The 288,358-nt window shown below is 40.6% G+C and overlaps 1 protein-coding gene across 8 annotated transcripts; it reads left to right on the top strand.

Annotated features, from left to right (window-relative positions):
- The first annotated feature begins 181,205 nt into the window (after nt 1–181,205).
- Atp11b (ATPase phospholipid transporting 11B (putative)) lies at nt 181,206–285,727 on the top strand. Of its 8 annotated transcripts, none has more exons than XM_063224367.1 (31): nt 181,206–181,481; nt 201,763–201,879; nt 207,801–207,890; nt 209,702–209,782; nt 215,917–216,024; nt 216,295–216,423; nt 217,418–217,521; nt 221,711–221,758; nt 223,818–223,882; nt 228,295–228,376; nt 233,141–233,291; nt 234,348–234,545; nt 237,465–237,707; nt 238,495–238,670; nt 238,875–238,943; nt 240,062–240,135; nt 240,209–240,312; nt 241,951–242,132; nt 244,062–244,265; nt 247,740–247,893; nt 249,070–249,172; nt 253,339–253,484; nt 254,698–254,757; nt 256,521–256,648; nt 258,624–258,762; nt 263,686–263,751; nt 264,182–264,285; nt 266,781–266,946; nt 270,288–270,373; nt 277,602–277,732; nt 281,807–285,727. In XM_063224367.1, the coding sequence occupies exons 1-30, from the start codon at nt 181,455–181,457 to the stop codon at nt 277,702–277,704; spliced, it is 3,507 nt and encodes a 1,168-aa protein (XP_063080437.1). In that variant the 5' UTR covers nt 181,206–181,454; the 3' UTR covers nt 277,705–277,732; nt 281,807–285,727. The 8 variants fall into 8 exon arrangements, with proteins under 8 accessions (XP_063080437.1, XP_063080438.1, XP_063080436.1 ...); XM_063224368.1 differs by lacking the exon at nt 281,807–285,727 and adding an exon at nt 273,203–273,328; XM_063224366.1 differs by lacking the exon at nt 270,288–270,373.
- The last annotated feature ends 2,631 nt before the right edge of the window (nt 285,728–288,358 follow it).

Genomic DNA, 288,358 nt, shown 5'->3' with positions numbered 1-288,358 from the left:
CATATATCGGACACAATAGCCACTGAAATTGACAAGCAACTCCAGGAAGCTTTAAAGAAATTCAAACTCGAAATAATCTCCCAGATAAAAGAAGAAATGATAAAAGAAATGAAAGAGATTCTAAATATATCTAAAGAAAACACAGATAAAACATTGGAGGAACTAAACAAAAAGATAGAATCCCTAGACGAGCAATATAAGAAACAAACAGAATACATAATGCAGATGCACAGAGATATACAGGAAATAAAAAACTCCACTGAAAGTTGTAAAAACCGCCTTAATGAAAGTGAAGATAGAATTTCAGACCTTGAAGACAGGATTTCAGCTAGTGAACAGGAAAGGAAAGATCTTTTGAAAATAACAAGGAACCAGGAAACAACAATTCAGCAACTGCAAGACGATGCAAAGAAGAATAACATAAGAATGATAGGGATTAATGAAAGAGAGGGAGACAACATGAAGGATGTCAGGAGGATATTTAGAGAAGTAATAGCTGAAAATTTCCCAAGCATGAGATCAGAAACTGACATCAGGATCAGTGAAGCATATAGAACTCCAAACAGTCATAACCAAAATAAAACTACACCCAGACATATAATAGTCACCATCCCAGAAATCCAACACAAGAATAGATTATTAAAAGCTGTCAGAGAGAAAAGACAAATCACTTATAAAGGAAAACCTATCAGAATCACAGCAGACTTCTCAGCACAAACGATAAAGTCAAGAAGAGCATGGAGTGAAGTATTCCAGATCCTAAAGCAAAATGATTTCCAACCAAGACTGATATATCCTGCAAAACTATCATTCAAAATAGATGGTGCAATACGATACTTCCATGACAAAGAACAGCTGAAGAACTTCATGAACACCAAACCAACCCTGCAAAAAATATTGAAAGACAGTTTAGATACACAAAGGAAAAAACCACTAAGCAAAGCAAATAATTAAACAGAACCGAAAGATAAAGATGCAACAGCAGAGAGATAACATTCCTACAATTAACCAGCATTTAACAGTAATAACCATTAATGTAAATGGTCTCAATGCACCAATCAAAAGAAACAGACTAGCAGAATGGATCAAGAAACAAAATCCAACCATATGCTGTTTACAGGAAACCCATCTAACCCAGAAAGATACTCACAGACTGAAAGTCAAAGGATGGAAAACAATTCTTCATGCAGCAGGAATCCAAAAAAAGGCAGGAGTAGCCATTCTGCTTGCAGACAACGTGAACTTTAAACCAACAATGACCATAAAGGACAAAGAAGGTCACTACATACTCGTAAGGGGAAAACTCCAAGAGGAAGAGATAACTATCTTAAATATATACGCACCAAACTCCAGAGCACCCAGTTATATAAAACAATTATTAACAGAAATGAAAACTCAAATTATCAGTAACACAATTGTAACAGGAGACCTTAATACACCACTGACACCAAGGGACAGATCAACCAGACAGAAAATGAGCAAAGAAATAACAGAACTGAATCACACCTGTGAACAAATGGGTTTGATAGACATATACAGAATGTTCCACCCAACAACATCAGAGTACACATTCTTCTCAGCAGTACATGGATCATTTTCTAAAATAGACCATATATTAGCTCACAGAACATATTTAAGCAAATGCAAAAGAGTTGAAATCATCCCTTGCATATTATCGGATCATAGTGCTCTGAAATTAGAAATTAATGACAAAGGATACTGCAAAAATTCCGCAAACACATGGAAACTAAATAACACACTCTTGAGTAATCAGTGGGTCACAGAAGAAATTAAAGAAGAAATTAAACAATACCTAAAAGAAAATGAAAATGCAGATACAACTTACCGGAATCTGTGGGACGCAATGAAAGCCGTTCTGAGAGGAAAATTTATTGCACTGAGTTCCCACATCAGGAAAACAGAACAAATACAAGTAAATAACTTGATGCTACACCTCAAACAGCTAGAAAAAGAAGAGCAAGTCAAGCCCAAAGCCAAAAGAAGAGAGGAAATTATAAGAATCAGAGCAGAAATCAATGCAATAGAGACTAAGAAAACAATCCAAAGAATCAACGAATCAAAGAGTTGGTTCTTTGAAAGAATAAATAAAATCGATAAGCCCCTAGCCAACCTTATTAAAAAAGGAAAGAAAAAGCTCAAATTCATGCAATAAGAAATGAAAAAGGAGAAATCACTACAGACCCAATAGAAATACAGAGGATCATCAACACCTATTTCGAAAACCTCTACTCTCAAAAGTTTGATAACACAGAAGAAATAGACGTATTCTTAGAAGCATATGAAGTACCAAAGCTAGATCAAGAGGATATAAAACTGTTGAATAACCCAATCTCTGCTAATGAAATTGAGAATGTAATTGGGTCCTTGCCCACCAAGAAGAGCCCAGGCCCAGATGGATTCACTGCAGAATTCTACAAGAAATATAAAGAAGACCTAATGCCGACACTCCTCAAACTATTCAATGAAATTGAAAGGGAAGCAATCCTTCCTAAGTCATTCCTGGAAGCAAATATTACTCTAGTACCAAAACCTGAGAAAGACCCAACTATAAAAGAGAACTATAGACCGATCTCCCTAATGAACACAGATGCAAAAATCCTCAATAAAATATTGGCAAATAGGATCCAGCAAATCATCAAGAAGATTATACACCATGACCAGGTGGGATTCATCCCAGGAATGCAAGGATGGTTCAACATACGCAAATCAATAAATGTAATCCACCATATCAATAAAGCCAAAAATAAGAATCACATGATCATCTCTATAGATGCAGAAAAAGCCTTCGATAAGGTCCAACACTTATTCATGATAAGAACTTTACAGAAAATTGGAATAAATGGTCTTTACCTCAATATAATAAAGGCCATTTATGACAAACCAACAGCCAGCATCATACTAAATGGCCAAAAATTGAAAGCCTTTACTTTAAAATCGGGTACAAGACAAGGATGTCCTTTATCACCACTCCTATTTAATATAGTACTGGAAGTACTAGCCAGAGCAATTAGGCAAGAAAGAGAAATAAAAGGGGTAAAGATAGGAAAAGAAGAGGTTAAATTATCATTGTTTGCAGATGACATGATACTCTACATAGAAGACCCCCTAAACTCCATTGAAATACTCTTAGATACAATAAATAAATTCAGTAATGTGGCTGGATACAAAATCAATACTCAGAAATCAATAGCATTCCTATACACGAACAACAAAATTACAGAGAGGGAAATAAGAGAAACTGGACTATTCACATTAGCAAGCAAAAAAATGAAATATTTAGGAATTACTCTTACGAAAGAAGTGAAAGACTTATACAGTGAAAATTATAATACACTGAAAAAGGAAATTGAAGATGATCTCAGAAAATGGAAAGACATCCCTTGCTCATGGATAGGAAGAACAAACATTGTGAAAATGGCCATTCTCCCAAAACTGTTATACAGATTCAATGCAATCCCAATAGAAATACCATCAACATACCTTATAGATCTAGAGAAATCACTCCTAAATTTCATCTGGAACCAGAAGAGACCTAGAATCGCAAAGGCAATTCTAAGCAGCAAAGACAAAGCAGGAGGCATCACAATCCCTGACTTGAAGTTATACTACAAAGCAACAGTAGTAAAATCAACATGGTATTGGAATCAAAACAGAGCTGAAGATCAGTGGAATAGATTAGAAGATACAACCACAACTACGAACACACTCAACCACCTTATTTTTGATAAAGGAGCCAAGCAGGTTCACTGGAAGAACGACAGTCTCTTTAATAAATGGTGCTGGAAAAACTGGCTCTCCATTTGCCGAAAACTAAAGCTAGACCCATGTCTATCACCATGTACTAAATTAAAATCTAAATGGGTCAAAGATCTGAATATTAAAACAGAAACACTAAATCTATTGGAAGACAAAATAGGTAGAAACCTTGGAGACATAGGAGTAGGTAAAGAATTCATGAACAGGACTCAAACTGCACGGGAAATACTTCCCAGAATCAATAACTGGGACCACTTCTTATTAAAAAGTTTCTGCATGTCAAAAGAAATCTCCAGCATAGTGAAAAGAAAACCCACAAACTGGGAAAAGATTTTAGTGAACTCTCTCTCAGACAAGGGCCTCTTGTCTAAAACATATAAAGAATTAAAGAAACTCAGACCTCCGAAATTCAAAGATCCAATCCAAAAATGGGCATCTGAGATGAATATGCAATTCTCAGATGAAGAAATGCAAATGGCAAATAAATACATGAAAAAATGATCATCATCATTGGTCGTTAGAGAAATGCAAATTAAAACCACACTGAGATACCATCTCACTCCTGAAAGAATGGCCAGGATCAAGAAAACCGACAACAAATGCTGGAGAGGCTGTGGGGAAAATGGAACTCTCCTGCACTGCTGGTGGGAGTGTAGACTGGTACAGCCTTTGTGGAGATCTGTCTGGAGATTTCTCAAAAAGTTGGGACTGGAAATCCCATTTATTCCAGCTATTCCACTTCTAGGCATATTCCCAGAAGAACTGAAAGCATCATACCACAGTGATATATGTGCACCTATGTTTATAGCAGCACAATTTGTAATCGCCAGATCTTGGAAACAACCCAAGTGCCCATCAACTGAGGAATGGATAAAAAAGTTGTGGTATTTCTATACAATGGAGTATTACTCAGCTATAAAGAAGGATCACATTGAGATATTTATCAATAAATGGGCGCAGCTTGAGACCATACTCATTAGTGAAATAAATCAATCTCGCATGTGTGAATACCGAATAGTTTCCCTAATGTAAATAATGATTCAAATATATAAAAATATGTGGTAATCATGATTCCCCATTAGGTGGCCTTGAAGCCTTATAAAGTTTTCACTCATTAATTAGAAAGGCTTTATTCTGGGCTTCTTGATATGAAAATATTTGAAGCTAGAGTATATGAAGTTTTATCCAAATATTTCAAGGAAAAAGACACTATGGTAACTACTAAGTCAGGTTATAAGGTGGTGAAGTACTAGGTTGTTGAAACAGTCATGCTGTGACCTCTATTGTTATATTGTTATGTCCTGTTTTATCTCAATCTCCCCCTTATTGTTTCAAAAAAAAATTATTTAGTCATTTCTTATGTTTGTCTTAATTAAAGAAAAAATTCAAAAAAATTAGGATATATAAATAGTAACTCTTTTCGATTTCCTATTAACTTGTTTTGAAGTCCTGTAGTACTCCCACGATCTTGTTTTGACTGATTAGACTCTGTTCCATTCTATATGATAGTATCAAGTTTGAAGACATAGGCAACTACTTTGAAGACAATAAGATTCACTAAGATACCCATTCTGGTTTGACTATTGTCTTCTTTGGAAGTCCTGTAATGTTTACAATGCCTAAGTTTTATTGGTCTTGTTCTCTACTGTTTTGTCCAACTTTATAATATCTAACAAGATAGACAATTCTTTTTAAGGAAACAAGGGACAACGTTGATAACCATTGTTGATAAACTTGTACTCTGTTCTACACCATGTGCTATGTCTATCCTTGGTATTGACTGACAGCTTTGTTTTGCCATATTTGACTGTATTCTTCCCCCCCCCCAAAGAAAGTAATAAGCACTAAGGAGTAATAAAATCCAAGATGTGTAAATTTTGTTGTAAAAAAGAGAGGGAAAAAAAAAGAAAAAGAGCTCTAACGGATATAACAGCAAGTGTGTTTGGGGGTGTTAAATAGCTGACTTTATCAATGTTTTTGGAACATTGAACACAGCTGTTTGCAGTCTCCCTGTTTGAATGTCCACCTTGTGTTCTTTGATACTGTGATTTGAGGAACTATTTTCAAGAAGATAGTGTGTAATCTACTAGCAGGTGATTTCTTACTGTTATGTTTTTTTGTTCTGTTTTGTTTTGTTTTGTTTTGTTTTGTTTTGTTTTGTTTTGTTTTGTAGTTCTGTATTGCATGTACCCTTATGCCGCTTTGGTTTGTTTTGTGTTTTTCTCTTTTTCCTCTTAAATAAATAAAAAAAAAAAAACACTGACCTAACCATAACCCTAACCGTAAATCTAACATGATCACTAAACCTAACCTTAACTTCTAACCATAACCCTAACCATATCCCTAACACTAACCCTAACCCTAAACTCTAACACTAACATAACCCTAAACTTTAACTCTAACCCCTAACCCTAATCCTAACCCTAACCCAAACTCGAAACCTAACCCTAAGCTAACCCTAACGCTAAACCAAACGCTAACCCTAACACTAACACTAACCCTAACCCTAAACCAAATCCTAAACCTAACCCTAAGCCTAACCCTAACCCTAACACTAACCTTAAGCCTAACCCTAAACCTATCACTAAATGTAAATCTAAGCCTAACCCTAACTCTAACCTTAACCCTACAAGGAACACTAACCCTAACACTAATCCCTAACCCTAACCCTGACCCTAACACTAACACTAACACTAACACTAACACTAACACTAACACTAAACCTAATCCCTAACCCTAAGAATAAGCCTAACCTTAACACTAACCCTAACCCCTAATCCGAGCCCCCACCCTAAACCTAAACCTAAACCTAAACTTAACCCAAACCCTCACACTCACACTAACCCTAACCGTAACTTTAACGATAGCCCTAACCCTACCCATAACCCTAACCCCAACCCTAACCCTAAATGGAATGCTAAAACTTAATCCCTAACCTAACCCTAACTCTAACCCTAACTCTACCCTCTACCACTAAACCTAACCCTAACACTAATCCTAATCCTAACCTGAACCCTAACCCTCTAAAACTAACTCTAAACCTAACCCTAAAACTAAGCCTAACCCTAATCCTAACCCTAACCATAACTCAAACACTAACTGTAACCCTAACCGTAGCCTTAACCGTAACCCTAACTATAAGCGTAACCCTAACCCTAACGCTAAACCAACCCCTAACACTTAACCCCTAACCCTAACCCTAATGCTAACCCTAACCCTAACCCTTTAAACCTAATCTATACCATAACACTAAACCTAAAACTAACCCTAAACCTAACCGTAACCCTAACCCTAACTCTAACTCTAACCCTTACCCTAACCCTAACCCTAAACTCTAATCCCTAACCCTAACCCAAACCCTAAATATAAACCAAACCCTAACACTAATACTAACGCTAAACCTAAACCTAATCCTAACCCTAACCCTAAACCCAGCCCTAACACTTACCCATCCCTAACCCTGATATTAAGCCTAAAACTAACCCTATCCCTAACCCTAAAACTAAGCCCAAACCTAAACATAACGCTAATCCTAACCAAAACCCTAAGCTCTAGCCAAAACCCTAACCCTAACCTTAACCCTAACACTAACCTAAACCTAATCCTAGACCTAACCCTAAACCATAACTCTACCCTAATCCTAACACTAAAACTAACCCTATACCTAACACCTAACCCCTAACCCAAGCCCTAAAACTAAAAGGAACACTAACACTAAACCTGAACCTAACCCTAACTCTGACCCTAACCCTAACCCTAAACCTACACTGACCCTAACCCTAACCCTAACCCTAACCCTAATCCTAACCACTAAACCTATCCCTAACACTAAGCCTAATCCTAATCCGAACCCTAACCCTCTAAAACTAACCCATACCCTAACACTGAGCCTAACCGTAACCCTAACCCTAACAATAACAATAACACAAAAGCAAACCTCTAACCGTAACCCTAACACTAACCCGAACCCTAAGCCTAAACCTAAACCTAACCTAACCCTAACCCATACCCTAAACCTAACCCTAAACCTAAACCTAACCCTAAACCTAAGAGTAACCCTAACCCTACCAGTAATCCGAAGACTAGCCCAGACACTATCCCTAACACCTAAACCTGACCCTAACCTACCCCTAACCCTTACCTAACCCTAAGGCTAACCCTAACACTAACGCTAACCCTAAGCCTAAACTGAACCCTAACCCTAAACCTAAACCTAACCCTAACACTAACCCTAACCCTAACCTTCTAACCCTAACCCTAACCCGAACCCGAACACTAACCCTAACATTAGCCCTAAACCCTAATCCTAAACATAACTCTAACCCTAACCCTAACCCTAATCTTAACCTTAACCATAACCCTAACTATAACCATACCCCTAACCCTAACCATAATCCTAACCCTAACTCTTAACCCCTAACACTAACCCTAATGCTAACCCTAACAGTAACCTGTAACACTAACCCTATCCCTAACCCTAACCCTAATCCCAACCCTAACCCTAACCCTCTAAAACTAACCCATACCCTAACCCTAAACCTAACCCTAATCCGAACCCTAACCCTAACCCTAACCCTAACCCAGCCCTAACCCTAACATTAAGACTAACTCTAACCCTATCACTAACCCTGTAACTAAGCCTAACTCTAAAATTACCCTAACACTAACCCTAACCCTAACCCTAACGCTAAAACTAACCCTAACCCTAACCCTAACCCTCTATTCCTAACCTAACCGTAACCCTAAACCTAAACCTAATCCGAACCCTATCCCTAACCCTAAACTCTAACCCTAACCCTAAAACTAACCCTAACCCTAACACCTAACCCCTAACCGTAAACCTGAAACTAACACAAACTCTAACCCCAAACCTGAACCTAATGCTAACCATAACACTAACGCTACCCCTAAACCTAATCATAACTATAACCCTAACCATAACCTGAAGCCTAAACTTAACCCTATCCCTAACACCTAACCCATAACCATAACCCTACCCTGAATATAACCCAAAGCCTAACGCTAACCCTAACCTTAAACCTAACCCTAACCCTAACCAAAACTCTAACCCCGAAACCCTAACCCTAGATCTAACCCAAAACCTAATGCTAACCATAACCATAACCATAACCCTAACATCTAGCCCTAATCCTAACCCTAACCATAAACCTAAACCTAACCTTAACCCTAGCCCTAAACTTAACCGCTAACCATAACCTATCCCTAACCTTAACACTAACCCTAACACTAACTTCTAACCCTAACACTAACCCTAACCCTAAACTCTAACCCTAACACTTACCCTAACCCTAACACTAAACTCTAATCCCTATCCCTAACCCAAACCCTAACCCTAAAGGGAACCCTAACCCTACACCTAACACTAACCCTAACCCTAACACTAACACTAAAACCAACCCTAAAACTAAGCCTAACCCTAATCCTAAACCAAACCTTAACCCTAACCCAGCACTAACCCTAACATTAAGCCTAACACTAACCCTATCTCTACCCTAAAACTAAGCCTAGCACTAAACCTAACCCTAACCCTAATCAAAACCCTAACCTCTAGCCTAACCCTAACCGTAACTCTAATCCTAACTCTAAACTCTAAACTTAACCCTAACCCTAACCCTAAACTCTAACTCTAGACCCTAACCCTAATAGGAACCCTAACCCTAAACCTAAAACTAACCCTAAACCTAACGCTAACCCTAACCCTAACAATAACCCTAACCCTAATGCAAATTCTAAACCTAACCCTAAACATAACCCTAGCCCTTACCCTAGCCCTAACTTTAAGCCTAACCCTAAACCTATCTCTAAACCTAAAACTAAGCCTAACCCTGACAATAACCCTAACCCTAAAACTAACAGTAAACCTAACAGTAATCCCTAAACCTAACACTAACCATAACACTAACACTAACCCTAATCCCTAACCCTAATGATAAGCCTAACCTTATCACTAACCCTAACCCCTAACCCTAACCCTCACCCTAAACCTAAGCCTAAACTTAACCCTAACCCTAATGCTGACCCCTAACCCTAACCCTCAACCTAATCCTCACCCTAAAGCTGAACCTAACCCTAGCCAAACCCTAATGCTAACCCTAACCGTAACCTTAACCATAACCCTAACCCTAACCATAACCCTAACCCCAACCCTAACCCTGACCCTAACACTAAAACTTAACCCCTGGCCCTAACCCTAATGCTAACCCTAATCCTCACCTCTAACACTAAACTTATCCCTAAGCCGAAGCCTAAGCCTAAGCCTAACCCTAACCCTCTAAAACTAAGCCATAACGTAACACTAACCCTAAAACTAACCTTAACCCTAACAATAACACTAACCCTAAAGCTAACCTCTAACCCTAACACTGACGCTAACCAAACATTAACCCATACCCTAAGCCTAAACCTAACCCTAAACCTAATAGTAACCCTAACCCTGTCAGTGATCTGAAGCCTAACCCTGACCCTATCCCTAACACCTAACCCCTGAACCTAACTCTAACCTACCCCTAACCGTAACCTAACCCTAATCCTAAACCTAACCCTAACCCGAACTCTAACCCTAATCCTACAACTAAGCCTAACCCTAATCCTAAATCTAACCCTAACCCTAACCCAGCCCTAATCCAAACATTAAGCCTAACCCTAACACTATGGCTAACCCCAAAACTAAGCCTAACCCTAAACCTAACCCTAACCATAACCATAGCCCTAACCTCTAGTCCTAACACTAACCCTAACCCTAAACCTAAAACTAACGCTAACAATAGCCATAACAATTAACCCTAACACTAAAATTATACCTAACAACTAACCTCTACCCCTAACCCTAAACGTAACACAAAGCTAACCCTAAACCTGAACCTAATGCTAACCCTAACCATAACCCTAAATCTAACCATAACCATAACCCTAACAGTAACTGGAAGCCTAAGCTTAACCCTATCCCTAACACAAAGCCAATAACAATAACCCAAACCCTGACACTAACCCTAAGCCTAAGCCTAACCGTAACCCTAACCCTAACCCAAATCCTAAACCGGAAACACTAACCCTAAATCTAACCCAAACCCTAACCCTAACCATAACCATAACCCTAACCTCCTAACACTAAACCAAACCCTAAACCTAACCCGAACCCAAACCCTAACCCGAACATTGACTGTAATCCCTAACCATAACCCTAACCCTAAACCTAACCATGACCCAAACACTAACCGTAACCCTAACCGTAACCTTAACCATAACCCTAACTTTAAGCGGAACCCTAAACCTACCCCTAACACGTAACCCCTAACCCTAACCCTAATCCTAACCCTAACCCTAACCCTTTAAAACTAATCCATGCCGTAACACTAAACCTAAACCTAACACTAAACCTAACCCTAACTCTAACTCTAACCCTTACCCTAACCCTAACCCTAAACTCTAATCCCTAACCCTAACCCAAACCCAAAACGTAAACTGAACCCTAAACCTAAAGCTAACGCTAAACCTAACCCTAACCCTAACCTTAAGCCTAAACCTAGCCCTAACACTTACCCAGGCCTAACCCTAACATTAAGTCTAACACTAACCCTAAAACTAAGCCTAAACCTAAACATAACCTTAACCCTAACCCTAACCAAAACCCGAAGCTCTAGCCCAAACCCTAAGCCTAACCCTAACCCTAACCCTAACCCAACCCTAACACTCGACCTAACCCTAAACCCTAACCATAACCCTAACACTAAAACTAACCTTAAAACTAACCCTATCCCTAACACCTAACCCCCAACCCAAGCCCTAAAACTAACACAAACCCTAACAATAAAACTGAACCTAATGCTAACCCTAATCCTAACCCTAAACCTAATGATAACCAATACCATAACCATAACCCGAAGCCTAACCTATCCCTAAAACCTAACCAATAACCATAACGCTAACCCTGACTCTAACCCTAACCCTAACCGTAACCCTAACCCTAAACCTAAACCTAACCCTAAACCTAACCCTAACCCTAATGCAAACCCTAACCCCAAAACACTAACCCTAAATCTAACCCAAACCCTAACCCCAACCCTAACCCAAACTGTAACCCTAAGCTTCTAACCCTAAACCTAACCCTAACCCGAACCCGAACCCTAAACATAACATTAACCCTAATCCCTAACCCTAATGCTAACCCTAACCCTAACCCTAACCCAGCCATAACCCTAACATTAAGCCTAACCCTAACCTTAAAACTAAGGCTAATCCTAAACCTAACCTTAATGCTAACACTAACACTCACCAGAGCCCTAACCTCTAGCCCTAACTCTAACCATAGCCCTAAAACTAAACCTAACCCTAACCGTAGCACTAACCCTAAACACTAACCCTAGTCCTAACACTAACCCTATCCCTAACACCTAACCCATAATCCTAACCCTAAACCTAACACAAACCCTAACACTAAACCTGAACCTAACGCTAACCCTAACCCTAACCCTTAACCTCATCATAGCCATAACGCTAACCGTAACCCAAAGCCTAACCTTAACCCTATCCCTTGCACCTAACCCATAACCATAACACTAACCCTGAATCTAACCCTAAGCCTAAACCTAACCCTAACACTAATACTGACCCTAACCCTAATCCTAAAACAAAGTCTAAACCTAATCCTAAACCTAACCCTAACCCTAAACCTAAACGTAACATTAAGCCTAAACCTAACCCTACAACTAAACCCAACCCTAACCCTAACCATAACCATAACGCTTATCTCTAGCCATAACCCTAACACGAACCCTAAACCTAAACCTAACACAGACCCTAACCCTAACTCTAAACCTAAAACGAACCCTAACACTAACCCTATCCCAAAGAACTAACCACTAACCCTAACACTAAACCTAACACTAACCCTAACAGTAAACCTGAACCTAACGCTCACCCTAACCCTAACCCTAAACCTAATGATAACCATAACCCAAACCATAATCCAAAGCCTAAACTTAACCCTATCCCTAACACCTAACCCATAACCATAACTCTAAACCTGACTCTAACCCTAAGCCTAAACATAAGCCTAACCCTAAGCCTAACCATAACCCTAACCCTAACCCAAACCCTAACCCCAAAACCCTAACCCTAAATCTAACCCAAACCATAACCATAACCATAAACCTAACACTAATCCTAACCCTAACCTTCTAACACTAAGCCTAAACCTAATCCTAACCCAAGACCTAACCCATAACCCTAACCCTAGCACTAACCCTAACCCTAACACTAAAATCTAACCATACCCCTAACACTAACCATAACCCTAAAATTAACCATTAACCTAACATTAAACATGACCGTAACACTATCCGTAACACCTAGGACCTAAACCTAACCCTAAACCTAAACTTAATCTAACCCTAATCCTAACACTAACCCTACACCTAACTTCTAACCCTAACACTAACAGGAACACTAATTCGAACCCAAATCCTAACCCTAAACATAACCCTAACCCTAACCATAGCACTAACCCTAACCATAAACCTAGCCCTAACCCTAACCCGAACACTAACACTAATCCATAATTGTAACCTTAACCCTTACCATAACCCTAACACTAACAGTAAAACTAGCCCCTAACTCTAACCCTAATCCTACCCCTAAACTTATCCCTAATCCCTAACCCTAACCCTAACTCTAACACTAACAATAACTGTAACGCTAAAAGTAACCCTAACCCTAACTTTAACTCTAACACTAACCATAGCACTAACCCTTAAACCTAACCCTAACCCTCACTCTAACCATATCCCTAATAACTAACCCTAACCCTAACCCTAACACTAACCCTAACCGTGACCCTAAACCTAACACTAACCCTAACCGTAAATCTAACCATAACCCTAACCATATCCTTGACACCTAACACCTAACCCTAACCCAAACACTAACACTAACCCTAAACCTAACCCTAACCCTAAACCTCATAGTAACACTAACCCTAAAATTAATCCGAAGCCTAACACTGGCCCTACCACTAACACCTAACCCCTAAACCTCACCCTATCCTAGCCTTAACCCTAACCATAGCCTTAACACTAACACTAACCCTAACACTTACTTCTAACCATAACCCTACCCCTAAACATAACCCTAAAACTAACCCTAAACCTAAACTCTAAACCTAACACTTACCCTAATGGTAACCCTAAACTCTAACTCTAACCCCTAACCCTAACCCTAACTCTAAACCTAAATCTAACCCTAACCCTAACCATAACCTTAAACTTAACACTAAACCTAACCCTAACACAAATCCTAAACCTAAACTTAACCTAACCCTAAACCAAACCCTAACCCTAACCCCAACCCAAACCCTAACCCTAACCTATTCATAACACTAACCCTAACCACAACACTAACCCTAACCCTTACCCAACACCTAACCCTAACCCCAATGCTGATCCTAAACCGAACGCTAACCCTTACCCTAATCCTAACCCTAACCCCGAAATCTAACCCTAATCCTAACCCTAACGCTAACCCTAACCCTAACCCTAAACTAACACATAACCTAACACTAAACCTAACCCTAACCCTAACCCTAACCTCTAACCCTAATTCTAACCCTTACCCTCTCCCTAACCCTAACCCTAACACTAAGACTAACCATAACCCTAAGCCTAACCCGAACCCTAAAGCTAACCTCTAACACTAAACCTAACCCTAACCCTAAACCTACCCTAACTCTAACCCTAACCCTAACCCTAACCTCTAACTCCGAACCCTAACTCTATCACTAACCCTAATCCTAACTTTATCCCTAACACCTAACCCCTAAGCTCTAACACTAACCCAAACCATAACACTAACCCCAACCCTAACCTTTTATAACCCTAAACCTAACCCTATCTGGAACTGAAATCCTAACCCAAATCCATAAACCTAACGCTAACACTAAACCTATCCCTAATCCAATGCGTAAACTTAAATGTAACCCTAACCATAACCATAACCATAACCCTAACACTAACCCTAACACTAACCCCAACCCTAACCTTGTATAACCCTAACCCTAACCCATTCCCAAACTCAAACCTAACCCTAACCCTAACCCTAATCCATAACCCTAACGCTAACACTAAACCTAGCCCTAACCCCATGCATAAACCAAAAGGTAATCCTAACCATAACCGTAACCCTAACCCTAACCCTAACCCCAAACAACTAACACCTAACCCTTAACCCTAACCCTAACCCTAAACCTACCCTAACCCTAACACTAACACTAACCTCTAACTCCTAACCCTAACACTTACCCTAACTCTAACCTTATCCCTACACCTAACCCCTAGCCTCTAACACTAACCCTAACCGTAACACTAACCATAACACTAACCCCAACACTAACACTAACCTCTAACTCCTAACCCTAACACTTACCCTAACTCTAACCTTATCCCTACACCTAACCCCTAGCCTCTAACACTAACCCTAACCGTAACACTAACCCTAACACTAACCCCAACCCTAACATTTTATAACCCTAACCCTAACCCTATCCGGAACTCAAACCCTAACCCTAACCCTAACTCAAATGCATAAGCCTAACACTAACACTAAACCTAACCCTAACCCTATGCGTAAACCTAAATGTAACCCTAACCATAACCATAACCCTAACCCTAACACTAACCCTAACAATAACCAAAACCCTAAACTTGTATAATCCTAACCCTAACCCTATCCCGAATTCAAACCTTAACCCTAATCCTAACCCTAATCCATAATCCTAACGCTAACACTAAACCTAACCCTAACCCTATGCGTAAACCTAAACGTAACCCTAACCATAACCGTAACCCTAACCCTAACCTTAACCCAAACACTTAACCCCTAACCTTAACCCTAAACATAACCCTAACCATAACCTTAACCCTAATCCCCAACCCTAACCCTAACCCACACCACAACACTGTCCCGAACCCTATAGCTAGACCTAGCCCTAACCCTAACCCTAACCCTATCCCTAACCCTAACCCTAACCCTAACAATAACCCTAACCGTAACACTAAACCTAACACTAACCCCAACCGTAACATTTTATAACCCTAACCCTAACCCTATCCAGAACTCAAACCCTAACCATAACCCAAACTCAAATGCATAAGCCTAACGCTAACACTAAACCTAACCCTAACCCTATGCATAAACCTAAACGTAACCCTAACCATAACCATAACCCTAACACTAACACTAACCCTAACAATAACCAAAACCCTAAACTTGTATAATCCTAACCCTAACCCTATCCCGAATTCAAACCCTAACCCTAATCCTAACCCTAATCCATAACCCTAATGCTAACACTAAACCTAACCCTAACCCTATGCGTAAACCTAAATGTAACCATAACCATAACCGTAACCCTAACCCTAACCTTAACCCAAACACTTAACCCCTAACCTTAACCCTAAACATAACCCTAACCATAACCTTAACCCTAATACCCAACCCTAACCCTAACCCACACCATAACACTATCCCAAACCCTATAGCTAGACCTAGCCCTAAACCTAACCCTAACCCTAACCCTAACCCTAACCCTAACAATAACCCTAACCCTAACCCTAACAATAACCCTAACCCGAACCCTAACTCTAACCATAACCCTAAACCCTAACCCTAACCCTAACCCTTAACCCTAAACATAACCCTAACAGTATCCATAACACCTAGCCCCTAAACCTAACCTTAAAGCTAACACCAAGCCAAGCCTAAGCCTAAACCTAACGCTAACACTAACCCTAACCCTAAACTTATAGATAACCCTAACCCTAACCCGAAGCCTAACTCCAAACTTATCCTAAAAACCTAACCACTAACCCTGACCCGAACCCTAACCCTAACCCTAAGCTTATCCTAAATCAAACGCTAAGCCTAAACCTAATACTAACACTAACCATAACCCTAACCCTAAACCTAAACCTAATCACAACGCTAACCCTAACCATAACTCTATCCCAAACCCTATACCTAGCCCTAAACCTAAACCTAACCCTAAACATAATCCCTAATCTTAACCCTAACCAAAATGCTAAACACTAACCCCTAACCCTAACCATAATTCTAACCAAAAACCTAAACCCAAAACTAACATGAACCCTTACTCTAACCCTAACTTTCTAAACCTCAAGCAAACCCTAACCCTAAACCTAACCATAACCCAAACCCAGACCCTAACCCTAAACCTAACACTAATCCAAACCCTAACACCAAAACCCAAACCCTAAACCTAAACCCAACCCTAACCCTAACACTAACCCTAAGCCTAACTCTAACCCTAACCTTCTAAACCTAACCCTAACGCTAACACTAACCCTAACCCGATCCTAAACATAAACCTAACCCTAATCCTAACACTAACACTAAAGCTAATCCCTAACCCTAACACTAAATCTAACCCTAACCCTACCCATAACCCTAACCCTAACCCTAATCATAAACATAACCCTAACCCAAATCCTAAACCTAAACTTAACCTAACCCTAAACCAAACCCTAACCCTAACCCTAACCCTAACCCATACATAACACTAACTATAACCGTAACCTGAAGCCTAACACGAACCCTATCACTAACACCTAAACACTAACACTGACACTAAAACTAACACTAACCCTAACCCTAGGGCAAAACCTAACCCTAACGCTGATCCTAAACCTAACGCTAACCCTAACCCTAAACCTAACCCTAGACCTAACACCTAAATCTAACCCTAACCCTAACCCTAATATCTAACCATAAACATAACGTTAAACCTAACCCTAACCCTAACCATTTTCCTAACCATAACCCTAACTCTAACAATAACCCACACCCTGAAAACGAAACCCTAACCTTAAAGCTAATGCAAACCCTAACCCTAACCCTAAACCTAACCCTAAATCTAACCCTAACCTTCTAACCCTAACCCTAACCCTAACGCTAACCCTAAACCTAAGCCTAACCCATAACCCTAACCCTAATAGTAACTGTAAACCTATCCCTAACCCTAACACTAACCCCAGCCCTAACCCTAACCCAAATCCTAAACCTAACCCTAACCCTAATCATAAACCTAAACCTAAACCTAACTCAAAACCTAACCATAACCCTTACCCGTAATCCTAACCCTAACCGTAACCCTGCCTCTAACCCTAACCCTAATTCGTAACCCTAAACCTAACCCTAACACTAACCCTAATTCCTAACCCTAACGATAAGCCTAACCCTAACACTAACCTTAACCCCTACCTCTAACCCTCACCCTAACCCTAACCCTAACCCTAACCCTAATCCGTACACTAACCTAAACCAAACCCTAATCCTTACCTGAACCCTAACCATAACCTTAATCGTAACCCTAACTGTAACCGTAATTCTAACCCTAATCCTAATCCTAAAACTCACCCTAACATTCATTCTAAACCTAACCCTAATTTTAACCCTAACCCTAACCCTAAACCTGACACTAACCCTAACCCAAACACTAACCTAACCCTTACACGAACACTAACCGTAACACTAACCGGAACCTTAACCGTAACCCTAACCATAACCATAATTCTAACCCTAATCCGAACCCTAAAACTAACCCTAAACCTAACCCTCACCCTAAACTTAACCGTAACTCTAAACCTAACCCTAAGCCTAAACCTGACACTAACCCTAACACTAACACTAACCTAACACTAACCCAAATCCTAAACCTAACCCTAACCCTACAACTAACCCTAACCCTAACCCTAACACTAACACTAATACCTAAACCTAACCCTAACCATAACACTAAATGTACCCCTAACACTAACCCATAACCCAAACCCTAACCGTAACCCTAACCCTAACAATAACACTAATCATAACCCTAACCCTAACCCAAATCCAAAACCTAATCCTAACCCGAAACCTATCTCTAACCCTACAACTAACCATAACACTAACCCTAGCCCTAACCCAAATCCTAATTCTAACTCTAACCCTAACCTTAACCCTAACCCTAATCCCTAACCCTAACACTAACTCTAACCCTAACACTAACACTAACATTAAGCATAATCCCTAAGCCTAACGATAAGCCTAACCCTAAGCCTAAACCTAACCCCTATCCTTAACCCTCACGCTAAGCCTAACCCTAAACCAAACCCTAATCCCTACCCAAACCCTAACCCTAACCCTAAAGTGATCACTAACCATAACCCTAACCAAAACTTAACTGTAAACCTAACCCTAGGCCTAAACCTAACCCTAACCCATACCTATAAGCCAAACCCTAACCCTAACCCTAAACCTATGCCTAACCCTAAGCTTAATCCTAACCCTAACCTTATCCCTAACATCTAACCCCTAACCTCTAACACTAACACTAACCCTAACACTAACCCTAAACCTAACCCTGACCCTAAGCCTAACCCTAACCCCTAAAACCTAAAACTAACCCTATCACTAACACTAAACCTAACCCTAACCCTAACCTTATCACTGACAACTAACCCCTAACACTAACCCTAATGCTAACCCTCACCCTAACACTAACCCTAACCCTAACCCTAACACTAACCGCTAACACTCACCCTAACCCTAACCCAAAAACTATCCCTAACCCTGACTCAAACCCTAACCCAAAACCTAACTCCGAAACCCTAACCCTAAATCTAACCCAAACAATAACCCTATTCCTAACACAAATCCTAACTCTAACACTAACCTTTTAACACTAATCCTAACGCTAATCCTAACCCTAACCCTAACGCGAAACCTAACCCTAACCATAAGCCCTAACCTTCACCCTAACACTAACCCTTAACACTAACCCTAACCCTAAACCATAACCCTAACCCTACCCCTAAAACTAATCGTAACCCTAAACTTAACACTAAACATAACCCTAACCCTATCCATAACCCCTAGCCACTAACCCTAACCCTAAACCTAACACTAACCCAAACCCTAATCCTAAAACTAACACTAACCATAAACCTAACTCTAAACCTATTCATAACCCTAACCCTAAACGTAAACTGAAGCATAACCCTAACCATATCCCTAACACCTAACCACTAACGCTGACCCTAAACCTAACACTAACCCTAACCCTAAAACAAAGCCTAACCCTAACCCTAAAGCTGATCTTAAACCTAACGCTAAGCCTAAACCTAATTCTAACACTAACAATAACCCTAACCCTAACCCGAAAACTAATCACAACCCTAACCCTAACCTTAACCCTAACCCTAAACATAACACTATCCCGAACCCTATACCTAGCCCTAAACCTAACCCTAACCCTAACCATAATCCCTAACCCTAAGCCTAACCCTAACCCAAACCCTAACCCCTAACCCCTAACCCTAATCATAAATGTAACACAAACCCTAACCCTAACACTAACCCTAACACTAACTCTAACCCTAACTTTCTAAACCTCAACCTAACCCTAACCCTAAACCTAACCCTAACCCTAACACTAACACTACCCAAAACCCTAAACTGAAACCCTAACACTAAAACTAAACCAAACCCTAAACCTAACCCTAACCCTAAGCTTAAGCCTAACTCTGACCCTAACCTTCTAACCCTAACACTAACACTAACACTAACCCTAACCCTAATGCAAATCCTAAACTTAAACCTAACCCTAAACCTAACCCTTGCACAAACACTAACACTAACCCTAATCCCTAACCCTAACACTAAACGTAGCCATAAACCTTAACCCTAACCCTAACCCTTACCATAACCCTAACCCTAACCCTAACCCTAACCCTAACCCTAACCTTCTAAACCTAACCCTAACGCTAACACTAACCCTAACCCGATCCTAAACATAAACCTAACCCTAATCCTAACACTAACACTAAAGCTAATCCCTAACCCTAACACTAAATCTAACCCTAACCCTACCCATAACCCTAACCCTAACCCTTACCATAAGGTTAACCCTAAACCTAACCCTAACGCTAACCCTAACCCTAATCATAAACATAACCCTAACCCAAATCCTAAACCTAAACTTAACCTAACCCTAAACCAAACCCTAACCCTAACCCTAACCCTAACCCATACATAACACTAACTATAACCGTAACCTGAAGCCTAACACGAACCCTATCACTAACACCTAAACACTAACACTGACACTAAAACTAACACTAACCCTAACCCTAGGGCAAAACCTAACCCTAACGCTGATCCTAAACCTAACGCTAACCCTAACCCTAAACCTAACCCTAGACCTAACACCTAAATCTAACCCTAACCCTAACCCTAATATCTAACCATAAACATAACGCTAAACCTAACCCTAACCCTAACCATTTTCCTAACCATAACCCTAACTCTAACAATAACCCACACCCTGAAAACGAAACCCTAACCTTAAAGCTAATGCAAACCCTAACCCTAACCCTAAACCTAACCCTAAATCTAACCCTAACCTTCTAACCCTAACCCTAACCCTAACGCTAACCCTAAACCTAAGCCTAACCCATAACCCTAACCCTAATAGTAACTGTAAACCTATCCCTAACCCTAACACTAACCCCAGCCCTAACCCTAACCCAAATCCTAAACCTAACCCTAACCCTAATCATAAACCTAAACCTAAACCTAACTCAAAACCTAACCATAACCCTTACCCGTAATCCTAACCCTAACCGTAACCCTACCTCTAACCCTAACCCTAATTCGTAACCCTAAACCTAACCCTAACACTAACCCTAATTCCTAACCCTAACGATAAGCCTAACCCTAACACTAACCTTAACCCCTACCTCTAACCCTCACCCTAACCCTAACCCTAACCCTAACCCTAATCCGTACACTAACCTAAACCAAACCCTAATCCTTACCTGAACCCTAACCATAACCTTAATCGTAACCCTAACTGTAACCGTAATTCTAACCCTAATCCTAATCCTAAAACTCACCCTAACATTCATTCTAAACCTAACCCTAATTTTAACCCTAACCCTAACCCTAAACCTGACACTAACCCTAACCCAAACACTAACCTAACCCTTACACGAACACTAACCGTAACACTAACCGGAACCTTAACCGTAACCCTAACCATAACCATAATTCTAACCCTAATCCGAACCCTAAAACTAACCCTAAACCTAACCCTCACCCTAAACTTAACCGTAACTCTAAACCTAACCCTAAGCCTAAACCTGACACTAACCCTAACACTAACACTAACCTAACACTAACCCAAATCCTAAACCTAACCCTAACCCTACAACTAACCCTAACCCTAACCCTAACACTAACACTAATACCTAAACCTAACCCTAACCATAACACTAAATGTACCCCTAACACTAACCCATAACCCAAACCCTAACCGTAACCCTAACCCTAACAATAACACTAATCATAACCCTAACCCTAACCCAAATCCAAAACCTAATCCTAACCCGAAACCTATCTCTAACCCTACAACTAACCATAACACTAACCCTAGCCCTAACCCAAATCCTAATTCTAACTCTAACCCTAACCTTAACCCTAACCCTAATCCCTAACCCTAACACTAACTCTAACCCTAACACTAACACTAACATTAAGCATAATCCCTAAGCCTAACGATAAGCCTAACCCTAAGCCTAAACCTAACCCCTATCCTTAACCCTCACGCTAAGCCTAACCCTAAACCAAACCCTAATCCCTACCCAAACCCTAACCCTAACCCTAAAGTGATCACTAACCATAACCCTAACCAAAACTTAACTGTAAACCTAACCCTAGGCCTAAACCTAACCCTAACCCATACCTATAAGCCAAACCCTAACCCTAACCCTAAACCTATGCCTAACCCTAAGCTTAATCCTAACCCTAACCTTATCCCTAACATCTAACCCCTAACCTCTAACACTAACACTAACCCTAACACTAACCCTAAACCTAACCCTGACCCTAAGCCTAACCCTAACCCCTAAAACCTAAAACTAACCCTATCACTAACACTAAACCTAACCCTAACCCTAACCTTATCACTGACAACTAACCCCTAACACTAACCCTAATGCTAACCCTCACCCTAACACTAACCCTAACCCTAACCCTAACACTAACCGCTAACACTCACCCTAACCCTAACCCAAAAACTATCCCTAACCCTGACTCAAACCCTAACCCAAAACCTAACTCCGAAACCCTAACCCTAAATCTAACCCAAACAATAACCCTATTCCTAACACAAATCCTAACTCTAACACTAACCTTTTAACACTAATCCTAACGCTAATCCTAACCCTAACCCTAACGCGAAACCTAACCCTAACCATAAGCCCTAACCTTCACCCTAACACTAACCCTTAACACTAACCCTAACCCTAAACCGTAACCCTAACCCTACCCCTAAAACTAATCGTAACCCTAAACTTAACACTAAACATAACCCTAACCCTATCCATAACCCCTAGCCACTAACCCTAACCCTAAACCTAACACTAACCCAAACCCTAATCCTAAAACTAACACTAACCATAAACCTAACTCTAAACCTATTCATAACCCTAACCCTAAACGTAAACTGAAGCATAACCCTAACCATATCCCTAACACCTAACCACTAACGCTGACCCTAAACCTAACACTAACCCTAACCCTAAAACAAAGCCTAACCCTAACCCTAAAGCTGATCTTAAACCTAACGCTAAGCCTAAACCTAATTCTAACACTAACAATAACCCTAACCCTAACCCGAAAACTAATCACAACCCTAACCCTAACCTTAACCCTAACCCTAAACATAACACTATCCCGAACCCTATACCTAGCCCTAAACCTAACCCTAACCCTAACCATAATCCCTAACCCTAAGCCTAACCCTAACCCAAACCCTAACCCCTAACCCCTAACCCTAATCATAAATGTAACACAAACCCTAACCCTAACACTAACCCTAACACTAACTCTAACCCTAACTTTCTAAACCTCAACCTAACCCTAACCCTAAACCTAACCCTAACCCTAACACTAACACTACCCAAAACCCTAAACCGAAACCCTAACACTAAAACTAAAACAAACCCTAAACCTAACCCTAACCCTAAGCTTAAGCCTAACTCTGACCCTAACCTTCTAACCCTAACACTAACACTAACACTAACCCTAACCCTAATGCAAATCCTAAACTTAAACCTAACCCTAAACCTAACCCTTGCACAAACACTAACACTAACCCTAATCCCTAACCCTAACACTAAACGTAGCCATAAACCTTAACCCTAACCCTAACCCTTACCATAACCCTAACCCTAACCCTAACCCTAACCCTAACCCTAACCTTCTAAACCTAACCCTAACGCTAACACTAACCCTAACCCGATCCTAAACATAAACCTAACCCTAATCCTAACACTAACACTAAAGCTAATCCCTAACCCTAACACTAAATCTAACCCTAACCCTACCCATAACCCTAACCCTAACCCTTACCATAAGGTTAACCCTAAACCTAACCCTAACGCTAACCCTAACCCTAATCATAAACATAACCCTAACCCAAATCCTAAACCTAAACTTAACCTAACCCTAAACCAAACCCTAACCCTAACCCTAACCCTAACCCATACATAACACTAACTATAACCGTAACCTGAAGCCTAACACGAACCCTATCACTAACACCTAAACACTAACACTGACACTAAAACTAACACTAACCCTAACCCTAGGGCAAAACCTAACCCTAACGCTGATCCTAAACCTAACGCTAACCCTAACCCTAAACCTAACCCTAGACCTAACACCTAAATCTAACCCTAACCCTAACCCTAATATCTAACCATAAACATAACGCTAAACCTAACCCTAACCCTAACCATTTTCCTAACCATAACCCTAACTCTAACAATAACCCACACCCTGAAAACGAAACCCTAACCTTAAAGCTAATGCAAACCCTAACCCTAACCCTAAACCTAACCCTAAATCTAACCCTAACCTTCTAACCCTAACCCTAACCCTAACGCTAACCCTAAACCTAAGCCTAACCCATAACCCTAACCCTAATAGTAACTGTAAACCTATCCCTAACCCTAACACTAACCCCAGCCCTAACCCTAACCCAAATCCTAAACCTAACCCTAACCCTAATCATAAACCTAAACCTAAACCTAACTCAAAACCTAACCATAACCCTTACCCGTAATCCTAACCCTAACCGTAACCCTACCTCTAACCCTAACCCTAATTCGTAACCCTAAACCTAACCCTAACACTAACCCTAATTCCTAACCCTAACGATAAGCCTAACCCTAACACTAACCTTAACCCCTACCTCTAACCCTCACCCTAACCCTAACCCTAACCCTAACCCTAATCCGTACACTAACCTAAACCAAACCCTAATCCTTACCTGAACCCTAACCATAACCTTAATCGTAACCCTAACTGTAACCGTAATTCTAACCCTAATCCTAATCCTAAAACTCACCCTAACATTCATTCTAAACCTAACCCTAATTTTAACCCTAACCCTAACCCTAAACCTGACACTAACCCTAACCCAAACACTAACCTAACCCTTACACGAACACTAACCGTAACACTAACCGGAACCTTAACCGTAACCCTAACCATAACCATAATTCTAACCCTAATCCGAACCCTAAAACTAACCCTAAACCTAACCCTCACCCTAAACTTAACCGTAACTCTAAACCTAACCCTAAGCCTAAACCTGACACTAACCCTAACACTAACACTAACCTAACACTAACCCAAATCCTAAACCTAACCCTAACCCTACAACTAACCCTAACCCTAACCCTAACACTAACACTAATACCTAAACCTAACCCTAACCATAACACTAAATGTACCCCTAACACTAACCCATAACCCAAACCCTAACCGTAACCCTAACCCTAACAATAACACTAATCATAACCCTAACCCTAACCCAAATCCAAAACCTAATCCTAACCCGAAACCTATCTCTAACCCTACAACTAACCATAACACTAACCCTAGCCCTAACCCAAATCCTAATTCTAACTCTAACCCTAACCTTAACCCTAACCCTAATCCCTAACCCTAACACTAACTCTAACCCTAACACTAACACTAACATTAAGCATAATCCCTAAGCCTAACGATAAGCCTAACCCTAAGCCTAAACCTAACCCCTATCCTTAACCCTCACGCTAAGCCTAACCCTAAACCAAACCCTAATCCCTACCCAAACCCTAACCCTAACCCTAAAGTGATCACTAACCATAACCCTAACCAAAACTTAACTGTAAACCTAACCCTAGGCCTAAACCTAACCCTAACCCATACCTATAAGCCAAACCCTAACCCTAACCCTAAACCTATGCCTAACCCTAAGCTTAATCCTAACCCTAACCTTATCCCTAACATCTAACCCCTAACCTCTAACACTAACACTAACCCTAACACTAACCCTAAACCTAACCCTGACCCTAAGCCTAACCCTAACCCCTAAAACCTAAAACTAACCCTATCACTAACACTAAACCTAACCCTAACCCTAACCTTATCACTGACAACTAACCCCTAACACTAACCCTAATGCTAACCCTCACCCTAACACTAACCCTAACCCTAACCCTAACACTAACCGCTAACACTCACCCTAACCCTAACCCAAAAACTATCCCTAACCCTGACTCAAACCCTAACCCAAAACCTAACTCCGAAACCCTAACCCTAAATCTAACCCAAACAATAACCCTATTCCTAACACAAATCCTAACTCTAACACTAACCTTTTAACACTAATCCTAACGCTAATCCTAACCCTAACCCTAACGCGAAACCTAACCCTAACCATAAGCCCTAACCTTCACCCTAACACTAACCCTTAACACTAACCCTAACCCTAAACCGTAACCCTAACCCTACCCCTAAAACTAATCGTAACCCTAAACTTAACACTAAACATAACCCTAACCCTATCCATAACCCCTAGCCACTAACCCTAACCCTAAACCTAACACTAACCCAAACCCTAATCCTAAAACTAACACTAACCATAAACCTAACTCTAAACCTATTCATAACCCTAACCCTAAACGTAAACTGAAGCATAACCCTAACCATATCCCTAACACCTAACCACTAACGCTGACCCTAAACCTAACACTAACCCTAACCCTAAAACAAAGCCTAACCCTAACCCTAAAGCTGATCTTAAACCTAACGCTAAGCCTAAACCTAATTCTAACACTAACAATAACCCTAACCCTAACCCGAAAACTAATCACAACCCTAACCCTAACCTTAACCCTAACCCTAAACATAACACTATCCCGAACCCTATACCTAGCCCTAAACCTAACCCTAACCCTAACCATAATCCCTAACCCTAAGCCTAACCCTAACCCAAACCCTAACCCCTAACCCCTAACCCTAATCATAAATGTAACACAAACCCTAACCCTAACACTAACCCTAACACTAACTCTAACCCTAACTTTCTAAACCTCAACCTAACCCTAACCCTAAACCTAACCCTAACCCTAACACTAACACTACCCAAAACCCTAAACCGAAACCCTAACACTAAAACTAAACCAAACCCTAAACCTAACCCTAACCCTAAGCTTAAGCCTAACTCTGACCCTAACCTTCTAACCCTAACACTAACACTAACACTAACCCTAACCCTAATGCAAATCCTAAACTTAAACCTAACCCTAAACCTAACCCTTGCACAAACACTAACACTAACCCTAATCCCTAACCCTAACACTAAACGTAGCCATAAACCTTAACCCTAACCCTAACCCTTACCATAACCCTAACCCTAACCCTAACCCTAACCCTAACCCTAACCTTCTAAACCTAACCCTAACGCTAACACTAACCCTAACCCGATCCTAAACATAAACCTAACCCTAATCCTAACACTAACACTAAAGCTAATCCCTAACCCTAACACTAAATCTAACCCTAACCCTACCCATAACCCTAACCCTAACCCTTACCATAAGGTTAACCCTAAACCTAACCCTAACGCTAACCCTAACCCTAATCATAAACATAACCCTAACCCAAATCCTAAACCTAAACTTAACCTAACCCTAAACCAAACCCTAACCCTAACCCTAACCCTAACCCATACATAACACTAACTATAACCGTAACCTGAAGCCTAACACGAACCCTATCACTAACACCTAAACACTAACACTGACACTAAAACTAACACTAACCCTAACCCTAGGGCAAAACCTAACCCTAACGCTGATCCTAAACCTAACGCTAACCCTAACCCTAAACCTAACCCTAGACCTAACACCTAAATCTAACCCTAACCCTAACCCTAATATCTAACCATAAACATAACGCTAAACCTAACCCTAACCCTAACCATTTTCCTAACCATAACCCTAACTCTAACAATAACCCACACCCTGAAAACGAAACCCTAACCTTAAAGCTAATGCAAACCCTAACCCTAACCCTAAACCTAACCCTAAATCTAACCCTAACCTTCTAACCCTAACCCTAACCCTAACGCTAACCCTAAACCTAAGCCTAACCCATAACCCTAACCCTAATAGTAACTGTAAACCTATCCCTAACCCTAACACTAACCCCAGCCCTAACCCTAACCCAAATCCTAAACCTAACCCTAACCCTAATCATAAACCTAAACCTAAACCTAACTCAAAACCTAACCATAACCCTTACCCGTAATCCTAACCCTAACCGTAACCCTACCTCTAACCCTAACCCTAATTCGTAACCCTAAACCTAACCCTAACACTAACCCTAATTCCTAACCCTAACGATAAGCCTAACCCTAACACTAACCTTAACCCCTACCTCTAACCCTCACCCTAACCCTAACCCTAACCCTAACCCTAATCCGTACACTAACCTAAACCAAACCCTAATCCTTACCTGAACCCTAACCATAACCTTAATCGTAACCCTAACTGTAACCGTAATTCTAACCCTAATCCTAATCCTAAAACTCACCCTAACATTCATTCTAAACCTAACCCTAATTTTAACCCTAACCCTAACCCTAAACCTGACACTAACCCTAACCCAAACACTAACCTAACCCTTACACGAACACTAACCGTAACACTAACCGGAACCTTAACCGTAACCCTAACCATAACCATAATTCTAACCCTAATCCGAACCCTAAAACTAACCCTAAACCTAACCCTCACCCTAAACTTAACCGTAACTCTAAACCTAACCCTAAGCCTAAACCTGACACTAACCCTAACACTAACACTAACCTAACACTAACCCAAATCCTAAACCTAACCCTAACCCTACAACTAACCCTAACCCTAACCCTAACACTAACACTAATACCTAAACCTAACCCTAACCATAACACTAAATGTACCCCTAACACTAACCCATAACCCAAACCCTAACCGTAACCCTAACCCTAACAATAACACTAATCATAACCCTAACCCTAACCCAAATCCAAAACCTAATCCTAACCCGAAACCTATCTCTAACCCTACAACTAACCATAACACTAACCCTAGCCCTAACCCAAATCCTAATTCTAACTCTAACCCTAACCTTAACCCTAACCCTAATCCCTAACCCTAACACTAACTCTAACCCTAACACTAACACTAACATTAAGCATAATCCCTAAGCCTAACGATAAGCCTAACCCTAAGCCTAAACCTAACCCCTATCCTTAACCCTCACGCTAAGCCTAACCCTAAACCAAACCCTAATCCCTACCCAAACCCTAACCCTAACCCTAAAGTGATCACTAACCATAACCCTAACCAAAACTTAACTGTAAACCTAACCCTAGGCCTAAACCTAACCCTAACCCATACCTATAAGCCAAACCCTAACCCTAACCCTAAACCTATGCCTAACCCTAAGCTTAATCCTAACCCTAACCTTATCCCTAACATCTAACCCCTAACCTCTAACACTAACACTAACCCTAACACTAACCCTAAACCTAACCCTGACCCTAAGCCTAACCCTAACCCCTAAAACCTAAAACTAACCCTATCACTAACACTAAACCTAACCCTAACCCTAACCTTATCACTGACAACTAACCCCTAACACTAACCCTAATGCTAACCCTCACCCTAACACTAACCCTAACCCTAACCCTAACACTAACCGCTAACACTCACCCTAACCCTAACCCAAAAACTATCCCTAACCCTGACTCAAACCCTAACCCAAAACCTAACTCCGAAACCCTAACCCTAAATCTAACCCAAACAATAACCCTATTCCTAACACAAATCCTAACTCTAACACTAACCTTTTAACACTAATCCTAACGCTAATCCTAACCCTAACCCTAACGCGAAACCTAACCCTAACCATAAGCCCTAACCTTCACCCTAACACTAACCCTTAACACTAACCCTAACCCTAAACCGTAACCCTAACCCTACCCCTAAAACTAATCGTAACCCTAAACTTAACACTAAACATAACCCTAACCCTATCCATAACCCCTAGCCACTAACCCTAACCCTAAACCTAACACTAACCCAAACCCTAATCCTAAAACTAACACTAACCATAAACCTAACTCTAAACCTATTCATAACCCTAACCCTAAACGTAAACTGAAGCATAACCCTAACCATATCCCTAACACCTAACCACTAACGCTGACCCTAAACCTAACACTAACCCTAACCCTAAAACAAAGCCTAACCCTAACCCTAAAGCTGATCTTAAACCTAACGCTAAGCCTAAACCTAATTCTAACACTAACAATAACCCTAACCCTAACCCGAAAACTAATCACAACCCTAACCCTAACCTTAACCCTAACCCTAAACATAACACTATCCCGAACCCTATACCTAGCCCTAAACCTAACCCTAACCCTAACCATAATCCCTAACCCTAAGCCTAACCCTAACCCAAACCCTAACCCCTAACCCCTAACCCTAATCATAAATGTAACACAAACCCTAACCCTAACACTAACCCTAACACTAACTCTAACCCTAACTTTCTAAACCTCAACCTAACCCTAACCCTAAACCTAACCCTAACCCTAACACTAACACTACCCAAAACCCTAAACCGAAACCCTAACACTAAAACTAAACCAAACCCTAAACCTAACCCTAACCCTAAGCTTAAGCCTAACTCTGACCCTAACCTTCTAACCCTAACACTAACACTAACACTAACCCTAACCCTAATGCAAATCCTAAACTTAAACCTAACCCTAAACCTAACCCTTGCACAAACACTAACACTAACCCTAATCCCTAACCCTAACACTAAACGTAGCCATAAACCTTAACCCTAACCCTAACCCTTACCATAACCCTAACCCTAACCCTAACCCTAACCCTAACCCTAACCTTCTAAACCTAACCCTAACGCTAACACTAACCCTAACCCGATCCTAAACATAAACCTAACCCTAATCCTAACACTAACACTAAAGCTAATCCCTAACCCTAACACTAAATCTAACCCTAACCCTACCCATAACCCTAACCCTAACCCTTACCATAAGGTTAACCCTAAACCTAACCCTAACGCTAACCCTAACCCTAATCATAAACATAACCCTAACCCAAATCCTAAACCTAAACTTAACCTAACCCTAAACCAAACCCTAACCCTAACCCTAACCCTAACCCATACATAACACTAACTATAACCGTAACCTGAAGCCTAACACGAACCCTATCACTAACACCTAAACACTAACACTGACACTAAAACTAACACTAACCCTAACCCTAGGGCAAAACCTAACCCTAACGCTGATCCTAAACCTAACGCTAACCCTAACCCTAAACCTAACCCTAGACCTAACACCTAAATCTAACCCTAACCCTAACCCTAATATCTAACCATAAACATAACGCTAAACCTAACCCTAACCCTAACCATTTTCCTAACCATAACCCTAACTCTAACAATAACCCACACCCTGAAAACGAAACCCTAACCTTAAAGCTAATGCAAACCCTAACCCTAACCCTAAACCTAACCCTAAATCTAACCCTAACCTTCTAACCCTAACCCTAACCCTAACGCTAACCCTAAACCTAAGCCTAACCCATAACCCTAACCCTAATAGTAACTGTAAACCTATCCCTAACCCTAACACTAACCCCAGCCCTAACCCTAACCCAAATCCTAAACCTAACCCTAACCCTAATCATAAACCTAAACCTAAACCTAACTCAAAACCTAACCATAACCCTTACCCGTAATCCTAACCCTAACCGTAACCCTACCTCTAACCCTAACCCTAATTCGTAACCCTAAACCTAACCCTAACACTAACCCTAATTCCTAACCCTAACGATAAGCCTAACCCTAACACTAACCTTAACCCCTACCTCTAACCCTCACCCTAACCCTAACCCTAACCCTAACCCTAATCCGTACACTAACCTAAACCAAACCCTAATCCTTACCTGAACCCTAACCATAACCTTAATCGTAACCCTAACTGTAACCGTAATTCTAACCCTAATCCTAATCCTAAAACTCACCCTAACATTCATTCTAAACCTAACCCTAATTTTAACCCTAACCCTAACCCTAAACCTGACACTAACCCTAACCCAAACACTAACCTAACCCTTACACGAACACTAACCGTAACACTAACCGGAACCTTAACCGTAACCCTAACCATAACCATAATTCTAACCCTAATCCGAACCCTAAAACTAACCCTAAACCTAACCCTCACCCTAAACTTAACCGTAACTCTAAACCTAACCCTAAGCCTAAACCTGACACTAACCCTAACACTAACACTAACCTAACACTAACCCAAATCCTAAACCTAACCCTAACCCTACAACTAACCCTAACCCTAACCCTAACACTAACACTAATACCTAAACCTAACCCTAACCATAACACTAAATGTACCCCTAACACTAACCCATAACCCAAACCCTAACCGTAACCCTAACCCTAACAATAACACTAATCATAACCCTAACCCTAACCCAAATCCAAAACCTAATCCTAACCCGAAACCTATCTCTAACCCTACAACTAACCATAACACTAACCCTAGCCCTAACCCAAATCCTAATTCTAACTCTAACCCTAACCTTAACCCTAACCCTAATCCCTAACCCTAACACTAACTCTAACCCTAACACTAACACTAACATTAAGCATAATCCCTAAGCCTAACGATAAGCCTAACCCTAAGCCTAAACCTAACCCCTATCCTTAACCCTCACGCTAAGCCTAACCCTAAACCAAACCCTAATCCCTACCCAAACCCTAACCCTAACCCTAAAGTGATCACTAACCATAACCCTAACCAAAACTTAACTGTAAACCTAACCCTAGGCCTAAACCTAACCCTAACCCATACCTATAAGCCAAACCCTAACCCTAACCCTAAACCTATGCCTAACCCTAAGCTTAATCCTAACCCTAACCTTATCCCTAACATCTAACCCCTAACCTCTAACACTAACACTAACCCTAACACTAACCCTAAACCTAACCCTGACCCTAAGCCTAACCCTAACCCCTAAAACCTAAAACTAACCCTATCACTAACACTAAACCTAACCCTAACCCTAACCTTATCACTGACAACTAACCCCTAACACTAACCCTAATGCTAACCCTCACCCTAACACTAACCCTAACCCTAACCCTAACACTAACCGCTAACACTCACCCTAACCCTAACCCAAAAACTATCCCTAACCCTGACTCAAACCCTAACCCAAAACCTAACTCCGAAACCCTAACCCTAAATCTAACCCAAACAATAACCCTATTCCTAACACAAATCCTAACTCTAACACTAACCTTTTAACACTAATCCTAACGCTAATCCTAACCCTAACCCTAACGCGAAACCTAACCCTAACCATAAGCCCTAACCTTCACCCTAACACTAACCCTTAACACTAACCCTAACCCTAAACCGTAACCCTAACCCTACCCCTAAAACTAATCGTAACCCTAAACTTAACACTAAACATAACCCTAACCCTATCCATAACCCCTAGCCACTAACCCTAACCCTAAACCTAACACTAACCCAAACCCTAATCCTAAAACTAACACTAACCATAAACCTAACTCTAAACCTATTCATAACCCTAACCCTAAACGTAAACTGAAGCATAACCCTAACCATATCCCTAACACCTAACCACTAACGCTGACCCTAAACCTAACACTAACCCTAACCCTAAAACAAAGCCTAACCCTAACCCTAAAGCTGATCTTAAACCTAACGCTAAGCCTAAACCTAATTCTAACACTAACAATAACCCTAACCCTAACCCGAAAACTAATCACAACCCTAACCCTAACCTTAACCCTAACCCTAAACATAACACTATCCCGAACCCTATACCTAGCCCTAAACCTAACCCTAACCCTAACCATAATCCCTAACCCTAAGCCTAACCCTAACCCAAACCCTAACCCCTAACCCCTAACCCTAATCATAAATGTAACACAAACCCTAACCCTAACACTAACCCTAACACTAACTCTAACCCTAACTTTCTAAACCTCAACCTAACCCTAACCCTAAACCTAACCCTAACCCTAACACTAACACTACCCAAAACCCTAAACCGAAACCCTAACACTAAAACTAAACCAAACCCTAAACCTAACCCTAACCCTAAGCTTAAGCCTAACTCTGACCCTAACCTTCTAACCCTAACACTAACACTAACACTAACCCTAACCCTAATGCAAATCCTAAACTTAAACCTAACCCTAAACCTAACCCTTGCACAAACACTAACACTAACCCTAATCCCTAACCCTAACACTAAACGTAGCCATAAACCTTAACCCTAACCCTAACCCTTACCATAACCCTAACCCTAACCCTAACCCTAACCCTAACCCTAACCTTCTAAACCTAACCCTAACGCTAACACTAACCCTAACCCGATCCTAAACATAAACCTAACCCTAATCCTAACACTAACACTAAAGCTAATCCCTAACCCTAACACTAAATCTAACCCTAACCCTACCCATAACCCTAACCCTAACCCTTACCATAAGGTTAACCCTAAACCTAACCCTAACGCTAACCCTAACCCTAATCATAAACATAACCCTAACCCAAATCCTAAACCTAAACTTAACCTAACCCTAAACCAAACCCTAACCCTAACCCTAACCCTAACCCATACATAACACTAACTATAACCGTAACCTGAAGCCTAACACGAACCCTATCACTAACACCTAAACACTAACACTGACACTAAAACTAACACTAACCCTAACCCTAGGGCAAAACCTAACCCTAACGCTGATCCTAAACCTAACGCTAACCCTAACCCTAAACCTAACCCTAGACCTAACACCTAAATCTAACCCTAACCCTAACCCTAATATCTAACCATAAACATAACGCTAAACCTAACCCTAACCCTAACCATTTTCCTAACCATAACCCTAACTCTAACAATAACCCACACCCTGAAAACGAAACCCTAACCTTAAAGCTAATGCAAACCCTAACCCTAACCCTAAACCTAACCCTAAATCTAACCCTAACCTTCTAACCCTAACCCTAACCCTAACGCTAACCCTAAACCTAAGCCTAACCCATAACCCTAACCCTAATAGTAACTGTAAACCTATCCCTAACCCTAACACTAACCCCAGCCCTAACCCTAACCCAAATCCTAAACCTAACCCTAACCCTAATCATAAACCTAAACCTAAACCTAACTCAAAACCTAACCATAACCCTTACCCGTAATCCTAACCCTAACCGTAACCCTACCTCTAACCCTAACCCTAATTCGTAACCCTAAACCTAACCCTAACACTAACCCTAATTCCTAACCCTAACGATAAGCCTAACCCTAACACTAACCTTAACCCCTACCTCTAACCCTCACCCTAACCCTAACCCTAACCCTAACCCTAATCCGTACACTAACCTAAACCAAACCCTAATCCTTACCTGAACCCTAACCATAACCTTAATCGTAACCCTAACTGTAACCGTAATTCTAACCCTAATCCTAATCCTAAAACTCACCCTAACATTCATTCTAAACCTAACCCTAATTTTAACCCTAACCCTAACCCTAAACCTGACACTAACCCTAACCCAAACACTAACCTAACCCTTACACGAACACTAACCGTAACACTAACCGGAACCTTAACCGTAACCCTAACCATAACCATAATTCTAACCCTAATCCGAACCCTAAAACTAACCCTAAACCTAACCCTCACCCTAAACTTAACCGTAACTCTAAACCTAACCCTAAGCCTAAACCTGACACTAACCCTAACACTAACACTAACCTAACACTAACCCAAATCCTAAACCTAACCCTAACCCTACAACTAACCCTAACCCTAACCCTAACACTAACACTAATACCTAAACCTAACCCTAACCATAACACTAAATGTACCCCTAACACTAACCCATAACCCAAACCCTAACCGTAACCCTAACCCTAACAATAACACTAATCATAACCCTAACCCTAACCCAAATCCAAAACCTAATCCTAACCCGAAACCTATCTCTAACCCTACAACTAACCATAACACTAACCCTAGCCCTAACCCAAATCCTAATTCTAACTCTAACCCTAACCTTAACCCTAACCCTAATCCCTAACCCTAACACTAACTCTAACCCTAACACTAACACTAACATTAAGCATAATCCCTAAGCCTAACGATAAGCCTAACCCTAAGCCTAAACCTAACCCCTATCCTTAACCCTCACGCTAAGCCTAACCCTAAACCAAACCCTAATCCCTACCCAAACCCTAACCCTAACCCTAAAGTGATCACTAACCATAACCCTAACCAAAACTTAACTGTAAACCTAACCCTAGGCCTAAACCTAACCCTAACCCATACCTATAAGCCAAACCCTAACCCTAACCCTAAACCTATGCCTAACCCTAAGCTTAATCCTAACCCTAACCTTATCCCTAACATCTAACCCCTAACCTCTAACACTAACACTAACCCTAACACTAACCCTAAACCTAACCCTGACCCTAAGCCTAACCCTAACCCCTAAAACCTAAAACTAACCCTATCACTAACACTAAACCTAACCCTAACCCTAACCTTATCACTGACAACTAACCCCTAACACTAACCCTAATGCTAACCCTCACCCTAACACTAACCCTAACCCTAACCCTAACACTAACCGCTAACACTCACCCTAACCCTAACCCAAAAACTATCCCTAACCCTGACTCAAACCCTAACCCAAAACCTAACTCCGAAACCCTAACCCTAAATCTAACCCAAACAATAACCCTATTCCTAACACAAATCCTAACTCTAACACTAACCTTTTAACACTAATCCTAACGCTAATCCTAACCCTAACCCTAACGCGAAACCTAACCCTAACCATAAGCCCTAACCTTCACCCTAACACTAACCCTTAACACTAACCCTAACCCTAAACCGTAACCCTAACCCTACCCCTAAAACTAATCGTAACCCTAAACTTAACACTAAACATAACCCTAACCCTATCCATAACCCCTAGCCACTAACCCTAACCCTAAACCTAACACTAACCCAAACCCTAATCCTAAAACTAACACTAACCATAAACCTAACTCTAAACCTATTCATAACCCTAACCCTAAACGTAAACTGAAGCATAACCCTAACCATATCCCTAACACCTAACCACTAACGCTGACCCTAAACCTAACACTAACCCTAACCCTAAAACAAAGCCTAACCCTAACCCTAAAGCTGATCTTAAACCTAACGCTAAGCCTAAACCTAATTCTAACACTAACAATAACCCTAACCCTAACCCGAAAACTAATCACAACCCTAACCCTAACCTTAACCCTAACCCTAAACATAACACTATCCCGAACCCTATACCTAGCCCTAAACCTAACCCTAACCCTAACCATAATCCCTAACCCTAAGCCTAACCCTAACCCAAACCCTAACCCCTAACCCCTAACCCTAATCATAAATGTAACACAAACCCTAACCCTAACACTAACCCTAACACTAACTCTAACCCTAACTTTCTAAACCTCAACCTAACCCTAACCCTAAACCTAACCCTAACCCTAACACTAACACTACCCAAAACCCTAAACCGAAACCCTAACACTAAAACTAAACCAAACCCTAAACCTAACCCTAACCCTAAGCTTAAGCCTAACTCTGACCCTAACCTTCTAACCCTAACACTAACACTAACACTAACCCTAACCCTAATGCAAATCCTAAACTTAAACCTAACCCTAAACCTAACCCTTGCACAAACACTAACACTAACCCTAATCCCTAACCCTAACACTAAACGTAGCCATAAACCTTAACCCTAACCCTAACCCTTACCATAACCCTAACCCTAACCCTAACCCTAACCCTAACCCTAACCTTCTAAACCTAACCCTAACGCTAACACTAACCCTAACCCGATCCTAAACATAAACCTAACCCTAATCCTAACACTAACACTAAAGCTAATCCCTAACCCTAACACTAAATCTAACCCTAACCCTACCCATAACCCTAACCCTAACCCTTACCATAAGGTTAACCCTAAACCTAACCCTAACGCTAACCCTAACCCTAATCATAAACATAACCCTAACCCAAATCCTAAACCTAAACTTAACCTAACCCTAAACCAAACCCTAACCCTAACCCTAACCCTAACCCATACATAACACTAACTATAACCGTAACCTGAAGCCTAACACGAACCCTATCACTAACACCTAAACACTAACACTGACACTAAAACTAACACTAACCCTAACCCTAGGGCAAAACCTAACCCTAACGCTGATCCTAAACCTAACGCTAACCCTAACCCTAAACCTAACCCTAGACCTAACACCTAAATCTAACCCTAACCCTAACCCTAATATCTAACCATAAACATAACGCTAAACCTAACCCTAACCCTAACCATTTTCCTAACCATAACCCTAACTCTAACAATAACCCACACCCTGAAAACGAAACCCTAACCTTAAAGCTAATGCAAACCCTAACCCTAACCCTAAACCTAACCCTAAATCTAACCCTAACCTTCTAACCCTAACCCTAACCCTAACGCTAACCCTAAACCTAAGCCTAACCCATAACCCTAACCCTAATAGTAACTGTAAACCTATCCCTAACCCTAACACTAACCCCAGCCCTAACCCTAACCCAAATCCTAAACCTAACCCTAACCCTAATCATAAACCTAAACCTAAACCTAACTCAAAACCTAACCATAACCCTTACCCGTAATCCTAACCCTAACCGTAACCCTACCTCTAACCCTAACCCTAATTCATAACCCTAAACCTAACCCTAACACTAACCCTAATTCCTAACCCTAACGATAAGCCTAACCCTAACACTAACCTTAACCCCTACCTCTAACCCTCACCCTAACCCTAACCCTAACCCTAACCCTAATCCGTACACTAACCTAAACCAAACCCTAATCCTTACCTGAACCCTAACCATAACCTTAATCGTAACCCTAACTGTAACCGTAATTCTAACCTTAATCCTAATCCTAAAACTCACCCTAACATTCATTCTAAACCTAACCCTAATTTTAACCCTAACCCTAACCCTAAACCTGACACTAACCCTAACCCAAACACTAACCTAACCCTTACACGAACACTAACCGTAACACTAACCGGAACCTTAACCGTAACCCTAACCATAACCATAATTCTAACCCTAATCCGAACCCTAAAACTAACCCTAAACCTAACCCTCACCCTAAACTTAACCGTAACTCTAAACCTAACCCTAAGCCTAAACCTGACACTAACCCTAACACTAACACTAACCTAACACTAACCCAAATCCTAAACCTAACCCTAACCCTACAACTAACCCTAACCCTAACCCTAACACTAACACTAATACCTAAACCTAACCCTAACCATAACACTAAATGTACCCCTAACACTAACCCATAACCCAAACCCTAACCGTAACCCTAACCCTAACAATAACACTAATCATAACCCTAACCCTAACCCAAATCCAAAACCTAATCCTAACCCGAAACCTATCTCTAACCCTACAACTAACCATAACACTAACCCTAGCCCTAACCCAAATCCTAATTCTAACTCTAACCCTAACCTTAACCCTAACCCTAATCCCTAACCCTAACACTAACTCTAACCCTAACACTAACACTAACATTAAGCATAATCCCTAAGCCTAACGATAAGCCTAACCCTAAGCCTAAACCTAACCCCTATCCTTAACCCTCACGCTAAGCCTAACCCTAAACCAAACCCTAATCCCTACCCAAACCCTAACCCTAACCCTAAAGTGATCACTAACCATAACCCTAACCAAAACTTAACTGTAAACCTAACCCTAGGCCTAAACCTAACCCTAACCCATACCTATAAGCCAAACCCTAACCCTAACCCTAAACCTATGCCTAACCCTAAGCTTAATCCTAACCCTAACCTTATCCCTAACATCTAACCCCTAACCTCTAACACTAACACTAACCCTAACACTAACCCTAAACCTAACCCTGACCCTAAGCCTAACCCTAACCCCTAAAACCTAAAACTAACCCTATCACTAACACTAAACCTAACCCTAACCCTAACCTTATCACTGACAACTAACCCCTAACACTAACCCTAATGCTAACCCTCACCCTAACACTAACCCTAACCCTAACCCTAACACTAACCGCTAACACTCACCCTAACCCTAACCCAAAAACTATCCCTAACCCTGACTCAAACCCTAACCCAAAACCTAACTCCGAAACCCTAACCCTAAATCTAACCCAAACAATAACCCTATTCCTAACACAAATCCTAACTCTAACACTAACCTTTTAACACTAATCCTAACGCTAATCCTAACCCTAACCCTAACGCGAAACCTAACCCTAACCATAAGCCCTAACCTTCACCCTAACACTAACCCTTAACACTAACCCTAACCCTAAACCGTAACCCTAACCCTACCCCTAAAACTAATCGTAACCCTAAACTTAACACTAAACATAACCCTAACCCTATCCATAACCCCTAGCCACTAACCCTAACCCTAAACCTAACACTAACCCAAACCCTAATCCTAAAACTAACACTAACCATAAACCTAACTCTAAACCTATTCATAACCCTAACCCTAAACGTAAACTGAAGCATAACCCTAACCATATCCCTAACACCTAACCACTAACGCTGACCCTAAACCTAACACTAACCCTAACCCTAAAACAAAGCCTAACCCTAACCCTAAAGCTGATCTTAAACCTAACGCTAAGCCTAAACCTAATTCTAACACTAACAATAACCCTAACCCTAACCCGAAAACTAATCACAACCCTAACCCTAACCTTAACCCTAACCCTAAACATAACACTATCCCGAACCCTATACCTAGCCCTAAACCTAACCCTAACCCTAACCATAATCCCTAACCCTAAGCCTAACCCTAACCCAAACCCTAACCCCTAACCCCTAACCCTAATCATAAATGTAACACAAACCCTAACCCTAACACTAACCCTAACACTAACTCTAACCCTAACTTTCTAAACCTCAACCTAACCCTAACCCTAAACCTAACCCTAACCCTAACACTAACACTAACCAAAACCCTAAACCGAAACCCTAACACTAAACCTAAACCAAACCCTAAACCTAACCCTAACCCTAAGCCTAAGCCTAACTCTGACCCTAACCTTCTAACCCTAACACTAACACTAACACTAACCCTAACCCTAATGCAAATCCTAAACTTAAACCTAACCCTAAACCTAACCCTTGCACAAACACTAACACTAACCCTAATCCCTAACCCTAACACTAAACGTAGCCATAAACCTTAACCCTAACCCTAACCCTTACCATAACCCTAACCCTAAAGCTAACCCTAACGCTAACCCTAACCCTAACCCTAACACTAACACTAACACTAACCCTAACCCAAATCCTAAACCTAAACTTAACCTAACCCTAAACCAAAACCTAACCCTAACCCTAACCCTAACCTATTCATAAGACTTACCCTAACCATAACCTGAAGCCTAACCCTAACCCTATACCTAACACCTAAACACTAACCCTGAGGCTAAACCTAACAATAACACTAAACCTAACCAAACCCTAATCCTAACCATAACTCTGATCCTAAACCTAACGCTAACCGAAACCCTAATGCTAACCCTAATCCTAACCCTCTAAATCTAACCCTAAACCTAACCCGAACCCTAGGCCTAACCGTAAACCTAACTCTAACCCTAACCATAACCCTAAGCTTAAATTTAACCATAACCCTAACACTAACCCTAACCCTGACTAACCCTAATCCCTAACCCTAACTATAACCCTAACCCTAACCCTAAACCTAACCCTACCAATAACCCACACTCTAACAACGAAACCCTAACCCTGAACCTAAACCAAACCCTAACCTTAACCCTAGCCATAAGCCTAACTCTAACCCTATCCTTGTAACCCTAACCCTAACACTAACCCTAATCTTAACCCAAATCCTTAACCTAAATCTAACTCTAACCCTAACCCTAACCCTAACCCTAACCCTAATCCCTAACCCTAACACTAAACCTAACCCTAACCCTAACCCTAACCCTAACCCTAACCCTTACCATAACCTTAACCCTAACCCTAATCCTAACCCTAAACCTAACCCAAATCCTAAAACTAAACGTGATCTAACCCTAAAACAAACCCTCACCCTAAACCTAACCCTATTCTATTGATAACAGTAACCCTAACCATAACCTGAAGCCTAACACTAACCCTATCGCTAACACCTAAACACTAACACTGACCTTAAAACTAACACTAACCCTAACCCTAAGCCAAATCCTAACCCTAACCCTAAAGCTGATTTTAAACCTAACGCTAACCCTAACCCTAACCCTAACCCTAACCTAACCCTAACACGAACCCTAACCATAACCCTAACCCTAACCCTAACCAAAATCCTAAACCTAAACTTAACCTAATCCTAAACCAAACCCAAAACCTAACCCTAAACCGAACCCTAACATTTACCTATTGATAAAACTAACCCTAACCACAACCTGAGGCCTAACACTAACCCTATTGATAACACCTAAAAAATAACCCTGACCCAAAACCTAGCCCTAACCCTAACGCTGATCCTAAACCTAACACTAACCTCAACCCTAATTCTAACCCTAGCCCTAAACCCTAAATCTAACTCTAACCCTAACCCTAACCCTAATTCCTAACCCTAACCATAACGTTAAACATAACCGAACTCTAACCCTATTCCTAACCCTAACCCTAACCCTAACAATAACCGACACCCTAAAACAGAAACCCTAACACTAAAGCTAACCAAAACCCTAACCCTAACCCTAAAACTAACCCTAAATCTAACCCTAAACTTCTAACCCTAACCCTAACGCTAAACTAAACCCTAACCATAACGCTTACCCGTAAGCCTAACCCGAACCATAACCCTAACCCTAACTCTTGCCCTAATTCGTAACCCTAACCCTAATTCTAACACTAACCCTAACCTTAATCACTAACCCTAATGATAAGCCTAACCCTAATGCTAACCCTAACCACTACCTCTAACCCTCAACCTAAACCTTACCCTAAACCTAACCCTAATCCCTACCCTAACCCTAACCCTAACCCGAAACCTGACCCTTACCCGAACACTAACCATAACCCTCACTATAACCTTAACCGTAACCCTAACCGTAACCATAATCCTAAACCTAATCCTAACCCTAACACTAACCCTAACCCTAAGGCTCATTCTAAACCTAACCCTAACTCTAACCCTAACCCTAACCCTAAACCTGACACTAACCCTAACCCTAACACTAACCTAACCCTAACCCAAATCCTAAACCTAATCCTAACCCTAATGCTAAAACTAACTCTAACCCTAAATCAAATCCTAAACTTAACCCTAACACTAACCCTAACACTAATATCTAAACCTAACCCTAACCCTAACACTAAACATACCCCAACCCTAAGGCGTAACCCTAACCCTAACGATAACCGTAACAATAACCCAAATCCTAAACCTAACCCTAACCCTAACACTAACCCTAGCCCTAACCCTAATCCCTAACCCTAACACTAACCCTAACCCTAACATTAACACTAACATTAAGCCTAATCCCTAAGCCTAATGATAAGCCTAACCCTAACCCTAAACCTAAACCCTATCCCTAACCCTCAACCTAAGCCTAACACTAAACCAAAACCTAATCCCTACCCTAACCCTAACCCTAATCCTAACGCTAAACCGATCACTAACCGTAACCCTAACCGAAAACTTAACCATAAACCTAACCCTAACCATAACCCTAACCCATACCTATAACCCAACCCTAACACTAACCCTAAACCTATGCCTAACCCTAATCCTAATCCTAACCCTAACCCTAACCCTCTAAAACTAACACATACCCTAAAACCAAACCTAAACCTAACATTAAACGTAACAATAACCCTAACCCTAACCCTAACCTCTAACCATAATCCTAACACTTAACCTCTCCCTAACCCTAACACTAACCATAACCCTAAGCCTAACCTGAACCCTAAAGCTAACCTCTAACACTAACCCTAACCCTAACCCTAAACCTACCCTAACCGTAACCCTAACCCTAACCTCTAACTCCTAACCCTAACCCTATCACTAACCCTAACACTAACCATAACCCTAACCTTATTGCTAACACCTAACCCCTAACCTCTAACACAAACCCTAACCCTAACACTAACCCTAAACATAACCCTAATCCTAAGCCTAACCCTAACCCCTAAACCCTAACCCTAACCCTATCACTAACCCTAACCCTAACACTAACACTAACACTAACCACTAACACTCACCCTAAACCTAACCCTAACCCTAAACCTATCCCTAACCCTGACTCTAACCCTAACCCAAACCCTAACCCAGAAACCCTAACCCTAAATCTAACTCAAACCCTAACCCTAACCCTAATTGTGACTCTAACCCTAACCTTCTAACACTAACCCTAACGCTAATCCTAACCCTAACGCTAACTCTAAACCAAACCCTAACCATAAGCCCTAACCCTAATCCTAACCCTAACCCCTAACACTTATCCTAAACCTAAACCGAAACCCTAAGCCTAACACTAACCCAAACCCTAAAACTGATCGTAACCCTAAACATAACCCTAACCCTATCCATAACACCTAGTCACTAACCCTAACCCTAAACCTGACACTAACACAAAACCTAATACTAAACCTAATGCTAACCCTAAACCTAAACCTAAACCTATTCATAACCCTAACCATAACCATAACCTGAAGCCTAATCCTAACACTAGCCCTAACACCTAAAAACTAACCCTGACCCTAAACCTAACACTAACCCTAACCCTAAACAAAACCCTAACCCTAACACTAAAGCTGATCTTAAACCTAACACTAAGCCTAAACCTAATCCTAACCCTAACCCTAACCTTAACCTCTAACTCCTAACCCTAACCCTATCACTATCCCTAACACTAACCCTAACCCTAACCTTATAACTAACACCTAACCCCTAATCTCTAACCCTAAGCGTAACATTAACCCTAACCCTAAACCTAACCATTACCCTAAACAGAACCGAATCCTAACCCTAACATTAACCCTAATCCCTAACCCTAACATTAACACTAAGCCTAACCCTAACACAAACACTAACCCTAACCCTAACTGTAACCTTAACCATGACCATAGCTATAACCGTGACCCTTACTCTAACCGTAACTCTAACCCTAACCCTAAGCCTAACCCTAACACATAATACCTACCCATAAACCAAACTCTAACCCTAACTCTAACCACTAACACTAACCCTGAGCCTAAACCTAAGCCTAATCCTAACCCTAAACCTAACCCTCTAAAACTAACACATTTCCTAACACTAAACGTAAACTTAACCCTAACACTAACCCTAAGCCTAACTTTAGTCTAACACTAACCCTATCCCTAAACCTGACACTAAGCCTAACCCTAACTCTAACCCTAAACCTAAAACTAACACTAACCCTAAAACTAATCCGTAAATCTAACCTTAACCCTAACCCTAACCGAACTGTAACTCTAAGCCTAATCCTAACCATAACTCTAAACTCTAACCCTAAACCTTACCATAAAACCCTATACCCCAAACCAAAACCTAGCCCTAAACCTAACCCTAACCCTAACACTAACCCTAAACCTAACTTCTAACCCTAACCCTAACCAGAAAGCTAACCCGAACCCAAATCCTAACCCTAAATATAACCCTAACCATAACCATAACGCTAACCCTAACCATAAACCTAGTATTAACCCTAACCCGAACACTAACACTAATCCATAACTGTAACCTTAACCCTTACCATAACCATAACACTAACAATAAAACTAGCCCCTAACTCTAACCCTAATCCTAACCCTAACCATATCCCTAATCCCTAACCCCAACCCTAACCCTAACACTAACACTAACCATAGCCCTAAACGTAACCCTAACCCAAACCATAACTCTAAACATAACCCTAACCATATCCTTAACACCTAACCCCTAACCATAACCCCTAACAGTAACCCCAAACCTAACACTAACCCTAACCCTAAACCTGAACCTAACAATAATCCTAACCCTAAACCTAAACCTAATCATAACCATAACCCTAACTGTAACCCGAATCCTAAGATTAACCCTATTCCTAACACCTAACCCATAACCATAACCCTAAACCTGACTCTAACCATAAGCCTAACCCTAACTCTAACCCTAACCCAAGCCCTAACCCCAAAACCCTAATCTTAATATAACCCAAACCCTAATCATTACCCTAAACTTCTAACCCTAACCCTAACCCGAACCTGAACCCTAACACTAACACTAACCCTAATCCCTAACCCAAACCCGACCCTTAACCCTAACACTAACCCTAACCCTAAACCTAAACCTAAATCTAAATCTGACCCTAACCCTAACCCTAATCCTAACCCTAAACCTAAACCTAACCATTGCCCTAACCCGAACACTAACCCTAACCCTAACCCTAACCCTAAACCTAAACCTAACCTTAACCCTAACCCTGACCCTAACACTAACCCTAAACCTAAAACCTAACCCTAACCCTAACATTAACCCTAACCTAACATTAACCATAACCCTAACCCTATCCCTAACACCTAGCACCTAAACCTAACCCTAAACCTAACCATAATCTAACCCTAACCATAATCGTAACCCTAACCCTAACCCTAACCCTAACCGTAAACTCTAAGCCTAAACCTAACACCAAACCTAAACCTAACCTAACCTCAAACTCTAACGCCTAAACCTAAACCTAACCCTAACAATAACCCTAACCAGAACCCTAATGCTAAACATAACCCTAAAATTAACCATAAGGCTAACTCTAACCATAAACCTAACCCTAACTTTAACACGAATATTAACACTAATCCATAACCATAACATTAACCCTTATCCTAACCCTAACACTAACAGTAAAACTACCCCCTAACCATAAACCCTAACCCTAACCCTAAACCTAACCTGAACCCAAACACTAACCCTAACCCTAACACTAACCCTAACACTAACCCTAAACGTAACCCTAACCCTAACCGTAACCCTACACATAACCCTAACCATATGTTAACAAATAAACCCTAACTCTAACTGAAACCCTACCATAACCCTAAACATAACATTAACCGTAACACTAACACTAACCCTAACCCTAAACCTAAACCTAATTGTAACCCGAACCCTAACCGTGATCCAAAGCCTAACCCTGTCCCTATCCCTAGAACCTAACCCCTAAATCCAACCCTAACCTAACCCTAACCCAAACCGTAATCCTAACCCTAACACTAAACCTAACCCTACTTCTAACCCTAACCCTAACCATAACCCTAACACTAACCCTAATCCTAAACACTAACACTAACACTAACACTAACCCTAAAATCTGACTCTAACCCCTAATCCTAACCTGAATCTGAACCCGAACCCTAACCCTAAACCTAACCCTAACCCTAACCCTAACCATAACCCTAACACTAACACTAACCCTAGCACTAACCCTATCCCTAACACAAATCCTAAAAATAACCCTAAACCTAAAGGTAACCCTAACCCTAAACCTAACCCTAACCATAAGCCTAATACTAATCCTATTCCTAAACCTAAAATTAAGCCTAACCCAAACCCGAAAACTAACACTAACACTAACACTAACACTAATACCTAAACATAACCCTAACCCTAAACCTAATTGTAACACTAAAACTAAACCTAATCCCAAACACTAATGATAAGCCTAACCCTAACACTAACCCTACCACTTAAACCTAACGCTAAACCCTAAGCCTAATCCTAACCCTCACCCTAACCCTACCCCTAACCCTAAACCTATCCCTAACACTAACCCTAACCATAACCTTAACCGTAACCCTAACCCTAACCATAACCCTAACCCCAACCCTAACCATAACCATAACCCTAACACTTAACCCCTAACCCTAACCCTAAAGCTAATGCTAACCCTAAGCTCTAACACTAAACCTATCCCTAACCCTAAGCCTAATCCTAACCCTAACCCTAGCTCTATAAAACTAACCCATACCCTAACACTAACCCTAACCCTAACCCTAATCCTAACAATAAACCTAAGCCTACCCCTAACCTCTAAACCTATTCTTAACCCTTACCCTATCGCTAAACCTAACCCTAACCCTAACTCTAACCCTAAGCCTAAACCTAACCCTAAACCTATCAGGAAAACGAAGCCTAATCCTGACCCTATGCCTAACAACTAACCCCTAAAACTAACCCTGACCTACCCTAACGCTAACCTAGCCCTAACCCTAACACTAACCCAAACACTAAATTCTAAACCTAACCCTAACCATAACCATAACCATAATCCTAACACTAACCATAACCCTAAACTCTAACACTAACCCTTACCCTAAACCTAACTCTAAATTCTTATCCCTAACCCTAACCCAAACCCTAACCCTAAATCGAAACCTAACCCTAACGATAACCCTAACCCTAAACCTAACCCTAACGATAACCCTAACCCTAACCCTAACCCTAACTCTAACCTTAAAACTGGGCCTAACCCTAATCCTAAACCTAACCCTAATCGAACCCAGCCCTAAACCTCACATTAAGCCCAACCCTAACCTTATTCCTAACACTAAAACTAAGCCTAACCCTAAACCTAACCCTAACCCTAACCATAACACTAAACTCTAGCCCTAACCCTAACGCTAACCCTAAACCTAAACCTAACCCTAACCATAGCCCTAACCCTAACCCCTAACCCTAACCCTAAACCTAACCCTAAAACTAACCCTAACACTACCCCTATCGTAATTAGTAACCCCTAACACTAACCCTAAACCTAACACAAACCCTAACACTAAAACTGAACCTAACACTAACCCTAACCCTAAACCTAAACCTAATAATAACCATATCCCTAACCATAAAACAAAGCCTAACCTTAACCCTTTCACTAACACCTAACTCATAACCATAACCCTAAACCTGACTTAGCCTTAAGCCAAAACCTTACCCTAACACTAACACTAACCTTAACCCGATCTTTAACTCCAATCCTAACACTAACCCTATCCCTAAACCTAACCCTAACCCTAACCCTAAACCTAACCCTAAGCCTAAAAATAACCCTAACGCTAACCCTAACACTAACCCTAACCGTACCCTAACCCTAACGCTAACCCTAAAACTGAACCTAATGCTAACCCTAACCCTAAACCTAAAGCTAATAATAACCATAACCATAACCATAACCCAAAGCCTAACCTTAACCCTATCCCTAACATCTAACACATAACCATAACCCTAACACTGACTCTAACCCTAAGCCTAATGCTAACCCTAACCCTAACCCTACCCCAAATCCTAACCCCGAAACCTAACCGTAAATCTAACCAAAACCCTAACCCAAACCCTTACCATAACTCTTACTCTGACCCTAACCTTCTAACCCTAACCATAACCCGAACCTGAACCCAAACCCTAACATTAACCCTAATCCCTAACAATAACACTAACCCTAAACCTAACCCAAACACTAAACGTAACCCTTACCGTAACCTTAACTGTAACCCTAAATATAACCGAACAATAAGGCTAACCCTAACCCTAACCCTAACCCAAACCCTAACCCCGAAACGCTAATCCTAAATATAACCCAAACCCTAACCATAACCCTAACCATAACCCTAAACTTCTAACCCTAACCCTAACCCGAACCTGTACACTAACACTAACACTAGCCCTAATCCCTAACCCGAAACCTAACCCGAAACCTACCCTTAACCCTAAAACTAACCCTAAACGGAAACCTAACCCTAAATCTAAATCTAATCCTAACCCTAACCCCTAACACGAACCCTAACCCTAACCCGAACCCTAAACCTAAACCTAACCATTACCCGAATGCAAACACTAACCCTAACCCTAAACTTAAACCTAAACCTAACCTTAACCCAAACACTAAATCCAAACCTAAAACCTAACCCTAACCCTAAGCTTATCCCTAAAATTAACCATAAACCTAATATTAACAATAACCCTAACCCTAACACTTAGCACCTAATCCTAACCCTAAACCTAACCCTAATCTAACCCTAACCATAACTGTAACCCTAACCCTAACCCTAACCCTAGGTTCAAACCCTAGCCCTAACGCTAACCATAACCCTAACACTAACACTAACCCTAAAATCTAAACCTAACCCTAACACTAAAACTAACCCTAACCCTAAACCTAAAACTAACCATTGCCCTAAACCGAACACTAACCCTAACCCTAAACCTAAACCTAAACCTAACTTTAACCCTAACACTAACCCTAAACCTAATAAATAATCCTAACACTAACACTAACACTAACCCTAAAACTAACCATAAACCTAACATTAACCATAACCCTAACACCTAGCACCTAAACCTAACCCTAAACCTAACCCTAATCTAACCTTAACCCTAACCATAACACTAACACTAACACTAACCCTAAACACTAACTCTAACCCTAACACTAACCCTAAACCTACCCTAACCTCAAACTCTAACCCCGAAGCCTAAACCTAACCCTAACCCTAACCAGAACCAGAACCCTAACCATAATGCTAACCCTAACCATAAACCTAACCCTAACTCTAACACAAATACTAACACTAATACATACCCGTAACCTTAACCCTTATCATAACCCTAACACTAACAGTAAAACTACCCCCTAACCCTAACCCTAAACCTAACCATAACGCTAACCCGAACACTAACCCTAACCCTAACCGTAACCCTAAACATAACCCTAACCATATCTTAACACCTAACCCCTAACCCTAACCAAAACCCTAACATAACCCTAAACATAATGCTAACCATAACACTAACCCTAAACCTAACCCTAAACCTAAACTTAATTGTAACCCAAACTCTAATCGTGATCTGAAGCCTAAACCTGTCCCTATCCCTAGCACCTAACCCCTAAATCTAACCCTGACCTAACCCTAACCCAAACCGTAACCCTAACCCTAACACTAAACCTAACCCTACTTCTAACCCTAACTATAACCATAAACCTAACACTAACCCGAACCCTAAACACTAACACTAACACTAAACCTAACCCAAAAATCTGACTCTAACCCCTAATCCTAACCCTAACCCAAACCTGAACCCTAACCCTAAACCAACCCTAACCATAGCCCTAACGCTAACACTAACCCTAGCATTAACCCTAACCTTAACCCAAATCGAAAACCTAACCCTAACCCTAAACTTAAGGCAAATGCTAACCCTATCCCTAAACCTAAAACTAAGCCTAACCCTAACCCTAAAACTAACACTAACCCTAACACTAATACCTAAACCTAACCCTAACCCTAAACAGAACCCTAACACTAAAACTAACCCTAATCCCAAACACTAACGATAAGCCTAACCCTAACCCTAACCCTAACACCTAACCCTAACCCTCACGCTAACCCTGAACCTAACCTTAACCCTAAAACCTAAGCCTAACCCTAACCCTCACCCTAACCCAACCGCTAACCCTAAACCTAACTCTAACCCTAACCTTAACCGTAACCTTAACCGTAACCATAACCCTAACCCTAACCATAACACAAACCCCAACCCTAACCCTAACCCTAACCCTAACACTTAACCCCTAAACCTAACCCTAACGCTAAAGCTAAACCTAAGCTCTAACTCTAAACCTATCCCTAACCCTAAGCCTAATCATAACCCTAAACGTAACTCTATAAAACTAACCCATACCCTAACACTAACCCAAACCTAACCCTAATACTAACAATAACTCTAACCCTAACCCTAACCCTAACCTAAAGCCTAACCCTAACCCTAAGCCTAACCCTAACCCTAAAACTAACCTGAAACCTAATAGTAAGCCTAAACCTATCAGTAACCCAAAGCCTAACCCTGACACTATGCCTAACACCAAACCCCTAAACTTAACCCTAACCTAACCTAACCATAACCATAACCATAACCCTAACACTAACCATAACCCTAAACTCTAGCACTTACCCTTACCCTAACCCTAACCCTAAATTCTTATCCCTAACCCTAACCCAAACCCTAACCCTAAACCGAACACTAACCCTAACCCTAACCTAACCCTAACGCTAACCCTAACCCTAAACCTAACTCTAACCCGAAAACTAAGCCTAACCCTAATCCTAAACCTAACCCTAACCTACCCCAGCCCTAACCCTCACATTAAGCCTAACCCTAACCCTATTCCTAAACCTAAAACTAAGCCTAACCCTAAACCTAACCCTAACCATAACCATAACACTAAACTCTAACCCTAACCCTAACGCTAACCCTAAACCTAAACCTAACCCTAACCTATCACTAACCCTAACGCTAAACCTAAACCTAACCCTAAAACTAACCCTAACACTACACCTATCGTAACAAGTAACCCCTAACACTAACCCTAAACCTAACACAAACACTAACCCTAAACCTGAACCTAACGCTAACCCTAAACCTAACCCTAAACCTAATCATAACCGCATCCCTAACCGTAAAACAAAGCCTAACCTTCACCCTTTCCCTAACACCTAACTCATAAACATAACCCTAACCCTGACTCTAGCCTTAAGCCAAAACCTAACCCTAACCCTAACACTAAACCTAACCCTATCCCTATCCCTATCCCTAACCCTAACCCTAACCCTAACCCTACCCTAACCCTAACACTAACCCTAAACCTAAACCTAACGCTAACCCTAACCCTAAACCTAAACCTAATCATAACCATAACCCTAACCATCACCCGAAGCCTAACCTTAACCCTATCCCTAACACTTAACACATAACCATAACCCTAACCCTGACTCTAACCCTAAGCCTAATGCTAACCCTAACACAACTCTTCCCCAAATCCTAAACCCGAAACCCTAACACTAAATCTAACCAAAACTCTAACCCAAACCCTTACCATAAGCCTTACTCTGACCCTAACTTTGTAATCCTAACCATAACCCAAACCTGCACCCAAACACTAACATTAACCCTAAGCCCTAACAATAACACTAACCCTAAACCTAACCCAAAGGGGCTGGGGATTTAGCTCAGCGGCATAAGCGCCTGCCTTGCAAGCAGGCAGTCGTGAGTTCGATCCCTGGTACCAATGAAAACGGAAACGAAAAAGACAAAAAAAAAAAAAAAAAACCTAACCCAAACACTAAACATAACCCTTACCGTAACCTTAACCATAACCCTAAATATAACCGTAACCCTAACCCTAACCATAAGCCTAACCTTAAAACTTAACCCCTAACCCTAACCCTAAGACTAACCCTAACCCTAACCTCTAACACTAACCCTGTCCCTAACCCTAGCCTAATCCTAACCCTAACCCTAACCATCTAAAACTAACCCATACCCTAACATTAAACCTAACCCTAACCATAAACCGAACAATAAGGCCAACCCTAACCCTAACACTAACCCTAAACCTCACCCTAAACCTAACCGTAAACTCTAACTCTAACCGCTAACCCTAACCCTAACCATAACCATAACCCGAACTCTAACCCAAAACATAACCCTAAACATAACCCTAACCCTAACACTAACACCTAACGCTAACAGTAATCATAAACCATAAACCTAAAACTAACCCTAACCATAACCATAACCCCTAAACACTAAACCTAACCCGAACCTTAACCCTAACCCTAAACTAATCCTAATGCTCATCCTTTCCCTAGCCCTATCTCTAACAATCTAAACCTTACACTAACCCTAAAACGAACCCTAACGCTAACTCTAACACAAACCATAATGCTAACTCTAACCCTAACTCTAACCCTAATGCTAACCCAACCCTAACCCTAACCCTAACCCTAATCCTATCCCTACCCGAAACCTAAGCCTAACCCTAACCATAACCCTAACCCTAGTCCTAACCCTCTAACCTTCTAACCCTAACGCTAACCCTAACCCTAAACCTAACCCTAATTGAAAAACTTACCGTGACCCTAAACCTAACCCTAACATTAACACGAACTCTAACACTAAACCTAAGGCTAAACCTAACCCTAAATCTAACCCTAACCCTAACACTAAACCTAATCCTAACCCTAAACCTAACCCTAAGCCTAACCCTAACCCTAACCCTAATCCTAACCCTCATGCTTTCCCTAACCCTAACCCTAACACTCTAACCTTTACCCTAACCCTAAACCTAGCCCTAATGCTAACTCTAAACCAAACCCTAAGGCTAACCCTAAAGTTAACCTTAACCCTAAACCTAACCCTAACACTAACCCTAGCCCTACCCTAAACCTAAGACTAACCCTAAACCTAAATCTAACCCTCATCTTAACCCTCTTACCTTCTAATGCTAACCCTAACCATAACGCTAAACATTTAAGCCTAACCCTAACTGTAACCCTAACACTAACCCTAATCCTAACCATAATCGTAACCCTAACCCTAACCCAAATCCTAACCCTAACACTAACCCTAACACTCTAACCCTAATGATCACACTAACCCTAGTGCTAACCCTAACCCAAACCCTAACCCTAAACCTAACCCCAATGCTAACTCTAACACGAACCCTAGTGCTATCCCTAACCCTAAATCTAACCCTAACCCTAAACCTAAACCTAATTCTAACCATAAACCTAACCCTAACCGTAACCCTAATCATAAACCTTGCCCTAACCCTAACCCTAATGCTAACCCAAACACTAAACGTAGCAATAAACCCTAAACCTAAACCCTAACCCTAAACTTAAACCGAATCGAACCTCAACCCTAACCCTAATATTAAAACTAATCCTAACCCTAATCCTTACCCTTACTCTAAACCTAATCCTAACACTAACCCTAACCCTAACACTAAAACTAATCCTGAAAACTAACCCTAAGCCTGACTCTAAACCTAACCCTTACCCTAAACCTTAACACTAACCCTAACCCTAAGCACTAAACCCGAACACTAATCCTAACACTAAAACCTAACCCTAACACTAACACTAACCCTAACCCAAAGCCTAACCCTACACGTAACCCTACCCCTAAATATAACCCTAACCCTAAACCTAACCCTAACCCTATCCATAAACCTAATCTTAACCCTAATCCTAACGCTAACCCTAAACCTAACCATAACCATAAGCCTCTAACCCTAACCCTAACACTAACCATAAGAATAACCCTAACCCTAAACCAAAATCTAACACTCTAACCCTAACCCTAAAACTAACACAAACCTAACTCTAACACTCTAAGCCTAACCTTCACCCTAAATCTAACCCTAAAATCCTAACACGAACCCGAACCCTAACCCTAAACACTAACCCTAATCCTACCACTAAACCCTTACCCTAAACCTAAGCCTAACCTTAACTGTAACCCTCCCATAACCCAGACCTTAACCTCACCCTAACCCTAACGCAAACCCTAAATCTTAAGCCTAACCCTAACCATAACCATAACCCTCTAATCTTCTAACCCTAACCATAACCATAACCCTAACCCTAACCTTAAAAATAACTTCTAAACCTAAACCTAAGGGTAAACGTAACCTTAAACCTAAAACTAACCGTAACCCTAACCCTAACCCTAACCCTAACACTTACCCTAAACCTAACCCAATACCTAACCTTAAACCTAACCCTAACCCTAACCCTAACACTAAACCTAAACATTACCCAACCCTAACTTTAACCCTCTAACCCTAACCATAACTCTAACCCTTGAACCGTAACCCTAACCCTAACGCTAACCTTCTAACCTTCTAACCCTAACCCTAATTCTAACACTGACCCTAACCCTCTAAGCCTTACCTTTACTCTAACCCTAAACCTAATCCTAAAAACACTAACCCTAACCCTCTAAACCAACCCATACACTAACCCTAAACCTAACCCTAACACTAACCCTAAGCCAAACCCTAACACTAACACAAACTAACCCTAACACTATCCCTAACCCTCTACGCCTAACCATAAACCTAACCCTAACCCTAAACCTTACCCTAAAAGTAACCATAAATCTAAACCTTACACTAACTCTAACACTAACCCTAATGCTAATCCTAACCCTAACCATAACCTAATCTCTAAACCTATCCCTAAGCCTAACCTTAACCTTAACCCTAAAACTCACCCAAAACCTAACCCTAACCCTAACACTTACACTAAACCTAACCCTATAACTTACCCTAAGACGAACCCTAAACCTAACACTAACACCAAACCTAAACATAACTCAACCCTAACTCTAACACTCTAAACCTAACCCTAACCCTAAAGCTAACAGTAACCGTAACCTATAAGCCAGACCCTAACACTAAACCTAAACCTAAGTCTAACTCTAATCCTAACACTAACCCTAAACCTAACCCTAACACTAATAATAACGCTATCCCTAACCCTCTACGCCTAACCATGAACCTCACGATAACCCTAACGCTAAGCCTAAAACTTACCTAACTCTAACCCTAACACTAACCATAACCCTAAACCTAACCCTAACACTAACCCTAACCCTAACCATAAACCTAACCATAAACCTAATGCTAACCCTAAACCTAACCCTAACACTAACCCTAACCCTAACCATAAACCTAACCCTAAACCTAACCCTAACCCTAACCCTAACGCTAACCCTAACCCTAACTCTAAGCCTCTAACCCTAACCCTAACCCAAACCTAACCCTAACCGTGACTGTAACCATAAACCTCTAAGCTTAACACTAACGCTAACACTAACCATACCCCTAACTCTAATCCTAATACTAACCTACACCAAACCCTAACCCTAACACTAACCCTAACGCTAATGCTAACCCAACCCTAACCCTAAAGCTAACAGTAACCGTAACCTATAAGCCAGACCCTAACACTAAACCTAAACCTAAGTCTAACTCTAATCCTAACACTAACCCTAAACCTAACCCTAACACTAATAATAACGCTATCCCTAACCCTCTACGCCTAACCATGAACCTCACGATAACCCTAACGCTAAGCCTAAAACTTACCTAACTCTAACCCTAACACTAACCATACCCCTAACTCTAATCCTAATACTAACCTACACCAAACCCTAACCCTAACACTAACCCTAACGCTAATGCTAACCCAACCCTAACCCTAAAGCTAACCCTAACCCTAATCCTAACCCTAACCCAAATCCTAAACATAACGCTAACCCTAACCCCTAACCCTCACCCTCACCTTAACGCTAATCCCTAACCCTAAACCTAACCCTATCCCTAATCCTAAACCTAATGCTAACCCTGTCTTCAACCCTAACCCTAACAATAAACCTAACCCTAACACTAAAACTATCCCTAACCCTAACTGGATTACTGACCCTAACACGAACCCTAACCCTAAACCTAACCCTAATCCCGAACTCTAACCCTAACCCTAACACGAACATGAACACTAACCCTAATCCATAACACTAACCTTACCCCTAACCCTAATCGTAACACTAAACCCTAACCCTTACACTAACACTAACAAAAACCCTATCGCTTATCCCTAACCGTAACCCTAACCCTAACACTAACCCTAACCGTAACCCTAAACATAACCCTAACCCTAACCATATCCTTAACAGGTAACGCTTAACCCTAATCCAAACCCTAACCCTAACCCTAAACCTAATCCTAAACCTAATAGTGACCCTAACCCTATCAGTAAACCGAAGCCTAACCCTGACCCTATCCCTAACACCTAATCCCCAAACTTATCCCTAACCTACACCTAACCCTAAACGTAACCCTAACCCTAAACTTAATGCTAACCCTAACCCTAACCCTAAAAATTACCCTAACACTAACGCTAATCCTAATCACTAACCCTAACCGAACCCTAACTCTAAACTCTAATCCCTAACCCTAACCCAAACCCTAAACCTAACCCTAACCCTAATCTTAACCCTATCCTAAACCTAAGCCTAACCCTAACCCTAAACCTAACACTAACGCTATCACTAACACTCTATGCCTAACCATAAACCTATACCTAACCCTAAACCTAACGCTAAATCTAACCCCAACCCTAAACCTTGCCCTAACACTTACCCTTACCCTAAAACTAATCCTAACCCTAAACCTAAACCTACCCCTAACGCTAGCTCTAACACTCACCATAATGCTAAACTTAACCCTAAATCTAAACATAACCCTAAGCCTAAATCTAATTCTAACCTTAACCTAACCCTAACTCTAACCCTAACCTTTACCCTAACCATAACCCTAACCCTAACAGGCTAACACCTAATGCTAACCCTAATCATAAACCATAAACCTAACACTAACCCGAACCCTAACGGTAACCACTAAACCCTAAACCTAACCTAATTCTAACCTTCATCCTTTCACTAGCCCTATCTGTAACAGTCTAACCCTTACACTAACCCAAAAACTAACCCTAACGCTAACTCTAACACTAACCCTAATGCTAAATCTAACCCTAACCCTAACGCTAACTCTAACACTAACCCTAATGCTAACTCTAACCCTAACCCTAACCCTAATGCTAATCCAACCCTAACTGTAACCCTAACACTAAACCTAACCCTAACCCTAATCCTAACCCTACCCTAAACCTAAGCCTAACCCTAACCATAACCCTAACACTAACACTAATCCTAACCCTCTAACCTTTTAACTCTAACCCTAAACCTAACCCTAATCATACTTCTAAACATCTAAGCCTCACCCTAACCCTAACGCTAACCCTAACCCTAACCTAACTATAAACCAAAACCTAACCCTAACCCAAAACTTAACCGTAACACTACCCTAACTCTAACTCTAATGCTAACTCTAAATCTAACACTAAACCTAATGCTAAACCTAACCTTAAATCTAACCCTAACCCTAAAACTAAACCTAATCCTAACCCTAAACCTAACCTTAACTCTAACCCTAACCCTAAACCTAACCCTAACTCTAAGCCTAAACCTACCCTAACCCTAAGCCTAACCCTAACCCTAAACCTAACCCTAACCCTATCACTAACCCTCTATGCCTAACCATAAACCTATCCCTAACCCCAAACCTTATGCTAAATCTAACACTAACCCTAAACCTTGCCCTAACCCTTACCCTTACACTAACACTAACCCTAACCATAAACCTACCCAAAATGCTAACTCTAACACTCACCCCAATGCTAAACTTAACATTAAATCTAAACCTAACCCCAAGCCTAAACCTAATCCCAACCTTAACCTAACCCTAACCCTAAGCCTAACCTTTACCCTAAACATAACGCTAACCCTAACACTAACACTAACACCTAACGCTAACCCTAACCATAAACCATAAACTTAACACTAACCCTAGCACTAATCGTAACCCCTAAACCCTAAACCTAACTCGATCCCTAACCCTAACCTTAAACTAATCCTAAAGCTCATCCATTCCCTAGCCCTATCTCTAACCATCTAACCCTTATACTAACCCTAATGCTAACTCTAACACTAACCCTAATGCTAACTCTAGCCCTAACCCTAACCCTAACACTAACCCAACCCTAACCCTAACCCTAACCCTAATCCTAACCCTAACCCTAATCCTAACCCTACCCGAAACCTAACCCTAACCCTAACCCTAACCCTAACCCTAACCCTAAACCTAAACCTAACTCAAAAACTTACCATGACCTTAAACCTAACCCTAACCCTAACGCTAACTCTAACACTAAACCTAAGGCTAAACCTAACCCTAAATCTAACCCTAACCCTAACACTAAACCTAACGCTAAGCCTAACCCTAACCCAAATCCTAATACTAAACCTCATGCTTTCCCTAACCCTATCCCTAACACTCTAACCTTTACCCTAACCCTAAACCTAACCCTAATGCTAACTCTAACCCTAAACCTAAGGCTAAACCTAATACTAACCTTAACCATAAACCTAACCCTAACACTAACCCTACCCTACCCTAACCCTAAGACTAACCTAAATATAACCTAAACCTAAATATAACCCTCATACTAACCCTCTTACCTTCTAACCCTAACCCTAACCGTAACCCTAAACATCTAAGCCTAACCCTAACCCTAAAACTAACCCTAATCCTAATCCTAACCATACTCGTAACCCTAACCCTAACCCTAACCCAAATCCTAACCCTCACCCTAACCCTAACCATCTAACCCTAACCATCACACTAACCCTAATGCTAACCCTAACCTAACCCTAACCCTAACCCTAACCCCAATGTAACTCTAACACTAACCCTAGTGCTATCCCAAACCCTAACCCTAAACCTAAACCTAATTCTAACCATAAACCTAACCCTAACCATAACCCTAAGCCTAAACTTTGGCCTAACCCTAACCCTAATGCTAAACCAAACGCTAAACATAGCCCTAAACCCTAAACCTAAACCCTAACACCTAAACCTAACCCTAAACTTACACCAAATCCTAACCCCAACCCTAAACCTAACGTTAAAACTAATCCTAACCCTAACCCTAACCCTTACTCTAAACCTAATCCTAACACTAACCCTAACCCTAACACTAACCCTAACCCAAAGCATAACCCTAAACATAACCCTACCCCTAAATATAACCCTAACCCTAAACCTAACCCTAACCGTAAGCCTCTAACCCTAACCCTAACACTAACCATAAGAATAATCCTAACCCTAAACCAAAATCTAACCCTCCAACCCTAACCCTAAAACTAAAACAACCCTAACTCTAACAGTCTAAGCCTAAACTTCACCCTAAATCTAACCCTACCACCCTAACACGAATCCTAACCCTAATCCTAACACTAAACCCTTACCCTAACCCTAAGACTAACCCTAACCATAACCATACCCATAACCCAGCCCTTAACCTCACCCTAACCCTAACCCAAAACCTAAACCTAATTCTAACACTAAGCCTAACCCTAACCCTAACCTTAACCCTCTAATTCTCTAACCCTAACCCTAACCCTAACTCTAACCCTAACCCTAAACCTAACCTTAAAAATAACTTCTAAACCTAACCCTAAGGCTAAACGTAACCTTAAACCTAAAACTAACCGTAAACCTAACACTAACCCTAACCCTAACCCTAACCCTAACACTTACCCTAACCCTAACCCAATACCTAACCCTAAACCTAACTCTAAACCTAACCCTAACAATAAACCTAAACATTTTCCAACCCTAACTCTAACCCTCGAACCGTAACCCTAACCCTAACCCTAACCCTAACCCTAAACTTCTAACCCTAACCCTAACACTAACACTAACCCTAACCCTCTAAGCCTAACCTTTACTCTAACCCTAAATCTAAACCTAACACTAACCCTAACCCTTCTAAACCAACCCTTACCCTAACCCTAAACCTAACCCTAACACTAACCCTAAACCAAACCCTAACACTAACACCAACTAACCCTAACATTATATATAACCCTCTACGCCTAACCGTAAATCTAACCCTAACTCTAAACCTTACCCTAAAAGTAACCATAAATCTAAACCTTACACTAACTCTAACACTAACCCTAATGCTAACCCTACCCTAACCATAACCTAATCTTTAAACCTAACCCTAAGCCTAACCTTAACCTTAAACCTAAAACTCACCCGAAACATAACCCTAACCCTAACACTTACCCTAAACCTAACCCTATACCTTACCCTAAGCCTAACCCTAAACCTAACACTAACACCAACCCTAAATATAACCCAACCCTAACTCTAATACTCTAAACCAAACCCTAACCCTAAACCTAACAGTAACTGTAACCTGTAAGCTGGAACTTAATACTAAACCTAAACCTAAATCTAACTCTAATCCTAACACTAACCCTAAAACTAACCCTAACCCTAACACTAACGCCATCCCTAACCCTCTACGCCTAACTATAAACCTCACGATAACCCTAACCCTAAGCCTAAAACTTACCTAACTCTAACCCTAACCCTAACCATAACCCTAAACCTAACCCCAACACTAACCCTAAACCTAACCATAAACCTAACCCTAAACCTAACCCTAACCCTAATGCTAACCATAACCCTAACTCTAAGCCTCTAACCCTAACCCTAACCCTATGCTAACGCTAACTGTAACCATAACCATAACCCTCTAAGCCTAACACTAACACTAACACTAACCCTACCCCTAAATCTAATCCTAACACTAACCTAAACCTAACCCTAAACCTAACCCTAACCCTAGCCCTACCCCTAAACATTAGACCTATTCCAAACACTAACCCTAAAACTAACCCTCACACTAACCCTATCCCTAACACCTAAGCCCTAACCCTAAACCTAAACCTAAAACAAACCCTAACCCTAAACCTGAAACTAACGCTAACCCTAACCGTAACCCTAACCCTAATCATAACCATAACCCTAACGGTAACTCAAGCCTAACCTTAACCCTATCCCTAACAGCTAACCCTTAACCATAACCCTAACACTGACACTAAACATAAGCCTAACCCTAACTCTAACCCTAACCCCTAAACCTAAACCCTAACACCTAACCCTAACCCTAAACTTACTCTGAATCCTAACCATAACCCTAAACCTAACATTAAAACTAATCCTAACCCTAACCCTAACCATTACTCTAAACCTAATCCTAACACTAACCCTAACCCTAACACTAACCCTAACCCAAAGCATAACCCTAAACGTAACCCTACCCCTAAATATAACCCTAACCCTAAACCTAACCCTACCATAACCATAAACCTAATCCTAACCGTAATCCTAACGCTAACCCTAAACCTAACCCTAACCGTAAGCCTCTAACCCTAACCCTAACACTAACCATAAGAATAACCCTAACCCTAAACCAAAATCTAACCCTCCAACCCTAAACCTAAAACTAACACAACCCTAACTCTAACAATCTAAGCCTAAACTTCACCCAAAATCTAACCCTACCACCCTAACACGAACCCTAACCCTAATCCTAACACTAAACCCTTACCCTAACCCTAAGACTAACCCTAACCGTAACCATACCCATAACCCAGCCCTTAACCTCACCCTAACCCTAATCCAAAACCTAAACCTATTTCTAACACTAAGCCTAACCCTAACCCTAACCTTAACCCTCTAACCCTCTAACCCTAACCCTAACCCTAACTCTAACCCTAACCCTAAACCTAACCTTAAAAATAACTTCTAAACCTAACCCTAAGGCTAAACGTAACCTTAAACCTAAAACTAACCGTAAACCTAACCCTAACCCTAACACTAACACTTACCCTAACCCTAACCCAATACCTAACCCTAACAATAAACCTAAACATTATCCAACCCTAACTCTAACCCTCTAACCCTAATCATAACTCTAACCCTCGAACCGTAACCCTAACCCTAACCCTAACCTTCTAACCTTCTAACCCTAACCCTAACACTAACACTAACCCTAACCCTCTAAGCCTAACCTTTACTCTAACCCTAAACCTAAACCTAACACTAACCCTAACCTTCTAAACCAACCCTTACCCTAACCCTAAACCTAACCCTAACACTAACCCTAAACCAAACCCTAACACTAACACCAACTAACCCTAACATTATATCTAACCCTCTACACCTAACCGTAAATCTAACCCTAACTCTAAACCTTATCCTAAAAGTAACCATAAATCTAAACCTTACACTAACTCTAACACTAACCCTAATGCTAACCCTACCCTAACCATAACCTAATCTTTAGACCTAACCCTAAGCCTAACCTTAACCTTAAACCTAAAACTCACCCGAAACATAACCCTAACCCTAACACTTACCCTAAACCTAACCCTATACCTTACCCTAAGCCTAACCCTAAACCTAACACTAACACCAACCCTAAATATAACCCAACCCTAACTCTAATACTCTAAACCAAACCCTAACCCTAAACCTAACAGTAACTGTAACCTGTAAGCTGGAACCTAATACTAAACCTAAACCTAAATCTAACTTTAATCCTAACACTAACCCTAAAACTAACCCTAACCCTAACACTAACGCCATCCCTAACCCTCTACGCCTAACTATAAACCTCACAATAACCCTAACCCTAAGCCTAAAGCTTACCTAACTCTAACCCTAAACCTAACCATAATCCTAAACCTAACCCTAACCCTAACCATAAACCTAACCCTAACCCTAACCCTAACCCTAACCCTAATGCTAACCCTAACCCTAACTCTAAGCCTCTAACCCTAACCCTAACCCTAACCTAACGCTAAGTGTAACCATAACCATAACCCTCTAAGCCTAACACTAACACTAACACTAACCCTACCCCTAAATCTAATCCTAACACTAACCTAAAACTAACCCTAACCCTAACCCTAACCCTAGCCCTAACCCTAAACATTAGACCTATCCCAAACGCTAACCCTAAAACTAACGCTCACACTAAACCTATCCCTAACACCTAACCCCTAAACCTAAACCTAAACCTAAAACAAACCCTAACCCTAAACCTGAACCTAACGCTAACCCTAACCGTAACCCTAATCCTAATCATAACCATAACCCTAACGGTAACTCAAGCCTAACCTTAACCCTATCCCTAACAGCTAACCCTTAAACATAACCCTAACACTGACACTAAACATAAGCCTAACCCTAACCCTAACCCTAACCCAAATCCTAAGCTCGAAAACCTAACCCTAAATCTAAGCCCAACCCTAACCCTAACCTTAACGATAACCCTAACTCTAAACCTACCCTTCTAACCCTAACCCTAACCCCAACCAGAACTGGAACCCTAAACCTAACATTAACCCTAATCCCTAACCCTAACCCTAACCCTAACCCAGTCCTAACCCTCACAATAAGCCTAAACCTAACCCTATTCCTAAACCTAAAAATAAGCCTAACCCTAAACCTAACTCTAATCCTAACCATAACCCTAACTTCTAACCCTTACCCTAATGCTAACCCTAAACCTAAACCTAACCCTAGTCCTAACCCTAAATCCTTCCCCTAACCCAAAACCTAACCCTAAAAGTAAACCTAACATTATCCCTATCATAACAAGTAACCCCTAACACTAACCCTAAACCAAACAGAAACCCTAACCCTAAAACTGAACCTAACGCTAACCCTAACCCTAAACCTAAACCTAATCATAACCATAACCCTAACCCTAACACTAACCCTAACCCGATCCCTAACCCTAACCCTAAACCTAACCCTAACCCTAACCCTATCCCTAAACCTAACCCTAACCCTAACCCTATCCCTAAACCTAACCCTAACCCTAACCCTAATGCTAACCCTAACCCTAAACCTAACCCTAACACTAACACTAACCATAACACTAACCCTAACCCTGAACCTAATGCTAACCCTAAACCTAAACCTAAACCTAATCATAACCATAACCCTAACCATAACCCGAAGCCTAACCTTAACCCTATCCCTAACACCTAACCCATAACCATAACACTAACCCTGACTCTAACCCTAAGCCTAATGCTAACCTTAACCCTACCCCAAATCCTAACCCTGAAACCCTAAACCTAAATCTAACCAAAACCCTAACCCAAAACCTAACCATAACGTTACTCTGACCCTAACCTCCTAACCCTAACTGAACCTGAACCCAAACACTAACCCTATCATTAACCCTAATCTCTAACAATAACACTAACCCTAAACCTAACCCAAACACTAAACGTAACCATTACGGTAACATTAACTGTAACCCTAAACATATCCGTAACCTTAACCCTAACCGTAAGACTAACCCTAAAACTTAACCCCTAACCCTAACCCTAAGGCTAACCCTAACCCTAACTTCTAACACTAACCCTATCCCGAACCCTAAGCCTAATCATAACCCTAACCCTAACCATCTAAAACTAACCCATACCCTAACATTAAAACTAACCCTAACCATAAACCGAACAACAAGGCTAACCCTAACCCTAACCCTAACCCTCATCCTAAACCTAACCCTAAACTCTAAATCTAACTCTTAACCCTAATCCTAACCCTAACCCTAATCTGAACACTAACCCCAAACCTAAGCCTAAACATAACCCTAACCCTAATCATAACCATAACCATAACCTTTAGCTCTAATCCTAACCCTATCCCTAAACCTAAATGTAAACCTAACCCTAACCCTAGCCCTAACCCTAAACACTAGACCTATCCCAAACACTAACGCTAAAACTAACCCTAACACTAACACTATCCCTAACACCTAACCCCTAACCCTAAACCTAAACCTAACACAAACCCTAACCCTAAACCTGAACCTAACGCTAACCCTAACCGTAACCCTAAACCTAATCATAACCATAACTCTAATGGTAACTCGAGCCTAACCTTAACCCTATCCCTAACAGCTAACCCTTAAACATAACCCTAACACTGACACTAAACCTAAGCCTAACCCTAACCCAAATCCTAACCTCAAAAACCTAACCCTAAATCTAAGCCCAACCCTAACCCTAACCATAACCATAACCCTAACTCTAAACCTAACCTTCTAACCCTAACCCTAACCCCAACCAGAACCGGAACCCTAACCCTAACATTAACCCTAATCCCTAAACCTAATCCTAACACTAATCCTAACCCTAACCCAAACACTAACCGTAACCGTAACCTTAACCATAACCCTAACTATAAGCGTAACCCTAACCCTAACCCTAAGCCTATCCCTAACACTTAATACCTAACCCTAACCCTAACGCTAATCCTAACCATAACCTCTAACACTAACCCTGTGCCTAACCCTAAGCCTAATCCTAACCCAAACCCTAACCCTCTAAAACTAACACATACCCTAACACTAAACCTAAATCTAACCCTAAAACTAACAATAACACTAACCCTAACCCTAACCCTAACCCTTACCTCTAACCCTAATCCTAACACTTACTCTATCCCTAACCCTAACCCTAACCACTAACGCCTAACCCTAACCCTAACCCTAACACTAACCCTAAACCTAACCCTAACCCTAACCTTATCCTTAACAACTATCCCCTAAACCTAACCCTAAATCTAACCCTAACCCAAATCATAATCTATAACCCTAACACTAACCCTAACCCTAAAACTAAACCTAACTCTATCCCTAATCCCTAAACCTAATCCCTAAACCTAACCCTAACCAAACCCTAATGCTGAAACCCTAACCCTAAACCTAACCCAAAAGCTAACCATAACCCTAACCCTAACCCTAAATCTAACCCTGAGCTTCTAACGCTAATCCTAACCCTAATCCTAACCCTAACCCAAACCCTAAACATAACGCTAACCCTAACACCTAACCCTAACCCTCACCCTAACGCTAACCTCTAACCCTAAACCTAACCATATCCCTATTGCTAAACCTAATGCTAACCCTGTCTCTAATCCTAACACTAACAATAAACCTAACCCTAACCCTAAAACTATCCCTAACCCTAATCGTAATACTGACCCTAACACTAACCCTAACCCTAAACCTAACCTTAATCCCGAACTCTAACCCTAACCCTTACATGAACACTAACCCTAATCTGTAATGCTAACCTTAACCCTAAACATAACCCTAACCCTAATCGTAACACTAACCCCTAACCCTTACCCTACCACTAACCCAAATCTTATGCCTTATCCCTAACCCTAACCCTAACACTAACCCTAACCGTAACCCTAACCCTAACCCTAACCCTAACCCTAACCCTAACCCTAACACTAACCCTAACAATATCCTTAACACGTAACCCTTAACCCTAATACAAACCCTAACCCTAAACCTAAACCTAACCCTGAACCTAATAGTAAACCTAACCCTATCAGTAATCCGAAGCCTAACCCTGACCCTATCCCTAACACCTAAACCCTAAACCTAACCCTAACCTACACCTAAACCTAACCGTAACCCTAACCCTAACACTAACGCTAACCCTAACCCTAACCTTCACATTTAACCTAACACTAACCCTAACCCTAATCACTAACCCTAACCCAACCCTAACCCTGACCCTAAACTCTAACCACTAACCCTAACCCAAACCCTAAACGTAACCCTAACCCTAATCCTAACCCTACCCTAAACATAAGCCTAACCTTAACCGTAACCCTATCCCTAATCCTAACCCTCTAACCTTCTAAACCTAACCCTAACCCTAACCCTAATCATAACCCTAAACATCTAAGCCTCAACCTAATCCTAATCCTAAACCTAAGCCTAACCCAAAACCTAACCGTAACGCTAAACCTTACCCTAACCCTAACGCTAATGCTAACACTAAACCTAATGCTAAACCAAACCCTAAATCTAACCCTAACCCTAACACTAAACCTAATCCTAACCCTAAACCTAACCCTAACCATCACCCTAACCCTAAACCTAACCCTAACCCTAAGCCTAAATCTACCCTAACCCTAAGCCTAAACCTAACACTAATGCTATCACTAACACTCTATGCATAACCATAAAGCTATCGCTAACCCTAAACCTTATGCTAAATCTAACCCTAACCCTAAACCTTGCCCTAAACCTTACCCATACCCTAACGCTAACCCTAAACCTAAACCTAAACCTACCCCTAACGCTAACTCTAACACTAACAATAATGCTAACATTAAACCTAAATCTAAACCTAACCCTAAGCCTAAAACGAATCCTAACCTTAACCTAACCCTAACCCTAACCCTAACCCTAACCTTTACCCTAAACCTAACACTAACAATAAGACCTAACGCTAACCCTAACCATAAACCATAAACCTAACACTAACCCTAACACTAACCATAACTCCTAAAGCCTAAACCTAACCCTAACCCTAACCCTAACCCAATTGTAACCATCATCCTTCCATAGTCCTATCCCTAAACGTCTAACCATTACACAACCCTAAACCTAACCCTAACACTAACTCTAACTCTAACACTAATGCTAACTCTAACCCTAACCCTAAACCTAATGCAAACCGAACACTAACCCGAACCTTAACCTAACCCTAAACCTAACCCTAACCCTAAACCTAACCCTACCCTAAATCTAAGCCTAACCCTAACCGTAACCCTAACCCTAACAATAACCCTCTAACATTCTAACCCTAACCCTAACCCTAATCATAACGCTAAACATCTAAGCCTGACTCTAAACCTAACGCTAACCCTAACCCTAAACCTAACGATAACCCAAAACCTAACCGTAACCCTAAACCTTACAATAACCCTAACGCTAACTCTAACAATAAACCTAATGCTAAACCTAAACCTAAACCTAACCCTAACCCTAAAATTAAACCTAATCCTAACCCTAAACCTAACCCTAACCCTAACCCTAATCCTAACCCTCATGCTTTCCCTAAACCTATCCCTAACCCTCTAACCTTTACACTAACCCTGAGCCTAACCCTAACGCTAACTCTAACCCTAACCCTAAGGCTACCCTAACGCTAACCCTAACCCTAAACCTAACCCTAACACTGACCCTAGCCCTACCCTAACACTAAGACTAACCCTAAACTTAAATCTAACCCTCATCCTAACCCTCTTACCTTCTAAACCTAACCCTAACCCTAACCCTAACCGTAACCCTAAACATCTAAGCCTAACCCTAACCCTAATCTTAACTATAACCGTAACTCTAACCCTAACCCTAACCCAAATCCTAACCCTAACATTAACCCTAAAACTAACCCTCTAACCCTAACGATCACACTAACCCTAAAGCTAACCCTAAACCTAACACTAACCCTGACCCTAACCCTAAACCTAACCTTAATGCTAACTCTAACATTAACCCTGATGCTATCCCTAACCCTAAATCTAACCCTAACCCTAAACCTAATTCTAAACCTAAACCTAACCCTAACTGTAACCCTAATCCTAAACCTTGCCCGAACCCTAACCCTAATGCTAACCCAAATGCAAACCTTTACCCTAAACCCTAACCCTAACCCTGAACTTAAACCTAATGCTAAGCCTAACCCTAACCCAAATATTAAAACTAATCCTAACCCAAACCCTAAACCTTACTCGAAACCTAATCCTAACACTAACCCTAACCCTAACACTAACCCTAATCCTAACACTAAAACCTAACTCTAACCCTAACCCTACCCCAAAGCCTAACCCTAAACATAACCCTACCCCTAAATATAACCCTAACCCTTATCCTAACCCTAACCCTAACCTTAAACCTAATCCTAACCCTAAACCTAACATTAACCCTAAACCTAACCAAACTGTAAGCCTCTAACCCTAACCCTAACACTAACTATAAACATAAACCTAACCCTAAACCAATATCTAACCCTCTAATGCTAACCCTAAATTTAACACAACACTAACTCTAACACTCTAAGCCTAACCTTAACCCTAAATCTAAACCTCTAACCCTAACACGAACCCTAACCCTAACCCTAAACACTAACTTTAATCCAAAGACTAAACCCTTACCCTAACCCTAACCCTAACCTTAAGCCTAACCCTAACCGTAACCCTGCCACTAACCATAACCCTAATCCTAACCCAGCCCTTAACCTAACCCTAACCCAAACCCTAAAACTAACCGTAACACTAAACCTTACGCTATCCCTTACCCTTACCGAAAACCTAACCCTAAGCCTAACCCTAAACCTAACCCTAACACGAATTCTAAAACTAACCCTAATGCTAAACCTGACCCTAAACCTAACCCTAACCCTAACCCTAAACTTAATCTTAACCCTAACCCTAACCCTAATCCTAGCCCTTACCCTAACCGTAACCGTAACCAAAACGCCATCCCTAACGCTAACCCCAACCCAAAACACTAACCTTAACCCTAACCTTAAACCTAACCCCTAAACCCTAAACCTAACACTAATATTAACCCTAAACCCTCACCCTAACCCTAAACATTACCCTAACCCTAACCGTAACCCTCATCCTTTCCCTAACTCCATCCCTAATACTCTAACCCTTATCAGAACCCTAAACCTAACACTAACACTAACTCTAACGCTAACCCTAATGCTAACCCTAACCCTAAGCCTAACCCTAACCGTAACCCTACCCCTAACCATAACCCTAACCCTAACCCAGCCCTTAACCTAACCTTAACCCTAACCCTAAACCTAATTCTAACGCTAAGCCTAACACTAACCCTAACCCTCTAATGCTCTAAACCTAACCCTAACCCTAAAAATAACTCTAACGCTAACCCTAAATCTAACATTAAACCTAAATTCTAAACCTAACCCTAAGCCTCACCGTAACCTTAAACATAAAACTAACCGTAAACCTAAAACTAACCCTAACCCTAACCCTGATACTTACCAAACCCTAATTCTATACTTAACCCTAACCCTAAACCTAACCCTAACACTAACCCTAAACATTACCCAACCCTAACACTAACCCTCTAACCCTAGCCATAACTCTAACACTCTAACCATAACCCTAAACCTAACCCTAACCCTCTAACATTCTAACATTAACCCTAACACTAACACTAACCCTAACCCTCTAAGCCTAACCCTAACCCAAACCCAAAACCTAACCCTAACTCTAATCCTAACAGTAACCCTAAACAAAACCCTAACACTAACACAAACACTATCCCTAACACTGTAAGCCTAACCATAAACCTAAAACTAACCCTAATCGTTACCCTAAAACTAACCCTAACTCTAAACCTTATGCTAACGCTAACACTAACACTAATGCTAACCCAAACCCTAACCCTAACCCTAACCTCACCTCTAAACATAATCCTAAGCCTAACCATAACCTTAACCCTAAAACTAACCTGAAAACTAACCCTAACCCTAACCCTAACCCTAACACTTACCCTAATCCTAACCCTATACCCAAACCTAACCCTAACCCTAACCCATACCTATAACCCAAGCCCTAAAACTAACCCTAACCCTAAACCTATGCCTAACCCTAAGCCTAATCCTAACCCTAACCCTAACCCTCTAAAACTAACACATACCCTAACACCAAACCTACCCCTAACAATAACCCTTACCCTAAGCCTAACCTCTAAACCTAATCCTAACCTCTAACACTCACCCTAAACCTAACCCTAAGCCTATTGCTAACCCTGACTCTAACCCTAACCAAAACCCTAACCCCGAAACCCTAACCCTAAATCTAATGCAAACGCTAACCATAACCATAACCCTAATCCTAACTCTAACCCTAACCTTCAAACCCTAACCCTAACACAAATTGTAACGCTAACCCTAAATCTAAACCTAACACTAACCATAAGCCATAACCCTAACCCTAACCAAAACCTCTAACACTAACTCTGACCCTAAAACTAATCGTAACCCTAACCTTAACCCTAAACATAACCCTAACACTATACATAACACCTAGCCGCTAATCCTAACCCTAAACCTAACACTAACCCCAACAGTAATCCTAAACCTAATGCTAACCCTAACCCTAACCCTAACCCTAACCTGAACTAACCCTAACCCTATCCCTAACACCTAACCACTAAGGCTGACCCTAAACCTAACGCTAACCCTAAGCCTAACCGAACTCTAACCCTAACCCTAACCCTAACCCTTACCATAACCCTAACCCTAAAACTAACCCTAACGCTAAGCCTAACCCTAACACTAACCCTAACCCTAACCCAAATCCTAAACCTAAACTTAACCTAACCCTAAACCAAACCCTAACCCTAACTCTAACCCTAAGCTATCCATAACACTAACCCTAACTATAACCTGAAGCCTAATACTAACCCTATCACTAACACCTAAACACTAACCCTGACCCTAAACCTAACAATAACCCTAAACCTAACCCAAACCCTAACCCTAAGCATAACCCTGATCCTAAACCTAACGTTAACAGAAACCCTAATCCTAACTCTAACCCAAGCCATAAATCTAACCCTAACCGTAAATCTAACTCTAACCCTAACCAAAACCCTAACCCTAACCTTAACCCTAACCCTAACCCTAACCCTAACCTAACTAACCCTATTTCCTAACCCTAGCCATAACCCTAACCCTAATCCTATTCCTAACATTAACTCTAACCCTACCAATAACCCACACTCTAACACCGAAAACCTAACCCTAATCCTAACCGAAACGATAACCCTAACGCTAAAACTAACCCTAAATCTAACCCTAACCTTCTAACCATAAACTTAGCGCTAACCCTAACCCTAACCCTAACACTAACCCTAACTTGTAACCCTAACCCTAACTGTAACTGTAACACGAACACTAACCCTAACACTAACCCTAACCCTAACCCTAATCCAAACCCTAAACCTAACTCTAAGCCTAATCCTAAACCTAACACTAACCCTAACCCAAAATCTAACCCTAACCCTAACCCATAACCCTAACTGTAACCCTAACCGTAAACATAACTCTAACATTAACCCTAACCCTAACTTTAAACCTAATTGTAACCCGAAACCTAAACGTAATCCAAACCCTAACCCTGTCCTTATCCCTGACACCTAACCCCTAAAACTAACCCTAACCCACCCCTATCCATAACCCAGCACGAATCCCAACATTAAAACTAACCCTAACTTCTTACGCTACCCCTAAACATAACCCTAACACTAACCCTAAATTCTAACACTAACCCTAACTCTAACCCTAAACTCTAACACTAACCCCTAACCCTACCCCCGACCCTAACCCTAATCCTAACTGTAACCGTAACCCTAACACTAAACCTAACCCTAACTTCTTACCATAACCCTAACCATAACCCTAACACAAAAGCTAACCCTAAACTCGAACTCTAACCCCTAACTCTAACACTAAACCTATCCCTAAACTGAACCCTAACACTAAACCTAACCGAACCCTAACCGTAACGCTAACTCTAACACTAACACTGACCCTAACACTAACCCAAAACCTAAACCTAACGCTAAACCTAATGCTAACCATAACCTTAAGCCTAACACTAACCCTAGCCCTTAACCTAAAACTAAGCCTAACCCTAACCCTAACCCTAACCCTAACCCTAAAACTAACACTAACCCTAACACTAATCCCTAAACCTAATGCTAACCTTAACCCTAACCCTAATACTAAAACTAACCCTAACCCCAAAGCATAATGAAAAGCCTAACCCTAACCCTAACCCTAACCTCAACCTTGACCCTAACCGTAACCCTAAAACTAACCCTAACCTTAATTCTAAACTCTATTCCCTAACACTAACCAAAATCCTAACACTAAACCGAACCCTAACCCTAAACCTACACCTAGCCCTAACCCTAACCCTAATGCTAACCCAAACCCTAACCCTAAATGTAACCCTAAAACTAAGCCTAATCCTAATCCTAAACCTAAACCTAACCCTAACTCAGCCCTAACCCTAACATTAAGCTTAACCCTAACCCCATCCCTAACCCTTAAACTAAGTCTAACCCTAAAACTAACCCTAACCCTAACCTAACCCTAACCTAGCCCTAATCCTAACCATAAACGTAACCCTAAACCTAACGCTAAACCTAACCCTAACCTAACCCTAACCCTAATCCTAACCATTACCCTAACACTAACCCTAACCCTAAACTCTAAAACTAACCCTTACCTTAACACTAAACCTAAACTCTAAACCCTAACCCTAATGCAAACCCCAACCCTAACTCAAACCCTAACCTTAAACCTAAACCTAACCCTAACCCTAACGCTAACCCTAACCCTAACACTAACCATAACCCTAAAACTAAGCCTAAGCCTAATCCTAAACTTAACCCTAACCCTAATTCTAACACTAACGTTAACCCTAACCCTAACCGTTTCCCTAACCCTAAAACTAAGTCTAACCCTATCCCTAACACTAACACTAACTCTAACCGTAACCCTAATCTCTAGCCCTAACCCTAACCGTAAACCTAAACCTAACCCTAAACCTAAAACTAACCCTAACACTAACCCTATCCCTAACACATAAACCCTAACCCTAACCCTAAACCTGAACCTAACGATAACCCTAACCCTAAAGCTAAACCTAATCATAATTATAACACTAACCGCAACCCGAAGCCTAAGATTAACCCTATCCCTAACACCTATCCCATAATCATAACCCTAAAAATGACTCTAAATCTAAGCCTAACCCTAACTCTAACCCTAAACCTAACCCTAACCCTAACCCAAACCCTAACCCCAAAACCCTAACCCTAAATATAACCCAAACACTAACCATAAACCCTAACCATGACGCAAAACTTCTAACACTACCCCAAACCCGAACCTGAACCCTAACACTAACCATAATCCCTAACCATAACCCTAACCCGAACCCTACCCTTAACCCTAACACTAACACTAACCCTAACCCTAAACCTACATCTAAATCTAACACGAACCCTAACCCCTAACCCTACCCTAACCCTAAACCTAAACCTAAACATTACCCTAACCCGAACACTAACCATAACCCTAACCCTAACCCTAAACCTAAACCTAACCTTAAGCCTAAACTAAACTTAACACTAAGCCTAAACTTAATACCTAACCCTAACACTAACACTAACACTAACCATAAAATTAACCGTAAACCTAACATTAACCATAACCCTAATCCTATCCCTAACACCTAGTGCCTAAACCTAACCCTAAAACTAACCCTAATCTAACCCTAACCATAACTGTAACCCTAACCCTAACCCAAACCCTAACCCTAACTTCTAACCCTAGCCCTAATCCTAACCAAAACCCTAACACTAACCTTAACCCTACACTATAAGCCTAACCCTAACCCTAACCCTACCCTAACCTCTAACTCTAACCCCTAATCCTAAATCTAACCCTAACCCTAACCCATCCCCGAACCCTAACACTAAACATAACCCTAACCCTAACCATAACGCTAACCCTAACCATAAACATAACCCTAAGTCTAACATGAATACTAACACTAATTCATAACCGTAACCTTAACTCTTATCATAACCGTAACTCTAACAGTAAAACTTCCCCCTAACCCTATCCCTAACCGTAACCCTAACCCTAACCCTATCCCGACCACTAACACGAACCCTAACCCTAACCCTAAATGTAACCCTAATCCTAACCATAACCCTGAACATAACCCTAGCCATATCTTAACACTTAAACCATAACCCTAACCGAAACCCTACCATAACCTTAAACATAACACTAACCCTAACACTAAACCTAACCCTAAACCTAAACCTAATTGTAACCCAAACCCTAACCGTAATCCGAAGCCTAACCCTGTCCCTATCCCTAGTAACTAAGCCCTAAATCTAACACTGACCTAACCCTAACCCAAACCGTAACCCTAACCATAACACTAAAACTAACCCTAACTTCTAACCCTAACCCTAACCATAACCCTAACACAAGCACTAACCCTAAACACTAACACTAACCCTAACACTAAACCTAACCCTAAAATCTGACTCTAACCCCTAACCCTAACCCTAACCTGAACCCAAAACCTAACCCTAAACCTAACCCTAACCATAACCCTAACGCTAACACTAAACCTAGCACTAACCCTAACCCTAACCCAAATCCTAAACCTAACCCTAAACCTACCCCTAACCCTAACCCAAACCTAACACGAACCTAAAGCCTAATCCTAACCCTATCCCTAAACCTAAAACTAAGCCTAAGCCTAACCCTAACCCTAACCCTAAAACTGACAACAACCCTAACACTAATACCTAAACCTAACCCTAACCCTAACCCTAAACCTAACAATAACCCTAAACCCTAAGCCTAACCCTAACCCTCACCCTAACCCTACCCCTAACCCTAAACCTAACCCTTAACCCTAACCCTCACCCTAACTGTAAACCTAACCCTAAACCTCACACTAACCCTAACCCCTAAGCCTAACCCGAACACTCACCCTAACCCTACCCCTAACACTAAACCTAACCCTAACTGTAACCCTAACCATAACCTTAATCGTAACCCCAACCCTAACCATAACCCTAACCCTAAACCTAGCACTTAATCCCTAACTCTAACGCTAATGCTAACCCTAAGCTCTAACACTAAACCTATCACTAACCCTAAGCCTAATCCTAATCCTAACCCTAACTCTCTAAAACTAACCCATACCCTAACACTAACCCTAACCCTAACCCTAACCCTAACCTCTAACACTAATCTTAACCCTTACACTATCCCTAACCCTAACCCATAACCCTAACCCTAACCATAACCATAACCATAACCATAACGCTAACCCTAACCATAACCCTTTCTCTGACCCTAACCTTCTAACCCTAACGCTAACCCGAACCCAAAAACTAACCCTAACATTAACCCTAATCCCTAACAATAACACTAACCCTAAACCTAACCCAAACACTAAACGTAACCCTTACCTTAACGTTAACCGTAACCGTAAATATAACCGTAACCCTAACCCTAACCGTAAGCCTAACCCTAAAACTTAAGCCATAACCCTAACCAAAAGGCTAACCCTAAGACTAACCTCTAACACTAACCCTACCCCGAACCCTAAGCCTAATCCTAACCCTAACCCTAACCATCTAAAACTAACCAATACCATAACATTAAAACTAACCCTAAACATTAACAGAACAATAAGGCTAACCCTAACCCTAACTCTAACCCTAACCCTCACCTAAACCTAACCTTAAACTCTAACTCTAATACCTAACCCTAACCCTAACCCTAACCCTGACCCTAACCCTAACCCGAACACTAACCCCAAACATAACCCTAAACATAACCCTAACCCTAACCATAACCATAACCCTAACCTCTAGACCTAATCCTAACCGTATCCCTAAACCTAAACATAACCCTAACCCTAGCCCTAACCCTAAACACTAGACTTATCCCTAACCCTAACCGTAAAGCTAACCCTAACCCTAACCCTAATCCCAAACCCTAACCCTAAACATAACACAAACCCTAACCCTAACCCTAAACCTAATCATAACCATAACCCTAATGGTAACCTGAGCCTTACCTTAAACCAATCCCTAACACCTAATCCATAACCATAACCCTAACACTGACACTAAACCTAAGCCTAACCCTAACCCTAACCATAACCCAAATCCAAACCTGGAAACCCTAACCCTAAATCTAACCCCAACCCTAAACCTAACCATAACCATAACCCTAACTCTAACCCTAACCTTCTAAACCCTAACACTAACCCTAACCAGAACCCAAACCCTAACCCTAACATTAACCCTAATCCCTAAACCTAACCCTAACACTAATCCTAACCCTAACCCAAACACTAACCGTAACACTAACCCTAACATTAACCGTAACCCTAACTATAACCGTAACCCTAACCATAACCCTAAGTCTAACCCTAACACTTAATAACTAACCCTAACACTAACACTAATTCTAACCCTAACCTCTAACACTAACCCTGTGCCTAACCCTAACACAAAACCTAACCCTCTAAAACTAACACATACCCTAACACTAAACCTAAACCTAACCCTAAACCTAACAATAACCCTAACCCTAACCCTAACCCTAACCCTAACCTCTAACCCTAATCCTAACACTTACCTTATCCGTAACCCTAACCCTAACCCCTAAAGCCTAACCCTAACCCTAACACGCAACCTAAACCTAACCCTAAACCTAACCTTATCCTTAACACATATCCCCTAAACCTAACCCAAAAACTAACCCTAACCCAAATCATAATCCCGAGCCCTAACACTAACCCTAACCCTAAAACTCAACCTAACCCTATCCCTAATCCCTAACCCTAACACTAACCTTAACCCAAACCCTAACGCCGAAACCCTAACCCTAAACCTAACCCTATCCCTAATCCTAAACCTAATGCTAACGCAGTCTCTAACACTAACCCTAAAAATAAACCTAACTCTAAACCTAAAACTATCCCTAACCCTAATCGTATTACTGAACCTAACATAACCCTAACCCTAAGTCTAATGCTAATCCTACACAAACACTAACCCTAATCCATAACCCTAAACTTAACCCCAAACATAACCCTAACCCTAATCATAACACTAACCCCTAACCCTTACCCTAACACTAACACAATCCCTATCCCTTATCCTAACCCTAACCCTAACCCTAACACTAACCCTAACCGAAACCCTAAACATAACCCTAACCTTAACCCTAACGCTAATCATATCCTTAAGAGGTAACCCTTAACCCTAATCCAAACCCTAACCATAAAACTAAACCTAACCCTAAATCTAATAGTAACCCTAACCCTATCAGTAATCCGAAGCCTAACCCTGACGCTATCCCTAACACCTAACCCCTAAACCTAACCCCAACCTACACCGAACCCTAACCGTAACCCTAAACCTAACAATAACGCTAATCCTAACCCTAACCCTAACAATTACCCTAACACTAACCCTAACCCTAATCACTAACCCTAACCCAACCCTAACCCTAACCCTAAACTCTAAACCCTAACGCTAACCCAAACCCTAAACCTAACCCTAACCCTAATCCTAACCCTAACACTAAACGTAATCCTAACCCTAAACCTAAGCCTAAGCCTAACACTAACCCTAACCCTAAACCTAACCCTAACCCTAAGCCTAAACCTACCCTAACCCTAAGCCTAACCCTAGCCCTAAACCTAACCCTAATGCTATCACTAACCCTCTACACCTAACCATAAACCTATCCCTAACCCTAAACCTTATGCTAAATCTAACCCTAAACCTAAACCTTGCCCTACCCCTTACCCTTACCCTAACCCTAACCCTAACCATAAAACTAAACCTACACCTAACGCTAACTCTAACACTCACCATAATGCTAACATTAACCCTAAATCTAAACCTAACCCTAAGCCTAAACCTAATCCTAACCTTAACCTAACCCTAACCCTAAAAATAACTTTTACCCTAACCATAACCCTAACCCTAACACTAACGCTAACACATAAACGCTAGCACTAACCATAAACCATAAACCTAACACTAACCCTAACCCTAACCGTAACCCCTAAACCCTAAACCTAAACCTAACCCTAACCCTAACCCTAAACCTAAACCTAACCCTAACGCTAATTCTAACACTAACCCTAAACCTAACGCTAATGCTATCCCTAACCCTTTATGCCTAACCATAAACCTAACCCTAACCCTAAACCTTACCCTCAAACTAGCCCTAACTCTAAACCTTACACTAACCCTTACCCTTAGCCTAACCCTAATCCTAAGCCTAACACTAAACCTAACCCTAACACGAACTCTAAAACTAACACTAGTGTTAAACCTTAACCCAAACCTAACCCTAACCCTAACCCTAAACCTAATCCTAAAACTAACCCTAACCCTAAACCTAACCCTAATGCTAACCCTTACCCGAACCCTAACCCTAACACTAACCCTTACTTAACCCTAACTCTAACCCTAACCCTAACAATAAACTAACACTACCCCTAACCCTAACCCTCTAACCCTAAACATAACCCTAACCGTAACACTCTAACCCTAACCATAAATCTGTCCCTAACCCTAACTGTTACCCTAACCCTTTAACCCTCTAACCACAACACTAACCGTAACACTAACCCTCTAATCCTAAACCTAACCCTAACCATAAACCTAACCCAAACCCTAACCCTAAAACTAACCCTAACCCTAAACTTTACCATAACCCTAACACTTACCGTAAACTTAAACCTTACTCTAACCCTAAACCTAACCCTAACCATAACCCTAACACTAACCCTAACCATAATTCTAACACTAACCCTAACCGTAACTGTAACACTAACCCTAACCCTAAACCTAACCCTAAACCAAAACCTAAACCTAATGCTAACCCTAACCCTAACCCTAACACTCTCACCCAAAATCCTATCCCCAAACCTAAACCTAGCCCTAACCCTAAACCTTACCCTAAACCTTACCCATACCCTAACCCAAACCCTAATCCTAACCCTAAACCTAAAGCAAACCCTAACCCTAATCCTAACTGTAACCCTAACCCTAATGCTAACCTCAACCCTAACCCTAGCCCTAACCCTAACCCTCTAACCCTGTAACCATAACCCTAACGCTAACCCTAACCCTAACTCTAATGCTAACCCTAAACCTAAACCTAAACCTAACCCTAAACCTAACCGTAAGCCTAACACCAACCCTAACCCTAACCCAAAACCGAAACCTAATGCTAACCCTAACCCTAAACCTAACCCTAACACCTAAATCCTAACCCTAATCCTAACCCTAAACCCTAACCCTAACCTTAACTCTAAACCTAACCCTAACCCTAACCCTAAACCTAAACCTAACCCTAACACTAACCCTAACCCTATCTGCAACACTCTAACCCTAACTCTAACCTTAATTCTAACCCTAACCCTAACCCTAAACCTAACCCTAACACTAACGCTAAGCCTAACTGCAACACTCTAACCCTAACCCTAACCTGAACCAGAAACCTAAACCTATACCTAAACCTAATCCTCTAACCCTAACTGTAAACCTAATCTAACCCTAACACTAACACTCTAAACCTAACCTTAACCCTAACTCTAACCCTCTAACCCTAACTCTAACCCTAACCCTCTAAACTTCTAAACCTAACCCCAACCCTAACACAAAACCTAACACTCTAAACCTAACCCTAAACCTAACCCTATGCCTAAGCCTCTAACCCTAACCCGAACACTAACCCTAAATCTAACCCTCTAACCCTCTAACCCTAACCATAACCCTAACCCTCAGACTAAACGTAACCTACCCTAAACCTAATCCTAATGCTAAACCTAACCCTAATGCTAAACCTAACCCTAACTGTAACTCTAACCCTAACCCTAAAACTTAACACTAACCCTAAAACTAATCCTAACCCTAACCCTAACACTAAACCCTAACACTAAACCTAACACTAACCCTAACCCTAACCATAACCCTAACTCTAGCCCTAACCCTAACCCTATCCATAATCATAACCCTAACAATAACCATTCAATAGTCTAACCCTAGCCCTAACCCTAACAGTAAGCCTAACGCTAACCCTAAACCTAACCATAAACCTAACCCTAAACCTAACCCTAACCTTTACCCTAACCCGAACCCTAACCCTAACCCTCTAACCATAAGTCTAACCATAATCCTCTAATGTGAACCCTAACCCTAACCCTAATCCTAACAATAACCCTCTAATGCTAACCACATCCCTAACCCTAACCCTAACCCTAACCCTAACCCTCTAACACTAACCCTAACCCTAACCCTAAAACTAACCCTAACCCTAAACCTAAACCTAACCTAAAACTAACCCTAACTCTAACGCTAAACCTAACCCTATCCCTAGCCCTAACCCTCTAACCCTAACACTAATACTAACCCTCAAACCCTAACACTAACCCTAACCGTAACCCTCTAACCCTAACCTTAACCCTAACCCTAACCCTAACTCTCTAACTCTCTAAACATAACCCTAAAACTTACCCTCTAATCCTAACCCTAAGCCTAACCATAACCCTAAACAAAACCGTCACCCAAACCTAATCCTAACCCTAACCGTTACTTTAACTCTAACACTAACCCTAACCCTAAACCCTAACACAAACCTTAACCCTAACCCTAACAGTAACAGTAACTTTAACTCTAACCCTAAACCTATCCATAACCATACCCCTAACACTAACCATCCAATAGTCTAACCCTAGCCCTAACCCTAACCCTAAGCCTAATGCTAACCCTAAACCTAACCCTAAAACTAACCCTAACCCTAACCCTTAGCCTAACCCGAACCCTAACCCTAACTCTCTAACCATAAGTCTAACCATAATCCTCTAACGTGAACCCTAACCCTAACCCTAATCCTAACAATAACCATCTAACGCTAACCATATCCCTAACACTAACCCGAGCCCTAACCCTCTAACACTCTAACCCTAACCCTAACCCTAACCCTCACCCTAAACGTAACCTACCCTAAACCTAATCCTAATGCTAAACCTAACCCTAACTGTAACTCTAACCCTAACCCTAAAACTTAACACTAACCCTAAAACTAATCCTAACCCTAACCCTAACCCTAAACCCTAACACTAAACCTAACACTAACCCTAACCCTAACCATAACCCTAACTCTAGCCCTAACCCTAACCCTATCCATAATCATAACCCTAACAATAACCATTCAATAGTCTAACCCTAGCCCTAACCCTAACAGTAAGCCTAACGCTAACCCTAAACCTAACCATAAACCTAACCCTAAACCTAACCCTAACCCTTACCCTAACCCGAACCCTAACCCTAACCCTCTAACCATAAGTCTAACCATAATCCTCTAATGTGAACCCTAACCCTAACCCTAATCCTAACAATAACCCTCTAATGCTAACCACATCCCTAACACTAACCCTAACCCTAACCCTCTAACCCTCTAACCCTAAACCTAACCCAAACCCTAAACCTAACCCTAACCCTAAAATTAACACTCTAACCCTAACCCTATCCCTAAGCCTCTAACCTAACCCTAACCCGAACCCTAAACCTAACCCTCGAACCCTGTGACCCTAACCATAACCCTAACCCTAACCCTAACACTAAACCTAACCTCTAATCCTAACGTGAACCCTGACCCAAAGACCAACCCTAACCCTCTAAACCAAACTCTAACGCTAACCCCAACCCTCTAAACCTAGCCATAACCATAACCCTAAGCCTTAACATCCAACACTCTAACACTAACCCTAACCCTAACCCTAAAACTAACCCTAACCCTAAACCTAAACCTAACCTAAAACTAACCCTAACTCTAACGCTAAACCTAACCCTATCCCTAGCCCTAACCCTCTAACCCTAACACTAATACTAACCCTCAAACCCTAACACTAACCCTAACCGTAACCCTCTAACCCTAACCTTAACCCTAACCCTAACCCTAACTCTCTAACTCTCTAAACATAACCCTAACACTTACCCTCTAATCCTAACCCTAAGCCTAACCATAACCCTAAACCCAACCGTCACCCAAACCTAATCCTAACCCTAACCGTTACTCTAACCCTAACACTAACCCTAACCCTAACACTCACTCTAAGCCTAACCCTAACCCTAACACTAACCCTAACCATAAACCTAACCTTAACCATAACCCTAATCCTAACACTCTCACCCTAAACATAACCCCAAACCTAACCCTAACCCTCACTCTAACCCTAACCATAACTGTTAACCTAAACCTTACACTTACACCAACCCTAACCCTAAACCTAACCCTAACCCTAACACTAAATCTAACCCTAACTGTAACTCTAATCCTAACCCTAACCCTAACACCTAACACTAACCGTAGCCCTAACACTAACCCTAACCCTAAACCCTAACACAAACCTTAACCCTAACCCTAACAGTAACAGTAACTTTAACTCTAACCCTAAACCTATCCATAACCATACCCCTAACACTAACCATCCAATAGTCTAACCCTAGCCCTAACCCTAACCCTAAGCCTAATGCTAACCCTAAACCTAAACCTAAAACTAACCCTAACCCTAACCCTTACCCTAACCCGAACCCTAACCCTAAATCTCTAACCAAAAGTCTAACCATAATCCTCTAACGTGAACCCTAACCCTAACCCTAATCCTAACAATAACCATCTAACGCTAACCATATCCCTAACACTAACCCGAGCCCTAACCCTCTAACACTCTAACCCTAACCCTAACCCTAAACCTAACCCTCTAACCCTCTGATCCTAACCATAACACTAACCCTACCACTAAACCTAACCTCTAACCCTAACGCTAACCCTGACCCTAAGACCAACCCTAACCTTCTAAACCTAACTCTAACGCTACCCCAACCCTCTAAACCTAACCATAACCATAACCCTAACCCTAAACATCCAACCCTCTAACCCTAAATCTAACCCTAACCCTAAACCTAAACCTAACCCTAACCCTAACCTTAAAACTAACCCTAACCCTAACCCTAATCCTAACCCTAACCCTAACCCTATCCCTAGCCCTAACCCTCTAACCCTAACACTACCCTAACCCTAACCCTAACACTAACACCTAACACTAACCGTAGCCCTAACACTAACCCTAACCCTAAACCCTAACACAAACCTTAACCCTAACCCTAACAGTAACAGTAACTTTAACTCTAACCCTAAACCTATCCATAACCATACCCCTAACACTAACCATCCAATAGTCTAACCCTAGCCCTAACCCTAACCCTAAGCCTAATGCTAACCCTAAACCTCACCCTAAAACTAACCCTAACCCTAACCCTTACCCTAACCCGAACCCTAACCCTAAATCTCTAACCATAAGTCTAACCATAATCCTCTAACGTGAACCCTAACCCTAACCCTAATCGTAACAATAACCATCTAACGCTAACCATATCCCTAACACTAACCCGAGCCCTAACCCTCTAACACTCTAACCCTAACCCTAACCCTAAACCTAATCCTCTAAACCTCTGACCCTAACCATAACCCTAACCCTACCACTAAACCTAACCTCTAACCCTAACGCTAACCCTGACCCTAAGACCAACCCTAACCTTCTAAACCTAACTCTAACGCTACCCCAACCCTCTAAACCTAACCATAACCATAACCCTAACCCTAAACAACCAACCCTCTAACCCTAAATCTAACCCTAACCCTAAACCTAAACCTAACCCTAATCCTAACCCTAACCCTAACCCTATCCCTAGCCCTAACCCTCTAACCCTAACACTAATACTAACCCTCAAACCCTAACACTACCCTAACCCTAACCCTAACCCTAACACCTAACACTAACTGTAGCCCTAACACTAACCCTAACCCTAAACCCTAACACAAACCTTAACCCTAACCCTAACAGTAACAGTAACTTTAACTCTAACCCTAAACCTATCCATAACCATACCCCTAACACTAACCATCCAATAGTCTAACCCTAGCCCTAACCCTAACCCTAAGCCTAATGCTAACCCTAAACCTAACCCTAAAACTAACCCTAACCCTAACCCTTACCCTAACCCGAACCCTAACCCTAAATCTCTAACCATAAGTCTAACCATAATCCTCTAACGTGAACCCTAACCCTAACCCTAATCCTAACAATAACCATCTAACGCTAACCATATCCCTAACACTAACCCGAGCCCTAACCCTCTAACACTCTAACCCTAACCCTAACCCTAAACCTAACCCTCTAACCCTCTGACCCTAACCATAACCCTAACCCTACCACTAAACCTAACCTCTAACCCTAACGCTAACCCTGACCCTAAGACCAACCCTAACCTTCTAAACCTAACTCTAACGCTACCCCAACCCTCTAAACCTAACCATAACCATAACCCTAACCCTAAACATCCAACCCTCTAACCCTAAATCTAACCCTAACCCTAAACCTAAACCTAACCCTAACCCTAACCTTAAAACTAACCCTAACCCTAACCCTAATCCTAACCCTAACCCTAACCCTATCCCTAGCCCTAACCCTCTAACCCTAACACTAATACTAACCCTCAAACCCTAACACTACCCTAACCGTAACCCTCTAACCCTAAGCCTAACCCTATCCCTAACCTTAACCCTCTAACGCTCTAAACCTAACCCTAACCCTAACCCTAACCCTAACCCTAAAACTAACCCTAACACTAACCCTAACCCTAACCCTAACCCTATCCCTAGCCTTAACCCTCTAACCCTAACAGTAATACTAACCCTCAAACCCTAACACTAACCCTAACCGTAACCCTCTAACCCTAAGCATAACCCTATCCCTAACCCTAACACTCTAACACTCTAAACCTAACCCTAACTCTAACCCTAAAACTAACCCTAAGCCTAACCCTATCCCTAACCCTAACCCTCTAACGCTCTAACCCTAACACTAACACTAACCCTAACCCTAACCCTAAACCTAACCCTAACCCTAACACTAACCCTAACACTAACCCTAACCCTAAAAATAACCCTAACCCTAACACTAAACGCTAACCCTAACCCTAAAACTAACCCTAAATCTAACCCTAACCCTAACTCTAACCCTATCCCTAACCCTCTAACCCTAACACTAATACTAACCCTCAAACCCTAACACTAACCCTAACCATAACCCTCTAACCCTAACCTTAACCCCAACCCTAACCCTAACCCTCTAACTCTATAAACATAACCCTAACACTTACCCTCTAATCCTAACCCTAAGCCTAACCATAACCCTAAACCCAACCATCACCCAAACCTAATCCTAACCCTAACCGTTACCCTAACCCTAACATTAACCCTAACCCTAACACTTACTCTAACTATAACCCTAACCCTAACACTAACACTAACCCTAACCATAAACCTAACCCTAACCATAACACTAACCCTAACACTCTCACCCTAAATGTAATCCCAAACCTAACCCTAACCTTCACCCTAACGCTAAACCTACCCCTTAACCTAAACCTTACCCTTACCCCAATCCTAACCGTAAACCTAACCCTAACCCTTACACTAAATCTAACCCTAACTGTAACTCTAAAGCTAACCCTAACCCTAACACCTAACACTAACCCTAGCCCTAACACTAACCCTAACCCTAAACCCTAACATAAACCTTAACCCTAACACTAACAGTAACAGGAACTCTAACTCTAACCCTAACCCTATCCATAACCATAACCCTAACACTAACCATCCAACCGTCTAAACCTAGCCCTATCCCTAAACCTTAACCTAACCCGAACCCTAACCCTAACCCTCTAACCATAAGCCTAACCATAATCCTCTAACGTGAACCCTAACCCTAACCCTAATCTTAACAATAACCCTCTAATGCTAACCATATCCCTAACACTAACCCGAACCCTAACACTCTAACCCTCTAACCCTAACCCTAACCCTAAACCTAAACCTAACCCTAACCCTAAAACTAACACTCTAACCCTAACCCTATCCCTAAGGCTCTAACCCTAACCCTAACCTGAACCCTAAACCTAACCCACTAACCATCTAACCCTAACCATAACCCTAATCGTAACACTAACACTAAACCTAACCTCTAACCCTAATGCTAACCCTGACCCTAAGACAAACCCTAACCCTCTAAACCTAACCCTAACACTAACCACAGCCCTCTAAACCTAACCAAAACCATAACCCTAACCCTAAACATCCAACCCTCTAACCCTAAACCTAACCCTAACCCTAACGCTAATACTAACCGTAATGCTAACCCTAACACTAACCCTAATCCTAAACCTAAGCCTTACCCTAAACCTAACCTTAACCCTAACCATAACCATCTAACCCTAAGCCTAACCCTACCCCTAACCCTAACCCTCTAATGCTCTAACCCTAACAATAACACTAACCCTAACCTTAAACCTAAACCTAAACCTAACCCTAACACTAACACTAACACTAACCCTAACCCTAACCCTAAAACTAACCCTAACCGTAACCCTAACCCTAAACTCTAACCCTAACCCTAACCCTAAACCTAACCCTAAACCCTAACCCTAAACCTAACCCTAAAACTAACCCTAACTCTAACGCTAAACCTAACCCTATCCCTAGCCCTAATCCTCTAACCCTAACACTAATACTAACCCTCAAACCCTAACACTAACCCTAACCATAACCCTCTAACCCTAACCTTAACCCTAACCCTAACCCTAACTCTCTCTCTAAACATAACCCTAACACTTACCCTCTAATCCTAACCCTAAGCCTAACCATAACCCTAAACCCAACCGTCACCCAAACCTAATCCTAACCCTAACCGTTACTCTAACCCTAACCCTAACCCTAACCCTAAACCTAACCCTAAACCCTAACCCTAAACCTAACCCTAACTCTAACGCTAAACCTAACCCTATCCCTAGCCCTAACCCTCTAACCCTAACACTAATACTAACCCTCAAACCCTAACACTAACCCTAACCGTAACCCTCTAAGCCTAACCTTAACCCTAACCCTAACCCTAACTCTCTAACTCTCTAAACATAACCCTAACACTTACCCTCTAATCCTAACCCTAAGCCTAACCATAACCCTAAACCCAACCATCACCCAAACCTAATCCTAACCCTAACCGTTACTCTAACCCTAACACTAACCCTAACCCTAACACTTACTCTAAGCCTAACCCTAACCCTAACACTAACCCTAACCATAAACCTAACCTTAACCATAACCCTAACCCTAACACTCTCACCCTAAACGTAACCCAAAACCTAACCCTAACCCTCACCCTAAACCTAACCCTAACCCTTAACCTAAACCTTACACTTACCCCAACCCTAACCATAAACCTAACCCTAACCCTAACACTAAATCTAACCCTAACTGTAACTCTAACCCTAACCCTAACCCTAACACCTAACACTAACCCTAGCCCTAACACTAACCCTAACCCTAAACCCTAACACAAACCTTAACCCTAACCCTAACAGTAACAGTAACTTTAACTCTAACCCTAAACCTATCCATAACCATACCCTTAATACTAACCATCCAACAGTCTAACCCTAGCCCTAACCCTAACCTAAGGCTAATGCTAACCCTAAACCTAACCCTAAAACTAACCCTAACCCTAACCCTTACCCTAACCCGAACACTAACCCTAACTCTCTAACCATAAGTCTAACCATAATCCTCTGACGTGAACCCTAACCCTAACCCTAATCCTAACAATAACCATCTAACGCTAACCATATCCCTAACACTAACCCGAGCCCTAACCCTCTAACCCTCTAATCCTTACCCTAACCCTAACCCTAACCCTCACCCTAAACGTAACCCCAAACCTAACCCTAACACTAACCCTAACACTTAACCTAAACCTTACCCTTACCCCAACCTAACCCTAACCTTAACCCTAACCCTAACCCTAACCCTAAACCTAACCCTCTAACCCTCTGACCCTAACCATAACCCTAACCCTACCACTAAACCTAACCTCTAACCCTAACGCTAACCCTGACCCTAAGACCAACCCTAACCTTCTAAACCTAACTGTAACGCTAAACCCAACCCTCTAAACCTAACCATAACCATAACCCTAACCCTAAACATCCAACCCTCTAACCCTAAACCTAACCCTAACCCTAACCCCAAGCCTAACCCTACCCCTAACCCTAACCCTCTAATGCTCTAACCCTAACACTAACACTAACACTAACACTAACCCTAAACCTAACCCTAAAACTAACCTTAACCCTAACCCTAACCCTAAACCCTAACCCTAACCCTAACCCTAAAACTAACCCTAACTCTAACCCTAACCCTAACCCTAGCCCTAGCCCTAACCCTCTAACCCTAACACTAATACTAACCCTCAAACCCTAACACTAATACTAACCCTCAAACCCTAACACTAACCCTAACTGTAACCCACTAAGCCTAACCTTAACCCAAACCCTAACCCTGACCCTCTAACTCTCTAAACATAACCCTAACGCTTGCCCTCTAATCCTAACCTTAAGCCTAACCATAACCTTAAACCCAACCATCACCCAAACCTAATCCTAACCCTAAACGTTACCCTAACCCTAAACTAAGCCTAACCTAACACTTACTCTAACCCTAACCCTAACACTAACACTAACACTAACACTAACCCTAACCATAAACCTAACCCTAACTATAACCCTAACTGTAAAACTCTCACCCTAAACGTAACCCCAAAACTAACCCTAACCTTCACCCTAACCCTTAACTTAAACCTTACCCTTACCCCAACCCTAACCCTAAACCTAACCCTAACCCTAACCCTAAATCTAATCCTAACTGTAACTCTAACCCTAACCCTAACACCTAACACTAACCCTAGCCCTAACAATAACCCTAACCCTAATTCCTAACACAAACCTTAACCCTAACCCTAACAGTAACAGTAACTCTAACTCTAACCCTAACCCAATCCATAACCCTAACCCTAACCCTAACACTAACCCTAATCATCTAACCCTAGTCCTAAGCCTAACCCTAAGCCTAACACTAACCCTAAACCTAACCCTAACCCTAGCCCTTACCCTATCCTGAACCCTAACCCTAAACCTCTAACCATAAGTCTAACCATAATCCTCTAACGTGAACCCTAACCATAACCCTAATCCTAACCATAACCCTCTAATGCTAACCATATCCCTAACAGTAACCCAAACCCTAACCCCCTAACCCTCTAAACCTAACCCTAAACCTAAACCTAACCCTAACCCTAACCCTAAATCTAACACTCTAACCCTAACCCTATCACTAAGCCTCTAACGCTAACCCTAACCAGAACCCTAACCCTAACCCTAAACCTAACCCTAACCATAACCCTAACACTAAACCTAACCTCTAACCCTAATGCTAACCCTGACCCTTAGACCAACCCTAACCCTCTAAACTTAACCCTAACGCTAACCCCAACACTCTAACCCTAACCATAATCATAACCCTAACCCTAACCATCCAACCCTCTAACCCTAAACTTAACCCTAACCCTAACCCTAATACTAACCGTAACGCTAACACTAACCCTAACCCTAACCCTAACCCTCTAACGCTAACCCTAACCCTAGCCCTAAACCTAACCCTAACCCTCCAATGCTCTAACCCTAACCCTAGCACCAACGCTAACCCTAGCACCAATGCTAACCCTAACCCTAACACTAACCCTAACCCTAACCCTAAGCATAAACCTAAGCCTAACCCTAACCCTAACACTCTCACCCTAAACCTAACCCCAACATAAGCCTAACCCTCACCCTAACCCTAACCCTAACCTTTACCCTAAACCGTACCCTTACATTAAGCGTAAACCTAACCCTAAGCCTAAAACTAACCCTAACTCTAACCCTAATCCTAACCCTATCCTTAAACCTAACCCTAGCCCTAAACCTAACCCTAACCCTCCAATGCTATAACCCTAACCCTACCACTAACACTAACCCTAACCCTAACACTAACCCTAACCCTAACCATAACCATAAACCTAAGCCTAACCCTAACCCTAACCCTAACACTCTCACCCTAAACCTAACCGCAAACCTAAGCCTAACCCTCACCCTAACCCTAACCCTAAACTTTACCCTAAACCTTACCCTTACTCTAAGCCTAACCCTAACCCTAACCCTAACCCTAATGCTAAACCTAACCCTAACACTAACGGTATCCCTAACACTTAACCCTAACCCTAGCCCTAACACTAACCCTAACCCTAAACCCTAACACTAACACTAACCCTAACACTAACACTAACCCTAACCCTAACCCTAACCCTAACCCTAACTCTAACCCTAACTCTAACCCTAACTGTAACCCTATCCATAACCATAACCCTAACCCTAATGATCCAATCCTCTAACCCTAGCCCTAACCCTAACACTAACCCTAACTCTAACCCTAACCCTAACCCTAACCCTAACCCTAACCCTAACCCTAACCCTTACTCTAACCCTAACCCTAACCCTAACCCTAACCAGAACCCTCTAAGCCTAACACTAAGCCTAACATTAACCCAAACCCTAATTCTAATCCTAACACTAACCATAAACCTAACCCTAATGTAAGCCTAATGCTATCCCTAACCCTCTATGCCTAACCATAAACCTAACCATAACCCTCACCCTTACCCTAAAAATAACCCTAACCCTAAACCTTACCCTAACCCTTACCTTTACCCTAACCCTAACCCTAACCCTAAATCTAACTCTAACACTAACACTAATGCTAATCCTAACCCTAAATCTAACCCTAACCCTAAACCTAAACCTAATTCAAAACCTAAACCCTAACCCTAAGCCTAAGCCTAACCCTAACCCCAACACTAACCCTAACCCTAAACCTAACCCTACCCTAACACTAAGCCTAACCCTAACCCTAAACCTAACACTAACGCTATCCCTAACACTCTACGCCTATCCATAAACCTAACCCTAACCCTTACCCTAAAAGTAACCCTAACCCTAACACTAACACTAAACCTACCCCTAATGCTAACTCTAACACTAACCCTAAGCTAATCCTAACCAATAATCTAACCCTAAACCTAATCCTAATCCTAAGCTTCACCCTAACCCTAAACCTAACCCTAACATGGACGCTAAACCTGCTAACCCTAACCTTAAACGCTAACCCTAACCCTAATTCTAACCCAGACCATATCTCGTAAACCATAAACCTAACACTAACCCTATCCCTAAACTCTAACCCTAACACTAACCCTAACCATAACCCTAATCCTAACCCTCATCCTTTCCCTAACCCTATCCCTAACCCTCTAACCCTTACCCTAACCCTAAACCTAACACTAACACTAACTCTAACACTAACCCTAATGCTAACCCTAACCCTAACACTAACCCTAACCCTAACACAACCCTAACCCCAACCCTAAACCTAACCCTAACCCTAATCCTAAAACTAACCCTAACCCTAACCCTAACCCTAACCCTAAACGTAACACTTACCCTAATCCTGACATCTAAACCTAACCCTAACCATACCCTAAGCCTAACCCTAACCCTAACCCTAGCCCTAACCCTAACCCTAACACTAACACTAACAATATCCCTAACCCTAACCCTTACCCTACTCTAACCCTTACCCTAACCCTAAGCCTAACCCTAACCCTAACGCTAACCCTAAACCTAACCCTAATGCTAATTCTAACACTAACCCTAATGCTAACTCTAACCCTAAATCTAACCCTAACCCTAAACCTAAACCTAATCTTAACACTTACCCAAACCCTAACCCTAACCCTAATCCTAACCCTTACCCTAACCCTAACCCTAATGCAAACCCTAATGCTAACCCTAACAACAAACCCTAACCCTAACCCTAACCCTAACCCTAAACCTGACCGTAACACCTAAACCCTAAACCTAACCCTAACCCTAACCCTAAACCCTCACTCTAACCCTAAACCTAAACCTAACCCTAAGTGTAATCCTAACCCTCATCCTTTCCCTAACCCTATCACTACCCCTCTAACCCTTACCCTAACCCTAAACCTAAACCTAACGCTAACTCTAACACTAACCCTAATGGTAACCCTAACCCTAACCCTAAACTTAAACCTAATCCTATTCCTAACCCTAACCATCACCCTAACACTAAACCTAATACTAACCCTAACCCTAACCCTTACGCTAAACCTAATCTTAACCCTAACACTAAACCTAACCATAACCCTAATCCTGACATCTAACCCTAACCCTAACTCTAAAACTAACCCTTACCCTAAACCCTAACAATAACCCTAACCCTAACCATAATCCTAACCGCTAAATCCTAACACAAATCCTAACACTAAACCCTAACCCTAACACTAACCATAACCATAACCCTAACACTTACCCTAACCCTAAACCTAACCCTAACCCTCTAACCCTAACCCTAACCCTAACACTTACCCTAACCCTAAAACTAAACCTAACCCTCTAACACTAACCCTAAACATAACCCAACCCTAACTCTAACCATCTAACCTTAACCCGAACCCTAAAGCCAACTATAACCCTCTCACCCTAATCCTAAACCTAACACTAACCCTCTAACCTTCTAACCCTAACGCTAACACTAACATTAAAGTTAACCTAATCCAAACCCTAAAACTTACCCTAAAATTAACCCTAACCCTAATCCCTATGCTAACCCTTACCCTTACCCTAACCCTAACCCTAAACCTAAACCTAACCATAATGCTAATTCTAACACTAACTCTAATGCTAACCCTAATGTTAACCATAACCATGACCCTAACTCTAACCCTAACCCTAAACCTAATCCTAACCCTAACCCTAAATCTTACTCTAACCCTAAATCTAACACTAAAACTAATCCTAACCCTAACCCTAACCATTACTGTAACCCTAACTCTAACACTAACTCTAACCCTAACCCTAACTCTAAACCTAACCCTAACCCTAAGCCTAAGCCTAACCCTAACCATAACCCTCTAACCCTAACCCTAACAATAGCCATAACCATAACCCTAACCGTAGCCCTAACACTAACCATCTAACACTAACCCTAAACCTAACCCAACCCTATCTCTAACCCTCGAACCCTAACACTAACCCTAACTCTAACACTCTAACACTAACCCTAACCATAACTCTAACCCTAACCTTAAACGTTAACCATAACCCTAAACCTAACCCTAACTCTAACCCTAACACTAACCCTAAACCTAACCCTAACCCTAACCGTAACCCTCTAATTCTAACCCTAACAATAACCCTAACCCTAACCCTAATGGTAATCCTAACCCTAACCCTAACCCTAACACTAACACTAAAGCTAACCTAACCCTGACCCTAAACCTTCGCTAAAACTTACCCTAACCCTAAACCTTATGCTAACTCTTACCCTTACCCTAACCGTAACGCTAACCCTAAACCTAACCATAAGGCTAATTCTAACACTAACCCTAATGCTAACCCTAATGCTAACCATAAACATGACCATAACCGTAACCCCACCCTAAAACAAATCCTAACCCTAAACCTAAACCGTACCCTAACCCTAACCCTAAGACTAAACCTAATCCTAACTCTAACCCTAACCCTAATCCTAACCATAAGCCTAACCCTAAACCTAACCCTAACCCTAACCCTTAACCTAACCCTAACCCTAAACCTAACCCTAACCCTCTAACCCTAACCATAACCCTAACCTTTACCCTTACCCTAACACTAAACCTAACCCTAACCGTAACGTGAACCCTATCTGTACCCCTAACCCTAACCCTAACCCTATCCCTCTAACCCTAATCCTAACTCTAACCCTAACCCTAAACCTAAAACTCACCCTAACTCTAACCTTAACACTAACCGTAACCCTAACCCTAAATCTAAACCTAACTCTAACCCTAACACTAACCCTAACCCTTAACCCTAACCTTAACCCTAACAGTAACCCTAACCCTCTAACTTAATGATCACACTAACCTTAACCCTAACCTTAACCCTAACCCTAACACTATCCCTCTAATCCATAACCCTAACCCTAAACCTAAACCTAATCCTAACCCTAACCCTAACACTAACCCTAACCCTAACCCTAACCCTAACCCTAACCCTAGGCCTAACCCTAACTCTAACCCTAACCCTAACTGTAACCCTAACACTAACCCTAACCCTAACCCTAACCCTAACCCTAACCCTACCCTAACCCTCTAACCGTAACCCTAACCCTAACCCTAACTAGTGAAATAATAGCCACAGGAAGTAAGATTCAGGAAATAGAACTCTGAAAGGAGAACACAGGAAGTAGGATTCAGGAAATAGAACTCAGGAAGGAGAACACTCAGGAAGGAAGTAGGATGTAGGAAATAAAACTCCAAAAGCAGAATACACGAAGTAGGGTTCAGGAAATAGAACTAAGCAAAGAGACCACAGGATGTTGGATTCATGGAATAGAACTCTGGAAGGAGAACACAGGAAGTAAGATTCAGGAAATAGAACTCAGGATGGATAACACAGGAAGTAGGATTCAGGAGATAGAATTCCAGAAATAGAACACAGGAAGTAGGATTCAGGAAATAGAATTCCAGAAGTAGAACACAGGAAGTAGGATTCACAAAATAGAATTCCAGAAATAGAGCACAGGATGTAGAATTAATGAAATAGGCCCCATTAAGCAGAATACAATAAATGGGATTCAGGAAATAGAACTCAGGAAGGAGAACACAGGAAGTACACTTCAGGAAATAGGATTTCGGAAGTAGAACACAGGAAGTAGGTTTAAGAAAATAGAACTCACAAAGGAGAAGACAGGCAGTAAGATTCAGGAAATAGAACTCAGAACTGAGAACACAGAAAGTAGGATTCAGGAAATAGTATTCCGGAAGTAGGACACAGGAAGTAGGATTCAGGAAATAGAATTCCGAAAGTAGAAGACAGGAAGTAGGGTGCAGGAAATACAATTTCGGAAATAGATCCCAGGAAGTAGGATTCAGGAAAAAGATCTCAGGAAGGAGAACAAATGAAGTAGGATTCAGGAAATAGAATGCCTGAAGTACAACACAGGAAGTAGGATTCAGGAGATAGAATTCCGAAAGTGGAACACAGGAATTAAGATTCAGGAAATGGAACTCAGGAAGGAGAACACAGGAATTAGTATTCAGGAAATAGAACTCAGGAGAGAGAAAACAGGAAGTGAGATTCAGGATATAGAACTCAGGAAGGAGACCACAGGAAGTAGTATTCATGGAATAGAACTCAGGAAGGAGAACACAGGAAGTAGTATTCATGGAATAGAACTCAGGAAGGAGAACACAGGAATAGGATTCAGGAAATACAAGTCCCAAAGCAGAACACAGGAAGTAGGATTCAAGAAATAGAACTCAGAAAAGAGAACACAGGACACAGGACTCAGGAAATAGAATTCCAGAAGTAGAACACAGGATGTAGGATGCAGGAAATAAAACTCAGAAAGGAGAACACAGGAAGTACAGTTCAAGAAATAGAACTCAGGAAGGAGACCACAGGAAGTGAGATTCAGGAAATAGAACTCAGGAAGGAGAACACAGGAAGTAAGATTCAGGTAATGGAACTCAGGAAGGAGAACACAGGAAGTAAGATTCAGAAATTACAACTCAGGAAGGAGAACACAGGAAGTGGGATGCAGGAAATAGAATACAGGAAGGAGAACACAGGAAGTAGGATTCAGGAAATAGAACTCATGAAGGAGAACACAGGAAGTAGGATTCAGGAAATAGAATTCCGGAAGTAGCACACAGTAAGTAGGATTCAGGATGTACAATTCCGGAAGTAGAACACAGCAAGTAAGATTCAGGAAGTAGAACTCAGAAGGAAAACACAGGAAGTAGGATTCAAAAAATAGAACTCAGGAAAGAGAACACAGGAAGCTGGATTCAGGAAATAGAATTCCGGAAGTAGAACACAGGAAGTAGGATGCAGGAAATAAAACTCAGAAAGGAGAACACAGGAAGTAGGGTTCAGGAAATAGAACTCAGGAAGGAGAACACAGGAAGTGAGATTCAGGAAATAGAATTCCGGAAGTAGAACACAGGAAGTAGGATGCAGGAAATAAAACTCAGAAAGGAGAACACAGGAAGTAGGGTTCAGGAAATAGAACTCAGGAAGGAGAACACAGGAAGTGAGATTCAGGAAATAGAATTCTGGAAGTAGAACACAGGAAGTAGAATTCAAGAAATAGAATTCCGTAAGTAGAACACAGGAAGTAGAATTCAGGAAATAGAATTCTGGAAGTAGCACACAGTAAGTAGGATTCAGGATGTACAATTCTGGAAGTAGAACACAGGAAGTAGGATGCAGGAAATAGGACACAGGAAGTAGAATTCAGGAAATAGAACTCATGAAGGAGAACACACGAAGTAGGATTCAGGAAATAGAATTCCGGAAGTAGAACACAGGAAGTAGAATTCAGGAAAAAGTATTCTGGAAGTAGAACACAGGAAGTAAGATGCAGGAAATAGAACACAGGAAGTAGGATTCAGGAAATAGAGCTCATGAAGGAGAACACCGGAAGTAGGATTCAGGAAATAGAATTCCAGAAGGAGAACACCGGAAGTAGGATTCAGGAAATAGAATTCCAGAAGTAGAACACAGTAAGTAGGATTCAGGAAGTACATTTCTGGATATAGAACACAGAAAGTAAGATTCAGGAAATAGAACTCAGGAAGGAGAACACAGGACATAGCATTCATGAAATAGAACTCAGGAAAGATAACACAGAAAGTGGGATTCAGGAAATAGAATTTCGGGTGTGGAACACAGGAAGTATGATTCAGGAAATACAACTCAGGAAGGATAACACAGGAAGTACAATTTAAGAAATAGAATCCCCAAAGTAGAACACAGGAAGTAAGATTCAGGAAATAGAACTCAGGAAGGAGAACACAGGAAGTAGGATTCAGGAAATAGAATTCCGGAAGTAGAACACAGGAAGTAAGATTCAGGAAATAGGCCTCATGAAGGAGAACACAGGAAGTAGGATTAAGGAAATACAACTCAGGAAGTGGATCACAGGAATTATGATTCAGGAAATAGAATTCTGGAAGTAGAACACAATAAGTAGGATTCAGAAAATAGAATTCTGGAAGTAGAACACAGGGCGTAGGATTCAGCAAATAGAATTCAGGAAGTAGAACATAGGAAGTAGGATTCAGAAAACAGACTCAGGAATTAGAACACAGGAAGTAGGGTTCAGGAAATAGGCCTCATGAAAGGGAACACAGGAAGTAGGATTCAGGAAATAGAATTCCGGAAGTAGAACACAGGAGGTAGCATTCAGGAAATACAACTCAGGAAGGAGAACACAGGAAGTGGGATTCAGGAAATAGAATTACAGAAGTAGAACAGAGGATGTAGTATTCAGGAAATAGAACTCTGGAAGTAAAACACAGGCAGTAAGATTCACGAAATAGGCCTCATGAAGAAGAACACAAGAAGTAGGATTCAGGAAATAGAACTCAGGAAGTAGAACACAGGAAGTAGGATTCAAGAAATAAAACTCAGGTGGGACAACACAGGAATTGAGATTCAGGAAATAGAAATAAGGAAGGAGACCACAGGAAGTAGGATTCATGGAATGGAACTCAGGAAGGAGAACACAGGAAGTAAGATTCAGGAAATAGAACTCTGAAAGGAAAACACAGTAAATAGGGTTCAGGAAATAGAACTCAGGAAGGAGAACACAGGAAGTAGGATGCAGGAAATAAAACTCAGAAAGGAGAACACAGGAAGTAGTTTTCAGGAAATAGAACTCAGGAAGGAACACAGAAAGTGAGATTCAGCAAATAGAACTCAGGTAGGAGACATCAGGAAGTAGGATTCAGGAAATAGAACTCAGCAAGGAGAAAACAGGAAGTAAGATTCAGGAAATAGAACTCAGGAAGGAGAACACAGGAAGTAGGATTCACAAAATAGAATTCCGGAAATAGGACACAGGAAGTAGAATTCATGAAATAGGCCCCATGAAGGAGAATACAGTAAATAGGATTCAGGAAATAGAACTCAAGAAGGAGAACACAGGAAGTACACTTCAGGAAATAGGATTCCGGAAGTAGAACACAGGAACTAGGTTTCAGGAAATAGAACTCAGAAAGGAGAACACAGGCAGTAAGAATCAGGAAATAGAACTCAGGAAAGAGAACACAGAAAGTAAGATTCAGGAAATAGTATTCTAGAAGTAGAACACAGGAAGTAGGATTCAGGAAATAGAATTCCTGAAGTAGAACACAGGAAGTAGGATTAAGGAAATAGAACTCAGGAAAGAGAACACAGGAAATAGGATTCAGGAAATAGAATTCCGTAAGTAGAACACAGGAAGTAGGATTCAGGAAGTAGAATTCCGTTAGTAGAACACAGGAAGTAGGATGCAGGAAATAGAACAGAGGAAGGAGAACACAGTAAGTAGGATTCAGGAAGTACAATTCCGAAAATAGAACACAAAGTAAGATTCAGGAAATAGAACTCAGGAAGGAGAACACAGAAAGTAGAATTCATGAAATAGAACTAAGGAAAGAGAACACAGGAAGTGGGATTCAGGAAATAGTATTTCGGAAGTAGAACACAGAAAGTACGATTCAGGAAATAGAACTCAGGAAGGATAACACAGGAAGTAGGATTCCAGAAATAGAATTCCCGAAGTAGAACACAGGAGGTAACATTCAGGAATTAGAACTCAGGAAGGAGAACACAGGAAGTAGGATTCATGAAATAGAATTCCGTAAGTAGCACACAGTAAGTAGGATTCAGGATGTACAATTCCGGAAGTAGAACACAGGAAGTAGGATGCAGGAAATAGGACACAGGAAGGAGAATTCAGGAAATAGAACTCATGAAGGAGAACACACGAAGTAGGATTCAGGAAATAGAATTCCGGAAGTAGAACACAGGAAGTAGGATTCAGGAAATAGAAATCTGAAAGTAGAACACAGGAAGTAGGGTTCAGGAAATAGAATTCCTGAAGTAGAACACAGGAAGTAGGATTCAGGAAATAGAACTCAGGAAGGAGAACACAGGAAGTAGGATTCAGGAAATAGAATTCTGAAAGTAGCACACAGGAAGTAGTTTTCAGGAAATAGAACTCGGGAAGGAGAACACAGGAAGTAGGATTCCGGAAATAGAATTCCGGAAGTAGAACAGAGGAAGTAAGATTCAGAATATAGGCCTCATTAAGGAGAACACAGGAAGTTAGGGTTAGGGTTAGGGTTAGGGTGGAATGCTTTTGAGGGAAGAGTACAATTCATTATGAAAACTTGGGATTAATGAATAAATAGGCTTTCTTCAAAGGACATGTCACCAATAAAAAGGTTAGAATCTGATCATGAAATCATTTGTGATAAAGAATGTATTTCCTACAGTGATGTGGAGGAGCTTTGGTAGTGGTTGAATAATGAGAAATTTTTTGCTGAGGAAAAATAAGAGATAAATATTGCTTTGTTTTATCTCAGCCTATTCTTCTATATTTACTATACTTCTAGAGAAGCAGTATTGGAAAATTAAAGTCACTATATGATGTTTACTATGTCCCAAGCAGTGTTTTTAGAGTTTTGTGTAGTAGGTACATTGTTGTTAGTCCTTGTGTAGGTGAAGAAGGACAAAGGGATTAAGTAAATCATTTAAGGTTAAAGATGACATAGCAGAGCCAAGATCTGAATTTAGCTTGGCTCCAGGGTCTGTCTGCATAACCACCATCCTACACTGCAAGATAGGAAAAGTACAGAACATGAGATACAAATTAATTTAAGAAGGGGTTTAAAGTCTATTTGGCTTTTTTTTTTGTACCAGGGATTGAACTCACAACCTTGTGCTTGCCAGACAAGTGCTTATGCCGCTGAGCTAAATCCCTTGCCTTAAATTCTATTTGAAGGAGCAGATGTATTTTCTTTAACTTTCAGGCAGCTAGGGTCATAAGAGAAGAATGTGAAGAGTTGGCTGTGTCCCAGTGCATATAAAAAACATGAGGACCTGGGAACTAGTATCCATAGAAGAAGTTACAAGTCCAAAAGAGGTACATTAAATGCAGGTAGAAGGCCAAGAGCACACTGTACCAGAACTCCAGACTTAAAAATAAAATGAAGCTCATTTAACAGGATTTTATCATCTTACAGTGAGACCTGAGATTTATGTAGTTTGCTCATGAGCTTATAATAATCAAAGTTCATGTTAGTACACTGCATTGAAGTACTTTCACGTGGATTTCTCATTTGATCCTTTTAACTGTGAAAGGTAGTTAAGTTCCTTATTTTCCACTGCATTGCTGGTTCTTAAATCTAAGTTTTCTGCTTATTAAAAGTTAATATTGGGAGTGGGATGTAGTTTAGTAGTATAGTGCTTGCCTGGCATGCAGAAAGCCGTGGGTTTGATTCCAGCTTTAGCAAAAAGAAATGTTCTCTATGTTATGTTTCTTGTCTTAGTTAATTCTGTAATTTTTATAGCCTGAGAAATACTGAAAACAATTTACCTTATTCTGGGGATTGTCTCCAGGACTTCATATGTGTTATGTAAGCACTGTACTACTGAGCTATATATCCTCTTAAAAGTTTTTTCCCCCATTGTTGTTTCTTGATTCGGCGTCCTATTATACAGCTGAAGCTAGCCTTGAACTTGCCTTAAGGCCTAGTTTAGGACTGAATTCACTGTGAAGCTGAGGCTGGCCTCAAAGTCACACACAGTCTTCCTGCCTCTGTCTAATGCTAAGATTACAGGCATTTCTGCTATGACTGGCTGAATACTGTATTCTTAATAGACACCATTGATAGGCATTTTGATCTTTTGCCTGTGTTGAAGTAAAGAAGTACAGGCTCTTCAATTCAGGGGAAATGGAAGTCCGTGCACTCTTGGCAAACAGTGGCAAAATCTAAGGGACCCAAAACATGGACAAACTTCTAAATGCAGACTAGCAAATACACAGAATCTATTTACAGACAATGAGATTAAGGAGAAACAGAGAGAGGGGCGAAAAAAGGTGGCTTGCTAGGGGATCGAGCGAAGAGTCTCTCCGGAGAATTCATACTAGAAGCTAGAATTTGACAACATGGAGAGGGCCAGACAAATCAATAGCAATTCTTATTAACCAAGACAGTGCAGCTGGAGGATTTAAAGTCGTGCTGAGACCGTGAACACTGATAACGGGAGGCTGCAAATCCCACGCCTTTAAATCAACAAACTGACCCGTGGACCCAGCAGAAAAAGCTGTGTTGCTTTTGGTGACTGCGGGGAAACTGAGACTCGGGACTCTGAGTAGCAGCCAGGACTGCACCACTGCACCAGAGGAGATGTACAAGACTCTGGAGTTTCAAATCTAAAGGGTGCGTAGATATCTGACCATTCCACGCTGTGCCGGGAGTGCACGCTGTGCACCATTCCGTGCTGTGCCGGGAGTGCGGGAAAGGTGGGCAGCTTGGTGTGTGGTGGTCCCGGAATGAGGACCTGTGCCGGACTCTGGTGAGTACTGGGAACCCCGCGGCAGCTGGGGTTGGCCAGAGAACAGCTGGCCCGCCATCACGGGGAAATCAATAACACAGAGTCTGGCGGCAGACATTTTAGCCTGGCGGCAGAAACTACAGCTTGGTGACATCACCAGGTCCCCCTGTAGGGAGGGCTGGTGGAAGACATCTTGAAATCTGGCGGAGCCTGATTATGTGCTGGCTTCAGCTCCACACAGAGAACTTAGTGGGAGACATCTTGGTTTTGGGCAGATCTGCTGTTCTGGTGCTCCTGTCACAGAGAGGTTTGGAAGAGAATGGCTGGGATTTGGGCAGAACCCTGTGCCATAGTGACATTGCTCAGCTGCTTCTGGTACAAAGAGAACTGGCAGGAGCTACTGGGGCTAAACCAAGCCTGTGCTTGGGGCCCAATAAGTGGATACAAAATAGTCACAACTCAGTGACAACCAGAAAGTACAGCCTAATTTATGAATTAACTGGCACAGAGGCTAGAGACTAGCCTGTACCGCCCCTGTATCCCAGCCTACCCCAGATAACAGTAAATTGGAGAGGACAGCAAAAACTCAAGCCAGCACACTTCTGAAAGGCCCTAAGCAATTCGGAGAGGGCCAGAGAACCCCAGGACAGTCTGAAAGAAACCAGAAACATGACAAGAGATAAAAATAAAAAAAATCTCCAGCTGCCCACAGGAGAAAATAAGCCCAGGAGAACTAAACACTGAAGAGAACAAGCACAGTAACCATCCATTACTTGACACAGCATCAGCCGAAATTAAAAAGTACCTACATGATCTCATAGAGGAATTTAAAGTTGTACTCCTGATCCAAGTGAGACAAGATATAAAGAGATTAATTAAAGAAATGACAAGCCCTGCCCAAGAGAATACAGATGGGAGAACTGAGGAAATCAGAAAAGAAAGAGAAACTTCTGAAGAAGAATTTAAACATAACTTAGAATACATGAAACAGATCCAAAGAGAATATCAGGAAACTAAAAACTCCATTGAACACTGGCAAAATGCCTTGACAGAAACTAAAGACAGCCTTCTGAAACTTGAAGAGAGATTTACGGCATATGATCGTGAAAGAAAAAGCCTCTTAAAAATAATAAGGAACCAGAAAGAAGCAATTCAAAAACTAGAAGATGACAAAAAGATACATAACCTAAGAATAAAGAATGTGAGTGAGGAAGCAGGAGCAACCAAAAATGAAATACAAAAAATATTCACAGATATATTAAAGCAAAATTTCCCATGTATAGCAAAAAGAAATGATATCCAGATAAAAGAAGCATACAGAACACCAGCTACCTACAACCAAAACAGATCTACGCCTAGACATATAATAATCAAGATCCCAGAAATCCACCAAAAGAACAGAATATTAAAAGCAGCCAGAGAAAAGATGCAGATTACCTATAATGGGGAAACTATCAAAATAACAGCAGACTTATCAACACAAACTCTTAAGTCAAGAAGGGAGTGGGGAGACATATTCCAAGTCCTGAAAGAAAAAAATATGCAACCAAAGTTCATATACCCATCAAAACTCTCTCTAAAAATTAATGAAGAAATAAGATACTTTCAAGACAAGGAGGAACTGTGGGAGTACGTGGCCACCAATCCAACCCTACAGAGAGCGCTGAAGGACATTACAGAGAAAGAGAGGAAGAGATACCAGGATTCCAGCAACAGTGGCAGAGAGGCCTCAGTGAACGGGGCAGACAATGGAATGAGGGAATAAGGTGGACAAATTATAGCAGAAAAGTGGAGTAGCAGACATGAGGCAGAGACGGTAAGCTAAAGTCTTTAGTATAGACAGCTCTGAAACTACATTTTTTAAAAAAAAGCAGAGGTCATTGTTAATGGTGTATAACGATTTAAAAGACACAGCAGTCCTAGTGCCATATTTAGATTGAATTTAATTTTTCAGGTCTGTCCACTCATGTCAGATTTGAGGGCACAGACCTCTAGAACCAAAAATAGCAGGTTATACCATGGTAACTATCCTTACTTTTCTATTAACTTAAACTGAAATCCTGTATTACTTACATCGTCTTACTATGACTGATCTTAATTGAATCTGAATCATAAGACTATTGGTTGGCCTTGGCTGATTCTATTTGAAATTGGTATGCTTGTTAGCATCAACCCTAAAAGTAGAGGCAACTACTCTGAGCATGACAAGATGTAAAGGATATCCATACTGGTATTAATTAGTAACAGCTCTCAAATCCTACAATGCTGTCAAAGTTAAGTTTTTATAAAAATAGGTGATACTATGTTTAACTATAATAAGCCAGTGTTGTGGACAAATCTATTGAAAATAACAAGAGAAAACATAGTAGCTACGGAGGATCATTTATATTGTAGTCTTATATGTCTTATCCATTGCATGCTTTTCTAGGAAATTGTTTTGCTGTCTTGCTATGACTCGGTTTTCCCTATAATACAGAGAGGATAGATATATAGGTAGAAATTCACACATGGGGTTTTTTTATTTTTAAATTATTTACGGGAACAGATTATATAATGCAAGATGTAAGGAACAGATACTCTGAGGAAGAGATGCTGAGAAACCCGAGGCTTATTTTGTAGCATTATAATATAAAGTCTAGCAATCTATTGTTTGCTGATTAGAATGACATTGGACTGGTTTCTTGAGTTCAACTTCAGCATATGTAGAGATGGGGATGGCTGTCACAAAGAGAATGAGAGATGCGATGGTAGTTACTATTGTCTTCCCTAATTTGGAACTTGAGGACCTAAAAAGACTCCATCATCCTGTAATGATTTGATTAGTTCTATAATATGCAATAAGTATATAAAGTGGGTGAAGATAGGGACAACTATTTGTAAGAAACTAGAGACAGTTAGATAATGAAGATCTCCAGTGGGCTTGCTTTGAAATCTGTATTTCTTTAAATTGTTTTTTTTTTTTATTTTTTTTAAATGTTCTGTTCTGTTTTGATATGTTTAATCTTACCCTCTTTGAGATGTAAAACAAATGTGTAGGACTGATAATCATATTACTGAGCTTTTGTTCGATCATAGAGCAGAATGGTTTGTAGGGTCACTTTTTGAATATCATTCTAAATACTTTAATTCTATAACCTGAACAGCTATTTCTAAGATGACAATGTGTAACTTATCAACCGGCAATTTCTTACCTTTTGTTTGTCTGTAATTTTGTATTATTTCTACCCTTTTTTTTATTTTTATCTCCATGTATTTTTTTTTGTTTCCTTTTCTTTAAATAAATAAAAAAAAAAAGAAGTACACACAGGAGGCTAAGGCAGAGGATCAAAGTTTGAGACCAGCCTGGGCAACTTAGCAAGATTCTATCTCAAATTTTTTAAAAAAATGGAAATGAAATGTAGATGTAGCTCATTGTGAAAGTTTTGGTTTCAATTCCCAGGCCTACAAAACAAACCAACAAATTAATAAACGGTACATGCAGGAGCAAGTAAGATGGTCATATCCTGGTGAAATTGGAACATATAATTCTTTCCTCTCTTTCTCCCATAGTTACATATCAGTAAGACTAGGTGAATAGGTAAAAAGTATATTTGAGTATAAGTTACTTTGTGGAGGCAGTTGTCTCTGGCTGGTGTGGATTTTTGGACATATATAAGGTGGAAATTAGAAATGGACCTGTTCCTAGGTCACCTTTTTATTGTTCTTGCCATTGCCCAGCCTCTTTTTCAAAAAGGGAAGGTCTTCTAAAATGTTGGTCTTCTAAAATGTTGGCCTTCTAAAATATTGCCAGTTGTCTAAGGATTATTGCTTAATTAATACAGAAAGTGTGAATTGGCAAAGTGAAGCTCTTTTGGTGTTACTGAGCTTTGCATGCCAGGGACTATCATCAGCTCTTAGATTTTTTTTCAGCTCTTAGTTTTAATGGCCCACCTCACTGCGTGGAACCAGCAGCTACTGGCAGACCTAGGGAATTTTTCTAGCCACAGAGATGGTGGCATCTGGCAGTTCTTTGTTGCTGTCTGTTGTTTACTGCTGCTGCTGCCTTTGGTGTTGCCAGTTGTGGCTGCTTTGGTGGCCTTTGGTGTTATCAGCTCTTAGTGTATCTGTTCAGCTTGTTCTACTCAAGATACAAATCATAAGCAGGCAAAAATATGCCATCTAGAAGGATCTTTATTAGGACTTAAGGTACAGTATAAGGGGAAAAGTACATAAACCAAGAGTATAGAAAGGTTGCTTTATATAGGGCATCAGCATGCACAGTATCATACTGTTTTTGGTCATGGATAGGGGAGTGGTTTCTCATGGACCTAATTGAGGAGTGCTGCAAGGCAATGGCATCATCCAGAGAGGCTATAGCATAGAGTCATGTGGGATAAGTCTATGACCAGAGTAGCAACCAACACATAAATTTCATGGAACAGGCCTGGGGCTTGTGATGTAGCTAGGCTGGCTGCAAGGCAAAAGGCAAAATTAAAAGTACCTCTTGGGGAATGGCGGGATTCCTCCTGCTTCACAGTTAGTATAAAGCTTTCTTTATTGTTTTCTGTAGACTTTGTGATTATTGTTTTATAGTTTGATAAAGTAAAATTTTCACATTGCCCTAGATTAAAAATTAAGTGACCCATATCTTTTAAAATAAACTTTAAAACAGATGTGGTGGTGCACACCTTTAATCTCAGCATTTTGAGGAGGCTAACACAGGAGGATTGCAAATTCAAGCCCTGCTGGGGCAGGTTAGTGAATTAGCAAGATCCTGTGTTGCATTGCTTCAAAGAAAAAAAAGGGTGTGTGTACTTGGGATGAGAATGTACATTAATGTGAAGGACCTCAGTTCAGTTTTTAGTACTGGAAAAAAAATAAAGCAGCATTGTTTTGCATACTTTCTATGTTGGCTCTTTTTGTGTGTGTGTATAACCATCTCTGACTATTAGTACTATTGGAATAAGAGGAGGGCTAAAGAGCCTGTTTTGTTGGGAAGTGGATTTTTGTATTTGAAGTTGATTTCTTTTTTCTTTCTTTTGTTTTTTTTTTTGTTTTTTTGGTTTTTTTTTTGTTTGTTTGTTTGTTTTTGTCTTTTTGAGACAGGGTCTCACTGTGCAGTTCAGGCTGGCCTTAGGCTCACTTTGTAGCCTAGACTGGTCTTAAACTTGCAAACAATTCTGCCTCAGCCTCCCAAGTGCTGGGATTACAGGAGTGCACCACCACACCTGGCTTGAAGTTGATTTTTTTTTTATCGGTACCAGGGATCGAACTCACGCCTGCCTGCTTGCAAGGCAGGGGCTTATGCCACTGAGCTAAATCCCCAGCCCTGAAGTCAATTTTTTTAACCACCTATAGCATCTACAACAAATTTTGCTTCCTGATTAATTGACAACATCTCATAATTTGCTTTGTTTTAGTTGCTCTTACTGCTTAAGCAGATTTTTGGATAGCCTTTATAGAGAGCCCTCATCGGCCTCAACCCAGTCCAGAGGAGTCCACATTTGTAATCCCACAGAAAAGTTATTGGAATTCCAATAAGTAATTCCAATCTACCACTTCCAGTGCAACTCGCTGGGGGTTTAGCTTACTGCATAAGTGCCTGCCTGGCAAGTGCAAAGTCATGAGTTTGATCCCCAGTACCAAAACAAAACAACCAAAAAAAAGTCTCTGGTGACAGAGCACAGTAACTTCCAGTGCAATTCATGGCAAGAATGAAGACACAGAGACCTATCTTCAGTGGTGAGGAGCCAAGGGAGGTCCTAGTTCAGGCAGAACACTGGCTAACTGCAACAAAGGCCATGACCCAGGGCTGAACCCAGGTTTATTAGTCTGTGAAGAAGGGAGTGGCTCGAGGTCGAGTGACTGTGAGCTGGATTGGGCAGGAGGCATAATAACTCCTCTGCATGATGCAGAGAGAGAGAGGTATACAGACCTGTAAATTTGGAGGAACCTGCGTAATACAGTTTGAGGAAGTATCTTGTGTTTTTGGCCATGGCTTCAGCTTTGTTGTCTGGGCTTCTTTTTTTTCTTTTTTTGATATCCGGGATTTAACTCATGACCTTATGCTTACCAGGCAAGCACTGGAGCCACTGAGCTGAGTCCCCAGCCCAAAGATTGTCATTTTGCTGGGCTCTGCCCTCATATTAGGAATTGAACTCAGGACCTTGCACTTGTCAGGCAGGCGCTTATGTCACCGAGCTATATGCTCCACCCTTGTCTGGCCTTCTTGCCCTGAGACATCAGGGGTTCTTTCTGAAGCTTCAATCTCAGTCATACCATGGTGTCTCTTGACCTAGCTCATACGTGCTGTTCAGGAGATATAGATGGGGCAATACTGATGTGTTGCATTGCTTCAAAGGCTACACATCAGTGCCTCTTGCAATGCTTAAAGCCAATTGAGGGGGTCGAGTATTATCCTTGCCAGATTTGTACATGTCAATAGATGGGATTAGGGCCAGGTTTAGCCAAAATGGAGGCAGATAGTCTACTTTATTTTTATAATTTTTTTTATTTTTATTTTTCTGTCTTTTTCCTTTTTGTCAGTACCGGGATCGAACTCACGACTGCCTGCTTGCAAGGCAGACGCTTATGCCGCTGAGCTCAATCCCCAGCCCCAGATAGTCTACTTTTAAGAAGCACCATCCTGGTGGTCTTCCAAAGGTCTTATTTTTAAACTATTTCTCTTTTTGAGGATTAATTTATATTTTATTTATCTTTGCCAAGATTTTCTTAGTTGTTCCAAGTTGATGGTATAGTTTATGCTTTTAGCTATTTTGTTCCTTTACCTTTACAAATAAGTTTTATATGTTTTTCCTACTAATTTTTTTTTAAAAAATGCATACAAGACAGGGGTTTCACTTTTGATTATAAAATCAGCATTGCTGTGTTTATCTTTTCAGGTCATTAAGTATACATAGTCATTCTTTTTAAAATGTTTTTGGTGCTGGGGTTTGAATTCTAGAGTGTCTGTTACGTTAAACTAGTGCTCCATCACTGAGCTATAGCCCTAGGCCTTCACATATGTTTTAAAGTAAATTTGTTTATAGATATAGATAAGCTTTTCAGAGGTTTTGATAAATATTGTTGATAGATAAGTTTGAGGAGAGAACTTCACAAAAGGAGCATTTTTTTTTTTTTGGTCTTTTTCCTTTTTATTGGTACCAGGGATCGAACTTACATCTGCCTGCTTGCAAGGCAGGCGCTTTATGCCGCTGAGCCCAGCCCCCAAAAGCAGCATTTTTATCATGGTCAAAATGCATCAAAAGCATTTTTATAATGCTTAATTTTCCAATCTAGGCCAGCCTGTCTCTTAATGTAAGTGATCTTTGATTTCTGTCACCAGTGTTTTGTCATGTTTAGCACATAGATCCCCTCTGTGTATTTTGCTAAATTTGTACCTAAGTATTTATTTCAATAAAAATATTTAAAGAACTTTATTAAAGTGTAATATACATTCATAGAAGTATACATGATGTACAGTTTGATGAGTTCATAAGAATACGCTTACTTTCAAATTTGGCTACTCTTTATCAACATGAGATATTTTAGGGGAGGAGTTAGATAGGTTTCAAGATAGGAAACAGGAAAAACTTTACCCTTCCTCCTGAGTCCTGTCTTTAATAGTGTGACTTCATTGTTTTGTTTAAAGTGACTTCTTAAGACAATAGACATGTAAAGATAGATAAGTACATAAATGTTTCCAAATTAGTGGTGCAGATCAGATTTTCCCTGGTAGAACTTAACTACAGGCATGTTACATTAGAGATTGCCTTGATGTTTTCTAGTGCAGGATTTCATATTCTTTTAAAACATGATCATGTGGGTAGATATTGAGGAGATGGAAAATTCTGCCTTCCAGTGCTTTTTTTTTTTTTTTTCTTTTTGGGTGAACCAAGCTATTCTTTGTCCTTCAGCTCCTTTTGTGCAGTTTGTACAAAGTACATGCTTAAGTTAAGTTATTTTGCTGTCTAGATTTTATCTTACATGTGGGAAGGGTAGACAACTTAGTGCTTGTTTATAAGAATGATATTTTTCTGTCAGTTACGTCATTTTTGAATGAGAGTTGCACATCTATCTGCGTAGCTGTGGGAAGCCGCCTGAGATGGCGCCCATTTCCTGCTTCCGGGTTCTTCCCGGCCTGAACAAGCCCGCCAAATTGTCATATCTGCCCAGTTACCCGTGACGCTAGCCTATCAGCTTGTTAGGCGCGCTTCTCTGTGATTGGATACTGCTTCCCCTTATAAGAGGTTGTTCCTGCCCCCAACGGCGGAAGAGGAACCAACGTTGAGGGTGGCAGACCTTGTTAGGTCCGGTTCGCTGTACGCAATAAAGTTTGAGAGCTGATCCTGCTCGAGTTTGGTCTCCTGTCTCCCGCGGCTCCGGTCACGTAGCTCTGAATTTATATGGATGGTATCAGTGTAATTGTTGCAAGGAAAATGACTATGTTGCAAGGAAATTAAAGGTAAGATTTGGCTAATACAAATAGATACTTCTGGGAATAAATAATGTGCTACACATGCGCCATCAGAAAGCACATGAATAAAATCCATGCTTATTTAATAATTATGCATATTTTTATGATAAAACTTTTTTCTTTTTAATATAATTGAGGCTCAGCTGTCCATGATCCACATTTTTACCTTCCCCTCCAAACTTATTTTGAAAATTTCTCAAATTTATATAAAGTTGATGAACTATACAATAAACACCTACATTCTTCACATAAATTCACAATTTGTAGCATTTTGCTATACTTGCACTTTTCTCTCAATGTGTGCACACACACATTTTAAGTGAAAGTAAGTTGAAGTCTTCAACATACTCCTTATTCTCCTCCTAAAAGTTTGCCTGCTTTTCCTAAAACCAGACTGTGTGGCATAAGCCCAATTTATCTCACCTAAAGAAAGTACCTCTAATTCATTATCATCTAATATGTAATGTGTGTATTTAAATTTTTTCTTCCCCACATATCTCCTATAATTGTCTTTATTTTTTCCCTGATCCTGGATCTATTCATGTTGGCATGATTTAGTTTTTATGTCCTTTAAATATAGATTGATAACCTGCATTTTTAAAAAAAAATTTATTTAAAGAAAGACTAAGCAAAACAGAAAATGGGTAGAAATAATACATACGTTCAAAGAAAATAATAAACAGTAAGAAATCACTAGTTGAAGTTTACATACTGTCCTCTTACAAATAGTTGTTCAAGATACGAAAGTTGGCTGGGGCACCTCGGCCCGTACCCAGCCGCGCCTGGCCTTCGGTGAGCGGAGGAGGAGCTGCGCGGACCCGGAGCCGCCTGCAGAGGCCCCGTCCTTTGTCTGGAGGAGGAAGGGTCCCGGGTTCCGGGGGCACCTCGGCCCGTACCCAGCAGCGCCTGGCCGTCGGTGAGCGGAGGAGGAGCTGCGCGGACCCGGAGCCGCCTGCAGAGGCCCCGTCCTTTGTCTGGAGGAGGAAGGGTCCCGGGTTCCGGGGGCACCTCGGCCCGTACCCAGCAGCGCCTGGCCTTCGGTGAGCGGAGGAGGAGCTGCGCGGACCCAGAGCCGCCTGCAGAGGCCCCGTCCTTTGCCTGGAGGAGGAGGGGTCCCGGGTTCCTGGGGCACCTCGGCCCGTACCCAACAGCGCCTGGCCGTCGGTGTGCGGAGGAGGAGCTGCGCGGACCCGGAGCCGCCTGCAGAGGCCCCGTCCTTTGTCTGGAGGAGGAGGGGTCCCGGGTTCCTGGGGCACCTCGGCCCGTACCCAGCAGCGCCTGGCCGTCGGTGTGCGGAGGAGGAGCTGCGCGGACCCGGAGCCGCCTGCAGAGGCCCCGTCCTTTGTCTGGAGGAGGAGGGGTCCCGGGTTCCTGGGGCACCTCGGCCCATACCCAGCCGCGCCTGGCCTTCGGTGAGCGGAGGAGGAGCTGCGCGGACCCGGAGCCGCCTGCAGAGGCCCCGTCCTTTGCCTGGAGGAGGAGGGGTCCCGGGTTCCTGGGGCACCTCGGCCCGTACCCAGCAGCGCCTGGCCGTCGGTGTGCGGAGGAGGAGCTGCGCGGACCCGGAGCCGCCTGCAGAGGCCCCGTCCTTTGTCTGGAGGAGGAGGGGTCCCGGGTTCCTGGGGCACCTCGGCCCGTACCCAGCCGCGCCTGGCCGTCGGTGTGCGGAGGAGGAGCTGCGCGGACCCGGAGCCGCCTGCAGAGGCCCCTTCCTTTGTCTGGAGGAGGAGGGGTCCCGGGTTCCTGAGGCACCTCGGCCTGAGCCCAGCCGCGCATAGCCATCTGCGTGCAGAGGAGGAGCGGGGTAGATCCGGAGTGCCCGCAGGAGGCCCTTCCTTTGTCTGGAGGTTTGTGGATATCTCTGCCAGCAGGGAGGGATCACAGGCTCCTGAGGCACTGCGGTCTGTGGTGAGTACCCTAACCCGGCTGCGATCCAAGAGCTGTGGATCTACCAAGGGGCAGGTGGGTGCACAGTGTCCCTGAGGCCCAGCTTGTCTGGAACCGCGGAGTTCTGATCAAGCAGAGAAGGGCCATTGGTTCTGCAGGCCCAATGGCCTGGGGTAGAGGGGTGCCAGAGTCTCAGTAGCTGCAAACATAGAAGGGGATTTTCAACAGATCCTGAGGAGGCTTTCAAATAACACTTGAAACACAGAAATATAGGAAAATGACAAAACGAAAGACCAAATTACAACCTCAAACCTCCAGCCCAACTCAGGAAACCCTAGGAGAAGTGTATTTAGAAGAAAATATATCCCATCCTCCTCATATATTAGACACAATAGCTACTGAAGTTGACAAGCAACTCCAGGAAGCTTTAAAGAAATTCAAACTCGAAATAATTTCTCAGATAAAAGAAGAAATGATAAAAGAAATGAAAGAGATTCTAAATATATCTAAAGAAAACACAGATAAAAAATTGGAGGAATTAAACAAAAAGATAGAATCCCTAGACGAGCAATATAAGAAACAAACAGAATACATAATGCAGATGCACAGAGATATACAGGAAATAAAAAACTCCACTGAAAGTTGTAAAAACCGCCTTAATGAAAGTGAAGACAGAATTTCAGACCTTGAAGACAGGATTGCAGCAAGTGAACAGGAAAGGAAAGATCTTTTAAAAATAACAAGGAATCAGGAAATAACAATTCAACAACTGCAAGATGATGCAAAGAAGAATAACATAAGAATGATAGGGATTAATGAAAAAGAAGGAGACAACATAAAGGATATCAAGAGGATATTTAGAGAAGCAATAGCTGAAAACTTCCCAAGCATGAGATCAGAAACTGACATCAGGATCAGTGAAGCATATAGAACTCCAAATAGTCATAACCAAAATAAAACTACACCCAGACATATAATAATCACCATCCCAGAAATCCAACACAAGAATAGATTATTAAAAGCTGTCAGAGAGAAAAGACAGATCACTTATAAAGGAAAACCTATCAGAATCACAGCAGACTTCTCAGCACAAACAATAAAGTCAAGAAGAGCATGGAGTGAAGTATTCCAGATCCTAAAGCAAAATGATTTCCAACCTAGACTGATATATCCTGCAACACTATCATTTAAAATAGATGGTGAAATACGAAACTTCCATGACAAAGAACAGCTGAAGAACTTCATGAACACCAAACCAACCCTGCAAAAAATATTGAAAGACAGTTTAGATACACAAAGGAAAAAACCACTAAGCAAAGCAAATAATTAAACAGAACAGAAAGATAAAGATGCAACAGCAGAGAGATAAGAATCCTACAATTAAACAACATTTAACAGTAATAACCATTAATGTAAATGGTCTCAATGCACCAATCAAAAGAAACAGACTAGCAGAATGGATCAAGAAACAAAATCCAACCATATGCTGTTTACAGGAAACCCATCTAACCCAGAAGGATACTCACAGACTGAAAGTCAAAGGATGGAAAACAATTCTTCATGCAGCAGGAATCCAAAAAAAGGCAGGAGTAGCCATTCTGTTTGCAGACAACGTGAACTTTAAACCAACAATGACCATAAAGGACAAAGAAGGTCACTACATACTCGTAAGGGGAAAACTCCAAGAGGAAGAGATAACTATCTTAAATATATACGCACCAAACTCCAGAGCGCCCAGTTATATAAAACAATTATTAACAGAAATGAAAACTCAAATTATCAGTAACACAATTGTAACGGGAGACCTTAATACGCCATTGACACCAAGGGACAGATCGACCAGACAGAAAATGAGTAAAGAAATAACAGAACTGAATCATACCTGTGAACAAATGGGTTTGATAGACATATACAGAATGTTCCACCCAACAACATCAGAATACACATTCTTCTCAGCAGTACATGGATCATTTTCTAAAATAGACCATATATTAGCTCATAAAACATATTTAAACAAGTGCAAAAGAGCTGAAATCATCCCTTGCATGTTATCGGATCACAGCGCTCTGAAATTAGAAATTAATGATAAAAGATACCGCAAAAATCCCACAAACACATGGAAACTGAATAACACACTCTTGAGTAATCAGTGGGTCACAGAAGAAATTAAAGAAGAAATCAAACAATACCTAAAAGAAAATGAAAATGCAGATACAACTTACCGGAATCTGTGGGATACAATGAAAGCCGTTCTGAGAGGAAAATTTATTGCACTGAGTTCCCACATCAGGAAAACAGAACGAATACAAATAAATAACTTGATGCTACACCTCAAACAGCTAGAAAAGGAAGAGCAAGTCAAGCCCAAAGCCAAAAGAAGAGAGGAAATTATAAAAATCAGAGCAGAAATCAATGCAATAGAGACTAAGAAAACAATCCAAAGGATCAACAAATCAAAGAGTTGGTTCTTTGAAAGAATAAATAAAATCGATAAGCCCCTAGCCAACCTTATTAAAAAAAGGGAAGAAAAAGCTCAAATTCATGCAATAAGAAATGAAAAAGGAGAAGTCACTACAGACCCAATAGAAATACAGAAGATCATCAACACCTATTTTGAAAACCTCTACTCTCAAAAGTTTGATAACACAGAAGAAATAGACAGTTTCTTAGAAGCATATGAAGTGCCAAAGCTAGATCAAGAGGATGTAAAACTGTTGAATAACCCAATCTCGGTTACTGAAATTGAAAATGTAATTAAGTCCTTACCCACCAAGAAGAGCCCAGGCCCAGATGGATTCACTGCAGAATTCTACAAGAAATACAAAGAAGACCTAATGCCGACACTCCTCAAACTATTCAATGAAATTGAAAGGGAAGCAATCCTGCCTAAGTCATTCCTGGAAGCAAATATCACTCTAGTACCAAAACCTGAGAAAGACCCAACTAAAAAAGAGAACTATAGACCGATCTCCCTAATGAACACAGATGCAAAAATCCTCAATAAAATATTGGCAAATAGGATCCAGCAAATCATCAAGAAGATTATACACCATGACCAAGTGGGATTCATCCCAGGAATGCAAGGATGGTTCAACATACGCAAATCAATAAATGTAATTCACCATATCAATAAAGCCAAAAATAAGAATCACATGATCATTTCTATAGATGCAGAAAAAGCCTTCGATAAGGTCCAACATTTATTCATGATAAAAACTCTACAGAAAATTGGAATAGATGGTCTTTACCTCAATATAATAAAGGCCATTTATGACAAACCAACAGCCAGCATCATACTAAATGGCCAAAAATTGAAAGCCTTTACTTTAAAATCAGGCACAAGACAAGGATGTCCTTTATCACCACTCCTATTTAATATAGTACTGGAAGTACTAGCCAGAGCAATTAGGCAAGAAAGAGAAATAAAAGGGGTAAAGATAGAAAAAGAAGAAGTTAAGTTGTCATTGTTTGCAGATGACATGATACTCTACATAGAAGACCCCCTAAGCTCCATTGAAAGACTCTTAGATACAATAAATAAATTCAGTAATGTGGCTGGATACAAAATCAATACTCAGAAATCAATAGCATTCCTATACACAAACAACAAAACCACAGAGAGGGAAATAAGGGAAACTGGTCTATTCACATTAGCAAGCAAAAAAATGAAATATTTAGGAATTACTCTTACAAAAGAAGTGAAAGACTTATACAGTGAAAACTATATTACACTGAAAAAGGAAATTGAAGATGATCTCAGAAAATGGAAAGACATCCCTTGCTCATGGATAGGAAGAACAAACATTGTGAAGATGGCCATTCTCCCAAAACTCTTATACAGATTCAATGCAATCCCAATAGAAATACCATCAACATACCTTATAGATCTAGAGAAATCACTCCTAAATTTCATCTGGAACCAGAAGAGACCTAGAATCGCAAAAGCAATTCTAAGCAGCAAAGACAAAGCAGGAGGCATCACAATCCCTGACTTGAAATTATACTACAAAGCAACAGTAGTAAAATCAACATGGTATTGGAATCAAAACAGAGCTGAAGATCAATGGAATAGATTAGAAGATACAACCACAACTACAAACACACTCAACCACCTTATCTTCGATAAAGGAGCCAAGCAGGTTCACTGGAAGAACGACAGTCTCTTTAATAAATGGTGCTGGAAAAACTGGCTCTCCATTTGCCGAAAACTAAAGCTAGACCCATGTCTATCACCATGTACTAAATTAAAATCTAAATGGGTCAAAGATCTGAATATTAAAACAGAAACGCTAAATCTATTGGAAGACAAATTGGGTAGAAACCTTGGAGGCATAGGAGTAGGTAGAGAATTCATGAATAGGACTCAAACTGCACGGGAAATACTTCCCAGAATCAATAACTGGGACCTCTTCTTATTAAAAAGTTTTTGCATGTCAAAAGAAATCTCCAGCATAGTGAAAAGAAAACCCACAAACTGGGAAAAGATTTTAGTGAACTCTCTCTCAGACAAGGGCCTCTTGTCTAAAACATATAAAGAATTAAAAAAACTCAGACCTTCAAAATTCAAAGATCCAATCCAAAAATGGGCATCTGAGATGAATACGCAATTCTCAGATGAAGAAATGCAAATGGCAAATAAATACATGAAAAAATGCTCATCATCATTGGCCATTAGAGAAATGCAAATTAAAACCACACTGAGATACCATCTCACTCCTGAAAGAATGGCCAGGATCAAGAAAACCAACAACAACAAATGCTGGAGAGGCTGTGGGGAAAAAGGAACTCTCCTGCACTGTTGGTGGGAGTGTAGACTGGTACAGCCTTTGTGGAGATCTGTCTGGAGGTTTCTCAAAAAGTTGGGATTGGAAATCCCATTTATTCCAGCTATTCCACTTCTAGGCATATTCCCAGAAGAACTGAAAGCATCATACCACAGGGATATATGTGCACCTATGTTTATAGCAGCACAATTTGTAATCGCCAGATCTTGGAAACAACCCAAGTGTCCATCAACTGAGGAATGGATAAAAAAGTTGTGGTATTTCTATACAATGGAGTATTATTCAGCTATAAAGAAGGATTGCATTGAGATATTTATCAATAAATGGGCGCAGCTTGAGACCATACTCATAAGTGAAATAAATCAATCTCGCATGTATGAATACCGAATAGTTTCCCTAATGTAAGTAATGATTCAAATATATAAAAATATGTGATAATCATGATTCCCCATTATGTGGCCTTGAAGCCTTATAAAATTTTCACTTATTAATTAGAAAGGCTTTACTCTGGGCTTTTTGATATGGAAATATTTGAAGCTATAGTATATGAAGTTTTATCCAAATATTTTAAGGAAAAAGACAGACACTATGGTAACTACTATTCTTTAAAAAAAATTATTTAGCTATTTCTTATGTTTATTTTAATTAAGGGAAAAACTTAAAAAATTAGGATATATAGTAGTAACTCTTTTTGATCTCCTATTAACTTGTTTTGAAGTCCTGTAATACTCCCAAGATCTTGTTTTGACTGATTAGACTCTGTTCCATTCTGTGCGACAGTAGCAAGTTTGAAGGTATAGGCAACTAATTTGAAGGCAATAAGATTCACAAAGATGCCCATTCTGGTTTGACTATTGTCTCCTTTGGAAGTCCTGCAATGTTCACAATGCCTAAGTTTTATTGGTCTTGTTCTCCACTGTTTTGTCCAACTTTATAATATCTAATGAGATAGACAATTCCTTTTAAGGAAACAAGAGACAATGTTGATAACCATTGTTGATGACCTTGTACTCTGTTCTACATCATGTGCTATGTCTATCCTTGGTTTGGACTTACAGCTTTGTTTTGCCATATTTGACTTTATTATCTCCCCCCCAAGAGAGTAATGAGAACTGAGGAGTAATAAAATCCAAAATGTGTAAATTTTGTTATAAAAAAGAGAGGGAGGGAAAAAAAAAAAGAGCTCTAACGGATATAACAACAAGTGTGTTTAGGGATGTTAAATAGCTGACTATATTAATGTTTTTGGATCATTGAACACAGCTGTTTGCAGTCTCTCCGTTTGAATGTCTACTTTGTATTCTTTGATACTGTGATTTGAGCAACTATTTCCAAGATGATATTATGTAATCTATTAACAGGTGATTTCTTACTGTTATGTTTATTTTTTTTTTGTAGTTCTGTATTATGTGTAACCTTACACTGCTTTGTCTTGTTTTGTGTTTTTCTCTTTTTCCTCTTAAATAAAAAAAAAAAAAAAAAAAAAAAAAAAAAGATACGAAAGTTGGGGGCTGGGGATTTAGCTCAGCGGCATAAGTGCCTGCCTTGCAAGCAGGCAGTCGTTGAGTTCGATCCCTGGTACTGATAAAAATGAGAACGAAAAAGACCAAAAACAAAAAACAAAAAAAGATATGAAAGTGGAACATATAAAGTGGGAATTCAAACAGTGAGACTGCAAACATTTCTGTTCAACTATCCAACAAAAACTTAGTAATATGGTTGTCAATCCTATACACTTAAACATACATGCAGTTATCCATATCTTCATTTATGTTGAGATTAAACAAACTAAAGCAGGCTAAATCATTCTGAACAAAGAATAATAGTATTGCTGGATTTCACATCATGACACTCTGGGATCAGCACTGGGTACTGCAGTGTCTTTTTAAAAAATTTTTTTATTTAAAGAAAGACTAAACAAAACAGAAATGAGTAGAAATAATATGTACTTTCAAAGAAAAAAAAACAGTAAGAATTCACCAATTGATGATTACAGATGTCCTCTTACAAATAGTTATTCAAGATACTAAAGTGGAGCATATAAAGTTAACCTGCATTTTTTTAAAAAGTAAAAGTAATTAACTATTGAAGAATCTAAGTCAGTATAATAAATGTCTCAGTCTAAATTTGCTCCTTATTTTTTCAAGACTATGCAATCAGACTAAACATTAATTGCATTAATGCTATACAGGTGACATAAAGGTGATTGTGTATACCTTGCTTCACCTAAGTCAGTATTAATTCTGTTTTCTTTCTTTTTTTTTTAATTGGTACTGGGGATCGAATTCATGACAGCCTGCTTGCAAGGCAGGTGCTTATGCCACTGAGCTAAATCTCCAGCCCCAATTCTGTTTTCTTTATCAGGGGAGTTGTTTGATTGCTTATTTCAGGTGATGACTACTTCTAGTTTACTTCATTGTAAACGTATACTTTCTCAGCATTTGTAAGTAATCAGTAATCTCTGGGGTAGTATTTTGAGATAACATGAAAATTGCCTCTCCCACAGCCCTTTCCCAATGATTTTAGTGTATATGGATGGTTTCCTTACCTGAACAATCAGTTTTTTTGTTATCAAAGTCCTTGAACAATATATGCATATGGTAAGAACTCTTACACAGTATGAAGGGTGCTATAGCAACAGATACATCTGCTTTTTATTCCCAATCTTCTTTTTCCTAATCTTTCCTGTTATTACATTTCTTATTTTTTTTCTTTTCCTTTTTGTGGTGGTAGAGATTGAACCCAGGGTTTTCTGCTTACTCTGCCACTGAGCTGCAGTCTCTAGCTCTATTAATCAGTTTTTTATGTGTCTTCTCAGAGATTCTGTACTTATCCGTTATTTACTCCCTCTTCTCCCCACCTCAGAAAGGCTGTTTTACAAAGCACAATGTGTTCAGGGTCCTTCCTTGGTGTAGCATATATCAAAATTTTATTGCTCTTCATTGTACGTATGTGTTGTACTTCGTTTACCTATTCATTTGTTGCTGGACATTTGAGTTTTTGTCTTTTGGCTATTGTAATAGTGCTGCTATGAACCTGTGAACATTGTATACAAGTATCGTTCAAGTTCTTGCTTTTAATTCTTTTGGATATATATTTCAGATTGGGTGCTTGGTCTCCTTTTTTAAATTTTGTTTTGAGGACTGATCTCAGGGAGTAAGTGCTTAGCTGCATCTCCAACTTTCTAATTTGTTTTTTGTTTTGAGACAGGATTTTGCCAGTTTGTCCAGGCTGGCCTCAAGCTTGAAATCCTCCTGCTTCAGTCTTCTAAATAGCTGAGATTACAGGAATGCATTACCACACCCAGTTTGTTATATCTTAATTCCTTTACTGTATCAAAATGATCATTTATACATTCTAGATAATTATAGATCTTCTTTATTCATTGTAATGATTTTTTGTTTTTTGAGACAGAGTCTCACTGTGTATGTAGTACAGGCAGGTGTTAAACTGGCTTGTATAAGTCCAGGCTGGCCTCAATTTCACAGCAATCTTCCTGCCTTGGCCTCTGGAGGGCTGCAATTATAGGCATGCGCACCACCACGCTTGGCTCATTTTAATGGCTGACTTGAATTCCAGTGGGTTAGACCTAGAACCTTGCCTATGCTTGACAAGTGCACTCTCTACTACTGAGCTACTTCCTAGACTCTGTCTTGAGTTTCCAGGTCATTAAGAGTAAAGTGCCTTATATGTAATAGACTGCATTACTGTGGATAAACTTTATATGTTCTTATTAAGTTCTGGTTACTAATAAGTCACAATACGTTTGTTAAAATCAACATAATTACAGATTTTTTTATTTTAAAGAGAAAATAACAAAAATCAAGAAGCATACAAACAAAAACAACAAAATCAAAGTGACACCAGATTTAAAAAAAAAACTAAAAGGACATACCCTTAGAATATACCCTTAAATTTTTTTTTAGATTTACAGATTAATAGGTAGCTTTAAAGGTAGAGTTTAGTGTTCTTGTTATTATGGCTTTTTCTTTTACCCCACTATTTTTATACCAGTAGATCTTTCAGATAACTTTTTTTTTGGTAGTACTTGTGGATTAAAAACTGATGGTCAACTTAACACCAGCTGAATTAAATCAGCACCGTGCTGAGCATAGATGTCCCACCTGAGGAAAGTTGCCAGCATAAATAGTGACATGGAGAAGGAGAAGCTAGACTTTGTGGGTTTCTCTAAGGGTTGCTGTTTGAGCCGTTGGTTCTTCTGGAGGAGTTCGTCATGACTAGCTTCCCCAACGTGAGTTCGACCATCATCTGAAGAGCTCGGGACCTTGTTGGTGAGAGTGTCTGTGGTTCCCTTTGGAAGTCCTTTCATGGAGCATTGCTTCCTGGCTCTAGAGGGAAAGATGTGTGCCATTTACTCTCCAAGGCAAACTCATCATGCTGGCTTTCTGGCATGTTCTTATTGGAAGAGCTCAGGACTCCATCTCACTGAGGATGGCTGTGGTGCTTTTCAGGACAGCCCTGATCTTTGTTTTGAGTGTGACTTCTCAGCTCCAGGGTAGAACCTCAATCTGCCAGCACAGCTCCTTCACCCCACTGGCATACACTTTCTAGCTTCTATTGTTGACCTTTGGGCCTTCCCAGCACAGATCCATAAAAGAGTCTGGTGTGAGTCCTTCTGTGGGCTCTAGTCCTCCAATTGGATGCGTGGGAGGCACTGTCATGGGCTCTAGGTTTTCATCTGGACTCATGCAGGACATTCAGCCTTTGGCTGAATATTCTATGTCTTTAGTGTTGTGGACAGATTTTCTTGTGTTTAACTCCAAGTGACCATCATAATAATATTACAAATTCTGTGTCCTGATTCTAAATGTTCTCCTCACAACGCCTAACTACAATTCATATTTCATGGTTGTGGACTACCCATAGTTTTTGCTATTTCTCTGTTTTTTATTTAAGGAATCTTCTACAAATCAGTTCTCATGGTGGTGCCCATTGGTAATCCCAGCATTCTGGGCTTGCAAGGTAGGAGGAATACAAGTTTGAGCCCAGAATGGGCACTTTGGTGATTTAGTGAGATCCTGTCTCAGAAATAAAAAGTGAAAAAGGATAGCTCAGTTTGTGTGAGGGTCCTGGGTTAAATCTGCAATACTACTAACCCCCACAAACAGACAAATACAAGAGTTCTTAAAGATACACTATTGAAGCCAGTCGTGGTGGTTCACACCATAATCCCAGCACTCTGAGACAGGAGAATCATTGTGAGTTCAAGACTAGTCTGGGTAAGCTCAAGGCCAGCCTGAACTGCATTAGTGAGACCCTGTCTCAAAAAGACCAAAAAACAAAAACAAAAGATATTACTGGGAGTTCAGCTAAGATAAATTTACTAAAATATATGCATGCCTAAAATACCAGCACACAGGAGGCCAAAGCAGGAGGATCACCATGAGTTTGATGCCAGCGGGGCTACACAGCGAGTTCAAGGATAGCCCAAGATACATAGACCTTATAAAAAACAAAACAAAACTATTATTGTTGTCATGATATAGGCTATTTTTTATAGATGTTCACAGACTAATGATTCTAAAGAAGGGGAAATTTTTTTCTACAAACAATGTGATGAAGACTTTTGTTAGTGTCTGGTTCTTGGCCTGAGGTCAGCTACAAATTAAACTGTAGGTACTGACATTTCTGTTTGCATTTCTGGATTGTCAGGGTGTTACACTTGACAAATGGATAATAGTCTCCTTTGTTGTCAAAGATTCTTTCATTAAAAAGTACAGTGATGTTCTAAAAAGTCCTCTTTGATAGCAACCATTGTTTGGAATCACTATTTTGAGTTATTGTGTGGAATAATCATGAAAAAAGAATCATTAAATAGTAAACTTGCTTTTAGCTGCTTGTAAACCTTTTATTCTACAATGTTATGGTAATATATTTTTGCTTATTTTATTAATAAAAGTTACTACATTTCAAATGTGCTAATATCTATGCAGGAATACAAAAAGAAAGAATCTCTCTCTTTTTTTTTTAAATCGATACTGAGGATCGAACTCACAACCGCCTGCTTGCATGGCAGGTGCTTATGCCGCTGAGCTAAATCCCCAGCCCCCAAGAAGGATCTCTTAAGGGATATTGTGAACCAAGTAGAAATCATACAAGACAACATTTAACATTTAGTTTTACAGTTCTAATGTAGTTCCATGTGAGAGCCTTAGAAATTCCAAGATGACAAAAATAATTGAAACCTAAAGTCATTAAAACAGGACTAGAAATGTAGCGCATGGGTCAAGCACTTGCTGGGTTTGTGGAAGATCCTGGATTCAATTCCTGATCTTGCTCTTCCCAAGATGTGTAATCCCCATTTCTGTTCTGTAGTGCGCCACACCCCCATCCCCCTCCTTACATTGTGTGACCAGCAGCTGTTTGTGGATTTACAAGATAAAAGCCCTGACTTTTAGCTGTCAGGTGCGCAGTCTCCAGATTGGCTCCTGGAGGCTGTGTCACCAGGCCTGGCCTAAGATAAAGCCTTTGCTCCCCAAATTTTGATTTCTTGCTTCCTTGGGTTTTATTCTGGGGTCTGAGTTATCACACCCCAAGGTAGAAGAAGGTCCTGAGGAGAAGCCAAACCATCCGGCTTGCTGATGCCCTGAGAAGCTTAAGACTTAGAAGTAGCAAAGGCTGCAGAAAGTGGGAGACCCTGCAGAGGTATCAAAGCATAAAACTGGTTTAAAACTTTTACATAAAAATCTCCACAAGCATTGGACCTCCACTCACTGTATGACTGTGCCTGGCTGGAAGCCTCTGTCTTCAAAATTGTGTTTTCATAATTGTTCATTAAAACTCTCAGAGATGCCAGACACAATGGCACACGCTTGTGATCCCAGCACTCTGGGAGGCTGAAACAGGAGAATTGCAAGTTTGAGCCATGCTGGACAATCTGGCAACTTAGCAAGACCTTGTCTCAAAATAAAAGGGCTTAAAGTATAGCTCAGTGTGAAAGGACTGAGGGTTCAGCCCTGGGCTAAACCTACCAAAAACAAAAACAGAAACCCTCCCAGAGGTGGGGTCGGGCAGTGGCTCGGTGGTAAAGTGCACACAAGGCCCTTGGCCACCAGACACACATCCTGAGTGGGAGGATGGGTTCTCAGCACTCTTAATGATGTCCCCCCAAGAGCGATGAGAAAGGTAATGCAAAGGGACAAAGAACAAACTCCTGGGCCCCTAACCTGTCACTTACTAAAAACATGATTTGTGCTTTCTTTTGAGGCAGTCAGAGACTTAAAAGTAGTTTCTGTTTTTACAAAAAAGGTGACTTCATTCATACCCTCAGCTGCCTAATAAACAGATAACTCGAAGTGGGAGAAAGCTTGACTTTCATCCGTGTCTGTCTCTTTAGAAAAAAAGTTTTTTTGCTATTCTTGTTTTTTTGTTGCTCGTTTCTTGAGACAAGGTCTTCTGATGTATTCCAGGTCTGATATATTCAGGTAGCTTCCAGTGTGTGATCCTCCTGCCACAGCCTCCCATGTTCTGGGATTACAGGAGCATATTGCTACACTTGGTAGTCTCCTGCATAACTGTAGGTAGCACCCCTCTTCACTCTGTATATAGGCATGTTAATATTTAGGGAGTGTCTGTCTAAAAGTTTGCAAAACAATGATTAAACCTGATTTACATGATCTATGTCACCAAAACTGAGGACACCAAAATAAGTGGCGGATAGTCATCAAACTACACCTAAAAGTCTCAGTCATTGACCTTAAACCCACAGTTACCTTGGGTTCCAGCAGAGCCTCCTAAGACTGAGACGGCCCCAGGCAGAAACAGTGACTGCACAGACACTAAACTGTGCCAGAGCCACTTTGCAAATGCAGAGCTGAGATAAATGATCAAATGATTCCAGCCCATTTCAGTGAATCCACAAAACCTGGCTCAGTCCTGTAAATCAACCAATCTGTTCCTTTCATCAGACCTGTGCCCTTCAGTTCAAGTCTCTTCCCCTTTACTATAGACAGTTAAGTTAGGTAGACATATTCTAGACAATTAGGGACAGACCCTCAAAGGCCTCAGTGCAGAAAAAGAGAAAACATTAGAACTGTGGCTGGAGGGGCATCTGAAGAAGGTAAAAGTCACAGTGACCAGAAGGATTCATACACTTCCCTAAGGAATAAGGTACTTTGAAATTATTAGTACCACCTTTTGAGATCTCTTGGATAAATAAGCCATTATCCCATTAGGGGTGGTGTAGGCCATCTCTAATCAAAACTAAAACCAAAACTAAGAATTGGGTGTGGTGGACAAGCCTGTAATCCCAGCACTTGGGAAGCTAAATTAAGAGGATCATTGTGAATTCGAGACCAGCCTGGGCTACAAAGTGAGCTCAAGGCCAGCCTGCACTATATAGCAAGACTCTATCTCAAACAGACAAAAAAACAAAAAATAAAAACAAAACTAATATTAAGGTTAATGATGTCACTCATGCACACCTGCTGTAGGAGACAACCTGGGCAGCTCCCCCTGAATACAGAACAACTGCTTCAGCATTAGAACCCTGTCTCCCTGTACTGATATGTACAGAGCAGACTATGCTATTTCTTTCTCTCTTCAATTGGCTCTAAGCATTGCAAATAAGGCCAGCTAAGGTACTGGTATCTAATCCTTGAAGTGAGTCAAATTTCCTGTTTCCTCCCATTGTGTTCCCTATAAACAGTCGAGCACAGCAGGATGGCAGAGCCGCATCGCTCCAGGAATGTCAACTGGGTTGGTGCCTAAGATAAGATGCATGAAAGTTTACATATCAGAAACTGTAGCAACAGCCTCCTAAATCATTTGAATTTCTTTCTGCATGCCCTTCTCCCTGCATCCTGCAGAGGGGCTCTCTCTCCACCTGGCCAGTTCAGCTCATAGTACTCATGTAATTCCCACATACTCAGTTCCTCATCCTGGAGCCACTCCGTTCTCCACTAATAAATGCTGGGTGATGCCTTGGAGGAGGGCCTTTATTCCATGAATCCTCACCTGGACTGGACTCAGGACCGCTGGGCTGCCCGTAACTATGAATGTGTCTTGGTGTCTTTATTCTTGCCGTGGGTTGCATTAGAGGTGGTATATTGGAATTGACTCCTTGAGGTTCCAATAAGGTTTCGGTGGGATTAGTTATAAACTTTGTGGCCCTGAGGAGGATGGGAAAAAGGAATTATAATATTTAGATTGTCATATCAATATTTGGATTACAGTATCAGTATCTGTATTATAATGCTTGCTATGTGACCTGAACCCATTTCCTACTGTATCAATATTACCTGAACGTCTATAATTTTCATCTTAATTGGTTGGTCACAAGTTTGACCCATGTTATGCTCAACCCACGATTCCTTTGAGAAGTGGGCTTGTTGGCACCCCATTTGGGACTCCTTCTGTCTCAGGAACTACCTTATTCCCCATTCCCATTTCCCCATTTCTTTTCCTACTCTTAACTTCTGTCAGTCCTTAGAATTTATTCTTCAACTTCAGGGGACACAGACTCACTGGATCGGGCATCTAGAAGGTTGAGAGTTTCATTTATTTCCTCTATATCATTTGGAGGTCCTGTATCACTGTGTTCTCTTCTGTTCCTTTAAGGAGCAAGTTTGATCTTTGTCACCTGTGTGACCCCTTAAGCTTCTTTAGCTCCTCAAACTAAAGTCCCTCACCACTTCCTTATACTTTTCCATGGCAGTTTTTGCCTGTAAAATTCACGTCAATTGCCTGTTTTGATTTCCACTATCTCTGAAGCAAGGACCCATGCTAGCCAGTGACAAAGGGGACCCAGTGACAAAGGGGACAGGTCCTTTCTCTGAAGCAGTGTCTTGAATGGAAGAATAAATTGCACTATATATACAGCTTTGTACTGGTTTCTTTTAGCTGTTTTTATTGTCATGTTTCTGGAGGTCAGAAGTTCAAATCAGTTTCACTGTGTTGAAATAATGTTGGCCTGGGATGCAGCTTCCCAAGACTCTAAGGAGAATCCATTTAGTAGTTTTTTCCAGAGCAGTCTTCCTCTTTGGGTTCCCACTTTTCTGACCACCTCTTCCATCCTCAAAGCCATCAGTGTGGCATATGGCTACAAAGTCACCCTGCCTTCTGTGTCAGATCACCCTATCTTTCTTAAAAGGATGCTTGTGATTGCCTTCAGGGCTCATCCAGCTAATCAGGGATAATCTTCCCATCCCAAGATCTTTTAATTTAGTCACAGCTACAAAAATCCTTTTTGCCATATGAGATATCATTCCCAGGTTTCAGAATTAGTATGTGGATATCTCCAGGGTGCTTATATACCCCGTCACAAGTTTGATCTACAAAGTAAGCCGTGGGCGAGACTCCAGTGACTTCTAAAACTCATCAGGTCTACAGAAGACCCTAGCCCTTCCTTATTCCATCTCACCCTTGGAATGGAAAATATCCCTCTCTTGGCTGTAACAAGCCAGAGAGGAAGGGTGACAGTTGCTCAGCTGCAGCCGTGATCTTCGCAGATCCTGGCAAGGTGGTCACTGCTGGCCTGGCTGAGTCACCACCAGGGTCTTCTGTGGCCAGCTTCCGGCTGGCCCAGCTGGGACTATTGGCAAGTGTCAGAGTATGCAGGCAGGTGGGGGGACTCCGAGAGAGGCACTGGGCTCCTGCCCTGTGAGGCACCCACCTGCAGGCCAGCCATACGCTCTCCTCTCCCTGGGAATGGGAGGGAGAATCAAGTCCTGCGTACGTCAAGAGCCCCTTTTTAGAAACTACCATCTGGCCCGGCTCCCTTTCATTGTTAATTACCCTGCTTTCGTTTTTCACTTGGCAAGGCCTCTGACCATGTGATTCTCAGGACCACCGCGAAGCTCTCCATGGACATGAGGAGGGCCACAAGTGGAAGTCACAGCAGGAAAGGAAACACCACTTACTGAGGGCCCACTGTGTGCTAGGTTGCACTTTTAGACCATCGTGTGTTCCATTTTTGTTCTTAGAAAAGAATACATCCTGCCAGTGGGAAAACTGAGGCTCAGCTCAGCTAAAGTTACTTTCTCAAAATCTTAAAATTAAAAAGAGGCAGACTTTGGAGTCCTGCTGAGGTGTGTCTGACTGTAAACCAGTGTGTTCCCTCCGCCCTAAGGAGCTAGGAGCAGCGGACATAGCCACATGAGAGAAGTTTGCTTCCAAATTCCTTCCTTACCAGCAGCGGGATAGTCTTTGTCAGTCTTGCTCTCCTACCACCAAACCAATGGGTGTATCATGACAAGCAAACAACACAACACTGAGAAACTGCTCAGCAAACAGCATTCTGGCTTATTCTCTTTTGTACACCTGATTGCCTTTCGAGCCAGTGGTCTCCTGTGTTTTTTTGCTTATGCATTCTATTCAGTAAAAAAAAAAAATTGTTGCAAAGCACCCTCAATGAACATGAATTTTTAAAAATAGCTTATATGAAGGCACTATTACTCGAGAAACCTAGGCAAACAATTATAACACTCCACGTCGGCAGTTAGAAGTTGCACTGTCTTCTTCCTGCGTTTGCATGGGCTGACTTACGCTCACTGTTCCATGCATGCCACCTGAAGAGCATGGTCCTGTGTCATCATATGCAGACACACAGCCACCGCTGCACAGGCACAATTGTCAACATCTAATGGTTAGCAATGCCTGCCGTGAGAAGTTACTGTGTCTGCAGCCCAGGAACTCTGGTGACCCTACGGCACTGTCTGTGCTCCAGACCAGAATCCTCCCAGGGTGCACTTGTCCCTGAATACAGGGTACACTCGCTTCACTCCTCCCTCAGGGTGCCGACTGCCATGGGCCTGAGCTGAGCAACACAGCCCAGACACTCAGCAGCTGTTCAAACTTTGACCTTAAAGAAGCTGCGCTGAGGTAGGGATGATGTGTGGGTCGAAGCTTCTTTAATTCTACATTGCAGAAAGGTCTTCAGTGACAAAAGAACAAGCATCCTGTGCCGGGGACATAGCTCAGCAGCATAACTGCATTCTTGACAGACCCCAAGTCTTGAGTTCGATTGCCAGGACCAAAGAAGGAAAAAGAACAACCCTGCTCCACTTCACTGGAGTCTAGTTAATGTTCCTTGTCAGGAGCACCTACTTCTCTGTTCATCTGTCCCTGTGGATGCTGAGCAAAGGGGCGGTCTGTAGTACCTTTCCAAGTTATCTCTTCTCCATGGTTTGTCTGAGGACAGAGGCGTGTGTGTGCGTGTGTGTAGGTGTGCGCATGCGTGTGTGTGAGCACAACTCTGGAAGATGAAAGAATAGATGACAGTCTGGAGAAGATTGTTCAAGGCCGTAATCACACAGGAGGCTCTGCTGCAAATATTACAAGTCAAATTTCAACTTCAAGAGCTTAAAGAATTTGAGAATTCCCAAATTGGTCGGTGCTTCCACGCAAGTACTTAAGAGGAAGACTTTTCCATTTACCTGGCTTCTACGTGCTCACTGAAATATGGGGAGAAAAAAACCTCCAAGGGGAAATGTCCAGGCTGTCAAACCTTAGTGGGCCTGGATCAACTGAGGACCTTGTTAAAAATGAAATTTTAATTCAGTAGACTTTAAAGGTGGGATCGGGAACAGAAGCTATGAGCCTGGATTTTTAACAGTGCCCCATGGGATTCTGATGTTCCATGGATTACATTTTTAAAACATTGAAATAAGTTACAGTAAATGCTCAGATTATTAGGCTACCTTCAGAAAAGAATTTCCCTGAGATTTAAATTATCTGTATGTGCATTTAAACTACCATACTGATTAATGTAGACTACATAATTTTCCCAAAATCATGCCATGCCAAATTAAGTATTACCAATAAAATGTCCAATGCCAAGAGACAAGGGTATGTGAGCGTTGTCAGGAAATAGCAATCATGATACCCATCAGGAGTACACGGTGCACGCTTATAATCTCAACACTGGCTGAGGCAGGGAGGATTATTGCAAGTTCAAGACCAGCCTGGGCTACAAAGTAAACATAAAGTCAACCTGAACTGCATAGCAAGACCCTGTCTCCAAAAGACCAAAAAAAGCAATCACAATACCCTTCTAATAGTCGGGTGCAGAAATATAAAATGCTGCTTAGGGGGTACTTACACCAACTGTGCCATGAGTCACAAAGTTAATCAAAGTAGAGTTTATATTATTCAACTAGTTTCTATTTTACCTTATAGTGTAGGAGGTTTTGTACTTAGTGCTTGTTTGTTTTTGCAAAATTCATGGCTGAAAAGCAAGGCAAAGAGATAGAGCTGGGCTGGGAATTTAGCTCAGCGGCATAAGTGCCTACCTGGCAAATGTGAGGTCATAAGTTCAATCCTTGGTACGAGAGAGAGAGAGAGAGAGAGAGAGAGAGAGAGAGAGAGAGAGAGAACAGGGGAGAGAAGGAGAAGGAAGGAAGGGAAAAAGGAAAGAAATGAGGGAGAGGAGGGAAGGAGGAAGGAAGAAAGGAGAAAGGAGGAAACAAATAATATAAGCATTATATATAATATAATATAAGCATTCCTCTAACATTGGCATTAACTCAGTTTTAAGGATTTGAGAGAAACTTGTCAAGGATATTAGGTAGGATCTTGCAACAACCAAGAAATGACAAAGACTTGAAAGAACAGGGAGATAGATACTCAGTGACTTGATAGACACACTGCTGTGACACAGGAGACAGTGGTGAAATCAGCCTCTTGTTGTGGACCTACTGTTTTTATGGATGTTGGCTTCATCTCTAGATTGTGACACCCGCGAGGGTGATATGGGGATTGAGAGGTGACAAAGCGTTTGGGCTTGGCATTGGCAGGAATTCAAAGAAAACATTCCCTAGATTCCGAGCACAAAGACTGACGTCTCCATGGTGACTTTTTCTCCTTGCTTCTGTTCACTCTTACAGGGATGCTGCATCCATCATAATGCAACTTCCTGCTGGAATTCAGGTGATTCCCTTGCTGCTTGCTGTTTATTAATATTCTATGAACTATTAATTCAGCTGTTTCCATGACTATGAGATCAGCTTTCCTTCAAAGGCAATTTTTTGCGCCTCTTCTCTGTGCTTGTTTTTACCAAAATCCTTGTTTGGCTACATGTGCTGTCACTGCCTGTAGAGAAATTCACTCATGTGTCAGATGTTGCTGCTTGTTTTGTGCTCATTTTGCGGATATATTTACTCTGTCTATATGGATGATGAGGAAATTTATTCTAATGTGTTTTGTTTTGTTCTGTTTTTGAACTGGGAATCAAACTCAGGAGCTCACACTTGCCAGGCAGGCATCATACCACTGGGCCTTATTTCCGGCTGTGTCTTGTGTTTTGTGCTAGAATTAAACCCTGGCTGAGGAAGCTAAGGATGCACTCTACCACTGAGCTACACTCTCAGAGGGCATGAATCACTTGTTAGTAGTAGGACGTATTAACACTTTTACAGTGTCATGTATGAAAGGGGACTTAACTTGGTCAGTTTGTAAGGTTTCACTTCTCTGATGGATATCCATATGCAGTGGTAATTAATATAATTTTTAGAACTGTGTGTTTTGTATTTTTCAAGATTTGTGAAATATTATTACATATAATGCACTGTATTATATGAACATAACTATGTATTACCCTTCAAAAGTTACATTAAAATCACTTTTTGGGTTGGGGTATAGTTTGGTGGTAGAGAGCTTGCCTAGCAGGTAGTGAGGTCCTGAGTTTGATCTTGGCACTGAAGAGAAGAAAGAAAGAAAGAGAGAGAGATCATTTTTAGAAAGAAATCAAGAAACAATAATTTTTAATACAAATTGGAAAAGCAAGTCTGTTTTGAGTGTTTGCTATGCGGCAAGAGATTTTGTATTGGTCCTTTAATTCTTGTGGCAACCTAAGAAGTATATATTATTATTCTCCTGGTTTTTGTTTTCTTTTTTTAATGTATGGAAGAACTAGGATTCAGTGAAAGGAAGTGACTAGTCCAAGTCTCAAAGCTGTAAATGGGCTTTTGGGGGACACCAGAAACACACCATGCCCTGCCCTGGCCTTGTAATTCTATCTGCTCCCCAGGGGACTCTGTGGCTTCTGGTGTGTAAACTGGGTCAGAAAAGGATCAAAGGAAAGTCAGAGATTTCCATGCTTTATGAGATGAACAGTGAGCTAAAAAACAAACCAAAACAGCCGGGCGTGGTGGCTCATGCCTGTAATCCCAGCATCAGGAGGCTGAGGCAGGACGATCGTTGTGAGTTCGAGACCAGCCTGGGCAACAAAGGGAGCTCAAGGCCATAGCGAGATCCTGTCTCACCAAAGAAAAGGAGTAAGATGACTTGTATCTTACCTATACCCTCAAAGGCCACGTGTTGAACAGCCTATGGGAAGGGAGAAACTTTTAGGGGGTGGGGCCTAACGAAAGAAGTCTGGTCGCCGGGTACATGCCCTCAGAGGGGATTCTGGAACTCCAGGGCCCTTCTCTCCCACTGCTTCCCAGCCAGCACAAGGCAAGCAGCCTTTCTCCACAGCGTGAGGCTCTGCCTCATCACAGGCCCAGAGTAACAGGGCCACATGATCTGGCCCTGAAGCTTTGAAATTGTGAGCTAAAATAAGCCTTTCCTTTTTCTTTTCTTTTCTTTTTTTAATGGAGAATAAAACTCACAGTGGGAGTGTGAGAGTTGACCCCCCTGCTATAACCCCCTCCCCGAGTTATAAAAAGCAGCAAAGAATGTTTCACTCCCTAACTCCCCAGAGCGGGGGAATAAAAGGGTTAACTCCCTAACTCCCCAGAGCTATCAGAGCAGAAAAAAAAAAAAAAAAAAAGAATGCACCTGCAAGGTTGTTCTGTCTCAACGAGATAAGTAAGACAAATAACTGTTCTGTTCTGGGCACATAGTGACTGGGCTAGGACCCCCAGTCTCCATGGTTACTCAACCCCAAACCCCTCCAATCAATTTCTGCCAAATCCTATGCTGCTCAAAATTAACCAATGCAATCTGCTTCTGTAAACTCGCTTGCCTCCCGTTTGCGCCCTTAAAAACCCTACACAATTCCCCCTCGGGGCCCTCCGCACTTGTTTGCCTGGGGGACCCCATGCACATGGTAATAAACTTTTTTCCCTCACCAAGAGTTGAGTCCTTGGGGTCTCTTTCCCTGCGGCATCGGCCCTAACAGGAGGAAAGTAGCATCGGAACGCTAAACTTTCTTGGGCCCCTTCAGTCCCATATTCAAGCGTTTCTGACTGCAGATCTTTTATCTGGCACTAATTCCACACCAAACACTGGGAACAATCCATCATTTAACAGCCCAGAGGACTTAGAATGTGGTGGTGGTGCTCCCATTTTACCGTCATGGAAACTGGTTTCAGAAAAGATCAATAATTCAAAGACACACACACGAAGCATGAAATTATGAGTGGAATCCTGATTCATCTTCCTCCAAAGCCTGCTCTGCGGATCCGCCCTCTGCTGTCCGGCCTCCTCCGGGCATGGCTCCAACGGAACAAAGCGAGAAATCCAACATGGCAGCCGGGCACTCCCCCTTGTTTGTCTGTGGCTGTAACTGTGAAGACAATGTGCATACAGCGTGGCTCTCAACCCCTCTAAGTGCCCCACTTCCTCCTTCCTCCATCTACTAAGGTGGCTAAGATTTGCAGCTTATGAACCATTAATAGAAAGGATGTAGAGCAGGGACTCAGAAGACCTAGATTCTAGCTTCTGTGTAAAAATACATGTTTAGAAAAGATTAAGAACATTTTCTCTGCCTGCCTCACAGGACTGTTAGGAAAACTCAACTTCATTCACTCCCTTTCCCATCCATTGGCATTTATCCTCTAACAGGGTCCTGTCTGCTTTGGTCACCATTTGATTAGCAGCACGCAGTACAGTGCCTTTCACAGATGAGAGGTTCAGCAGATGAATAAATGACTGAAGGAAGACGACTTTTTTTCATGACAGTCTTAGGAGATGGGCACACCAAAACAAGGTGAGTAAATGAATACGAATAAATGGATTTATTTATTCAATATGAATGAATGAGAATTTCAGAATAAGTACTGAGAGCCCACTAAAGGGGACAACCAGGAGGAGAGAGGCTATTTTAGATTGGAATGGTGAGGAACCCGGGGAGGAGTCTGGAAAGGCTGACATTGTGGCCGAGCTCTAAAGCATGAGAAGCAGCAAGCGATGTGAAGAGTGTTCCCGGCTGAAAAGGAGCTGAAGCATGTTCAAGGAAGGACCGAGGGGCTGAACAGTAAACAAGGAGCAAGCAGTAGAAACCAGGAAGGAGAGAAGTGGTCAGGAGCTTGCTCTTCTTTCAAGCACAAACTGTACAGAAGGTTTCAAGGCTGAGCAGAAATAATTGTTTAAGGAGGTCTCTGTGGCTGGCGGTGGAGGGAAGGGTATGTTGGAACCCAGAAGGAAGACACTGGTGGGTAGACGGGAGGGGGAAGAAAGCAGAGATTAAACCAACAGGGACTTGGCTTGCACAGGGAGGTGCCACAGGAGGCACAGAGGAAAAGCAACATGAGATCTGTGAAACTGTGAGCCACTGAACCAAGCCTAGGAGTCCTTATTAGATGGTGGCTTTCAGGGAGGAGCACAGAAAGATTCCTTCTGGGAAAGGGACTGAGATCCCAACAGGCTGACCTCAGGGGCTCGAGTTACAGACGCCTCCAGCTCCGTGGAATGCCTACGTGTGGCCCTCCACGTAGAATTTCTGTCTCAAGAGTTTGACTGAGGGTCAGACAAATTGCCAGAGCATTCATATCCTATTGTGAAAGCAGAACCAAACAATGATTTTATTCTTCATAGATTCACAGACAGTTCCTTGGTTCTTACACTGTCCTTCCTACTTGAAAATAGCACTGAGGAATTAATCAGTCTAAAATAGGCAATTTTACTCCAGTTGTTTAAATCATCAAAAATGAAGTCTAGAACCATGAAGGTGCATCTCCTGGACTCTGTCCATCACGTCATGTTTTCAGCAGAGTGATGTTAGCATGTTCAGTGGGACCCTCTTCCCCAAACTTCTCTTTCAGTGTGCTCAGTGCAGGATGCTAACATGGCTTTCTAAATGCCAGTAGCATCCCAATAATTGCATCAACCACAAAAACTCCACAAATTTCCCAAATACCCCTTGAGGAGTACTGGTTTATCCCAGCAGATATCCAAACATTACATGCTTATTAGGACTCTAGGTAATTTCATCTATCACATTCATATGACCTCACTCAATGACATCATCCCTTGAGATGGGTCCAAAATTTATTTGCAGCAAATAGTTATGTTTCCACATACTCTTTTGCCCTTATAAGCATCTTTGGGCTTCTTGTAGTTCCCTTGAGCTTATTATTTGAAGTCACTGTCTTTAAGCAAGAAAGGTTTAATAAAGGAGTCCCACCCTGCTTCCCTCACCAGCCTGCCTGGTTCTACCAAAACGTTTTTATTTCCTTCTCTGAGTACAAATCCAGAGAGGGGTGTGTCCCAGAGCACAGAAGGCACCAGGAAGGGGCAGGGTAGTCTTCCAAATGACTGCACTGAAAAACACTACCCCACCACCACCCGCATTGGTAGGGGTCACCTTCCCAGGATAAAGAGCACTGTCTGAATAATTTGACAGAGATGGAGGTAGCAACTTTTATCCCACAAGGTTCCAAGAAGACTCATTCCTTCCCAGCAGGTTTCACCAGTTCCTCTGCCCTTGGGCAGTTTGATCTGATAGCAAGAACCAAGGACGGATTTACTCCTGACTCTGCCTTCCATTCTTAACAAGTCTTTCTCGTTGGGATAAATACGTTACTCACTAAAGTAAACCACAGCTGCCAAACTTGATAACTGGCTTCTCTGGGATCCTCCCAGAGAAAGGAGTGCCATGAAATTTATGTTACCTCCAATGAAGTCTGCACTTTTGCTCTCCAAGTGATGAGAAAGCCTATCATAATGTGTCGTGTCATGATGAGACTGCATTGTCTAGTCCTTGCCATGACAGCATGAATGATTGCCCCATTTTCATTAACAGTTATAAAGCTCAAGTGTGCAGCAGACTGCACCTTTAATGTTTTTTTCTAGCTCAAACATCAGTTTACAGTAACATAATCTTCCATGGAGCCTCATGGGGAGAAAAGCAATTTGGACAACCGCTGCAACCTGACTCTCAGAGTGTGCAGAATGCTCTGACACCTGGGGTTCCTGCCTTATCTACACTGAAAACACATTAGAGAGGCCTCTTCTCCTCTCCATTCTCCCTCTAAGCATCTCTCATCCTCCCCACCAGGCTCAGACAGAAAAGGCACTGCCTCTTTTGCCATCGGCTCTGGCCACCAGCCTGGCCTCCTTGTGTATACCACTGAGTCCTCCCTGTCTCCCCCATCACACCCCTGTCTCTTTCTGATTCACTGATCCTTCCCATCTGAAGCAGGCCACCTCTGTCCCAGAAATAAAGCAAACACGAAGCCCCTCTAGGCTGTTACTCCGTTGCTACCCTGCCCTGCTCCTGTTCTCTCTGCCTTTGCCAAGCTTCTAGCCCCGACCACCGTGTCCACTCCTTCTGCTTTAGATGGAGGCCAGACCCACTTCCAGAATTCCAGTGGATCTGCGTTCTCCCACGGCGCCCCCTGCGGTACCCTGCCATTCACCTGGCTTCTCTGCTGTGAGCTGCACTGGACAGTCCCCCATTGGAAAGGTTCTGTGTCTTCAGACTCTGAGATTTTCCTAATCAACCCTCCCTTCTGTGTTTTCTTTACACATCAGCCCTTTCTTTTCTCCAGCCTGTCCCCTAGAAATGGCACCCACATTCAAGTCTTCCAAATGCTCAATTCTAGCCTTGCAGGGTTCTTTTAAGTAGATGTGGCTGCCCAGGTAGCATTTCTGTACACTGCAATGATCAGGCCTTCCAATCCACCCTACACCCCACCAGGCATCCAGTTTCCACCAAGAAGCAAAGTTTGTTGGTATTGGGAATTGAACTCATGACCTCATACTTGCCAGACAGACACTGTGCCACTGAACTATTTCTCCCACTCACAGTGTCATTTCTGGCTCCCAAATTTCTGTCACTGGTGCTCTGATTCACTTACTAAGCCATTCTCAAAATTTCAGTCTTTTCCTCTTCCATGCTTTTTCTTTGTTTTTGAAGTTTGTTTGTTTGTTTTGAGGCAAGGTCTTACTATATTGCCCAGTTGGTCCTGAACTCCTGGACTCAGGGAACCCTCCTGCCTCAGCCTATGGATAGCAGCACTACAGGTGGGTGCTACTGCTCCAGTTATTAAGCCTTCTTAATTATTCCTTGGTAGTTCTCTTTTCTATTTCTATTGCTACCATCTTGCTTTCTATCCACCATAGGCCACTAGATTAATCTTCTTAAGACCATCTCACAAACAGGTATTGCCTGTATTAATCAGAAGTTTTCAGTTACAATCAAAATAAAACCCACTTTGAATAAAAACAAACCTATTTTAAGTTTTTTTTTAAAAAAAAAAAAACACTTCAAAATGAAGACTTTCAGAAAGATTTGCTGGCACACACCTCATGCAAAAGCCAAAGATAGACCTTCAACAGTGGATGGATCTAGGCACCAAAGCACTGTCCTTAGGAATCTCTCCTCCTGTCTTCAGCTGTAGGTTGGTTTCCCTCACAGGCAGTCTTCCTCTGTCACCACCTGCAGACTTATGCAGAAGTGCAGCAGCATCAGAAGAAAACAAGTCTTTCTCAGTTGGTTAGCAGAAATCCTCACACTAGTTCTAACTTGCAAGACCTGAGTCCTGGGCTCATTCCCAGAGCCGTGAAAATGATGTCACCCTTCCCAAACTGCATGGACTAGGAGTGGGGGAAGATGGTTCCCACAGAACATAAGGATGCTATTTTGAGAAGACAGCATGTGCTCTGGGTGGGCAAAGGCAACAGATGTTCAGTGTCCTTGTCTATGACTATACAGTGAAATTACATTCCCTTCATCTGATACTCAATATCCTGATACCTTACTGCGCCCCAAAACTTCCTTCCCTAGTCGCTCAGCCCTTACTCAACATGAACTTCCCACTGGACCCGATTTACCCCTGTGTTCTCTTCCACGGTCTTTGGCTCTTCGTACCTTGGCTAACAGCATTGTCCTTACCACAAGTACAAATTCCATCCATCCTCTAAGCCCAAGGCTAGTCCAGCCTCTTTGGTCCACTTACTACTCCCACATTACAATGCTTTTATTCACTGGATCAACATTTATTAACTCAAAGCTGCAGAATAAGACAGATGTGGGAGGCAGTGTCAGCCATCAGATTATGGAGACTTAGCTGAGAGTCCAGAAAAAGTTAGTGTTAGCATAAATCTTTATTTAGAAGGAGAAATAGTTATAAAATTTGAGAAGGTGACATATGCCACAAATACCACACAATCCAAAGAGCAACCATATTTTGTGTGATCAGCTGTGCAGCGTCCCTCTGTAATACAGCACTCGTCAGTTACATTTTTTAGATATTCTTTAATCAGTTCTTTATTGGGAAGATATTTTGTAATATTTTCCATATGGGAATTAGAAGGACAATTCTGAGTTTTAGGGGTTTTTTTAAATTACTGGTATATTTCAAAACTTATTTCAGCTTGACAGCACAGATTTAATGTCATATAGATATTTAGGATATTGTCAAATTTCAAGCTCTACCATCATATTTTTGATACATGGGGCTTGGAAAATTTTTCAACTGAAAAGTTTCTGCCCTGTCATATGTTAAACCGTGTTGCTTCTCCACAACCTGCTGCCCCTGGCACTAGGAGCTGTGAGATACCTGCAGACCATGATAAGAATCTGGCCCTAGGATCAAGAAAACCGACAACAAATGCTGGAGAGGCTGTGGGGAAAAAGGAACTCTCCTGCACTGCTGGTGGGAGTGTAGACTGGTACAGCCTTTGTGGAGATCTGTCTGGAGATTTCTCAAAAAGTTGGGACTGGAAATCCCATTTATTCCAGCTATTCCACTTCTAGGCATATTCCCAGAAGAACTGAAAGCATCATGCCACAGTGATATATGTGCACCTATGTTTATAGCAGCACAATTTGTAATCGCCAGATCTTGGAAACAACCCAAGTGGTCCATCAACTGAGGAATGGATAAAAAAAGTTGTGGTATTTCTATACAATGGAGTATTATTCAGCTATAAAGAAGGATCACATTGAGATATTTATCAATAAATAGGCGCAGCTTGAGACCATACTCATAAGTGAAATAAATCAATCTCGCATGTGTGAATACCGAATAGTTTCCCTAATGTAAGTAATGATTCAAATATATAAAAATATGTGGTAATCATGATTCCCCATTAGGTGGCCTTGAAGCCTTATAAAGTTTTCACTCATTAATTAGAAAGGCTTTATTCTGGGCTCCTTGATATGAAAATATTTGAAACTAGAGTTTATGAAGTTTTATCCAAATATTTCAAGGAAAAAGACACTATGGTAACTACTATTAAGTCGGGTTATATGGTGGTGAAGTACTAGGTTGTTGAAACAGTCATGCTGTGACCTCTATTGTTATATTGTTATGTCCTGTTTTATCTCAATCTCCCCCTTATTGTTTTAAAAAAATTATTTAGTCATTTCTTATGTTTGTCTTAATTAAAGAAAAAATTCAAAAAATTAGGATATATAAATAGTAACTCTTTTTGATTTCCTATTAACTTGTTTTGAAGTCCTGTAGTACTCCCACGATCTTGTTTTGACTGATTAGACTCTGTTCCATTCTATATGATAGTATCAAGTTTGAAGACATAGGCAACTACTTTGAAGACAATAAGATTCACTAAGATACCCATTCTGGTTTGACTATTGTCTTCTTTGGAAGTCCTGTAATGTTTACAATGCCTAAGTTTTATTGGTCTTGTTCTCTACTGTTTTGTCCAACTTTATAATATCTAATGAGATAGACAATTCTTTTTAAGGAAACAAGGGACAACGTTGATAACCATTGTTGATAAACTTGTACTCTGTTCTACACCATGTGCTATGTCTATCCTTGGTATTGACTGACAGCTTTGTTTTGCCATATTTGACTGTTTTCTTTCCTGTCGGGGTCGCTCCCGGCCGGCAGGAAAGACACACGACAAAGTCTGGCGGTGTGCAACCTTGCCTTTATTTATCTCCGCGTGGGCCCCGCGAGGCCTCCTCTCTGCCACCAGCCCTTTCTCGCCGGTGGACTTTCTCTATCTCTCTCTGTGCTTCCTGTGTGCTTCTCTCGTGGCGGGAGAGGCATTCACTTTTATAGGGCAACAGTAGCCAATCAGTTCAAAGCGCGCGATGCGGGCTGACTGGCTAACATCAGCTGTTGCTAGGCAGACTATCTTACAGAGCGGGTTGTTTAAGTCGCCAGCGCAATCAGGGGGCAGGAAGCAGGCGCCAACTTGACTCACTCGATGGGAGGGGCAATCTAGCTCAGGCTCCGCTCCCACCCACAGGCCCTACGTCCGCCAAGTAAGGCGACCGGTGTTGGCGGCTCCCAACACTTTCCCCCCCCCAAAAAAGTAATAAGCACTAAGGAGTAATAAAATCCAAAATGTGTAAATTTTGTTGTAAAAAAGAGAGGGAAAAAAAAAAAGAAAAAGAGCTCTAACGGATATAACAGCAAGTGTGTTTAGGGGTGTTAAATAGCTGACTATATCAATGTTTTTGGATCATTGAACACAGCTGTTTGCAGTCTCCCTGTTTGAATGTCCACCTTGTATTCTTTGATACTGTGATTTGAGGAACTATTTTCAAGATGATAATATGTAATCTACTAACAGGTGATTTCTCACTGTTATGTTTTTTTTTGGTTTTTTTTTTTTTTTTTTTTTGTAGTTCTGTATTACGTGTACCCTTACACCGCTTTGGTTTGTTTTGTGTTTTTCTCTTTTTCCTCTTAAATTAAAAAAAAAAAAAAGAATCTGGCCCGGCCTTCTTTAGTTGAAACATGACTTGTGACTCGGCAGAGAGGTAGAGACCTATTTTTGGAAACCATGCCACTTGCTGTGCTGGAATAGCCAGCATTTACTTCACCCAAGGGAGTAACAGTGAATTATGTAAGTATGTCTTACTACAATCGCCACTTAACATAGTGCAGCTCAAATATCCTTTAGCTGGATCCCAAACATTCTAGCCACTCCAAGGCCTTGAAGAAAAGTGTTACCAAGTGGAATTCAGAAAGTTAAGTCACCTTATGTTGAATATGATCATCCTGTATACCTAAATCATACCAATAAACTTCATTAAATTTTAAAACTAGCAAAGCTAAATGAAAGAAAGTTAAATTATAGCTAAACCAATCATATGTGGATAAAATACTGACAGTTATGATTTCACAAGAACATGAACATTATAGACAAGAGAAAACATGAACAGCAACAACAAAAAGGTACTGAATATCTAACCTAGCATATGCTACTTGGTTGATTCTGCGGGAGTCTGTGCCTTTTATTGTCTTTGAGCTGTTTTACAATGCTTGAACTTACAGAAAACTGTATGGCAGTTTAAATGCCCCCTATTGACAGAAAAGAAAAGTTATATTACTTTATAGAATACAACTGAATTTTGCTATGTGAATTCTTGACTTCTTTGGGTCTATGTACAAGAATGTCTCAGCAATCACACACACACACAGTATGAATCTATTTTATATATTATTTGAATATCTATTACAAGTAATTTGAATTCTCTTTTGAATTACTTGTAACTTTTTACAGTTCCTTCATTAGTGAATAATTAAATAAAATATTTGACATGTTCATTTTATTCATATGAAAGTCATAATGTTACCTTTAAAAAAAAAAAAGTGTACCAGAGGCTGGGGACTTAGCTCAACAGCTCAACAGTCATGAGTTCGATCCCTGGTACCAAATAAGTAAATAAAATAAAATAAAAAGTGTACCACTTGGCTGAGGGGGTACATAATGCTTTGGGTTCCATCCTCAGCACTAAAACTAAATAATAAAAGTATCCTATATCCTTTAACCATGTGAATACACTGTTGCGCCTTTTCAGTACCTGGGAAGGAGCCATACACTAGAGATTTAATGCTTAACTCCCCTTAGCTCCAGGAAAAACAACCTCTGCTTTTGACTCTAACATCTTGTGACACAGCTGACACCCAGGAGGGTACATTCAGGAAGGTTGTTTAACTCTACGCGAAATTCAGGTTATAAGGAGGGTGCCTGAGATAAAAACAGAAAAGGAGCTGTGGAATTAACACCATCACATTCAGAGCAAAAACAGCTCCCAACACCACTTGGGTTTGGGTGTATCTCTCTGGAATTGAATTCTAGATCTCATTCTAGCAGGCTTCTTGCCATATTCCCTAAATCCAACTGAGAATTCTTCATTCCAGAGCACCTTTCTTCCTGAAAGGAACAGCCTGGAGCAGAGCAAATCTATACCAGCTCCATGTGCCCTTCCCAGGTCAAAGAAATATGAGCCCAAGAAAACTGACACAAAATCAAAGTTAACACTTGTGGGGCAGAAAAGCAATGCTGAATTAAAATACACACCCTAAATGACCAATTAGAAGTTTAAATGCCTGTTTACTAAAGTGTATTTCCCAAACAGTAAATGCTTTTATATGCAAGTTTTCAGGCCAACTATACCACACCTGATACAGGACATTGACTCTCTTTCCCTTTAATTGAGATGAAAAAAGTCACAGGGTTTTCATGATAAATTTTTTGCTTTTGCTTGTTGTTTGTGTATGTGTGTACATGCGCGCATGCATGTGTATGAGGAGGGGTCTCACCCTGTAATTCAAGCTGGCCTTAAACTCAGTATAGAGCCCAAACTAGCCTTGAATTCACAGTGATCCTCCTGCCACAGGCTCGGAGTGGTAGAATTACAGTCATGCATTACCATGCCCAGCTCAAGATAAATTTTAATATGTGAAACTCAAAACAGAACTGTATTTTCAAGGGTCTTCCATTAGAGCTGACACTCAATTTTCAGGTGTGATTCCTCTAATTCAGCACAGTGGTTCTTCCAGGAAGAATATACCTCAAAGTTATATGCAAAGAAAGCCTGTCCCAGATTAACCTGAAACTTTTGAAAACTACAGACCTCCCATTCTTCTTTTAAATGGTTTTAAGAATCAAAATATTGGGCCCGGGGTTTAGCTCAGCAGCGCCAGGTCATGAGTTTGATACCTGGAACCAAAAAAAAAAGAATCAAAATATTTGATCAATATAAAGTTGAAAGAAATAGTCCATCCAGAGCCAAAAGATTTCCTCAAGTTAATTCTACCAAAGTGAAATGAAGGAAGAAAAAAAGAGTAAGTACTGAACAGTCAAAATTCCTCCAAACCTTTACAGAAGTTCGGTAACAGTTAACATAGATTGGATGGTGCTATTTGTCAACCACTACTGTCAGTCTTTTACCTGTGTTTATCATATCCTAGATGAGTGGTTTACACACTCATGTGCAGCTAACTCACCTGGCAGTTGTCTAGATGTCCCCCCAAGCCTCATGTGGCCATAGGGTTGCTTTTTTGGTTTTTTGTTTGGTTTGGTTTGGTACTGGGAATCGAACTCAGAACCTCGAACTTGCCAGGCAGGTACTTATGCCACTGAGCTAAATCCTCGGCCCTCACATGGCAGAGTTGTCAGGATTTGAAATGGTATATGCAAAAGCCCTGGCACATAGCAGGCACTCAACAAATGTTAGCTACTGTTGGGCTATGCAGACTAAAGAATGCTTGGGTCTGGAACTGAGCAAATGTTTGGTCGCAATGCACTTGCCTCGGTGCACCTGGCCTTGGGTTTGATCCCTCCAAAATAAGCAAATAAACAAATTCAAAGGGATGTATAATCTTTAATATAGAGTAATTCTTTCGTCTTAGTTAAACAGATGTTGATACAGATAATACTAACTGCCTCCAGTCAATTGTGGAAAGAATGGATTTTGTTTGTATAGCCCCAAAGGAGAGAATAAAAAAAAAATAGGAGCCGATAGAAAGAAAAGAAGAAGAAAGACGAGAAAGGCGTGAGCGAAAGGCAGTTAGGCTGTCACAGAAATCGGTCAGCTCCAGAAGGCACAGGCTAGGTCTTTAACATGGAAGCTGTCTTAGTAACTTTCTGTCCTTGAGACACAATACCTGGCGTGGAGAAGGAGGAGAGGTTTATTTTGGTTTGTAGAGGTTTCAGTCTATAGCTGGTAGGCACCAAGGCAGGGCAGAGGGTCCTGGCAGACTGGCATCCACTCAGGGCGTGGCGGACAGGAAGGAGAATGAAGAGACCAGCCAGGAAGGGACACAAACTCCTCCAGGCCACATCTGCAGTGACTCACCCTTTCCAGCCACATCCCATCTCCTAACAGCAAGTGACTTTCCCAAAATCCCAACTATGAGCACATGAGGCTCTTGGGAAACAGATACGAACCATAATAGACCCTGAGACGGGGAATTCCACATAAAGTTATAAACAGGGGAAGATCTTCCACTAGCCTAATCCCTGAGCCCATCTCTAACCTCCCCAGATGGTGTGAGGTCTGAAAGTGAATAAGATAGGGATTTTTCCAGGGCCTCCACTTCACAGGATGCGCATCAGGCAACAAATGAGTTCTGATCAATAGACAGAGCATCAGGGATTCCTGTAAAAACCAATAATGCCTACACCATTCCCTTTCTTTTTATTCACTTTCAAAAGCTCCTTGGAATTAACAAGAGATTAAACCTTACCCTCTTGGCCCAGGGTTCCTGAGGCCACTGACTCAAAGAGATTTTCTCCTTATTGTGTTGCCAGAGAACAGGATAAAGCTGTAAGAAGTTTGTTAAACTAATGTGAAAATGAAACCTCAGAAAATGCTGGCTCTCAGGGTTGGAGATACAGCTCAGCAGCACAGCGCCTGTCTGCTTAGCACGAGATTGTGAGATCAATTCCTGGCACCAAAAAAAAAGAAAAGAAAGAAAGAAAACATTGGATCTCACCAAGCAAGGTGGCACACGCCTATAATCCCAGTACTCTGGAGGTTGAGGCAAGAAAATTATTGCAAGTTCAAGACCAGTCTTGGCTACAAAGTGAGTTCAAGGCCAGCTGGAACTGCTAGTGAGACTGTCTCAAAAAGCAGGGGAAAATACAGAACCCAGATGTAGCCTTAACCACTACCACTTCCTTCCAGCTGCAGGAGGCACCTGACACGGGCATCTGAACTGAACCTTTAGCTTTAGTGTAGTTTATAGACAAATGCGTAGAGATTTCATTTCAGAGTGCCTGTTTTGTCATTATAAAACCTCATATTGAAAAAAATATCTTTAAGGGATTGGTACAGAATTACATCAGGAAGGTTTTTAAAATTCTAATTTACTCAATTGCCATTTTCTTTTCCTCTGATCTCAAGCAAGAAGGAAAGTTCTTTGTAATTCTTGTCCTGGAAATTTTTTAGAACACACACACACACACACACACACACACACAAAGTCAGTAGGAGCTGAGGATTTAGCTCAGCGGCATAAGTGCCTGCCTTACAAGCACAAAATCATGAGTTTGATCTCTGGTACCAAATAAAAAGAACCGAAACTATACATATGAGGTCAGGGGTCTTTCTAGGTTTCTGCAGAATTTAAGTGCATAGAAAACATAGACCTGAATATCTTGGAACAGAACTAGAGAAAGGATGTGTTGTGTCATGTTATGTCATGTTGTTCTGTGTTGTGAGACAGGGCCTCAAATGTAGTCCAGGCTGGCCTTGTACTCACAGCAATCCTCCTCCCTCAGGCTCACAAATGCTGGGGTTACAGGCGTGCTCCATCACGCCTAGAGGAGATAATGTGGTTTTAAAGAAGGAAAGAGCAGAAATTGTAGGGGCCTGGATGGTGTTATGGTTTGTGTCTTAGGTGTCCCCTCCCCCTGCAAGCTTCATGCAGTCATGGAGGGGGTTGAAGCTAGTGTTTGTGATTGGTTTGTTGTCTAGCACTCGGATTAGCAGTATGAGTGCTGCACCTGCCCAGGGTGGAGCCGACATACAATAATAGGGAGGGAAGAAAGCGTGTTTTTTTCCTCTTTTGCTGTTTGCTCATTCTATTTGCACCATCATGGATAGTTGCTTCTCAGCCATGCACCCTGCCTTGGAACCAGCTGAGTATGCACTGAAACCTCCAAAATCTGTAAGATAAATAAACTTTTCCTTTTGGGAGTCAGGTATTTTGTCTCAGCAATAAAAGAAAAGTAAAATTAACCAAGGCAGAGGGGGAGCCTGGGCAGTGGCTTCTGAGGAGTCTGAAGGAGATGTGCACAGTTCAATAGCAGGGCCCAGACAGGTCAAATATGGACCTGTATTTACAGTAGTTATCACAGACATGTCAGGGTATTTATTTTCAAACGTTCTAAGGGTAAAAGATTTGCCCCGAAGAAAGACCCTGACATAAGATTAAAAATTAGTTCAAGATTGCAGCAACCTCTTATTGCTGAATAATATCATAGAAGAGTGAAAGGCATGCTTTCCATGAAGCACCAACCAGATTTTATATATTTTGCTGCTATGGAATCATTGGTAATTAAGAAAACTCACATTGGAAACAAATGCTTCAACTAATTTTAATTTATTTAATTACTTTTTATTTTGGTGCTGGAGATTGAATCCAGGCCCTAGAGCATGCTAAGCATGGCCTCCCCCAGAGAGCTTTGCCCCCTGCCTTCAACTGAATTGATTTTTATAGGCTCATTAAATGCTTTCAAGTCATTGTTTTATTAATGAAGTTTCCAAATCTGTGTTCATGTCTTTTTATTTCGAAAGTCATAGTTAGGGAAGTTTTTTGTTTTTTGTTATGAATTTGAGTGAGTGTGTGTGTGTGTGTGTGTGTGTGTGCGTGCGCGTCACCAGGAATTGAACCCCAGGCCTTGCATATGCTAGGCAAATGTTCTACCACTGAGTTCCGTACTTAGCCCAAGTTTATTCTTAACATAACAAAAAATTTAAGACATCAAGCTTAGTGCAAAAGAAAAATAAGATACTGATTATTGTTCAGCAGTGAAACTGATAGGCAGGCATGAAGGCATATACCTGTAACCCCAGCATTTGGGAGGCTGAGGCAGGAAGATCACTGAGAGTTCGAGGTGAGGCTGGGGTACAAAGTAAGCCCAAGGTCAGCCTGAACTTGCATAGTGAGACCGTGTCTCCAAAAGACAGACAAAACAAAACACACAAACAAAATATAATGAAATTCAAAAAAACCAGGTGTGGTGGCTCATGCCTGCAATCCCAGCACTCAGGAGGCTGAGGCAGGAGGATCTTTGCAAGTTAGAGACCAGTGTGGGCTACAAAGTGAGCCCAAGGTCAGCCTGAACTGCATAGCGAGACCCTGTCTCAAAAAGACCAAAAAAAAAAAAAAATGAAATTGATCACCATGGATTCCTTGCCAAACCAGGAGGAATATTCATAAAATGCAACTGGGGGCTGGGGATTTATCTCAGCGGCATAAGCACCTGCCTTGCAAGCAGGCAGTCGTGAGTTCGATCCCTGGTACCGATAAAAAGGAAAAAGACAAAAAAAAAAAAAAAGAATATAAATATACCTGAAAAAAGTCATAAACAAAGCAAAATATATGTTGCTTCAATGCCACAATCAATTGACACATCATTTCAGTTCTCAACAGGCTGAAAATTAAGCCACCACTTGGTGTACATAGAATATGTTTCTATCATTTATTAGGCATCAAAATGTATGTCAATATCAAATAAAGGACAAGAAGGCTGAGAAAGAAGTGGAGATTGCTAGAATCAGCCATCAAGGCTGTGGGTCTACACTGATTGTGTTGAAGTCCACTGCTCTTTGCTTGTCTCTCCATTTCTAACTCTTCCTACAGCCATAAAAGCCAGTAGGCTCAACTGGTTGTAGAGCAGAGCAAAGTGTTCATCAGAGCCAGAAGACTTGAGTTTAAAGGTTGGGAGTAGTGGTGTACACCTACAATCCCAGCACTTGGAAGGCTGAGGCAGGAGGATTACTTGGAGTTCAAGGCCAAGTGAGATCCTGCCCCCAAACAAAACAAAATACAACACAAAAAAGGTCAGGGAAGAAAGATTAATACAGAAAATAAACCAATGAGTATATAATTCCAACTGTATACCCAGAAATGTATATATAATGTATATATATAAATGTATATATAATGTATATATATATATGTATATATATATATATACTTTACAATTTTATTCTCAGAATAACCCTGCGAAACAGGTTTTCTTCCTATGATGCAAAGCAGGAAATTAACAATCCATTGGCTCAGATTCTGAGAGTGTTGTAATCCCAAAGTTTGCACTCAAAGTGCACTTTACGAAAGGACACAGGAAGCAACCAGCCTGCCTCCCTGGTAAGCAGCAGTGGCTTGGGCAAGCTGTGGTCACCCTAGGGAGAGAACCACCCAGCATCTCTAGAGATCCATGCCATGTTGGAACTTAGGGCGCTGGGCAACCAAGCAATCAGCACACCTTCTTGGTAAGCAGCCATTAGCCTACCGGCAAATATCCCATCTTCCCACCCCATCCCATACCCTGAGAGCAAATGGGAGCCAGAGGTCTGAGCAGCTCTTGGAAGGTTGACCACATGCAATATAGCAAATATGGGGATTTCCTTCTCCCATCTCTTTGAAGGCAAATATTGTTATCACTGTTTTGCTTTGTTCTGATTGTTTTGCTCTATTCAGTATTCTGTTTTGATAAGTTCTATAAGGTTCTGTATTTAGTTTGATTTTGCTATACCTGATTGAAAGAACAACTATTGTGAAGATAACGAGATAAGCTATGGTACCTATTACTGTTACCCCGGTAACCTGCTGTGACATTCTGTACCAATTTCACCGCACTGTCTCAATTGGCTATGTTCTGTCTTGTTCTGCTGTATTTCACTACCTTCAAAATAATAAGAAAATTAAAAAGACAAAAGAAAAAAGAAAGGACACAGATGGCCAATCCAGCAGAAGTAGGTGAGAACCACTGAGTCTAAGTGGGAGAGGATGATTACATTGGGGTGGGCACCAAGGCTGTGAGGAGGAAGCAGTGAAGGGGTGCAGAAGGGCAGCACTCAGTCTGCAAGAGCAATAAGCCCTCCTTCCCCATCCTCCTTCAAAGCCAGAGCGGCCACGTTCAAGGTCCAATCTTTCAGCTTTTGAGTCAGACCATCATTGACAAGGTATTGATTCAACTGTTGCCTTACATGGATCTGGTCCTTCCAAAGTGTTTCCACGGTTACTAAGGTAAGAAACGCAGAGCAAGGTCAAAAGTAGAACACTGCCATTCAAAAGGGACGTTTTCAAACACTGAGCTTAGCCACGAGTTCACACCTAATCTAAGTTCAACAGTGAACCAGCAAACAGGACACACAGCCAAAGATATGAGTACGTGAGGGTAATGAGATCTAACAGGTGACAGTCACATGAAAAGAGAAAAATGCACTCAAACATTTTGCTGTAAAATAGCAAGGTTACACTGGTTAGGTTCCACACACTGTGAACTGTGTTTAGGGCAGACACCTCAAAATAATGCTTTATAATAAGCTACAACCTTAATTTTGTTTTATAGATGATATACCTAACTGTCTTAAGATATCATTCAGAAGCATACAGTATCAACTTGGATCCAAATTAGGAAGTTTCTTCAAAAATTAATCATGAGCAGTGGCACACACCTGTAATCCCAGTACTCAGAAGGCTGAGGCAGGAAGATTGCTGCACGTTTGAGGCCAGCCAGGGCTACAAAGTGAATCCAAACCCAGCCTAAACCGTACAGTGAAACCCTGTCTCAAAAAAGACCAAGAAAAAAACAAAGTTAACCACGAACTTATAATCATTAAATGCCAAGAATATAATTTCTTTATATTATCAACTCCCTTCTTTGGAGATGCAGGACCTGAAGTGAATGGAATTGAATGGGTTCCTGTTCTTGTCTACTGGGTGAGATCTGACTAGAATGATACCCTAGGGTCATCTAGATCAGTGATAATCAAACAAGAAAAATTGCACCAGGAAAATGGTAATGAAATGATCAAGAAAAAAATGCAGACACAGCTTTTTACAAGGGGAACTAACACCTACGTCACGTACGTACAAGCAGCCATGTTATTTAATGGTCCCAAACCTGTGACCTTGGCCATGATATGCCTGCTTTAAAGATGCTACAACTGTAATTAACTTATAAATTAATTAACTTTCTCACTACTCAAAGGGCCAGTTAGGATTAAGGGGGTGGAGCAATGCTCTCCTGCAGGACATGTGGTAGACTGTGGTGGAAAGGCCTCCCTGTATAAAGTCTCATTTTATTTTTAACACAGTCTCGACTTTTACCTGACCAAACCTCACTTGGATAAAAGACTACCTTTTCTAGCCTTTCCTGCTGCTGTTTGTAGCCATGTGCTTAAATTCTGGCAAGGAAATTACTGTGGAAATGTTATGTGGGACTTTGAAAGGTACTGATAGCACCTCTCTTGTGTGTGGTCCACTTACATCACTTTGGGGTCCAATGTCCTTAGTTCTCAAGCCACTCCCAGTGAAGGTTGAACCCCAGCTGTGAACTCCATTGCAGTTGGCTGAAACCTTTAACCTTCCCCAGTCTAGTCTTAATTTCCACCTGCTTCTCCTTTAGAAGGAAGCTCAGCTGCTCACCCAAGCTCCCTGCAATGAAAAGCAAGCATGGATGCTAATTTAAGCACCAAGGAACAACTACCAGGGACCTGGCCAAGATCCCCAAATGCCTGTCGGAGGGGTATGGCAAAATATAAAATAACAAACAGAGACAAATTTAGTGATGCATGATGGGGGGCTGAGAGGTCAGTGCCTCAGGAAAGGCAAAGACCCAGATGCTTCAAACCAGCCATTTTTTATCGGGTGAGTACAGTGCAATGTGTATCCAGTGATAGGAGGAGCCAGCAGAAGATTCCAGGTCAGCAGAAGATCCATGACAGTCCATGACAGAAGATCCAGAGGTCCATGACACTGCAGGCCAGGGATAGTTCTGGGATGACTCAAGAGGTGGAGGTGATCTCTCGCTAAGAAGGATCTTGCTCTGGAGTGTTCTTTCTCATTTTAGTAGTTTTAGTTGAGTATCAGTGGGTAGGAGACAATGGCCCATCCCAACAGTTAATGGGAAATCTCAAAAGGGTGACACCATAATCCCAAACCTCCACTTAGTCCTTAGAGAATATGCAAAATTAGCCATTGTGAATTTGTGGTCCCCAGTAAACAACTATTTCTCCCCATCGCCACTTAAATTGACTAGGTTCCTGGCTGGTGTTTGGTGCCTGATCACCCTCCAGCCTGAATCTTTGAGACTGGCACCTAGTTCTGAGCCTTTGAAAGTTGGCTGCGGCCCTCACTGTCTTTTGACTACCGCTGGCCTCACTACCAGGACTGGTCTGTGGTACAGTCCACCTCATCTCACACACACACACTCCTGTTTGGTTTACAGCATAGTCCCACAATGCCCAGAATTAGGTGCCCCCTGCTCTATGCCTTCAAATTAGATCCCTTTGACCACCAACCACTGTGTGAAACAAAACTGTGTTCTGTCATACCATCCCTCAACCCCAACAAGACAATTTCCAAGCTGTTAGGCCTTCCCAACACAAGATGCTACATGTATAGCCTTGTCATTGTACTCCCAGCCAGCAAATTTTGGCTCAAAATCTTTCTTTCCAACTGGGTGTGGTGGCTCATGCCTGTAATCCCAGCACTTTGGAGGCTGAGGCAGGAGAATTGCTGTGAGTTCAATGTTAGCCTAAACTGCCTTAGCAAAACCCTCTCTCAAAAAGACAAAAAAAAATCCTTTCTTTCCTAGTGTAACCATACAGAATGTGTTGGGAAGGAAAATGGGAGAGCAAAGTCCCTTTATAATAATGAAATTTACCCAATCCAACCTCTCTTCATTCACATGTGTTATGCACACATATTAGGCCAATTTTAAATCCTAGAACTATGCCTAAAAATCTGACTATAATGAAATTCATCTAATCTAAATTCTCTTGACTTAAACTATATGTGTATGTGTATATAACATATATATGCTATATATGTGTATATATTTTTATATACGTATACATATATATATGTATTTATATGTTATACACACATGTGAAATTAAGCCTGTTTAAATCATAGAACTATGCCTAAAACCTGACCACTATTTCTACTCGGTCATCAGTAAATGTGAAAGTTCATAATGAGATCAAGAAAGTTGCTAGGAGATAAAACTTGGTAAGGAGTTCAATTTGGGAGCACTAAATTCTTGCATCCCTGAAACAATCAAATTTATTTCTTGAACAAATCAGTACAAAAAAGATGCTTAATGTCATTAATGTGAAGAGCCTGTTCTTATATATGACTTTCCAGGGATGGCTCACAAGGAAACAAGTCCAGGGAAGTGGGGAGCGTTGTAGACTGTGTTATTTTAAATAATTTTGAAGTCCTAAACTGCATTTAACTTTGGAAATGCAATGGAGAAAGGAATCATTCCTCATCCAAATGTCTGCTACTGGAGTCAGGCTGACATTCTTGGTCTGAAGTTTATGAGAAAAAGCGATGACACTGTTTTCTGGTCGCGCGAAATTTTATTCAGCAAACGCTGCTCTGAAACCCACTCACTCTTCCATGACTCAGTCAAGAACAGCAAGAGAAAAATGGTATCATCTAGGAAAATGTGAGTTCCTCATGGAGATTAAGGAAGAATCCTTACCAACTCTGGAACTAAGATAAGAAGCCAAATAGCAAGAAAAAGACATAGGACAAGAATTCTTTTGTGCATGGGTATAATGTGCAGCCTGTCTTTTGTTTTGTTTTGTTGACAGGGTCTTGCTACATAGTCTCAAGACTGGCCTTGAGCTCACCTTGTAGCCCAGGTTGGTCTCGAACTCTCAATAATCCTCCTGTCTCAGCCTCCTGAGTACTGGGATTACAGGTGTACACCACCATGCCTAGCTCCATGCAGCCTATTTTAAATGACTCTTGGAAATGGAAGTAAATCTGTGGTAACCAACTCAAACCTACTTACTATTTATTTATTTATTTATTTGGTATCAGGGTTTGAACTCAGGGCCTCACACAGCTAGGCAAGCACTCTACCAGTAAGCTACATACCTCACAACTGATTTTTGTATAAAAATTCTTATTTCTGGGATGTCTTCCTGACTAGACTACAGGGTTTTTGCTTGTTTGTTTGTTTGTTTGTTTGTTTGTACTGGGAATGAAGTTAGGGCCTCATACTTGCCAGGCAGGCACGGATGCCGCTGAGCCGTATCCCTGGCTAAGGACTACAGATTTGACCCTGCTTCTTTGTACCCATGGCATGAGGGACAGGCCTCTGGTACAGCAGCACCACGTTATGCTGTAATGGTTTAGCTTGTCTAGCTCCCACCTAAGCTACTCAGAGCCACAGACTAATTGTACTACTTAGTATGACTCTTGCTATTGTATATTGAATTAATAAATAATTTTATTCCATTAAATACTAGCACAAACCAATAGAAGGGTAACATGCTTACTGATGAAATGATATTCGGGAAATAATTAATGGTGAAACAGGCAAAACTAAAGCCTGTTTCCTTCAGTCTTTTCTCTAGAACAAAATCAAATAAGCAGATAAGATCATCTGTTCATGATTTTTAGAAACACATTATTTTAGGACTATGATTCATGGGCAGCAAACACCACTTTTACATAAAATTTCTGTATGAGTATTCAAAATGTATGGTAATTTAAACACTGCTTCTTTCTATTTGGGTTTCTGGGTATATGTTTATATTGGTCAGAGTTCTCCAGGGGAAAAGAACCAATAGGACAGGTCTGTCTGTCTGTCTGTCTGTTTGTCTATCTAAAAGAAATGTCTCATAGGCACTGGATTACATGATGCTGGAGACTAGCATCATGTGCAATGCAAACTAACAGGTTGACCGAGGAAGACAGCTGATGGTACAAAGTCCAAGGACAGTCCTCTGGAGAGTTCCCTCTTCTTGGGGGAGAGTACTGTACTTTAGGAATGACAGTAGTAAAAATATTTGTTCATGGAGATGTGAGGGTTAATTGCACATAAAGCACTTAGCCCAGGACTGGGTATCTACAGTAATAAGGAGCTAATGAATATTAATTGCTCCAGCTGTTTCCACTGATTTTGTCCTCTGATGATGGTTCATTGCTCTAAAGGGATTTTTTGAACCACTGCCCACCACATTTCTTGCTTAATCCAACGTGCACATTTGATAAAGACCCATGGGCTTAATTAGCCTGAGATTTTATCATTTTGCTTTTATGATAAGGGTGCTAGGTCAAGGGTATACTTTAATAGCAGGAGTGTGTGTGTGGGTGTGAGTGTGTGTGTATTTTAAGAAACAAATGTGGGAAATACTTCACATGCAGTTAAAGTATTGGGAAAGGCTACAAAAGCAATGAAATAGAAGGGAGCTCTAAATAGGCTCTGACGAAGAAAGATAAGAAATCCTGCAGAGACTTCAAAGATGGAAAGATCTGGAGCATATAAGCAAGATTCTAGAGCAGTGATGGCAAGCCTTTCAAAGGGAGTGCCCAAACTGCCAACCAAAACCCACTCATTCATTCATTCATTCGTTCATTGGAACTGAGAATCAAACTCCTGACCTGGCACTTGCCAGGCGGGCACTGTGCCGCTGAGTTAAATCTCCACCCAATCCACTCATTTGCTGCAAAGGGCCCACACTACAATTAAACACGAATACTGAAGTTTTAGTTTAGAAAAAATAACTCATGCATTAACATCTTTTGTCTTAAAAGAAAAACAACACACATACCATAGGTTCACCATCATTTTAGAGACTTCAGTCAAAACTGATGGGAGTCAAAAAAAAAGAAAGAAAAACACTGATGGAAGCTTCTCATGATTGCTAGTTTCGTGACACTGGGGACTGAATCCAGGGCTTCACACGTGCTAGAAAAGTGCTCTTTCAACAAACTCCCCCAACCCAGATGTGAGTTCTAGTCAAAGAAACTCCAGATTATCTTGAAACAAAGCTAAGATATTTCATATATATATATATATATATATATATATATATATATATATATCACAATGTGCATCTTTTTGTTTCGTTTTTGGTCAGTTTTGTTTTGGTTTTTGGTGGTTCTGGGAATTTGACCCAAAGCCTTCACTCTGAAGTACAATCCCCAAACCTTTTTATTTATTTTTTTACTTTGAAACAAGGTCTTGCAGGCATAATAGTGCACCCTTGTAATCCCACCATTTGGGAGGCTGAGGCAAGAGGATTACTGCAAATTTGAGGCCAGCCTGGGGACAAAGTGAGCTCAAGGTCAGAGCGAACTGCACAATGAGACCTGTCTCAAAAAGACCAAACAAACAATCAAGGTCTCACTAAGTCACTGTGTTGCTCAGGTTAGGCTCACACTTGCAGTCCTCCAGCCTCAGCATCCCAGAGTATCAGGATTATAGGCCTGTGGCACTAGGCCTGGCTATGGAAGTGTATTTTCTACAAATTAAAACCTGAGGCTTAATTATGTTTACATATATATGTATGTATGTATTTTTGGAGGGGAAAAGACTTCCACCAGAAGCTGTGTAGCATTTGGCTGTCTCCCTGTTGGTGGTAGCAGCCATTACTAAGACCTACATAGTGATACTCTAATTCCATGATCCCCTTCGTTAGGTGACTATGTTACTTTCAAAGAGCAACCTTCCCTCATCAACTGTAACATTACTCTGAGGCATAGGTCATATTATATTCAATTTCTATAGTTATGATACCCTTATTAAAATATTAGTAATTATATTTTATATATTTTACATTATATTATAGACTCAAACATTACTTATCACTGTCAGCTGTGGATTTCCACCTGTAGTCTCTGTACTGCACGTCTATACTGTGAAATAGATGCTCATTTTCAATTAAGATTGATAAAAGAGTTTGATACTATCTCCGAAGATAACCAAAATTTGAGTCTATGTCCTATTATTTACTATTTAGTTTATACCATTGTTTAATTACTGTGGATAAAGAGGTAAAGAACATATTCACATACCTATCTTTTTATTTATTTGGATTATTTTCTTGGGATAAATTCCTCAAAGTAGAATTAATAGGTCAAATATTGGACTATATTTATGGATATTGCTGCTTATTGCCATGTTCTTTTCTGAACATATTTGACCGGCGCAGCCCCAATGAAACAGGAGACAGGAGACGCTCTTGTGGATGACAGTTAACTGCTGCTTTATTCACGCGGGCTCTGGTTTATATATTTGGCCGTGACCAATCACAGGCTGCCACGAGGAAGCAGGGCGGGAATGGGACTCAGGCTCCGGCTACCATATCCAGCTGTGGCCAATCAGGAGTTGCCACAGAGTACGGAGTGAGCACAAAGTGCACACGGGTTGGCTAATTTAAAGAGGGACGTAGCGCATTGCGGAAGCTGGCGTGGTCCTTAGTCCCGGGTGGGGTATGGTATGTTGAGCGCCTGCCCCAACATCTCCGCCTTTCTTTATAACTGACGCAGGGTCTCCAGAGGTCGGTGCCCCTCGTGAGGTGTCACGCTGCAGTCATGACAGTGCCTCACTACTCGTTGGTGCTCTTTTGGAGGGGGCGGGAGTATTGTTTTATGAGCCCAACCCACATGCTCACCGACATGGGGACCGGGGTGTCTCCTGGCCAAGGACGACACCCCCTGCGATGCTTTGCTCCACACCTGCATCACAGCATGGCAAGCCATGCTGCCGGGCTTTGACCAGATTCCATGATCAGCAATGCTTGTTTGATACTTTGTCCCTATTCCTTTGTCTGCGAATCCGACAGAGCAGAAGTAGACTGCCGAATGCGGCAAGTGTAGTCATGGTAGCCAGAGCCCCTATTCCTGCCCATTCCTTTATGAAAGCCAATTGGAGAGTTGGCCTGAGCTGGATCACAGGAAACTCGTCTGAGTCCGCCATAACTGGAACCAGTGCGAACTGGAGTACCTGCATAACGACAGCTGAAAGTGTACTGTTATCCCAACATTATAACATATAACAGGTTGCGGTGGAGCAATTTAGAAAAGTCATTGGCTGCAAGGGCCGTACAAGATGCAAGAAGGAGGGGAAAAGGAGGCTACTAACCAGAGGAGTTAGCCAAGGTGCCATGGTTAATGGGAGTTGTGGGTATACTTGCTTGGTCTGGCTTGTGAGGCTCCTGTTGGTTCCCCTGTTCTGTGGTTGACGTTTCCTCTGGGTCGGGGTCTGGTGGTTTGCAGGGACGTATCAGGCGTTCCGGGACCCAGACAGGTTCGCTGCCTTCTTCCTGCGGGAAGATACAGACCGCCCCTCTCTCCCAACTAAGTACTGGGCTGGGGCCTCTGCACACCCCATGCAGGAGGTCTTTCCAGCGTACCCAACCATGTTTGGGTGCGACAGGGTTGGCATGTAGCTGTGCTGGTGTGGATCCTTGTGGGTTGATGTTTACAAAATTGTAAGTGAAGAGGGCAAGATTTAGTCTGGCCCTAGGTGTCATGCCCTGGGCAATACCCTCCTTTTGTTTAAACAGAATAGACTTGAGGGTTTGATATGGCCTAACTTTAATTGCTCTTGAATAAGTTTGGATGCGGCTTCTGCTTTGTCTCGTGGTAGGGCCACTGATTTATCCAAATGGGGTCATTAGAGACCCATGTCAATTTGAGAGGGGCAGAAGCCGAGTCAGTGACCCCCACTAAAAACCCAAACCTTGCCTCTGAGCACGTGGTTGTGCCTGGATGGGGAAAGGCCTTCCTTGCAGGTCTTTGCCTAATCCTTTGCCTGGTTCATACCCTTGATTTTTAAGAATTCTCCTGGCTGTGTGAGAATATTCATTGCACAAGGTCAAGTCTAGGGCAGAGAGCACTTCTCTCCCCCATAGGGTAACTGGAAGCTGGAGAACATAGGGTATGAATTCTCCTGAGTGTCCCTCATTATCTTCCCATTTAATTATCTGACTACTAATTTTAAGTGCATGAACTGATCCCAAGCCTTGCAGTGTTTGTTGTGCCGTCTGGGTAGGCCAGGTTAGTGGCCAGTCCTTTTCAGCTATAATAGAGCGGTCTGCTCCTGTGTCTAGCAGTCCGGATATTTTTCGCCCATTGAGTGACAACGTTAGCATGGGGCGCTCATCCAATCTAAGAAGGAGGGCAGCAAAGGCTGGGTCTGATGATCCAAATCCTCTGTCTCCTCTAATACCAGACAATGATAGATAGTCCCCATGACGGCTGGATAACACTAGCATCTGAGCGATGCGGTCTCCTGCCCCTACGGCTACTGGGCCTTTAGGAGCCTGCATCATCACCTTTATTTTTCCTGTGTAATCAGAATCTATAACACCCGGTAAGACCTGTATTCCTTTCATGGAGAGGGATGATCGACCAATTATCAACCCTACTGTGCCTTCCGGTAAGGGGCCGGACATATCTGTCTCTATGGCCTGTATCCCCATTTTCGGGGTTAATACGAGTCCAGTGGTGGCACAGAGGTCAAGTCCCCCTGAACCCGGAGAGGCTCTCCTCGATTCTGACCTGCCCATGTTGGTGTCATTGGCAGTGTCTGGTCTACCATATACTCTCTGGCTGGGTAGAATCGGGGGCCCACCCCCCGGGGGGGGCCCCCAATCCCGTTTTTTTGGCCTCTCTGTGTTACGGCCCTTACCCGTGAGGGGCAGCCCATTTACATCAAAGGTGGAGCGGCACTCCGCGGCGGAGTGATTTCCCTTTTTACATCTGGGGCACTTTCGGTCTTCAGGAGGGGGGGGTTGTTCTCTTCCGAGTCCCCAAGATGGACAGTCTCTTTTTATGTGTCCCTGTCTGCCGCATTTGAAGCAGCCTTCTTTTGGGCGGGCGCCATTCTGTGGCGCCACTCTGCCTTCCTGACCTTCTTTAGTTAGCTTCATTAGCATGGCTGCCAAACCTGAGTTGGTTAATGGCCCCCCGATCTCCCGACAGAGTTTCATCCATTCCTCAAGAGGCCTATTTTTGTATGGACTAATGGCAGAGCGACATTCTTTAGTACATTGCTCAAAAATGAGCTGCTTAATGAGCGGCATGGCTGTCTCAGCATCCCCAAAAATTCTCCCCGCCGCCTCCATCATGCGGGCCACAAAATCTGAAAAAGGCTCGCTCGGGCCCTGCAAAATTTTTGTCAAGTGGCCTGAGACTTCTCCCCTAGCCGAGACCCGTTTCCATGCTTGTATGACTATTCTATTTATCTGTGCATACACCTCTTGTGGAAATATCAGCTGGTTATTGAGATACTGCCCTTGTCCTAATAACATATCCGCGTTCCAGGCGGCCTGATTGTTCTGGGCATTAGCTTGCGCCTGTTCTGTGGCAAGTTCAACATTCCAAGCTTTCCAATCAAGATATTGGCCTGGGCTGAGCACTGCCTTGGACAAACTGGCCCAATCAGCAGGTGTCATGGCATTTCCTGCCAGGGCTTCTACTAGGGACAGGGTATACGCCCCATTAACACCGTACATGGTGCTGGCCTCTTTAAGATGCTTTATCACCTTCATATCTATAGGCAGGTGGGCTCTGTTTCCCTGAGCATCTACAGCAACCGGAAAAGCCTGGAGAAAATGGCCCAGGCCTCCTGGGTCCTCTCTTTTGACTTGATGCCAAAGGTCTTCCTGGAATGTCCCAGGGGACGTCTGGACCCATTGCGGACAGCTACATAGCTGATGGCAGGGTCTCTGGTGAGCATGATAATCTGGCGGGTCAGGAGGTAGAGCCGTAGGTCTTATACGGGGCGGCCCTGGGATCCCGTACTCGCTTTCATTGACCCATTTACTCTGAGAAATCCTGCGTTGTAGCTCATTTATGGCCTCAGAGTAAGGCCCTCTCGACTGCGTGTGTGTGACTTCCCCTCTTTCGGTGGTGTCTGCATCCACCATTTTGTATACTTCTTCTTCCTCCCCCTCATTATCTGACGAGTCCTTTGTTTCTGGGTTGGGTGGGGTCACCTCGCCTGTGGCACTGGGCTCACGAGATTGCTCGCGGGAGGATTCTACCTGATGGTGACCAAGCGCCATGGCGCTAGCCCTTATATGGTCACGACAAGAGGTGTCTGCAAGGCAGCTTCTCACCACTGCCCAAAGGGGTCTGACTCCTGGCTCCAGGAGGCCATTTTCTGCTGCAAAGTCAAGATCTCTCCCTAATTTATCCCAGCTGGGGATGGTAATGGACCCCGTGGGACCAAACCAAGGTGCTACCTTATCGACCTGATCGAGGAAGTTTTGAATTTGTTCTCGTTTCATTTGTAATCCCTTTTCTCTCAGTAAGTCGCTTAAGGCGACTGACAGTGGCTGAGTAGCCGTGTTACCCATGTTAACCGGAATTTCAAGAGTTTCTTTTTATTTTTATTTATTTATTTTTTTCCCTTTTCCCTTTTTTTTTTTTTTTTTTTTTTTTTGTAACAGGGACAGCTTAGTCCCCGCACCCCTTTACGGCGCCCCCAAAACCTGCCTCTTTACGGCACCGGGAACTCTCTTTACGAGTTCCTCGACCCTTGCGACGCGTCCACCCAAGGTTGCTCGATAGCCCCCGCCATCCGGCCCTGCAGCCCCCGCTGCCTGTTGCGTAGCCCCCACTACCAACGTTGAGCAGTTTAACCTGTCAGCCCCCGCCCACCGAGTAGTCCCCGCTATCGGCGCTTGACGATTTTACCTGTTAACGTCTCTGTTCCGTCGGAGAGAGGGTCTCAGCTCTCCTCGTACTGTCGGAGAGAGGGTCTCAGCGCTCCGCGCTCCCCGTACGGGCCACCAGTTGACCGGCGCAGCTCCAATGAAACAGGAGACAGGAGACGCTCTTGTGGATGACAGTTAACTGCTGCTTTATTCACACGGGCTCTGGTTTATATATTTGGCCATGACCAATCACAGGCTGCCACGAGGAAGCAGGGTGGGAATTGGGACTCAGGCTCCGGCTACCATATCCAGCTGTGGCCAATCAGGAGTTGCCACAGAGTACGGAGTGAGCACAAAGTGCGCACGGGTTGGCTAATTTAAAGAGGGACGTAGCGCATTGCGGAAGCTGGCGTGGTCCTTAGTCCCGGGTGAGGTATGGTATGTTGAGGGCCTGCGCCCAACACATATTTGATTAATTTATAGTGTCATCAAGAATGAACAGTATAAATGCTGAGGTGGTAGCACATGCCTGTAATCTCAGTACTCGGGAGGCTGAAGCAGGATTGTGAGTTTGAGACCAGCCTGGGCTACAAAATGGGCTCAAGGCCATCTTGAATCACATAGTGAGACCCAGTCTCAAAAATAAAGAGACAATAAATAAGAATGAACACATATAGACACTGTGAAAACAGTATGCAGGTACCTCAAAAAAATAAAGATAAACTAAGCCTGATGGCACATACCTGTAATCCCAGTACTCTGGAAAGCTAAAGCAGGAAGGTTGCAAGTTTAGGTCCAGCTTGGGCAACTTAGTGAGTTAGCAAGAATCTTGTCTCAAAATAAAAAACATTGGGCATGTAGTTTCATGTAACAGTCCTACAGTTAACAGTTCAATCCCAGTACCACATGCGCGCATGCACATACACACAGTTACCTTATGATCCACTTATCCTTTTAGCTATATATCCAAAGGACAGGAAATTAGGATATCATACACTGTATATTCACAATAAACAAGATATGAAATCAATCAAAATGTCTATCAGTGGATGAATGGATAGAACAAATGTGTTATATAAACCCGGTAGAATATTATTCAGCCATAAAAAGAGTGAAATTTACACACTGAGTGTGCCTCATGTGAAACTAAAGAGTAGAGGTGCTAATAAACGGATGTGAAAATGAAATTCTTTACTTTCTAGCAACACAGATAGAACTAGGGATCATTATGTTACATGAAATAAGCCAGGCACAGAAAGACTACATGCTTTTGTTTATTTGTGCAAGCTGAAAAGTTCTGTCACCGAAGTAGAGAGTAGAATGTTTCCCAGAGGCTGGAGATGATGGGTCGAAGGGAAACAGAAAGAGGGTGATTTGCATGTATAAAAACCTTCTGATAAAAACAGTCAGTTCTGATTTTCTGTAGCTTAGTAGAGATTCTAGTTACCAGTAATTTATTTCATATACTAATAGCTCTCATTTGCTCATGACATATTGTACACACATATCAGAATACCACACTGTAACCTACCGATATGTACAATTGTTGTGTGAATTAAAAAAGAATGAGCACATCATTTCACTTTGTCATAATAAAAACCTGTACAGAGCCAGGGATATAGCGCTAAGATACAAGCACCTGCCTGCCAAACACAAGGTCCTGAGTTCGACTCATGGTATCAAAAAAAAAAAAAGCCTGTCAGTTTTTGCTCTTCTAGTAGAAATAAAGTTCTATTCTATTTTAAAGCTCTTTTCACTTGCATTTGTTTGATTTCTGTTAAGGATAAACATTTTCCCACCTGTTTACTAACTATATTCCCTCTTGGGTAGAAGTGTCATTTTTCTTGAACCATTAAAGGGCATGCCTGAATGAGATAACAGGAGACAAGGATTTAAGAATCTGGTGAATTCTCAATTTTTGTGGGCATGGATATTTCTGGATTCAACTTCCTTTTTTTGTAAAGTCTGGTCAGTTATACTTTAACTACAATAGAAGAGTATTTACAAAATCCCAGGATTTTTTAAACTTTAAATTCTTATGAAAATCGTGTATCCAATAATTATTTTTACAAGTATAACTTTACAGTATGAATTTAACATTTAACACCCTCCCTCACCAAAAAAGTTGATCTAAGATTATCCCTGAACCTACTAACATTGATTATATCTTTGAATTTTGTCTTTGTTCAGTCTGCTATAACAAAATAACACTAAGTTGAGTGGCTAATAAACAACTGAAACTTATTTCTTATAGTTTTTGAGGCTGCAAAACCCGAGATCAAGGTGCCAGCAGAGTTGGCGTGGGGCGGGCTTGCCCTGTGCTATACAGATGTCACTTCCCTCTGCATGTTTACTTGGCAGAAGGGGCAGATGAGCTCCTTTGGGCCTCCTGGGCTGGGTGCTAAGCCCATTTACCAAAGGTCTTCCCTCAGGACTCAATCAGCACCCCCAAGAGCCTCACCTCTTATCTCTACCACCCTGGCTGTTAGATTTCAACCGAGGACTTTTGGGGAGACACAAACATTCACATCGCAGCACTTGTGATTGGGAAATTCCTTCAAATAATAAAAGATGAACCACTATAGATTCCTATTTTGGGAGAAAAGAATGGAGTACTTAAATATAAATTTAAATTTTTTAAAAAAGAACTGAAAAGTCTATCTAGCAAATATTAACTCATTGGAGTTTTTGAATGTAGGAATGGGGGTTTGGGAAAGAATGCTTCTCTAAGGGCTGGATATCTGATGACTTTCCTCCTTTGGGCTCTCAAAAACTCACAGGTTGTAACAGCCAATCCTGCTAGATGTGGTGGCACACACTTAAAGTCCAAGTACTCTGGAGGTTGAGGTCAGAGAATCCCTGAAAATTCAAGACCAGCCTGGGCTACATAGTGAGTTCAAGAACAGCCTGAACTACATAGCAAGACCCTGTCTCAAAACACAGAAAACAAACAGAGACAGTTGAACCTGTGGTTATCCAAAGTTCAACAGAGCAAACCTGCTCCCCCAAGAAGCTGACTTCTTCCTGGCTCTGGCAGAATCCAGAGTGGCAAGCAAGGGAAAGGGGTGACCCTGGAGAAAACATTCACAGAGTCTAGTGGCCAGCAAAACCTGGCCACTAAGTAGATCTCATCAGTTCTCACTGGCAAGCCAACGAAGCAACATTGACAGGGGTTTTGCTTACTTTCTGAACACCATGCTGGCTTTACCAATTGTCTTGACCCACAGAGACGGAGACATAATCACGGGGGCAGAACAAGCAGGTGATGGTGATTTTTTTTCCAGTCAAGAGGATTGAACCCAGGACTTTCCCATGGGCTCCACCCCCAGGCCTTTCTATTTTGCACTGAGATACGGTGTCTAAGTCACTGTCACACAAGCTAGATTCAAATCTGTGGTCTTCCTGCCTCAGGCTCCCAGAGTGCTGTGCCGCTTAGCCTGGCTGGGTGACAGCAATTTTACAGAACATTTTTAAATCTCCTATGGATTATACTTCTAGGAAATATAATCAATTATTTTTCCTAGTATATAGCAGTGTTTTCTTAATTGGCACCTTAGTGACCAATTAAGTCATAAGCATGCTGCTTAAATAGCAATAATAATAATGTAGAACTAACCTTGGGAAACTAGTGATTATTCAAAGGGTTAGGTATTAGGAAACCCTAACTGTAAGCCTAGCCTGTTACTGATCATCCACTGTAGGTCCCTGCTATTTCTCCCACTTTGGAAACTGACATAAAATTAGAAATGATACCAAAATATTAATCTCATAAATAGTATCTGAGAAGGAAAATAGTACCCAGGATAGACACCCTCAGTGAATGGGAAATAGGATTGTCCTCTAGGTAGGGTACAAAAAACCAACAGCTTAAAGACACAAATGGTATATCAACTGATTGATATGTCAAAGGTGCAAATGGTCAAAAGAATCTGGTCAGCCACAAAATCACAGGAAAAGGAAAGTCAAAGTCTAATCAATTTATACCTGTTTTATGCATCATATTATTAGGAGGCCTGCTAACTTGAACATCCCAAGTCCAATCAACTTCAAAATATTTGTGAGCCAGATTTTCTAACCCTGTGACTGGAGCAGCCTAACTGTGAGACAGTGATTTCGCCATCTCCCCCAGGGAATCCCCTCTGCATTGTTGAATGCTGAGAAGAACTTTTCCATTCCAAAATGTGCACACCTTTACTAGTGAGCAGAGTGCACTCTGGGTCACACTGCAGCAGGAAATGTAATCACAGTGGAGGCCCCACAAGGATGACATCCGCAAGAATCAGTGTCCTCCAGGTAAGGAAAGTAGCTCTCCTCGCCCCGTCTCCTTTGGACTATGTCACAACAAAAACAGCTCCTAGCACACCGTAGGTGCTCACCATGTAGAAATGATGGCTGTGCCTGTATAAACATGATGGTTTCCCATGAGAGAGATGGAGGCTACTTGCCATCCTGACAGTTACCTCCCTGACTGCTACTAAGCAACTGGACCACTTCGTCTCCAGAGTGTGGCCCTAACAACAGAGCTTCCTACAACCTGGGCTTTTTTTTTTTTTACTTTCCAGGTTCCTAGGGGGAAAAAAAACACTAGGCGCCATTCACACCAGCTCAGGCCTCTCCGGGTACTTGCTGGCCAATCAGTCAACCATCCTGTCTTGGTCCCATCCTCCATCAGAACCCGAAGGAGTGTCACATCGATAGCTCCAGTCCTCTGCAGCCACAACAGCTACTATCTTCTCGTCTCCCCACAATTTCAGATATCCTTGAGTGGTGAGGAAGAAGACCAGCTTCAGTGTTTGTTCCTACAACTCTCTGACTTCAGAGTCCTTCAACCTCACCCCCAGCGACTTGGAACCTGTGACAAGGTGACACCCAGGCTGGCTGCAGCCCTTCCTGAATGCTGCTGCTAGTCTCAGGATTAAACCTCCACTGTTTCTTGGCATTCAATATTAAATAAATTAAGTACCAAATTGCTATGTCATTTTATTGTAACATAAATGTCTTGGGGGAATATTTAGCAGCCTGGTGGTTTAGAAAACATGACTGAGACAAAGTGAAGCACTACTGAATTTATTGCTAACTAAAGTTAAGAGCATGCTCTTTTCAGGGGCTCTTTCTAGGTATAATAGCAGAGGTGAACAGATTTGGAGGTTGTTATTTCATACAGCAACAACCTTCACCATCATTAGGAGAGGTATGTCTCAGGCTGTCAAACACCTAAATTGGCACAAAGCCAGAACTAAGAGTCTTACTTTCTGATTCAAATATATTTTTCTACATTTTGAGCATAAGTGCAAAGCTAAGATTAATCAGGATTGTACCACAAGTCCTGTTATAGCCTCAGAGGGATTTTTTCCACTCTGATAAGGCTGAGAGAACAGAGGTTGCAACTCACGTAAACTATGTTTGAATAGATTTTTTAAAAATTACACTTAAGGTAATCAGACCCCACAGTTATTAAACACACAGTGTACATATATAATTTTCTGGCTTCCGTTGATTCATCAGCTTTCTAAAAGCTCGGCTCTGTCTAAATGATGAAATAAAGACAATTGTTTGCAAGGGAGGACAGGTGAAATCAATTGGGGATACAAAGCGGAAAGACAAGGTAAGGGTGAGGTGCTCAGCTCTGCAGTCTCCAGACTGTGTACTCACAAAAGCTGTCTTTTATCACACGGTTCTCTGAGATCTCATTTGCTAATAACTATATGTGTTATGAAGAAAATCTCCTTATTGTTACAAGGTTGTACAGTGTTGAATAGTGTGATCACTGCATCAGCGCTACACTGCAGCTTCCCATAAGCAGCCTAATTTGATGAAGCAGAATTTTATTCTAACATTTAAACAATATACATTTGAGCCAGATGAGAAAAGAGGAATTAAAGAGAAGACTACACTGTATTTGCTCACCTCAGGTACAGAGGGTGTCAAAATTAATTATTAATAGGTGTGGTACAATAGGTGATCGAGCCCTGCATGTGCACTGCTGTAAAGAATGCAAGTACTTGCTGTTGTTTTCCCAGGCTAAACACAGTGCTGCATCTCTCTGGGCTCTAACCCAAGAGCAGGGAGAGTTTGGGAACTAGGTATCCAGGAAAGGGCAAGAAGAGGAAGGGAAATCCAGAAAGAGGAGACTTCCAGGTTTCAACCAGAGGCAAATTCCAGTCAATATATGTTCTAGAAAAAAAGCCCCCATGGGAGCTCTTAATATTCTGTGGCTATGAAGTGGCTGTAAACAGGAAGTTCTTTCCAGCAAGATAAGCACATTCACTGGGATGCTGAGAGGCACAGAGCATCCTTAGGGCTTAGAAATGAAATTTTCTTGGAATGGACTGAAGGGCATAAAAAAAAAAGAAATGAACTTTTCATTTTTGGGAAACTGAGAAACTGGGAAATTGGGTATTGTTAATACTGGAGCTCCAAAAGAAGTACCAAATCAGAGTTTAAACAGCAATTTGATAAAAGCATCACAATGGAACTAAAGAATAATGATAGAGAAAACTCAAAACTGGTGTTATGGTTTAAGAACTGGTGGTCAACTTAACACCAGCTGGATTACATTAGCATGGCATTGAGTGAAGATGCTCCACCTGAGGAAAGTTGCCAGGATAAATAAGTGGAGAAGAAGGGAGGTGGAGAGGGGTTGAGGCATGGATCCGTAAAAGACACTGGCGTGAGTCCTTCTTGTGGCTCTGGACCTCCAGTTGGACTCGTGGGAGGCATTGTCCTGAGCTCTGGGTTTTTATCTGGACTCATGTGTGATATTGCTGTAGGGTTTAGGCTCTTGACTAAATAATCTATGTCTTTGGTGTTGCAGATAGATTTCCTGTATTTTCCTGTGTTAACTTTCAGTGACCATTATAAAAATATTATAAACGCCATGTCTAATCCTAATTGTTCTCTGTGTACAACCCCTGTCTTCAATAACTAGCATCTCTCCCAGTGTGCTATTCAGCTGATCAGCACGGGGGAAAAGCTGAATTTTCCAGTCTGACATGGCAAATAACAGAATAAAAACAAAAGTCATTCAGAATTCCTAGGTAACTTCACACTCAATCAATCTCTCATTGATTCCTCATTGAAAGTAAAGTCTATTCATTATCCATATAAATCATTTATTCAAGGCTAAATAATATTTACATCTTTTTGCACAGGTTCAAAGAGAAGAACACGTAGGTATGTATATAAATTTGAAAATGTTGCCTAACTTCCTAGTTCAGTTGAGGGGCTTTCATCCTTTCCACAGTGACCGTAGGAAGTCATGGTCTTCTCTGACTTACCCACTTACCCACAGTTACATGACTGAGTTGACTTTCTGGTCCTGCCGAAGTGATTCCACTGTTACCTGCTCTGTCTTGTACCCCATGGCCGGAATTATAACTTGCAGTCACAGGACAGAGACTTTCTTGGGTGAAGCTAACAATCACCTTTTGTAGGTTGAACCTACAATTTTTCTCTTATTCATAACTGGTGAAAAAAATCAAGCGAGCTAAGCGATCAAACACATACACGTAACTTCACATCTTGGGGACATGCAAAACATACACATGCGTATGTGCACACACACCCGCGTCAATCTGGTTTGTGTAGACAAAGTACAATCTCCTTTCTTGCAGATCAGAAGTTACTTCTCAGAAGATCACTGAGTGTGTCTGCACCGACCTTCACGAATCACTGCCTCAGCCCAGGAACCGAGGTTCTGCTGAATTACTGAGAACCTGGTCAGGGAACAGAACATTACCTTCCATTGTCGGTAATGGAACTAAAAATTTCTGCTTTATCTTCTTATAAACCTTCTTCATTCCGTGTATCTGTAATTTCCTCCACAGGTGTGGTTAGTATTAGCCTGAATATTTTCATGTGTAATTTGTGTGTGTGTGTGTGTGAGACAGGGTCTCACTATGCAGTTCAGGCTGGCCTTTGGGCTCACTTTGTAGCCCAGGCTGGTCTCGAACTTGCAAGGATCCTCCCACCTCATCCTCTCCAGCGCTGGGATTACAGGCGTGTGCTGGGATTACAGGCGTGTGCCACCACACCCGGCCAATCTGTAACATTTTCATTTATCCAAGGTGACGCACATAAAATTATGTAACTGTTATTAGTCTAATTCTGAGGCCTGCCTCAGACCTTGAGTTATAATCTGTTTATTATTTAACAGATACATGAAAACAAAACATACATATGGATGGGGTAATGTTTTAATATATGTATACATGTAATATTTACATCAGGTTAAACATATCTATCTTCTCAAACATCATTTCTTTATGGTGAAAGCTCTCCAAAGCCATTCCTCTACCTTTTTAAAGTTTACATGACATTTTCTATAGTCATGTTACTGTGCGATAGCATATCAGAACTTGTTCCTAATGAACAATTAAGCCTGAATTATAAGCTTCTGAGGGGATGGTCTATGAGGATATTTATGTTGTTGTCTAGTGCAATGGGGATCACTTGCAAAATGCTCATCAAATATTTGTTGCCTAATTAAATACTGGCAGGGGTGATAGTGAGAGGCAGTGTAATATTCTGGACAACAGGAAAGTGCTATGATTTTATTTTTTATTTTTTAGTAATGCATAAAGTGGGACTGGGAGATCAGTCTCAGGATAGACAGTGACAAACATGCTCCAAACTAATCACTATTTATTAGGCGTATACAATGATAGGAGGGGTAGAGGAATATTCCAGATTTGAGGAAGACTCAAGAGGGCAGAGATGGTCTAATGCTGAAAAGGATCTTACCCTGAAGCATTTCCTAATCTTAGTGGTTTTAATTTAGTCTTAGTGGATGGGAGAGGATGGCCCATCCCTAAAGAATTAATGGAAAATCTCAAAAAATTGGTACCAATAATCACAAACCTCCATTTGTTCCTTTTTGTTCTTGTAACTGCAGCAGTTGAAACAACATACAGGACATGATAGCCATCTTGGCAACAAACATACTCTTAGGAGCTGTGGGAGGTCCTGGAGTTGTCTTCTTTAGTTGTTCCCATGTCATGGTTTTGTAGTAGTATGGGTCTCAGTACTTGTAGTGTCAAATGAAAGAGTTTTGCCCTAGTGTAAATTACTGTACAGTTATGGCGGTGGTCTAACATGGCGGAAGGCCAAAGTGGGAGCCCCTACCACTTTCTGTTTCTTCCTCGGCCTTAATTGCAACTCCTCTTCCTGTTTGAGCAGGAAGAAAATCCCAATCAACTCCTAGCATGTCAGCAATGCCTGCCCTAAGCACCATCCCTGCTCAAAGGCAACACATGTCCCCTAACCCCATATTCCTATCGAAGAAGACAATGCAGCCACAATGGGTTGTGTGCTCCTTCCCACATCCTTATCTCAATAAACCTGTTATTTTTGTACTTCTGCTTCTCTATTGTGCCAGAAAACTCTTTCATCAAGCTTTTCTCTAGGGTCATCCTCAAGAAAGCTTGCATCTAGGGGCTGGGGGTTTAGCTCAGCGGCATAAGCGCCTGCCTTGAAAGCAGGCAGTCGTGAGTTTGATCCCCGGTACCGATAAAAAGGAAAAAGACCAAAAAAAAAGAAAGCTTGCATCGAGAGCCAGGTGCTAACTATGATTTTATGAAAGGGCTTCATAAAACTGTCAACACAGATTGATTTATAAGGATGGATTTGTGTTGTATTTTATCATGAATTACCTGAGGAAATCAACTGACTTCATCAGAAGCATCATCAGGTAGGGTTTTTTTTAAGTCTCTGATTAAATTAAAGCCGTGCAAGGGTTTGGGATATAGTTCAGTGGCACAGTGCCTGCCTGGCAAGCTCAAAGCTGTGAGTTCAATCTCCAACTATAACAACAACAAAAATAATTCTGTGCAATAAACCACTTCTTATTTCATTTGGTCTTGTCTTCTTTTATCCCCCTTTAATTCTTAAATGTTCTATTTACCGCTCTAGAAGAACCCTTAATTTCTACCCTGGTCACTTAAAATGTGTTTACTTTTTATCGCTAGCGAAGCCAACAAATATTTGAACTCTTGGTGAATTTCACAGAGTTGCTGCCCTTTAGAATAGTCTCTCAGAGGAAAATGGACATCAAAGAGCTCCCAGAAAACAATTACATGATTACCAGTGTATGTACTAAGTACTTGGAAAGACACAGGGCTCTGTGGGAATGCTTCTTGGTGGAAAGTACAGAATGGCCCAGTTGGCAGCCTCAGCACTTGCCCAGCACTGTCAAAGAAAGGCTCAGAAAAGACAAGAGACCGTGGTCAGCATGCATGAGAGAGACAGACGGAGAGCATGTGAATCGAAATTCTAGAAAGAGCTGGGGATAACACCTGCCTGTAGTTCCAGCACCCTAGGGGACTGAGGCAGGAGGATGGCAAGTTCCATCCTAGCCCAAACAATTCAGTGATTTAACAAGATACTTCCTTGAAATTTAAAAAAGAAAAAAATTGCCAGGCATAATGGTACACACCTGTGATCCCAGCACTTACTTGGGAGGCTGAGGTAGGAGGATCACTGTGAGGCCAGCCTGCTCTACATGGTGAGAGCCTGTCTCCAAAAAAAGGTGTATTTTGTTGTACATTGTTTAAAAAAATGTTTAATTCATACTTTTTTTTTGTTTTTACCTGAGCAGGCTATGGGTGAAGCAACCAGAATTTTTTACATAGTTAGCATTAAGCTCTGTAAAGAGACCTACCCTTCTCAAACAGGTAACTGTCAGGCTGAAACCTAGATAATGAAGAATTACTAAGAAGAAGATAGAGGACAGCAGGAAAGACCTCATAGGGCACTTGCTGTGCTGCATGAGGAATGACCCAAACGTTGCTGAGCCCTCGGTGGCAGCCCCATGGGGATCCCCTTCACAGAGAATCATTTCCAAAAGCACACTCATCTAGTGCTAGGAAAAACTGTGCTGCTGTGACAGCCACATTAGGACGTAACTGCCAGGCATGTAAGCAATCAGTGTCCACACAGGTGTCGTGTGGTCCAGCTAAACTTATACAGCCAAGTTTGAACACACACAAGCACCCGGCTCTTTCCTGACTCCCTGAGAAGTGTGGCTTCTCCTCCCTGTTGTGTTCTCTTTTTCCTGCACATTTTATCTCCTCTAATCCCAAACTATCTCACCCGCTTCTCTTAGTGCACTCAAATCCCTCCTAAGCCTCCCTGAGCACTAAGGAAGCAATGCGTTTTTGTTTGCCTTCTAATGGCACCCAGGACTCTGCACCACTAGACCTTACCTGCTCTTTGCCATCTCTTTGTAGCTATTACTATGATGTTTAGTTTTAAGCTATCAACACAATCAGAAGTTCAGCCCAACCCCTGCAAGAAGCAGCCACATCCTTGTTGTTTCCCAGACAGAAGTTTCTTTGAATTAGTATTTCTCATTTCCTGATTTACAACTCATTCTTGCAACCTTCCAAACACAGTCCTTTATTTCCTTCTCTTTCACTCGGCATGTTTCCTGGCTTGCATGTTTTTCTTCCTCTCACACTGTCTTATGTGCCCTTACTCATCACTGTCTTTTTCTAGTGAATCTCTTACTCATACATGTAGGGAGCCGCGTGACAGCCCCATTGCTGCCTCCCTGCCTCTCTCTCTCTCCTATGGGCACAATGCGTCTGCCTACATTAACCATAATCCTCTCCTGCTTACGTCACATACCCGGACGTGACATGACCCTGTTGTATTCATCCCCATAGCCTCTTCCTGTCCCACCAGCCCTCCCTTGGCCTATAAAAGATGTGATCACTTCTGGAATAAACGGGGCTTGATCGGATTCTCTCGACTTGCCTCAGTATCTCTCTCTGTCTCCCCCATGTGTTTATTTAATCCCGTTCCCCCTCCAGGTACACCCCATGGATTGATCCGTGGGCCAGATCACATACAAATTTATATTCATTTATAGTCATACTAAAGTAAGGAAAATGTAATTGTGGTAGACATAAAGGGAATCACATAATCTTCAGATTAGGTTATCTGGGGTTATTTCTTATCTAATCTCAAAATTATATAACGAGTAATTATGATGTATATCTTTTTTCTTCCGCTCAGAAAGATTGAAGGTTATTTATAAAATATATGCAATATAACAAGATAGGAAGTAGCAAATGACCCAAAGGAAAACTAAGTATACGCAAAATAATAAACTGGGGATAAAAGTAATTCACAAAATGTACCTCACATAATTGAACATTTGCTATAAGTAAGCATCTGAGTTTTAAATTACTAACACAACAACGAAAGGAAGCACCTTCAATTACATAACTCAGGATGCCCACAAGATTATAAAACAAACTAGTTGCACAAGAGAAGTCTGGTACTAAGTTTTGCAAGTGCTTTAGAATGAGAATAGTGTAATGAATAGTGTAATGACCACCATAAAAATGGTCTGTCACAGTAAAAATACTGGTGGGGGTCTTGCTGATTTTCTAATGGTCCTAAACTTAAGCTGTTTGTGTGGTTCAGCCTAAGTTCAGTACAAATAATAATATGACAGTAATGTGACTTCAAAGGTTTGCTTCTGAACACTATGATTGTTTTAGCCTTGAAACTCTATGAAGCAACTATCAGGGAACACTTAATCTAATGCAGTTATTTTCATAAGAAAATCCCTCAAAATACCTAACCACAAGCAATGAAATTACTTCATGATGCTATCAGATATTACAAAACTAATGTCCTCAGGTAGCTTAACTAATTTGCTCTATTGTGTAGCACAAGGAGACACAATTGGTTGAGTGTTGGAGGCTGACTTAATGTAACAGTTTTAACAATTTTATAATTAAGTTCATCTGCTGTTTTTATTTTTCAGTTTTTTCACAACAGAAGTGATAGAACACCACAGAATGTCATATCTGCTTCACCTAAAGGTAATACTGAGTTATTAAAGGGCAATTTTTTTAAAAAATTAAGAAAGAAGATGTAGATCATCTTTATGTTGTATAATTTCTCACCTTCTAAGCAAGTATTTTTATGGATCCAAATTCTCTCAATAGTTATGGGTTTCAGTTCTGGGTAGGTAAAAATAGCCAAAAAACAATACAAAACAAAATGCTTACAACCTAAGTTGATATAATTTAGTCCACAATTGTTTAAGGAATCTGTTTAAGGAATTTTTAATGAAAGACACAAATATGGTAATATGATGCTGTCCTAATGAAGTTCTTTTTTTAGGTTGAAATTCTTCATAAGATGATAAAATATATAATCTTGCTCAGTTCTGGAAAACTTGTCGAAAGTCTGTTTTTCTTTGCTTTTATAAGGTCTGGTCTGAAAATTTTGAAATGATAATCAGAAGAAAACTGCTTTTTAAGTGGAATAGTTTATAGCCTACTGGATTTTGAGAAAGTGGAAAGTTGTCTTTTTTTAAAAACCAGATAAACAAGGCATTGTGGTATATAACTTAGTTCAAGGCTAGCCTAGGCTACATACTGAGACCCTGTCTTAGAACAAACAAAAAACAAGCACAACAAAAATAAAATAAAGCAGATTCTGGGTGACCACCTCATAGCTTCACTGCTTAGAAACAATTAAGGCAACATCTCAGCAAGGCTCAGTTAAAGTGACCCTTGAAGAGATCTGGAGACAACAGAGAATCCCCTCGACCTAAAAGGTGGAGATCACTGGTCTTGCTGAGTTTGGGATCTACTATACTCATACAATATGCTTTGCTATACATCACCTTGATATTCTAAACCTAGATATTCTTCCCTACCTGTTTAGTCATTGACCTTTAACTTTATTAATTCATTTAACAAACACACGCTGAGTACTTTTTAGACTTGTAAGTACCAAAACCAATGAGCAACAAATATTTGCCATAACAAGCTCACAATCTGTGCTTTCCATTGAAGGGCCAAGATATTTTTTTGTGTACTGGAAATCGAACCCAGGACTTACTGCTTGCCAGGCAGGCGCTGTGCTGCTAAGATACATCCCAGTGCGATGGTCCAAGATATTCTGATCAAGAAAGATGTCTTTGTTTTGTGTATTATACCATAAATGTTTATCACACCAGGCTAGACTTTTTTTTTCCTGAGAACAAACATGTCTCACAGTATAACTAGCACAGAATTGTATTAACAGCTTTATTCTACAAAAGCACCATATTTACCATCCAAACTCACTGTCTGGAAGTCTGTCACATCACTTGGAATGACAGGTTTCCTTGACACAGCTTCCTACAACACGCTTCACTTCATTTCTGAGCCCTTGTGAGTCTAGCACCTGTCACTTCTCGCTCCATTTGAGCAACAATTTCCTATCTGATCTTTCTTCCTATTTTTCCATATTTCTCCCTATTCCACCCAGGAATATCCTACTTCCTTGTTTAGGAAACTCCAGCAATTTTTCATTTTCTATAAACTCCTGTGAGGAGCTGGAGATTTAGCTCAGTGGCATAAGCACCTGCTTTGCAAGTGTGCAGTCGTGAGTTCGATCCCCGCACAAAAAAAGAAATACCCGCTATAAACTCCTGTGACTAAACCAAAACTTCCCCTGTACTGAGCTTCTTATTTATCCAGCCACACCTTTTTATGACCCCATGTTAGTTATACTACCTCAAACACTTGACTCAAGTATTAGTTCCTGCAGTTCTTCTGGTTGGAAAGGCCTCCCATTCTTTCTTTCTGTGGCCTCCCATTTCAACTATGGTCAGCTGGGAGGCTGGGGCTGTCGCTCAATGCTTGCCTACAATGTGAGCAGCACTAGGGATTGAAATCCCTAGCATCACAAAAATAAACAATAAATAAATCCAGCCCCTTTTTACTGAAGACTTTTCCAATTGCTATCGCCCACAAAAACTGTCTGAAATTAGAGATCATCAGAAGCACACTTCTTTAGGATTTAATTGCATACTGTCTTGGGGTGTCACCTACCTGATTTCTCTCTGTGACTCGTTTTCCAACTAGACAATGAACTTTACCCAGAGCAAAGGGCCCCAGTTTAAAGTTGCCTTTGTGTCTCCTCCTACTTTTAGGCAGTTTTATTTATACATGGGGGGTGGGGTGGTACCAGGAATCAAACAACCTTGCATTTGCTAGGCAGGCACTTATGCCACAGAGCTATATCCCTAGCAATGCGTACAGTTGATGCTTAAAACATTTAAGAAACAGTTATGGAATGAATGTTACCACTGACTACAAACACATTCTGTTCCCCTTTCTTTTACAGCTGTTGCCTGCTTTCTTAAGGTCTGCTTTTTCCATCTCAGTGTGTTTTCTTTCTTCAGTGTTTCTCAAACTTTTCCATCACAAACAACAGGAGAAAACCTTTTCCTTTGGTGACCTGGTGTATCTGTGTATGTAGATGCATACACATAAACACAAAAATGAAAACAAAATTTCACAAAAACAGTACACATTACTTACACCATGCAATATATTCTGGTGTTTTCTATTATTTTATTTAATTATTTAGTACTGGGAATTGAACCCAGGACCTTTATACTAAGCTGCTTCCCTAGCTTTTTTGGTACTGGGGATTGAACTCACGACCTCATGCTTGCCAAGCAAGCACTTAACACTGCTGAGCTAAATTCCCAGCCCTAAATATTTTTTCTCTTTTTTTCTTTTTTTTTTTTTTTTTTGTCTTTCTGAGACTGGGTCTCACTATGCAATTCAGGCTGGCCTTGAGCTCACTTTGTAGCCCAGGCTGGTCTCGAACTTGCAACAGTTCTGCCTCGGCCACCGAAGTTCTGGGATTACAGACATGCATCACATGACCTACCTGCTCGAGCTCTCTTTAAAAACTTTTAGACAGCATCTTGACAAGTTCCCCAGGCAGGATTCAACCTTGCCATCTTCCTGGCTCGGTCTCCCACTCAGGGATAACAGATGTGTGACATCATGCATGGGTTCTATTGTATTTTTGTTTTTAAACCTGTTTATGACACACTGAAGGTAGTGTTAGGGATTAAGAACTGGTGGTCAACTTAACACCAGTTGTATAAAGCAGCATGGTGCTGAGTGTAGATGGCCCACCTGAGGAAAGTTGCCAGCATAGAGACATGGAGAAGCAGAGCTAGGCACTGTGGGGTCTCCTAAGTTGCTGTTTTGAGCCATTGGTTCTCCAGGAGGGGATTGTCACAGCTAGTTTCCTGATAGGAGTCCGGTCATTATCATAGGAAGAGCACAGGACCTTGTCGCTGAGAGTGGCTGTGGTTCACTTTGGGGGAGCTCTGGTCCTTACACTGAGCATAGCTTCCTGGCTCTGGAGGGGAAGATGTGTGCTGTTTAATCTCCAGGAGAAGCTTGCCACACTGGCTTTCTGGCATGTACTCAACCATTCTCATCTTTGGAGGAGCTCGGGACCTCACTGTCACTGAGGATGGCTGTGGTACTTTTCAGGGCAGCCCTGGTCATTATTTTGAGCATGATTTCTTGGCTCCAGAGTAGAAGCCTCAGCCTGCTGGCACAGCTCCTTCACCCCACTGGCATAGACTTTCAAGCTTCCACTGCTAACCTTTGGGCCTTCCCAACACGGATCTGTAAAACAGACTGGTGTGAGTCCTTCTCGTGGGCTCTAGACCTTCAATGGGAGACACTGTCATTGGCTGTAGGTCTTCAGCTGGACTCATGTAGGACATTGCTGTGGGATCCAGGCCCTTGGCTGAATATTCTAGGATCTTTAGTGTTGTGGATAGATTTCCTGCACTTTTTTAACCCTGGGTGACCATCATAAAATAATATTATAAATTCCATGTCCTGATTATAATTGTTCTCCTCACAACCCCTCACAACAGGTTGTGACTGTAGTATAAAAATATTCTAATTAGAAGGCTGAGCCAGGAGGCAGGAGGATAAGAGTTCAAGGTCAGTATGAGCAACACAGCAAGACGCCATCTCAAACAAACCAATTTACGCCTCTCCTATCTTATAGCCCAGGTATCAATACGATGTGTGCAACACTTCTCTTCAAAATGCTTAGGAGAAAAAAATAAAGAAAAAGTGCTTAGGACAAAATATTGTCTGGCTGTTCATTATGTCCCTGACAGTTGTACCTATAAGAATGATACAGTAATTACTGACATCATTTTCTACCACATTCTACCCTAGCACTTAGAATCCCCCCTACATACTTATACCTTTCAAAATGTGTGACAGTTAAATAATGATGCTTGATGTGTCCATTAGACTGCTATTTCTTATATTATCTTACAAATTTTAGTGGCGTATAAATAAAATTTTCCAGGCCTAATTTTTTTGTCATCTTTTTTGAGACAAGGTCTCACTATACAGTTTAGGCTGGTCTTAAACTCACTTTGTAACCCAGGCTGGTCTCGAACTTTAGGCTGGTCTTAAACTCACTTTGTAACCCAGGCTGGTCTTGAACTACTGCCTTAGTCTCCTGACAGCTGGGATTACAGGCCTAATTTGTAACCAAACACATATAGTGCCACTTAACTATACCACTGGCCAACTCCTGTATTTCTTGACATAGGTTGGAGGTATGTTCCCTATGGCCCCACCACACAGAATCTCAATCCCAGCTTTGCCAAATTACTTATTCTGAGTCTCTACTTCCATATCCATGTAGAGTAGTATTTACTTTAAAGGATCGATGGTATTAAATTAGACTATGTGATCCAGCAAGGTGGCATACACGTGTCATGTCCAGCTACTTGGAAGACCAAGGCAAGAGGATTTCAAATTTGAGTTTAGCCTAGGATTCAGTGATACCCTGTCTCAAAATAAAAGGGGACTGGGAATGTAGCTCAATGCAAAGGCACTTGCCTAGCATGTCAAAGGTCCACGTTCAATCTCTGGCTCAGAGGGCAGAAAGTTAAAGTATGCACGTGGAGTTTAATTCATGTCCTTGGACACAGTGCTCTACTAAATGGTACTAGTGTTTTGTCACTATAAAGAATAAGTAAATATATCTGGAATTTTATTTCAGTGCCATAAAGTAAGAACAAAAGTAAAGGTTACTTTTAATATAGCCAGCTATTTTAAAATTGTATGATTTATAATATAAAATTTCACTGCCGGTTTTATAGATCCCAAATGTCCTGAAAGGTTCTATTTCTAGTGCTGGATAACTATTATATAATAAGGAATGCCTCTCAAAACGCAAAGTCTGATTATACATATGCAATGACTTGCCTAGTCATGCTAATCTAGATTTAGATTTGTTTTTGCTTAATTTTTTTTAACCACCAACGCCTGCTAAAGTGTGCTTTAATGCACCAAAAATACTGCACGCAATAGACACATAATACAAGATGTAAATGGGGCTGCTTGTGAGTAAAGTGAAGCCTTGCTTCTGCTGCTTTTATTCCTGCTTACCTTTGTCATACACCCTTTGGTTACCTCCGCCAAGCTACTTCTAGGGTATTTCTGATTGCCGGCGTTTGGCAGTTAAAAGCAAACAACTATCTTTCCATAGAAAGTATTTTTCCTGCGCCTATCCAGTTTAGCACAGCAACCCAAAACATCCAGGAAACACTGGCGCAGGCTGGCCCAGGCACAGGGCGCTGCAACCCTCTGCTGAGCTCCACCTCAATCATTAGCGAAGGCACAGGGTTTATGTTTGTGTTAAGATAGAGCCTTTCACGATGTCGTCGAACCCAAACGGGGACCTCTGGGGACCAACCTTGAGTCACTGACACTTCAGACTATGCGTGTGCGTGTTAGGGGGGACGCACGCACCAAAGAAGGCAAACAGCCAGAAACAGATCTGCAACAGGAGGGAGCGGCAGCGGCGTGGGCCGCCAGCCGCAGACTCCCCGGGCAGGCGGAGCCCGGCAGACCCGGACTCGTCTCCGCTTCGCCTCCGCGTCCGCCGCACCGCAGACCCGGTTCGGAGCTCCGAAGGAGCGCGCCCCCCTGCTCCGCGCACCCCCTTTCGTCACGTCCGGGGGACGGGCCGGGTCGCCGGGGGCGGGCCCGGGTGGGGCCGGGGGCCGGCCCGGGCGGGGGTGGGGTGGCGGGGGCGCTTCGGTGACAACGGTCAATCATGAAGGCGGTTGCGGCGCGGCGACAGACTTGGCTGCGCCGGGCAGGGACGGTGCCGGGGCCGCGCCTGTAGGACCTCGGGGCCCGCGCGGCGGGATGGGGCCCCGGCGCTGGGAGTGAGGCGGCGCCGGCCAAGAGCGGAACTTCAGCGCGAGGGGCTGCGCCCGCTGCCCCCTCCGGCTCCTCGGCCTCCACCCGCAGCCCCTCGGCGCCCGCATCCCGCGGGGCCGCGACGGCGACGGCCGGGGCATGTGGCGCTGGGTCCGTCAGCAGCTGGTAGGTGCCCCCGCGCGTCGACCCCCCGCGCGGCCGCTCGAGCAGCTTCGGAGCCCCGGGGTCTGGGAAGGGCCGGCGGCGTGAGGCCGGGGCGCGGGCCGGGCTAGGCCGCGGCGGTGGCGGCGGGCGCGGAGCGGAGCCGAGGAGCCCGCGCGGGCGCTTCCTGCCGCCGCTTCCCGCTTCCTCCTTGCTGTGCGCGCGGCCGCGGCCCGGAGCGGGGTCCGGTACCCCGAGGAAGCGGGCGCGGTGCTGCGCGGAAGTGGGTTTTGGGGAGGCCGGAGAGGCAGCGGTCCTGACCGCGGCGGTTGGGGGCTGGTCCTCGCCAAGGGAGAAGGACTTGTCCGCGGCCCCCGTGGCCACCGCGTTGCGGCGAGGGTCCCGAGTGGGCTCCCGGGGACCGGCGCCGCTCGGGGAGGACAGGGCTCCTTCCCCCAGTCCGGAGGAGGCCGAGTCTTGGCCTCTTTCGGGGAAGAGACACGTAGTCCGCGAGACTGTGGTTTCCTTCCTGCCTGTCCTCTCCCCACCCCGAGCGAAACTTTTAGGTGAAAAACATACTTTAAAAAAACATTTTCCTGTTTTCAGACAAGTTTGAGCCAGACAGGTTTAGAACCACCGATTAACTTTCAGTAGTATTGAAGCATCTTGGAAGAAAAAAAAGTAAGAAAGAGAAAGGAAAAGCGAGGAAAAAAGGAAAAGAATCTTAGGAAGGGATGATTTAAGGCATATAAAAAGCGCCACCTTTCCCGGAATTACTTTGAGAGAAAAATCTTTCCAGCCTCCTGGAGCCCAGAAAATACAGCGCTAAGGCAACGGGAACAATTAGGGCAGAAATTACTTGTGACTGAAAAAAGCTTACCTAATCTGTGTGATTAGGTTTGCTGTTTAATTTCTAAGTCTCATTGAGTGCTTCTTACAGTAGTGTTTTTAGTTGCTAGTGCTAAAGGCAGTGGTGAATCTGAAGCAGAACCTATTTTTGTGGGACATTGATAGTTGTTTTTCCCAGTTTTAGACCTGGGGGAATATTAAAACTAAGAAGTACGGTGTTTAGTCAGTCTTCTGTTAACTCCGGTTTTTTTGCAGTGAACATCATTCGAGAGAGGGAAAAAACGAAAAGAAAACAAGACCTGCCTGGCCCTGCCTCCTTCAAGTGTTAAGACTTTATTTTTTAGCTGTCTGTGAATTTGCTTTATTAGGAAACCAAGCTAATGATGTCATTATAAGACCATATTGTTCTAATCCTTTGGCTTTGTTGCAGTAAGCTGTAGCACAGTAATTTGACTCTGAAAGTTAATTATTACAGATCTGATTCCGTGGTTTTGATTTGCCAGGTATATGGTACAGAGGTTTTATTTAACATTATTTACCTGATCATGTTTTTGTATCACTCTAGGTGGTATTCATAAATTTCTTCTACCTAAAAACATATCGTTTCTCATTGTTAGTTTTCGTTAGCTTGACTCAAAATGTGAAGACCTGGAAATTGTGTAGTTAATTTATAAGGTGGCTGTCTCATTGGGATGGTTAACAAGTTGAACAAGTTGCTGAGCATAAAAAATGCGACTCTGACATTCAGTTGCTCACCTCATTAGTTTTAAGTTATCACATCTTCTTAGTATGGAATCAGACCTATGCCCATGTAGAACCTTGTATCTCTGATTAAGTTTGTGTAGTTACTTAAATTATACCTTATGGGCAGTGGATACACCAAGTGATCGGAGTGTATTGTACTCTCCCACTCACAAACCGCTCTTCTAGTTACTACACCAGGAATTATTCAATTCAAAGTCTGGTTTAGACTACACTTCCCTTTGCTGAACAGGTTGAGTCACCATGTGTTTTAGCAATAGCTTTAGCATTCAGAGAAATGGGACAGGTTTGGGGAAATTGATAAATGTCAAGGACAAGATGTTTGGAGTTCCAAGCACACTTTGTTCATTTTATGAATCCTGATTTTCAAAAGATAAGTTTTCTCACATAAAAGGCTTATTCTCATTTTGCTACAGAAACAACCCCAATGCTTTGTTTTTTTCTAATTAAAAAAATATTTATCTTGACACAGTATTTTTACTATTTCACATGATGGGAAAAATCAGAGATTGACAGGAAATTGATGTTTTGTCTTGGGGAAGTAGAGTGGACAGCAGACTAAACTATCCTTTCTTCTTGTCCTTTATTTTTCTCTTTTGTGACTCGCAGTTCTCAAGTTATTTTATGTGAAAAAATTTAGTGTGTTTCTAGTACAGTTTGCATTATTCATAGTACACTTGTTTTAGCAGCATATTGTATTGACTCATTAGACATGACAGCACCTTACCAGAAATTTTTATCGGACAGCACTGATTTAGACTTCCAAGTGAAGGCCTTTGTTGGCATATATTTTAGTTAATGTGTAATTTTTTTTTTTTTTTTTTTTTTTGGTATGGGAAATGAACACAAGACCTTGCACTTGCAGGCAGGTACTTACGCGTCTGAGCTACATCCCTGGCCCAACATGCAATATTTCTTTACAGGACAATGTAATTTGTTTTCAGAACACTTGCTGTGTTTAGAGAGTACCATATGCCACACACACGAAAGTGAGAACCTTACTAATCTCTGTGCTCTTTACCTCACATTTGGCATAAAGTAAGCATTAAGTACAGATTTGCTGAAAAGGAAAGGAAGAATGAATTTATAGTATTATTTCTGTGTTTAGAGGTAAAGTGACAGAATTTCAAGATTGTCAGAAACAAATTAGAAAATGACTGCACTTATACAAAATTTAGTGTGTCAATTTAGTGTGTCCTATTAAATGGTTTCATGAATGAGTCCCTTGGAATTTATATTGTCAGTGTGGAAGGAAGCTGATAAGATTGTGATTCACTGAACAAAGTGGGAGGGTCCTACCGGTAACTCCTCAGCTTCCTATTCTTTCACCTCACACTTAGCACTTATTTCTGTATATGCTTAATTTTTTCTCTCTTTGAACCCTGTCCTTTTTTCAAGCTGACCAAGGTCTTTTGACCTTGATTTTTCCATATTTCCTATCAATTATCATTATAATGCTTACCTTCTCTCTTTTCCTTTAATTTATGCACAGGTTCAAGCCTCCTTCTGGTACCTTTGCCCTGTTCCTGTAACTGCCAAATTATTTTCAATTTTCTAAAAAGATAGATCTGTATATAACAGTGCCACCTGATACACTTAAAATGTGAGTAGTTCAATTTGAGATAGTCTTTAAGTATAAAATACACATTGGATCTTAAAAACAGTATGGAAAATTAAGAGATCTTCCTGGTACCCCTAAAAATGGGAGGAAAAAAGAAAATTAAGAGATCTTAATTACAATTTGTGTTTCTTTTTGCTTTTTTTTTAATTTGGCAGTGCTGAGAATTGAACCCAGGGCCACCTGTGTGCTGGGTGCGTGCTCTACCACTGAGCCATAGCCCTGGCCCCTTTTTCCTTTTTTATAAAACATATGGTTGCTAAAAAATCTTGCAGCTCGTTTCTGTAGCTCGTGTTATTATTAGTCCTGCTGTATGATACTAAGAGTGAGCTGTGGTCCTGGATAGCGTATTATCTAAGTATCTTACTTACTAGACTAGACTGTAATTCATCTTAAGGCAAGAACCATACCTTATCTATGTATCCTGTGTGTCTAAAACAACAGCTCACCCATTGTAGGTACTCAGGGACCAAGTGCTAGTTGGATAAATGAATGTCAGATTTAATTCAGCATTAGTTTGGAATTACCTGTTTTTCTTGTCTCCCAAGGAATGCAAAGAAATAAGAAAGCACTGGCCTATAGTGATAGTTTTTGTATGGCTGTGTTAAGTTTTAACCTCAACGGAGAAACATTTAATAACTTAAGTATATTTTCAATATTTATTTGTTTATTTATTTTTGTACCAAGAACTCAGGACCGTGCACTTGCCAGGCAGGCACTGTGCCACTGAGCTATATTCCCCACCCCAATTTTTACTTTTTATGAGTACATGTTTGCACACAATTATATTCTTCATGGGGAGTTGATACATGTATATAACATATCTTAATTGTATTTTTCAACCTTTTCCCTTGCCCTCCAGCTTTTGGTCTCCTTCCCTTTTGTAAACCCTATCTTCCTGTTTCCTATTGTCTACCTATTATTTTACACTTCATAGTACTTTGAGTTTTTCATATAAGAAAAGCCATGCACTGTTTAAGCTTGGATATCTGATTGTTTCACTTAACGTTATGGTCACACTATGAAGAATAAGTGACTCATTTATTCTTCTTTATGTAGAAGTAGCATTCCATTAGTATTATTTTTTTTTCTTTTTTTTGTCTTTTTCCTTTTTTATCAGTACCGGGGATCAAACTTAGGACTGCCTGCTTCCAAGGCAGGCGCTTATGCCGCGAGCTAAACCTCCAGCCCCTAGTATTATTTTTTAAAGTGGTTCTAGGTTTGAACCCAGAGTCTTTGCACTAAGCTGAATTCCCAGCCCATAAACATCCCCCTCCCCACTTTTTTTGAAATTAAGTCTCACTAATTTGTTCTGTTTTTGAACTTGTGATTCTCCTGTCTCAGCCTCCCAGAGGATTACAGGCATGTGCCACTGCTTTTTCTTTTTTTTTTCCCCAGTCCTGGGGATCAAGCCCAGGGACATTGTATCATTGAGCTGTGTCCTTAGGCCTTGCTTTTTGTTTTGAGGTTCAGCTGCCCATTTTAGCCTCAAGTTCATGATTCTCTGGTCTCAACCACCCGGGATTAAAACTATGTGCCACCATAGCTGACCAGAATTTTGTTTTCTGAGATGAGATCTTGCTTTTATTTCAGGCAGGCATTGAACTGCGTATCTCAGGCTGATCTCTAACATGCAGCATTCTTTCTGCCTCAGCCTCCCAAGTACTAGGACTACGGGTGTGTGCTACCATGCTTGGCTAGAATATTTTCTTAAAAACCCAATTATTTCATTTGCTTATGGAGGTAAAGCATTAGAATAATCCCAGGTATTTTTAGCAGCAGTGAAGTAGTGACCTTGTTCCAGATCCTCTAAAGAGCTTTATGATTACCATTATTATCATTAAATATTATCTGGACCCGTGCTATCTGATATAGTATCCACGTGTGACTCCTGAAGATTTGAAATGTGTACTCTGAATTGAAATGTGTTGGGAGTGAAAGACTTCAGTTTGGAGGAAAAAAGGTTATATATCATCTCAGTAATTTTCTGATTATATGTTGAAATTGTATTATGAAAATATATAAATATGTTGAGTTAAATAAAGTGTATTACTTTTTTTTGGTACTCAAGATCGAACTCACCACCATGCACTTGCAAGGCAGGCACCCATGCCACTGAGCTAAATCCCCAGTCAGTATATTGCCTGTATTAATGTTACTTGTTTGCTTTTACTGTTTTTTAATGTGGAATCTAAGGAGATTACATGTTTGGACACAGTATTTTACATGATAATAATGATATATAACCTCTGGGCAAATATACTAAAGTTTTCAATTTTAAGGACTTTGTGATTTCACTCATGCTATGTATGTATGTATGTATGTATGTATGTATGTGTGTATGCATTTGAGTCAGGGTCTCACTATACAGTTTAGGCTGGCCTTGAGCTCACTTTGTTGCCCAGGCTGGTCTGGAGCACAGGGATGATTGGCATGCACCACCACACTTTACTCATGTTTTTTTGTTTTTTTGCAAGGGGAGGGGGAGTGTCCTGTTTCACTACTGGTCCACTTATGCCCCGGAGACCCCAGGCTGTAGTGTACAAGGAGGGTTGCGCCTTTGGACAGTTTCTGAGTTGACTGCTTGTTCTGGGTCACTCCTGACTGTGCTGATTGTTCTTTAGTTTGTTTCTGAAGTTGTTGGAGTGCTACTCCTTCTAAATAAGGTACTCATGTAATTTTTACCAGAAATGTGTATTTCTTTCAGCATGTCAAAACAAAACTCTCCTCATATGTTTCTCAGACATTGTATATTTTATTCTCAGGGATTCTTTGCTTTTTTTCCCCAGTAGTTTCTCTATTATGAAATTCTATATAAGAAATGCATAGTATTGACGTCTCTGTGGAAAATACTAAGAGCCTTATTTTCATGCTGTAGTTCAGGTTGGATCTGCAGGTGTGGTTGTAATGGAATCAGACCTCTTTCCCAGTGTTGTGAGTGTGACTTGCATTGCCTCTTAGCACTTGTAAACGGCTGTGAAGGAACTCGTGGCTCTTAGAAGGCAGTTAGCCCACTGGATTTGAATGCTGTTTGGCTCACTTAGAATGACCTCTGCAGTTTAATTTTTAGATTCTCTCCCAGATCCTGCACATGATAGAGTCATCCCTTGTACCTTTGAGAGATTGGGTCTAGGACAAAACCCCCATACTAGGATGCCAAATCTGCTGGTGCTCAAGTTATATAAAATGATATAGTATCTGCATGTAGCAGATGTGTCTAGATTATGTAAAATACCTAATGTAATGAAAATGCTCTATGGCTGGGTGTGGTGGTGCATGTCTGTGATCCTGCCTAAAATTCCAACACTCCAGGAGGCTGAGGCAAGAGGATCACCAAGAGTTCAAGACCTGCCTGGGATACATAGTGAGTGAGTTCAAGGCCACCCGGAACTATGTAGTGAGACCCTGTCTCAAAACACCAAAAAAGAAAAAGGAAAGAAAAGGAAAAAACTCTATAAGTAGTACTGTACTGTATTGCATAAGGACTGATGACTAGAAAAAAGGTACACATTCAGTACAGGTACTGTTTTTGTTTTTTTTTTTTTTTTCAAATATTTTCAATTTGTCATCAACTATACTGCCAAATTCTTTCCAAGTCTGTAATACATAGTCTATCCTAGTTGAGTTGGCTTACACAGGAAATCATACTTGTTTTTAAAACTACTGATTACCCAAGCTTTAGTTCAAATGTAAATTAATTAAGGATATTGATTAACCTGTTTACTCAACTCCAATCTCCACCTTTTTAACTGAAAGTGGAATGCCTCCCAAAAAGGTAGAATCACATGCACAGGTGTTCTCCTGTGTTTTCCAAAATTCGGAAACAAAAGCGAATGTCCATACAGAGCTGATTCTTATGTAAAGCCAATGTACTTGGTACAGGTTGTTTTTACTCCTTTAAACTTTATATTATGGAAAATTTCAAGCACATACAAAAGTAGAGAAAATAATATACTGAGTCTGATTTATTCTTTACCCATCTGCAGTTATTGTCACTTTATAGCCAATCTTGTCTTATCCATTTCCCCACCCACTATTCTTACTCCCCTGAGTGATTTTGAAGTGAATCCCAGACATTATATAATTTCACCAATAAATATTCCTGTGTTCCTCTCCAAAAGATGCGAACTCCTTTTATTTCAAGGACATAACTAATTCCTGGTACAGCTCATGCATTCCCTTTCTCTTTTACAGTTATTAAATTATAAGCAATAAAGTTCTATAAAAACCTACTACTTTTTCTTATATCTGTGGGAAGGAGAAGTTATAGAAAGGGCACATCACTCAAAAAATGATTTGCTTCACAACATCATGTTGTAAACTCTGTGTATGTTGTGTGTCTGTGTGTATTTGTCAATGCAATAAAATGCTCTGCTTACAGCATAAGTGATTTTTTTTTGTAATTTTTTTTTTGTCTTTTTATCAGTACCAGGGATCGAACTCACGACTGCCTGCTTGCAAGGCAGGCGCTTATGCTGCTGAGCTAAATCCCCAGCCCCCTAGCATAAGTGAATGAATACAGTTTTTAAGTTTTGGAGGAGCAAATCATATTTCCTTTTTTGGGGCAGGGGACTTTGTTTTGTTTTGGGCTTTGTTTTGTCTTTCTATATAATATAGGTTGGCCTCAAACTCACTATGTAGCCAAGGCTGACCTGGAACTTGTGGCAATCCTCCTGTCTCAGCCTTCCAGTTGCTAAGATTACAGGCTTACATCTCCACATCTGGGTATGTTTTCCTCTTTGTTCATAAAAATATTAAATTCAAAAGTCTACCCATCTCTGGTTCCACCATTGTTCTCTCTTCCCTAGGTTATATTTCCCCCATTTAGTCTGTTTTCAGTGCAGTAGCCAGAATGATCCTATTACACTTTTTAGATCCTGGAATTCCTTTGCCTAAAACTTCTGAGGACCTTACCAACTCCTTCAGCTTCCTATACTAGAGACAGTCCTGTCTGATTTCACTTATGAGTATGGTCTCAAGTTTCATCCATTCACCTATGAAAGTCTCAAGTTTATCCTTTTTAATGGCTGAGTAGTACCTCGTATAAAAAGATCACATCTTTTTATCCATTCCTTGGTTGATGGGCATTTGGGTTGTTTCCAAGATTTCGCTGTTACAAATTGTGCTGCTATAAGCATGACTGCACAATATTGTTGTAATGTTTTTAATCTAAAATGTGCAATACTTAATGGCAAATGGGAAGAAACTGTTCAAAAGAAAAGAGAAACTGGGATATATATATATGTATATATACACACACACACACAAGGTAGTTAAGATAGTTTTACTACTAATTTCTATTCATCAAAAAGAAAGGTTTGTGCTTATATTGTTTGATCAATTTTTCATGCCTATGTCTTATAATCTGAGCAATTACTTTGAAGATAAGAATACCCAATATATTATCCATTGTTGTTTTCCTACTGTCTTGTTTTGAAATTTTGTATCATTATTGTTTTTTGCTCTTTAAAGAAAAGAAAAACAAAAACCTTGTGAGGGTGTCCCTGCCTTCCCGCTCTGCTTGGACTGTGTCCTGCCCTCTCCCCCAGACCGCTTCTTGGCCTCCACCCTTCTCTGCAGGCTGTCCGCGCTGGCCTCCTTGCAATTCTGAGTCCCAGGCAAGTCTGTATTCACAGGGTCCCTATACATGAGGCTTTTTGTGGCCCTGCAGTGTGAAGTGATAGCCCATTCCCAGGTGCTCCCTGGCCGCCTTTTCCTGCTTCATGGCTCTTACCACTAGGGTATTTATCATGCTCTGTAATTTACTTACTGTCTCATTTCATGAAACCAGGGATTTTCATCCATTTCGGTTCTCTATCTCTAGCAAAAGCTGTTTCTTAATTTTCCACCCTCTTTTATATAGCACCATTTTTATCATTCGTCTAACTGCAAGCATTTTTAGAATATCTACTCTATGGTAGTAGGTTGTTGCCAGCATTTGAAACTACCAAAATGAAGCAATGTTTGCCTCAAGCCAGCCTTTTTAAAAATTTTTCATTTTATTTTTTTGTCTTTTTCAGGCAGGGTCTCACTAGCAGTTCAGGCTGGCCTTGAGCTCACTTTGTACCCCAACCCCATCTCAAACTCCCAACAATCCTCCTGCCTCAGCCTCCTGAATACTGGGATTACAGGCGTGAGCCACCATGCCAGGCTAAACCAGCCTTCTATTTCCCTAAAGGATATTTGATTTGCTGTCTTTTTTTTGTATTACAAAAAAACTTTTTTTTAGGGACTGGGGCTTTAGCTCAGCGGTGCAAAGGTCAAGGCAAGCACAAGGTCATTAGTTCCATCCCCCTGTACCAAAAACAAAAGAGAGAAAAAACGTTTTGGTGAGCATTCTTGTTTCTGTTTTTATTTTGAAATAGGATACCTAGAGATGGAATTGCTGGCTTGTGGGTATGTACATTAGGTCTGTTACTAGATGTTTCCAAATTGTTTTCCAAAGCATGAGGGTTCTCTTTTCCCTGCTTAATAGTTTATACTATCAAACTTGAAAAATTTACCAGTCTGAAGTGTATGAAACAGAATCTCTTTTCGTTTTCTTTTTTCTTTTTTCTTTTGGTTCTGAAACTCAAACTCACAACCTTGTGCTTACCAGGCAGGGGCCATACTGCTGGGCTATATCCATGGCCCTTTTTTCTTCTCTTTTTTTCCTTTTCTGCTTTCTTTTCTTTTTGTTCTAATTTGCATTTTCCTGATCGCTAGTAAGATTCAGGTATCCTCTGCTTCATTCATGTGAATAATTTTCTCATTTATCTGTTGGGTAGTTTATCTTCTTTTCTCCTTTTGTAGTCTAGATGTTTTATTTGGTGTATGTTTTAAGTATCTTGTATATCCTGTGTATTTAATTTTGTGCATGGTATTTAAGAATTTTTTTACTAGGATCATAAATTATTTTTCTAGTATTTTCAATTTGTTTTAAATTTAATTTTTCAACATTTAGGCCTTAAAATTGACCTTTGTATATAGGACAAGTAGAGAAAATCTTTTTCTTTGCTATAGAAAGTTATGTGCTCCAGTGCTGTTTGTAAGTCTTGGTATTTGGCAAACAGAATCCGTACATCCTTTTTTTTTTTTTTTTTTCCTAGAATTGTATTGGGTTTTTACTCCTCTGTATGTGACATATAGTCAATTTGTCTAATTCTGTAGAAAATCTTCCTAGGATTTAGATTGGCTTTGCATTAGTTTCTTCTGTTCTTTTAAAGATTAGAAGCAATGGATTATACTTTATTTTTCTAGCTGCTCCTATTGTTGAGTATTGTTACGTACCTACAAACCATATAGAAATATATGAATTTACATAGATGTGTGTTTTCACTTAGGTATACAGCTGGAGTGGATCCTGTGATGGTACCCTGTGAGGCGCTGCCAGCCTGGTTTCCAAACAGCCTGCACTGCCATGCTTTCCCACCAGCAGCATAAGGGGTCCCGCTGTCTTCAGATCCTTGGCATCACTTGTTTCTTTTTAATTGTAGCTGTTCTAGTGGATGTGAATTGTATATACTTGTGTGCACTCTGTGTCCTTGATGTTTGGTATTATTACTGTGGTATATCCATATTTTCATATTCTTTGTTGCTTTGTATTTTTTTCCTTTTCCCTTTTTTTGGGGGGAGGGTGGGGGGTACAGGGTCTCCCTGTGTGGTTCAGACTGGCCTTAAACTCATTGTATAGCTGGCCAGGAGCTCTTGGCAGTTCTCCTGCTTTGTCTCCCAAAGGCTGGGATTTCAGGTATGCACCACCACACCCAGATCCTGCTCTATATTTCTATCCAAAGACATTTATTTTTACAGTACAGAAATTTTTTCAGCCACTTTTTTCTTTAGATAGTGTTTCACAGCCTTTAATTTTCACATTCTGGAACTTTTGCGTGACATATTAAAGCCTCTTAATCCATTCTTGATGGCCTTTAATTCTTTCCATATTTTCATCCTACTTCCTCTCTGTTGTTCTCAGTGGGAATTCCTTATCCCAGCTTCCAGTTTACTAGTTTCCTCATTTATTGTCCATGTTAGAGTTTATCTAGTCTTGTGAATTTTAAGCTTAAATGAGTGCTCTCACTTTTATGGTTACTGGCTTTTTCATATCTATCTGTTCTTCATGTGCATCTGCCTGCTATGTTTCATATTTTTTTGTTCCTTTTTCTTTGTTTTAAAGATACACAGCATTTCCCAGCCTCCTTTCAAAGGTAGGAGCAAGCCTGAATCCAGCACTCACTAGGCACTGAACCTGCTCCTAGGGCGTGGTGCAGAGGAACTGGTTAATCCTAACCCTCCAGAGGAGTCCAGGCTGCCTGGTTCCCGCCCAGAGTTCCACAGGCTCAGCCTTTGATGACAGAAACCTTTTTCTTTTCCTCTATCGGAAATTGAACCAGGGCCTTCACACTGAGCTGTAACAGCTCTTTTTATTTTTTGATACAGGATCTCAAACAGTTATCTTTCTTTCATTTTAAAGAAAAAAATTCAAAACATGATAATTGGGGTTAACAATGGTGTATATATTGCGTATTATCTTCAAATCAATTACTCGGTATGAGACCTCTGCGTTGAGTTATTCAGACAATACTAGTACAGACCTTTCTCTTCAGTGACTCAGAGAAATCAGCAGTATAACTACCTTAGCTATCATATGTATTAATATATTCCAAACAGTTATCTGATTTTAAATCCCAGCTAAAGCCTCTAAGTTGGAATTTTTTTTTTAACAGAAAGGAAGAAAACCTGTATCTGTCTGTTGTGAAATAAAGTGAAAAATTCAAAGTATGGGCTTTCTCAAGGTCAGTAGCTATTTAATGTCAGAGCCAGGACTCAGACTCGAGTTTTTCCCCAGGAGTGCAGCCTATGGAAGAGGACCAGCAGTGGGCAAAAGGAGATCTTGCTGGTGGCTTCCCTGTCACCCTCCTTCCCCACGCTGCCATTTTAAATGGCCTGTGGGGGAGGCAGGCTAAAGACTGGATTACAGGAGGGAATTTCTAGGCAGCTGCGCCTGTGAGACGGTGATGACTGGTCGAAGAAGAAAAGCAGAGTGGCCAGGGTTCTGCGGTCACTCAGCCATGGCCCTTCTCCAGGTGACCACATCTCAGTGATTGGCCGGGTGGATGCCCCGGGTGTGGCCCTTCTTGCAGGGTTAGCTGCCACAAGTGCTGTTCCGATGTGACTCGGAACAGCGTGGCAAAGCATTTTACATTTTGAACTTTGGGAACTCAAAACTTATTTTGAAGTTTGAGAAGTTTATGATACTGAAATAGAGTACTTTTATTTATAACTTTTATTACACTTGTAGTAAAATTATACCAGGGTTTTAACTCCATTCAGAAGAATATACTTGATAATTTTCCATAGGAAAAAGTCATACAATGAGCTAATGCTATTTCAGTAAAATTTCTATTTGTTACTTGATAATTTGTTGTATATTTTGTGTCCATTAAAAGACTTTTTTAAAATTAAGTTTCATATAAGCAGGAGCATGGTCTTATTTTGAGATTTCCACAGTTCCAAGTTTATTACCTGGCATATAGTCCCTTTAGAATTAGTATAATTAGCAGATAAAATTTGAACAATATAGTTTGTTCAGATCTTAATCAAATTCCCTAGGAAATTGTTTTATTTTTGCATCTCCTAAAGTATAAAGAAAATATAGATAGATACTCTTGTTTATCTTGGTTTTGTTTTGTTTTGGGTCACATTGAACTCACAACCTCGCATGTCTTAGTTTTCTGTTACACTCTTTATTTTACAAGTTCAGCACTGCTGATGATGAGCACAGCCGTGATACCTTACTGTTAAGAGCCAGCTGGTTCTCTAGCCTTGTGTTTCTCTTGCAAGTTAAGTGTTATGAAGAAGCCAGCTCCTAACTTGGACACACAGGAGAAGCTTTGTGATCCAACTCTGTGCAGAGGAAGTCAGGGCATTGTTAGGGGCACTGACACAGTGTTCACTGCCAGTGTTTAATCGACTGTTTTTCTAGCACATATTTTCAGAATTCAAGAAAGAAAAGGACCATGTGTAAGCCTTCTAACTTGCCTGAGTCAAAAACTGAGTGAGAGGGGGCTGGGGATTTAGCTCAGTGGCATAAGCGCCTACCTTGCAGGCAGGCAGTCGTGAGTTCGATCCCCGGTACCGATAAAAAGGAAAAAGACAAAAAAAAAAAAAAAAAACTGAGTGAGGAAGAATTAGTTAACGTATGTAAAGAAACTTATTATAACATTTAAACATAAAAACTAGTGGGATATTTGACCTTGTTTTTGTGAAATGAATACACTAATGTCTTGTTGGATGGAAGTACTTTTAGTTCTTAGTTTGCCAGGTGCTTGTTGAAATTTTTGAATTAGTTTTACTGTTTATGTACACATCATCCTTGGAAGTTGTTATTCACAAATATATATAATGCCAAAAATCAATGACATGAATAAAATATAATTGTGAATTGATCAGCTTTTTTTCTCTGAGGAGTTAGAGCTTACGCAAGTCTGGTCAAGAAAATGATCAAGGGAAAAAGGGGGGGCTGGGGAGTTAGCCCAATGGCATAAGTGTCTGCTTTGCAAGCGCGGAGTCGTACCGATTTAAAAGAAAGAAAATGATCGAGGGGCTAGGGATACAGCTCAGTGCATAAGCACCTTCCTGGCAGCACAAGGTTATGAGTTTGAATGCCGATACCAAAAAAAAAAGCTTTCTTTGAGTTGAATGTGTTTGCAACTCTGTACATGCCAAAAATTAGTGAATAAGCAACCCATTTTTTAGTATGAGCAATATTATATATGTAATTGTAACACTATCATGAGCAAAATTTACTTGATAGATTTTTTATACTTCCTATATCACTCTTGCTAAAAAAAAGTGTTTAATTAAATTATCTTTCAAAACAACACAAGCCCAATTTTAATAACTAAGAAAACTTATACGGCTGCTTAATAATAAAGACCTGTCTTCACTTGCACACATGTCTTGCTCCTTGGATCATATTGTGAGGAGGTTCCAGAAAGAAACTGAGTCACAAGTTAGAGGTTCAGCAAGCCAGTTACTGAGAAAAAAGTAGAGTGTCATTTCTAGGAAACACTCTATTGAGACACTGTATGAAGGGAGAATGAGTACTGCCAGAGGTGGCAGCTGTCTGCCGTACACATGCAGGCAGTTTGGAGACGGGCGGCTGGTGTGGGACTCGGGTAGTTTATTGGTACAAGTGGCAGAGCCAGGGTAGCAGCTACAGTGAGACCCAGTGTTGGCTTTTCCTGAAGTTCAGAGGAGTGGTCGAGGGCTATTGTAATGGAATTGCGTGGGTTTCGTTTTTTGGGGGTGTTTTCAGTTAGTGAAGAAACTCCACCCCTAAGTCAGGAGGGACAGTTTTATGACTAGAGTTTTATCCAGAATAAACTGGGCACCAAAACCATAATACAGATATATGTAGAGGAGGCCCACATAGATCATACAGAGTTTGAGGGTTAGATGCAGAATTGACCCCATACTCATGTGACTGTAGAAATGAGAAACTTGGGCACCAAGTTTCCTCTCTGAGCCCAGCTGTCATTCTCCTCACTGTAGCTCATGTTTAGCTTACTGTTCACTGTATTATTATTATTATTATTTTATCCTTTTTGAGACAGGGTCTCACTGTGCAGTTCAGGTTGGCCTTGAGCTCACTTTGTAACTCAGGCAGATCTCAAATTTGTGGTGATTCTCCTGCCTCAGCCTCCTGAGTGCTGGAATTAGAGGCGTGCACTACCACGCCTGACAGTATTATTATTCTTAATCACTGAGCTTTACTCAGCAAGTATCACAAGCACATGTAATGCCTGATAAGGTGGCTTTTTTGCACTAGGGATTGCACTGAGCTACATAGAGACAGGTTCTCACAAAGCTGCTAAATTGCTTACATAGGACTCACACTTGCAGTCCTCCTGCCTCAGCCTCCCAGGCACAGGTCTGTACACCTGACTTACATGTGGATTTCGATTTCACCGACACAAGAGGTGGGGTTATCGCTGCCCTGAACCCCCCTGTGCAGCATTTGCTGTCACCTGTGCAGCCCCTACTAGAGCATCTCTGATGCTGTTCAGCCGCGTAGCAGCATGAGAGGTCTAGTCTGGGCCACATCATTGCAGGCCACGCAGCCTGCAGACCAGCGTTGGAAATGCCTGTCCTCTGTTTTCCTCAGATCCTGTCCAAAGTTAATGCTATATATTTTGGCTCTTAATTTTTTTCTTCCTTTTCCTTGCTCCTTCAGTAATTTTTGCCCCCAAACTTACTTTTCCCCCTAGATCTTTGATTTTAGACTGAAAACTGTGTTTAGTTAAAAGTCCTGCCTTGATCCGGTTTTTCAGCAGTAATTTCCACACCATCTTCACCTCCGTCCCCATCCATTACTTCAGCCCCTTCAAGTTTACTCGGACTGTGTGGGCAGAAGCACCCCAATTTGGGCGCAGCAGCCTCCTAACTCCCCTACCTCCTCCTCCCCTTCCTCATCTCAGCTTTCAGGTTTTTTGGTGCATATGAAGTAATTTCTTTTTTTGGAATTTCTCCCTAGGTCCCTACATACTGTCCTTGTTCTCCTTCCACTCTGATGATCTTTCTTGTTCGCATTTCCTTTTGTCTCTCATGCATTTTAAGTCATGGTCCCGAGAGTTCTATCCCCTGCTCTGTACACTGCTAAGCAGTCTCATACATGGCTTTATCCATAATCCTCAAGGATGTTAGATTCCAATGTCAAATCCAGCCCACTTTCCTAGACTCTGAAAAGCATATCCACTTGCTTCCTAAGTTATTCAATATCTGCTGGCTCGCCAGAAAATGATTCTGGTTTGATCTTTAATATATAAAGGGAAAAAGAAATTAGATGGTATCTACAGTAAATAATCCCTAAATCACTATTTCATCAATTCTGGGCAGGAAGAGACTTAAGTCATGTGTTTCTTTAATAATCAAGAGTTTCGAATTTCAAACCTTTTTAAAGAGTGTGGTAGTTTTAAGATAGTTTAAATTTATGTGCCTCTAGTGCCTATGCTCTTTACTTTTTAGCCGACTTTAACATAAAATTGTGTGGTAGTAATAGGAACAAGATAAAATTAGAAAAGAAAGCCAGCAACATCAGGAGTCCAAGTTGTGAATGAATAGCCTCTGACGACAGCAGAAAATGTGCTGTGTGCCAGAGGTTGTCTGTGACCTGTAAGTTCAGGTCATGTTTCTTCCTCAGAGCCCAGGAATTGCTGATAACACATATTCATTCATGTGAAACTGTACGTGAGCGTCATATGGATAATATAGACATACAACTCATTTCGGCAATAGATGTTTGTTTTGACTCCTGTTTAAGAGGCAGAGGTGTTACTGAAGCATTAATGGTTCATCTTAGGCAGTTTTAAATATGGAGTGGAGAGTTGTAGAACTTATAAAGCAAGATTTTAGGTGAAGTGGTTTTAAACTTTTTAAAAATCCGATGAAATCTGTGCATAAGTACCTAGAAAATGTACATTTATGTAAATTTACATAAAATTTCAGTGATTCACAGAACTGAAATCTATAGATCCTGCTCTAAGTCAGTTATTTTTACTTAGTTCATCAATAATTAAATTTATTGTGGAGGAGATGCTAATGAACTGAAATTAAAAGTTTAATTCCCAAATGGGAGACTTAGCAATAGTTATACTTGAATATGTCACACTTAACTATTCTGTGTGTGAGAGACACATGTGCACATGATCTGCATGCCACGGATTGCGTACGATCAGGTAAAACAGTGTGAACTGGCCAAAACTGGGAAACACTTCAGAATACATAAGGGGATATTACCTCATCTTTAGGGATCAGGAAAAGCTTATCATTCTTTCTCTAAAAATATGGCTTTATTTATTAATTTATTTTTAGTCTTTTTGAGACAGGGTCTCACTATCCAGTTCAGCCTTACCTAGGACTCACTTTGTAGCCCAGGCTGGCCTCGAACTCACAGTGATTCTTTTACTTCAGCCTCCTGAGTGCTGGGATTACAGGTGTGTACCACCATACTTGGCATATTATAATTCTTTTTTTTTTTTTTTGCTTTTTACTCATTTGAAATTGTATCTTAGAATATGAAAGTAATTATTGAATTTTTAAAGTTTAAAATTGATGTTAGGGAGACTTTTTTTTTTTGAAACCGAGTCTTACTATGTAGTTCAGACTGGTGTTGAACTCACTCTGTAGCCCAGGCTGACCTCAAATTGTAGCAATCCTTCTGCCTCAGTCTCCCAAGTGCTGGGATTACAGACATGTGCCATCATGTCCAGCCTAGGGGCCATTTTCATATCTCCTTGAAATAATTGTTTAATGCTCAAAATTCCAAAAATTTTCCATATGGTCACTGGTTATAACCAATAGAGAAATGGGGAAATAATAAACTTTGATCCATAGAAAGTGCATGTACCATATATTCTTATCATAACTGGGATGTTACTATAGTTCTCACAAATGTAGATGTTGCTGTAGTGATATTTGGAGTGCCTTTTGTTGATTTCTTTAGATATACAGAATAAAGTTCCAGTCTTAGTACGAATTTACCAAAAATATAAAATTCTTCATCCATGGCTCTCAGTCTTCATTGTCATGCTGTCTTCTTAAAGATTATATATTCTTGGGCTGGGAGTATAGCTCAGTGGTTAGAGTTGCTTGTCTTGCATGTACAAGGCCTGAGTTCAATTCTCAGCACTGCAGCGGGGGGGATTTAAATATTTCTTCAGATTCTCAAATTTATTTTTTTCTCTGATTTTACCGCAGAATTTGTTCAAGAAAAGTAATAATATGTCGGGTATGTTTTACCAATTTCAGTCAGCATCAGGAGATCTCCAGATGTCACACAGTGTATTAAGTAGGTAGAAACTAGCTGAAGGGCATCCCTTCAGCTTAACATGGTTGCAAAGCGGAAGCTAAATAAATACCGTTTGGGCATTGCAGTGATCCAGCTACTGCTTACAGATTAAACTTCCTGGAAACCTCTTTTGAAAAAGAAAGCCACAGTCTAAAGCTGTAGATTCAAACTATTTGTTCACTTTTTCTTCATTTGTTTACAAAGCTGTAAAGTATCTAATAGAAAGTTTGTGAGGAAAACGAGGATGTATGCCACCATCTTTTCCTTTTTAACAGACGGCTTTTGAAATCAGGCATACAATGCACATCTACAAAATGTGGTCCTCACTATTTCCCACTGTTGGAAAAGCAGAGTGGAAAATCGTAGGACTTTGCCCCTCCACCATCACCATCCCATACTGGGTATTCAACCAAGGGCCTTCACAATGAGCTGTGTCCATAATCCTTTTTTAAAAAAATTATTTTGTAAATTTTTTTATTTTAAGGAAGGTCTCACTTAGTTGCTAAGTTGCCCCAGTTGAGTTCAGTCTCTCAGGGTGCTAGAATTACTGACGTGTACTACCACATGTGGCTGAAAATCATAGGACTTTAAATAGTGTGAACAGATAAGATTAAATATCGTATATTTCATGGAGCACACAGATGCACTTAATTTGCACAGTCCTGTATACATGGTTTCTAAAATCATAAAGTAAAATTTCAAAACCAAGAATAGTAGTTACCATCACATATAACACCATTAATATTATGTTATACTGGCTGGGTGTGATGGCTCACGCCTGTATCCCCGGCACTCTGAGGCTGAGACAGGAGGATCACTTCGAGTTCAAGGCCAGCCTGAACTGCATAGTGAAACCCTGTCTCAAAAAGACCAACAGACAACAAAAAAGTTATACTAAACAAAGTGTCTTTCTATATAATTGTCTTCTGTCTTTGGGTAGTCTAGCAGACTACCCAAAACTTAAAGGAAGAGAAAGTCGATTTGCCTAGTGGTTTCAGGGTTTGGTAGAGGGCTGGCTGGCTCTGGGACACACAGACACCACACTGGCATCAGGGTACACTGGGGCCAAGCTGCCTGCCTTGTGGGAGCCATAAAGAGCAGGGGAGCTGCCAGAGAGGGACAGTGCCAGACAGGACCCACTTCTACAGATGCTGCGCAGTTCTCAAGCCAAGCAAGTTGACAGATAGCCCATTGTACCTGAACAGAAACACAGGAGTTTCCGAGATCTGTGCATGTCTGTGGTTAGTGGAAATGTTACTGGAACACTGTGTGTCACACTGCAGCTGCATTACTTACTTATTTACTATATTGGTCTTTAGTAACATTAAAAATGGATCATTGTGGTTATGAACACCAAGTCTAACTGACTTTTAATAACTTAGGTGGCACTAGCAAAAAGCCCTGAAAACTATTTTAAAAAATCAAATTTCAAATCATTTGCCTGTTAGAACTGAAGAAAATCTTGTATATTAGAGTGCTTTTACCCTATCAGGGGATTCCCAAAATATGTCAAAGAAGCCTTGAAGATTCCCTGGAATGGGGTTCACTGCTATAGAATAAAGTACATGTTGATATGCCCGTCACTAGTGAAAACTTTTCAGGAGACCTTTCCAGTATACTTCGAAATGATCTGAATCTGAGGCTGTCATGTCCTCCTCAAGAAATACAGCAATTGCTGTCTGTATTTCAGGAAGCCAGTTGATACTATAATTGGTACAAATGATTATATGGAATGAATCTGGGAAAGACTACATAATGTATATCATTTGCGAGCAAAGCTCTTTGAAATCAAGTAGGCCTGAGTATAGTTAGTGTAGGACAGAGAAAAGAAAGAAAACCTCTGTCATGAAACGTGGTAGTTGCTTATTAGCTGCACAGGACTTCCATATACTACCGGGAATCCATCCTCAGAGAAGGCAAGGAGCCCACAGGAATGGAGAAGAAGGAATGCAGTGAGACACATTTGGTCCTCAAGTGCTTCTATGGATCTCTTACATGGCATTTATCTTCTTACCAGTAGCTGTCTGATAGAGTGTGAGCTCTTTCTCATTACCTAAGGTGTTAGCTAGTGCATTTGTATCCAAAGATAATGTACCTGTTCACTTGTGAAAGAAAACATGTGGCTTAACTCCTTAATAATTAATTAAATAGAGTCTGTCTGCATTTAAGGCCAGTGTAAATGAAACCAGCAATAACGTATCATAACTACCAGCCTTACTGACCACTATTATTTTCTCTTGTCTCAGGGTTTTGACCCACCCCATCAAAGTGACACAAGAACTATTTACATAGCCAACAGATTTCCTCAGAATGGCCTTTACACACCTCAGAAATTCATAGATAACCGGATAATTTCTTCTAAGGTAAGGGTTAGCACTTTTTGTAGCTATGTATCATTTTACTTTGAAAAGTGATGTAGCAGCTGTTTATGTATTTATCCCTTTATAAAATCAAGAAAATGGTGTGATTACTAGGTTATCATACTCAAAATGAAAAGTTGTGTGATTACAGCACCTGGGAGACTGAGGCAGGAATATCACAAGTTCGAGCCCTACTTAGATCCGTGACTTAGATCCAGTCTCCAACAAAAAGAGTGAGGATATAGCTCAGTTTGAAGACCGTGGGCTTAATAGAAGAAAGAATAAAAGGAATTAGGGGTTGATATTACTAGATAAATAACTTGCCAAAAAATTATCTTGTTACAATTAAACTAATATTTATAATACATACTGAGTACTGTAGTCATTACTTCTGTCATTTAATCCTCATAACAACTCTGTGAGAGAATATTTACTAAATCTGTTTTGTCAAATGTTATTAATTCATGTCACTTCAATTTAAGTGTTAAGAACCGGAATAATTTTCCCAAGGCTGCACAATGGTGAGCGGCGAGCCTGGAGTTTGAGCTCAGTTCTGTGACACTTAAAGCCTGCTTGCTCCAGTTTTATCACTCTTCGATAGCAGCAAAGTTGTACTTCTCTTTTTTTCTTCCTTGTTTCATTTTTCCTATGACATTTTTAAACTGTCTCAGTTTATTTGAAGCTGAAGATTTTAGGGCAGTACTGTCTAGTAGACTTTTCTCTACAGGTGGAAATATTGCCCACATTCTCCAGCGTGGTAGCCATCACCACAGAGGGCTTTCGAGGCCTTGAAATGGGTCAGCACATCCGAGGCGTTGCATGCTGGCTGCTTTATTGGACAGTGCTGTTACAAAGGGTTAAGTCACAGAGACTGGGGGTAAATTCCCCCGAGTCACAGCCATTGCTGGATAGGGCACTTTGAGAGGCATCTTTGTGTTGTTCCTGCACTCCTTTCCACAAAGGAGAGGGTGTTGCTCTAATGCTGATTTCATGGTTGCCCTGGATCTTGCCTTTGTTCACTGGTTGCTTTGTCCTGCCCTTTTTTCCTGGCTTCATGTTATTTACACATGAACATCCCCATTAATGATAGCAGGTTACACATGTTACATATGTCTCGTGGCCATTATTTTTGGAAAAAATGCTTCTAAAGCAGAGGGTAGGAAGAAGAATATCAGAATCTAGGATGATAGAGGCACTGTAGATTCTTAAGTGACTCAGCTCTTAGTAAAACATGTTAAAACTTACAATCCTTCAAAACATTAAAGTCATTTTTTTTTTTTTTTTGTCTTTTTCTTTTTTATCAGTACCAGGGATCAAACTCACGATCACACACTTGCAAGGCAGGCGCTTATGCCGCTGAGCTAAATCCCCAGCCCCTGTGAAGGTCATTCTTAAGCCAGGGTGCAATTTACATGGAGGGAAACTCACCCATTTCAGGTGTCACCCTGACTATTTATGTTCCAAATTGGGCTCCTTTTCTCTGTGTTGTTCTCTCGCTGCACAGTTGTATTTTCCCCTTACATCTAGTTGCCTGTGGCCCTGAGCTCTCATCTCTGTCCCATTTGATTGGTAAGGCTACTGGTCCTCCGGGTCCCTCACTGGTGTGCTGACATAGCTGGGAAATTGGATAGTATCTCTGAACTGAGAAGCCAAAAATGTATACTATTACTGTTTTCATTTGCAGTTTCTTTCCTCTTTTTTTTTTAAATGCTTTTTTACTTTCTCCTATATTTTGGACATTTATTTTCCAGGTTTTAAACAGGAAACTCAGCTTACAGTACTGTGACAGAACTGAGTGATCCTGTGAACTCCCAACAGATAAAATTATAAAAACTAGTACTGTAAGCTGAGTTTCCTCCTGGAAAACATTTTGTATTAAATACTTTGATATGGCTGTGTTCATGTGCAACAGTATTAAGTTTAATATTTTTGATCATGGTTTCAAAAATGTGTATGTTTTAGAAATATTGCCTTTAAAGTTTTTTGGCATAAATAAGGTCTCTTTCTCATTCTTTATTCCATCACTATTGCTTTTTTAACCCATTTCCGAACCTGATTGTTATTGTTTCACAAGTTCTTGTTGAACTTTGCTAGCCTGTTGTTTTGCTCAATTTCATATTGGAAATTAATTTTTATAAAGTAAAATTTTGTGGCGATTTTATTTTTGTTTGTTTATTTTGGTTCTTTGAGACAGGGTCAGGCTGGCTTTAAACTCACTCTGTAGCCTAGGGTGGCCTCAAATGCATGTTGATCATCCTGCCTCAGCCTCATAAGTGCTGGGATCACAAGTATGCTCCAGCACACCCCGCAGTTTCCTATACATTTTAGATTTATTTTTGTAGCAAGATAGAAGTCATATGTTAAAACATAGTTTGAAGGATGTAGCTATTTATATATTTACTTTTTTCCTAAGTATATATGGAGACCATCTATATTATTTTTACTATTTGTTTGCTCCCATCATTCCCTTAAACCCCTTCCTGTGACATCATCTGTCCCACAAAGCTACAATGAGCTCCTTCCACTGTCCCTTTGCTCATATTGTCGTGTCTTCCAGAGTCTCCCTTACTGATGTTTACGTACAGCCTGTTGAATGTCTCTCTTTTAAATATGATTTCCTTCATTAAATAGTTCTGTCTTGCTGCTTTCCCTTTTGAATTATTCTGTGTTCCATCATTTATTTCATCTTTGAATACAGTTATTTTTTCCTTAGTCTTCTTTTTAATAATTTGTTGTTTCTCCAATGTATAATTTATGTATCATAGACGTATTGACTATAGTAACTACCTTAAATTTAAACTTCTTTGTAAAATGTTTTTGCAAAGGTCTTTTGGCCATGTATTAGTTTTCTTACCAATGTAAGGCCGTAGGGAAAAAGGGCAATTGTAAAGTCATACATAACTGTAGGACAGTTATGCCAACTCATTTATATTAACCACTATTACATTGTTTAATATTAACACTAAACAGGGCCCATTCTCTCTGTTTAGTAGAGTGAACACAGAAGTTAGACTCATTCAATCTGCTAATATGTTTATACTTCAGAAAACATGGAAATAACAGTTCTTACCATTTGTAAGGTAGCTTGCATGTGAAATTTCAGGAGGGGGGTTGCTGGGGATTGAATCCAGGGCCCTGTGCATGCAAGGCCAGAACTCTGCCACTGAGCCACATCCCAGCCCTGAAGTTTTTATTTATCCTACACTTTTACTTGTAATTACTAAGGTAGCCAGAGAAAATGCCCTGAAAATAATTCCCTTACTACCAGTTAAGCTTCTAGGAGACTGTAGGTTGGCATAAATTTAACACATTACCAACTTAATTCTAACAAGGGTTTTTTGTTTTGTTTTGTTTTGTTCTTTGTCATTTTGAAACAGGGTTTCACTCTGCAATTCAGGCAGGCACTTTGTAGCCCTGCTGGCTTCTGTCCTTTTGCCTTAGCCTCCTGAGCTGGATGACAGGTGTATGCACCTGTGCCTGGTCTTCTAACAAGGTTTTGTGCATTTGATTTTGGTGACTGAGAAACTTGCATGGAGATTTTCTGATCCTGATAGGAACAACTACCTTGTATTTTAGTTAAGATCAGCTAGAAGGGCCAGGGATCTACTTTAGTGGCACAGCACCTGCCTGGCAAGTGCAAGGTCCTGAGTTCAATTTCCGGTACCAAAAAAAAAAAAAAATCAACTAGAAATAACTTAACCCAGAAGTCCCAATTTATGTACACATTGAACAGTAACTTCTTTGATTCCTTCAGAAAGTATTTACCTGTCATTTCTTGAGCCCTGAACATTGCCACTATTGAGGGAAAAGAGGTTTCACATGTCCAGATTAAATTGGACATAAAATTGCACCTAAAAAATAAAGATTGTTAGTTGTTTACTCTTCATAGTTAAGCTTTAGTAACCTCTTCTAGGAGCCTAACTCTATTTATAAAATTGTTTATATGTATATTTCTAGGCCTCAAACATCTGATTTAGTAGTAAATTTGACATACAAAAACCCAGAAATTAGGGCAATCTGTTTTAGTTATTTTTTTCCATAGAGATAAACTGTGCAACAAACTTGCGTTAAAGGAAGAAAGGTTTATTTTAGGCTCATTGTTTGAGGAGGTCTCAGTTCATAGTTGGCTGGTTCTGGGACAAGATAGCAAGGCAAAGGGCATCACAGGAGAAATAGTTCATAAGAGGCAGCAAGCAGCCGCAGCAGCCACAGCCGCCCTCTTTCTATCTGTACATCCTGTCCAGGCTGCCCATCTTTAGGGCAATTAGCACTCATACCCAGGGTGGGGCAGTTTTAATCCTCGCATCATACCCTTTGTGTGTGTGTGTGTGTGTGTATGTGCGCGCGCGCACGCGCGCGTGTGTGCCGGGGTCAAACTCATGACCTTGTCTTTACCAGACAAGTGCTTGAGCCACTGAGCTAAATCTCTGGCCCTCATCACACCCTTGATCCCAGCATCATCCATCCTAAATCCAGCCACATCCAAAAAAACCTTCCCTGCGACCTCAGGAGGTTTTGAGGGGACACCTATATATAAGCCATAATGCCACTTTCTATTGCACCAAAAGTTTGTTTAAAGTGTTTATTTAAAATTTTAAATTGGGGCTGGCATGGTGGTGCATGCCTGTAATCCCAGCACTCTGGAGACTGAGGCAAGAGGATCACCACAAATTTGAAGCTAGCCTGGGCTACATAATGAGCTGAAGGCTGGCCTGAACTACATAGAGAAACCCTGCATCAAAAAACAAAACAAAACGAAATGAAATCTTAAACTGAGCAGTAGTCATTAACTTTATTGCCTAAATCAGAACGTTTCTCAGAAAAAGCACATTAAAATCATTTTTATTTATTCAATCATCAATTCTGCAAAATTTTTTATCTAATTACATGTATGTGCCAAGTACTAATATAAGTACTATGGGTAAAACTACATGAAATGATGTTCTTAGCTTCAGGGATTGTACATTTATTGAGAGAATATCCATAGGATAAAGTAGAAGTTCTACAAACTTTCCCTATTTCATATGTAAAATACTGTTGTAATGGTACAAATAAAATGGTAGTATATTACTCTGCTCCTGTAGTGTAGCATTATAGGCTTATGAAGTGATTGATGATGTAACCACTACTTATGTGGCAATTACTGTGAGCCAGGTTATATCCTAAGCGCCTCATAAATACATGAGCTTGTTTAATCTTTGCAAAAACCCTATAAGGAATGGTTATTACTGTCCTCATATACAGAGAGACAGAATAAGGTGCAGAGAGATTGCATCCTATGTTATTTAATGACTATTATAATTAGGATTTGGGTCTATGGCAGTTTGACCGTAGCCATCTGTCCTTTGACCGCTCTGCCATCTTACCTTTTAAAATTGACATGGCAGCAGTTTTATATGCCTTGCTTTTGTCCCAGGAATCACTAAAGCCTTCTTATTTCTCCAGCAGTTCAGGTTATTTTCCCGTGTTCCATACCAAAGAAAGAACAGTTGAATAACAGGCATTTTCTCTTTCTGACCTGTAACTAAATAAAATTAAGAAACAAATGTTATCTAATGTCAGTGTTTTTTTATCAGCTCTTACTCATCTTTACCATTAGTTTTAGTTTTATGTCGGCAAAGTCCAGAGTAAATTATTACAAGGTTGTTACAGACCTGCAATTTATAAAAGTCAGTAGTTCAGTAGCAAAATTGGTAGCTTCCAGTTAATCTCCTTTTTAAAATTATACAAAACAGTAAGAGAAAAAAAGAAAGCAGAATAAAGTCATAGACTCTGCAAACCAGATAACTTCTGAAGCATCAACAGTTACATGAATTTGTTTAAGGACTTTGTAATCTGATTTCACTTATCTTATGATTACATCTTTGTGTTATGTGCTGTTTGAAAATGTTAATTTATTGATCTCTTTTTCTTTTATTTTTTAGTATACTGTGTGGAATTTTGTTCCAAAAAATTTATTTGAACAATTCAGAAGAGTGGCAAACTTTTATTTTCTTATTATATTTTTGGTTCAGGTAAGCTTTATCATCTGGTCATTGTGTGTAAATGTGGTTTCTAAAAATATGTCTTAAAACAGAGAAAGATTGCGATTGTTTTCTTAATCATTTTACCCCAGGACCATTCTTTTTCTACAAAGCTTTCCTATTATATTCAGTGAATAAATAACCTAAATCGCATCTAGATTTCTAAAATATAATCTATGAGTTTTAAGACCAACTGTATTTTGTTTTATTACTTGTGTACTATAGTGTTGATAATTATAATCTAAGCCAATCATTTTTCAGATGCTGTCTCAGCACATAACTATTTTGGCTTTTAACATACTATGAGTATTATTAGCAAGCCTGCTTATGGACAAAGTACATTTTAAAATTTAAGTTCAGTTTTATATGGGAACATTTGTGTACAATATTTCTTTTTTAATCTAAATTTTATTTTATCTGGGAGCAGTGTGATGTATCTTTACTATCAGCTACTTGGAGGAGGCTGAGGCGGGAGGGTTACTTGAGTTTGAAGCAGCTTGAGCAACATAGCAAGACTCATCTCACACAAACAAATCAGTAAATTTTGCTTTAATCTAGAATTTTTAAAACAATTCTAATTTTTAAGCACCCCATGAATATAAATTCTTACATTGGCGATCCTTTTCTTAGCTTGAATCCGTCCGTGTTCATAGGCTCTGACAGCCTTTCACATTGTGCTTTTTTTAATATGTCAAGTTGTCAAGAGAAAAGCCCATGGAATTTGACTGTAAGTCAAGATGTAAAAATAGCAAGTATTTTCCTCTAAGGAGGTAATTCTTTTCTGAAAAACCTTAGCTATTTCTTTCAGTATGACATTGAATTTTTGTATAAGCTCTGAACCTTTCTCTCAGTAGAACCAGGGATTTCAAAGAGGAAATAGTCAAGTAATCATTTTTTTTCTTTTTCTTTCTTTTTTCCTTTTTTTGTGGGGGGCGGGTACTGGCAATTGAACTCAGGACCTTACACTTGTCAGGCAGGCATTGTGCCCCTGAGTTATATTCCTGGCCCCATAGGTAATCATTTTAAAGCTTAAGAAAACATTTACTTTTCTGAAAATTTCCTTTCTGTCATAAACAAAAGGAACTTCTGATTTTATGTCAGTGGAGCATCTACTTGGTTTTCTTAGAAAAGTGAGAAATTATACCAACCACACCACAGAGTCTGCATGCACTGTGATCAGGAACTCAGCATGTCTGTGGAACAGAACAAATGTAATTGGCCTATCCAAAGTAAGAGCACATTAATAAATCATCAGATCAGTGTTCCAGATACCGTGTAATTACTTCAAATACTTTTTCCTGGCAGTTTATTCAACTTCAGTTGTGTGATTTACATTATAATCATAACATCATTTTTCTAGCTATCTTCCTCTGACTCTGGTGGAACAAAATCACTTGGAGAGGGGAAAAAAAATCTTTTCATATTCCTATTCCTAGTTCCTTCTCCCCAGTGTTAGGTTTATTCTGAACCCTAGGGTAAAAATTGCCGACAAAGTGTTTAGCATTTTTTCAGGATGTGCAAAGAAATGTGAAATGAGAATTGAGCAGCTGCATCGCGACGCCTTGGAAATACTGAGGTGGAAATTTAGCAGCCTGTGTATTGAGAAAGCAGGCTGACTGACAACGCTGGCATATGTGTAGATGTCCAGTAAACTTAAATATTCTTCCAATCCGAGATACAGTCAACAAAATAAAATTGTGAACTCAGGTATACTCCCTGCATAATAGTATTGACATTGTAAATATTAATAGCATGACATATACAGTATGAAAATATAATACTCTGCATTTCTTTAAATCTAGCTTATGATTGATACACCTACCAGTCCAATTACCAGTGGACTTCCATTATTCTTTGTGATAACAGTAACCGCCATAAAGCAGGTATGAAATGCTTCCTATTATTGTTGTTTTCCCCCATTCATTGAGAAAATTGTAAATATTTTCACTCCATTGTAATGTGTATTGTTACAAAAATAATTTCCATAAGAAAACAGCAAATTTGTTTGATGCATAATAAAATTAAACTAAGCCACTATTTCAGGTGTCTGATGACTCATGAATGGTTACTGCTTTTAAAGTATTTATTACCTTCACACAGCCAGGCATTACCTAAAAACAAGAATTATGTGTACAAGATAATTTACATGTGAAACATTATTATAATCAACATTGTGGGGTTTGGTGATATTTAAAGGAAGTACAATTCCAAAAAGATACATTTATGTGATAAATTTTCATTTTATAAGATGTAAGGATATGGTATATATAGATTGACATGGAAATAAAATTGACAAGATTCTTTAATTTCTGGAATGAAATACTATTCTTTATCACATAGAATGAGAGGAGCCTATAGATTAATAATAAACCCAAGTTATAAATAAAGAACAAAATGAAAGATAGATATAGGGAGATAGATCTAGGAGATAGATATCAAAAGATCTCAAATGGGAAGGCAATCAAGAGATGGGGGGGGAAGGGAGAAAAAAAGGAATTAAGATGTGTTATGTACATACACCAACTCCACACAAGGGTCGTAAACATGTACTGCACACATGTACTGATGGAAATACTTTTTTTAAATGAAGTAGCCATTTTGGGGAGACAGGTTGTCTAAGGTAGTTGGGAACTGGAGTTGTAATTGATGCTTCATTTCCATGCAAAACTTTCTTTAATACATACAGGTCTGTTGTATATAAAGTCTGTTCAACTGATTAAAGCAATCGTGTAAAGAACTGCATTAATCTTTTAGTGTGTCAGAATATTATGCCACAGTACTCACTAAGTTACTAACTTGTTTTTGCAGATGTCATTTAATCAGAGTAACACAGATTTGTCCCTTGGACCTCTTTTCTGTATATATGTCCTTCCTAGGTGATTTGATCCAGTCTGGTCGTTTAAAGTAGTATCTATACATTATAGTTATTATTAAAATCTACACCATGATTATCAAATCTGTACACTGATGGTTTCTGTCCTGAAACTATTCTTTGAACTCCCATACACACATATACAGATCTTTGCACAAAATTTCCACCTGTACACCTCAGAAGAATCTCAAATGCTGTTTTCTTGTTAAAGCTGTACTACTGTCAGTGGTTCCCCACTTTATTAATAGCACTACCGTGTTTCTACCTCATCTTTTGAGTGCTTTTATCTCTACCTACAAGATCAGCCCCATTAGCCCATGTCACCAGCCTTAGCCCTTGCCTGGACGTCGCATTCTTCTGAGGATCCCTCTGTCCCTTTCCTGCCCCCTACTGATTCCATACTGCAGAAAGGTTGGTCTCTTAGAATTAGACCTGCTACTCTTCCACTTAAAACTCTTCCGTGGTTTCTTACCAGACTATCAAAACACCACTCTAGTGATTGGCGAAGACATAAACAGTTTAGCTTTTGGTTCCTGCATTTATCATTCGTCCTCTTACTTGCTGTTCTCCAGCCACATTCCTGCCACTGCCCTCGAACACAGTGCACATGCTTGTAACTCATAGCCAAATCACTTGACACTCTGTCTTTCTGAAAAGGTTTTCCACCAGATATGTGATGGCACAGCTCAGTCCCTCATTTTACTTGGATTCTTGTACTTTGGCTTTTTGGGGCCCGTGCTCTTCTCTCATTGCCTCTAGTCCTTTTCTTCATCATGACCTCATGTTCCAGTGAATAATTAGTGTACCTGTCATTTTTGTTGAAACATGTTTTATGCTCTGTGAGGGCAGAGACTTTGTTTTATATAATTATGTCAAAGAGCCGGAACAAGGCCATATACATGTAGAGGCTTCAATAAAATATTTGCTAAGTGAATGAATATGAGGGAATGACCTTTCTGAACATTTTTAAAGCACAATACTTCTTGCCGTTATTTTCTAGCATATATTCCCCAGATATGAACTGCATTTAGTTAGAATGTCATACCATTAACTGAATTGAAAAAAATTACAGTGAATACTTATCTGAACAATAATTGTTTTAATAGTAATCGAAAACCTGCCTTCCTCAGAAATGGGTTAAGTAAAAATGCATGAACTCTCAAGGTGTGAACCAGAAAGATTGTACCTCAAATGGGTGCTAGTATAGTTTTTGTAGTTGAATACTAAATTGAGATGAGAGGCTCCTGGTAGTTCAGGGAAAAGGAAAAATATAAATGGTGGTAGAATTTTCAAAAAGTATATTTGATCTGTAAGGATTTTCTCCCTTTCTCAAAACAGAATTTCAGGTTTAGCATTTTCTCTTGTGCAGCAGCTGTTCTTAAGTCTGTTTGTCTTACTTATTTATTTCTTGGTACCAGGGATCAAACCCATGACCTTACACTTGCCAGACAGGCACTTATGCTGCTGAGCTACATCCCCAGCCCCAGTCTTACTCATTTAATAAACACAAAATGCTTCAACATATTGTTCATATTTGTATGTGTATCATTGTAGATCGATAGAACAAATTTTAGAAAAATTATGCTGCATACCTTCCTTCCTTTATTTCCTTTTTTAGTCTGCCTTTTAATAGTTTAACCGAAATAGGAAAGGCTGTATTATCAATTATTGTTAACTTTTCCCAACTGTATTTGAAAGTCATATTTTATAATGGAAAATACAGTGCTGTGATACATAAGATAGTCTTTGCTCTCTGTGAGCTTACAAATCTATAAATTAGAAGGGTAAGGCCCAAATTTAAAGTAATTGAGTACTACAGTAGTAAGATCACTGTTCAGAGGCTGAATGGAACACGATACCTGGATGACTGGGGAGGATCTGGTGGAGTAATTACTAAGATGTGTGTTCAGTGTGGATAAAATGACAGTTGATGAAGAACATAGGAGAGAAACAACTTGAGCAAAAGCCCAAATTCAAGAACAGGTAAAGGCAGGCCTGTTGTTTGGGTAAATTGTAAGGCTGACTGATGTTTGAGCCTGTCTAGGAAAATATTAAGAGATAATTCTAAAAATGTGGGTTGTTACTAAATTAAGGGAGCTAAAAGGTTCTGTTCTCTAATCATTGAATCATTGAAGAGGATTTGAGCAAGATAGTGAAAGCAGTGTTTGGGGAAGATTATTCTGGAGGTAATATGTACAATGAATTAGAATTTTTATATATATACACACACGTACTTTTTTTTTTTGGTACTGTGGATTGAACTCATGACTTTATGCTTGTCAGGCAGGCACTTGTGCCATAGAGCTAAACTCCCAGCCCCTAAAATTTATAACTTTTAAAAGGCATTTTATTATTACCGCCCTACTATTGATATCATCAGACTGTAAAAGAAACTGTACTTTCTGACAGTTTCCAAAAGGTTGTTTTGACTCTCAGTTAAATTTTTCTGAAACCGGGGCTGGGGATTTAGCTCAGCAGCATAAGCACCTGCCTTGCAAGCAGGCAGTCGTGAGTTCAATCCCCGGTACCGATAAAAAAGAAAAAGACAAAAAAAAATTTCTGAAACTGACATATTGAAGTTTAAATGGGGCCATTATAACGTAAGTATTTTAAGAGTTCTTTCATAAAGATTTTCCTCTGAAAAAGACAACCTTTAACATTTTGCTTTATGGTTTATAGTATTTCAGTATTTTAAAATAATGCGTATATTTTTGGGGGGGGTACTGGGAATCAAACTTGGGACCTTGCACTTGCAAGGTAAGTACCGTGCCATGCCCCACATTTTTTTTTAAACAAAAAAAGTCTGTTTCATCTTTTAGTGATGAACAACCTATATATGCAGCTATAAATTTTTTAGTACTAAGGTTGAGTATCCTTTGTTTGAAATGTTTAGGACCAGAAGTGTTTGGGGATTTAGCTCAGCAGCTCTCACGCTTGCCTGGTAAGTGCAAAGTTGTGAGTTCGATCTCTGGTACCAAAAAAACTGAAGGTATGAATCAAGAACAGCTCCACAGATTTCTGGCATGAGCAGCTCCATAGATACAGATGTCATAGTCAAGATGGGGAATATGAGAAATGCGAGAATTTGATGCTAAAATCCTAAATTTAGTTTTGAATGCATTTAAGGTATTTATGAGATATCATAATGAAGATGTTAATAATGCAGTTATTCAAGTTTAGTATTCAGAAGGGAAATAAATCAGATCCAAATTTAAGAATTACCAGTGTACTTTACCATTTCAATGACAGGACAGGAAGAAAGCATCTAGTGAGAGTCAAGTGTGAAGAAAATGTCCATAAGTGTGCTATCGAGGGAAGCTTTGAAAAAGAAACAGAGAAATTACTGAAGAGGTCCTGTGAAAAGCGGTCATGTGTATATAGTGAACACTTAAGAGGGAAAAGTGCTTCCCTGCCTTAGTGCGTGTGTGTAGTCCATGGTAACTACGTTCATGGCAGGGGCGTGCATTCAGCACATCTTCCTGATTTTTACTCCCCTGTCCCATCTTCTCCCTCCATCTCCTGGTCTCCTTGCCATTTGAAAAAGATTTATCTCTTTTTTCCTGTTACCTTTCTTGTATTTACTCTTTATTTATTTATACTTTGGGTTTCTTGTATAAGAGAAAGATTGTAATATTTAAGCTTTTGCATCTGATTTATTTCACTTAACATTACGGTCTCAAGGTGCATCTGTTTTCCTACAAGTGACTCAGATTTACCCTTCGTTATGGCAGTGTAGTATTTCATGGTGTATAAATACCACATTTTCTTTATCCACTTCTCTGTTGATGGACATACAGACCACTCCAAGATTTAGCTAGTATGAGTTGTTCTACTTTAAACATGAGTACCTGCATGTATCAGTATATCACTGGTGTCTTTAATTCTTTTGGAAAGATAACCTAGAAAGGGAACTGTGAAGTCAAATAGAATTTTCTTCTTTTCAGTTTCCATACTGATTTCCTTAGTGGTTATGCTAGTTTCCATTTGCAGCAGCCTCACCATTTGCTATTTGATTTACTGATGATAGCCATTCTTTCTGGGGTAAGGTGGAATTTCACTGCTATTTTAATTTGCATTTCTCTAATGCCCAGTGATGCTGAATATTGTTTTCATATACTTATTGACCTTTGCAGTTGCCCATTTCTCATTAGGTTTCTGAGTTTCATATATATATAATTCATATCCTAGATGCTAGTCCTCTGACTAATGGGAAACATTTTCCCATTCCATAGGTTGTCTCTTCACATTGTTGGTTAGTTCTTTTGCTTTTTTAGTTTTATATAACCCCACTTGTTGATTCCTAATGTTACTTCTTGTACAGTTGGAGTTCTTTTCAGAAATTCCTTCCCTGTTCTCATTTATCTTCTAGCAGGTTGTTTCTGTTTTCCTATTTAAATCTTCGATTCGTTTTGATTTTAGTTTAGTACATGGTGAGAGATGAAGGTCTAGATTCAATCTTCTGTGCACAGCCAGCTTTCCCTGTCAGAAAGATCAGATTACTGTGTGCTCCTGGGGTTGTTTCTGCATCCTTTATTCTGCTCCATTGATCCATGTGTCTGTTTTTTTGCTAGTACCATGCTATTTTTTATTACTGTAGCTTTATAATACAGCTTACAATCATAGTTGTCATTCTTGGCTTGCTTTTGATGCCCAGAATTGTTCTTGGTATTTTCGTGTCTTCTGGTTCCATATGAATTTTAGGATTGTTTTTTCCCTCTGGTTCTGTGAGGAATACTGTTGATATTTGGAATGGGACTGCATTAGATCTAGGTATTACATTCTTCTTGATGCTATAGGGAATGATATTATTTTTCTAATTTCTTTCTTGGTGGGTTCATTATTGGTGTACGGGAAGGAATGCTATTGAATTTTGAATGTTGATTTTGTATCCTATTTTGATGAATTTATTTTAATTCTAGGAGTCTTGGTGGAATTTTTTTAGGTCTTCTATGTAAAAGATCATGTTGTCTGCAAATAAAGACTCCAGAGGGGAATGAATGTCAAATACTTACAAGCAGATGCATCAGAATAGCCTAGGGTATTCTGCTGAACACTGTTTGGGGGGAGTTCTTGTTGCTTTCTTTTCTCATTTGATAAAAATAATTTTATACTGGAAAGAGGATTTTTTTATTTTGATATTTTCAGGGTTATGAAGATTGGTTACGACATAACTCAGATAATGAAGTAAATGGAGCTCCTGTTTATGTTGTACGAAGTGGTGGCCTTGTAAAAACTAGATCAAAAAACATTCGGGTATGTATTGTAAACAAGAGAAAATTCTATTGATATGGCACATAATTCTAGTCTTGATTATATTTTAGTTAAAAAATCTTTTATTTTTTTAACAGTAAATCACTAACAGAGTCGGAGGCATGTCTCAAACTTACATAGCATACTTGAGACCCCAGGTTTGATACCCAGCACTGCAAATATTAACAATTTAGGCCACTTATGTAGAAACCAGTAAAAATGTCTTTGTCTTTTAAAACCTGTATATTCACATTTCCCTTGAATTCTTTACAGGTGGGCGATATTGTGCGAATAGCCAAAGATGAAATCTTCCCTGCAGACTTGGTGCTCCTCTCCTCTGATCGGCCCGATGGTTCATGTCACGTTACGACTGCTAGTTTGGATGGAGAAACAAACCTAAAGGTTTGTTTGTGTGTATGTCTGAAGGTGGAGTGATAATGATATTTTCCATTGGTTGAAAAAATAAAGTATGACCTGATAAAGGCGAATTTTTAAACTTACTGATAAATACATTTAAAAATTATGAAGTTTTTACAAAGTGGTTTGCTTTGGTTTGGTTTGCTTTGGTTTGAGACAGGATCTTGCTCTGTAGTTCAGAACTCACTTTTTAACCCAGGACGGCCCTGAACTCATAGCTATCCTTCTGCCTCAGTCTCCCAAGTGCTGGGGTTACAGGCATGTATCACCATGCCCAGCTTTTTCTATTTGTTTGTTTGTTTGTTTATTTGTTTGTTTGTTTCTGAGATACAGTCGTGTTGGGTAGTTCAGGCTGGACTCACTATGTAGTCCAGGCTGGTCTTTCTTTTCCTTCTTTCCTTCCCTCCCTCCTCTTTCTTTCTTTCTTTCTTTCTTTCTTTCTTTCTTTTTTTCTTCTTTCGTTCTTCAGGCTAGTTTTGAACTCACAGCAGTCCTCCTTCCTCAGCTTCCTAGTACTGGGATTGTAGGCACACACCACTGTGCCTAGTTAAATATTTTTTAAAAAGTAACTTCATATGATTTTGTTAGTTCAAGCTGGAAATGGAAAGTGTTTTTAAGAAAAATATCTTTTAATATTTTTCATGAGTTTTTTTAGTTAAGGGACAAATTGAAATTTTCTGTTTCAGATTATTGTCAAGTCTAAAAGTTCACTTTTTATCATATGAAATTGTTTATAATAAACTTCGAGCAGTAGTGAATATGCATAGACTTAATTTCCTTTTGTGCAGATAGCCTCTGTAGACAGATAATGCCAGCAATCCCTTTGCTCTGTTTTATACTCCGGGTTCTATCTAGCTGAGTGATCTCAAATACAGTATGATAAGACTGCATCTGTAAAAGAGATTTCAAGTAGAAAGTGATGTCTGCAGGATACGTTTGGATATAAATTCTTTTTTCTTTTCTTTTTTTTTCCCCCCAGACACATGTAGCAGTTCCAGAAACAGCAGTATTACAAACAGTTGCCAATTTAGACAGCCTGATAGCTGTAATAGAATGCCAGCAGCCAGAAGCAGACTTGTACAGGTAGGTGTGATAGTTAGTGTATTTTTAGTCCTTCAGACAGACCTATGGTTTGCAACCATGTCTACTTTTCTATTACCTATTTTTCTTTATAAACTAGTGTGCTTACTTCTTAGTTATAGTAGTATATAGACATTAGATTATTTCTGTAGAATAATTCTAATGAGTTTTTTTAAGCTACATGAAGTTGGGGTTATGTCTTTGTGGTCACCATCGTATAGAAATAATTACTTTTAGAGTCTTATGTATGATTTACATAGCTTTCAGGAGTTTACATCTATAACACATGATAAAGTACAAAAATAAAATTTAACATAAATATTATCTTGAAGTCCTAAGTTCCTTAAGGACAGAAACTGTTTGTATCTTAGCACCTATCACAGTAAGCACAAAGTAAAAAAATAAATTTTTTTAGTGTATTACATTTGTAAAGATCCTATTGAAAAGAGCATAGAAACTTTACCATTATCTTGCTAAGTTTTTGAGTCATTATTCACTGATTCCCCCTATTACTGTGGACTATGGAATGCAAACAGCTGTTTACTGAAGACATGAAAGCACTCAGCTCATTTCTGCACAGTAACTAGTAGACTAAACTACAAGCATATTGAAAAAAATCTCCTCTAGCTTTTTGTACATGTCTCCCCCTGTTGGTTGAAATAGTTCAAAATCTTATCTTTAATCACTGGCAACTTTTATATGTGTTCGTTTTGCATCCATATCTTTATAATGGAGGAGTTCCCTGTCCAGTGTTATAAAAACCTTGCATTTTTATAAAAGTAAAACATAGCACAGAATAGCATAGCACAGAACTTCTCAGTTAACTAAACTATTTGGAATCCTGTGCATTAGGAACATGTAAACTGTAAGGTTAAGATTTCTCTATTGCTATTATGTCCTAGACATAGGCCACTGCAAAAAAAAATTATTACAAACTAGAAAATGATGAAGAACTAAACAAGCATAAGATTAATATGAAATGAAGTATTAGTAATGCTTTGGTCTATGGTTTTTGTTTGTTTGTTTAGTTTTTGTTTTTGAGACAGGGTCTTGCTGTGTAGCGCAGGCTGGCTTTGAACTCATGGCAGTCCTCCTGCCTCCAAAGTGCTGGGGTTATAGGCATGTGCCACCACACCCAGTTTTGGTCTGTGGTTTGGAAAATGAGGGAAATTTTTTAAAACTTTTTTTAAACAGTATCGGAGATTAAATCCAGGCCTTTGCTATGGACTGCATCCTCAGGCATTTTCTTGTGTCTTGTTTTGAGACAGGATTTGTATTTCTGTTTTGACTGATTTTACAGTCACTAAGCTGCTCAGGAATACTTGGAATACTGCCCGAGATTCCCAGCATACATAAGTTATAGGGGCGCTACTGTTTGGTTTTTGTTGATTGGGTTATTTTTTTAATTATGTTTTATTTGTTTGTTTGTTTGTTTGTTTGTTTTCAGTACTGGGATCAGACTCTGGATAATCTACCACTGAGCTACCCCATTTTTTATTTTTAGGTTAAGAATTTGCTAAATTGTCAGGACTATTCTCTTGTGGTCCTCCTGCCTTAGCCTCCCAAGTGTCTGGAGTGATCAGCATACATTACCACAACTGCCCTAATTTTTATTGTGTGGTCAAAGTATCAGTTTATGTTATTTTCTTCTTGTTTCGAAATTTTACTAAAATTAGTAATTGCTAATTCATATTTTTAAACTACTTTCAATTTGTATTTTCTTATTATAAAGATAAACCATTTTCTTGTGTTTTAGGTTTTTTCCCCTTAAAAGGAACATTATTATTTCTTTCTCAATTGCATGTTTATTATTCCTCCTAAAAACATATTATTCCTCTTAAAAATTTTTAATAGCTTATCAACAGAACATATCATACCTGAGTGTGGTAAAGCACACCTATAGTTCCAGCATTCTGGGAAGCTGGGGCAGGAGGGTCACAAGTTCAAACCAAGCCTGGGAATTTAACAACTTAGTGAGACTCTGTCTCAGAGTAGTGAAAGAAAGAAAGCAAAGGAAAGGACTGGAGATGGAGCTTCGTGTGAAAGCCCTGCGTTCAGCCTCTGCTGCCGCACAGAGAGCGGGAGAGAGAGACACTTGCTAGTAGGTGATTCTGGTGAGCTGCAGAAAGAAGTAAAGCCTAGAGCAGCCTTCTGTTCAGGCAACCTCTAGCATGTGCTTGCCACAGTAGCCCCCACTCTCCCTCTTCTCTGTCTGTCTGTCTGTCTGTCTGTCTCTCACGGCTTCTCTCTGCTTTAGTACCCTCTCTTGTGTTTCCATCCCTTTATGTTTTAGACTCCTGACTCAACTCTTTCACAGCTATGAATTTTTATAGCAAAATAATAAAATTCCATTCCTAGGAATTATCTTAAAAGTGTGGAAAGATGTATACCCAACCAGGGCAAGATATTATTTAGCCTGTTCATAAGTTGAGGGGGCGGACTCTACACTTTCCATCAGTAGTGATATAAATGAATTATACAGAAACAAAAAATGCTTATTATATATGACTACTAACAATAGTAATGTAGATACAAGTTTTTGGTAGAGCATGTTACCAACAATATTTGTGATACGATCCTGTTTTTGTTTGTGAGATCTGTATATATGTATATGTGTGTATGTACAAAAAGTGCCTGAAAAGCATACCCCAAAATACTAGCAGTATTTATATTTAAATGGTTGGAATACCAGCTATTGTTACTTCCTTTTTATGTCTTTGTATAGTATCTGAATGGTTTTATAAAATATGTGCATTCTTAAATGTGAATGTGAATGTAGTCTTTAAATCAGAAAAGGAAATAAGAAAGTTATTCCTGACCGGCGCAGCCCCCCCAATGAGACAGAGGACGCTCTTGTTGGTAACAGGAACTGCTGCTTTATTGCCGCGCGCTCTGGCTTATATATTCGGCCGTGACCAATCACATATCACCACGGAGTCAGCACGGGGCGAGCACGGAGTGTGCACGGGGAGGCTAGTTAGGAGAGGGACATAGCGCATTGCGGAAGCTGACGTGGTTCTTAGTCCCGGCCAGGGTATAGTATGTTGAGCACCTGCGCCCAACATATTCCTACTTTGAAAAACTGAAAATACAGATTAGAGAAAGGGATGGATGAAGTGCTGGTGAATTCACTGTGAAACTGGCTTGAACAAAGACTGGAAGTGCTTTAAAATCATGAGTAATGGGACAGATAAAAAGAAACAGATGCCTTGTTGGAATTTAGCTAAAGGAAACAAAAGTACTTATCACTTATCATCTCTGAAAGGTGTCCAGGGAGACATCAGCTGAACTTGTCCTTAGAATCTAAATCCAACTGGATTTAGACAGGAGCCAAGGCTACATAAAATTCCATTAAGTAGAGAGAATAAAAGCCATACTTCTCTCCAAGGAGATGAAGGAAATAGAAGAGGGTAGGAAAGGATAATGATGCCAGTCTCCAAGGGACAGATGGCCTGTGGCCTGGGAAGAGGAAGAGTAATGGAAGACATTTGGAAGGGAACACGAAGCTCTGCTAGGACTCAGAATTTACTTCTCACACTAGTAGAAAATACCGTTATGCTAGAGTTGACTTTATGCAGTGGAGCAATTGGAACTAAAAGGCCAGTCTGTGGAAATCCACAATGCTAACAGATCAGTCACACTAGATTTCAAGCAACCAGAAATTTAATTATGACTCCACGGGGAGAGAAGGTCAAAAGCCCACTGATAGGTTTTGGCTTGCTACACCATCACTGCCAATTGACTCATACGTAGTAATTGGTTAATGAATGTCTGTTGAATAATTGAATGAGTAAGCACTGGTTCCAATGATCTCTTAGGTCACAGGAGACTTTAGTAAATTATAATAAAAATGTGGACATTTCATTGTTGGCTAAATCATATATGTAGTCTTGTGTAGCAATTATAAATTCTTACAGTAACCAAGGTAATAATATATAACATGCTGGCATTTTGAAAACACTTTTTCATTCATTACCTCATTTATAACTGAAATAGAGATGGCAAGAATATTAAAATTTTTAAAGCATAAATACTACATATTCATTTTTATAGTTTATAGCATGACTGTTGGTCTGTTCATATTTACAAAAGGTTGATTTATGTTTCATGGATGGAAATAGTTTTAAACTACTGTGTTCTGCTCATTGACTTGATAAGTAATACAATATCATTTCTATAATACGGTACATAGATTCATGGGACGAATGATAATAACTCAGCAAATGGAAGAAATTGTAAGGTAAGAATAAATTTGTGTTATCTACTCTTTAGAGGGAACTGTTTGAAAGAGGAACTGAAATCGTGGAATGAGGTTAATTTTAAAACATTTAGCCCTGTAGCTAGTAATTTGTAGCATCAGCAAGTGAAGATGAAATAGCTTATGAAATGATGTCAGAATAATTTAGCAAGATTTGGATTTCATTTCTTTCTTGTTTTTTTTTTTGTTGTTGTTGTTTTTTGTTTTTTTATAATAATAGCTGCTGCTTACTCGAATCCTCACACAGTGGAACCCACAGTACTTAGTCCGGAGTGTGAGGGGTTGCATGTAGCTGCAGTAGAGCGTGTGCTTACTGAGTTTAAAACCGAGTGCCACCCCCAAATGTTTTATGCACCATATAGCAAGTATAAATGCTACGGTCTTTACTTCAGAATCATTCAGTGCAAACTAGAACATTTAGTACTCAGTGCAGAACTGGTTACTTATTTTGATTGGTTTTTGGCTTATTTGGTTATCTTCGCTTTTTCTCCCTCAATATTCACTTTAATTTTGGCATCTTAATGAATGACTTTTTGGGTCAGTTAAAAGATTTGCTGATAGAATGAAATTACATTGCTATTCATGACCAACGGGCTTAAATTAGAATCAATCTTAGAGTCATTCCTAAATTTCTAATCAAATTTGACATGTTACTTCTTATTGGGAGACATATTTAGTTTATACTGTCTGTAGGAAATAAGTCACTAATAGAAAAAGTTGAGTACTTTTAAAGTGAAATCAACAAGGCACCAAAATTATCATGTGTTAGCGCTGATTCAAATTTTAATGAACATCAACATAAGAGCATATTCAATAAACTCTATAAACAAGATCTTGCTATAGACCCTGCTGACTAACTGTTCCAGGGCTTATTTTCATTTCCATGGTGGAATAGTGAGAAATGTGAATAATCATCTGAATTGCATTAAGAACTGTGGCTGGTAAAGGGAAGCGGAAATTATGTTACTTCCACTCCTGGAGTAACTAAAAGATTATACCATGTTCCTTACTGAAGTAACTGAAATGAACTGATGAGTTGCCATTAAAATCTAAAGCTTGGATCCCAGTGTGAACTCAAAGCATTCTTCTTCATTGTTAGAAGCAATATGGGGAGGAAAAGAGTCACTTTATAGCTCCTGAATAGTTGCCACATTGATTCTGGAATATCCGTGAAGTGTGCTCCAAATGTCTAATAAAATCATACTTGTTAACCAGGTCCCAAACACTAGACCCTTCTTGGCTCATCACATTTTTTTCAGTGTTTGGATCTGCAGGTGTTTTTAAATCAATGACTCACTTTCACTAAATATATATGTATCTTTAGGAAAACATAAGGAGTTTCAACAAGATAAAGACTTTAATTTACCCATAAAAAACTCTTAATGATTTTGCTGTCACTAAGAAGATACAATTTCCTTTCTAGTTATTCCTTGTCATTTTATATCTCCTTTATGGAGAGAAATTCAGACAGCAAGAAGACGCGTGCTCCAAGAAGTATGCAATGCAAGTAGTCAAATCGTACTGTGTGATCTTGCTTACAAAAACACTAACATATTGTCTACATTATATTTTGTTATCCAGCATAATTTTAATTGTTCAGGACTCATGCATTTGTATACAAATCATACAGTTTATATTTACATTGCATTTTAATTCAGCTATTTCCAAAGCTGTTTATTAATTTTGCTCAACTTTTAAAATTCTATCTTTTGCTTAACTTTCTTAAATTACTGCTTAATCATTGACTTCGTTATATTTTGTGTTCTAAAAATTTGAAACAAGTGGCTTTGTGAGTTTACTTCCATGCCTATTTTATTTCTGAGCCACTAACCTTACAGTGACTGAAATGCTAAAGTAGGTGTTTATTGTTATAGTAACTAACATCATGGTTGGCCTAGACAACTTTATAATAGCTAGGGTTTTGGTTTTATATGAAACTAGTGTATTCCCTATAATTTAAGTACTTCCTTACTAACAATGCCCTTTAGTTAAACTGAGTTTTCCGTATCCAATGTTTTTTTAATTTCTCTTTTTTTCTTAGGCCTCTGGGCCCAGAGAGTCTTCTGCTTCGTGGAGCCAGACTAAAAAACACCAAAGAAATTTTTGGTTTGTACATATTAAAAGTTTGTAAATATTCTTTTGCATTGATGCTTTATATGATTGATTGATTTTGTCTTTTTGAGGCAAGATCTCACTATGCAGTTCAGGCTGGCCTTGGGCTCACTTTGTAGCCCAGGCTGGTCTCCTATCTCAGCCTCCCAAGTGCTGGAATTACAGGCATGTACCACCATGCCTGGCTCATATGAAATACTTTTAAAAGTACAGCATACGTGGCCTTTTGAATGCATAATTTATTAATGAAATGTTATGTAATTTCTTAGAATTTTTTTGCAATGATTGTTTTGTCTTTTTGAGATAAGGTCTCTCTATGCAGTTTAGGCTGGCCTTGAGCTCTCTTTGTAGCTTAGGCTGGTCTCAAACTCACAACAATCCTCCTGTCTCAGCCTCCCAAGTGCCAGGATTACAGATATGAGCCACAGTTCAACGATTGTTTTAATATTGCATTTTTTTGTTATTAGCCCTTGAATAATAGAGTCTGGCTCTTTAATTTTCTTTGATGTGACTTGTGCAACTGAACACTTAAGAAAATAATTCTGAGCCAGGGATGGTGGCAAACAACTGTAATTCCAACACTAAAGAGGCTGAGGCAGGAAGCTTACCTTGAGTTCAAGGCCAGCCTGGGCTACATAGTAAGTTCAAGGTCAGCCTGAACTACCCAGCATGACCCTGTCTCAAAAGAAATGTGTATGAGAGCCTCTTTTAGAAATGTGTATGAGAGCCAGTGTAATATAGCACCTTGCACACTAAACACCTTCCTACATGGAACTAATTCCATGTAAGAATAATCACAATGGAATTAATAACCACTAATTCATTTATTGAACAAATTATCATTGATCTCTTACTCTACTAAGTAGTGTAGAGTGTGTACTGGTAACCAGCTCCTCCAGTTTCTGGAATATCCTGGCCCACTATTAACTCAGCTTTTTTTTTTTTTTTTTTTGCTTTTTTTGTTTTAGTTTTAGTTTTAATTTTTTATTAGTATGTATTTGCATTATATAATGATTACATTCCTTGTAGAGAGTTGGTACAGACATATAACATACCTTAATTCTTTTCTTCATCACATTTTCCTCTCCCTCCTCCCCTTCTTATTTTAAAAAGATCTATCTCACTACATCCTGTTGTCTTGTCTTGTCTTTTGCATGCATACCCATGTTTGTAGCAGCACAATTCATAATAGCTAAATCCTGGAAGCAACCTATATGTTTATAGGACAAATGGTTAAGAGGATGCAGCAGACAGAATGGCATACTGCTCTGCTTTAAAGAAGGGAAAAATGAGTCATTTGTAACCTTGACACCATACTGTAAAGTAAAATAAATCAGCCTCACACACTTAAATCTCACATGGTTCCTTTATATTAGAAACTCAAGATATATAAATAATTAGCAAAATAATTACAGCCCTTGAAATCTTCCATATTCTCTTTTCATATACCTGTACTATATCGTATCTCAAAGTGTTAGATACTCTGATAAACAAATGCATTTTTTGGGCCAGGGATATAGCCAGAGGCATAAGTGTCTGCCTGGCAAGTACAAGGTCCTGAGTTCAGTTCCTGGTACAAAAAAAAAAATACTTGCTTGCTTTCCTTTTTTTTTTTGGTACCGAGCATCAAACTCATGACCTCAGGCTTGTCAGGCAAGCACTTATGCTGCTGAGCTAAATCTCCAGCCCTGAAATGTGTGTTTTTGTTGTGTTGTTTTGTTTTGTTCTGTTTTGTTTTGTCAGAACAGAACAATTTAAGCAACATAGTGTTTCACCACAAGATAACCCGACATAACAGTAGTTACCATACTGTCTCTTTCCTTGAAATAGTTGAGTATATCTTCATATACTATAGCATCAAACGTAACAAGACTGTAAAACCATTCAAGAGAATGAAAGTATTACAGGGTATTTAGAACAAACTAACAAAAAACGAACAGTGGTTTCTATATTATCTCCTTATCTATAAAAAATTTTGTTTGTAGCCGGGGATTTAGCTCAGTGACACAAGCACCTGCCTGCAAAGTGCAAGGCCACGAGTTTGATCCCTGGTACCAAAAAAAAAAAAAATGTTTATACTATCACATATAATAAAATCCAATAAGATACAACGTGATAAAACCAATGGAGACAGAAGAACAAAAGCTTGATGGGCTTCCAAACAAGATGATATTTAAATCAGCACTAGCTGTTATAATGTCTTGTTTTCTTCAGAATAACTGTTCATACCATTGCAGACAATAAAATCAGACAACCCAGAATAAAACCCTTCCAATTAATGAATGAAAACATAAGGCTTCAAAGCAATATAATGGGGAATCATTACCACATACTTTTATGTATGCTTACCATTTCTTACACTAGGGAAACTATTCAGTATTTATACATGTGAGTTTGATTTATTTCGCTTGTGAGTATGGTCTCAAGCTGCACCCATTTATTTATAAATATCTCAATGTGATCATTCTTTATAGCTGAGTAATACTCCATTGTGTAAAAATACCACAACTTTTTTATCCATTCCTCAGTTGATGGACACTTAGGTTGTTTCCAAGATCTGGCGATTACAAATTGTGCTGCTATAAACATAGGTGCACATATACCACTGTGGTATGATGTTTTCAGTTCTTCTGGGAATATACCTAGAAGTAGAATAGCTAGAACAAATGGGACTTCCAATCCTAGCTTTTTGAGAAATCTCCAGACTGACCTCCACAATGGTTGCACCAGTCTACACTCCCACCAACAGTGCAGGAGAGTTCCTTTTTCCCCACAACCTCTCCAGAATTATTTGTTGGTAGTTTTCTTGATCCTGGCCATTCTTTCAGGAGTGAAATGGAATCTCAGTGTGGTTTTAATTTGCATTTCTCTAATGAGTAATGATGATGAACATTTTTTCATGTATTTATCTGACATTTGTATGAAATGCGTATTTTTAAGAGGAGATGATAAGTAAGTCTTGGCAAGGATGTATAAACATAAGAACCCTCTTACACTGCTAATGAGAGTATAAGATGTTGTAGCTACTGTAAAAATCAGTGTGGCCGTTCTCCAGTATGTTAAAGTATTAGCATATGACCAATCTCATTCTAAAATGGAGAACTCAAAATGGGTGTTCAAACAAAACTTGCACAGAATGTTCATAGCAACATTATGTACACATGATAGTCAAAGGTTGGAAATAGCTGCAGTGGTTGTCAACTAATGAAAAAGATGAGCAAAATTGGTATCTCTAATGGAATATTACTTGGCCATTAAAAGGAACCCACCTTGAAATAATGTTGTGTAAAAGATGCCAGACATAAAGGGACTATATGGTATGATTCCATTTACTTGGAATACTCATATAATAGCTGGACTCATGGATATAAAACAGGTAAGTTGTTCCCAGGAGCTAGGGAGTAGAGGGAAATAGGAGAGGTTGTTTAGTGGGACTAGAGTTTTCTTCTCTGGCTAGATGGTAAGAAAAGTTCTATGAAAGTGCAGATATACTCTGTGTCACTGACTTCACTCTCTAATGCAGACGCCTCTCTCTAATGTGTTTTTCCCATTTAAAGATGATGAGATTGGGACTTGGATTATTTACTCAAAAATGTAAAACTAAGAACTACCATTCAGGCCGAGGTCTAACTGCAGTTTTGTTGTGTGTTTTTTTTTTACTAAGACTGGTTTTGTCTGATTTTGTTCATTTCTGAGTTTCAGTCCTATTATTACTATCCTTCTTATTCATCTAGTCCTTCAACATTTTAAAAATAGCATTTCATTTGTGTTTGTATAGTTCGCTCTGATAGATTCCTTGTTAATCTCTCTGGAGTTTATGGAAGATTCTCAGAGTGACTCCAGCATTCCAAGCCTTTTCCTGTTTGGCCCTGATCCATTGCACCAATCTAAAAGTGTTTGCTTTTGCATCTTTATTAACTCTGCTAGCCCCACCTCTGGAGGCCGTCTCTCTCTTTCCCATCTCTTCTTCCCTCATTTATAGTTATATCTTCTACTCAGGTACCTGTTTGTATGTCAAGAGCAAAACTCTTATGACCTTGCCATCCAGCACATTGATTGACTGGAGTTCCCCAAACTAGACTTGGGAAATGTTTAAAAACTATAAACAGATTGTCAGGCATGGTGGCCTGTAATCCCAACACTCGAAGGCTGAGACAGGAGGATCATTGAAAGTTTGAGCCCAGCTTGGGCTACAAAGTAATCCTAAGGCCAGCCTGAACTACATAGCGAGACCTTGTCTCAAAAAGAAAAAAAAAAAAAAAAGCTATAAATAGACTTAAAGAAAAGCCAGGTCATAACAGCCGTCAGAGAGTATTTTTTTTCTCAGAAGCTTGCATGCTAATGAGCACATTCATTTCCAGAGAGCATGCCAGAGAATTGTAAAAGGCTTCTGCTTTATTCTGTAGGTGTTGCTGTGTACACTGGAATGGAAACTAAAATGGCATTAAATTACAAGAGCAAGTCACAGAAAAGATCAGCTGTGGAAAAGTAAGAAAACTGGTCTATTTTGACTTATGCACAATTATTACTGTATTTAATCATGTAAATCTTACAATTAGTAGATACAACTTTAAAGCAGATACTATAAGTATGTTCAGAGGCCTAGAGAAGAATATAAATGAACATATGAGAAACTTGGAAATGGAAACTATGAAAAAGCAACTGTGTGATTTGGGGGGCCGGGTACCAGGGATCAAACTTGTGACCTCATGCTTGCCAGGCAGGCGCTTATGCCACATCTGTGAATTTTTGAGTTGAAATATATCATTGCTAAGCCAAGCATGGTGGCGCATGCTTGTAATCCCAGCACTCAGGAGGCTGAGGTAGGAAGATTGTTGTGAATTCAGGGCCAGCCTGGGCTACAAAGTGAAGTGAAGCCTGAACTGCATGGAGAAGCACTGTTTCAAAAAGAAAGAAAAAACATAACTGCTAAAATATAAAAACAACAGGTGGGCTTGACTTGGAATTTGAAGAAAGCATCAGACTTTGCAAACTGGAAAAACATGAATAGAAATTACTTACTTTGAAGAACACAGAGGGAAAAGTTGGGGAAACATGAGATACAGAGCTGTGTGAGACAGTAGGCTACCTACCGTAGGTGTAATTGGTTCTCCCCCAGAAAGGGACAGGATAAAAATATTTGAAAAAATGACTTGAAAATTTGTACAAATTGAGGGGGAGGGAAAAATTAGCTTATACTACCAAAGTCAGAAGATGCCATGCTGGAAAAACGCACATTATGATTAGACGACTGAAACCAATTGAAGAAGAGAAGATAGTGTAAGCAGTCAAGGAAAAAGATGTCACATACAAGCGATAATGGTACCTGTAGTGTTTCCAAAACAGCAGAGGATTGTGAATGAACTTCTGCTAAGTGCAGAAGGAAGACAAAGTCATCCTAGGTATCCAGAATATATAGCCATTATATATTTTTAAAATACCTTCAAATCAATCATGAAAATAGAAATAGCCTAAAAACAAGTGAGCAAAAGACTAAACACTTCGCAAGGAAAACACCAGCATATGAAAGCATATATGGCGGTATCTTACGAGTTGACCATGAGTTATCAGTCCACCACATACAGTGTATTAAATTGTTAGGGATGTGGGCTAAATCAGTGTTGAAAAAGAAATTTGTATTACTGAATGCATTAAAACAGTAATGTGAAATAAACCAAAATTAGAAACACAAGATCATTTATAGTCCCAACCCCCAAAACTCAGCATCTAACAAAATACAGATCTCTGTGCTGTGGGACAGTATGAGGTGTTCATGGACTGAAAGACTCGGGTGATAAAAATGTCACTTCTCCCAGATCCATCAAAATGTAGTGCAGTTCTTAGGCAAAGTCTAGCTAGAGCCCGGCATGGTGGTGTAGGCTTAGCAACCTGCCTCTGTGGAGACTGAGGCAAGAGAGTGCAACTTCAAATCCAGCTTGGCATTGTGGCCTAATGTGCAGGTCCCGAGTCTCTTAACAGACTTAATGTGTATTTACCATGTGAACACCAGACACATAAATAAATTTTATGCTGACAACAAAACTATTTCGTGTTCATGTTCAAACTTTGTTACAGCAAAAGCCTAGAAACAGCCCAATGAGTGAACATAAACAAAAAGTCTTGTACATCTATACAGTACAACACTAATCAGCAAGTAAAAGCATGAGTTGTTAATCCACACAGCTCAAATAGAGCCCAAAGGCTTTCTTTGGAGGTTCATTTGTTTTGTTTGGTTTTGGAGACAGGGTCTTGCTGTGCAGTTCAGGCCATCCTCGAACTCACTGTGTAGCGCAAAGAGCCTTGAACTCTCAGCAGTCCTCCTGCCTCAGCCTCTTTGAGTGTTGGGATTATAGGCATGGCCCCCCACACCCAGCATCAAAGGCATTGTACTTAGTGAAAACAGTCGCTCTTTCTATGCTGCAGGCTTCAGTTGTATAACAGACACAAAATGATGGAACCACGGAGATAGGGACCATGCCTATAGTTGGATGGGACACACCAGGGAGTTCTCGGGGCTGTGGGGCACTTGGCCATCTAGGTAGTGTTGGGAATCTGTATGTGTGATTCATCGTGTAGAGCTGTAGACATACGTACAGATGAGAACAGATTTTGTGAACAATGAAAATCTATAGTTTAATTCACTGTAATCTGTTAATTAGGAAAATCAGTGACTAAGACTACCTAGGACTCTGTACTATTTTTACAACTTTGTGTGAGCCTGTAATTCAGAACAAAACAAAACAAAATTTAACGCAATTGATGAGGTGATGAGATTTTAAAGAACCACAGAAAGTAAGAATTAAGAGCTGGGCGTGGTGTCACATGCCAGTAATCCCAGCACTTGAGAGATTGAGGCAGGAGCTTTGCTGGAAGTTTGAGGCCAGCCTAAGCTACACAGAGAGTTCAAGGCCAGACTGAACTGCACAGTGACACCCAGTCTCAAAAGAAGTAAAAGCAAAAATTAAATGGGTAATTGAAATGGAAGAAAATATAGATGAAATAAAAACAGTAAAATGTAAACAGCTGTTCATGCTGTGCTGAGCACATGATGTTTTATTATAGTGTTTTATTTTTTATTTTAATTTGTGTGCTACAAAGTTTCTTTATGTCAAAGTGTTTTAAAATTGAATGTGTATTTGCATCAGCAGCACATACCTATTAGAACCATAGGAAGGAATTAGCATTGCCCATGCACAAAGCTGACACACAGACTCATGAAATGATCTATATTTTTAAGCATATTTAGATAAATAATTGAAAACTGGTAATATTAAGCAGAAATTGGGTAGAGAGGATTGGTGAGAGTTGATACATTAATAGCCATAGAAAATTTGCCAGGATATTACTGTTATTGTTTCCATTCTTAAGTCTTAACCTGTGAATTATAAGAGACTTTAAAACTATCAGCGGAATTTTGCTTGAGAAAGCATAATCTAGAGGTACGTATTGACATTTGATGTGTTTGTGTGGGGATGGATCTATTGTAATGCTAGATTTTCTAAGCCATAATTCTGATCTGCTTTTGGAGTTTCCAGTCAGTTTGAAGTTAAAACTAATATACAGTGAAAAATTAGATAATAATTACAGGGTGTGAAACTATTTTTAATTTAAACAAGAGAAAGTTGAATATAAACTTAAGACAGACTCTAGGAAGATGATGGCATTCGAGTTAAACATTCAATTTAAAACTTGATTAAACAAATTAAAAATCTGTTACATAATGCGGGTGAGATGGTGACCATCTGATGAGACAAGCATGGGCAGAGACAGAAGGCAGAGATAAACTAGGCAGTGTGAGAGAATAAAGGAGACCCAGCGAGGTTAGTAAAAAAAGGTCCGAATTTGGAAATTTGAACTTGACTTTTGCTGCTTGTTAGCCATGTGACCTTAAATCAATTGTTTTATTCAGTAGAATCGAATTTTGGGAGGGTGGGGACAGGGTCTCACTGTGCTGTCCAGGCTGGCCTTGAGCTCACTTTGTATCCCAGGCTGGTCTGGAACTTGCAGTGATCTTCCTGCCTCAGCTTCCCAAGTGCTGGGATAACAAGCATGCGCCATCTCGCCCAGCTTTGTTTTCATATTTTAAAATGCACAGTACTATAGATGAAGTGCCAGTATAGTGCCTGATACATAATAACCCAACAAAAGAACAGTTCTTGGCCCCTTCTTCTCACTGTAGTGTAGCATTGATACTGGAATATCAGCTACTTGCTTAAGATAAAGCTAAGTTTATCAGCTATGTGCATACTTAAGATAAAGCTAAGTTATGGAAGGCCTAGAGAGAAAACTTAGAACACAGGGATTTCCCATCAGTGAGAGACTTTATAGAGCCTGTGACCTGCATTTTCCCTGAGGATGCCTGAAGGTTCATTATACTATTGTTTATTTATATTTGGTTTTGGGGGGGATTGCTTTTGGGTTTTTGTTTTTTTGTCTTTTTGAGACAGGATCTTGCTTTGCATTTTAGGCTGGCCTTGGGCTCACTTTGTAGCACAGGCTGGTTTTGAATTTGCAACATTCCTCCTGCCTCAGCCTCCCAAGTGCTGGGATTACAGTTGTGAGCCACCACACCCGATTTTATATTTGAATTTTAAAATGAGATAACATTTCTTTGACTATATCAGGAATGTATGGTTTTAACCCTAATATTAGATATGTCACGTTAAGCTTTCCTAGCAAAGAGAAGAGGCTCTGAAGTGGATTTCTGGTGATTTGGAGAAAGTATGCAATTACTTTTAGTCTTGGGGCTTCATCATTTAAAAGGATGCAGTAATTTCTTCTTCAAAGGTTTTTATAAAGATGAAATAAAATAGTGGTTGTGACAAATTTTGTAAACTTTTAATGCTATACAACTTTGGGTTTTTTGTTGTTGTTGTTGTTTTGTGGGTTTTTTGGTACCGGGATCAAATTTATGAACTCATGCTGCTAAACTAAATCCCAGCCTACACATTATTTTTATTCATTGTACTTATAAGTAGATGGGCCCTGAAAATACAAAACAAAAATGTTAGAATAGTTACAGTAAACATAAGTTGCAAAACTATTATCTATTGTGACACCTGTATGTATTGATTCTTTTATTGTTGGTAAATAGATGCTGTTGAATGATCTTTTCATGAAAACAAAGACTATGTCCTTTAAAATAGCTATAATAATCCTTTACGTTTTGTAATATGTTTAACACAGATATTAATTTCTAAGCAAACAGTTACAGTAATACAGATTGATGTTTTATATTGTCTTTTTCTTCAGATCAATGAACACATTTTTGATAATTTATCTAATAATACTTATTTCTGAAGCCATTATCAGTACTATCTTGAAATACACATGGCAAGCTCAAGAAAAATGGGATGAACCTTGGTATAACCAAAAAACAGAACACCAGAGAAATAGTAGTAAGGTATTTTATGATGTTTGTAACTTTCCTGTAAAACAGTTAATGCTTTGGTCATGACTTCTGATAGCAAGGACTATTGTGATCTCACAAAACCATCAGCACTGACAGAATGACCTGTGAACAGAGAGCAGTCAGCATGTTTGTAGCAGAATACTTTTCATAGTTTAGGGTGTCTTTCCTGTGCAGTAACTAAACATCACGAAAATTTAAATCCAGCAATATTTGCCTTGTACTTTAATACTGAAGATTCAGTTTTCTATTCTTGTCTTATAAATGAATTAAGGTGAATTTATTTTTAATTCTGTCTGAATAATTCAGGAAGTCTTATTGTCGGTTTTGATTGTACGTGTGAAGTAATTCACAAATTATATACAGTTTTATAAAGTGATTAAATATAAAAAAATAAAGTGATTAAATATGGAGTACTAGCAGATTATAACCTATAATTTTTATAAAGATTGTTCTCCAAATTTTACTGTAGATTAAAATGTAAATACAGGAAGACTTCAGTGGGTCTCAAGACCACAGAACAGATAAATACAGGGTTATGTTCTCAACGTCATTCTCATCCATAACTGTGCTTTTGCAGAGGGCTTTTGCAGAAAGCCTGATGAATATGCTTCTCCCATGCCACTGATGGAGATTTCTCCTATGTCATCTGCACATCATAGTTTTAATTTCTGAGAAGTGTAGTCTAGTGTTTGTGCTGTAGTGTTTTAAAGTTAAACTGCCGTTTTTTTGTCATCCGTTTTGAAGAGTAATGGAATGTACAATTGCACTCCAAAGAGTGTAATTAGTTTTCCCAAAGGTAGGTTCAGTCATACTAGGTGACCTCAGCTTCTAAAGAATAACAAATTAAGTTATTTGAATTTAACCTTCTACATTGAGCAAGAGTCTGAGTAAACAGGAAACAGTGCTAAGAAGATAATTCAGTTCAAAATGTTATTCCACCTCACAATAGTTGGTGGTCTATTTATGCATGAAAGTGATCATTTTCTTCAGTAATACTAAGATTCTCTTGTTTTTCCTTTATGAAATAATCATTTCTTTTTTTCCTAGATCCTGAGATTTATTTCTGATTTCCTTGCTTTCCTGGTACTGTACAATTTCATCATTCCAATTTCATTGTATGTAACAGTTGAAATGCAGAAATTTCTTGGATCATTTTTTATTGGCTGGGATCTTGATCTCTATCATGAAGAATCAGATCAGAAATCTCAAGTTAATACTTCTGACCTGAATGAAGAACTTGGACAGGTAAAAATGATCCTGAGATTTTATTTTTGTGATTTTTTTTTTCCTTTTAGAGAAAAGCACGTAAAAAGCTAATATAACAAACTAATACAAAGTTTATACCAAAAACAGCCCTGGTTTGATCCACCCCTAATTTTTATTCCCATTTAAAAATCTCCTTGTTTCTTCCATTACTTGCCGGGGGCCACAAGTTTCTACATGGGATATTCGTTCTTGGGTTTACAATTTTAGGCGTTCTGTGTTACAAAACAGACAGACATAGCAACATTGCTCTTCCCACACACATACCCAAGTAACATGTCCACTTTGGTTCTCCAAAGCCCTCTGGTATTGTTATGTCACAATTGAAATTTAGTAAACATTTATTTATTGATGTTATTATGACTTTTAATATTCCCAGTTCTTTATGGAATCCCTGTATTACTATATTTCCTTTCATATATGTATTATATGTATATTGGAACTCTTTCCACTGCACCGATTATCAGGGCCCCCTGCAGTGAGTCCTCCGGGTCCTTCAGGGTATTATAGTGCTCAGTAGGAAGGAAAGAAAGAAAGAGCAAGAGACAGCCGTGATGGTTGCAGCAGGGATCTGGGATGACGAGTTGTTCCTGAGGGAACACAAGGCCACGAGGTGCCCAGAACCTTGGTGCTTATTCACTACATCCACAACAGGGACAGTGGGTGAAGGGCAGTGGGTGTTTCCAGGAACGGTGATGGCGACTTAGCTGGGCAAGAAGAACAAAGCGTTCTTGGAAGACAAGGACCACAGTAAGCCGGGGCAGTGACGAGGCTGCGGCCCACGGGTGCCTTATGTCTCATGCTGGTCTCCTCTTGCCTTGTGAGCTCCACAGCAGTCGTTAGCCCTTGGACTTCCAGCTGTGACCAGAAAAGGGTGGGGAGTTTCAGCATTGCAGTCTGCTCAAGGGCAGGACAAGAATGAGCTCAGGACATCCCCTAGCCTCAGTTCATAATTGTTCCCCAATGTACATTGCCCCAGAGTAACTGTTCTGTTTTTCATTTGTTTGCTTTCTTAGACCGCAGCACAACTCTTGGACACATACCCAAAGCATCTCTATATAGCCAAACACTTCAGTAAATCTAAGGGTTTCTTTTTCTGTCCCTTTTTCATTTTTAGTATTCGTCCTATTTGTTTTATTTTTGAGACAAGGCCTCGCTTTCTTGCCCACGCTGACCCTGATCCTCAGCTTCCTGAGTAGCTGGGGCTACAGACATGTGCCACTGTACCCAGCTTCTTTATTTCACATGGCAGAATTTCCGTGTCAGGTGTTGTATTTATGGTTCACTATTCCTGTATCATGGATCTTAAAATGGTTGTCACACATCTTTTTATCTTGGCCAAACAGCTTTTTCCAATTTTAAGTCTGCCTTTTTTCTTGCATGTTAATCTTTTACCCTGATACCTTCCTGAACTTACTAGTTGTAATAAATATTTTAGTGAATCCTTTAAGGTTTGTTTGTTTTTTTTTTTTTAACATACAGAATCATTTCATATGCACTTGGGATACTTTTACCTTTTTTTCTTAATCAGAATAAGTTCTTTTTTCTTCACTAATTGCCCTAACAGAACCTTCATGTATTTTGTTTGTTTGTTTTTGTGGTATTGGGGACCGAACCTGGGGCCTTCACACTGGTGTGTACTGCTACATGTTTTAGTCTTTGAGACAGGAGCTCACTAAGTCCATGAGGTCCCAAAATGAGGCTGTAGCTTGCAAATGGAGCTCCTGCCTCAGCCTCCCAGAGCACCACACTTGGGTCCTTCAGTACAATGTTGATAAAAGTGACAGTGACATACATCTGTCTTATTTCCCTGCTCTTAGGAAGAAAGCATGCAATATGATACCTGTAGGGTTTTTGTAGATACCTTTTATTGGGTTGAAGTAGTTCCCCTTTATCCCTAATTTACCGAGTGTTTTTATCATGAAGGGTATTGGGTTTTGTTTTTTCTACCTGTATTGGGATAGTGATTTTATTCACAGAATAAAAGACAAATACCATTGTATTTCTATGGTAGATTATGTTCATTGAATTTTATGTTGAATCTTAACATTCCTTGGATAAATTGCACATTTATATGTTTAAAATATATATGTATTTCATATATATCATAAAATATATATCATATAGATTTCATATGTATTTCATGTCTATATTATATATAGATATGAAAAAATTCATCATTGCAGCAAACCAAACCCTTGTGGCAATGCTGTTCTGCTTTGCTTTGTTCTGCTTTGCTTTGCTTCATTTTGTTTTTGGCAATCCTGTTTGTACCCAGACTTATGTTGCATCCTTCTCTTCATGGATGGGATAGGACTATCTTCCTCCTGGGTACATTTTCTGGAATTATTCTCCTCCAAGAGTAGTAAAAGAATTTGTCTTAGCTACCTTTTAAGATGTATTTTTTTTAACATTTTTTAAAACGGTACTTATTTCCTGCCCCTTGTTTCAGTTTCTTCTATGCATACTGGACAGCTTCGTACTTCTAACTTGTGTTGCTATTGTTTTGTGTTCCAGTTCCCAGCTCTGTGCTTTATTTCCTGGCCCAGAAATCATTTTGCTTTCTAGATTAAGCGTCCTCCCCACCTTTACTTTAATAATTCCTGAGCCTGCTATTTATAAAACAGCTTAACCATGAGATAGAAATGAAGTTCTTATGCCTCATTCAGCTCTGCAGATGAATGTATATCCAGGATGCTGCAAACTTCAGAATGTGTGCAGAGTTAAAATATTGGTGTTACTTTATTTTGTTTCCTTAGCATCTCTGTTATTTGTGCTTGAATTATAAGAATCTCAGCGTGGGTATATTTTTTTTGTGACAACTAAACTTTAGGAGACATGTTTTTCAGCATAGAAATATGAGCACAAAGGTTTATTTTATTTTTTTTTCTATCTCTCTAGGTGGACTATGTGTTTACAGATAAAACTGGAACACTGACAGAAAATGAGATGTACTTCCGAGAATGTTCAATTAATGGCATAAAATACCAAGAAATCAATGGGAGACTTGTACCTGAAGGACCAACTCCTGAGTCTTCAGAAGGAAGCTTGTCTTACCTTAGTGGTTTATCCCACCTTAGCAACTTAGCCCACCTTACAAGCAGTTCCTCTTTTAGAACCAGTCCTGAAAATGAAACTGAACTAGTAAGTGGATTTAAAATCAGTAAGTAAGGGTTTTATATGAATTCATTCTCTTCAGTAATTGCGGGTGGTAGCAGAAAGGTTAATGAATGTCAGATAGAACAAGGAATCTACATATATGAAATGTAAGTATTTGACTCAGTACTGCATAATAAAACCGTAAGAATTTGTAGTCACAGCCCAGTCTTACTGCTCACTTCCGGTATGCCTTCTCTAGCTCTTCAGGTATTTATATAGAACCAACTGAAAAGATTTTACCACCTTGAAGTGCAAAAGACTTTAATGAGAAATAGTGCTTAAAGTTATTTAACACTATTTTTAGACCTCACTTTTTCCACCAGAGGTGTAGGGGTCCTGTTGTACTTGTAGATAAACTGTGCCTCTCAGAAAGATGTAGGCATGCTGAAGGGTTCAGAGCCAGTGTGACATTTCACGTTTTGAAGTCAGAAACAGCCAGCTTTTATTCAGGTGATCCAGGTTATGACACTTTCATTCTAGCAGTTATAGTTCTGTCTGTGAGCTAGGCACAGGAGTCCATGCCTAATAATCCCAGCTACCCAGGAGACTGAGCAGGAGGATCACATGTTTGAAGCCAGCCTGGCAAACTTAGCAGAACCCTGTCTGGAAATGAAAGGATGGGGATGCACCTCAGTGAGAGAGCACTTGCCTAACATGAATGAGGTCCTACGTTTAATCACTATTTTAAAAAAAAAAAATTAAGAAGGCTTTCTGTCTGGTTTCTTAAGTATTTGGGGATGGAGCCTATATCTTAAATATTGTGTCTCTGCAGATTAAAGGATATGATGTGTTCTTCAAAGCAGTCAGTCTCTGCCACACTGTGCAGATCAGCAACATTCAAAGCGACAGCATCGGTGATGGGCCCTGGCAGTCCAGCCTGGAGTCCTCCCAGATGGAATACTATGCATCTTCCCCAGACGAGAAGGCTCTAGTGGAAGCTGCCGCAAGGTAGTTTAGTCTCATTTTCCAAGCCCCAGAAAACACTTTGTAAGCTGGCATTAGAATAGTAAAGAATCATAATGTAGAGTTTTTAAGTGTAAATTCATTTTACATTTTTAAAGATCTCTAAAAATTTGTTTACTGTGAAATCTGTGTAATAAAAATAAATGTCATCCCTTAATATCTTATATCTCTTGTTCATTTAATCCCTAGAATTGGCATTGTATTTATGGGCAATTCTGAAGAAATTATGGAAATTAAAATACTTGGAAACCTGGAACGGTAATCTTTTTCATATATTGTGATACTCACTTTATTAGCTATAGAGAGTACAGAATAAAAATTGGTAAACTGTTACCCACAGGAAAATCTGCCTCAACTCTGTTTTTCCCACAATCTGTTTTTGTACAGCCCATAAACTATGTTTTATTTTTAAAACATTTTTTTAAAAAACAAAGAAAGCATATGCAGCAGAAACTATACAGTGAGGCCCGTTCTTTGCTTACTTTCTTTGGTTTTGGTTCTGGGTTTGGTTTGTGTACTAGGGGTGGAACCTGGGGTATGATGCATGAGAGGCAAGCACTCAGCTATTGAGATGCGTCCAAAGCCCTTTGGCTGTTTTCATGTGGAAGCTCATCTGGCCCATTTCATCAGTGTATAAGCTGTCATTTAACTCACTGTTTTTCCTTGAGGTGTGTAAAGTATTCCATATGTGTATCATTGCATGAGATTCTCCTCAAAGATGTCCAGGCTATGCCTCACCTGCACAACACTTTTTCAGGTCTTGAGATAGGCATCAGTTCCCTAATCTACCACACACACACATATGCATGCACCCATGTTCAGAATCCCTTGCTGTGATGAACCTCTCACACTAGCTTGTGTGTATGTTTGTCAGTGAAGATATTAGGACAGAAAAGAGAATTTGGTCACCTTTTAGTGAGAAAACCATGGACAGAACAGCTGGATTCTAGCTGTTGCCTGCTTCTTTGACGTATGCAGGGATCAGATGATGTAAGCTCTGAAAAGTGCATGGTATTTGGAGTAGACTCAATGGCAGCTCCTATTTCTGTCCAGTGTTGTTACTCTTTTTTTGTGTTTTGTTTTGTTTTTTGAAACAGGGTCTCTCTATGCAGTTCAGGCTGACCTTGAGCTCACTTTATAGCCCAGGCTGATCTTGAACTCGAAGTAATCCTCCTGCCTCAGCCTCCCAAGTGCTGGGATTACAGGTGTGAGCCACCATGCCCAGCCAGTGTGTTATTCTTTTTTCCCAGTATTATTATTAATGACTCATAACCCATAACATGAAGATATTAGTGTTTTTTTTTTATAGTGATTGTTTCCAAGTAGTCACTTACTATGCTAAAGAGTAAGGTTTTTGTGTTTCTTATTTTCTTTAGATACAAACTTCTTCATGTTCTGGAATTTGATTCAGATCGTAGGAGAATGAGTGTAATTGTTCAAGCATCTTCAGGTAACCAGTCTCAACTTTTATGAGCTTTTATTTACCTAGTAAGAGCTTGATAACTTAATTTTTTTCTTTTTAGGTGAGAAGCTCTTATTTGCTAAAGGAGCAGAATCATCAATTCTTCCTAAATGCATAGGGGGAGAAATAGAGAAAACCAGAATTCATGTGGATGAATTTGCTTTGGTGAGTACAAATTACTCTGGTTTAAAAACTATAACAGGTGTGTTGGCACATACCTGAAATCTAGAAATCTAGCAGGCAGAGGCAGGCAGGCCACAAGTGTAAGCCCAGTATAGATAACTTAGCAGTTTAGCAAGACCCTGTATCAAAATGAAAAACTGAAGGGCTGGGAAATGCACCTCAGTGTGAAAGACCTCAGTTCAGTTCCCCATGACTACAGGAGGAGAAAAGAAGGGGGAAAAATATGTAAAAGACATATTCATGAAAAATTTGAGGCTTCATTTTTTTAATTGTCAAAAATTATGGAACTTCTGCAATGCTATAAAAACTATTTTTTTCTGCTAAAATACAAGTATTCTCATCACATCTATCGTAGGTTATATATGGTTGCAAGGACCACATTGTTTGTTTGTTTTGGTGCTGGGAATTTATTACCTTCCCAGTGCCCCCACTGTGTTTCATTTTTTATTTTGAGACAAGGTCTCAGATACTCAGTTGCCTAAGTTGGACTAGAACTTGGAATCCTCCTACCTCGGCCTCTCAGAATGTTGGGATGACAGTTGTGCGCCCTCACTCCTGCCTCAAACTGCAGTTTCAAAAGAGGGTTTGGTGACTGGGATGTAGAGCACTTGCTTAGCAGGTTCAAGGGCCTGGGTTTGATTCCGAGCACTGCAAAAAATGAAATAAACAGGTTTAGCCAGGCTATCCCGGTAGCCCCAGCCACGGAGGAGGCTGAGGCTGAGAATCTCTTGAGCCCAGGCTGGTCTTAAACTCATAGGTTCCAGGGATTTTCCTGCAAAGATCCTGTCTTTAAAAAACAAAACAAAAAATGGGACTAGGCTATGGCTCAGTGATAGAAAGCCTGCTTAGCATGTACAAGGCTGCATTCACTCCATAGAAGAGGGCTACTGCAAGAATACAGGAGAATGTCAAGAATGGAGTGAAATTAGGACCTGGGCCACTTGGACCTTATTTCAAAATAAAACCTAAAAAGGGCCAAGAATATAACCCAAGTAATAGAGTGCTTCTGGGTTCTATCCCAAGTGTTATCCCCCAAAAAGATTTGATAGATCTAGAAAATACAGTCTGATAGTATTTTGTAGGCTTCTTCATTTGAATGACTGATTTTGTCATAGGAAATTATGGTCTCTTGCTTAAAAAAAATAAAGTCTTATGACTTAACTAAAATGGGTTTGTACAGTAAAACAGGTAAATAGAACCTGGTGCTATCTCTTTCTGGGCAGTCGTGAGGTTCCAATATAGAACTTTGTAACTTTCCATGTAACAATTTTAAAACCACGAATAAGATTGTTTTTTTTTAATGGTCCTTTCTAGGTCCTTGTACTATACAGTTCAATAGCCTTAATCATTTTGAGCAATTTTTAAAGACTTGATCAGAAACTGAAAGCACTCTTGATAGTAATATGATCCATAACCCAGATCTCTAGGGCGACAGTACTTTTTAAGCAGTTTACAATTGAATTTTTTGATAATAGGTTCTCAGTTTAGGGGAGAGTTCATTTTTAGTTTGTTTTTGCAGGACTAAGAATCAAATCCAGGGACCTCAGTTTATTTCAGTAACTTCTTGATTTTCATTAGTTGTGTTTAATTTGTCTTTGTTTGTTTGTTTGTTTGTTTTAGAAAGGGTTAAGAACTCTGTGTATAGCTTATAGGCAGTTTACATCTAAAGAGTATCAAGAAATAGACAGACGCCTTTTTGAAGCCAGGACTGCCTTGCAGCAGAGGGAAGAGAAATTGGCTGAAGTCTTCCAGTTCATAGAGAAAGACCTGATACTACTTGGGGCTACAGCAGTGGAAGACAGGTAAGTGTCAGATAAATAATCAGGATGAGTTTTCTTACATTTTTAACCAAGTGTTCTGACACAGTAAATGATAAGATAATATCCAAAAGATGAGAAGTATAAAACAAAAGAGGCCTTTATTCTGAGGAGGAGAGAGAAAACCAAAACACACACCCCCACCCCCACCCCCGACTGCCGAGTCAGGCTTTCTCTCTGGCAGACACGTGGCCTGGGGGGTATATAAGTAGCCTTGGTTTGGGGTGGAACCTAAGGGAGCATTAGGGATGCACATTGGTCTTTGTTTGGTGCCATAGGTAAATTCCTAGGGGTGGGGGAGATAGGAGCTCCTTGGTTCCGCCTCTAAGGCTTCACCAGCTACAGTGTCCTGTCTGAGCCAAAACTCTTTCAGTAAATATTCTGGTTGTTAACATCCTATAGTAACTACTCCAGATAACTAAAGCCTTGATGTTTCCAGTCAGTATATACTGTGTTGTTCCAGCCAGCTACCTGAAATAGGTGAAAGGAAAGCAATTAACTCTAGTTCTCCCTGTGGTCTGGAATGTTGAACACACACCTCGCCCCGTGCTCGTGCTCAAGGCGACCCTGAGCCTCTGCAGACTCCTCCAGCCTCACCTCCACCGCGCTTCTGTTTACTGTGAGCTTCAGTGATGTCGCACTGCACGCCTGCAACGGTGGAAACCATTCTGTTCTGTGTTTGTTCCTTGGCAAGGGTCTGCCTTCTGCCTGGTGATCCTTCCCTTGTCTATCCATCTACAGATAGCTGTTTATAAAACATAGCTCAGATATTAGCTCTACTCTAGAAAGACCTTTTTGGACATGGAGCAATCAAAATTTTTCTTCTTCAAATCCCTATGTTTTTGTACGTTCTGTTATTGTAGTTCTGGTATTACATGTTTGTAACTCTGGTATTATCTTCTGTTTTAACTATTAAGAATGATTTGTGCTTGGCAAGCATGAGAACATAAATTCAATCCTCGGTACCCAAAAAAAAAAGAATGATTTGAAGCCAAATATAGTGGTGCACACATCTGTAACCCCAGCATTTGTGAGACAAAGGCAGGAGGCTACCACATGTTCGAGGCCAGCTTGACAGACAGCAAGACCCTGTGTCCAAAAACAAACAAAAAGAGTGATTTGAGAGACTTTCTTACCAAGAGGGAGAGAGAAATTTCCTCTGACTTGAAATTTAAAAATTCAGGGGCGAGGGATTTAGCTTAGTGGCATAAATGCCTGCCTGGCAAGCTTAAGGTCGTGAGTTCGATCCCTGATACCAAAAAAAGAATTCAGGGCCAAGGCTATGTCTCATTAGCACAGCGCCTGCCTGTCAAGTGCAAGGATGTGAGTTTGATTCCCAGTACCAAAAAAAAAGGAAAAGAAAAGAAATTGAGGAATTCATGAGGGTGAGGACATAGGGTGGTTGCATGTAGCATGCATGTAGCCTTTAGTTCAATCCCTAGCACCACGAAAATAATAGCAAGACTTTCAAATAAAATAGAAGTTTATGAAGACTGCATAGTTTGGTCTCTGTTTTTTTTTTTTTTTTTTTTTTTTTGAGACGGAGTCTTGCTATGTAGTTCAGGCTGGCCTTGAGCTCACTTCGTAGCCCAGGCTGGTCTCAAACTCGCAATGGTCCTCCTACCTCAGCCTCCCGAGTGCTGGGATTACAGGCATGAGCCACCACGCCCGACTGCAGATACACTCTTAAAATGTGATGTCGTCAATTTTAACTGGTTGATTCTGTGTGGTTTAGCTGATTACTAGTCAGTTTATTGTTTCTTCTGAATGGGAGAAAATTGCAGTTGTGTTGTTATGAAATAACATCCTTAGGTCAGATCCTGACTTGCATGTACATATGCTGTATGATTTGTAAGTTAACATGCAGTCGGAAAAGTAGTTTTTTTAACCAATTTTGTTTCTTTGATTTTTTAGACTGCAAGATAAAGTTCGAGAAACTATTGAAGCATTGAGAATGGCTGGTATCAAAGTATGGGTGCTTACTGGAGATAAACATGAAACGGCAGTTAGTGTGAGTTTATCGTGTGGACATTTCCATAGAACTATGAACATCCTTGAGCTTATTAACCAGAAGTCAGACAGCGAATGTGCTGAACAGTTGAGGCAGCTCGCCAGAAGGTAAGATCGGTGTCTGGTACTGCTGCTCCAGGAGCAGCAAACCGACAGTGGCCTGTGGGTCATTCTTTATAACGCATAACCTCCAAGTAGCTTCTACATGTTTGATGGATAAAAAAATAACCCAGAGGAGAATATTGCGTGATGTGAAAATCGTATGAAATTCAGATTTCCATATCTATAAGGAAAGTCAGGTTAGACTCAGCCCTGAAATTCATTGCCCTCCTGTCGGTGACTGCCTCCCGCTGCAGGGTCCGAGTTGCCGCACCGCCGCAAAGGCCTCCTCTGTCATGCAGAGGCCACAGTGACACGGTCATAGCTCAGCGGTGTTCCGAGTGCTACACATGGCACCATATCCTGACATTCTACTATTTTTAAAGAGAATAAAACCCAGTGAAACACAGTAAAGCCAATCAAAGCAAGGCAGTGAAAGTGGTACAGAACTTCAAAGCAACATAATAGGAAATCAGCAATGACTACGATGATATATCTTGCTGTCTTCACAATAGTTGTCCATTCCACCAGACATAGTAAAAATCAAATAAAACAGAGTAAAACCGATCAGAACACAACATTGAATAAAACAAAACAATAAATGAGAACAAAACAGAACAGTGAGATCAATATTGGATTTCAAAAACAAGATAGAAGGAAATCCCCCATATTTGCTATATTACATACTGTTACTCTCACAGGCCACCTGGCGTAGGCCTGCAGAGTAGGTCAGACAGTACAGGCCTTTAATTGTTTTTGTACCTCAGTTGCTGTCAACTCAGCCTGTCCTCCAGACTAGCCAGGTGCTCTCTGGGGAAGGAAGTAGTTCTTGCTTCTCGGCCTGCATGCAGGTCGGCTCTCAGGGAGGGTGAACTGGCTCTTCCTGTGCCCCAGATGGTTTACACAGCTTACCTGAAGGACAGACTGGCTTCTTGATGTGGTCCTCCCAGACCCAGCGTGGCTTCTGCACTCCCACCCCACTTTAAGAAATATACTCCCCCAAAAGATTACCAATCCTTACTGTTACAGACCTCTATTATTTTTTAGAATGTACTGTTACTACTTTATTTTTAATTTTAGTTAATAAAATTTTTGTTGAAATTTCTTTTTTTTTTTTTTTGCTACTGGGGATTGAACTCATGACCTCACACTTGCCAAGCAGGCACTTATGCCACCGAGCTAAATCCCTGGCCCAAATGTTTTTTTGTTTTTTTGGTTTTTTTTGTACCAGGGACCAAACTCAGACCTTGCGCTTGCCAGGCAGTCACTTAGAAAATTTCTTTTCTCATTGTATAAGTACCTCTATAATCTTCAGTTTTGCTTCTTAGGCCACAAAACCTAAATTTGAAATTGCTTTCTGGACCTTTACAGAAAACATTCACTGAGCCTAGTCAGACAAGCAAACAGGGGAACTAATCTGCATTTTACTGTTCAATATTATTTCATAAAAGATTATACTGTAAATTATTTACAGGGAGATCAGATTTATTTGGTACCTTTAACACAGTCTTAACTTCTCATAATAAACTAAGGCATGCCTCAGGGTGAACATCAGGCCTAGTTGTATGTGTACACCCTAGGTTTGCTACAAGTACCAGTCCCATGATACTAACCCAGAAAAACAAACCCCAGAAGATAGGACCACAATTGTTAACGTATGTTCAGTGCTTTATTTATATTTGTTCATAAGTATTAATGTGGTACTTAACTAAATTTCATCAAAATCTTTTTGAAATGTTTTTAAAAGACAATATTGCGGCTAGAAAGGTCTTTGCTGTGTAAGCTTCAGTTAGGGGGAGTATTACCACCACCCTGGCTGCTTAGATACATCAAGTGTCGTGATGGCAAGAGAAACCCCTAAAACATAGAGATTAACTGCTTAAATTCATTTACTTTATGACTCTAAGATATTTTTCCTAATTGTAAAAATAATGTCTACTTGAAAAACACTGAAAATTATAAAGACTGTCTAGTGAGTAATACCACAAAAATCTAAAGGAAATTATATTATTGGGATTTAGCTCAGTGGTGTACATGCCTGCCTGGCAAACAAAGGCCATGAGTTTGACCAAAAAATAAATATAATTATACCGAAGGGTTTGTTTTGTCGTGGCACTGAGAATTGAATCCAAGGGTGCTTTACCACTGTGCTACAGCCCCAGCCCCTTTTTGTGTTTTTAGTTTTTGATACCGGAGATCAAACTCACAACCTCATGCTTGCCAGACAAGCGCTTATGCCGCTGAGCTATATCCCGGTCCCCTTTTTTATTTTGATGCAAGGTCTTGCTGAGTTTTTCAGGCAGGATTTGGACTGATAACCATCATGCCTCAGCCTTCCAAAGCTCTGAGATTACATATGTGCACCGCAGCACCCAGTTTAAAGTTTTCTAATCCCCGTGCTCAGGAAGCTGAGGTAGGAGGATGGTCACAAGTTCGAGGCCAACCTGAGGGGCTCCATAGTGAATTCAAAGCCAGCTGGCCTCAAAAAGGAGAATGGCACACGTGGATATTTCCCCACAGCAGTCTGTAGTTTTGTACAATTCATGCTTTCTTGGTGCTGTGTGTACCTCAAAGCTACCTCACATGCTGGCTTTCAGCAGCATGAAGGAGCTTGCACCAGAAGGAGGTTGTACACACTGCTTTCTGCTTCAGAAATTGCTAGCCACCAGAGGGATGTTGGCGGGCTGAAGGGACAGTCACCGGCACATTTTAGTGCTTAGTGACCTGGCTAATCTACATACTGGTCAGTGCACCTTACCTCTTCCTGGCAGCAAAGAGTTTGCCCAGCTGCCAGTAAGCAGACCGTGCTACGAGTAGCACTTGTTTACAGATGCCTCCAGCAGGCCGGGTGTTCTTACTCAGGGCCATGGTGGGGCCGGCAGGCATGGCTGCAGGCTGCAGTCCACATCAGGCCTGTCGGGAGATGCCGTCCTGAGCCCTTCATTCCTCTCCTTCCTCCTTGAATCGAGCTCTTGGATTTTCCTGAACATTCTTGATCTCATTAAAGTTTAAATTTTGATGTTTCTGAAGGCATAGCTAATAAATTTTTTTGTTTTCATAAGACTTTCATACAGTTTGTTTTGGAAGCATATCCTCAGATTGTGTTACAGTGCGCACAGTAGAAAATAACACTTACTGGGGCTGGGGATTTAGCTCAGCGGCATAAGCACCTGCCTTGCAAGCAGGCGGTCATGAGTTCGATCTTCGGTACCGTTAAAAAGTTTAAAAAAAAAAAAAGAAAGAAAGAAAATACACTTACTGTGTATCACCTCATTGTAAAATTGAGTATCATCTGTTTACTCACTGTCAGTACCTCTTACTTTTTCTAAATCTTTAGGTAAGACAACTGAATGTGTTCCCTGGTATATTACTTTGTAATCAATAGTAAAATCTGTGGTTTAACTATCTTTCAGTGACAATCTTTTGTTCAGAGTATAAATAATATGGCTTCAAAGTGTCTTACAGATAATTATTTTCTTTCAGAATTAAAGAGGATCATGTGATTCAGCATGGGCTGGTAGTGGATGGAACCAGCCTCTCTCTTGCACTCAGGGAGCATGAAAAGCTATTTATGGAAGTTTGCAGAAACTGTTCGGCTGTATTATGCTGTCGTATGGCACCATTGCAGAAAGCAAAAGTATGTACATGTTATCAAAAGTTCATAAAGATATTCAGATCTAAAAGTACTCTCTAGGATTAATGCCTTCCATAGTTTTATTTGGTGGTATGCAATATATAAATCTGTCACTTCATGTGCTGTGAATTTTAACCATGTACATGAGATGTTCACAATTCTGAGTAAATATTCATGTTTCAGTTATTCACAGTGACCTAGAAAGTCTATTGTTTCACACTTGTGGTCTTGCTGAAACACAAATTTGAAATGCAGTAACTTACGATTACCCAAATTAGTTACTTAGGACACCCTGGAAACTTGAATTCATGTGAACCTTGAGGCAGTTCTATTGATTGCTGCTTATCCCTATGTTCTTGTGAATTGATGATTCTTTGTTAAAAATGGCTAGCAAGTGATAATTAGGACTTTTGTTGTTAAGTTGAAAGCTAGTTAACTTGTGAAGTTGTACGTAAGAAATACTTAAATTTCAGCTACCTAAATGAAAGTATATGCACATTTTTATTTTGTAATTTCACATTTGGAACATGAGCTCTTAGAGTGTATCAGTGACAAATACTGTTTGCAGTGCATGTAAATACTACTGACACTTCACAGACGTAGCTAGTAAGGCAGCCTCAGTTTTTCTTTGGTTTCATGGGGCTTTGTTCCAGTGCCTTTATTATATAAATCACTGTTTCCCAGTCTGTGTAGACTGAAATTGCAGGCCAAACAAAACTGGATACTTTAATAAAAGCACATTCTAGAGTTCCACAGAAATCTGTTTTGATTTCATATTTGTTGCGTTTTTAAAACTTCAGATTGTGTATTACAGGACAGAACAGTTGGCTTTCCTCTGTATCAAATAAAAACTACAGTTTCTTGAGAAAAGAAAGTTTTACCTGAATGAATTCAATTAACTGCATTTTTTCCACGATTATTTTTTAAAATAAAATATATTTTATGTTTTTCTTTATCATAAAATTCAAACACAGTTGCTTTGTTCTATTTCTGAAAGACAAGCCTAAAATCTTAATGAAGACATCTTCAAAAAAATGAACCCACTGCATATTATTGTCTAATATAAGTAGTTTTTCATTACTGTTCACTGTGTAGAGTTATTTCAGATAAATGACATTATACAACTTTCAGAAAGTTGAATTTTTGTCATAAAGAACTGTTTTACTACATGTCTTTCAGGTAATCAGACTGATAAAAATCTCACCAGAGAAACCCATAACACTGGCTGTGGGTGACGGTGCTAATGATGTAAGCATGATCCAAGAAGCACATGTTGGCATAGGTGATTGCTCTTTCCCTGAATTTTAAAGCTGATATAATTATTTGGTGGTTTCAAACTGTTCTTTTTTAAAATGCAGTGTCAAATATGTGAGTGACAACTAAACACAAAGTGGTAATGTGCCACCCACCATGAGGCCTCCTCATGGGAAACCGGAACCGATACCGGTGAGCCTATCCCTGGCCGGAACGTTCACTTCCACGCTGCAGAGGAAGCAAACACTGCAGTAATGAACTTCATCATTTGTCAGTTTTCCTTGATAAGAAAAGCTGCTGCTTTCACGTGCCATTTCCTACCTTGTAAAGTACTTTCACACCTTATTTTAGTCTTTAAGCTAAATTTATGATTTACATAATTGCCCTTATTTCTTATTTTAAGTAACTACTGATATGTCAAACTAAAGATTCTACAGTGTATCTTGAACATTTGAGAGATGAGAAATTATATCAAATAGTAATAAAATCTCAGAGAATTTTCTGATTTTAATAAGCTTTATTCTAATTTCTTACCTACTTTTGCCTAAGATTTTTATTAAATCCAGAGTGCTTGTGTCATTGTATTAATGATGATAAATTTATTAATCATTTCCTATTTTAACATTCTGCTCTGCTTTCTTCTATCACTTTATCTTACAAATGCAGAGCAAAAGAGAAAAGTACAGACATGAGTTTCCCCTCAAAGGATGAACCTGAAGGGTTAGAGATAGGCTAGTACCTACCCTGGAGTGCTCATTATAATCTCCTGTGATAGGTAGAGGCCTGATATTCCTGGCCCCCCCCCCTCAGATCAACTCTTCCTCTTTGGGGTAACGAATTACTAATCTGAAAATCAATTATTTCCTTTTCCATTTGTGTGCAGCACTAGGAACTAACCCCAGGACCTTTGTACTGGGTCCATCCACAGCTTTTTTTTTTTTTTAATCCCACTTGAGACCAAGTCTCACTAAATTGCCCATGATATGAAAATTTAGTTTTCTTTCTATTTTATGTATATATTTTCCCTTAAATCACTACAACAGTTAGATGACTTCCTGTGCCATATATTAAATCATAAAATAATACATTTAGAGATGTTTCAAATAGGGAAAAACGTTGCTCAATTAAAAATATCCCTAATAGTTACTTGGAAAAAGAGAATTTGGGTTTTTTTCTGTTATTTATAGCAAAATAAATTTTAGATGAATTAAGGATATGAATCCTAATTTTAAAAGATTATAAAAGGTAATTTAAGAAGATTTAATTTTAATCCTGTTATTTGAGTTGTGAAAAGAGCTTTTAAACATAATAACAAAAAAGGAGGAACATCTCAGTACATGTGGCAGAGGTGAAAACTCCCCTAAAATATATTTTGAAGATGAAGTAGTAAAAAATACTTGGAAAATACATGATAAGGTCTAATTAGGGTTACTATACCTAATTTTTGAAGTCTTAAAAAATTAAAATAACACATAGAAATAAGCAGAGGGGAGTGAACCATTAGTTGTTGTAAAATGAAAAATCCAAAATAACTGCCAAGTTTATGGAAAAAGTGTTGAGTCTCTTAGCAATCAAAAGAGTGCAAGTTAAAATGCTCTACCAGACTGACAACATTTGCAAAGCTTGAGCGCCTCTAGCTGGCAGAGATCCGGATTAACAGACGATCCCACACCACATCAGCAGGAGCAAACCGGCGCACCCTGGTGGGACACATCACAGAGCTTAGCCGTCTGCCTGAGGACTTCACGGTCTGTGCCCAGCTGTGTGTTCTCTGCTAAGAAAATGGCTGGGCATATTGATAGAGACGTGTGTTATGAACAGTGTCTAGGAAGTAACAACACAGGTCACAACAACCTCACTCCATACTGTTCACGTATGTCTATTGCACACACACATACAGGACACTCAGATTCTAAGGACATGCAGGCTAATAGTGGGCTTCTCTACATTACTTTTAAACTTGGCAATTACTCTTTTGCCCTTTTGGAATCCAAAGGATGACTATAACATTAAAAACCACATTTTCCAGCTAAAATGATTCACTGAGATAAATATACATATATATTTATCTCAGTGAATATATATAAAAATTTAGCCAGACATGGTGACTTACACCTATAATTCCAGCGCTCAGGAGGCTGAGGTAGGAGGATGGTTGTGAGCCCAAGGTCAGCCTGAGCTACATAGCAAGACCCTGTCTCAAAAAGACCAAAAAAAAAAAAAGTGTGTATGTATAAAATTTTATATTTTTTTGTTTGTTTTTGTTTTTTTTTTAATTTTATTTTGAAAGTATACAACAGAACAAGTCAGAATAAAGCCAACTAAGATCGTACAGTGAAATTGGTACAGAACTTCACAGCAGGTTACCAGATAACAGTAATAGGTATCACAGTATATTTTGTTATCTTTATAATAGTTGTTCTTTCAATCACGTATATCAAAATGAGATGAAAGATAGAACACTATAGAACTTACCAAAACAGAATATTGAATAGAGCAGTACCATTAATCAGAAAAGAGCAAACCAGTAAAAAAAATATTTGCCTTCAAAGAAATGGTAGAAGGAAGTCCCCCTTATTTGCTATGGTCAACCTTCCAGGAGATGCTCAGATTTCTGGCTCCCATTTGCTAATGGGCGGGTGGGAGGGAGGAAAAGGATAGGGGAAGTGGGATATTTGACTCTAGGCCATGTAGCAGTACGTTCACTATTGCTTGGCAGGGAGGCAGGATGGTCATTTGGTTTCACAGCGTCCTTAGTTCCAACATGGCACGGATCTCAGGAGCTGCTGCTGGTTCTCCCCCTGGAAGGGCCGCAGTCAGCCAGACCACCACCACTTACCAGGGAGGGGAGGTGTTTGCCTAGCTTCCCAGTGTCCTAAGTTCCAACATGGCATGGATCTCAGGAGATGCTGCTGGTTCTCCCCCTGGAAGGGCTGCAATCTGCCCCACTGCCTCCGCTTACCAGGGAGGGGAGGTGCTGGCTTCCCAGGGTCCTACGTTCCAACATAGCACGGATCTCAGGAGACACTGTTGGTTCTCCCCCTGGAAGGGCTGTAGTCTGCCACACTGCCTCCGCTTACCAGGGAGGGGGAAAGCACACTTAGATTATGCATGACAGGTGAAGGGTTTTTTTGTTTTGTTTTTGCATGAGCTTTTTTTCTGCATGACAGTTTTTAGACAATTAGATTTACTTATTTTAGGGTTGGTTCAGATTATTTATTTATTTATTTTGGGACCAGGGATTAAACTCCCGACCTCAAGCTTGCCAGGCAGACTGGTTCAGATTATTTAATTTGAATATATTTTACATTTACTGGAACTAGTAAAGTTAAAGCTGTTTTACAGAAATCTATCGAGTTTATTGCTCAATACTTTTTTATATTAATTGTATTTTTATTTTGTTATATTCTTATTCTGTGAAAATACAGTCCACAAAAATGTATACAAAGCTCAGAAAAAAACTTGTGTAAACATTTTAATACTAAATTTATTGAGGCATAATGAAACTAATATAAGTTATCTTTGGCCTCTGTAAGAGGTGCTCAAAAGTGTGACAATTTGTTTGCAGACATTTAGCCAGGTGTGGTAACACATGCCTGTAATCCCAGGACCCAGGAGGATACTGCAAGTTGAAGGCCAATCTAGGCTACAAAGTGAATTCAAGGCCAGCCTTAAGTATATGGTGAAACCCTGTCCTAAAAAACCAACTGTCCAAACATCTGTTAGTGCAGAGAATTGCTGCTGAGCTAGCCTTGGTCATTTAGACGCTGCATGTGCATTTTGGATTTCTTCTCAAACAGTTGGCAGTCTAGTAGGCTGCCTGTGGGACAGGACATCTAGGGTTCCCCCATATGAGTAAAACATCTGTTGAGAAAAGATCGCACTGTTTTTCTTTTCTGAAGTGTGTATATTTTTTTTTGGTGGACTCTGTAGGTATTGCATATTGTAGCTTTTTATTGTTTAAATACAATGACCTTTTGGGTAACTGCTAGCTGCTATAGAGTAAGACATTGGCAAGCCTATGATGCGGGTACCACAGTGCGCTGTTTGTTATTGAAAGCTCTAAAAGATCCACCATCATCATAATAAATTTAGGGTTCCTAAGCCCAGGTTCAGCGACTATAAATATTTACAGAGATGTAATGAAGATTACCGTTATTTATTATTGGCATGTGTACGTTTTCTTTATTCCAGGAATCATGGGTAAAGAAGGAAGACAGGCTGCAAGAAACAGTGACTATGCCATAGCTAGATTTAAATTCCTCTCCAAACTCCTTTTTGTTCACGGTCATTTTTATTACATCAGAATAGCTACCCTTGTACAGTATTTTTTTTATAAGGTGAGTTTAATATTTCTTTGATGTATCAATTTAAGGAATGCTGTTACCATACAGTTCTTGTTAAACATAGTTTCTGTCAGTAAAAAAACATGCTTTTGTAATTAGTCGTCAGTGACACTACACAACCGAGGGTCTACGGCCAGTGCTGCAGGCAGTGGAACTGACTGAGAAGGGATGTGAGAGAACTTTTAAAGCTGATGGGGAAAGTCTCTTATTTTACGGTGATGGTGGTGGTGTATAAATTATGTTTTACTCAAATTCGGTGTTTTATTCTATGCAAATTAGCGCACAATAAATCTGAGTTTTTTGTCTTGACCCAGTAGTAAGTTCTAATTTGACTCCAGTGTGATGGTTTCAAGCAGAAGTTATTAACCTTTTTTGCACCACACATGACCCGTTAGTAGATTACTGAAATGCTGTGAGCTTCTCAGCATAGAGCTTTTATGTGCATAAAATAAAATACTTAGGATTACAGAGGAACTAACAGTGCTACATACTGTTCTATCTGTAGACCTCTTGCAAAATCTAGTAGGCTATGGAACAGGTTAAGAACCCCTGTTGCCAAGACATTTAATATATAAGATGTCCATATTGCATATGTGCCTGTAATTGATAATTAACGGATATAAAACACTGGAAGTACATAAGTAGATTGCATATAACTATGGGATGATGTACAGTTTTCTTCCAACTTTTTTGTCTAGCTTTTTCCTTGTAATATTGAGTCTATTAAGATAGAAAAATATTTTGAAGCCTGGATGGTGGTGCCCTCCTATAACCCCAGCACTCTGGAGGCTGAGGCAGGAGGCCTGCCATGAGTTTGAGTCCAGCCTCAGCTGTATAGTGAGTTCAGGGCCAGCCAGGACCCTGTCTCAAAGAAACAGAAACAAACAAAAAAAGATACTGTCATCTTTGTATTGTAAAGCTATCATAGACGTAAAGTTTAATCTTACCTATTGAATACTATATATGAAAAGTCTTGAGTAAGAGTTGGAAACTTGCATTTTAAAAATTGTGGTATTGCATGGCAGTGATGGGACATAAGGGTATTTTTGTTTTGATATCTGCACTGCTCCTTACGGTGCTTTTAGATGTTGTTAATAAACAAGAGTCCTCCTTTCCTATTTAGCAGGTCCGAATGGGAAGTGTTTTTAGAAAATTTTTCTTTTAGAACTCGTATTTTAATTATATCCCACTTAATCTTGTTTTACAGAATGTGTGCTTTATCACACCCCAGTTTTTATATCAGTTCTACTGTTTGTTTTCTCAACAAGTAAGTAAATAGAAGCTTGCATTTTGTTTTGTTCTTTTGGAATAAGATATATATCTTCAGGTTTTGATACACATGTAGAGGAACTTTTTTGATTTTTGTTAGTCCTACAGAAAATTAGATAAAACTTCTCCAAGAAGTTTTAATCAACATAATATTCATAATACTTATTCCAGTTTTTAATTTGAGATGAATGTGAATAGCAACATGTGTTACAATCTTGGATGGTTTTTTAAAGTTGATACTAAGCCAGGTGTGGTGGCGCATGCCTATAATCCCAGGACTCAGGAGGCTATGGTAGAAGGATTGCTTTGAGTTTGAGGCCAGCCTGGGCTACAGAGTGAAACTGTGTCTCAAAAAGACAAAAAGCAAAATAAACAAACAAACAAAAGTTGATATTAAAAGCTCAACAGTATGTGGGAGCAGGTTAATAACTTTTTCAGCTTGTAATGTCTTATGGAATCTACATCAAGCTGACCAAATAGCTAGTAGACTGAAGGTTCACTTCCTTTTTTTTACTCATCTTGTTTTAAATTTGGAAGGAACCTTAGTGACTTAGACTAGGGATTGTCGCAGGTGCTATCCCAGAAGTTAACCTTAAATAGTTGATAGGAAAACCTAGATTTCTGTATTGAAAAGGTTTCTAAACCGTTAATTTCAGAGGGAAATACTATCATTTGTCAGCAGTCCCTGTAATGAGCATAGGGTCGGTCTCTGGTTGTACACATGTGACACGTCACCATTCCTGATCTGCTGTTTCATTTGGTAGAAAAAGAAAGTTACATCTGCAAAAATGAAGTAGCTGTCCAGAATCAGATAGTGGCGTTAATGATGAAACCATGGCTTGGACCTGCTGCTTCTCATTGAGCACCGTCTTCTCTTCCCACTGTATTCCACAAACTGAACAACACAGGGGAGCTAAACTGTCGAGACAAGAGCTGAATGAGGAGTTTAGTGAGGGGTTGTTCCTCTCCTTAATCATTGTCTTCTCCTGCTCGTGACTTGTAGCTAGATAGGCAGTGATAGACCTGTATCAGTTTCTTCACCTGAGTAAAATAAAGGATGCTGGAAGGCCATGAACTTTGATTGGGTGTTCAGGGAATCTGTGGTATAATTTGGGACATAGCATTAATAAGAATAAAAACAATACATAAAGCAGAGCAAAATATGAGTTAATACCAACACTAGCATTTTTTAGAGGAAACACTATCCTCAAGAACTTGGGCCACGGTGAATTTTTATGGAAGAAGAGAGTCTTATTCAGTGCCTTGCGAAGAGTATAGCAGCACACCTGTGTGTGTAGCATGACAGGCGTGATGGCACACACATGTAATCTTAGCACTTGGGAGACTGAGGCAGGATGATCGCCACATACAAGTTTGAGGCTAGCGTGGGCTGTATGATGAAACCCTGTCTTAAAAAAAACCTGTACTTGTATTGTGTCAAAGGAATAGTAAGAAGCCTAGAATCAATGTGGAAGTATTGTGCAACACTACATCACAAATTGTGGAGAGTCTTAAAATATCCAGTTCACTGTAATTCAAGAAATAACTGATATTACAAAATACTCCAATTCCCACAAAGTACTTAAATCTTAGAACATTATACATTTACCTTAAAAACAAGTTGGACTTACTAAAACGGATTTCAGTATAAACTGAAAACTAATTTTATGCTTATGTTTAATATGCTTCTTTGTAATTATATACATAAGTACCATACATGTAATTCCGAATCCTAAAATTCCTACCAATTTCTCTTTGTAGACACTGTATGACAGCATGTACCTGACTTTGTACAATATTTGTTTTACTTCCCTACCTGTTCTGATCTATAGTCTTTTGGAACAGCACGTAGACCCTCATGTATTACAGAACAAGCCTGCTCTCTATCGGTAAGTATTTCCCAGTATTAAATGTCCACCTTCCAGGCTGATGCAAGAATGCAGGGAACGTTTATGTGGGTTTTAAACAGTGAAAGACATGCTGCCGTTGATCTCCCTCAGAAACACTCCCCTCACTTAGAACACACATTGGTTCTGAAACAGGTTCTTACTGAATACTTCAGGCTGGTCTTAACTCCAGGCTAGACTCAGACTCAGTCCCCTGTGCTGCTGTGTTAAAGGTGTCACTCCTGGCTCTGGTTTGAACACTTACCCCCCTTTCTGAAGCAGATCTGGAAGGCTTCGTATCTTTTGAAGGTGTGATTAAAAATATAATGACTGTTTCTGCTGGGTGCCATCCAGTGGAATGAGGGCTTGTAAAACCATTCCAGCGTGTCCTTGTTCGCCGCTGGGTCTGGTTCCGTGTGGCTTCTGACTCTTCCCCAGAGTCAAAATACCAAGAAAGGTGAATGTTTAAATCAACTCAGGACATCAAATAGCCAAGCTACACACCTAAAGACACTCGTGAAAGAGGACTTTTAGAACTGCTTCAGAAAGTAGAAGGTGCCTGTGCCAGGTGTAGTGTTGCACACCTAGAATCGCAGCACTTGGGAGGCTGATAGAGAAGGGTTGCTACAAGTTCAAGGCCAACCTTGGCTACATACTGAATGCAAGGCCAGTACAACCTTGTCTCAACAACAAATAAGAAAGTGACAGGAATGATGGGAGAAGTGTGTTCAAAACATGAATGGGTGTTTTTCAAGATGGCTGTGTATCTTTAAATTTAAACTTTCACAGTCCTTTGTGTCTTGCTTCTAATTGTCAGTATATTTAATAGTTACAAAATTTAACACATACCTGAAAAATGAGTATATGGATAGTATCTTGGTGACAGATACTTTACCAAGGAAAGTACAGTAGTTACATGGCTTAAAGTTTTTTAATATAAAAAAAATTTGAGTAATTGTTCCAGTTCTATCTGTTTGGTTTTTTGGGTTTTTTTGTTTTGTTTTGTTTTGTTTTGTTTTGGTCTTTTTCGTTTTTATTGGTACCAGGGATTGAACTCAAGACTGCCTACTTGTAAGGCAGGCGCTTATGCTGCTGAGCTAAACCCCCAGCCCCTGTTTATTTGTTAAGACACAGTCTATTACAGTTCAGGCTGGCTTTGAACTCACTCTGCAGCTCAAACTGGCCTCAGACAGCAGCAGTCCCTCTGACTTGGTGCTGGGACTATAGGCACATACCGTCGGGCTGGTTTGGGAGTGAACCCTTTGATCCTAGAACTGCACTGGGCAGTTGTCTGGTTTACACACAGGGTTGCAAACCAATGATAGTTGGCTTCTTCTGCACAAAAGAAGTTACCCTCTAGTCAGCAGTCTCTAGAGTATCTAAAACACAAGCTCTTGTCCTGCTCTTGCCAACTTATGTGTAATACTCAGTACGAAGCAAATTGAAGATATGACTCCCAGGTCCCCAGGTAAAACAGAGATGCGGAACCTGTCAGGACAAGTTTTCAGTCCCTGCAGAGGTGTGGCGCTCCACTTCCACAGGTAGCCAGTCACCCGGATGCTGTATTACTTCCACTTCCTGGGTGTGGGACAGGAGTTCCCAAAGATTCGTGCCAACTGCTTCTCTGTACTGGCTGCTGTGGACCGCGGAGTTACTTAGAAGCCTCACTGCAGAGAGACTGGTGGCAGTGGTGGACATTAACAGGGTGATACTGAGAAGCTAGCTTGTCCAGCCAGACTGAAGTACTGTGTGTGTCTGTATCAAATGAGGAAGCATATCGGAGTTGGACAGCAGCTGCTGTCACAGGGTGTGGAGTGGAAGAACTTAATAAATGTGGGTTTATTCTTCTAATATTTTTAGGACCTCTTAAGTTCAGACTTCACCTTGGTTTTTAAGTAAAAGTAATAATTGTTTAATAGTTAAAGAATAAGTGAATTCTAATGTGTTCCTTTTTATCTTTTCTTTTTTTAACTTACAGGGATATTAGTAAAAATCGTCTTTTAAGCATTGAAACATTTCTTTATTGGACTCTCCTGGGTTTCAGTCATGCCTTTATTTTCTTTTTTGGATCCTATTTTCTGATGGGGAAAGACATATCTCTGCTTGGAAATGGCCAGGTAAATACATATTCTTAGAGAATGCTTGTCAGTGTTTTGTTTTGGTTTGGTTTTTGATAATTTTGTGTCATGGGCAATAAAAGTCAAATTCATGTTAAATTATATAAAAGGTCATATATATTTTTTTTATTTAAAGAGAAAAACAAAACTAAACAAAGCAAAACAGTAAAAGGCTAGAAGTAATACAGAATTTCAAGAGAAAAAAATATACAGTAAGAATTCACCAGTAAAAGGTCATATATTAAAAGTGATGGCAACTGGGAATTTAGCTCAGCAGCACAGCACCTACCTGGCTAGCAGCCCGTGAGTTCAGTTTCCAATACGTAAATAAATTAAAAACATAAAAGATTTCAAGTTTTTCATATAATGAAGCTTCATACAAATGAAAATTAAAGCATGAAGATGGCCAGCCATGATGGCATACCCCTTTGGTCCCAGCTCTTGGGAGGCCAAGGTAGGAGAATTGCCCCAAGTTCAAGGCCCACTTGAGCTACATAGTGAATTTAAGGCCAGCCTGAACTACATAGTGAGACTGTGTCTTAAGGAGGGCAAAAAAGAAAGCAATAGAATGTAATTTTAAAATGAACTCATTAAGAGATAATTTTGCTCTTCAAAAATTATTTCACACAAGGAGATACGTTACTGTCCCTGCGTGCTAACCGTCTCAGGGTGTATCAGTAGCAGTGTTCACCTGGTGCTTTTTTTTTTTTTTTTTAATTAAGGAGAAAAAGAAAAAAAAAAAAGCAGAAAAAGGGTACAAGTTATACAGAATTTCAGAAAAAAAAAATAAACAGTGGGAAATCACTAGTTAATGGATTACATATTGTCATCTTAGAAATATTTGTTCAAGTTACAAAATTAAAGCATATAAAGTGGACATTCAAACAGTGAGACTGCAAATAGTTCTGTTCAATGATCCAACAAAACTCAGTAATATCATTGTCTATCTTATACACTTAAATATACATGCAGTTATATCATTTAGAGCACTTTCTTTTCCTCTCTTTTGTACAATGACTATTACACATTTGGGGTTTTATTACTCCCACAGTTCTTATTACTTTTTTGGAAGAAAGTAAAACCAAATGTGACATAACAGAACAGAGTCTGTCAAACCAAACCATAACAGAACAGAGTCTGTCAAACCAAAACATTGGAGACATTACAGGTCTTCAAAAGTAGGTAATAGTCAACCAGAATGGACGTCATAATGAATCCCAGTATCTTCATAGCTGTTGCCTAAACTTTCAAACCTGGTACTATCAAGCAGAACAGAATAGAGGAAAATCAGTCAAAACAAGATGGTGAGAGCAATACAGGGTTTCAAATCAAGTTAATAGAAAATCAAAGTGGGTTACTATAATATATCCTGCTATTTTTTTTTCCCTTAATTAAAAGGATAAAATAAAAATAAATAATAAAATGGAGATTGAGATAAAAGAGGGCATAACAACAAAACGGCGCAGATCAAAACATAACCATTTAAGCAAAATAGTGTTTCACCACAAGATAATCCCAACACAAAAGTAGTTACCATATTGTCTCTTTCCTTGAAATCTTCAGTATAACTTTGTATTCTGTACCATCAAATATATCAAAACAATATAAAACCAAGAGAATGACAGTATTACAGTATTTAGAATCAACTAACAGAAAATGAACAATGGTTTCTGTATAATCTCCTTGTCTATAAAAGTTTTTGTTTATACTATCACATATAATAAAATCCAATAAGATACATCATGATAAGACCTATGGAGACAGAAGAACAAAATCTTGATGGGACTTCAAAACAAGATGATATTAGGGCTGGGGGTTTAGCTCAGCGGCATAAGTGCCTGCCTTGCAAGCAAGCAGTCGTGAGTTCGATCCCTGGTACTGATAAAAAGGAAAAAGACAAAAAAAAAAAAAAAAAAAAAAAAAAAAACAAGATGATATTAAATCAGCATTACCTATTATGGTGTCATTTTCTCCAAAATAGCTGTTCCTATCATCTAATCTTCTCTGCCTCATTTCTGTTGAGATCTTTTTCTGTCATTAGTTGTCAGTTTGTCTTCATTTTGTTTTCTGCTCCATTCATTGTGGCCTCTCTGCCACTATTTTTGGATTCTTGGTATTTTTCTTTTTTAGGATATCCTGCAGTATTCTCTGTAGAGTTGAATTGGTGGTTGCATATTCCCCTAGTTCCTCTTTATCCTGGAAGCACCTTGTTTTTCCATCAATTTCCAGGGATAGTTGTGCAGGATATATCAACCTTGGCTGGAGGTTATTATCTTTCTAAGCTTGAATTATTTCCCCCCACACTCTTTTGTGATTTGATGGTTTGTGCTGAGAAGTCTGTTGTAATTCTGATGGGTGTTCCCTTGTAAGTGATCTGTTTCTTGTCTCTGACGGCTTTTAATATTCTGTTCTTATATTGGATTTCTGGAATTTTGATTATTATATGCCTGGGTATAGCTCTGTTTGGGTTGTAGGTGGCTGGGGTCCTGTATCTTCATACATCTGAGTATCTTTACCTTTTGCTAAATTGAGAAAATTCTCCTGGATTATTTCTGTGAGTAGCTTTTGTAGTTCATTTGTTTGTGTCCGTACCTCTTCTTTTATGTTCTTAATTCTTAAGTTATAGATCCTCTTATCATCTTCTAGCCTTTGTATTATTACTGTTTGTTTCTTTGTTATTTTTAAGAAGTTTTTCATTTCATGCTCCCATATTACAAATCTGCCCTCCAGTTCAGATAATCTATCCTTAGTTTCTTTCAAGCTGTGATGCCAGTTTTCGATAGTTTTTAGTTTCCTGGTAATCTCTTTGAACCTGCTTCACGTATTTTATGTTTTCTCTATTTTCTCCATCAAACAATTCTCCTCTTTTTGTCTGTTCTTCTATTCCACCATCTGTTTTTTTCTTGGGTGGTGCTTAGCATTTCTCTAACTAGTCTGCTTATGTCTTGCTTCAGGTCATTAATAACTTCATTCCTGAACTCATCTATGAGGCTCTGGAGATAGCCTTTTATGTCGATTGGTGGCGTGTCTGCTGTTGCCTGCTTCTCAGGATTGGGGGCCGAGGACCCTTTCTTGTTGCTCCCTCTTCCTATATTCTTTGTTCCTTATATATAAGCGTATATAGGAGGCCCAGCTTCCTTCCCTGTTGGCCACAGTCTGTTTGAATTGCACCGGCTAGGTGTTCCCGTCCACTGCAGCGCACCAGGGAGATATGGACCGGGCAGCCTATGCTGGCCCACCCCTCCAGGTCAACCTACCAAAGGCTTCACCACTAGGGTGCACCTCCAGGTGCTGGAACCTGGGTTTTGCTAGCCTACTGGGTCTCAGCCAGTAGCATCATGTAGGCTAGGCACTGCTCACCACTCCCGTTTGTGAGAGGGATATGTGACTGAAGTTACTACAGCACCCTGTTCCGGCAAGTCTGCCCAGTCCCCGAATGTCCTCTGTTGGAGTCTCCTAGACCGTGGAAGAGACCCAGTTTTCCCTCACTCACCGGAGGTGGATGCACGGCTCCCCGCCCATCCTGGCTCTCAACTCCGTTCACTGATTCCCGTTCTCAGAGCTTTCGCGCGTCTCTCTCCCTGCCGAGCCGATTCAGACGCAGCGGCGGCAGCGGCAGGAAACCCAAATTGAGGCTTCCAATGGTGCAGACTTCAGCTTCCACACTGAGGCTTTATCTGTTCCTGTTATAGCACCAGGATTGCATTCCCAGTTGGTTTCTCTAAGCCCAGTTCGTTCTTGGGTCAGCAGGGTATATCTCCTCTTGCTTAGGATTCCTCACTCCACACCATTCCTGGATTCTAAGCTGGGTCTCTCAGAGAGCCTCCATAGCTGCTGCTATCTGTCTGCCATGTTCTCCTGGAAGCTCCCTAGTATACATTACTGTAAAATTATGGCAGTGGTCTAACATGGCAGAAGGCCAAAGTGGGAATCACTTGGTGCTTATTTTTGCACAGGTGTTCATATGCCCCACATCTACTAATCCTCACAATAATCCTCTTGGAAGGGTTTGATTACCCCCATTTTTCAGGTGAGAAATGAGGAGTTAGTGTCTATTTGCTTACCTCAGGAGTGTTACTGTATTCTGACTGCTCTAGCAATTCCCAGGAAGTGATAAATCTGTAAGTTACTGCTTCATTATGAGCATGTGTTTGAAATGTGAAATTAGGAAAGCATGCTGAGCAGCATGCGGTCTCACTGTGTCCCAGCGCCTGCTTACCGTGGAGACCCAAGCTGGGCTGAGGCTCTATTCCGGCATCGCTGGATTGAGGGGAGAGGAGACAGCAGTGACTACTGTGGCCCAGAAGTGCTTATCCTGTTGTTTCCCTTTTTAATTGGCAACACTTACTGCTTTACAAAATATGTTTGGAGACATGGACATAGAAGTTTTAGACTTAAAAAGAGTGCAAAGTTTTATCTGTTCACAGAATTAATAGGTTTCAGTTCTTTCTTTCCTACTCTGCATATGTTGTCCAAACCAATACTGTGCCAAGTGTGATCTACTGTAACTACTGGATGGAAGTTTTTCAGAAGATAGCGGTGGTCCCACGGTTTGTTACATACATTTTATAGCACAACAGGAGTGAAAGCACTCAGGGAAGCCTGTAGCTGTTCTAACTAAAGTCCCTCTGTGCAACTGGAAACCCAGCTTACAGTGCTGATAATAAAACAGAATATTGTGCATGGTAATAATAAGCACAACACTTGTCTCATGCTCATTCTTTATTTATACAGTCACAGCTTTCACGTAACTGGCTTGGGTAACTAAAATGATTTGCAGGATCAGGCGTGTGGCTCAGAACCAGAGCACGTGCCTAGCCCAGCACTGCCAAAAACAAAGATTTTTAGGAGAAATGAAATTGCTTTGCATCTTATTTAACATCATGTTACCAACGAAGTGTACTGTCTATTCTTTCTGTTTAGATGTTTGGAAACTGGACGTTTGGCACTTTGGTTTTTACAGTCATGGTTATTACAGTCACAGTGAAGGTATGGTACTAAACCTAGAGTGTGGACATACTTCATGTGTGTATAACTGATAGTTTCCTTCATGTCTTTTGCCAAAAGTATGTTTTCCCTTTTTCTTTGTCATCAGTGAATACTTTGATTACTATTTTAATAATTAATTTAAATTTTTCTCAGAAAACTCTTTAAATTCATTATTTTGGAAAGCTTCAACTGATTTTTTTAAAAAGCATTGAAATTCTGCTGTTCTGTGTATAATACAAAACAACACTTTTAAACCTTAAAACTCTGCTACTTCATAGAAGAAAAATACTGTAAATGTGAAATTACGGTTTCCTACTAGTGTCTCTTCTTTAAATTCTTTATAATTAATGTTTTATTGTTAAGCTTTAGTTGAGAGGATAAAACTTTGTTACTTTATATTTCTAAGACTTTTTAAATTTTTTTCTTTTAGATGGCTCTGGAAACTCATTTTTGGACTTGGATCAACCATCTTGTTACATGGGGATCTATTATATTTTATTTTATATTTTCTTTATTTTATAGTGGGATTCTCTGGTGAGTATGTTTTATTTTGTTTTGTGTTTTGTTTTTTGAGACAGGGTTGCTATATAGTCCAGGCTAGCCTTGAACTCACTGTGTAGCCCAGGCTGGTCTCAAACTTTTATGGCAATCTTCCTGCTTCAGCCTACCAAATGTTGAGATTACAGGGGTGTACCACCACACTGGCTTGTGTGTCACCATAGTAAATAAACATTTATTGTGTTAGGTTATAATATGAGCAAATTCTGCTTGGACTCATTTTGAGATCTTATCCTAATAAACTCATTTGTTTCCATTTATCTTACTAATGTGTAGGAAAGAAAAAAATAAATTTAACATTTCTTAAATACCTAGACATTTTATATAAGAAATAATTGACTCATCACAGTAACCTTTGTATTTTTCCTGTGTGAAAACTGAGCCTTAGGATCACAAAGGTAAAAAAGTAATTATAATCAGTGTTCTTTAGAATAACCGTATTATTTCTAAATTACTTATATATGCACTGAAATAAGTCCCATATAACCATCAAATTTTGATTGTTGAGTTAGTTTCTTTCTCAAACTTTATTGTATATTCAATAATGAAGTCTGATACTAATACATTCTGAGAGATTAAAATCCATGCTTCTCAACAGGCATGGTGATACCTGTTTATAATCCCAGCACAGTGGGAGGGTGAGACAGAAAGAACAAAAGTTCCAGCTCAGCGTGGACAGTTCAGCACCCAGCAAGACTTTGTCTCAAAATAAAATATAAAAATAGAGCTGGAAGTGCCAGGTGTGGTAGCTCATGCCTGTAATCCCAGCACTTGGGAGGCTGAAGCAGGAGGATTGCTGTGAGTTTGGAGGCCAGTCTGGATTACATAGTGAGTCCAAAGGTGGCCTGAACTACACAGCAAGATCTTGTCTCAAAAAATAAACAAAATTGGGTTGGGCGTGTAGTGTTTTGTGAAAGTCTTGGGTTTAATCCACTGTACTGAGAGTAGGGAGAGGGTAGAGATTCATGTTTCTCCTATGAATTTTTGGTAAGCACTGGAAAGTAATGTGTTGATTTGTTTTTTGGAGAACTTACATTTGCCTGTATGTCCTTGATCGATTTATCAGACAAAGAAGTTGGATTAGCTAACCATCAGCTTCCATGTGGAATCATAAAAGATGTTCTCATGCATATTATTGTAACCCTCCTGCTTTCTCCATTTTGTATTTCTCCATAGTCTTTGGAAGCTATAGATAGCCAGACTCCCTAAATAACACCACTGCAGGCTCCAGGGTCACTGAAATTTGTGCTGGGGCTCCCCACAAGGCCAAGTACCCAGGAAAGCAGGTTTTTCTACAAGCCAAGCTTGCACCACTGCCCCAGTGCCCCCCTGGAACTACGCACATCCCAACACTGCCTTTTTGGGAGGTGGGGAGTGCAAGGATTGAACCCAGGGACTCAGGGATATAGGCAATGCTCTACACTGAACTCAACCCTGTGCCCAAGGCTGCCCCTTTTGAACCCTCTTGTGGGGCTGTTTCCAGCCCAGCAAGTATTGATTGCCAGCCCCACACCTCACAGGCAGAATCTTAAGGAGCACCCTGTGATCCTGCCAGCCATTCCTGCATAGTTAATAGAGTGGCCTTCTGGATAGGCCTGAGCCCCCACACAGGCCTGAGTGCACAGATGAGAGGAGTGGGACAGGTAGAGAGACAGGCAAAGGTCTCACTCCTGACACCCAGCCTCTTAGCTGTTACCTTCAATCCAACCTGGCCTAGGCCAACAGAAAGGATCAGATATAAAGAAAGGTTGGAGGTGGAAACCTCCCCAAAGGAGCAGCCCTAGTGGCACAACATACAGGAAGCTCACCCCCTTTCACAGCTCCACCCCTGCTCCCAGCCACTATAAAGCTCTACCTTGCCTCCAGCTCTGCTTCCGGCTCAGTGTCTGTGCATGACGGACATCTGGGCTGTGTGCACAGGGCAGGGGGTGGATGCAGAGGCTGCCAGGGCTGCTTTTAGTGCATTTCTTTTAAAGAAAAGCCTCTCAGCCTAGGACTTGAATAATCCGTCATTTACTTTTCTTTAACTGATTAATTGAATCAATAAGAAATATCTTGCTAATACTATTTTCTTGGCCTTCAGTATTACTAAATTGTTTCGATGTCCTAGCACTAAGATAGGGCTATCTAGTCAATTGCTTGCCACTTTCCTATTAATAAAAATTGTGTTGCAAGCGGGCAGTCGTGAGTTCAATCCCCGGTACCGATAAAAAGACAAAAAAAATTTTTAAAAATAAAAATTGTGGTTTTTATTAAAAATATTTAAATCATTAAATTGGGTTTTATGTTTTAATAACTAATGTCTGTCTTGCCTTTACTAACTGTTCAAAGAGGTTATGCTAATTTTCAGTTTAGAACATTTTTCTGGAGTACTCTTAAAATTGCTGCTTTGAAATAAGTAAGTTTCCATGATGTCTTGACTTCAGTCATTTAGTTTGCACCTTTATTTAACCCACTGTCTTTCTCCGCAGGCCATTTTTGAGCTCCCAGAATATGTACTTTGTATTTATTCAGCTCCTGTCAAGTGGTTCTGCTTGGTTTGCCATAATCCTTATGGTTGTTACCTGTCTATTTCTTGATGTTGTGAAGAAGGTATTCGACCGACAGCTCCATCCTACAAGTACTGAAAAGGCACAAGTAAGCACCTTTTATATTCAGTAACTTTTTATTGGGAGTTTAAGTCATCAAGGACTGTGATTATAATTTGCTTTTGTCTGAAAATAGGAAATTAGGGCCAGGGATTTAGCTCAGCTTACACCTGGCAAGTGCAAGGTCGCAAGTTCAATCCACAATACCAAAAAAAAAAAAAAAAAAGGAAATTACCATCCCTGTATCAAGTATTTTGCAATATAAACATTACCAATAAATAATATATATACCAATAAATTGTCTAATTTTTAAAATTACATTATTATTGATAAACCTGCAGATTTAACAAAAGAATCTGAAATATTTTTTACAGAATGAATTTTTACTCAATGCATATGAATATTTAAATTAATATTAAATATTTGAATTAATGAATGTTAAACTAGATAGTGCTTAAGAATATGATTTGAGAGCTGGTAGATCTCATTTCAAATCCCAGTTCTGCTACTTGGCAGCACTGTGACTTTGAATCTCAGTTCCCTCATTGGTAAAATCATGACAGATGTTTTTCTTTTTTTCTATTTGTTTGACTGTGTTCTTTTTATATATTTGACTAGTACACGAGCTAGAGATCTATACATATTCATCTTTTAACTATACCATAGTATTAGGTATGTACATTAAAGAATACATTCTCATCAACTTTTATAGTCTGGTAAACATTGACTTTATAATTAGTTTTTGGCTAGGTTAATTTTAAACCTTTTTTTCAGAGTTTTTGGGTTTGTTTCATGCCAATGACTTTTTTGTGGGTTTTTTTTTTTTGTCTTTTTGAGATGGGGTTTTGCAATGTAGTTCAGGCCGGCCTTGGACTCGTTTTGTAGCCCAGGCTGGCCTTGAACTCACGGCAGTCCTCCTGCCTCAGCCTCTGAGAGTTGAAATTACAGGCATGTGCCACCGTTCTCAGTTCTTTTTAAAAACGTAGTTATACACTTATCTCCAGACAGAAAAACTAGCCCCCAGGTGTTTGATAACTTGTACTAGGGTTCCTAAGCAGTATGCTGGTCTAAGTTCAGTTGGTCAAGTCAGTCAGCACCAGTCCTCTGACCTTTACTCACTTTGGTGCTCTGTTTTGTTTGATTTGAGGCAGAGTCTTGCTTCATAGTCGAGACTGACTTCAAAGTCACACCAGTCCTCCTGCCTCAGCCTCTCCTATGCTGAGATTACAGTGGGCACCACCATGCCCAGTTTGTTTTGATAACTTAATCCTCATCAAGAAGCATTTTGGCATCATTGAGATAGTGCAGGCCTGTGAAGCCCGAAAGATGTGAATTCAAATAGTGTCTCACCCCAGATCCTTGACCGAAGTCACATTGCTAGGCTTCAGTTTCCTACTGTGTAAAGTCAGAATAATAGTTCATCTTTGGGGGCTGGGGATTTAGCTCAGCAGCATAAGCGCCTGCCTGCCTTGCAAGCAGGCAGTCGTGAGTTCAATCCCCGGTACCGATAAAAGTGAAAAAGACAAAAAAAAAAAAAGAATAATAGTTAATCCTTGATAGAAAATCATCATCATAAGTATGATGAAGATGAAAGTGTTGCTTTGTGATACACATCTCTGAGGGAGGAAATGGCATGATCTTACTGCGTCTGCCTGTGTGTATATTTGAGTCAGTATAGATAGGCTTCTGTGGATTTTTAAAAATCTAGATCAGAAAGGTTTGCCTATGTTACTGTTTCTGATCTTCAGAAATAAGATAAAAAGGCCAGGCATGATGGTGCACACCTGTAACCTCAGCACCCCAGAGGCTGAGTCAGGAAGATTGCTGTGGATTCAAGGCCAGCCTGGGCTATGTATTGAATTCAAGCCCAGCTTGAATTAGATAGCAAGACTCTGTCTCAAAAAAATAAAAATAAATAAGAGATAAGAGTAAAAGAATAAAAATTTTTTTGGTGTCAGAAGTCAAACTCAGGACCTCATACTTCCCAGGCAGACACTGTACTACTGAGCTGTATCCATAGCCCAAGAATACTAATTTTAACACTGTTTGTTGTGTTTTTGAGACAGGGTCTCACTATGGAGTGCAAGCTAGCCTTAAACTCACTTTGTACCCCAGGCTAGTCTTGAACTCATCACAGTTCCTTTGCCTCAGCCTCCTGAGTGCTGTGATTACAGGCATGCCCCAATGTGCCTGGCTATTATACTGTTTCCAAACCTTGATGGAAAGCAGTTTTTCTCCCCCTCTTTACTTACATACATATATTTGACCAAAAATGTAATGATATCACTTTGTCCTTTACACAAGTAATCAGATTTACATTTATCCTCACAAGTTCTGTGGTAGGTGCAGCATTTGCAAATTTATGTAGTTTTCACAGAGGTGTCTGACTGATATAAAAGTGATAGTAGCAGTTCTTGCTACATTCTCTCACTCTTTTTTTTTTTTTTTTTGGTACCGGGGATGAAGCTCAGGACCCTGCATTTGCCAGGCAGGCACTTGTGCACTGAGAGTTCTTATTCTATTTCCTGCCATCTATTTTTTTAATTTTTATTAGTCAGTGTGCACAGCCCACAGTGATGACACTCATTGTGGAGCGTTGGTCATGCACCCTGCACATCCTAATTCTTTTTCTGTCCCCTCCCTGCCCTCTGCCCCTCTGGTGAGTCTCTTTAAGGGATTTCATAGGAAATATTTTGTGCCTTAAGATAGACCCTTAAGAAAAACGTTAATAACACACAGAAGTATTTTGTTTTTAATTTAAGTTAAAACGGAATTTAAAAATGCAGTAAGTCAGAATTTTTACTTGCATGTGCAAGTATTAACCTCTTGGTTCACTAAAATAATTTCTAAATGACATAAGAAGAAGGGACTCTCCACTTAACACTCAGATCTAGCCTGCTGAGGTGGTTTTTTTGGTAGGCTTTGGTTTGTGTTTTGGGGGAGGTAGTTTGCTTGCTTTTATCTTTTTTAAATTGAAACAGTATATTACTTAAATCCTGTACGTGGTGCTGTTCCTTTGTTGCAGGCCATAATCATTGTTATTACAGCCTCTACCGTCACTTATGGTTTCAAATGACGGAGAAATGGCCAGAGAGTTGTCCATTACTCACTTACCAAGAGTAGCAAGAAAAAATCCTGTCCAAAGAAGGGCTGCCAGCGTTTATTCTGAGCTCTGTTTCTCTGCAGAATTGCAATGTGGTGGTCAGGTTGAAGAGTAAAATTTTTTGGTGGCAGAGCCAGCACCCTGCACATGGCGGTCATGTATGTGTACCACCTACCTGTGCTCCCCACGGGGGACACGTGCTGGGCAGAGCTTGTCCTGCGTCTGTCTCCAGGTGATGAATGCTGCTCACTGACCTGTATGTCCATCCCTTTTCTGTCCACTTATAGATGTACTCCAACACAGTCGCTTTAAGTGACGAGTTCATCGCACTGCAGCCTTTGTCCAGGGCCAGGGACCAGCTGAGCAGACTTAGGTAGAGTAGGAGCAACCTCGCTGCTCTTCTGCATGCTAACGGTCACTGAGTATCTCGATGGGCAGAGGCATGTGTAAAGAGCGGGCGCTTCATCAGCACAGCTCTGTCTCTGATAATTTGACCTTTATTAATACAGAAGTTTAAACCTAAAAAATGCATTTCTTCTTTGAGAAGAAAATTCAAATGAAATTTCAACGTACCAGGACAGATCTGTACCGTGTTATATATTTTTATGTCTTAACTTCTTCCTAGCATAATTCTAATGCTTCTGCTTGTCATGTTCATATTTAAGGCTGCTACTGCATGTTGAGTAATAAAAGCTACCGAAAATTCTCATAACATTTAAACCTTTAAGTTGTACTTGGAAGTAAGAGTTACTCTTTTTTTGTTTTGCTTTAATCTGTGTTGTGAATACTTGTGTGCGTTTGTGTTTGTACACTGCAGTGGCTAATGAACATTTCATATTCCTGCTCCTACTTAGTGCATCTATAACTTGAATGATACGCTTTACATGTCTTGTACCTTTATCTCCACAGACACATCAGTTTCCACAAAAAAATAAGCACTAGCCTAGAGATGTCTTTTGAGAAATGTGAATGAAAACATAATCCTGCAACATTTGATAGGATGCCAGATGATGTAGTCTTTAATTTTTGAATTCACTTTTGAAGAGAAAAAGTATTTTTTTGTTTTAGCATTTTTTAATTTCTTGCCCTGTTAGTGTCTTACAGATTCTTAATCATGTAATTTTTAAATTTATTTGTTTGTTTGTTTGGAAACAGGGTCTTACTATGTAGTCCAGGCTGGCCTCGAACTCATGGCTATCCTCCTGCCTCTGCCTCCCAAGTACTGGAATTCCAGATGTGTGCCACCACATCCAGCTTTTTAAATTCTTTTTTATTCTTTATTTTATATTTTATATTTATTTTATATTTTATTTTATTCTTTAAATTCTTTTTTATTCTGTCTACATGCATTCGATCAAATGAATGGCTTTGACAAGGCACCACTTAACCTTTTATGTAATCCTATGAGTTTATAATTTTGAGCCATTTTAAAGTTTTACTAAGCTGGGTGGGGATGCAGCTCACTGGCAAAGCACCTGCCTGACAAGCACAAGGTCAATCCCCAGGATCAAAAACAGTTCGGTGTTACCAAGCCTCGGGTTTTTTAATGATGTCAAGATTTTTTTAAATTCTGCTTTGAATCACAAAGATACTTAATTATAGATGAATATACATTTGGGTGTTTAGTAAATTAAATTCCATGTTTAAAGCCAGTGCTAAAATCAAGACAAATGTGAAGATTTACTTTCACTTCTGGATGAGATAGGATCTCCCAGTAATGTCAGTGGACGATTTTTCTGAAAACAGTAGCCATCACCCACATTAGTTAGCATTTATTTAACTCTGAGGCCATAGGAAAGCTCGTTATTTAAAAGAACACTGGCCAATTCTTTTGTCAAGTGAGGATAACATTTGTATCCTGAATAATACAGTTATGAAATCGTATTTTCACATCATGTTGATATTAAATCAGGCTACTCTTTGAGCAATACTAGATTTAAAAAGAATGAGGACAAGAGATCATAAATCCAAGTGAATCCAAGCTCTCTAACCCTGTAGCAGCAGTGGAAGAATCTCAATGAGAGGGGGTGTATCAGCCAGGGGCCCTTCCGGGGGCCGCTCCCAATCAGGTGGGGAGACAGCAGTGACCCCAACCCATGCCACACAGGTCACCACCCGCCGTGGTCTAACCAAATGTACTCCCAAGTGCCTTCCCCTTTCGGGGGCCTCTGGTTTCCTCACTTAGATCCTCATTGTACATACACTCCACAGTCTGTAACAAAGCAAAGGCCAAGCAGAAACAGCAGCTACTCCCTGAGCAGCAAGCGGCCCTTTGTTCACAGCTGCATGGACCAGGAGGGTCTGCACGCACCTCTTCCCGGCGCAGCCTGTGAACTCTGAAGGCATCGTGTCTTCTAAACTGTGAGAAGGGGGACCTTTGGCACATCTATGGGAGCGTAACTGTTTTGACAAGAAGAAAGGTTACATATGTGTCAGATATCTGTAAGAGCTTTCAGATCTTTAATTAGGTTTCTTATAACTGAAAAAATGTTAAAAATGAGGGTGACTGACAAAAAAAAGAAAAAGAAAAAAAGATAGGGGCTGGAGATTTAGCTCAGTGGCATAAGCGCCTGCCTTGCAAGCAGGCAGTCGTGAGTTCGATCCCTGGTACTGATAAAAAGGAAAAAGACAAAAAAAAAAAAAATGAGGGTGACTATATAGCATGTGTTTGGATTAAACTTCCCTGCGTCTCTAGTCCAAATATTTAAAAAATTAAAAAAAGATTCGTTTAAGTTACTGACCTTCACTCAAGTATGTCCCAAGTTAAAGGTAAATTGATCTGTCAGCAGCTCATTCAAGCCCCTTGTTCCTGTGTCTGTCGCTTGTGCCGTGCTGCAACGCAGCCAGTGGGGACACTGCTGAGCAGGAGGGTGAGGTGAGGCGCTGGGCATTTGCAGTAGGAGTCTAGATCTCCGCGGTGGTGGATTCCACAGAGAGCATTGAATGCTATTAACAGAAACTTGATTTCAACGCTATGTGTTTCATACGAGCCGTGTGCACTGAGAACTTGGCTGTGTGCACTGTGTTGTGTCCCATGAGAAGCTCCTGTTTGTCAATCCTGTTTGTCACGGTCCTGTGCCGAGGTGCAAACCTTCATTTGTGCATCGAGGTCTGGGGCCCAGCTTACTGCTGTGATTCTAACCCTAAGTGCTGTGGAAGATCTGTCTGTAATACGGGATCTGTTGCTTTTCTGTTCTTCTAGATGGAAGAAGATAAGGGTTCAGTCAGCTCAGCACATGAATTTGCTGAAAGCCAGCACAGAGGGGAGGCCGGTAGGCACCTGCTAGCCGAGGCTGGCGGCCGGCAGGACAGTTGTTGCGAGCACTAGGTAGTACCGCGCGGCCTCGCGTGCGCATGCGGGAGCGCCGCCCTCCCCGCTGCCACACCGCACCGCACCACACCGTGTCTCATCTGCTGCTTCGGCCCAGTGCTTTCCGTGTGTCATGGGCTTCACATGTTCATCTTGTATGTCCCTGAATATCTTACTAATCCTCCTTTCAGGTTGCGGTAATAAATCATTCTCTACCTCATCCTCCAACCTAGTGTGGTGTCCTCACAGCCTCTAATCTTACATTCGGGAAATGACTCCCTCTGAAGATCTGTCATTTCTGAGATCATTCCTCCTTGGAGCTGTGTGTCATTTTATGCATCTTCACATGGGGAGGCACTGATTTGCTCATCTAAGTCCACTCCCGAGCTGAATGCTGTGAGTGCTTAGTGGTTTTCTGGTGATATTTAACAAACTTAGTTCTTTTAGTAAATTACAGTTTTATCTTTGCAGTATAAATATGAACTGACAATAGATTCGTTTAGTCCCCTTTTGAGTAATACACTGTAATCACTTACTAGGATATGCAGAATATTTGATCGGTAGTGATTAGGAGGAATAAAACATTCTCCTCCTGAGGGTTAATCTCGTGTAGGGTGGCAGGTGGTTCTTCCCGTGCCCGAACTGAATGCACAGAGAGACCCTGTCTCAAAAAGACAAAAACACAAAAAAGGCAGTGAGCCTAGGCTTATTTTAGGAGAAAGTTCCACAAAGATGGCGGCTGATTACGGTGGTCTTGTGTGGCCCTGTGCTCCATGGACGTTTTGTTTGGCAGCCCTCCTGCCTCTGAATTATGTGTTGTTTCTCGGAAGCAAGTGTAGTAGAGTGAAGCTTAGCTATAAATCAATAATTGGGTAAAGTAGAAGTTATTTTTGGTTTCACTAGGTAGGCTCTGTTCTCTGTCTAATTTTGCTTTTTATTTCTTTTCTAGTCTTATCCCAAAGTGCTGTGGTTCTCTCCCCTTTCTTTGAGTGAAACAAGACCAAATGTCCCCTCCACTTCTCCTGTCAGCTATCGCTGTGGGTTCTCTGGCTGAGGTCAGAGATGCACGTGTGGAGAAGCAGAAGTGCGTGGAGGTTCACTAGAGATCAGTAGAGAGCTTTCCAGAAACACAGCCGGCTTTCAGCATTTTCAGAGCAGCTAGGTGGTTCTGTCTGTTTTCGTTTTTCCTGTTTAGGAAAACAAAAGAAAATAGGTTTGACGTAGGTCAGAAGTAATCTGAGGAGTCATTTTTTTCATGATACATTTGACATTTCCTGATGTTTACTGTCTCTCTCTCGGGTTGTCCATGTTTTAATCCACGTCTTTAGATTACAGTGAATGCAAAACAAGAAAATTCCCTAAGGTCAGCCCCAGACCTATGCATACCCAGTGCTGGTGATCAGATGTCAGCTGCAGTGAATCTTTCAATGGACTGAGCAGCAGCTGGATGCAAAGTATGTGTCATTCAACCAGGAAGTACCAAAGAAGCCCCCTGCCCTCACCCGCCCCCAAATAAATGTGCTGAGGGGACAGTTTCCATGTTTGTAGTTCCCTGTCCATCATGGACCAAGTGCTTATGAATACAATAAAAATGAATTATTAAGAAAATGAAATTTTTAAAAATGTAGAAGTAATCCAGGTTTTTAAATTAGTGTGAGATTTAGCAGTTCCATCACATTGTTCTGTAAAATTGCTACTGAATGCTCTGAACCCTTCTCACAGACCAGAACCACTTACTTCATGGGCCCGATTTGCACATCAGTATTGAGCCAGGGATCAGAGCGGCTGTTTTGTGAGGGGACAGGCTGGCAGCTGCTCCCTCGGGCCTCTCGGAGCTTAGGTGAAGACACACAGTGCTTGTGCCCCAGGACGCTCACCCTCTTCCTTCAGCCTGGAAAGCCCTCCACCCCCCGCCAGCTGCCAGAGTCTGCCCACCCCCCAACACAGGTTTTAGATCCTTTCATCTCCTGCTGGGACTGCCAGCAGCATCTGGGCCTGAGCTTTGCCTTGTCTTTTCAGAGTAGTCTGTCTCGGAGCATGCTATGAGAAGCCAGGGTAGTACTTGGTAAAGAGCTTGGGAATTTAAAAATTAAACTGACACCCCAGCTTGAGTGAATGACCTTTAACACATGATTGACCTCTGTTTCCTGGTACAAAATGAGGGTGACCATACTGCCTGTAAGAGAGACCACCGTGTGCATTTTTAGTGAGCTGATCCGTGAGGTGGTGTGGTATGTTGCTGACTTGTCTGTCCCACCGGTTTCCTTCCTGAGAGGGTGGGATTGCATTTGTCGGGCTCCAGCGCAGTGCCCTGCCCAGTACTTAAGCTCAAATTTGAGTGCTCACACCACTTAGAAAGTGATGCTGAGAAGCAGCAGAATAGAACCCAGAGAGGAAGCGATAACTCATAGTTGAAAAGGGTAAGGACCCAAGTGTGCAGTCGTAAGTTCGATCCCTGGTACCAATAAAAACGAAAAAGACCAAAAAAAAAAAAAAAAGAAAAGAAAAGGGTAAGGACCTTGGTGTTAGAAGAGGCCACGTATGGGTCCTGATGAGTGGCAGTGCTGACACATCTCTGGCTGGCTGGGCGGAACCAGCGGCAGGCCTGACGGTGGGGCAGGATGGGCAGCCGACAGCCCGGGTAGCCAGGGCCCTCGAGGCAGGTGCAGGTGTCTGCAGGTTCCATGGCGTGGGAGCACAGAGTCCAGGTTCCTCTGAGGATGACTGGAACATTAGGAGAAACTGGAGCGCAGGGCCCAAAGATGAAGCTGGGAAAGGGAAACTGAGGAAATCCTGTTTGCTAAACCCGTGTTTCCTGGGCTGTTCTTCAGAATAGTAGTGTTCCTTCAGGTGCAGAATAGTGTCTCCTGGTGCACAGAGATGGAGAGGGCGGTGCACAGAGAATTTGGAGAGTTATGGTAACCCGGGCTCTCCTCATAGACTGGCCTTGAACTTGACTTGGTGACAATCTTTTACTTAAAGTCTGTTTAGAGCTTCACTGAGTTTAGTGCTTCCCAAACTTCAGTTAGCCATAGAGCTTTTTTTTTTTTTTTCTTTTTTTTGGTGAGATACCTGTAAACACCTCACAAATGAGTTTAAGGAACAGTGCCCTGCGCAATCCCAAAGCACACGTATTCAAGTGAGAGAACACGGGAGGTTTCATTGCATCTCACCGCTTAGCAAATCACACAGCGCTGGTGCACGCTGGCAGCTGCCGAGCCAGAGTGGGGCACCCTCCCCATGACACGGTCGCTGGCCCTCCTAAGCCCGTGTCTTCCCCTGCCCTCCCCGTTGCTGTCCACCATGAGTATCTCCACACACATCCTCTGTCCCATGTTCCACATCACATCAGTGATTCCCAACCTCTTCTGCCAAATTCATTTTATGTTCTTCCTTTTTTCAAAAGATCTGTCAATGGGATGTTACATACATAAAGGAAAATGACTTAGGGTTGTCTTTGTAAGTGACAACCCTTCACACTGGAGAGGCACTATTGAGTAGTGAAACTGAGGTTGAGATTCATAAGATGTGCTCAGACCATTTTTTTTTTCTCAGACCACTTTTATTTCCTCATTTTCACACATTTTTAAAATTGTCAGAAGTTACAGAATTAAGTTGTCTTGCTGGGCTATTTATGCATGAATCCGCATAAATTTTGTGTATTTGAGAAATTCAACTTTAATAGTACTATTAAGTTGTTTAATACATTTTAATCTGTGTCACCAGATTACTTTTAAAAAGCAAGATAAGCTAATTATTGGCATGGATGCCACTTAATCCTTGTTTAGCAATGTAAAGCAGCCAATACCTTTTTCAGAAATGACTGTGGAATAGACAAACGTGGCATGCTTACAGGTTGCATGAAGGGTCTGCTCCTGCTGCTATTCTCCTTGGAGACTTCAGGTCTGCCAGGTTGTTACTTCCCAGTGTTTGAGGAGTCCATACTCTACTCTTCTCAGTTGCTGGATGTCTGTATTGTAACTGCAGGAGCGTTTCACATAAACAAAAACTCCAAGAAGAATTAGAATTCACTAAGCTCAAGTGGTTGACGTAAGTCAATTTGACCATATTAAAAGCCTAAAATCCTTCACTGGAGTTGTAATTTAGGACACAAGGTCTTTAAATGTTTTCATATGATTATATTCTATGGAAGCTTCATGCATTTCCATGTTGTAGAAAGCATGTATATTTATATACATTACTTTGGGGTGTAAAGTACTTGTCATTTTGTGAGTACCTTTTAGAGATTCCAGTCCACCAGTAACTCACTTTTCTGCTTCTCTCCCTCCAGCTTACTGAAACAAATGCAAGTGTCAAGTGCTTGGACTCCGTGTGCTGTTTCCCGGGAGAAGCAGCAAGCGCGGCTGTTAGAAGAATGCTGGCACGAGCCGTAGGAAGGTGCGGCCCCGCCCACCTCAGCAGGTGTGCCATCTCCCTAAGTAGCCTTTGCTGCAGATGAGTGTCCAATAAACGATAAACCGAGCGAGCAGAGAGGAGAGGATGGACCTGCGGCTCTAGATCCCCAGGTGGTCAGCAGTGGGCTCACCGCTGCTTCCCAACTGATGCGGGCAGTCTCCTTGGTTTGCACTCTGATAGCACAAAGGCAATTTCCCTTTGTGGCTTGGGGCGGGGTTCTTTCACTCACAGGAGGAAAAGGCATCTTGGAAGAGACTCCATTTGGTGCACAGAAAGTTCTGTTTTCTGATCGTGCTAAGATGTGGTGAACAGGAGTGTGTATGTGTTACTGCTTCTAGCTCTTGGTTTGTGTGACTTTCTTTTTTATACTGCTGTTTATTTTCTGCTGCTATTTCCCCCTGCTTTTTGTCTTTACAAAACAACCTCCACATATAATGAAGTCAGAAGTCTTTGCTTTTCTTATTCTTCATGTATATTTTCTTACCAGCCATTCAGTGTTAAACACAAAAAGCTGTATTTCCGTTTCCTGCCCCTTTTTAATGTCTGTAATGAAGTTTTGGAATGAGTTATGATTGCTCAGTGTCTTTTACTTGGCATTTATTGATTAAATTACAAATCAGAAGAATCTTAGCATTTTTGTCACCTTCCAAATCTATTTCTTCAGTTAGACTTATCACAGCTTCCTTTTATGAATCATAACCAAAAAAGATAATTTTTGGTAAATGCCATTTAAAAATCACTTGAAGGTGAATGGATTCATTTCTTCATACTTCATGTTTGTGAAGGTGTGTATCGTTATTGTGATGGAAATTGCAGAATAATCACTTTCTCTGCATTTGGTGTTGGTTAACTGAATGATATCATATTCATGAAACAGGAGCAGCATTTCCATGGGGTACACGAAGGGTTAAGGAGGGCACAGACTGGCGTAGGTGACCATTTTCCCAGGGCACCACCTGAACAGCACCACGCACTGTGTGTGCCACTGCTTTGAAAAGCTTCATTTCTTGAGGCAAGGAACAAGGAGTTTAACCTATTGATAAAAAAAAAAAAAAGGGTTTGGTTACCTTTGTGTTTTAGAAAAATGATTATGATATCATTCATGTATTAAAATCTGGGTATCTTTTATTGGTGAACTCTTGGTTTTCACTTTTGGCCATGTGTTTATGGTACATTTCAATTGATAAATAGCATTTTTATGTTAACATAATGTTGATGGTTTCACTCCCTATTTATTCTGGCCTGATTATAACATGTGATTCAGAATATTTCCATAATGCTATGATACCATTTTAGAGTAAGTTCATCTCACATAAAAGGATTACTGCAGGTAGTTAAATTTATCTAGATTTTACACAGTTGTACTGTAAAGTACACTATCACAGAGTAGCTCTTTAATGAACGTAGGCAAGTGAGTTTCCACCCCTGAGCTAGTGATGCTGCGGGAGGGTCTAACTTATGTGTTGTTTAGCTAATGACAGCTTTCTCACACAGAGCAGGATGGGAAATAGACTAAGATACTCTGGTAAGAGCTAATTTTATAACTTCCTACTTGGACATAAATTCCTCTTTAAAGACGGTATGCATCTTTACTAATGATTTCTTTAAAACTTATATTAATTTTAAAAGAGCCAGATATGTTTTCTGCATTGTGCACATGCCCAGCTCTTTGGTATAAATTGTTCGGGCTCTGGGACCCAGTGCCCTGTGTGGCCCCATTGTGCAGGTCACCCTGGGAGCCGGCCCAGTGCTGCTGGGCTAGGCTCAGTGGACTCTGCCAGGGACCCCAGCCATTTCTATGTCCCTTCACTCAAGTGTGCTGTACTCTTTTCTAACATGTTTTTCTAATAAAATGTGTAACTTAGCAAATAGTTTCATATTTGACAAATTATAAATGCCTTTGCAGTATTGTCAGCATTTCAGGTTGTAGTATTAATGACTTTGTCATTTTCCTCTTTCTGTAGATGAATCAAAGTCATACAGTATACAGAGCTAGTTGGTGCTTTCACAAGGGCTATATGAACATTATAGTTAAAGAGAAATCATTGTTTTGATATGTAGGCTTGATTTGTTTTCTGTGTGAAGTATGTTTGGCATTTCCATTTGATTTTCAAGCAGCCTCTGTCCTGTGTTTCTGTTTCATGTCTGATCTGAGAATGGGACAGAGCTGAGACCTCTGTTACATGAGGCAGAAGCCCTTGGCATTGTGCTTCTTTGATGAGCATCATTTGAGAAACAACAGGGATGTTTTTTAATTCAGGTGTGCCGGGAATCGAACTCAGGCTGGCGCTCTACTGCTGAGCTATATCCCCAGCCCCAGGGATGTTCTATGACAGGTTTCTCAGCTGGTTAAATTCTTATCAATTCCCAGTCCCCCCCAAAAAAAATCTTATCTAGACAAAAAAGTTTCACTTACATTTTATTATTTGATGTTTTCAAAGGTGCATGCCACACTGCAAGCTCAGCTTCCAAGGGAAGCATCCTGGGGCTATGGGAAGGGTCTGCCCTGCTCTGCAGGGCGCTGTGGTGTGGCCACGATGATTCGCTCTAGGTGCTGCTTTATTCTAATCAGGGTGACCCTGACACAGAGAGGAGTTATCGTGCAGCTCAGGGGTGTGAAACCTGTCAGAAATTGTCCTCCACATGGAGCGCATGTGTGTCCTCTGAGAAGCTGAGCCATAGAGGAAAGCTTCCCGGGCTTGCTTTCACTGGGGAGGTAGCTCCGTGACAGGGTGCTTGTCTCCCATGGATGTGCTGGAATGTTCAATCCCCAGTAGCACCCAAAAGAAAGCTTTCTTCAGTGTAAAGAATAGTTGGAAATGGGAAAAAATAATATAAAATGTTGGCAGTTTGGAATTTGACTCCAGATAATTAGGGTGTTGACAAGTAAGTTAGCATTATAAAATGTAGCCCACCCCATAAATACTGTGTAAGAAGTCTCCATATGCTTATTTTTATTCATTCATTCTGCAAATACTGGTGCCTAATGCATGCCAGGCAAGTTTGGGTGCTGGAGAGACAGAAGTGAACCAGCCCTCTTCCAGGGGAGGCACTGATGTCCGGGCTTTTCTGGGAGCCAGGAGAACTAGAGAGCCGTGCGGTGGCTGCTTGTTCACCAGCTCTGTGATGCTTCTAGATTCCAAACTTGACAGTGACTCTCACCTCACTGATTCAAAAACAGGATACTTGGTGATAAGTGGGGCCCTTCTGAAGGCCAGCCCCCTCTGACTCCACTTCAGGGAAAGTATCCTCCCTGGCCGAAGTTGGGTGAAACACCTTACCGCTGCGGGCGGTTCATCTCACTGCCTTTTCCTTGGTGACCACCTCTGTCCTTAAACTAGTCTATCTACACATGGCAGGCAACTTTTGGTCATGTGTTATTTTAGTCTAAATTAATTCAAGTGAATTTAAATAAAGAACTACATGTTGGATTGCTTAAGGCCTTCTCACTCAGACAGTAGTTCACTTTTCCAAACCACTGGAGAAGCCCTCTTCCCTAGTGAAGTGGAAGTGGCTCCGATGTCTCTGAGTAACCCGTTCCCTTCATCCAGCTGTAGGCAGAAGTGGCTAGTACAGAATCAGTAGCTAAAATGTGTAACGGTAATATGAATGAGCCATCTCATTCCCAGGCTTTTGGTGCGGGGGAATTTGCGGTGGGTTTTTTCCTGGCTTGTTTTGTTTTGTTTCTGTAATGACAACCTATAGCCTAGTTGCTTTTCAGGAAAACTGTATGTAAGTTTTAATAACATACTTCTTTTTGGATTATTAAGATTTAAGAGCATCTTATGCTTTACTACCTACAGGTGATTTTTTTTAAGGCTAATGAATGTTGAATTCTGAATTTTGGCTAATATTTTTATATGATAATTAGAGCATACTCTTCCCAAGCTTTTGTAAGATGTAAATACAGTGGGATCCAGTGCTAGTATGAAGAGCTCTGTCAGCATTTAATAAGTGAGCCAGTCCGTAATTCTTTTAAAACTCAAATTGTATTTTAGTCCTATATTTTAAGATTCAGTTTTTTTCTCAATTCAAACATAGGCCCTGGTGAGCCAAACTTTTCTCTTATTGTTACTCTAGATCGTGGAGTGCCTCGGATCCTTTCTGTACCAACGACAGGAGCGTCTTGACTCTCTCCACAATGGACTCTTCTACTTGCTAAAGGGCAGTAGTGCTTGTAGAGCCGTGTCGCCTCCTCCCCTCAGATTCAGGGCTGATCATCCGTAAATGGCCATTCTGGTTCTGAAGTCACTCTGAAACCTCTGGCGTAGTTGAGACCCACTCCGAAACTGTTTGGCAAACAAACAGAAATGGGAGCCTTTCTCTCCCCTAATCTGAGTATGAACACATCAAAACTTGTGACTCAAGAGACAGTTCCATTTTTTTGGTCCAGGTTGTCCTGCGCACACGGGACTCCTAACGGCGTTTCAGCATGTTGCTGAGGCCGCCACATTTTAATGTCAAGATAGAACATGAGATAACTCCTTATGTATGTGTATTTTTTAGAATTAGATTGGTTATTGACTTCTATTTAAATCTGCTTCTGTAAATTATGCTGAAAGTTTGCCTTGAGAACTCTATTTTTTTATTAGAGTTATATTTAAAGCTTTTCATGGGGAAAGTTAATGTGAATATAAGGAATTTTGGTACCTCAGCAACTTGTGTTGTTAATTCATTAGCGCGCTTTAAGCGCACGGAGCAAACCAGGAGAACGCCTTCCGCCACTGTTGACTGTGACGCCGGATTCCCCTAGACAGGCGGCGGCTCAGCCAGGAAGCTGTGTGCGTGCAGGGCGCGTCATGGGGCTTAAGGCAGAAAAGGTCTCTGCACCAGACCTCAAAGTGATATTTACCAGTGGCTTTTTTTTGTTTGTTTGTTTGTTTTTTGCTTTGTTTTGCTCAAATATAAAGAACCTCTATTGGGGGCTGGGAATTTAGCTCAGCGGCATAAGCGCCTGCCTTGAAAGCAGGCAGTCCTGCTTTCGATCCCTGGTACCAATAAAAACGAAAAAGACAAAAAAAAAAAAAAAAAAGAACCTCTATTGATTAATTGGATATCATTTTCATCATTAATTTAATGTCTTTATCATTGGCTCTTTTGCATGCTGTAACCTGGCTAATATAAATTTGGGTTTTCTCTCTTCCAAAGGCTCTGTTTTTAATAGAATTTTATGAAAATGTTGTAAAGTTCAGCTCTATCAATAAAAAGCAAGTTTGGACAGTACTTATATATTGCAAATAGTTTTGATTATACAAATAAATGGAAATATCATTAATTAGATTCATAATAAGACAAGAGCACATCTTTATGACCAACTTAGAATTACTCCTGCTCTTCTGTAAGCTAAATTTTAGGGTAAAGGATTTCCATTAAGAATCTTGTGATTTCTAGGTTAGTGTATGTCACAGAAGTTACTGTGGACCCCCACAGTCGGTTACATTCTGCCCGGTGTCCTATCACAAGGTATGTTGTCGGGTGTAACTGGTGGGATGTAAATGAAACAAAGTCTAAAATACTAAATTTTTTTCTTTTGTTCTGTTTTTTCTTTTTTTGATACTGGGGATTGAACTCATGACCTTGCACTTGCCAGGCAAGTGCTTGCACCACTGAGCCAAATGCCCAGTCCTAACATACTAAAGTTTTAACAACAGTAAAATAAAATGCTAGAATGACTGATCAGTACATGTCAGTCTGGTTAACTCCTTGCATCTCAAAACTTAAGTTTCCATCTTGAATTTGCGTTGCCATTTGTTTCATGAAAAGTAACGTTTTAAGTCCTGGAAAGATCATTGGTTTAAGAATGCTTATCTACTCAGCTTATAATGAGCATATACAAGATGAAGATTGTAAGAAAACGGTTAAATGACGTTCTGCCTAATTGTCCCTTCGGGATGTAATTTGTTTTTGGAGATGTTTTTGTACAACTCTCCCTTTGTCACATCACAAATACAACTTTGAGACGCAGGTTGAAGGATAAAAATTAAGAACGGTAGAAGGAGAATTAAGACTTTGCCTGTGTTTGCTGGTGTTTATCTGCTTGCTTGTGTGCCATTTGTCTCTAAATAATGCAAGATGTTACATTCTCCATTTCAGGCTAGATGCTAATTTTCATAAACAACCCTTCTTGGATTTTCCAAAGTTAAGTTTAGGAAGAGTTTTTGCTCTGGAAATGCATTAAAGGGATAGATAGTACAGCATACAATACATAAACTCACTGATACGCGTTCCAAAGGGCAGGTAGTGCGGAAACATTCAGTGCAGTAGTTTAGTAGACAATAATAGGAAATGTGCTTCCTCTTAGAGTGTCTGCTGCAGTGTATGTGTGCGAAGTGATGGCCAGGCACACAGCACGCGCCTGAAATCCCTGCACTCAGGAGGCGAACGCTGAACAGTCGTGAGTCTGAGGCCAGCCTGGATTCCATAGTAAGACTTTGTCTTAAAAACAGTAACAAAAACCCACTGAAAGTGACATTCAGCAGCCCGCATTCTGCCTGCCTAACCAGTGTTCATGTGCCATCAGGCAAGCTGACCACAACACCAGATGAGGGCGCTAAAATCTACTGGCCTCCACAGGGCTCAGCACTGTGACAGTCAGGCCTTTGTCCCTTGGCCACTGCAGTTAGCCCAGGGGAGCATCTCTCCTGGTGTTGGGCACCAAATGCAGGGCCTCACACCGGCCATGCAGGCAGGCATGCTGCCACTGAGCTACATCCCAGCCCCATTTATTTAAAAAAATTTTAAATCACTAATGGTGAGGCTGTAACCTGGGGTAGAGGGCTTGCAGAGTGTGCAGAGGCCCTGAGCTCACTCGCCAGCACCAGTCTGTCAGTGACGCCCACGAACGTCCCTCCTGCTTTAGAGTCCAAGACTTACTCCATTGGTAAAGAAAGGCTACCTTGTAATTTTAGGAGGAGGATTGTCCCGCATCTATTTAAGAAGGTAACTGTGGTTCACAAGCCTTCAGTAGTTTCCTAGTGCTAATACCCATGTTACAAACTTGACTCTGGTCAGCAATTACAGACGCTTCCCTTTTTACACTATTTCTGTCAAATTCTGTGGGAAGTACATGCTGAAAATTAACACCCTCCTGTCTGCTGGGGCCATGGTAAGGCTCTCCATGTGTCACTGCTGGTCATGCAGTTGGCCGCACATCTGCGAGCCCCACCGCTGGCCTGGGCCCTGAAGATAAGGGTACCCAATGTGTTCCCAGCTGCCATCCGCTGCTCCAGGCAGGTGACTCAGCAACCTGCTCACCGAGGGGAGCCCAGCTGCCGGGGTTTGCCTGGGGCCACGGGGGAGGTCGGGGGCCTGTGGGCCTCCAAGTCCCCAGCCCTGGTGCACCGCAGATAGGAAGAAGAGCCGGGCATCTCCCACCGGAACGGCTGCCCTCTGCTCTTGGTGCCGAGACTCAGCTCGCCTCCACTGCAGAAGCCTGAGACTCAGCAGGCAGGCGGCTTAAAAGCCACCCTGAGGAGCAGGGGGTGTTCAGATTCCTGCTCCGAAAATCTTGAGGGCTGAGGGAAAGGAAGAATCTTTCACATTTGTGTTTGCCCTGTAAAAAATCACTCTTTGCAGGGAACTTTTAAAAGGCAGGTTCTGATAAAACGAATGAACCAAAGAGTTTTATGTGGAACGTGTTTATTAATTTTAGTCTCCCTTGATGTCTTTGTCTTCTACACTAAAATGAGTCATCGATTTTCATAAAAGCAAAGCTTTATTAAAATGCTGTTTGATGTGTGAAACAATGTGAATGCTATTCCTATTAAGAACATAACTCATGTTTGTAATGCTGGTGATAGATTTTTATGAATAATGGGCAGCTGGAGTCATGTAGTGATACTTAGTTATAATTTCAGACCTCAGACACTGTGGCTATGTAATGTAATCCTTTAAAAACCCTCTGCACTGTTGGTGACTAGTATTCTTATTGTACAGTACCCAGTATTTTTATAAGGTTTATGAAGTTATATTTATCAAATAAAATTTTTCCTACCTGACAAAGTGTTTCTCTGTTATTTAAGTATGTTAAGACTGCCCATTGTAACAAGCTCTGCTTAACTTATTGCAAGTTAGAATTTCCCTCCCCCGCCCCTCCATGCTACTGCAGGGATATCACCTTTTCACTGATCGCATTTTTTAAGGTGTAAGTTATGTGAATACCCAAATTTTATAAATCATCAATACAGCTCCTAAAAAAGGGTCCCATAGAAATGCATCCGCAATAAAGACCAACGCACTTCAACGAGAAAACTGCAGTGTTCGTGAGAAGCCAGGCAGGATCCTGAAGTACCCTGTAAAGAGCGTGCTTTTCAACGTCCAGCTGTTACTTTTGCTCACACGGTAGCGTGTGCAAAAGCTGGGAACACATGGGTTACACCATTCAATTCTCAAGCTGGAAGTCTGGACAAGTCGGTTTTATCTTGGCGGCTTTTATATTTGAAGAGTGGAGCACTCAGATTCCCTGTAGGTGACTTCCAAGTCCTAATGTACAACAGACAGGAGGTGGCAAAGTGTGTTCTGACTGCAGAAGAAATTCAGGGTAGAAAAACCCATTCCACTGGCAAGCACAGGCGAAGAGCAGCTGGGGTCTAACGGGAGCAGCACACAGGTGAGGATTTGCTGCCTCACTGTACGAGCCCTCTGCTGGGTCAGCCCGGTTCCTGCGCCCATTTAAGGGAAGACTGCTGGTACTCTGATAGGAAATGTAGATGGGAAGGGGACATAGGCTTTAAGGTTGCCATTCAGTCATTTTTGACACCTGTATAATTGGTTAACCCGTAATAAAAATCTAAATTCCAGGAAGCTCCCTGTGCATCTGACTTCATCCCCTCTTCCTGCTGTTTCTCTGATTTCCGTGGTTGTGGGTGCATGTTTCTGGCCTCAAATCCCACAAAATGTACGGTGCACTCTCTCTTCCTCCAGCTTGGCTCTTGAGCCTCGACAGCTCATCCACACGGCTATGCAGGACTCTGCCCTGCAAGAAGATAGTTTCCTTCCCCGTCCTCCGTGTGGACATTCAGAGCTGGGGCTGGTGGAGGGAAAACACTGGGTGCTCTTGGTGTACACGGATTCTCACTTCTCGGCTAAGAGGCGAGTGGCCGCACCCCAGAACATTCAGGTGTACAAGAAGTTGCCAGCGTGGTTCCAAAGCAACCGTGTGGACCACTGTACCCCCACCAGCAGTTAGGACTGTCACTGCCGTCTCCTGGAAAATAATCAGCGTCTTTGATTTTTAGCCATTCTAACGGATGTGCAATGATATCTCACTGTCTTTTTAATTTGCATGATGTGTAATGTTTACCCTCTTTCTTACACTCATTAGTGACTTACTTTTTTCCTGAAATAATCTCTTTTTGGTTTTTTTGAGACATGGCTTCACACTATGTAGTTCAGGCTGGCCTTGAACTCAGTGATCCTCCTGCCTCAGCCTCCTGAATGCTGCACTTACAGACCTGTACCACCACACCTGGCTGTGGTCATTTTATCATTAGCCTTTAATCGTTGAGTAGTAGGGATGGTCCTTACAGGTACAGTGTTGCTAGCACTTTGCCCCATCGGTGACTGGCCTGTTTACTCACTTAACGGTAACACTGGAAAGCGAGATGCTTTACTTTGATAGGTCTTTTCTTAAATCCTGCTGAAAGCAGATTGACCATATAAACAGGGTCTTCCGTGGGCTTGTTCCTTGATCCTTGCATGTTGCCTTGATTGCTCTCGTTTTCTAACATAGCAACTGCTCTGCGCTGAGCTGCACCCCAGCCCCACCGTCTATAAGGTGTTTCCCCTTTACCTGAGGCAGTCGGATTGTGATTTTGTTTTTGTGCTGCTTTTCCTCTACTGGGAATCGAGCCCAAGTCCTTCACACTGAGCTGTATCTCCGCTTGCTCCCCTCCCCCTTTCTAGTGACTTTAGTGACTTCAGAGTGAGTTTATTTTGCCCATACTGAGCTGGAATTTGCAGTCCTCCTGCCTCAGTCTCTTGAGTGCTGGGATTACAGGTGTGCACCAGCACGCTAGTTTCGTACGTGTTTTTTGTAGATTGATGATATGTTGGATTAGCTCAGTTGATTTTTTTTTTTTTTTTGGAGGGCCCTGTGCCCGGACTGCCACCTCCCACAGGTCCTGTCTCCCCTACCTCCCAGCAGCAGGTGCAGGCTGGGGTTGGCTCCATGGCAAGGTACCATGTACAGGTTCTGGCTTCAGTGTCCCATGTTGCAAATAAATGAATGACAAATAAGCAGATGGATCTCAGCTCAGCGCAGCTTCGAAGGGAACATTCGGAAACCAGCATTCGCCGATGCGGTGTCTGCCTGGGATGCTGCCTGCTTTCCCCTCATTTCTGTGCAGCAGCCTCACCAGACCAGTGTGAGGATGAAACTCGCCTCATAAAATGACCGAAGGGATAGATCTCCCTCTTCTGTTTCCTGAAAGACTTTACAGTAAGGTTGGTATCATTTAATTTGTAAAATTTGTCAGCATCCTCTGGTCCTAGGGTTTGTCTGCTTGTGGGAAATTTCATATTACACATTTGATCTTTGAAGCCATCTGCTGTGTGTAGTTCTTGTGACCTGGCAAGGACTTTGTCTCTGTCACATAACTACGGTATATGTGATGCAAACTTAATTCAGACTGT

This window comes from Cavia porcellus, unplaced genomic scaffold, assembly GCF_034190915.1.
Source record: "Cavia porcellus strain 051 isolate PalLab524CR breed Dunkin Hartley unplaced genomic scaffold, mCavPor4.1 scaffold_14, whole genome shotgun sequence".
Taxonomy (NCBI): domain Eukaryota; kingdom Metazoa; phylum Chordata; class Mammalia; order Rodentia; family Caviidae; genus Cavia; species Cavia porcellus.
This window is presented reverse-complemented; position numbering and strand designations above follow the sequence as displayed.

Coding starts and splice junctions, on each gene's coding strand:
- Atp11b (XM_063224366.1), top strand. CDS start 181,455: ATGTGGCGCTGGGTCCGTCAGCAGCTG. Junction 209,783..215,916: donor CAGTAACCGCCATAAAGCAG/GTATGAAATGCT, acceptor TGATATTTTCAG/GGTTATGAAGATTGGTTACG. Junction 247,894..249,069: donor CACCATTGCAGAAAGCAAAA/GTATGTACATGT, acceptor CATGTCTTTCAG/GTAATCAGACTGATAAAAAT.